Source organism: Hylobates moloch, unplaced genomic scaffold (genome assembly GCF_009828535.3).
Source record: "Hylobates moloch isolate HMO894 unplaced genomic scaffold, HMol_V3 SCAFFOLD_4, whole genome shotgun sequence".
Lineage (NCBI taxonomy): Eukaryota > Metazoa > Chordata > Mammalia > Primates > Hylobatidae > Hylobates > Hylobates moloch.
The window spans coordinates 61,325,400-61,574,028 of NW_026652279.1; the positions used below are offsets into that span (position 1 = coordinate 61,325,400).

Genomic DNA, 248,629 nt, shown 5'->3' on the forward strand with positions numbered 1-248,629 from the left:
TTATGCAGGAAAAAGACACATGAAAAAATGCTCATCATCACTGGCCATCAGAGAAATGCAAATCAAAACCACAGTGAGATACCATCTCACACCAGTTAGAATGGTCATCATTAAGAAATCAGGAAACAACAGGTGCTGGAGAGGATGTGGAGAAATAGGAACACTTTTACACTGTTGGTGGGACTGTAAACTAGTTCAACCATTGTGGAAGTCTGTGTGGCGATTCCTCAGGGATCTAGAACTAGAAATACCATTTGACCCAGCCATCCCATTACTGGGTATATACCCAAAGGACTATAAATCATGCTGCTATAAAGACACATGCACACGTATGTTTATTGCGGCACTATTCACAATAGCAAAGAGTTGGAACCAACCCAAATGTCCAACAACAATAGACTGGATTAAGAAAATGTGGCACATATACACCATGGAATACTATGCAGCCATAAAAAAATGATGAGTTCATGTCCTTTGTAGGGACATAGATGAAACTGGAAAACATCATTCTCAGTAAACTATCGCAAGGACAAAAAACCAAACACTTCATGTTCTCACTCATAGGTGGGAATTGAACAATGAGAATACATGGACACAGGAAGGGGAACATCACATACCAGGGCCTGTTGTGGTGTGGGGGGAAGGGGGAGGGATAGCATTAGGAGATATACCTAATGTCAAATGATGAGTTAATGCGTGCAGCACACCAACATGGCACATGTATACATATGTAACTAACCTGCATGTTGTGCACATCTACCCTAAAACTTAAAGTATAATAAAAAAAAAATCACAGTAACTTAGAAAGATTTTAATCCTCCTATTCAATTGTCAATAAAGAATTGACAAATTTTAAAAAAAGGCAAACAAACTTTCATTATCCTTTACTATTACATGAAAATCTTATTCAAGAGAGAAAGCCAAATTTTACCCTTGCATTAGTCTACTATTAATGTCAACCCCAATTTTCTAATGAAACCTTATAGACAATTCTATCAAATTTTTACCAGTTTGACCATGAGGTGAGATTCTTATAAACCTCTAATAATTCTTGACAAATTTTGCTAGAGAGCAGATTTGTGCCTTAAGAGAACTTTGTTGTGCTTGTATTTCAATGCACAATTTATGGAAAAAAAAAACAATGCCCTTTTAAATTTAGCCAATATGTTCATGCACAAAATTTCTTTTGCAAGATTAATTTTTTACAATCCTTCTACAACTTGTTTAAATCTTCAGCTTTATCTCATCTAATTCAAAACAATCCTTTAACCATGGTCAAAAACTTACGTTTCTATGCCTTCTTATAATCTTTTACTAAAAACACATTTTACTGTTCTTACACACCTTGTATGTAAATCCATTTTCAGTTGTCTCAATTACATGTTATAATGGTAACTCTTAGCAATTTTTAACTTTAATGTAAAATCTGATAAGTTGTTTTAATTATGCACTAGGCACCAATTCCACTCTGACTCCTTCCAGCATAATTAAGAGCATGGTTAATTTCATATGTCCCCATGCCTTACCAAGTTGTAAAGCAGGCTAGCTGAACAATTCTCAAAGGTGAAAGAAGCAGTTTACAGCCTTAAAACATTTAGCAAATCTAGCATCTGACCTACATGATTCAGCCCACGTATTTACATTGTTATGACATTTGTATTTTACCAATTACCTTTAAATTGCCTCTATCTCTCAAAGATTAAAGTCACATGAACTAAAAGGCATTACAGCTTTTATTTTTCCTTCAAAAAATATTTGATCTAAGCATTTATTTTTCTTTAAGCCAATTAATTAGAGCTCTTTTTTATATAAACATCACACATATAACAAGTATATGATTACACAGAAGAAGATCCAGTAGTTGTTACACTTTTTGTTTGCCAATCTCCTAATCTGATTATTGGCCTCAGCGTGGAGCCCTTCAAGAAACAGAGTAATCAAAATAATATGGTTTGACTCTGTGTCCCCACCCAAATCTCATCTTGTAGCTCACATAAGTCTCACATGTTGTGGGAGGGACCTAGTGGGAGATGATTGAATCATAGGGGTGGGTCTTTCCTACACTGTTCTCAGATAGTGAATTAGTCTTACAAGATCTGATGGTTTTAAAAACAGCAGTTTCCCTGTACAAGCTCTCCTCTTGCCACCACCATGTAAGAAATGCTACTTGCCTTCTGCCACGATTGTGAGGCCTCCCTAGCCATGTGGAAACCTCTTTTTCTTTATAATTTACCCAGTCTCAGGTATGTCTTTATCAGCAGTGTGAAAAATGACTAATACCAGTAAATTGGTACCAGTAGAGTGGGGCACTGCTGAAAAGATACCCAAAAATGCGGAAGCAACTTTGGAAATGGGTAACAGGCAGAGGTTGGAACAGTTTGGAGGGCTCAGAAGAAGACAGGAAAATGTGGGAAAGTTTGGAACTCCCTAGAGACTTGTTGAATGGCTTTGGCCAAAATGCTAATAGTGATATGGACAATGAAATCTAGGCTGAGGTGGTCTCAGATAGAGATGAGGAACTTGTTGGGAACTGGAGCAAAGGTGACTCTTGCTATATTTTAGCAAAGATACTAGGGGCATTTTGCCCCTGCACTAGAGATATGTGGAACTTCGAACTTGAGGGATATGATTTAGGGTATCTGGTGGAAGAAATTTGTAAGCAGCAAAGCATTCAAGATGTGACTTGGATACTGTTAATGGCATTCGGTTTTAAAAGGAAAACAGAGCATAGAAGTTCAGAAAATTTGCAGCCTAATGATGTGATAGAAAAGAAAAACCCATTTTCTCAGGAGAAATTCAAGCCAGCTACAGAAATTTGTGTAAGTAACAAGAAGCTAAATGTTAATCACCAAAACAATGGGGAAAATATCTCCAGGGCATGTTAGAGATGTTTGTGGCAACTCCTCCCATCACAGGCCCAGAGGTTGAGGCATAGGAGGAAAATATGGTTTCATGGGCCAGGCCCAGGGTCACCATGCTGTGTGCAGGATTGGACTTAGTGCCCTGCGTCCCAGCTGCTCCAATCACAGCTGAAAGGGGGTGACATAGAGCTGAGGCCACGGCTTCAGAGGATGGAAGCCTCAAGCCTTGGCAGCTTCCACATGGTGATGAGCCTGCGAGTGCATGGAAGTCAAGAATTAAGATTTGGGAACCTCTGCCTAAATTTCAAAAGATGCATGGAAATGCCTGGATGCCCAGGCAGAAGCTTGCTGCTGGGGTGGGACTCTCATGGAGAACCTCTACTAGGGCAGTGAGGATGGGAAACGTGGGGTAAGAGCCCCTACACAGAGTCCCTGTTGGGGAACCACCTAGTGGAGCTGTGAGAAGATGGCCACCAGTCCAGACCCCTGAATGGTAGATTCACTGAAAACTTGCACTGTGTGCCTGGAAAAGCTGCAGACACTCAACACCAGCCTGTGAAAGCAGTTGGGAGGGAAGCTGTATCCTGAAAATCCACAGGGGCAGAGCTGCCCAAAACCATGGAAACCCTCCTCTTGCATCAGCATGACCTGGATGTGAGACATGGAGTCAAAGGAGATCATTTTGGAGTTTTAAGATTTGACTGCCCCGCTGGATTTTGGACTTGCATGGGCCCTGTAGCCCTTTGTATTGGCCAACTTCTCCTATTTGGAATGGCTGTACTTATCCAATGCCTGTACCCATATTGTATCTAAAAAGTAACTAACTTGCTTCTGATTTTACGGCTCATTGTTGGAAGGGATTTGCCTTGTCTCAGCTGAGACTTTGGACTGTGGACTTTTGAGTTAATGCTGAAATGAGTTGAGTTTTTGGGGGACTGTTGGGAAGGCATGATTGGTTTTGAAATGTGAAAATACGAGATTTGGAAGGGCCCAGAATAACATAGTTTGGACCTGTGTCCCCACCCAAATCTCATCTTGTAGCTCCCATAATTCTCATGTGTTGTGTGAAGGACCCAGTGGGAGACGATTGAATCATGGGGATGGGTCTTTCCTGGACTGTTCTCCTGACAGTGAATTAGTCTCGTGAGATCTGATGGTTTTTAAAATGGGAGTTTCTCTGTACAAGCTCTCTTTCTTGCCACCACCATGTAAGAAATGCCTTTCACCTTCCACCATGATTGTGAGGCCCCCCCCCAGCCATGTGGAACTATAAGTCCTTAAACGTCTTTTTCTTTATAATTTTCCCAGTCTTGGGTATGTCTTTATCAACAGTGTGAAAACCAACTAATACACAGGGCTAGGAAAGCATGCAGTTTCTAGGGCCCAATAAACAAGCAGAGCTGGAAGACAAAAACAGATTTTGAGAGGGATGTATCCACTTTCAATTCCTGGGGTTCTATGAGGAAAACAGAGGTTTCTTCCCAAAATGGGGTCAGTGGCACTCTCTCTGTTTTTCCCAAGGAGTCCCATGTGCCGAGAAGTTATCTTAGGGTCACTCACGTGTGCATTAAGAGTGGCAAAACAAAATGGAGAAAAGTAATTCAGTCGATTGAGAAAAAACCTTTTCCAGAAAAACATAAAAGTCTCTTAAATATACCTATAGCTTTGATATCCACTTTTAATTAAGCTGAGCATTCTTTAAGAAAATCCTTTTAAATCCCTTGTTACCCAACCTTAGCCATGCGAACCCACCAACATTTCTGGCTTTTGAACTTTACCAAAAGTAACCTCGCAGGTGAAACCAACAAGCTTCAATTAATGTTATGACTTAACTATGAATGTATGAGGTATATATTCAAAAAGGTGGTAAGCAGTTTTTACAAAATCTAGAACCTCTAAAGGTAACTCAGAGAATGGAAGCTAGAAGTTGTTCATGGATGGGAAGAGAATCAGCAAATGGTAGAAGTCACACAGCTGTTTACTTGAAAGTACTCATTCCCCAAGCCAGGATTGAACCCAGGCCACCATTGTAAAATGGGAGAGACTAAAATTAAGTACTGCCACATGGTTACATTTCAAGCTCCCAAGGACATAAAACAATATGGTGGCCTGCAGCAAAGTTTGATACTGACCAGTTTGTTGGGCTAACTTGAACAGTGGGCTTGTAGGGTCCTAGGCCAACATTCTATCCTAAGGCACCCCTCTTTCTGACAGAACCATACAGAAAAACACACAAAGCACACCAGATTGGCTATAGCTTAAGACAAACCTCATAAATCATTTTTCATTAATCAAAACTTTACGGAGAATATAAGCAGTTATCCTCACCATTTTTTTTTTTATCGGTTTGCACAGGGAGAGTGAGGCCAAAAGACTTTGGACTAACAAGGCCAAAAGTCTGACTGGGTAAAAAAAAAACTTTTACCCTTTTGCCGGCATGTCAGTCTTCTGGGTTCCCTTCCCCTGAGCTCAATTCTAAGCCAAGCAGTTTAAGGTTTGGTAAATTAACTTTTCCTAGTTTAGAGGATGCATCCGAGGAGAGTGTCCTATAGTATGGGGATGCAATTACTCATCCACAAAGAGAGGGCAGAGGAGGAAAAAGGAAAAAGAAGGCTTTTTTTCCAAGGTGTCCCCCCCAGGACTCAGGATGCATTCAAGGGAGGTACAAACTAAAGATGAATGGTTACCCATTCATGAATGGTTCTTTAGACAAAAGAACTGCCTCAGTGGGTGCATGGACTAAAACAGAGAGAGTGCCACCGACCCCATTTTGGGAAGATGAATGGTTACTCAGCTGGGAAGAGTGGATAAGCCATCCCCAATTCCTTTTACTTCCCAGTGAATACCCAAGGTACATGAGGGAGAGAAAAAATAGGCATCTCTTTTCTTTCTTATGTCCTTGTATCCCTGAGTCCCAGCGACCTTGACAGGGTGCCACCCATGGGTGCCAATGTGGCTTTCACTCATAGTAACAGAAGGGCCAAGGGGGTGGGAATATTTGAACTCACCCACATATGCCCTGTCCTTGCCTGTTGTCATAACCTTTGAGTTCCCTAGACCTCATTTATGCCATGGATACAGGCATGACCTCTATCCATGAAACAGGAGGCTTGGTTTAATTGGCAGGAATTAGCCATGGTCACCTATGCTGTGCATTTTACCTTCCATTGTTGTCTGCCTCTGGACCCCTCATATTCAATTTTCTATCCTAAGTCTTCAACTCTAAGCTTGGAATTGAGTTTGGGACAAAAGAACTGCCTCAGTGGGTACATGGACTCATCAAGTCCCAGGTGTCCCTCACCAGACTGCAGCCAGCAGCCAGCGGGACTGCTCCTCTGCTGCCTCCTTACCATAAGCCAAATGCTAAGGTAAAGCTGAGGAGCTGGGTCCTCTTCAAACAAGGGAGCGAAAAAGGGTGTCCTGTGGCCTAACAAGATGCCTTCCAAAAGGAGAAAAAAAAAAACAACTCTTGCATAGAAAACTCCCTGTATCTACAGGGCTGTGTTAACTGCTGACAGGGTGGAGAAAAGGAAGAAAAAAAAGCTTAAGTTCAGGGCTGGGAAGATGCCTGGGGTAGAAACCTCTTATTTATTCTTATGCAAGTGGGTTTCTTCAACAGGAAAAGAAAGTTTTAATTGCTGTCTCCTCCTTCTTGGCTCAGCAAGGAGAGGAAAGACTCCTTGGGCACCTAGCAGGAGGGGACAGCAAGTGAGAAATGCTGGCCAGCCAGCCATGTGGGACCCTTGTGCCATGTGCCCCAGCCAGGAGGGGAGCAGGGCAGGGAGCTTGCCAATCTGTCTTGTGTGCATGCCCGTGGCCATTGGGGTGGGGGTGGAACACCCTCACTATTGTAAAAGAAAAGATAGATGCCATTACAGTCCTGAAAAAAGAAGGAAAATGCCATAGAAAAGACTGAGTTGGACAAAGGCCAACATTCCTGATCCCTAAGAGCAACAGGGGGTTGGGGGGCAGGTTGCAGTATCCCCTGCCTTCAGAAAAAGTCTGAGGATGAGAAAGCTCAGAAAAAAAAGTGGAAGAGATTGTTGGGTCCACATTTTACTCAACATTCTGACAAATGCTGGACAAGTCTCCAAAATGATGCAGAATTTTTTGCTCCTTAGTTCAGCCTGGTCTGGGTTCTTGTCTCACGACCAGGAAGAAGTAGATACGTGGACACTCGAAGAGTAAGCAAGGCAGGAAGTTTTATTGAGTGATGAAACAGCTTTTAGTGGGGAGGTTACACAGGGGTAGTTTCCCTGCCTGAAGGTAGGAGAGTTTCCAATATGGCTGAGCCCAGGGCTTTTTATGGGCTTTTTATGGGCTCAGAATAGGGAGTGCGTGCTGATTAGCTTGTGAGTACGCAAAAAAGTCAAAGACACCACTTAAAAATGGGCATGATAGTGTAGGAAACCAATTAGGAAAGGGTAGGTATATGTAAAATAGGTGAAGGCTGAGTATCAATCAAATGAAGGCACGCCAAACAGGGGGGCGGGTTCTCATTCCGGTTCAAGGATTTACCAGGGACTGTTTCTGGCTTGAAGGTTGAATTTCACCAGGGACCTGCCCCTATCTGCCTAGATATTTATCAACAAGGCTGCAATCAAGTTGTCAGTCATGTGAAGCTCGATTAAAGAAGGATCCATTTCCAAGTTCACATGGCTGTTAGCAGGATTCAGTTCTTTGCAGGTTTTTGGAATGAGGGCATTTCCTTGATGACTACTGGGAAGAGGTCACCCTCAATTCCTTCCCCCGGGCTTCTTCATATGGCAGCTTAAACCCCCTTATACATATATACTTTGCAAATATTTCTTCCCAATCTGTAGGTTGCCATTTTATTTTATTGTTTCCTTTGCCATGCAGAAGCTTTTTAGTTTGGTATAGTCCCATCTATTTATTTTTGCTTTTATGGCCTGAGATTTTGGTATGATATCCAAAAAATTATTGCCACTACCAGTGTCCAAAAATTTTTCCCTTTGTTCTCTTTTAGGAAATTTATAGTTTCAGGTTTACATTTAGGTATTTTATCCATTTTGCAAAACTCCTAATTTTGGTACATAGCATCTGTTACAGTCAGTCCTCCGTATCTGTGGGTTCCACATCCAGGGATTCAACCAACCATGAAAAAAATATTTGAGAAAATATAAATGGTTATGTCTGCCCTGAACATCCACAAACTTGTTTTTCTTTTTATTATCCCCTAAATAATACAGTATAACAACTAGTTACATAGCATTCACATTGTATTAGGTATTATAAACAACCTAGAAATGATTAAAAGTACAGTTATTCCTTGTTATATGTGGGGGATTTTTTCCAGGACCCCCAAGTACACCAAAAGCCATGCATACTACAGGTCTTGAGGTCAGCCCTTTGGAACCCACATATAAGAAGAGTGGTGCTCCATATACACTGGTTTGACATTCCTCAATAATGTATTTTCCATCTGTGTTTAGTTGAAAAAATCTGCTTATAAGTGGACCTGCACAGTTCAAGCCCACATTGTTCAAAACTCAACTGTAAAGAGAACAATATGCGTAGGTTATATGCCAATGCTACATCATTTTACATAAGAAACTTGAGCATCCATGGATTTTGGTATCCACAGGGGGTCCTGGAATCAATCCCCTATGGATATTGAAGGACAGCTGTATATCTTGATGCCTCAGCCAAAATCTCAATATAAGCATTCTGTTTTGTGTATATGTCTATTTTTCCAACTAAAATTGAAGTTCCTTGAAGGCAAGGACTGTGTCTCACTCATCTTGGTGTGCCCCACCTATTACACTGCAGTACCTGCAGCCTTTAGTAAATATCCATGAATTAGCAAAGCAGAGAGGAAACTGTCTTAAGATGTTTATAATGCTTAAGAAATGGCTTTGCTGGCTGGGCACGGTGGCTCACACCTGTAATCCCAGCACTTTGGGAGGACAAGGTGGGCTGATCACTTGAGGCCAGGAGTTCGAGACCAGCCTGACCAACATGGCAAAACCCCATCTCTACCAAAAATAGAAAAATTAGCCAGGCATGGTGGGGCACACCTGTAATCCCAGCTATTAGGGTGGCTGAGGCAGGAGAATCACTTGAACCCAGGAAGCAGAAGTTGCAGTGAGGAGATCGCACCACTGCACTTCAGCCTAGATGACAGAGTGAGACTTTGTCTCAAAAAAAAAAAATGCCTTCACTGTTGTTTCATTCATTATTTCTTTCACTCATTCAACAAACCTATTCATGCACCATGCTGTTTGCCAAGAGGGTATTCTCAGCTTAGAAGGAGAGTACCATAATTTTTTTCCCACTTCAAGAAACTCTTCTTTGTCTTCTAGCCACAGAGCTAACAATGACTAATGACGGAACTTTAGGAAAGCATCATGGTAATATATCTGAATTGGCATAGAAATATTGCCTCGTGATATATCCCTCCCTGAAATTGTCACACCATGTGATTCACTCAAAACCTTCCAATAGCTTCCCATGACACTTAGAATAACAACCAGCTAGGTAACAGATTATCCACCCTTTGCATTTTCCAGCTTCGTTTTCCATTGCACACCTATCATGCACTCCTTTCCAGGAATATCTTGCTATTTTTGAAAGAAGCCAAGCAAGCTCTTACCTTAGTGCCTTTACACTGTTGCACTGCTCCCTGAGACCCCTTTCCTTCATTTCATTCATACCTCAGCTCAAATACCACCTCATCAGACAGGCTTTTTTGGAAACTCACTCTTAAAAAGCATTCCCATTATCTCTATTTCCTAACTGTTTTTGATTCTTCATGACATTATGCTATATTTTTCTTTGATTTTTGTTTACCATCTGACGTGGTTTGGCTCTGAATCCCCACTCAAATCTCATCTCAAATTGTAATCCCCACGTGTTGAGGGAGGGAACTGGTGGGAGGTGATTGGATCACGGGGGCAGTTTCCCCCATGTTTTTCTCGTGATAGTGAAGATGTTTTCAAGAGATTTGATGCTTACACCTGTAATCCCAGCCCTTTAGGAGGCTGAGTGGGCAGATCATTTGAGCCCAGGAGCTCGAGGCTGCAGCGAGCTATGATCACACCACTGTACTCCAGGCTGGGCGACAGACTCTAAAAAAAAAAAGAAAAAGAAAGAAAAAAAAGAAAGAAAGAAAGAAAAGAAAAAAGTAACGATAGTGATTTTGTCATTGGCCAAACACTGAGGCTTGAGTCCAGCATTACCTGTCCAAATGCTGGTTGAAGTCTGCCCCCTAGAGTAGAGTAACCAGAATGTCTTGACACTAATAATGAGCTGTATGAAGGTCATAACAACACTTGGCTTTTCTGGGAGGCTGTCATACTGTTTTCTGCATTACTTGAAAGTGTGTCAGCTATTACTTTTATAAGCAAAAAAAGTTTCCATTTTAGGAGGGAAAATAGTAACTACAAATACAATTTTTCATTGTGAGAGAGTAATCTATGACAGTGTTTTGCCTACAATAGGCAGAATTAATTCAAGTTTTAGGGTCCTGCTTGTTTAGAGTCACACCCTCAAACTGTATATGGTCGTCCCTCAGTATGCACAGGAGGTTAGCCCAGGATCCTCACAGATACCAAAATCCGATGATGCTCAGGACTCTTATATAAAATGACATAGTATTTGCATATAACCTATTCACATCCTCCTGCATACTTTAAATAATCTCTAGATTACTTATACTGCCTAACACAATGTAAATGCTATGCAAAAAGTTGCTATACTGTATTGTTTTTATTTGGATGGTTTTTAATTGTTGTATGATTATTATTATTGGTTATATTTTTGAATATTTTTGATCTGTGATTGGTCAAATCTGTTGATGTAGAACCTGTGCATATGGAAGGCCAGCTATACATTGAGATGCTACTATGTGATAGGTGCCTATTGAATTTTGGGAATGGAAAGATGATTAAGATATGGTTTCTCTCACTAAGAGTTCACAGGATAGAGAGGAAGACAGACATGTAAGGAAATCATTCCATTACATAATGAAACCTACATGAGCTATACTATAGCACAAGAAAGAATATGAATAGACAGGGCACTTTTGTTTAGAGAAGACAGATGGAAACAAGGAAGAATGGAAGAAAGTTTAGGTATAACAAAATTTACTTAAAATGTTGTAACTAGTATTAGGCCAATTAACCCAAAATAGCACCTTGGATTAATTAAATTTAAATACATTTTAAGCTCAGTTAAACTTAAAAACTAAAATTTTAGTAATATAAAAAGAGGTTTGAAAGTTAGCCAAGGTATAGATCAGTGCTATCTAATAGAAATATAATACGAGACATATACGTCATTTTAAATTTTCTAGTAACTACATTTATATAAGGGAAAAAAGATAAAAATTAATTTTCATAATATATTTGATTTAACCAAATATATCTAAAATATTATTATTTCTATTGTAAGAAATGAAGCAAGATATAAACGGCCTGAAATCAGGTAGTAGCAATGAGAATGGAGGGAATTGGGTAGATCCAAGTGATATTTAGAGGCAAAATAGACACAAGTTGATGATTAATTAGATGGAGAATGGGAGAAAAGGAGGAGTACAAGTGGCTTCAAACCCAGGTAAGTTCTTCCACGAGCAACTGGTAAATGATGCTACAGTCACTGAGATAAGGAACACAGAAAGGGGCAGAAGGAGAGCAGACAGGGCAAGAAAGAACAGTTTACTTACAAAGATGAGTTTGAGATGTCTGTGAAACCTGTAACTAATATGTCCAAGAGATGCTTTTATATATGAGCTGCTCAGGAGAGAGTCTGCACCACAGGGATAGATTTGGGAGCCATCAGCACATAGGTGGCGGATAGGCTGGACGTGTTTGAGATTACCCAGGGAGGATAAGGTGACTGAGGCAAACGCTTAGGCAGAACTCTGAAGAAAATCCGTATTTAAGGTATATAGATCTCTCACCAAAGCACCAAAGACAACCAGCAGTGATCGGACAGGTACAAGGAAAACCAGTAGAATATAAGTCTCAACAGCCAGCCAGAGAGGGGGCTTCAAGAGGGAGGGAGTAATCAGCAATGTCTGATGCTTCTAGAAAGACAAGCAAAGTCAAGAGATGTTTTCACAGAATTTGACAGTAAGGAGCTCAAGGGTGACTTTGAAGAGAATGGTTTCTATAAAGGGTAAGGATAGAAGTCACATTGCAGCAGACTCAAAACTGAGGGGAAATGTAGATAACTCTTCAAGAAGTTTTCTATGAAAAGGAAGATAGCTAAGTTGGTTACTATTGGCTATCAAGAATGGTATCTCTTGGTATGTTATGAGGGAAAGTTTTTATGATAGAAATGAGGGCCGGGCGTGGTGGCTCATTCCTGTAATCCCAGCACTTTGGGAGACTGAGGTGGGCGGATCACGAGGTCAGGAGATTGAGACCATCCTGGCTAACATGGTGAAACCCCGTCTCTACTAAAAAAATATAAAGAAATTAGCTGGGCGTGGTGGTGGGAGCCTGTAGTCCCAGCTACTTGGGAGGCTGAGGCAGGAGAATGGGGTGAACCCGGAGGCAGAGCTTGCAGTGAGCCGAGATCGCGCCATTGCACTCCAGCCTGGGCGACAGAGTGAGACTCCGTCTCAAAAAAAAAAAAAAAAAAAGTGACTTGACTCCACTTACAGACCATTTAAAATTATGTAATAAACAATTTTATTGATTAAAGAGATGTTAATGATACATTCTTAACTGAAATGAGATTATGACTGAAAAAGTGTTTGATGTGCACTTATGTTCACGTGCACATATACACATAAATAGCATTCTGGAAGTACACACACCAAGGTATTAACCATATTTATCTCCAAGAAGGTAAACAAACACATTTAAAATTTTTGTTCTGTTAGGCGTGGGGGGCTCACACCTGTAATCCCACACTTTGGGGAGGCCAAAGCAGGAAGATCTCTTGAGCCCAGGAGTTTCAGAACAGCCTGGGCAACATAGGGAAACCCCCCCACCTTACAAATAATTTTTTTTTTAATTAGCTGTCTGTGGTGGTGTATGCCTGTGGTCCCAGCTACTGGGGCAGCTAGGGTGGGAGGATCACTTGAAGCCAGGAGGTTGAGGCTGCAATGAGCAGTGTTTGCACGGTGGAAGATGATTGGATCATGGGGAAAGTTTCCCCAGTGCCGTTCTCATGATAGTGAATGAATTCTCACAAGATCTGATGGTTTTATAAAGCAATTTTCCCTGCTCTTGCTAGTGCTCTCTTTCCTGCCGTCATGTGAAGAAGGTCCTTGCTTCCCCTTCGCCTTCTGCCATGATTGTAAGTTTCTTGAGGGCTCCCCAGCCATGTGCAACTGTGAGTCGATTAAACCTCTTTTAAACTTCTTTTCTTTATAAATTACCCAGTCTTGGGCAGTTCCTTTTTGTTGTTGTTGTTGAGATGGAATCTCACTCTGTCACCCAGGCTGGAGTGCGGTGGCACAATCTCAGCTCACTGAAACCTCTGCCTCCCAGGATCAAGCAATTCTCCTGCCTCAACCTCTTGAGTAGCTGGGATTATGAGTGCCTGCCACCACACCTGGCTAATTTTTTGTATTTTTATTAGAGATGGAGTTTCACTGTGTTGGCCAAGCTGGTCTTGAACTCCTGACCTCAGTGATCCATCTGCCTCAGGCTCCCAAAGTGCTGGGATTACAGTCATCAGCCACTGCATCTGGCTTTGGGCAGCTCTTTATAGCAGTGTGAGAATGGATGAATATAGGAAATCGGTACTGCAGAGAGTGAGGTACTGCAATAGAGGTACCAGAAAATGTGGAAGTGACTTTGAAACTGGGTAACAGGCAGAGGTTGGATCAGTTTGGAGGGCTCAGAAGACAGGAAAATGTGGGAAAGTTTGGAACTTCCTAGAGACTTGTCAAATGGTTTTGACCAAAATGCTGATAGCAGTGTAGACAATGAAGTCCAAGCTGAGATGGTCTCAGATGGAGATGCAGAACTTTTTGGAAACTGGAGCAAAGGTCACTCTTGCTATGCTTCAGCAGAGCAACTGGTGGCATTCTGCCCTTGCCCTAGAGATCTGTGGAACTTTGAAGTTGAGAGACATTATCTGAAATTGGAACTTATGTTTAAAAGGGAAGCAGAGCATAAAAGTTTGGAAAATGTGCAGCCTGACGATACGGTAAAAAAGAAAAATCCATTTTCTGGGGAGAAACTCAAACTGGCTAGAGAAATTTGCACAAGTAACAAGGAGCTGAATGTTAATTACCAAGACAATGGGGAAAATGTCTCCAGGGCATGTCAGAGACTTTCACAGCAACCCCTCCCATCACAGACCCAGGGGCCTAGGAGGGAAAAATGGTTTCCTGGGCCAAGTCCAGGGGTCCCCTGCTGTGTGCAGCCTTGGATTTGGTGCCCTGCATCCCAGCCGCTATAGCTGTGGCTAAAAGGGACCAAGGTCAGCTTAGGCTGTTGCTTCAGAAGGTGCAAGCCCCAAGTCTTGACAGCTTCTATGTGGTGTTTGTTCTGCAGGTGCACAGAAGACAAGAAATGAGGTTTGGGAACCTCTGCCTAGATTTCAGAAGATGTATGGAAACACCTGGATGTGCAGGCAGAGGTGTGCTGCAGGGGCAGAGCCCTCATGGAGAACCTCTGCTAGGGCAGTGCAGAAGGGAAATGTGGGGTGGAGCCCCCACAAAGAATCCCTACTGGGGCACTGCCTAGTGGAGCTGTGAGAAGAGGGCCACTGTCCTCCAGACCCCAGAGTGGTAGATACACTGACAGCTTGCACTGTGCACCTGGAAAAGCTGCAGACACTCAACACTAGCCATGAAAGCAGCTGGTGTATTGGGGGGCTGGGCAGACGGGCTACAGAGCCACAGGTATGGAGCTGCCCGAGGCCATGGGAGCCTACCCTTTGCATCAGTGTGCCCTGAATGTAAGACATGGAGTCAAAGGAGATTGTTTTGGGGCTTTTAGATTTAATGACTGCCCCACTGAATTTTGGACTTGTATGGGACCTGTAGCCCCTTTGTTTTGGCCGATTTCTCCCATTTGGAATGGGAGCATTTACCCAATGCCTGTACCCCCATTGTGTCTTGGAAATAACTAACTTGCTTTTGATTTTGCCAGCTCATAGGTAGAAGGGACTCGCCTTGTCTTGGATGAAACTTTGGACTTGGACATTTGGGTTTAATGCTGGGATGAATTAAGACTTTGACTGTTGGGAAAGCATAATTGTGTTTTGAAACGTGAGGACATGAGATCTGGGAGGGGCCAGGGATGGAATGATATGGTTTGCCTGTGTCCCCACTCAAATCTCATCTTGAATTGTAAACCTCATAATCCTTTGTCAAGGGAGGAACCAGGTGGGAGGATCATGGGGGTGGTTTTTGCCATGCTGTTCTTATGATAATAAATTCTCATGAGATCTGATGGTTTTATAAGGAAGTTTTTCCTGCTCTTGCTAGCTCTCTCTTTCCTAATACCATGTGAAGAAGATCTTTGCTTCCCCTTCACCTTCCACCATGATTGTAAGTTTTCTGAGGCCTTCCTAGCCATGCAGAACTGTGAGTCAATTAAACCTCTTTTCTTTATAAGTTACCCAGTCTTGGGCAGTTCTTCATAGCAGTGTGAGAACGAACTAACACTCCCCTTTTCCTTTTTATTTCTGCTAAGTCAAAGTCAATGCTTGCATAAGCAATCAATTACAGTATTAGTTATGAGTAGTACTTTTGGGGGATTTTCCTCTTCACAAAACAGGTAAGCTGCCCTTGGGCATTTGAAGGTCTAAGACAGATGAGGAATAAATAGAGAGAGCATTAGAGAACTCCAGTATCTTTGCTTTCAGGGGAAAACAATTAGTGATAGAGTATGGTTCCACAAAGTTAAAATCCAGTACATAAAGCTGACCTCAGAGAACCAGTCTTCACCCATGTAATCAAAACTGCAACCTACCCTCACTCCTGCTATTCTCACTCACATCCACTCATTCACATGCACATCACACACAGACTATCTCAGAACCTGCTACTAGAGGAAAATGAACATCCTGCCTCACATTAGGACCATAAGCTCCGGCATCAGAATGAACTGGGCTCTAGCCCTAACTCTGCCACCACACCAACAAGCTACAGAACTCTCTAAACTTTGTTTCCTCATCTAGAAAGTGAAGAAAAAAATAGGTCTGTGATGGTTAATGTTAGGTGCCAGCTTGACTGGATTAAGGGGCACCCAGACAGCTGGTAAAGCATTATTTCTGTCTGCACAGATGTGTCTGTTAAAGTGATTCTGGAAGAGATTGGCATTTGAATCAGTGGACTGAATAAGGAAGATCCACCCTCACCCAATGTGGGCAGGCACCATCCAATTGGCTGAAGACCTGGATAGATGAAAAAGGCAGAGGAAAGGATAATTTTCTGTCTGTCTGTCTGTCTCTCTCTCTCTCTCTCTCTCTCTCCCCTCTCCCTGAAAGCTAGGATGCCCTTTTTTCCTTCCTTGGATATTAGAACTGCAGGTTCTGTGTGGCCTTCGGAGTCAGGGACTTGCACCAGTGACTCTCCCCTACCCTACCTTCAACCTAGGACTGAAAGTTATATAATCAGCTTCCCTGTTTCCGAGGCTTTCAAACTTGGACTAAGCTACCCTACTGGCTTCCCTGGTTCTGAGGCCTTTGAACTTGAACTGAGCCACACTACCAGCTTCCTTGGTTCTCCAGCTTGGAGACAGTTTATGTTGGGATTTCTCTGCCTCCATAATCATGTTAGCCAGTTCCCCTAATAAATCCCCTCTCATATATCTCCATCCCTATTTATCTCTATCTCTATCAATCTATCTTTATCTCTATCCTATTGGTTCTTTCTCTCAGGAGAATCCTGACTAATACAAAGTCCCACCTCAGAGTGCTGAAGCTTATTTTAGGTAATGCATTAAAGCATCCAGCATAGTACTTGGCATGTTAATTACCAGTTCTCCTTAAATGATGGCCATTAGACACACTTACATAATTACTTCTGATAAGAAAGTAAACTCAAGAGTCATACCAATGACTTTTATTTAAGATGATTTATGAGTTGATGTGTAAGAAGGGTTGGTGAAGCTATGTGGGTGGCTCTTTAAATACCTTCCATTACATTTTCAAATTTTTCTTTATTCTATTAAAATACCTTTTATTCTCTTTATTCCCATAAAAAGGCAACCAAGCAGATTATACTCTCAACTAAGATGCCAGCAGTAATTGGGGTATGATGCAAGTCATCTTGGAGCAGCTACATACCCTGCCCACTGCAGTCACTCAGCATCTGCAGTTGCTTTTTATAGCTGTTTTTACCCCCAACCCCGCCCCCACCCACATCCTGAAATGGTGAATTAGGGCTCAAAGAAAAAAACCAAAACAGTAGCATCTGATATCATGAGGCGGAAGCAGAGTATTATTCAGGCCCTTTTTCAAACAGGGGAGCCATATGTGCTTCTCCATGTTCTTCTTTCCTAGAGCTCCTTTCTTCCTCTACTTTCTTTCGGGATTTTATCTCCATCCTCAGGCATTCTCTTTCATTTCTCTCCTTTCTGCTTTCAGGTCCCTGAAAGGGAAAGATCAGAAACAGGTAAAAATGCACAAGCAGGTGACAACACTCCACATTTCTCTTAATAATCAGACACGGAGAAAGCCCTGATGGTTTAGCAGACTTCCACCTCTTGGTTTCTAGAAATAAATTAGCATAAACCTAAGGATGTTGCTAAAGGTTTTGGTCACAAAGAAAAGAACAGAGGGGGTTGGACATCAGCAGATGGTCTGGGAAGGAAGTACAACCTGCACATGCCTGTGACTCTTTGCCTCTGAACATACTGAGGGGTGTGATTTCATGGCATAATGAAATTAATAGTCCCCTGGTGCTTTTTGAAACGGAAAGTGGCAAATGAGATCACACATGGAATGATTCTTAGCTTTCTGTGTTCACTCCCTTAAATTACATTAATAGTAGAGTTTGCACTAAATTTTAATGTGAGGACTAGGGGAAGAATGAAGTGTTAAGGAATGACACCCAACCAGATTTACAACCCCCAACATGTGTCCCCAGGATTCCACATTATTCACTGATTAATTGAACATAAACTGTTGCTGTAGGATCAGGAGATATAACACTAAATAGACCTACTTCCTAGATATTACACCTAGATGGAGGGATACAGACAGTCATCAATAAACCTAAAAGGAAATTAAAAAATAATCAATAGTGATAAGTGCAATGATAACTGTAAACACAGTGATAGGGACCTACTGGAGGGTGGGGGTGGTTGCTTCTTTAGTTTGTATGGCCAGAGGGTGCCTTTCAAAGGAATTATCAAAACAATGGCATTGATAAATGTGGCCACCGTATCTATTTATCCTTCTATTTTCAAAAATAAAGAAGCAAAATCATTACTCCTCTCCTATTTGAACTAGAAATGTTGGGAAACCCCTGAGTGTTTATCAGGTGAAGTTAAGCAGTGGTGAGTGGTGGTCACATGAGCAAGGTCATGCTTGCTCAGCTGTGTTAGCTGAGAGTTATTGAGGTATCTGTTTCACACAGTGGTGTCAGCCACTCTACAATGTTAATGCAGTCATGAAGGTCTCTTATCAAAATGGTATAAGAAAGAGAAAATAGAGTGATGATTAAAGACAATCTGAGAAATGCTTGTAAATAATGCCCTGAAATACATTTTATCACATCTCTTAGACGCTAAATGTGAAAATTATCAAAAGAAGCCAAGTGAATTTTTAAATATCAAAATGAAAGAATTTAACGTTTTTGGTCATGATCAGGACACAGAAACAGTTTCTGGTTCTTTTTTATGTCAAAATATGTAAAATTTAAATCTAGGTATTAGTATACATTTGGTCCCCAAACAAAAGACGATATAAATCATTTTTAAATTTGCTGAAAAAGAACACTTTCTAATGTAGTTAGCCTTAGGAAAGTGTGTAGATTATCAAATAGGGAAAAGTTGAAGTGTATCTGTATATGTTTGGAATTTCTAATTTTGCATTAAGATTTTATAATGTACTCACTAAAAACTGATATAAAATAAAATATTCAATTTACAATTAGTTATTATCTAACGTGCAAATATTAAAATAATTTTATAAATTCCTAACAGATTTCTAGTTATTACATATAACTGTGAAAAAGAGTTTTTGAGTTTAAAAAGTAGAAAATGTTTCCCTAAGTATGTTGGAACTCAAAAGGAAGAACGTGGAAAATGAATGCAACAAGCATATTTTGTATTTTAGAGATAATATGATGAATATCTTTTTAAGCAAAATGACTTTATACACTTTTAGGGCTTATAATAATAACATTAGCTAATGTCATGAAAGACAAGGAAAGACTGAGAACGTGCTCCAGGGTAAAATAGAGCAGAGGGACATGAACCTTGGTAGCAACACATGATTTCAAATTTCACTATAAAGAATATTATTGGGACAACTGGCAGAAAAATATAAATAAGTTTTATGGATTAGAGATAAAAGTATTATATCAGTATTAATTTATTATATGAGTTTAATTATTGTATTGTGTTTATGTCAGGGAATGTTCTCATGCCTGTGTTTGCAGATGGGAAGAGGAGAGATGGTGCAGGCAAATAGGGACATGTTAACATTTCGAGGTAATCTAGGTGAAGGGTGTAAGGGAATTCTTTGTCCTATTCTTGCAACATTTCTCTAAGCCTGAGACAATATGAAAACAAACAGTATTTTTTTAAAAAGACAAAACAGGAATTCTTTTTTTTTTTTTTTGAGAGTCTTGCTCCGTTGCCCAGGCTGGAGTACAATGGGTCCAATCATAGCTGACAGCAGTCTCAAACTCAAGCACAAGAGATCCTCCCACCTCAGCCTCCCAAGCAGTGAGGAATACAGGTGCAGGCCACCATGCCTGGTAATTTTTTTTTTTTTTTTTTTAATTTTCGTAGAGACAGGATTTCACTATGTTGCCCAGGCTGGCCTCAAATTCCTGGCCTCAAGCGATCCCCTGGCCTCAACCTTCCAAAGTGCTGGGATTACAGGAATTCTTGATAATAAGGTTTAGATATAGTAAAATGACAGCTGTTCACTATTCTCCCTTCCTTGTTCCTCTTATGATCAGGTGGAGAAAGCAGCCTACTGAAGGGAAACCATATGGATACAGGGTCACTCTGAGCAAAAGTGAGGTGTCATCTGAAAGGCAAAGATGCATAGTGACAGTCCCAACAGCCAATCTGCTAGGTAGAGAGCACTGTGCTCAGGTGGACAATGAAATTCGAAGCACCCAAGTATCTTCACCAGTGGACTCACAGAGTCTAGCTCCAGAACCAGGAGTCATTACACTTAGGTGCCATTATTTGTTTTATCTACTACATGGCAGCAACCCATTATTATTCCTGTTTTGCAAAATAAAACGAAAAACTAAAGACCTACAAAAAAGAAGCATTTTGCTCAAGGCCAGTCAGTGAGCATGCTGCAGAGTTGAAACTACCCCCACATTAATTGATCTTCAGTTTATTACTGTATGTATCAAGTTTAGCATCACCAGTGGAGTTTCTATTCTTCCCCCTATTTCATGTCTGTCTCTTCCTTTTGCTTTACTTTGACTCCCATGACGTCACCATGAGCACCTAGCCCACTCCTATTCCTGGATACTTACTAGACGGTGTTTGGTCGTTCTTGTGTTTTTTAAGTATAGGAGAACAAAATACCATCATAGACTATTTGCTAGAGGACTAAATATGAAAGGAAAGAAGCCATGGGGCATTTTTTTTTCCAAATTGTAAAAGGGGAATGAGTTACAATTATTTATAATAAGGTTGATGAAAGCAGGCTCAAGAAACTAGGAGGCTGGGTGTGGTGGCTCACACCTGGAATCCTAGCACTTTGGGACCCCAAGACAGGAGCATTGCTTGAGCCCAGAAGTTTGAAACCAGTCTGGGCAACATAACAAGACCCTGTCTCTAGAAAAAAAAAGTTTAAAATTTAGTCGGGCATGGTGGCACATGCCTGTAGTCCCAGCTACTCAAGAGGCTGAGGTGGGAGGAACATGTGAGACCAGGAGTTCGAGGCTGCAGTGAGCCATGATCAGGCCACTGCACTCCAGCCTGGGCACCAGAGTGAGACCCTATCTCAAAAAAAAAAAAGAAAAAAAAAAAGAAAGAAAGAAAAACTAGAAGACTTTGGTAACAAAAATGTTCTGGGAACTCTTCCTATACCAGATGTCTTCAATTATAAATAATTTTTAGAAATTCATTCTGGGTTATGTTAAACTGGATGTCATTTTTCAAAGATCTTATTACCAAGCTGTAAATGAAGAAGTTAGATTTGTTCCCCTCAATCTTAAAGAGGACAAAACCTTTGGGTTTCCCTTTTTAAAGTGGCTTAAATATTCAGCAGCTCTGTTACATACCAAAGAGGCAGAACGTTTGGTTCTAAAGCACAGTTGCTGTTCAAAGGACTCTGAAAATTTCTCAATTTTGGAGTGGGATCTTCCTTTTGATTCCAGTGGCTCCTTCAACGACCCATCCTCTGAGTATTTTCTGTAATCCCGCACGTGGCTATGGCATCGAAATTCTTGGTCCTCATGAGAATGCCTTCTAGGAAGACGGTCAGATGATCGGCATCGGAATTCCTGGTCCTCATGAGAATGCCTTCTAGGATGGCAGTCAGATGATGGAATTCTGGAAAGCACAGGAAGCTGAGAATACAGAATGAAAAAATTTACAATATAAAAGGACTGTGCAATGTTAGCATAGAGGCAGAATGTTTATAAACTACTAACTAAATGAATCTCATGTTGAATTGATATATTATCTTTGTGAAAGGAAAATAAAACTTGGGGTCCCCAAATCACTAAGCTAAAGGGAAAAGTCAAGCTGGGAATCACTTAGGGCCAACCTGCCTCCCATTCTTTCAAAGTCACCCCTCTGCTCACTCATTTATCTCATGCATTGAGACAAACACAGACCTGATTGCCTACTTTGGAGAGGCTAATCAGAAACTCAAAAGAATGTAACCATTTGTCTCTTATCTACCCATGACCTGGAAGCCCCCTGCCCACTTTGGGTTTTCCCACCTTTGCTCTGAGTTGTCCTGCCTTTTCAAATCGAACCAATGTTCATTTTGCATATGTTGATTGATGTCTCATGTCTCCCTAGAATGTATAAAACCAAACTGTGCTCTGACTACCTTTGGCACATGTCATCAGGACCTCCTGAGGCTGTGTCAGGGGCATGAATTCTCAGCCTTGGCAAAATAAACTTTCTAGATTAACTGAGACCTGCCTCAAATTTTGGGGGTTCACATTTTGGCAACCATGAAGGGATTCTGAGTGGAGATGCCCCTGACCTTTGACAAATCTCCCATTGGTGCTTGGTACCCGCATAAGCTAACTGTATGGCTCAAACCAATAGGACAATTTGCTGAGGTCTGAGACCACCCCCTCCAGAGAGTCCCTGATCTCCCAAAATTTGGTCAACATCTAAAGTTTATTTTGCTGTACAACTCCTCTCTATTTTTTTTTTTTTTTTGGAGTTTTACTTGCTTCCAACAAGGAAGGCAAGATTTCCTGTTGCCATGATGACGGAAGGCAGGTAACTCCTTTATGGAGTTTGAGCTCGCTTCCAACAGGGAAGATGAGGTGTTTTTTTTTCCCTGCTTCTTAGGATGGTAGAGAGCAGTCTAAAGCCTGAGACCCATCCCTAGGTAAGGAACTGAATTAGGGTTTGTCTTGGCTAAAGTTAAGATTGACATCCAGGCCAGGCATGGTGTCTCATGCCTATAATCCCAGCACTTTGAGAGGACAAGGCAGAGGGATCACCTGAGGTTAGGAGTTCGAGACCAGCCTGGCCAACATGGTGAAACCCTGTCTCTACTAAAAATACCAAAAAATTAGCCGGGAGTGGTGGTGCGTGCCTGTAGTCCCAGCTACCCAGGAGGCTGAGGCAGGAGAATCGCTTGAACCCAGGAGGTGGAGGTTGTGGTGAGCCGAGATCACACTATTGCACTCCAGCCTGGGCAAGAAGAACAAAACTTCGTCTCAAAAAAAAAAAAAAAAAAGATTAACATCCAGCTGGCATTAATTTCTCCTTGCCATTAGAGCACTCAGTGACCATGTAAGTTGTGCCACCGTTTGTTTTAACTGCTTTTTTATTGTTGTTTGTTTCTGTTTTTGTTATTGTTTCAGTCTTTTTCCCATTGGGTTTGATCAACTCTATCTGACTTGATCAAATCCAAAGGAAATTTCCAAAATTATGGGGAACAAGGCCTCTGAAATGGCTACGTTCCCACCAAAAAAAAAAAAAAAAAAAAGTGGTACGGTGTGGAGAAAAACGGCCAGCAAAAGGAAAAATAAAAAAAGGAAAGATTTTTTTGACTACTTAAGAGTCTTTATTTACATAACAAGGCCATCTTTTTGCTAGCCAGGCCAAACTGAAAGCAATGGCTGTCACCTCACATTGCAGTTTGATAGCTAAGGTCCTGCCTTCTTTTTTCCACCATGACAGCCTGGGTTTTGTTTCTTAAATAAAGCACTTTCTGGTTTGACACTTGGTACTTCTGAAATAACTACAATTTTTCCTAACTAAAATATGGTAATAAGATTTAAAAAGTTTTTTTTAAGGAGCTCAATGATTAAAGTAAGCTTAATTAAAAGCTAACATTCAAGATGTTTGTGTATATGTGTATGTGTGTGTGTTTGTATTTAAAAGGCCTTTATGTTTTTGGTTGGTTTTTTTGTTTTTGTTTATTTGTTTGTTTTGTCTCCTACGACCTTGTCCTTTTTTGAGCAAAAGTTTTTTTCTTCTCAGTTGACTGAACCCTGTTTTCTTCATTTCCTTCTGCTGTCTCTCCTTTCTCTTGCATCCTCTGCTGCATGAGAGACCTAAAATAGTATATAATAGCCCAGGGTTCTTTAATGAAAACGGAGAAGGTGCCAGACTTCCTTTGGGGGAGAAACCTGTTTTTCCTTATGGAACCACAGGAGTGTAAACAGACAAGTTTGTCTCAGCTTTTAAACTGCTTGCTTTTGTACTGTGTCACCTGATTTATTATTAAAATAGTTATTGCAACAGAGGATACCCTTGGGTTTTTAAAGAAGAATGTATTTAGACACTTAGAAATGTCTTCATTTAAAAAAAAAAAAAGTTTAAGTGCACTATGAAAACAACACTTGGGCTAGCCTCAGGATAATTCTCCGTTTTTGGAAACCCAGGATTCAACGTGGGCTCTGCCCAAAGCTCAGAGATCCAGTTAAAAGATAGGTAGTCCCTGAGTAAATAAAATTAGTCTCCTTATACAATCCTATAATAGATTTTTATAATTTTATGTTTTATTTGACATCCATCTTTAATCTCCCTCTAGCATACCAGACTTTTATTCTCCATACCTTATAATGTAAGTTTTGCTACTGGATTTTTCACCTGAGTTGTTTCCTTTAATATGCATATTTAAAACTATTTAGCTGATAACTACCTAGGGTTGCGAAACAGGTTATTAAGAACCTGAATGTCTAAGATAGGAAAAAAAATGAATTTTATGAATCTATAAGATGTACTTCCTTCAGCATCTGTAATACCTCTATGTATTTATGTGTTGTGTACACAGTGTTTCACTACTGAAAATATATAAAAGAGCTCTAACTAACTGGTTTAAAGAAAAATAAAAGCACTTGAATCAAATACTTTATCAGGAAAAAAGAAAAGACTAGTCAAATGCGTTTTCAACTTTATGTAACTTAAGTAAAACCTTTAATAAGTAAGATAACTTTAAAATTATTGGTAAAATAATATTATAAATGTTTTAAGAATTGCCAGCATACATATTTGTTTGCATTTATTTATCAAGTAATTTTATGCTTATCCCTGCCAAATACTATAAGGTGACAAAATTTGACATAGGGGTTACAGAACTATAAACCCAGCCAAAAACAGAATGATCTTTACTCATGTAATATTTAATAAATATGACATTGATATTGGTTTAATAAAAATAGCTACATTTTGAATTTAGTAAGATTACCATAACTTCTAATCTTGTGGCTTTAGGCAGTCTAGTCCACAGGCACTGAGGTTTGTTTTGGCAAAGGACTGTTATTGTCTTTGTTTCAAAGCTAAATTATAAGCTAAGTTCCTCCCAAAGTTAGTTCAGCCTATGCCCAGGAATAAACAAGGACAGCTTAAAAGGAAGTTAAAAGCAAGATGGAGTCAGTGAAGTCCAATCTTTTTCACTGTCTCAGTTATAATCTTACAATGGTGGTTCCATAACTTTAAATGATGACTATCACAGTTTTCATAAATAATCTAGGTAAATAATTAAAATAAAATAATTAGGTAAATGTAATTGGATAAATACTTGTAGACAAACTCATCATAATTTAGAATCTATAGTTAATCTAAAGAATAGAGATTTCATTATTTGGGTATTTTCCAGTTAAAAATATATTTGTAGGAAAACATTCTTTCTTAAAGAAAAGGTGTGTCATTTTAAAAAAGAACAATTTTTGTTTGTCTAATTCAAAGTTTATTTAAAGGTCATATATAAAATAAGGTAACAGGAACCAGGAAACAAGAGAGATGTAAAAAAAAAAGTTATCAAAATAAAGAGGAAATTTTCTTGTAAGAAAGCTTAAAGAGAAATAATTTCACAGGAGAAAGACTCTTGTATGGTAAATTTAGTCCTGGAGTAAAATGATTGGTTGTTTAATAAAGAGGGATAATCAGGACAAACCAGAAAATCTAAGCATGTCATGAAAGGTCTGTATAAGTCATAATAATGGGATTTTTTTAATTCTCTTTTTTTTAATTATACTTTAAGTTCTAGGGTACATGTGCACAACATGCAGGTTTGATACATAGGTATACATGTGTCAGGTTGGTTTGCTCCATCCATCAACTCATCATTTACATTAGGTATTTCTCCTAATGCTATCCCTCCCCCAGCCTCCCACCCTCCAACAGGCCCCAGTGTGTGATGTTCCCCCCACTGTGTCCAAGTGATCTCATTGTTCAGTTCCCACCTATGAGTGAGAACATGCAACGTTTGGTTTTCTGTCCTTGTGATAGTTTGCTGAGAATGATTGTTTCCAACTTCATCCATGTCCCTGCAAAGGACACAAACCCATCCTTTTTTATGGCTGCATAGTATTCCATGGTATATATGTGCCACATTTCTTAATCCAGTCTATCATTGATGGACATTTGGCTTGGTTCCAAGTCTTTGCTATTGTGAATAGGGCCACAATAATCCCTCGGGTATATACCCAGTAATGGGATCGCTGGGTCAAATGGTATTTCTAGTTCTAGATCCCTGAGGAATCGTCACCCTGTCTTCCACAATGGTTGAACTAATTTACACTCCCACCAATGGTGTAAAAGCATTCCTATTTCTCCACATCCTCTCCAGCACCTGTTGTTTCCGGACATTTTAATGATTGCCATTCTAACTGGTGTGAGATGGTATCTCATTGTGGTTTTGATTTGCATTTCTCTGATGACCAGTGATGATGAGCATTTTTTCATGTGTCTGTTGGTTGCATAAATGTCTTCTTTAGAGAAGTGTCTGTTCATATCCTTTGCCCACTTTTTGATGGGGTTGTTTGATTTTTTCCTTGTAAATTTGTTTAAGTTCTTTGTAGATTCTGGATATTAGCCCTTTGTCAGATGGGTAGATTGCAAAAATTTTCTCCTATTCTGTAGGTTGCCTGTTCACTCTGATGGTAGTTTCTTTTGCTGTGCAGAAGCTCTTTAGTTTAATTAGATCCCATTTGTCTATTTTGACTTTTGTTGCCATTGCTTTTGGTGTTTTAGTCATGAAGTCCTTGCCCATGACTATGTCCTGAATGGTATTGCCTAGGTTTTCTTCTAGGGTTTTTATGGTTTTAGGTCTAATATTTAAGTCTTTAATCCATCTTGAATTAATTTTTGTATAAGGTGTCAGGAAGGGACCCAGTTTCAGCTTTCTACATATGGCTAGCCAGTTTTCCCAGCACCATTTATTAAATAGGGAATCCTTTCTCCATTTCTTGTTTTTGTCAGATTCATCAAAGATCAGATGGTTGTAGATGTATGGCATTATTCCTGAGGCCTCTGTTCTGTTCCATTGGTCTATATATGTTTTGGTACCAATACCATGCTGTTTTGGTTACTGTGGCCTTGTAGTATAGTTTGAAGTCAGGTAGTGTGATGCCTCCAGCTTTGTTCTTTTTGCTTAGGATTGTCTTGGCAATGCCGGCTCTTTTTTGGTTCCATATGAACTTTAAAGTAGTTTTTTCCAATTCTGTGAAGAAAGTCATTGGTAACTTGATGGGGATGGCATTAAATCTATAAACTACTTTGAGCAGTATGGCCATTTTCACGATATTGATTCTTCCTATCCATGAGCATGGAATATTCTTCCATTTGTTTGTGTCCTCTTTTATTTCATTGAACAATGGTTTGTAGTTTTCCTTGAAGAGGTCCTTCACATCCCTTGTAAGTTGGATTCCTAGGTATTTTATTCTCTTTATAGCAATTGTGAATGGGAGTTCACTCATGATTTGTCTCTCTGTTTGTCTGTTAATGGCATATAGGAATGTTCATGATTTTTGCAATAGATTTTGTATCCTGAGACTTTGCTGAAGTTGCTTATCAGCTTAAGGAGATTTTGGGCTGAGACGATGGGGTTTTCTAAATATATTTTTTTAAAAACCAAAAACTTTGATACGATCCAGTTGTCATAATATTATTAGGTTTTGGTTTGCTAAAATAAACTGAGATTAAAAATATTTTTTAATTAAGTTGCTTACATCGTGTATCTCTCTGTATGCACTTTTAAATACTGTGACATTGAGTTACAGGCTTTGACTCCTGGATCTAAAAAGGAAACCAAGTCCTGATAAATGTTAAACACTGACAGCAATTAAAGCCCTATCTTCAGGCCCTGTAGAAAATGCCAGTCAAAATAAACTGCATTCCTGAGACCCAGGGCCAGAAATGAAAGCTATTCAACTCCTCAAGGCCTGGGGACTATCAAGGAAGAGGTGGGTGTGTGAGATTGTAAGGGCTAATTTTGAGAGATAAAATAAGTTCAGTTTCTCTATAATTTTTTTTGAGAGAGAGTCTCGCCCTGTCTACCAGGCTAGAGTGCAGTGGTGCAAGCTCAGCTCACTGCAACCTCCGCCACGGGGTTCAAGCAATTCTCCTGCCTCAGCCTCTCCAATAGCTGAGATGACAGGTGCCCACCACCATGCCTGGCTCATTTTTGTGTTTTAGTAGAGATGGGGTTTCACCATGTTGGTCAGGCTGGTCTCAAACTCCTGACCTCAAATGATCTTCCCACCTTGGCCTCCCAAAGTGCTGGGATTACAGGTATGAGCCACTGCACCTAGCCAGTTTCCCTACAAATTAATCATCAATGTCAAAGGCACACTGATGCAAGACCAGCATATGGGCCCCTATGTCAAATTAACAAGGTTTTCTTGAAGCATTAGCTGACTCCTTAATAAAGGTTATAAAGGTTTTAAAAGGCTTATGGAAGTTATATCTTACAGACGAGATTAAAATTTTATAGATTATTTATAAAATTTTGAAAAACAAATTTAATTAGCTTCATGCAGTTTTTATTAGGGCTTACTGTTTGGAAAATTAAGTCTCCTATCACAAAGAATGAAGATTTCACCTTTTTAAAAAAATCCTTTGAGTTATTACTTTGGTTAAATGAAATGACTTATTTCACAATGACCTGTGATCCTATTTTGTGATATCAAGTGTTTCAAACCTTGGATATTTGACAAATTTTCCAAATCAAATAATAAATTATGTCTTTTCCTGACCTAATTAGTCCTTTAAGATATGAGGTTCCCTAAAGTCCAAAAATGACATAATTGGCTTAGTTGGTATAACAATTATACAGGAAGCATTATCAAATATAAAATGGTGTTTGGTTTTCTTAGGGCTGTATTTCTATAAATATGTTATTGGTATGTGTTCCAAAAGTATGGGAAACTCCTATAATTCCGATATGACTTAATGGACATTATAAGTAATAATTATAATTGTTAGGTTAAATTATTGTGTGCCACATAAGTAACAAATTTCCTTGTCAATTGTGTCTTTAACTACGACAACTTTTTTCACATCCATGGACAATTATGGTCTTGTTTTGGTCCTCTTTAGAAGGTGGTTTTATAATCAGCTATAAAACTCTAACAGGTGCTCTTGAACGCAGGTTTCTGATAACTTTGGAGGCTGTGACATCCAAATCGAAGAAAAACTTCAGGACTCATGGAGAGCTGAAATGTTTATGACCATCACGCAGAGCAGGATTTAACTGTATCAACTAAACTAATAATATAAGTCTGAAGTAATCTTTTTAACTTTTTGCCTAAAACGCTGCTGAGCCTTCGTTTTGTTTTTCAGAGTCAAGAAAACTTTTAAGCTATTTTCAATAGGTTTTAACAATTGAGTAAAGTACACTCCTGTGAACAAAATTTAGAGCATATTTATTTTCTCTCTACCTGATTTCTCCAGAATTTGGAAACTGTGAGTATTCTTAACTTATGGCAATACAGTTATTTGCCTGAGTGCAATAAGAATCTGTTTTCATTTACAACAGGACACAATTGGAGAAACTTGTTATTTTACCAAGGCTTTGACTGGAATGGTGTGCTTTCCTTTAAGGAATCAAAGTTGACTTACAAAGTCAATAAAATCCCTGGGGAAAACTGGCCAGAAACTCGCCTACACAATTCCTGTATAGGGTTCCTGACGTGTGGTAAGTAAAGAATGTAACTTTCTTACAGGCCTAGGAGCCTCAGGTTTTATCTTAGAACCTCAAGAGGAGAGGATCACCTAACAGCTCAGCTTTAAAAAAAAGTCTTATCTGAGATTCCTTCTATGGAACAAAAAGTTCCATCAAAGCCAATGTAAAAGCCTATGTAAAAAATAATTATTCTTGTTGAATTGTATACAAATGATTAGGCCAAGTATAATAAAGCAAAGCAGTCCTACCATGATTTGTCTTTGGTAAAAATGGGAAACTGGAGAGAGAAAAATTGTTTCAAAAACTATAGCACACCTGTTGTTAGATTCTAGTCTTGCCTAATGTTTTTCAATTTTTATTATTTTCTACATTTTGGACTGAATTCTATATTTTCTTGGCTCCAAGTCTTCAAAACATTGTTTTCCATTTTTTCCTTCTTTTTTTCCCCATGTTTTTCTCATTTGGAGTCACCAAAATCCAGGCTGTGCTTTCAAAAAGCCCTGCAAACTGAAGCTAGACAACTTAAACTTCAGAAGAAAATAACAGCAACCTATTTATGTACATAAGCCACTAATAACTGCCTACTGATGTATGGACTTCAGAGTAATGTGGCCAATATTGATTTTCCAGAATTGTTCTTTCGTTTGTTGTTGTTTTTCTTCCTTCCTCCTCCTATTTTCTCTTCCTAGGACATGAGACTTCACAACTTGCTAAAAATGAGCCTGCCTAACAACTCAGGACCTACCTGTCTGGGAATAAACCATCCTATCCGTGAGAGATCAGATGAAACCTGAGACCAGAGACTCATTTTCTTCTAAAATACTTATTCTAAAAGATTTTATTTTTTAAAAAAGGAGGGAAATGTGAAAGAAAAATAATCTTGGGGCCCCCAAATCACTAAGCTAAAGGGAAAAATCAGGCTGGGAACAGCTTAGGGCCAACCTGCCTCCCATTCTTTCAAAATCACCCCTCTGCTCACTGAGATAAATGCATATCTGATTGCCTCCTTTGGAAAGGCTAATCAGAAACTCAACAGAATGCAACCATTTGTCTCTTATCTACCCATAACCTGGAAGCACCCTCCCCACTTTGAGTCTTCCTGCCTTGCTTTGAGTTGTCCTGCCTTTCCAGATCGAACCAATATTCATATTGCATATGTTGATTGATGTCTCATGTCTCCCTAGAATGTATAAAACCAAACTGTGCTCTGACCACCTTAGGCACTTGTCGTTGGGACCTCCTGAGGCTGTGTCACAGGTGTGCATCCTCAACCTTGGCAAAATAAACTTTCTAAATTAACTGAGACCTGTCTCAGATATTCAGGGTTCACATCTTCTTGATCAGTAAGACTTTTCTCCTGCAGTGAGGCAGCAGAATCAATTGGTTAAAACATTAAGTAGAACATCCTGAGACTAGCTTTCTTGCTTACTACTCCATTATTAGAACACTAAAACAAAAGACGCCAAGCCTTAAGTTGATATGTAAAAATAAACTCCAAAATGATTTTTAAAATTTTTTAATGGAGCCATAAATGTTTAGGAAATATAAAGGTAAATATTCATGTAATTCTTATATGGAGAAAGAATTTCTAAGCAAAAGAGCAATGGATGAAGTCACAAGGAAAAAATCAACTTTACTATATAAAAATATAAATCTAGGGCCAGGCATGGTGGCTCAAGCCTGTAATCCCAGCACTTTGGGAGGCCAAGGCGAGTGGATCACCTGACATCAGGAGTTTGAGACCAGCCTGGCCAGCATAGTGAAATCCTGTCTCTACTAAAAATACAAAAAAATTAGCTGGGTGTGGTGGCAGGCACCCGTAATCCCAGCTACTCGGGAGGCTGAGGCACGAGGATCACTTGAACCCGCGAGGCGGAGGTTGCAGTAAGCTGAGATTGCACCACTGCACTCCAGCCTGGGCAACAGAGCGAGACTCCGTCTCCAAAAAAGTAAAAATAAAATAAAATTTATATCTATATATTTAAAGCTAATGCATATCCAAAGCAACATAAACAAATTAAAACTACAGGTAAAAAATGAACTTTAAAAAATTTGCTACATATTGCTAATGTTCAATAAATATCCTAAAGATACATCAGTACATCTCACACAAATAAAAAGAGATCATATAATATAATGACATCAATCATTAACATCACAATTGGAAAATGGGCAAAGGACAGACAGTTTAGACAAGCCAAACTTTTTGAAATAATTATGACATTTGCTCTCTCAATTTCTCTGACTCACTCAACTCACTCCAGTCCAGCTTCCTCGCCCACAGCTAATTTTGATCAGGATATTGGTCTTCATGTTGCCAAATTCTATGCACTTTTTGGTCTTCATCTTAGTCATTCAGTGGCATTCAACTCTGTTATCCACAGGAGCCTTTTGAAAACACTGTTTCCTTGCTTGCTACCACCGCACTCTCCTGCTTTCCCTTTGATCTTGCTGCCACTGTAATTTAGACATTTGCTCACTTCTTCCTTCTATCAGCTCATAGCTGTTGGGGCTCCCCAAGGTTCTAGACTAGTCTTCCTTTTCTACCTTTCCTTTCTCACTGGTCTTTGATCTCTTTCTCGAGCTCACCTGCTCCTGTGTAGTGCAGGCACTGGCACAGGCTCCTCCCTGCCAGTGACCTCATCCACAACCCTACTCCCTCATCTTTCTAATGGCTAACCATTCTTCAGTCACAGCAAAAACTGCATTTCCTCAGAAAGCCTTTTCTACCTCTCTGATTGGTTCAGGTTCCTGCCAGATGCTCTCCTGGGTTCCAATGCTTCTCCTCTGGGATACTTATCTCAACTGTAATTAATAATTTGGGTAATTTTGTTCAGTGCCTCTCTTCTCCACTAGATTGTGTGCTGCATCATATCAAGGGCTATGTTTTACTCTCTGCTAGTATCCAGCACCTTGCCTTGTTCATAGCATGGGTTCATTAAACATATATTGAATATACAGTATAAAGAATAAAAGAAAAGGAAATACCAAATGGTTACGAATGTTAATATTTAATTAGCAGTCAAAGACTATGTAAAATAAAATAACAATATTTTTACCTTTCAGGTTAGCAAAAAAAATGTGTTTTAATAATACCAACACTGGCAAGAGTACAGGGAGACAGGAACTGTCATCCCTTACTGATGGGATTATAAATGTGTGCAGCCTTCTTAGAAAGCCTTGAGAAATATGTGTTAAGAAGCTTAAAATATTGGTATCCAAGAAGATGTAAAAAAGAAAAAATAATAAGCTTAAAATATTCCCCTCCTTAGATCCAGCCATTGTATGTTGTTATGGGCTGAACCATATCTCTCCAAAAGTCATAGGTTGAAACCCTAACCCCCAACAGCTCTGAATGTTACTGCACTTAGCTACAGGGCTTTAAAGGGGGGATTAAGTTAAATAAGGCCATTAGGGTGAGCCCTAATCCAATTTGACCAGTGTTTTACAAGAAGAGGAAATTTGAACATGTAGAGAGACAACAGAGTTGCTCACTCTCAGAAGAAAGACCATGGAAAATCACAGTGAGAAGGCAGTCATCTGCAATCAAACAAGCGAGGCCTCAGAAGAAGCCTTAATCTTGGACTTCCTAGCCTCCAGAACTGTAAGAAAATAAATTTCTCCTGTTTAAGCCACCCAGTGTGTGGTATTTTGTTATGGTAGGACTGGCAAACATATGCATATCTTTCTAGATGTGCATACCTAGAAACTTACTCTCAAATAATAATCAGAAATATGGTTAAAGATATGTAAAGCTGATAAGATACCTAAGGTAAATCTGTATATATTAGTCTATTTACTAAATAGGTCAGTTGTGGTAGTAGGTGCTGTGGATAGGATGGGGAGCAAAACAGGCTATTAGAGATTGCACCTGCATAGGAGATAGATGTTAAACAAATAGGGCATGTGCCTACATCCTTGGCTAAATGCTATAAAGGGGAAGTTCAAGGTGCAATAAGAAGGTAGAACGGGGTAAAACTATATATATTGGGGTGGGTGTTGGGGGGTAGAGGAGAAGGATCCAGAGAGAATTCTGTGAATGTGTGATGATTGAGCTACACGCTGAAGGATGAGCAAGGGTTAGAGGACAAGGACTGCTTTCTGCCTGGAGATGAGCACCACATGGGCAGATCCACTGCCATGGAAGAAGCTTGCTGGCATAGTGGTGCTAGGCACAGTGGACCAAGAGGAACCAAGACAGCTGGAATGAGGAGACATTGAGGGATTTCAAGCAGGGCAATATCCCAAGATTGGTAATGTTAAAACATATCAAACTCTTACCAAAGCTTTTCTCTGTGATGTGCTATTGTTTTCTTCCTTTTCCCTTTTTTTTTTTTTTTAGTATTTTTCATAGTTACATCTGGGGAACATGTATTATATTGTCAGGAAAAAAAATAATAAATTAAAGTTTTGTGACTGAGAGTGAAATGGATGTTTGTACAAATGTCCTTTTCCATTAAGGAGCCTAAAAAGAATGGCAAGAGTTTGATCACAACATAAAGTGTGTACTTAAAACTCCTTACAGCAAATAGGTTTTCCAGTTTGTCTCTTTGCTTTGGCATATGACTTTGTGGAAAATGGGCTTAAAAGAGAAATGTAATTGGGACAGGGAGAAGCTCCTCGTCTTAAAAAATGTTTACTTGCTATGTGAGCTCTATTTTTGGAATTTTATATGCCCTCTAAGGTAATTTTCCTCAATAAGACCTAAAGCAATGTCCCAAATGGCTTAAAATAGCCTCACCTATCTATCCCCTACTTTGTGAATCACGCTGTAGCACCTGGGTTGCTATCTTCTCACACTCTGAGCTCACCCTGGCTCCTGGGCTACAGAGTTGCAGCAGGCACTGACTGTGAGGGAAACGACTGCCCTGTACACGATTCTCCTAATTAGAGTGCTCCAAACAGCATGACTCTTTCCCCTGTGGTCCCAGAACAACAATCTCTGTCAAAGAAAATCCCATGCACTCTCTGTCCCCAAGTCATTGGTTCTCATTTAAAAAGAAATTGGTTTTTAGGACAGTGAAACTATTCTGTATGCCACTATAATGGTAGGTGCGTGCCACTATACATTTGTACAAACCCGTAAAATGTACAACAGCAAGAGTGAATCCTAATGTGTAAACTATGGACTCTGGGTGATAATGATGTGTCAGTGTGGGTTCATCAATTGTAACAAATGTACCACTCTAGTCAGGAAGGTTAATCATGGGAGAGGTATGCATACCTGGGAGTATGGGGGCTATGGAAAATCTCTGTACTTTCTGCTCAATATTGCTTTGAACATAAAACAGATCTAAAAAAAGAAAGTTTTTTTTTAAGTGCCAATAAACCTAAAAGGAAAGGTGGGGAGGGGGAAATTGGTTATGTAATATATTCATCTCAAGAGCTTAACTACTCGATGCTCTTTATTTTGGCTGTAATTGCAGTCACCCTCCAATTGTATCCCTCCCCCCCTGTAGTTAATGGTTAACAGCAAGATGAGACATAATGAGAAAGATCCAGGTGCTGGCATAATAAGACCCATATTGAGTCCTAGTGCACAGTATGTACCTGGCACTCTGGGGCCATGTCCTTGATAGCTAACTTCAGAATAAAGTCTACAAGGGAGTGATTCTTCCCCTTTTACATATGAGGAAAATGAATCTTTGTGAGGCTAAGTCTTGCCTAAGACTTATGTGACTAGTGACTTTATTAGAGAGATAAAGTGACATGCCTAAGCATGTGACATCTGGTTCCTGGATTAGCAGTACTAAATCCTTTATCTTTAACAACAGCAACAACTTTATTCTATTTCCATGTGAAACTGCCTGTAAATGTGACTTTTAACCATGTACCAATTTAAACAGAATTCTATTATAAAGTTAGTAATAATAATCTATAGGTCTTTAGGAATTCATCTGAAAGAATTTTATATGAGGAGTATTTTATAACGTAGTCTAATGCTATCATCAGAGCCAAGAAGACTACAAATGAGTGGACTAGCTATACTTGGAAACACTATCAGGGAAAGCATTCAAATGTTCAACTAGTAAAATGATAGTTCTTTGAGAAATAATAAAGATAAGCTTAGTAACCATGCACTGTACATCCTTTTGGGAAGCCAAACAATGTTTTAAACTAATCAGTAAAATAACTTTTTTTAATTGGGGAAATGAACAGACCCTGCTCAGTCACACTATTACACACTAAATCAATGCAAAACTGTCACCAACATCATATCATAAATTATATAGTGGCTAAACAGAGGAGAGCTATAAGAAGAAACTCCTGTGAGCTTATAACGCTTCACACCTCAGGCACTTGGAATCTTTTCCTAAAGCAAAATTCAAGGACTTGTCTTACTTATCCCAAAGCTGCAGTAGCCAAACTAAGCCCATACAAACCATATGCCACTGAGATCATAACCCCAAATGACATTAAATTAGGTCATGTATAATAATGTTTTCCCTACTGGCTCTCCACTCTCTGGTGATGAGGCTTGTTATGAAAATGTATTCATCAGTTTGGGCGGCCATAACAAAATACCATAGGCTGAGTAGCTTAAGCAACAGAAACTTGTTTCTCACAGTTCTGGAGGCTAGGAAGTCCCAGATCTAGGTTCTGGCTAATTCAGTTCCTGGTGAGGGCTCTCTTCCTGGCTTGCAGATGGCTGCCTTCTCACTGCAACCTCACATGACCGCTTTTTTTTTATGCACATGTGGGGATAGAGAGAGAAAGAACAAGCTCTCTAATGTCTCTTCTTATAAGGGTATTAATCCCATTAGGCCAGGACCCTACCCTCATGAACTCATCTAACCCTAGTTATCTCCCAAAGGCTCCATTTCCAAATACCATCACACTGGAGATTAGGGCTTCAATATATGAATGGAGGAAGGCGAAGCACAAACATTCAGTCCATAACAGAACATATGTTACCTGCCAATGTTCAATATAAAATTACCAATTATCTTCCCATTGTAATATAAAAGAGAAACATAAAAGTCAATGAAGTAAAGGGAAAATGAAAAACTCTGGAATTTTGTGCAGTAATTAACTGAAGGCATCTAGAAAAAAATTTCTAAGTGTCAACACTTCTGACAGAGGAGGAGGAGGAGGAGATGCAGAGGGAGGAGATGAGGGAGGGGAAAAGGAAAAGGGAGAGGGAAAGCATCTTATTAGGTATGTAAACTAAAAATAAAATCCTAAGCCCCCCATCAACTGAACAGACCCCCTCTTCGCCAAGGGGATTCCATAAAAACCTTAAAAACTTAGTTCTGAGCCGTGACGGGACGGGAGGCCAGATGAGCCTCGTTGTACTCCCTGTCTTTTATGGTTTAGACACAACAATTGACCAGCATTAATGTTAAAATAGAGATCACAACACTGACAGAACAAAGCCTTTGTGGCAATAAGATACCTAATTATAAACAGGACCTAAGGCCATGCTAGGCAAGGGTTAAGTTGTGTACCCCTACACTTAAAGAATAAACTATGTTCTGACCGCCACAAGGTTTTTCTTTTCCTCTAGCAGCTAAACAAGCACCCTGACATAAGCAGTATTAAAACAATTTGCAGCTCCATCAGATGCTGACTAGCTGATTCCCTTGTTCCACCAGCCATTACTACAGTTTTGATTGGACAAGAGATTGATTTCAATAACTTTCTCCTGACAAGAATACCAACCATGGACTGGTTCTAGCCAGTTTATGGGGGCTGCACACTCACTCACCTTCCTGTCCTAAGAAGATCTTTTCATGAATAGGGCCTAATTGTAATATATTTAAATGTTAAGTCTCCATCCCAAAGTGAACATGGGTCATACATGCTACATGCATGTTTGCTAAAAATTCCTGTGTCCACAGAACTGTGTCAGGACCACCTTCATGAATATTTGTAGCTCCTCCTATACCTGTTGCATATGGATGCTTAGCCACACCGTTCAGCATAAAGCTCCTACCCCCTACCCCTCCTCCTTTGAAGTGCCTGTCTCCAGTCTTTCTGGAGGCTATGCTTCCCAGGCTGTGGGATGGCCACCTTGCAGGCTATAAGCTTTACAAGAAATAAAGTCCCCTCTCCTTTTCTAAATGTATACACTGTATACATTTAGTGTAAAAAAAACTTATTTTTTTAATAAATAAGTTAATAGGTACCAGGCACTGTTCAAAGCACTGTATATACATTACTTATTGAATATTCACAGCACCTTTATGAGGTCTATACTATGATCAGCAATCCCATTTACATGTGGGGAATTGGAGGCAAAGAGAGCTCAAGCAGCTTGCTCAGAGTTATGCTGCTAGTAAATGAAGGACACAGAAGGCCAGCTCCAGAGCACTTGCTCCTGACCACTCCTCTCCGCTGCCTTTCTAGCAACTCCTCCACCTTAGCACCTAGAAGAAGAGAGAAAAGTCCACAGAACATTATGCTAAAAGTTCCCTATAGAGTTGTCACTGGTACCTGAAATTCTATCATTAGTTTCATTTCCTTGGATTAAGGAATTGCCTCCAATGAAAATTAAATTCAAATATAATCTGAAATACAAGAAGCCACTGCCAATCATGACACTTGATAGTATGTGTTCTCTCCCAGGTTTGTGAGAACTCCCCTAAGATGGCCATGCCCCACCTGCGCTGTAGTGAGATACTATAAGAATGAGAGTGCAGCCATCTGAAAGTAGATCAATGATAAAAAAAACTAAGATTACAAATATCTTTCATTGCTTTAAATTGAGAGCATGGAGGGAGAATATACAATGGAGAAAGGTAATTTTATTTAAAAAAAAAAAAAAAAAAAGACAGCTGGGTGCAGTGGCTCACACCTGTAATCACAGCACTTTGGGAGGCCGCGGCGGGCAGATCACCTGAGGTCAGGAATTCAAGACCAGCCAGGCTAACATGGTGAAATTCCATCTCTACTAAAAATACAAAAATTAGCCAGGCGTGGTGGTGCATGCCTGTAGTCTTGGCTACTCAGGAGGCTGAGGCAGGAGAATTGCTTGAACCCTGGAGGCAGAGGTTGTCGTGAGCCGAGATCTCACCACTGCACTCCAGCCTGGGCAATAGAATGAGACTTCAACTCAAAAAAAAAAAGAAAAAATAAAAATAAAAAAGAAGAAAAAAAAAAAGGAGGCATCATACTACCTGACTTCAAACTATACTACAAGGCTACAGTAATCAAAACAGCATGGTAACAGGTAACAGGTACCAAAACAGACACATAGACCAGTGGAACAGAATAAAGAACTCAGAAATAAGACCACACTTATATAACCACCTGATCTTTGGCAAATCTGACAGAAACAAGCAATGGGGAAAGGATTCCCTATTTAATAAATGGTGCTGGGAAAATTGGCCAGCCATATGCAGAAAACTGAAACTGGGCCCCTTCCTTACACCTTTTACAAAAATTAACTCAAGATGGATTAAAGACTTAAATGTAAATCCCAAAACCATAACAGCCCTAGAAGAAAACCTAGGCAGTACCATTCAGGACATAGGCGTGGGCAAATACTTCATGATGAAAACACCAAAAGCAATTGCAACAAAAGTCAAAATTGACAAATAGGATCTAATTAAACTAAAGAGCTTCTGCACAGCAAAAGAAACTATCATCAGAGTGAACAGACAACTTATGGAATGGGGGGAAATGTTTGCAAGCTACTCATCTAACAAAAGTCTAATATCCAGAATCTACAATGAACTTAAACAAATTTACAAGAAACAAACAAATAAACCCATCAAAAAGTGGGCAAAGGATATGAACAGACACTTCTCAAAAGAAGACATTTATGCGGCCAAACAAACATATGAAAAAAGCTCAACATCACTGATCATTAGAGAAATGCAAATCAAAACCACAATGAGATACCGTCTCACACCAGTCAGAATGGCAATTATTAAAAAGTCAAGAAACAATAGATGCTGACAAGGCTGTGGAGAAATAGGAACACTTTTACACTGTTGGGGGGAAAGTAAATTAGTTCAACCACTGTGGAAGACAGTGTGGTGATTCCTCAAGGATCTAGAATGAGAAATACCATTTGACCCAGCAATCCCATTACTGGGTATACACCCAAAGGAATATAAATCATTCTACTATAAAGACACATGCACATTTATGTTTATTGCAGCACTACTTATAGCAAAGACATAGGACCAACCCAAATGCCCATCACTGATAGAGTGGATAAAGAAAATGTGGTGCACATACACCATGGAATACTATGCGGCCATAAAAAAGAATGAGATCACATCCTTTACAGGGACATAGACGAAGCTGGAAGCCATCACCCTCAGCAAACTGACACAGGAACAGAAAACCAAACACCACATGTTCTCACTCACAAGTGGGAGTTAAACAATGAGAACACATGGACATAGGGAGGGGAACAACGCACACACTGGGGCCTATCAGAGGGTAGAGGGCAAGGAGAGGGAGAGCATTAGGACAAATACCTAATGCATGCAGCGCTTAAAACCTAGATGACAGCTTGATAGGTGCAGCAAACCACCAGGGCACATGTACACCTATGTAACAAACCTGCACGTTCTGCACATGTATTCCAGAACTTTAAAGAAAAAAAAAAAATCTTGGGTGTACATCGGTAGAGACTTATTCTGTATCCTTCAAAGTATATCATGTGGGCAAGTACATATGGTGACTTCCATGGAGCATAGAAGAAGCACTGCGAAGGTCCATCTGGGGTTACAAAAGCCCTGGGCCAATAAACTCGGTTTCTTCTCCCAAAGATCTTTCATTTAGCACAATCTTCCCTTCTACGAGCCCCAGACTACACAGAACAATGTTAAGAGAAGCATATTAAGCTGAAGGAGATGATGACTAGAAAGCTAAACAGACTAAAAGTATTAAAAATGCACTTCCACAGAATAAATAAATGACAGGGAAACTGTTTTACTTCAGTATTGTATTCATGTGATGTTGGAGAGAGAAGGCAAGTCAGTTTAATAACAAGAGAGACTTCATATTACGTTTTTTTCGCTAAGGACAACAGAACAATAACGTCGGATTTCTTTATTCACTTTAATTCAGCAAACACAGGTTCTAATGAGTCTGGGGAAAAAGTAGCATTCTATAAAAAGGCCTAAGCTTTACCCTTTGTTGTACCTCATTCTTTCTGCCAAATTTGTATTTTCTACTAGACTGACAGTTCCACAAGTGTGGAGACTGGGCATGTCTTCTTTCACCCTGTGATACTCAGACAATGTTTGGCTCACAGTAGGTGTTCAATAAATATGTTAAATTAATTAATGTTGATCACTGTGGTTTTGTGTGAATCATGAGAATCAGTCTCATCAGAAGATATATTGGAAACTACATTCAAGGAGAAGTGGGGAAAAAAAGAAACCGCATTCAAAGTAGGCAAGGGGGAAAGCTCTTCTCCTCCTATGCATATAATACTGAATGTAATATTGATGGTTATAGATTATTAAAAGGTTGAGAGAGGGAAGGGCCTTAGAGCAGTCGGGAGAGAAGAAAAAAAGTAAGGATAAGAGTAAGCTTTTCTCTTCAAGGTATTTTCATTAGCTTAAAGCAGACAAAAAATTGAACACAAAATTGTTCCTTAAAATAAGAATATATATATATTTACAAGGTCTCATTCTGTTACCCAGGTTGGAAAGCAGTGGCATGATCACCGTTCACTGCAGCCTCGACCTCTTGGGCTCAAGCGATCTTCCCACCTCAGCCTTCCAAGTAGCTGGGACTATGGAAGCACCACCACACCCTGCTATTTTTTGTTTGTTTGTTTTTTGAGAGACAGAGTCTCACTATGTTGCCCAGACTGGTCTCAAACTCCTTAGTTCAAGTGATCCTCCCACCTTGGCCCCCCAGAGTGCTGGGATTCCAGGTGTGAACCACAGCACCACGCCAAAAGTAAGAATATTTGATTACATTTTAGAGATAGAAAGAGTTAAGTATTCAAGTATAGATTCACTTATACATATACGGCATTATGTAGATAAAGAATGAAGAATTAGACTCACCAACTACTTTCCAGTACTCTGCCCATTGACCTCTGGTTCCTCTGATTTGTGCTCTATGCTTATTGTTTCTCCATTCTATCCAGTCATATTTTTAACTTTTTTAATCCAGCAATTTTTATTCTGCATGTTAGTCTAATAATTATGGAATTCATTGCTGACTCACAGAATCTAAACAGGTTAATTCAGGCAAATGCCCGAAGCAGGGATAAGCAGATAAAGATGTCATAAGGACACAGTTTACAAATGTTATACATAATAGATGCTGTGATTCCATAGATTAAGGCAAACAACATTGCAACCTAAAAGTGAATTCTGTAAATAGGGTAACTATCTCTGTTTTAAAAGCCCTATAGATGCTAAAGTTTATTCAAGGAACTAGTAAGCCATGTTTCTTTCTATGTTTTCATATTTCCTGTGGCTCCAAGAGGCCATTGTAATAAATAGTAAATTATGGTTTTGGTTTTTGTTTATCTCTGTTCTCACATCTGGAAACTGGAAACTAATCATACTCCTGGTTTACACAGCCTGGATACTTTGCTCATTGTGGAACATATATTAAAATGAGAGGCAATAAGCAGGTGTTTACTTTATAACAGAACATGGAAGGTTAGAGGTAGAAGCGTTCTTAGAGATCACTCAGTCCAACACCCCCATCTTTTTCACTTTAGCAACCGGAAGCTGAAAGAAGGGTTGAAGATTGCCCTTTGTCCCTGAGTACGCATTTGGCAAGGGATATATTTTGAAATATTTGTGTCTCAAAGAATTCTCATTCTTCAAACTTGCTGATCACCAGGAGTAATAAAGGCTGCCTTACACACTTTCATATGTCTTATAGACATTATGTGTCTGGGAAGCCTGAAGTTAAAAATAAAATAATATTACCCCAAACAAAACTTACTTGGTTCCGGGGTTGGCAACAGCAGGGGACTGAGAAACTATCCTCTGGTAGCTGACATTTAATGGGACTTATAAAAAGAAAAGCTGTATTATTGCTGTGTAACTGTGAAGCGCAGGACACACATGTCTACTGTGGAGCCTTCTAGCATCACAGTAGAGCAGACAGAATAGCCGCCTGTACATGTCACTGACTCCACAGCTGACCAGGCCCATCCATTCCCCTCTTGGGAGCTTTCCTGCTAGCATCTTCTTCCCCAGATATCAGGTGCTCTGCCTAGCCATAACAAAACAGTGCTGAGGGCAGGAGAATTTTAGCTCCCTCTCCCATCTAGAAACCAAATGGACTCCCTGAAAGAAAAACAAGTATGTCAAATCTCTCAAAGGTAGTGACTTGTTATGTGGGATCCCCAGTTCCTTAGAAAGTCTACCAAAGAGTGGAACAATTTTCAGTATTTCAAACGGAAATCACACATTGAGCCACAAGGCTACACAGACTAAGTATAGCACCAAGTTTCTTTCCTTTGGCTTAAATTCCGTCACTCAGTGGGATTATCTCAGGCTTATCAGGAGCTCTGGAGAGTGGTTAAAGATATCTCAGATAACTAAAAATGAAGAAATCATTACCCATTAGATGACAATAAGGTCCCTTGAAAGACAAGATGAAATAATAAGTGAGATTTCTGTGGGTATGAGAAAGACTCAGAAGTACTGGTTTTAAACCAAAGAAAACTTTATATCCAAAGATTCCTCAAAAAATTATCTAAGAGAAACCCCCTCCCCTATTCCAGCTCTCCCCTCCGGTTCCATGACAATCACTCACTGGGCAGGGCAGGGAGGTTTTCCTGTGACTGGTGGCTTGGGGTCGGTGGCGTTCCCGGAGTCCTCTCTGATCCTCCTCTCTCCAGCTGTGGCCCCAGAAGCTGCTCATCCATTTGGCAAAAGACACATCATCATCATCATCATCTTTGTGCTCCATGTAAAGGTGATGCCAAATACTGAAGGCCTGTCCCTAAATGCAACAGAGGGAAATATCACCCAACAGGGCTGACAATGAAACCCAGGATCTCTCCCAAAAGACAAAATGAAACTGGTCTTTTTAAAATGGTCTCCGATACTGGCATCCTTAAAGGAGAAAGATTTACTAAACAACCACTTCATCATCAGGCAGCCTTGGGCAACGTCTATTTATAAATTGTGCAGCCCACATTCCCCTCCCCTTGTCTTTTTAAATTGAGAGGCTTTCTAATCCTTCCATTGCTGGGGCTTGTGCCTCACAGCCTAAGGGTGGGAAGCAGAGTCCACTGCCTGGTTTTCCCTGTGCTTTGCTGCCAATGACATGTGATGGCATCTCCAGCTGTCAATGATGATGGAGCATGACCCTCACAATATGCCTGTCAGCTCCAGGCAAGCTCTGAAATGGGGCCACATACAAGGAACAGACTGACCACAGCTTGCAAGGTAGCCAGCTGTTGCCATGTCATATCTAGAGCTAGATACTCTCCTAATAAAATGATATTGATATAAAATCCAGCTCCTGGATCAAAAGGAGTTTTCAAAATTGAGGTATTACTTATACATGTACAAATGTAAATAATATACAAGTACATGTAAAATGTACAAATCATACGTGCACAGCTTGATGAATTTTTATATACATATACCCCTGTGTTACCACCACCATGCAGGTAAAGACATAGAACATTGCCAGCACCCCAACTGGCTCCATGTATCCCCCTTCCAATCCATATTCCCTTCAAAAGTTTACCATTAATGATCTGACACAATAATGGTGTCACCATAGATTAATTTGCTTATTTTTGAACTTACTTTCAATGGCATTATACAGTATGCATTATCCTGTGTTATTCAACATGATGCCAGTGAGATATATCCATGTTTTTGCAGTAACAATAGTTGATGCTGTGTGTAGTATTGCATTGCATCAACATGCCACAATTTTTTAAAAATTCAGTCTACTGGCCGGGCGCGGTGGCTCACGCTTGTAATCCCAGCACTTTGGGAGGCCGAGGCGGGCGGATCACGAGGTCAGGAGATCGAGACCACAGTGAAACCCCGTCTCTACTAAAAATACACAAAATTAGCCGGGCGTGGCGGTGGACGCCTGTAGTCCCAGCTACTCGGAGAGGCTGAGGCAGGAGAATGGCGTGAACCCGGGAGGCGGAGCTTGCAGTGAGCCGAGATTGTGCCACTGCACTCCAGCCTGGGCGACAGAGCAAGACTCTGTCTCAAAGAAAAAAAAACAAATATTTATAAAAAAAACATTCAGTCTACTAGTGATGGTCATTTTAGGCTGTCATTTAGGTTATTTCTATTGGGGCTTTTATAAAGTTTATATAAATTTTATAGTCCCTGTCTTTTAGTGGGCATTTTTTTCAAGGTAAAGAGAATATTACATTTATGGAACTCCTACTTTGCATCAAGTATGGAGCCAAGTATTCCATATACGCTAATTTTCTTTTTTTCTTTTTTTCTTTCTTTTTTTTGAGATGGAGTCTCGTCCTGTCGCCTAGGCTGGAGTGCAATGGCATAATCTCAGCTCACTGCAACCCCCGCCTCCCAGGTTCAAATGATTCTCCTGCCTCAGCCTCCCAAGTAGCTGGGATTAAGGGCGCCCACCACCAAGCCCAGCTAATTTTTGTACTTTAAGTAGACATGGGGTTTCACCATGTTGACCAGGCTTGTCTCAAACTCTTGACCTCGTGATCTGCCTGTCTCAGCCTCCCAAAGTGCTGGGATTACATGCGTGAGCCACCACGCCAGACTCCATATATGCTAATTTTCTTATAACAACCTGGGAGATTTGTATGACATTTTATTGATATGGAAGTTGAGATGCAAATAGATCACCCCTTGCCAAAGTGAAATTAATACTAAGCGGCAAAGCCAAGTTTGAAGCGGGGAATAGAAAAACAAAGTCCAGGCTCTTTCCACCATCCTGCCAGTATTTCAAGAGAACTTGGAGAAGTCTCGCATTTTCAATCAGGAATTCTTGGCCATTTGCCATATGAAAATCCTTCCTTGAGCTGCAAAAAGATAAGCTTGATAACTATGACCAATGTTTGCAGAGCATGGTATCACAACTTTTATGTTACTAAGTAAAGGAGCCAAAGCTTATCTTGTAACATTTTCATTTTTTGCAAATGGCCAAGACTTCCTGTGTTATCACAACTCATTGCTGGAGGAATTAAGCACATCCTGTGGGACTTCACTGGAACAGGACTTTTTGGAAGAGTGTGCCTAATTTCCTCCAGACTGCACCCCATATGCCTTTTCCATTTTCTTTCTCAGTTTTACTTTGTGTCCTTTCAACATAATAAATCTTATCCATGAGTACAACTATATGCTGAGTTCTAGCAAATCCCCAAACTGGGGATGACAGCTACTATCAGAAGTGGGATTTGCTAAGAAACAACCCAAACCACTGAACTATGGCTAAAGCAAGGTTTGGGAAAAGGAAGGATGAAGAAGACATGATGGTGAACCTTCAGTGCCCAGTGGCTACCTAGCCATCAGTAGGATGAATCAGCTGCTGGGATGATGTCTGTTGTGAGAGGTAAAGGTTACCTACAGAATTCAAAATGACAGATCCAACCCCAGGACAACTAGTTCATTAGATTCCTTGGCTGCTTTTGGCCATGGGTAGCTAAAATGAAGGGATTAAAAAGTGCAGCCTGGCTGATGCCTTTGGGTTTTGTTCTCTCCTCTAGATGAGAAGAGAAAGGGCCCAAACATTCCCAAAACACATTTTGCATGGGCCAAAAATGTTAAAAGTTTGCATTGCTTTCTCCTCCAAGTGGGAAGGAAGAGAAAGCAATGCAAACTTTTAACATTTTTGTTAAGTCAGTTCCAAGAGCTAGAACAAGGCTTTAGATAAACCAGCAAGAAAGGGGAGGGGGGAATAATACCACATCGCCTGGTACAGCAGCCCCTTGCATTCCAACTGGGAATCTCTTAGCAGGTATAATGTAAATCATATATGCTGAATTTACCACTTTACTACTAGGAGTTTGAGTAAACCTGCAATAAAAAAAAGAGAGAGAGATTTTTTAAAATGGCTTCTATTTTGTGGCTATTGCACCTGAATATATGATAAAAACTGATGTAAAATATTATATGCTTATACTTTCATAAATGTTTGAGGGATTACCCCAGTTAGGGAAAGCTACTCCATAAGAAGTATTAGGAGAATATGCACCTCTTGATTTTTGTTGCTAGTAGATGAATTACAATGTAAACTCTGAGCATTTAAGTACTGAAATCTCCATAACTGATTATTTTTGCTATAATTTTTGCCTGTTGGAGCCTATGGGAAAAGGTAGACAACATAGAAGCATAGCTCATCTCCACTGGAAAAAATACCTTTTGAATTTTAAAAAGCAGTTTTTAGTTTGCTAATAAGTTCTTATAAAATCAGGTGTCTGTCTGACCCTTAGAAGCTAATGATTTTCCAGCCTAATGTGCATATTTTGGAGTAGGTCAATTGGACTCTAAATATGACTGTCTAAAAAGGGCTTAGAAAACATTTCTTGTCAATTGGACTCGGAACACAGCTGTTTGGCCCTGTATCTTCTTGGCTTTGCTGCTGCTATAGAGGAAAAGTTGCTAGCTAGTTTGGAATCCTGAATTCATAGATCCTAACTGCCTGGAGTTTATGCTAAGCTTGATATTGTCTGTGAGGGGTTGTTCCAATCTCTGAAGACAGGCATAGGCTCAAGGAACAGAACTCAGCCTCTGGGACTATTGCAGGTTTGTTTACAACACTCCTCTGTGGGGGTCACCTGCAGATGCCTACGGGAAAGGGCTTGTCCTTTGAAAGGACCATTTGAAACCGAATTAGTTGCACCAGAAATGATGGATCCCAAGAACCCCGTCAAAAGCTGCAAGCTGGGGAAGAGCACATCACAGAGAGTGGGACCCCTCCATCCACTCCTGACAGATAGGGCTCTTGACCCCTTATGGGATAGCTCACTGCTATTAATTTGTGTTCAGCTTGCCAGAGTATTTTGAAATTTGCAATGATGGATTGATAGTCTGACTCTTCTTTGCTCATCTCTCTTCTTAGTTAGGCAGTTTGATTGCTAAATGCAGCTGTTCCTAGATAGAAATTGATATTTTCTAGGCTGCTTCTTGAATAAATAATCAGGACAAAAGGGATAGGGTAATGTAAACACAGTCTGAAAATTTTTGAAAATTCAGGATTTTGACCTAGCCCATTCTGGAACATGATGTTTTTTCTGGTTGTTACACGAGACAATGATTTTCTATGTAAATTCTTTTGTCCCTCTTACAAACCCAACCCTTCCTTATAAATGGTCTAGATAAGAATAAACAACGGCTGGGGAAAATGTAAAGTTATTATTTCTGAATGAATCACACTGTTGCGTAATAGCAAAGAAGAAAAAAACCCGGCACCTGGGGAGATGCAGGAGAAAGAGGGCATTAATGATCTGTTTTTCAGAACTGCTCCTGAACACCAGTGCTGCCTTTCCAGGATGCTGGCTTGAATTCAAACTGATTGCTGAGCCTATGATCACACCCAACAGCACTGAGTATGAGATAGCAGCAACTGGCCCCAGTTCCTCTAGTTTCCAAGAACACCTCCAGATATTGTCCACACTTACGAGAAAAACTGACAGAAACAAACTGCCTTCAGGCAGTCCTTCTAAAACAAAGAACTTAGCTGAATTATTTACACTGGACAGAGAAACCGTGGGCTGAAGTCCCCACGGTGGGAAGACACACTGGGGGCTCTGCTAACCTGTGCTACCTGACTAACGCATGTTTTCACTGGGGTAACTGAACTTGAATTCTTTGTTTCTAAGAATCTTCTCTGGGATTGTCCTTCCTGTGTATATATCTTGACTATCTTGGCCTGCCTCAGCCCAAGAAGGCATGCAGGTCAGCTTCAATTTACTACCAAGAGACGTGCTGTGCTTGAATTGATGCCTCGGGCTAGGTTAAAAAAGGTTAATACAAAAACTTAAGGAGAAAGCCACCTGGCTTCCTAAGATTAACCTTTATAGCTAATGGGATTTGTTTTAACTGGCTAAATCCAAGACCTCTGGATTTTAAGTAAAGTCAATACTCAGGTTAGTTTCATACTGTGTCATGGGACACTACTGATAATAATTTTGCTATAAAATGCCTTGACCAAGGAGATCAGCTACACAGAAAATGGTTAATATAGCAGGCCTGAAACTGCCCATCCTTAGAAGGACCTGCTTGCAAGGTTAGCCCTTAGCTGGCTTCTGGGAACTTGGCTGGTAAACAGTTCCTGCAGTGACATAATATTTTCCTTAAATTATAAGAGTGGTCTAAACTGTTTGCCTGACTAACGTGGTTTATGCTGAACAACTGACTTTCTTCTGCAAATCTGGAGTTTGTGTATGTGGTAGGCAGAGAGTGCCTACCTGACCAGCACCCAGTCACTATCTGGGGTACTGAGTTTCTATTGAGCCTCCATAATAAACAGTTGCCTTGCACAATGGCCACAATGCATTGTTGCGTTGCTGGAGGAATTAGGTGTGTACTTTGTAACTCCACTGGGAGACGACTCTTGGAAGCTTGAGCCAGATTTCCTCCAGACTTTCCCTATGCAACTTTTTACTTGTTTTGCTTTGTATCTTCGCACCATAATAAATCTTAGCCATGAGTACAACTATATGCTGAGCCTTATAAGTCCTTTTTAGCAAGTCATGAACCTAAGGTTGGTCCTGGGGAATCTCCTAATACTGGAAGGAAAGGGAACTCTTCAAATCTTTGACCAAAAATTCTCCCAAAACAACAAGATGTAAACATACCCCAGAAAGAAAAAAGGATTTGGACTACATTAAAGAAAATGAGACTTCTAACTCCATTTTTTCCCCTAGTTAAGCCTATTTCTTCTTTAAAAACATGAGGAAAAGATAGCTCCCTACTCTACTACGCTAAGGTTCTTAAAACAAACATGGGGCAGCAAAAAAGCACTAGCAGAAAGCGTCAAGTCTTTCAGCACTGGGAGAGATGCTCTTCTGGGCTTTCTTGGGAGCCCTGGCCTGAGGGGAGGCTCCAGCCCACTCCTGAAGCCCAGACACCTGCTTTCTCTAGCAAGGGCCCTGGGCACCTGCCTTGAGGAGATGCTGCTGGGGATGCATACCAAAGGGAGCTGCCCTTTTGACCCTGCACCTTTTTGAGCCTAGAGGACGTATGCAAAAGCTGCCAAGTGACTGCGACAGCTGCAGCTTCTGAGCTGAGAATTTGAGTAGGCATTTTCTTATCATGCTGAATGTGAAAAAAAATACCTTCTCTTACAGAATAGGAAGCTTGTGGTGTGTGTATTCTCATAAAGTGAACAGACATCATGGGTGCCCAGGTAATCAGTGAAAATGATCCTTGGGCTGTCAAGTGGTTTCTCAGTGCCCTCTCTCTTAGGAGACTATGCAATTATGAGAAAATGATTTTCCCTTTATTTTATTTATTTATTTTTATAGAGATGAGGTCTCACTATGTTGCCCAGGCTGGTCTCGAACTCCTGGACTCAAGCAATCCTCCAACCTCGGCCTCCCAAGTGTTGGGATTACAGGAGTGAGCCACCGCGCCCACCCAATTTTCCCTTTATTTATTTCATTGTCCCAGTGCCATGCTGCCATTGCAGTAGTAACTTATTTTTTAATTTCATTTTTCTTTTTCTTAACAGTTAAGGGAAAGCATCATTCCTCTTACTGATTTCAAGCTTGACTGAACCAGTCTCATTCTAGAAAGGAAATGCTATGTCCAGAAGAGCTAAACTGCTACATCTTTTTTTTTTTAACAGTCAAAATACATCAATGGTTTTGAGTCAGTTTTTACTTCCCAGAAAGCAGTGCTTAAATACTTGAAACTGTGTGCTATGTTCTATTCAATGACCTGATTGTCAGACTCTTGTTTAGTGGCAACGTGTCATAGTATAATCATCCATTTCCTTGTATGTTATCAAGTTATACTGTGAAGTTTGCCACTCTTTTGAGGTGGTCATCAAAGACACACCTTTTTTGACCAAGTGCCCTAAAGCATGTCTCTAAGGGTATATCACCATTATTTTTTATTCTAAAAAGCCATGAAGCATGTATTATGAGAATTGTTTTTAAACTATACCACTAGTGGTGTAAAAAACAACAAAAAAAGAGGAGACAAAGAAAGGTATGTTTTCAGAGATTTGCCTACAAAATATTGGTTATATAAATATCCAGTTACCTTGGCATTAAACATCATTAAATTCTTCAGGATTTTGGCTAATGGTGGGCTTCATAATAGTTGTTAGACATTGGAAGAGATTTTGAAGAGCCAATAAATCATCTCTTCCACAAGAGACCTTCAAACACAGCCCTGATTCTCATCTGCCAAAGATGAAATCTGTGCAGCTTTGTCTCCAGAAGTGTTATTAGTTGGTTGACCTCTCAAGGTCTCTTCAATCCCTAGGCACCAATTATTCTAAAACAGATGAGCTACTACTGTTAAAATTTACTACTATGTAAAAAACTTTTTGGGAGGCTGAGGCGGGCGGATCATGAGGTCAGGAGATCGAGACCAGCCTGGCTCACACAGTGAAACCCTGTCTCTACTAAAAATGCAAAAAATTAGCCAGGCATGGTGGTGGGCACCTGTAGTCCCAGCTACTCAGGAGGCTGAGGCAGGAGAATGGTGTGAACCTGGGAGGCGAAGCTTGCAGTGAGCGACAGAGCAAGACTCCATTGAAAAAAAAAAAAGACTTTATCAATCCAGTTCATCAGCGTGCTATACTTCAGAAAAGGCTTCCTTTCAGTTATTAACTGCAATGTCACAGAATCTAAAGGTAATGCCTCAGCACTTCTGTTGAATCTACAAGCCTCTCCATAAGAAGTGATCCAAACAAGAACTGGGGGAATTGAGAGTCCTGAGTGCCTCATATTTGAGAGGGACAAAATATTGCAATTTACAATAAAGGAGAGGATCATCATACACATAAAGAAAACTGACAAAATACAACATTTAGGAAAATAAATTGCAAAAATTAAAGTTTGAGTCAAAAAATAATGTGAAGTTTTCAGACTATTAAAACAAAAAAACTTAAATGAACCTCCATAACAATCTTTTCTGAGGATCAAATATCACATGTTATTAGCAGGAATAAGGTCTTTATGGAAAGGTATATGGCAAGATGCATTTAAAAGCTTTAAAAAAATTTTGCATCCTTTGACCCAGAAATTTCTCTATTTTTTACAAGTGGATAATAAGAGGTATATACAAGGATGTTTGTTCATATAACATTATTTAAAATAGCAAAAACTTGTAATATGTGGAAACATCTTAAAAGTACAACAACTGGAGATCAGGCTAATCCATTATGATATATTTATACAATAGAATTCTATGCAATCATCAAAAATCATAGGATTTAATGACAAAGGAAACTTCTCAAAATAAAATAGGTGACAAAATAAAATACAATACAGGGTGATAATTAATTTTATGTGTCAACTTCGCTGGTCCATGGTGCCCAGATATTTGGTCAAACATTAATTCTGGATGTTTCTGTGAGGCTGTTTTTGATGAGATTTACATTTAAATAGGTGGAATTTGAGTAAAGCAGATTTCCCTCCATACTGTGGGTGGGCCTTGTCCAATTAGTTGAAGGCCTGAATGGAATACAGATTAACTGCCCCAGCAAGAGAATCAAGGAAGAGACCCACATATATTTCTAGCTGAATTTTGGAAAGAGTACAAAAGCAATTCAATGGAGGAAGGATAGCCTTTTCAACAAATGGTGTTGGAGCAATTGAACATCCACAGTTTAAAAAAATGAGTCTTCAGCCCGGCGCAGTGTCTCATGCCTGTAATCTCAGCACTTTGGGAGGCCAAGGCAAAAGGATCACTTGAGCTCAGGAGATTGAGGCTCCAGTGAGCCATGATTATGCCACTGTACTCCAGCCTGGGCAACAGAGCAAGACTCTTATCTCAAAAAATAAAAAGAGAACATTACACAAAAATGAACTCAAAATGGATCACAGACTTAAATATAAATTGTAAACTGTAAGACTTTTAGAAAAAAAAAAGCATGGGAGGAAATCTTTGGGATCAAGAGCTAGTCAAGAGTTCTTAGACTTGACACCAAAAGCATAATCTATAAAAGGAAAAATTGATAATTATACATCACTGAATTAAAAACTTTTGCTCTATGAAAGATCCTGTTAAGAGGATGAAAAAAGTAAGATAAAGACTGGTGTATCCGACATAGGACTAGTAACTAGAATATATTTTTTAAAAAACTTTCAAATTTCAACATTAAAAGAACACACAATCCAATTAGAAAACAAAGGCCAGGCATGGTGGCTCACACTTGTAATCCCAGCACTTTGGGAGGCCAAGATATGAGGATCACTTGAGCCCAGGAGTTTGAGACAAGCCTAGGCAACATAGGGAGACCCTGTCTCTATAAATTAAAAAAAAAAAAAAAACTAGCCAGGCATGGTGGCATGCACTTGTAGTCCCAGCTACTCAGGAGGCTGAGGTGGGAGGATCGCTTGAGCTCGGGAGGTTGAGGCTACAGTGAACTGTGATCATGGCACTTTATTCCAGCATGAGTGACAGTAAAGACACCATCTCAAAAAGGAAGGAAGGAAGGAAGGAAGGAAGGAAGGGAGGGAGGGAGGGAGGCAGGCAGGCAGGCAGGCAGGCAGGCAGGCAGGCAGGCAAAGAAAAGAAAACAAGAAAACAAGCCAATGACATCAAAGACATCTCACTGAGAAGGATATACAAATGGTGTCTATGGCCATAACGCCCTGAATGTACCCAATCTCATTTGATCTCAGAAGATATACAAATGGCAAATAAGTACATGAAAAGATGTTCAACATCATCAGCCATTAGGTAAAGACAAACTAAAATCACAATGCAATATTACTACATACCTATCAGAATGTGTAAAATTTAAAAAGAGTATTAACACCAAATGTTGAAGAGGAAGCAGAGAAGCTGGATCATTCATACATTGCTGATGGGAATAAAAAATGGTACAGGCACTTTGAAAAATAGTTTGCCTGTTTCTTCTAAAACGAAAAATACATCTACCATATGACCCAGTGATTGTACTCTTAGGCAATTATCCTAGAGAAATTAAAACCTATGTTCATGCAGGAGCCTGCAGATGAATGTATAGGCTTGATACACACAACCTGCCATATTCAAGAGAACTATGCTGCATAAAAAAGTTCAATCTCAAAAGGAATTTTATAATAAATAAAAATATAATTCCATATAAATAGAAATAATTTTTATATAGCATTCTTTAAATAACACAATCATAGAGATGAAGAACAGATTTAGCGGTTCCCTGGGTTAGAGATTGAGGAAGTGGCTATCAGAGTTTAGTTTGAGGAAGCTTTCTGATGATAGACCAGTTCTGTACTTTCATTGTGACAGTTACAAAAAGCTATGGATGTGCTAAAATTGCACAGAACTACACACACACATACACACACACACAAATGAGTGTGTGCATAGCTAGTGAAATCTGAGTAAGTTATATGGATTATACCAATGTCAATTTCCTGGTTTTGACATTATACTATAGTTATACAAGATGTCAACATTAGAAGAGTAGGTGAAGGATGCATGGGACTTCCGCGTACATTTATTTGCAACTTCTTGTCATTATTTCATAATAAAAAGTAAAAAAGAAAAATGACTTATATCAAGAAAAAGAAACTTCTCTAAATGGGTAGTTACAGGATCAAAATGCTGTTGAGTTAGAGGTACTCTGGGAAGAAAGCAACGATGACAGCATAGGTTTTTAATCTGTTTGAATCCCCACATGAAAACTAATAGAGCAACTGTAGCAGAAAAAACCTATGGACAGCTCTACGACAAAACTAAGTGACAAGATGACCCCTCAAGATGTCCCCTAATCCCAAGTGCAGGTTGTGGGGTCAAACCAGCAACAGCTATAGACCTGGTATGGTTGTCCATGCAGGAAGAAGAGGAAAGAAGCAACAGGGCATCCTCTAGACCTGAGAACAGGAGAACCACAAAATAGCCAATAGTTTGGAAAGCACAGGGAACCAATTTGAGAACAGTAGCTGAAACTGGGAGGGATTTGTTCTCTCCAATACTGAGTGAGTACAAAAAGCCTGTGGTAAGGATTGAAAGGGCTGAACTGTCCAGCCACCATAAACTCTCAAATCTGACCTTCTAGGACAAAGCCTCACACTGAGGAGAAACTGTGAAGAGTGGAATCAAAACTGCAGTAGACAGGGACAACAGAAATAAAGAAAAGAGTGGGTCTAAAACAAAATGGGATGGGGAACATAGCCAGCACATCTTAGAAAGCAAGCTGCCATATTTGTAAACACTATACAAACACAACAGAAGAGGAAGCTCTGTGGAATTTCAAAAACTTTCCTGCACCCTATGTCATTCTAAGAGTTCAAGAATTTTACATAAAAATGAGGGACAGAAAATATCAAGGTAGAATCTCACACAGCATTTCTGTTTTAAAAATGAGAATACAGACCTACAGACAATGAAAACATGACCAAAAAAAAAAATTACCTACAAAACAGATCAATGTTGGTAGCCACTATTTCAAAATGAACTAAATGACAGTTACAAAGTGATGTGAAGCGGAGCATGGTGGCTCATGCCTATAATCCTAGCACTTTGGGAGGCTGAGGCAGTTGGATCACTTGGGGTCAGGAGTTCAAAACCAGCCTGGCCAACATCGTGAAATCCCGTCTCTACTAAAAATACAAAAAGAAAAAAAAAATTAGCCGGGTGTGGTGGTGGGTGCCTGTAATCCCAGCTACTCAGGAGACTGAGGCAGGAGATTTGCTTGAACCCAGGAGGCAGAGGTTGCATTGAGCCGAGATCGCACCACTGCACTCCAGCCAGGGCAACAGAGTGAGATTCCAACTAAAAAAAAAAAAAAAAAGTGGTATGAGAAATGAAATACCAAAACAGAATTAGAATAACGTACAAATGATATGATAAAACTCAGGAAAGAATTAGAAATAAAGAGAAAAAATCATGTCAGAAAAGGTTAAGCTAGAAGGAATGAGTAAAAAATGCAATCAATAATGTCTCCAAATAAATAGAAGATAAAAAAAGAAGATTTTTTTAATAAATGAAGAAAGAAATCAAAAGAATTCAAGACTAACTAACAATTATAAAGATATGCAAAGGACAGTGACATTATAGATAATGAACTCCCCAAAAAAGAAAAGCAAAGCAAGGGAACAGAGCAAATACTGTAATTCAAAAAAACGCTTTCTTGAAAAGAAAAAAAGATTTAAAACTACATATTGGAAAAGTATACTGGCAGGGTGAGGTAGCTCATGCCTGTAATCCCAGCACTTTGGGGGGCCAAGGTGGGTGGATCATTTGAGGTCAGGAGTTCAAGACCGGCCTGGCCAACATGGTGAAACCTCATCTCTACTAAAAATACAAAAAAATACCACGGCGTGGTGGCGTGGGCCTGTAATCCCAGCTACTCGGGAGGCTGAGGCAGGAGAAGTGCTTAGCCTGGGAGGTGGAGGTTTCAGTGAGCTGAGATCGCACCAGCACACCACAGTCTGGGTGTCAGAGTGAGATCCTGTCTCGAAAGAAAAAAAAGAAAAAAAAAGAAAGAAAGAAAGAAAAAGAAGATGTATACTGTATATTTGAAAATATCAACGTCATACAACCAACACCAGGACATATCATAATATGTTTGCTATATTTTAAAATAGAAAGAAAGATTCTTTGAGGGAACCTGGGCAGAGATGGGGAGAGGGAGGTAGTAGAGAGCATGAGTTATAAGGAAAAGATGATTAGATTATCATCAGACTTTTTGCCAGCAATGTTTTACAGCCAAGGAAAATATATGAACTTAAGACACCAAGGAAACATTGCTTTGGAAGTATGGCTGCTAAAAAGTATACTGTCAGCACAATTAGAATAAAAAATATGCACAGACACAAAAAGATAAACAAGGAAAGAAAGAAGGTATGAGCTAGGAATTTTATACCTAGCAAAATCAACTGTGGCAGACATGAATTTGAATGGGACAGGTCAAGATGAACTCAAGGGGAAAAACATACACCTGGGCCTGTTGCTGAGTTAGGGGAAAGGGGAGGGAGAGCATTAGGACAAATACCTAATGCATGCGGGGCTTAAAACCTAGATGATGGGTTGATAGGTGCAGCAAACCACCACGGCACATGTATACCTATGTAACAAACCTGCATATTCTGCACATGTATCCTGGAACTTAATGTAAAAAAAAATCAAAACAAAAAAATGTATTTATATATTTAACCAAAATAATTTTTTTAAAAAAAGGACAGACCAAAAACACCACACACACACACACACACACACACACACACACACAAAACATGTACTCAAGGTATTATTTATATCCTGACTCTGTCCATTGAAAAGGCCTAGAAGCAAGGGCCAACCCAAATGCAATGAACACCCAGATTGTGGCCTTGAAATGCCAATTCTCATTAAACAACAACAGCAGCAGCAGCAACAAAAGATTAAAAAATAAATAAAGACAAAGAAAACAAAACAAAACAGGGCTTCTTGAAGAAATAGCTGATTCCTGATCTGTTGCAGGAAATAAACAAAATGACCTTGGAACCTCTTGATATAATAGAGAACAAGGAAACTATGAATGACAACTAGGGCTTTTTTGTTTGTTTTTCAAAAAGACTCAAAGACACAGATGGAACAGTTTGAATTTCAATTTCCCCTTATAAAAATATTCCAACTAATAAATGAAAATAAGAGAATAGAAAGAATTAGAATATTGCCATTTTGTGATCACCATGGAATTAGTGAGCATTAAGCATAAGTGGCTGCTAATATTATAGAGAGATAATCAGACATTATCTGCCTTCTGCCTTGCAAAGGAATCAAACCTTGGTCTAGTCCAGACTCTAGGTTCATCTACCAATATAGATTACAAGAAACTTGGAAAACATATCAATTTTTGCTAATGGACAAGACTAAACTACAGCATCTGGGGTTGCACATTTGGGTGACAACACAACTTTTTTTTTAAAGCAAGTAAACTATTGTTGATAGTCAAGATAATGGTTACTTATAAGTGGTAGAAGAGGATTTGTGATTTGGATAGCAGTCATAGAAGAAGCTTCTAAGGTGGTGGCAAAGTTCCAATTCTTTGCTGGAATGGTGAAAGATAACATCAAGGATGTTATCTTTATAATAATCCATCCATTCTTCTACTGGTAAGCTTTTATGTAATTTCTATTTTTTGCTATTACAAGCAACGGTGCCCTAAACAGGTTTGTGTGCAGTGTGTTTTCTATCTAGAGGTGAAATATCTGGATTGGAGGTATCTGAATCTTCTATTTTATTAAACACTAACAGTTTAGAAAAGGAACCCACAAAAAATACTCATAATGGTTGCCTCTCTAAAGTAGTTCAACCAATTTACAATTCCATTTTTTGACATCCTTGCCTCACTGGTACTGCTGGATTTAAAAACTGTTGCCAATATTGTAGATGCAAAATGAAATTTCATTGTTGTTTTAATTTGTATTCCCCTATTTATTGGTGAGATTAAGAATGTTTTCATATGTATATTTTCCTTTTGCACTTCTTTTACAAGTAGCTTGTTTATATCCTTTGCTCATTTTTCTTCAGAGTTGTCTTTTTCTTATTGATCTATAGGAGTTCTACATGTATTCTGTATATTAACCTTCTATAAGTTTTAAACATCACAAATACCTTTTCCCAGTATGTCTTATCTTCCGACTCTTTTGTAGTATGTTTTCTGTAACTTAAAATCTTTTAATGTACCCAAACTGATCTTTTTTTCATAAGCTTATCCTTTACCCTATCACAAAGTCATCAAAATATTCTCTCATATTTTCTCCTAAAAGTTTAAAGTTTTAGTTTTCCAGGTTTTTAATCTATTTGCCATTTTGTGTATGGTATGTGGTAGAATCACCCTTTTTGTTATTTAGGTATCTTTATTAGTTTTCTTTGGCTGTATTTCAAATTATCACAAATTTAGCAGCTTAAAACCACACAAATTTATTATCCTACAGTCTCCAAGATTTACAAGTCTGAACACAGGTTAGCTGAGTCCTCTATTAACGGTCTCATTAGACTGAAATCAAGGTATTTGAGGCTCATGTGTCTTCCAAATCCACCCATCATTGGAAGAATTCAGTTTCTTTTAGTTGTAGGACATTTTCTCGCTGGCTGTTGGCCAGGGATCACTCTAAGCTCCTAGAGTTCCTTGCTATATGGCCCCTCCATAGGCAGTTTGCTTCTTCACAGTCAGCAGGAAAAATCTCTTTCACTTCCGATCTCTTTGACCTCTCTGAAGAGCTCTCTTGATTAGATCCGGTATACGTAGGATCATCTGCCCTTTGATTAACTTTTTTTTTTTTTAAGACTGAATCTAGCTCTATTGCCCAGGCTGGAGTGCAGTGGTGCGATCTCAGCTCACTGCAACCTCTGCCTCCCAGGTTCAAGCGATTCTCCTGCCTTGGTCTCCCAAGTAGCTGGGATTACAGGTGCCTGCCACCATGCCCGGCTAATTTTTGTATTTTTAGTAGAGACGAGGTTTCACGATGTTGTCCAGGCTGGTCTCAACCTCCTGACCTCAAGTGATCCACCAACCTTGGCCTCCCAAAGTGCTGGGATTACAGGCGTGAGCCACCACACCTGGCCGCTCTCATTAACCTTGATTAAACCATCTTGAACCCTCCAGACCAACCCATTCAGCAGCTGAATAACACGGAGTAATCTCTGTTGATATTACCAGAGGAGCCATGTCCAAATTCCTGAGCAACAAAATAATGATATGTAATCAAACAATGTTTCAAGACACTGAATTTTGGGGTAGTCTGTGAAGCAGCAACAGATAGTCAGAACATAGTTACAGAAACTATGTTTTTTTTTGCAGCTTTGAATGTTTTTCAAAATTTGACAAAATTGGATCTTTTTTTCATTGTTGAAGTTAAGGCTATCTTCCACTGGTCGGGAAAAAATGGCAGAAAGATGGAAAAGCACAGACTAGAGGCTCTCAGGTTCAGTGCTAGAGCAATGCTAAGATCAGCAGTGCATAACCATGGCTACTAGTTTGAATGCCTTTTATGAGTGAATACTCTACTGTAGGCCCATCACTTAGTAATGGACCAGCATTTTCATGCAAATCATAAAAAGAAGCACTTTTCTCCAGGCAGACCCAGCCTGACAGAAGGCTGTGCTGAGCAAAGTGCATGCTGGACCTCAATCCCCACTTGCCCCAGCATCCTTGTGTAGGGCACCATGAGCATAATCTGTATATTCTTTATAAATTAAAGTGCAGGGCAACAATTCTGCATTTACAAATGACACAAATTCTTGTGGGTGGCAATGAACTAAACTGATGAAGATGGAAAGATCTTATAAATCCATGTGAGTGGGAAGAAAGGTGGCAAATGAGTGCATAAAATATACATATGAGCTATCAGTCACAGCTAAGGAGAGGAAACTAGTGTTACTACAGATTGTTCCCTGAAGATAAATGCAGATGCTCCTTCTGACAGCAAAAAGGGCAACCACTTGATTGAATCATAAAGTGACATTCCCCCTGAGAAGTGAAGCAGTACCACCCACTCAACTGATGCTTTGATGGAAGTTGAATAATGCAGAAACCATCAGGATTGGGGGAAAAAAAATAACAGCATAAGGGCTCAAAAGAAACAGGCTTCTATATATCATAAATGAGATACAAAGTACAAACCAATCAGGTCTTCCACGAAGCAGCTTCAGTGGTGGAAGTGGTAGCAGTGACCACAGCATGATAGGGACTGGGATCTAGCCAGAGGCTATAAAGGTGGTTGTGATGGAAGTAGACTATTTCTGGTGGTGGCAGCTGCAGCAGCAGGAGCAATTGGTGTCCCAGCTGACACCAGTGGTATTGGACAGCAATGGTTGCACCAGACTGTTAATACTGACAATATCAGTTAGAAACTTATTCAACAAATACTTGATCAACCTTTTATTTGGCATTGACCATATTTCAGGTATCGTGTTGGGTGGATAAATAAGTTAACAGGCACCCATCATATGCCCAACCCTCTTACAGATACAGGAGTACAAAGATGACTAGAACATGCTCCCTGCCCTTCAGGGACTCAGAATTGAGCATAGGCAGCAGATATGAGAATGAATAATTATGGCAATACAGTAATTGTGAGGAAGAAGTAGAAACTATGGTATGGTCTAATACAAAAGAGAAAACATATTACTTTGCTCTGACATATAGAATTAGAGAAGGCATTGTAGATTTTGTACAGGATACAAAATAAATCAGACACCGTTTCTGATGTTGAGATACTTATAATCCAGTAGATGAGTTAGGACAAGTATAATACTGTAAAACAAGGCAGAAAAGTAATAAGTTTTGAGAAAGTCCCAGAAAAAGTATTTTGGGAGTTTAGGGGAAGCATGTAATAGACAATAAATTTTTTTTAAGTAAATGTAAATCCTACCTATTCCATCCATGCTATTGTTTGGATATGGTTTGTTTGTCCCCACCAAAACTCAGGTTGAAATTTGATCCCAAATGTGGCAGTTGGGAGGTGGGGCCTAATGGAAGGTGTTCGGGTCAACGGGGTGGATCCCTTATGCTTGGTGCTATTCTCACGGTAGCGAGTTCTTGCTCTCTAGAGACTGGATTAGCTCTCTGGGAACAGATTAGTTCCTAAGAAAGTGGGTTATTACAAAGCAAGGTTTCTCGTTTGGTCTGTCTTCACACATGCTCACATCCTCTTTGAACTTCTTTGCTGTGTTTTGATCTAGCACATGGTCTCTTCCAGAAGCCAAGCAGATGCCAGCGCCATACTTCTTAGCATGCAGAACCATGAGCTAAATAAATTTCTTCAGAAATTACCCAGCGTCAGGTATTCTGTTATAGCAACACAAAAATGGCTAACACAATCTTGAATGTCACTTTTTCCTTCTTTGATACCTTTAGCAGAATATTTATTTACTTAATACAATATTTATTGAGTGCCTATTATATGCTAACTCTCATGGACTGAATATTTTTGTCCCCCATGTTCCCCCAAAATCCATATGTTGAAGCCCTAACCCCCAGTGCGATGGTATTTGGAGATGGGACTTTGGGAAGGTAACTTGGGTTAGATGAGGTTATAAGGGTGGGGTCTTGGTTTGATGAAATTAGTGCCCTTATAAGAAGAAACATCAGAGAGTTTACTCTTTCTCTCTGCATGCATACAAAGAGGTCATGTGAGAAACAGAGGGAAGGTGGCCTACAGTGAGCCAGGAAGAGAACCCTCACAGGAAAACAAATAGACCTGAACTTTGATCTGGGACTTCCCAGCCTCCAGAAGCATGATAAACAAATTTCTGCTGTTCATGCCACTCAGTCTGTGGTATTTTGTTATAGCAACACTTGTAGTGTACTACAGATTTTGGTACTAAGAGTGGGGCATCTGGCCTCCAAAATTCATGCCCTTCTTACATACAAAATACATTCATCATTTATCCCACCCTAATGTACTAAAAGTCTTAACTCATTACAACATTACCTCTAAAGCTTAAGGTCCAATGTCTCATTAAATATCATCTAAATCAGGTATGGGAGGGAACTGAAGTGTGATTCATCCTGAGGCAAAATCCTCTGCAGGTGTGAACCTGTGAAACCAGACAAGTCATGGGCTTCTAAAATGTAATGATGGGACAAGGCATAGTACAGACATTCCCACTCCAAAAGGGAGAAACAGCAAAGAAGGAAGAGGTGACGGGTCTTGTAACAAGTCCAAAATCTAGCAAGGAAAATTCCATTGGATCTTAAAAGCTGGAGAATAACCCTCTTTGGTTCAACTCTCTGCCCCCCAGGCCCACTCGGGGGGTAGTATCATTCTCACAGCTCTACAGGGTAGCCTTGCCCCTTTAGCTTAAGGCCAGTCTACAAGCTCTCTGCTAGGGCAAACCTGACCCTGACCCTGATATAGTAGGCAAGGGTTCCTGACCCACCAAAACTGGAAGGGCATACCCACTCTTTGAAAAACAGAAGGATTCAGACCTACTCCCTGGGCCTGTAGTGGGACTGGCAGCCCTGAGGATTTATGAATTACTGTTGGAGTCAGTCTTCCCTTTTCTTGAAGGATAAAGTATTTTCAGAGCCAAATAGCTCTATGGTCCCATCCTGTAAAATCTAAGTCTGATAGCTTTCCTTCATCCTGTCTCATTTTTTCTGTTTCCTTAGTCTCAGCTGGCAGTGTTTCTGCTGGTAAAATCCCATGTCTATTCTTGGCTTCTGATGAGATGGCTGATTAAGTCCATTAGTTGTACCCAATCTCCATGTTCTGGCTCCTTTTTCCTAACCATTCCTTCTTCAATTCACCTCTCTCCTCTTGCATTTTACTATAAGCAGTAAGGAGGACCCAAGGTGTACCTTTGATACGTTACTTATATATCTCCTCTGCTACGTATCCAATTTCATCACTTGCAAGTTCTACCTTGCACAACACTAGGATGCAATGCAGCCATATTCTTTGCTACTTTATAATAAAGATCACCTTCCAGTTTCCAACTGTCTGTTCTTTATTTGTATCTGAGATCTCATCAAAATGGCCCTTAACATCCACATTTGAATGAATATTCTGTTCATGTATTTATGTATTCTCTAAGAAAATGAAAGCTTTGTTTCTAGCTCTCCTCTTTACTTTCTAAGCCCTCACCAAAATTGCTTTTAACATCCATATTTCTACCAACACTTCCCTCACAGCAATGTTGGCTTTTTCTAGCAGGCACCTCAAAAATCTTCCAGCCTGGGCCGGGCGCGGTGGCTCGTGCTTGTAATCCCAGCACTTTGGGAGGCCGAGGTGGGCGGATCACGAGGTCAGGAGATCGAGACCACGGTGAAACCCAGTCTCTACTAAAAATACAAAAAAAATTAGCCGGGCGTGGTGGCGGGCGCCTGTAGTCCCAGCTACTCGGAGAGGCTGAGGCAGGAGAATGGCATGAACCCAGGAGGCGGAGCTTGCAGTGAGCCGAGATCGCACCACTGCACTCCAGCCTGGGTGACAGAGCGAGACTCCGTCTTAAAAAAAAAAAAAAAATCTTCCAGCCTGTACCCATCACCCAGTTCCAAAGCTAATTCCATGTTTGGGTATTTTTCTGTTACATCAGCACCCCACTCCTAGTACCAAAATCTGTATTAGGGTTCTTCAGAGAAACAAGACTAATTATAGACAGATAAGATAGGTAGATAGATAGCCAGGCGCGGTGGCTCACACCTGTAATCTCAGCACTTTGGGAGGCCGAGGCGGGCGGATCACGAGGTCAGGAGATCGAGACCATCCTGGCTAACGCAGTGAAACCCCGTCTCTACTAAAAATACAAAAAATTAGCTGGGCAAGGTGGCGGGCGCCTGTAGTCCCAGCTACTCGGGAGGCTGAGGCAGGAGAATGGCGTGAACCCCAGGGGGCGGAGCCTGCAGTGAGCCGAGATTGCGCCACTGCACTCCAGCCTAGGCGACAGCGAGACTCTGTCTCAAATAAAAAAAAAAAAAAAAGATAGGTAGATAGATAGATAGATAGATAGATAGATAGATAGATAGATAAGTTATGTACATATATATTTATGCATATATTTAATTAAATATATACAAATATATATTCAGGCTGGGTGTGGTGGCTCATGCCCGTAATCCTAGCGCTTTGGGAGGCTGAGGTGGGTAGATCACCTGAGGTCAGGAGTTCAACACCAGCCTGGCCAACATGGTGAAACCCCGTCTCTACTAAAAATACAAAAATTAGCTGGGCATGGTGGCGGGTACCTGCAATCCCAGATACTCGGGAGGCTAAGGCAGAATCGCTTGAACCCAGGAGGCGGAAGTTGCAGTGTGCCAAGATCACGCCACTGCACTCTGGCATGGGCTACAAGAGCAAGACTCAAAAAATATATATATATGTGTGTGTGTGTGTGTGTGTGTGTGTGTATGTATGTGTGTGTATATGTGTGTGTGTGTGTGTGTGTGTGTGTATATATATAGCGGGGATTGCAGGCACCCACTACCACACCCAGCTAATTTTTGTATTTTTAGTAGAGACAAGGTTTCACTGTCTTGGCCAGGCTGGCCTCGAACTCCTGACCTCAGGATCAACCCGCCTCAGCCTCCCAAAGTGCTGGGATTACAGGCATGAGCCACTGCGCCCAGGCTATCTATTTATTTACAAAATTATGGAGGCTAAGACCTATAGTAACCAAGCTGGAGACCAAGGAGAGCTGATAGTGTCTTTTAAGACTGAAAGTTCCTAGACTCTACACCTAAGAAGAGCTGATATTTCAGTTCAAGTCCAAAGGCAAGAAAAGATGAATATCCCAGCTCAAGGAACTTAGGGAGGAGGAGTTCCCTCTTATTCATCGGTGGGTCAAGTTTTGCTCTATTTGGGCCCTCAACTGATTGAATGAGGGCCAACCACATTGAGGGCAATCTGCTTTACTCACTCCACCAATTCAAGTATCAATCTCATCCAAAACACTCTCACAGAGGAAAGTAGAGCAAGATGGTGGAATAGGACTCTCCAGCAATTTTCCCCCAGAGAAACATGAATTTGAACAACTATCCATGTATAAAATACCTTCATGAGAGCTAAGGAAACCAGGTGAGAGATTATAGCACCTGGTTATAGCATAATAATAAGAAAAGACACATTTAAGTGGGTAGGAAGAACACTTTTACATTACCCATCTCACCCTTTCCCCAAGACCAGGCAGCACAGCCTGGAAAAAGATATTGTCTGCTTGGGAGGAAGAGAGGAAAGTAAAGGTAAGACTTTGCCTTGGACCCCAATACCAGGCCTCTCACAGTAAAACTCAGCACTGGGTAGACCCCCCATGCCCCATGACTTCAGGCCAGTAACTGCAGACTGAGACTCTAGACCCATCCCAGCAGCAGATGGGAAACCATAGCCCCTGTGAGACAAACTTGAGTTCCAGCCCACATCACCATCAGCCAACTACAGTGGTCTTGGGCTCCAAATAACCCACAGCAACAGGCAGGCCTCAGTGGCTGCAAGCTTCAGATGTACTCCAGTGCTGCACTAGCCTCAGCAGCTGTGGGCTTTGGATGCACCCAAGTGCTGCACCAGCCTCAGCAGCCACAGGATTCCATCCTAGTGCTAAGTCAGCTTCAGTGACTATGGGATTTCAGCCTGGCACTGTGCTGGTCACAGTAGGGAGTACATAGCACTCCCTAGAGCTGGAAGGGCTGCAGTGGTCACAGGTTCGGAGACCACACCAAATTACCTGCCTAGAATCTCCGGACAGGCTTACTGTTAGAGGATGTTCCCAGACAAAGCCAGATGGTGAGGGCTGGAATAAGTAACTGCTTCTTGAATGCACACACACTGACAAATGACCACAAGGATCAAGAACAATCAGGGAATCATGACATCACTAAACAGACAAAATAAGATGCCAGTGACAGACCCTAAAGACACAGACATATATCAACTATCTGCCAAGGAATTCAAAACAGCTGTTTTAAAGAAGCTCGAAGAACTTCAGAAAATACAGAGAAACAATTCAACAAAATTAGGAAAATAATAAATGGTCAGATGAGAAATTTACCAGATAAATTGAAATAATAAAATCAGATCAATTTTGGAGCTGAAAAATACAGTGAATGTAAAAGTGTAATAGAGAGCATCAAGAGCAGGATTGATCAATCAGAAGAAAGAATCTGTAAACTTGAAGACAGGTTATATGAAAATATACAGAGGAGAAGAAAGAAAAAAGAGTGGAAAGGAATAAAGAAACTTTATAGGGTTTATGGGGCAGTATCAAAAGAGCAAATATGCAAGTTACCAGTATTCAAGAGGGAGTAGAGAAAGATAAGGGTGTAAAAGGCTTATTTAAAGCAGTAATAGCAGAAAACTTCCCAAACCTGGAGAAAGACATAAATAGCCAGGTACAGGAAGGTCAAAGATTTGCAATTAGATTCAATCCAAATAAGACTACCACAGACATATTATAATCAAACTCTAAAGATCTAAGACAAAGACAGGATCCTAAAAGCAGCAAGACAAAAAAAGCAAGTAACATACAAGGCAGTTCCAATATGCCTAGCAGCAGATTTCTCAACAGAAACCTTACAGGCCAGGGAAGAGTGGTATGATATAGTCAAAGTGCTAAAGGAAAAAAAAGACTGCCAATCAAGAATACTGTACTCAGCAAAACTGTCATTCAGAAATGAACATGAGATAAAGACTTACCCAGTCACACAAAATCTGAGGGAGTTCATCACCACCAGACCTGTCTTACAAGAAATGCTAAAGGGTGTTCTTCAAGCTGAAAGGACACTAATGATAAACACAAAAACACCTGAAAGTATAAAACTCACTGGTAAAAATATGTACATAGCCAAATTTAATTTATAATACTCTGATACTGTAATGGTAGCATTTAAATACTGTAATCGGGGTGTGTAAATCACATATCTTTAGTAGGGCTAAAAGATAAAAGTATTAAAAATAATAACTACAGCAACTTGTTGATGGATATGCAATATAAAAATACTTAAATTGTGAAATTGAAAGCACAAAATATTGAGGAAAGGAAGCGAAGTGTAGTTTGCATGTGTATGTGTAAATAATCAAAGTTAACTTGCTATCAGTCTAAAATAACCTGTAATATCTATGTTTTTTGAAGCAAAAACCTACAATAGATACACTAAAAATATAAATCAGCCAGGCGAAGTGGCTCATGCCTGTAATCCCAGCACTTCGGGAGGCCGAGGCAGGCAGATCATGAGGCCAGGAGTTCAAGACCAGCCTGGCCAACATGGCGAAACCCTGTCTCTACTAAAAATACAAAACTTAGCCAGGCGTGGTGGCGGGCACCTGTAATTCCAGCTACTTGGGAGGCTGAGGCAGGAGAATCGCTTGAACCCGGGAGTCAGAGGTTGCAGTGAGCCGAGATCATGCCATTGCACTCCAACCTGGGCAACAAGAGCAAGACTCCGTCCCAAAAAATAAAAATAAAAAAAAATAAAAATCAAGGAATCAAAAACACCACCACAGACACATTTATAATGTTTAAACAAGTATCTGGGTATCCCATGGCCCAGTCAAATTGACACATGAAATTACCCATCACACCACCTATACTCTGGGCTCTGGCTGTACAAAATGAACAGTTTCTGTCCTCGTGGGGCTTACATCCTATTGAGGGAATCATACAATTTATTTTTGCATTTTTCCCACAGACAAGTGTACACTTGAGAGTTGTTTTTTTTTTTTTTCTTGAGGCGGCATCTCACTCTGTCACCCAGGCTGGAGTGTAATAGGGTCACCTTGGCTCACTGCAACCTCCGCCTCTGGGGTTCAAGCGATTCTCCTGCCTCAGCCTCCTGAGTAGCTGGGATTACAGGCGTGTGCCACCATGCCCGGCTAATTTTTGTATTTTTAGTAGAGACAGGGTTTCACCGTGTTGGTCAGCCTCATCTTGAACTCTGGACCTCAGGTGATCTACCTGCCTCGGCCTCCCAAAGTGTTGGGATTACAGGCACAAGCCACTGCACCCGGCCCACATAGGTAATTTCTAATAGTGCTAGGTGCTAATATCGTAGACCAAGGAAAGAGAAGAGGTGTATGAAGGGAGCACAGGTTGGCAGAAACATTGAACTTTATAGTGAAAGTGAAGAGGATTTAAAAGTCTTTGAGCTCAAGAGTGAAATTACAGTTATGTTATAGGAAGAGTAAATTGATATCAAGGTGCAGGGCGACACATAGAAGAGAGGCACTAGAGGCAGAGAAGTTATCCAGCAAGCAAGCAAATATAGGATTTAGGGAAGACGAAGGAAATGAATAAAAGAGAAAAAAGAGGGGAATGTGATAGTATTAGGAGTTGAGGCCTTTGGGAAGTGATTAGATCATGAGGATGGAGCCCTTAAAAATGGGATGAGTGCCCCTATAAAAGAGACTCCAGAGAACTTTCTTGCCCCTTTCCACTATTTGAGGACACAAACCAAATTTGCAGTCGTCAACCCAGAAGAGGGCTCTCACACAACTTGACCATGCTGGCGCACTGATCTCAAACCCCCATCCTCAGGAACTGTGAGAAATAAATTTCTGTAGTTTATTAGCTAAGTAGTTTTATGATATTTTTGTTATAGCAGCCTGTACTAAGATGGGAAGAAACTATTTATTGAGTATCTGTTATGTGTTATACATACTCTTAGGAGTTTTCACTTATATGAACTAAGAAGTGTCAGAATGGGTGAAAAAACTATAAGAAAGATACTACAACAAAGTTGAATTTGTTGAAGACTTCACAGCTGAGTTTGTATTTATGTGTGTATACAAATACAACAGCATAATCATTTGAGCTTGGGTAGGTAAGGATGAAAAAGAGAGAGGTCTAAAAAGGTCTATGGTTTCAAATATGAGTAGCTGCTAAGGTAATAGTGGTATTATTAGAAAAAATGGATAACACAGGCTGGGCACAGTGGCTCATGCCTGTAACCCCAGCACTTTGAGAGGCCGAGGCGGGTGGATCACGAGGTCAGGAGATCGAGACCATCCTGGCTAACACGGTGAAACCCCGTCTCTACTAAAAATACAAAAAATTATCCAGGCGTGGTGGCGGGCACCAGTAGTCCCAGCTACTCGGGAGGCTGAGACAAGAGAATCGCTTGAACCCAGGAGGCAGAGGTTGCAGTAAGCCGAGATCACACCACTGCACTCCAGCCTGGGTGACAGAGCGAAACTCAGTCTTGGAAAAAAAAAAAAAAAAAAAAGGGATAACACAAAGAGAAAGAATGAGTGGGGAAAATGATGAGTTATATTTTTGACAAAAGTCAGGAATCCAAGCAAAACTGCTCAGTAAGTAGTAGGAAATATAGGGCTAGAGGTAAAAAGAGAAGCTATGCCAAAAGATATATAGACAGTGATTATCTGCATAGAAATGGTACCTGAAGCAATGAGATTTACTTTGGTTACTCATGGAGAGATTGAAGATAAAGAAGACATATTCTAATAAGTTCCTCACTTGAGGAATATCTAGAGCTGTGTTGTCCAATATGGTAGTCATTAGCCACATGATACTACTTAAATCAATTAAATAATGAAAACTGTAATCCTTGTCATACTACATTTCAAGTGCTCAATAGCCACATATGGCTAGTGGCTACCATATTGGACATCATAAATATAAAACATTTCCAGCATCATAGAAAGCTGTGATGGACAGCACTGATCTAGAGTTTGGTCTGAGTGTAAAAGAACCAGAAGAATCTATTCTCCTGAAGCCATGGAAAAGAACATTTCAAGGAGAGAATAATCAGTGGTATCAAGTAAAAGTGGGTGACAGCCAACCTCCCCCACCCACAAAAAACCACAATGAATTTTATGACTTCTAAAGTACTTTCAGACTAATTATAAAGTTGTAAACTAGATTACAACAGATTTTGGATGAAATGGGTGCCAAATAAGTAACATATGTAGACAATTCTTTTCAGTAATTTTTCAGTAAGGAAAAACAGAGAATGAAAACATCAGACAACTGAAAGAGAACAGAGCTGTTCTATATGTACGTGCTTAATATAAGCAGATTTGTGCACTGGCTGGAAGGTTTGGACACCAGTCAACCAGCTATTTACCAACTCTAGTAATCTGAAAGGCCTTTCATGTAGCAATGACAATTGAAGGGACAGAATTACATCATTTTAAAACAATAAGGAGCCTTAAAAATAATCTAATCCACCCCTCCTCACATTATAAAGAAAGCAGAGTTGCCCATGGTCACACACAAAACTCAGTGGTATTAAAATCTAGAATAAGAATTCAGGTCAGCTGGGCATGGTGGCTTATGCCTGTATTCCCAGCACTTTGGGAGGCTGAGGCAGGGAGATCACCTGAGGTCAGGAGTTCAAGACCAGCTTGGCCAATATAGAAAAAATTAGCCCGGCATGGTAGCAGCCGCTTGTAATCCCAGCTACTGAGACGCTGAGGGAGGAGAATTGCTTGAAGCCTGAAGGCGGAGGCTGCAGTGAGCCAAGACGGCGCCATTGCACTCCAGCAAGGGCAACAAGAGCGAAACTCCATCTCAAAAAAAAAAACAACTCAGGTCTTCCACAACCTAGTCCATTAGACTATCTCATTCAACTGCCTCCTAAGATACAGATCAAAGGTGAAGAAAGCTTCTTCAGTTGAGTTCCACTAATCTACCAAGAAAAAGATAATGTCTATGTTCACGTATACAGAACTTCAATTTTTTAGAAATGAAATGCAGTATTTTACTTCTTTTAAAATTTGGAAAAACTGAGAACTAATCATCAAATATCTATTACTTTGTAACAAACATCAAAAGAACTTTAGACATTATCTAATTAAATCTTTACTATAGCCTGAGAGGTAGATGTTTTCACCATTTCACAGATTAGAAAAACATGCATCAGATCAGTAAGGTCCCAAAGCCAGTAAGCGACACTCTATTTGGCGCTACAGTACCATCAATTAGGAAATGGAGGAGAAAATGAGAGAATAGAGGGGAGCATAGGCTAGAGAATGGAAATGAGATGTTTATCAAAGTATAAAAGTAACCAGAACAGATTCGTTTACTAATGCCAACCTTAAAAATAAAGCCAAACAAAATCAGTCCTTTAGATAAATATTAATCTAAAAAATGTTTCAAGAAAATAACACTGATTCCCTTTGAAGAGGGGAACTGTGCAGCTTAGGACAGGGATTGAAGGAAGACTTTTCACAGTAAACTCTGTAACTTTTGGAGTTTAACCATAACAGTGTATTGCTTACTCCAATAAATAAGAAAAAGGTTTAAAAAAAAAACTTCAAATATGTTTTAGTTCCTATCAAGTTTGTAATTGTTAGCATTCTACAATCCTCCAAGAGGCCACAGCAAAACCGAAATTTCAGAAAAAAAAAAAAAATCCGAACTTCTGTTCTGAAAGAGGCAAGGCAGAGCTTATACTAAGGGGCAGAAAATTTGCCTTTGGGGATTGGGGGATCAGGAGGGGAGAAATGCCTATTGCCTGCAACGATCAACTCAATTCCACTGCTATTTTTAGCCCATTTTTTTAGTCTGTTGCTAAGAAACCCTATTGCCTGAAGGCAATTTAGTAATAGGAACTTACATGAAGCAGGAGAAACCGGTGATCCTGAAATTCTTTCAAATTAGGCCATTCTATTTTAATCAGTCCATTCTGGTGCCACTTGATATCTCCTTTCAATCTTTATGTAGCTCTACTGTGATGTTGTTGCACTTAACAGCAAAACAATCATTTATGAAATTTTAATACAAGCCTTCTGCAAACCAGTATACCAGAAATGGAGAGCCATAGTTCTGGACTCTGATTTTTCTATTAATAGTTGTCTTCATGAAAATACCGTGTATTCCAAACAATACCTTGCAAGGTAATTTTATATTTTAAGAGATCTGGTGCAGACCATCGGAAAAAGAGTTGATAAAGCTATTATAGATAAAAAGCTGTGAACTGACATTACGATTTGGGAATGAGATGAGAAAAGGGCTGAGACCGCTACTGCAAAACAACCCAGGGGGTGTGCGGATCAGAGCGAGATGTGGGCTGGTGTGTCACGCAGAAATCAGTTCAAGATACAAATACGCCAAGAAAGGCTCGAAGCCGGCGGGAACCCTGACGCTTCGCATTTCTACCAACTCAGTTTAGGAAACCCCTAACAACGTAGATGTCATCGCTTCCGTAACTGGTGCCGACGATGTGCCACAGCGACCACACTCAAACCGTTTCGACAGGAGCCAACCTAGACATGCCATTTCCACCTAGTCTTCTGCCATCGCTATCTCCCCTTATAACCTCAAATTCGTCCAAACTAAAATCTGGCTATGTTAGCGATAAGAAGTTCAGTGACGCAGCAGCCTTCTTCAGCGGTGAGCTCTTTCCTCACACATCTTTAAAAGTCCTTCTAATCCGTTGGTTTCTCGGGCACGCGGGCAGAAAACCGAGCTAACGGCCACAGAAGTTCAAGAGGTGCCAACGTGGCTATAACGGGAAAACTGGATCCGAAATCGACCAGTAAACTGGGTAGCTCGGCCTACGCCCCGCCCACCACCCTTGCTAGCCAATAGCCTTCACAACTCTTCTGCCACTCCCGCCTATTCCAGTGTTGCAGCACTGCTTTTTCTTCCGCTCGGATCTCTTGAGCGCCCCTAGCCCGCTGTATACGCGCCCCTCCTCGGCTTCAGTAGGCAAGAGGGCCATCTGCCCTTCTTTCCTGAAGGTAGAGGGGACAACACCAGCTACGACGGGGACTCCAGAAGTCAATCTCCCGAACAGCAGCGGGGCGAAAAGAAAGAAAAAGGGTTTCCGAGGACTTCCACTCACACCCACACTTTCCCTTAACCCGGAAGTGATTTCCGCCCCTCTTCTCCCTCTACGGTTGGGACTGGAGGAGAAGGACGGCTAGGTCTGGCCCGGCATGCCCTGGGCTTCCGGTGACCTCTGGCCCTTTTCTGTCCGCTCTCTCTGCCTAGCGTGCTCGCTCGCTCATTGCTTTCCTTCCCTCCCTCGGCCTTCCTTCGCACGCTGTCTCGTGATTGTGGCGCTCGCGACAGACAGGGAGGCGGTGGCGGAGGACACTTGTCATGGCCGCCTCTAAACCTGTGGAGGCGGCGGTGGTCGCAGCAGCTGTACCGAGCTCCGGGAGTGGGGTGGGCGGCGGCGGGACTGTGGGCCCGGGCACGGGGGGGCTGCCGCGATGGCAGCTGGCTCTGGCGGTCGGGGCACCCCTGCTGCTGGGCGCGGGTGCCATATACCTGTGGAGTCGGCAGCAACGGCGCCGGGAGGCCAGAGGCCGGGGCGACGCCAGCGGCCTGAAGCGCAACAGCGAACGGAAGACCCCGGAGGGCAGGGCCAGTCCAGCCCCGGGCAGCGGACACCCTGAAGGTCCCGGTGCTCACTTGGACATGGTAAGAAGCAGCCCCAGGCCGTAGAGGAGGAAACTGGCGCGTGCAGCGATTTTCCTTGGCGGGTTGTGTCGGTGAGGGGGCTTCCCATCAGACGGAAGCTGCCAAGCGGCAGCACAACACTTGGGTTTAGGGAGACTCATTTCTGGCTGCCAGTGGAGGGCATAGAGTAGCTCGATGACAGGTTACTGGCATTCTTTGACAGTTTCCTTTTGGTTTCAGAAAAATCTTTTGCTTTTCTTCTCAGTGACACAGCATTTATCCCTAGTGTTGTAGATGGGAGTGGGGCATTTGCAAATGTGATGATTGTATTTAATAAGTGAAGGAAGCTAAATTCCATTAACAATTGGTACATCGTGATACGAACTGTTTCTGTGATTTCCACAGCCTAAAACCTAATCGGTAAGAGCTTTTTAATAATGAGCCACTCCCCCTTTTGGAGTGTGTTTTTGCTGGGGGTAAGTGGGCAACTACAGTGACGGTTAGTTGACAAAAGCAAAAAAAAAAAAAGATTAGATGGCTTTCTACATAGAAAAAGACTACACAGGTTCTGAAGAGTGAAATGGTGTTCAGTGGCATTCGTTTTACAGCCTCTGAACTGTAAGCAGAACTGTCAAGCTCCCAAGGCTCGTCCTCTCTCAGCAGCCCCGAAGCCCCCTTGACTGCAAGCACTCAGCGCCCGTAACGTCTCTGAAGGGGTGGCCTGCCCCTCCATACCTGTGGGTGCTTCTCGTTAGGTGGGACGAAAGACTTGAGAAAAGGAATAAGACACAGAGACAAAGTGTAGAGAAAGAAAAGCGGGGCCCAGGGGACCGGTGCTGTGCTTACAGAGGACCCACACCGGCCCCGGCCTCTGAGTTCCCTTAATATTTATTGATAATTATCTTTACCATCAAAAAGATAAAGGAGTGACTGGACAATAGGAACATCAATAAGTTTAAAAGAAAATGCTGTGCCTTGAGATGCATATGCGAACATCTCCATAAACCTTTTAGCAGTATTACTCCAGCAAGCCCCACCTTATTCCTAAAGGCGGTTTTCTCCTTACTCAGTAAACAAAGCACACAAAGGGTTTTACCCGGAGATGTTCCATCGCCCAGGGACGGGCAGGAGACGAATGTTTTTCTTTTTCTCTAGATTTAAGAGAATGGTGATGACCTTTAACCATAAGCAGCCTTTAGGCACTTGTTTAACAAAGCACATTCTGCACCGCCCAAAATCCTTTTAACCTTAAGTCACCACAGCACATGTCTCTTGCAAGGAGAAGGTTGGGGGTAGGGTCACAGATTAACAGCATCTCAAATACAGAACTAAATGGAGTCTCTTATGTCTACTTCCTTCTATATAGACACAGTAACAGGCTGATCTCTCTCTCTTTTCCCCACAGTCTCCTGCCATGCCCCAGCCCCGAGGTGCCCTTTTACACTCCGGACCCCTTGGCCTTTGTCAGAAAACGCTCTGCAGTGCACTGTCCCCTCTTGTTGCACTAGAGTGGCAGCCACAGCAATGCTCACCAGGCTTGGTTGCATACAGACCCCTGCCCGAGGTCCAGGCCTATACACACATACAAAAAAAAAGTGGGAGTGACTTCTTAAACTTCTTGATTGGAAGCATCTTAAATTGAGTTTTTCCATTTCACCTGGAAATGTACATGACCAAGCCTAATATGCATGATACAGTTTCTCTGATGTTAGGCCAAGCATTGGAGTATTTAGTGAACTGCTTTGTATGGTTTTGGTGAACTAACTGTTAAATCCTTTTGGTATCTGACAGCTGTGCAGAGAATTAGCCTGGCTGCATTTGACAATACTGGGATTGGGTGTGGTGGATTTTATCTGGGTCTGGAGTTGTTCAATGGTAGTACCAGAGTAAGTCGAGGTCAGAGAAACGTTTGGTCAAATATCTCCCAGTTTTGTACATACGTATATACAGTTGGTCAAGTAACTTCTAATTGTATGCAAGTGTATACACTTAAATACGTATGCAAGTCATTTCTGTCTTATACAATTCAGGTTGAATTTTTTTTTTTTTTTTTTGAGATGGACTCTCACTTTGTTGCCCAGGCCAGAGTGCAGTGGTGCGATCTCAGCTCACCACAACCTCTGCCTCCTGGGTTCAAGCAGTTCTGCCTCAGCCTCCGGAATAGCTGGGACTACAGGCACGCGCCACCATGCCCAGCTAATTTTTGTATTTTTAGTAGAGACGGGGTTTCACAGTGTTGGCCAGGCTGGTCTTGAACTCCTGACCTCAGGTGATCTGCCCTTCTCGGCCTCCCAAAGTGCTGGGATTACAGGCGTTAGCCACCGCGCCCGGGCGAAGATATTTTTACTAGGATGTCAAATTAGCTTTAAAGGAAGTTTTGGTGTAGAAATTAACAAACTAGTATCTACAGTGTGTGAGGCATTGTGCTAGGCCATGAGAGAGCCGTATGATCTTTCCTATGGGAGAGTGAAGCATTACCTATTTTCTAAAAGGTTTATGACTAGATAGTAGAAGAACCTATGGACTGTGAGAACTAGGATTTGTAAGCTTTATAGTGGACTCTCCAGCATTGTCACTTTGGGAAAGTCATTTTATCTCCTTGACCTTAGCGTCATCCCTGTAGAATAAGAGGATTAAAATAGTAGATCTCTTCTGTTTCTTTCAGTACTAAAAATTGATGATTCTGATTATGATCATTTATAATAGCTCACTGCTGCTATTAAAAGTAGTTATCAAGAGGATTATTTGAATTAATTATCACTTGTCTTACATCAATTTTGGATGTCTGAAATTCTCCAGTCATTTTCTATTTCGTTTGTTAATTTAGTTTTAATCATGGAAGATAGTAGGTAAAATGAAAGATCCAAAAAGTTCTGAGTTCTGTAAACATTAAAAATATAGTTTCTATACGTGAAACTAATTTTTTTTTTATTTTTTTATTTTTTTTGAGACAGAGTCTAATTCTGTCACCCAGGCTGGAGTGCAGTGGCACAATCTCGGCTCACTGCAACCTCCGCCTCCTGGGTTCAAGCGATTCTCCTGCCTCAGCCTCCCAAGTAACTGGGATTACAGGCACGTGCCACCACGCCCGGCTAATTTTTTTATTTTTAGTAGAGACAGGGTTTCACCATGTTCTCCAGGCTGGTCTCGAACTCCTGACCTCATGATTCACCTGCCTCAGACTCCCAAAGTGCTGGGATTACAGGCGTGAGCCACTGCCCCGACCACAAATAACTTTTTATTTACCTGACTGCTGTTAAAAATTAGAATTTAAGATTGGACTCTGTGTGTAACTTAAACTGCTTTAAAATGATTTATTTTTGGCCCCAAATAGGACAAAATGTTTGCGCTTACTATTGTCCATCTCGTGGAATTTGTAGGCCTACACCTGTAATCTCTGAATTACTAGATTGTTCTTTGGTAAAGCAACAATAGGAAGGTCTTTGTGATTTTTTTTTTAATGGAAATTTATATCTTAACTGTTGGTGACCAGTAAATATTGAAAGACTACTTTTGTCTTCTTTTAATAGTCTGGTCCTTAGAGTTATTATTAGACTATCTAAATGTAATCAATCAGTAATTATAATTTCTTATCTGTGGTTGGATAAACTGCTGTACGTTTGAATAGCACCTCTAAATTGGGATCCTCGGTGGATTTCGCAACCAGAAGCATTTGCTTTCACTGATGGAAAACTGGCAGAATCCTGCTGCCCTAACTGTCCTTTCTCCACCTAAGCAATAGCTACAGTTTTTAAGGGAATGAATAAATAGACAAATATTGTCTGTTTAGGGTTTGATATCAGAAAATAGAATGGAAAATCTGTATTTTTGTCTTTTGGCTTATGTTTACCTTAATGTAAAATGATCTGATAGAATTACTGGACTTCTGTCTATTGGGTTGGAGATTTTCCTTTACAATTAGTGTGTACAATTACCTTTTTTCTGGGATAGCAAAAACTTGTAAAGGAAGTGCAAAGGATATTCATAGTTGTTTTAATTAATGGGAATATTGGGGTATCACTGAAGAAAAGCATTTAGTCACAATTGATAGTGTCTAAGACTGAGGTGCTTAAAGTATTAGATCATATTCCGTTTTGAACTATTATAAAATCTACCATGATGTGCCATTTTGCTTCAGTAATTTTTTTAAACTTGAAGAATTAAAAAAAAAATTTAAATTGCAAGACTTTTTAGAAGATCATATTATCCATAGTGCTTCTCAATCTGTGGGCTTGAGTCATCACGAGGGACCACCACACATATATTCCAAGCATGGTATCCTGGCTGTACCAATGTCCCAGATACTTCTTTTTCAAACATCCTGTGATTTTTTAGAAAAATGCACTTATTTAAAAGCATTATTGACTTCATAGTAACTTTTTGTCCAATTGTTATTTAATCTGATGATAAAAAATGCAGTCATTCTTGTGTTCATATTTAACATTACACAGAGTTTAACCCACATGAAATGGGTAGGAACCAATAATCTAAGCCAGCCTACTACAGTAGGAAAGGGAAGATGTACCTACACATTTTAGCAAAGGGTCGAGGACTACATAAACTGTTGTTATTGGTCATCTTGTTTGAAATGAAGTCATTCTCGCCCCCAAATGATCTGTTTTGAGTCATTTTTAAAAAATCAATCAGGGACACCAGTGACATTCCCTCTAAGCTTAGTTAACACTTTTCAATCTTAATCCTTGGCAGTATTTCACATTGTGCTCTAAATGTCATAACTTTTCCTGTTGCTTCTGAGGTACTACATTTTCCTGATTAAAAAAACAAAACAAACAAAACCTGATACCAGCTTCATGGATTCGTAGTCTCCTTATCACAATACAGAGGTCATTTCACCTTTTCTGAAACTTTCTCTACCTAAGTACACCACTATGTGATTTTATAACACCCTGGACTTTTCCCTTTTATAGCACTTACCACCTGGTATACTAGAATTGCTCATTCCTGTTTCCTGCTATGCTCTTGAATCTGTGAAGGCTGAGACTGGCTCTATCTTGTTCATCATTGTATTGCCAGAACCTAATACAGGTGCATAGCAGGTGTTGAATGAATGAAGTTTCATTTTTTGACTAATAATTAAGGGTTCCTTTGACATCCCTAAGTTTATATTTTATATATGTGTGTGTGTGTATATATATAAATTTCACAAGTGGTATATTCAAATTTTCCAGCTCTTCATTTTTGTTCTACCAGTTAATGCTGGATTCCGTGGAAATCTTTTTTCCTTTCTCTTTATTTTTTTTGAGTTGGAGTCTCGCTCCAACTTGCACCCAGGCTGGAGTGCAGTGGTGCAATCTCTGCTCACTGCAACATCCACCTCCTGAGTACCTCGCCACCACGCCTGGTGAATTTTTGTATTTTTAGTAGAGATGGGTTTCACCATGTTGGCTAGGCTGGTCTTGAACTCCTAACCTCAAGCAATCCACCTGCCTCTGCCTCCCAAAGTGCTGGGATTACAGGTGTGAGCCACTGTGCCCGGCCCCATGTAAGTCTTTTTTGTTTGTTTGTTTTGGGTTTTTTTGTTTGTTTTTTGAGATGGAGTCTCACTCTGTTGCCCAGGCTGGAGTGCAGTGGCGCGATCTCGGCTTACTGCAACCTCTGCCTCCCGGGTGCAACCGATTCTCCTGCTTCAGCCTCCCGAGTAGCTGGGATTACAGGCGAGTGCCATCACACCCAGCTAATTTTTTGTATTTTTAGTAGAGACAGAGTTTCACCATGTTAGCCAGGATGGTCTCGATCTCCTGACCTCATGATCCGCCTGCCTCGGCCTCCCAAAGTGCTGGGATTACAGGCGTGAGCCACCGCACCCGGCCGTAAGTCTTGAACCTCATTTGGGCATACTTTTTGTAAATCAGTATGCATGACCTACAATCATAATCCTGCAGAAACAGTCATTATAAAAGTATATTCTTCCTAGGTAAAGAGTTGTTATGATTTAGTAGGTGGGGTTGGTTGTAGTTTTTAAAATTTCAAGACATGAAATGGGAAAGGACTTTTTTATTATCTTAGGTTTTATTCCTTATTAGGTTTGAATCCTTGTTATCTTAGGTATTAGTATCCTAGGTTTGATTCATATGAAAGTAACAATTGGTTGGCCAGGTACAGTGGCTGACACCTGTAATCCCAGCACTTTGGGAAGCTGAGGCAGGTGGATCACCTGAGGGCAGCAGTTCAAGACTGGCCTGGCCAACATGGTGAAACCCCATCTCTACAAAAATACAAAAATTAGCCAGGCATGATGGTGGGTTTCTGTAATCCCAGCTACTCAGGAGACTGAGGGGAGAGGATCGCTTGAACCCGAGAGGTGGAAGTTGCAATGAGCTGAGATCCTGCCATTGCACTCCAGCCTGGGTGACAGAGCAAAACTCTGTCTCAAAAAAAGAAAGAAAGAAAGAAACAATTGGTCAATAAGTATTGAAACATTGTTTCTCATACAGTAAGTGTTCCAGAGTTATTTAGGTTGCAGTGAGTGGACATCCTGCCCCTTGGGCGACAGAGCAAAACTCTATCTCAAAAAAAAAAAAAAGAAAAGAAAGTAACAATTGGTCAATAAGTATTGAAACATTGTTTCTCATACAGTAAGTGTTCCAGAGTTATTTGCTACTTCTATAAAGCTGTGATTCAAGTATAATATATGCTTTTTGAGTTTGAGAAATTTAAAACAATAAAACCGTTTTAAGAGAAACATCAAACCACCTCAGGTATATTTTAACTGGGTATAAGTGTGTCATCACGGTGACAAATTAATACCCATTTTATTTTCTCACACGCAGATTAACGTACCTAATTCTAGCTCATTTTCTTTTACAGTGGCTATACGTGATCATCAGGTTAATATTTTATAAATGCTGAGAATTTACAATAGTTTTCTTACTACCAGATGTATATCATTGACAGCTTTTTGCAATGTAGTCGTGTAATCATGTTGCAGGACTTGTTTTTAGAGGCTGGTGCATTTCTGATCTCCTGACGTTTATATGTGGGCTAATCCTTTTAGGGTTATTTCTCCTTCCTGGAGTACTTTCCTGTCTTTTGTTAGTCATTTTTATTTCAGAGCGGATTCTCATGAGTAGCCTTCACTGACTATCCTAAGCAAAACCTGATTTTCTTACTTTGTATTCCACTAGATTTACCTGGATTGTACCTTAGTATTGTAGCTTTCATTTCAAAATATAACCTGTTTTCTAGAGTAGATTTCGTGTCATTAAGAGCTGAGGGATATGTTCCTAGGTTCTGCCTCATTTGACAAGTCTCAGTACACTGAAGAGAGAAAAGGTATATTTATTATTTTTTATTTCAATATCTTTTGAGGTACAAGTGGTTTTTGGTCACATGGATGAATTGTATAGTGGTAAAGTCTGAGATTTTAGTGCACTCATCACCCAAGTGTACATTGTACCCAATATGTAGTTTTTTATCACTTACATGCTCTGCCACTCTCCTCCTCTGAGTCTCCATAGTCCATTTTGTCACTCTGTATGCTTTTGTGTATGTGCAGTTTAGCTCCCACTTATAAGTGAGAACATAATGGTATTTGGTTTCCCATTTCTGAGTTACTTCACTTAGAATATTGGCCTCCAGCTCCATCTAAGTTGCTGCAAGACATTTTTCATGTTTGTTTTTTAATGGCCGAGTAGTATTCCATGGGTATATATACTACACTTCTATCAGTGGGCACTTAGGTTGGTTCCCTATCTTTTTTTTTTTTTTGAGACAGAATTTCACTCTTGTTGCCCAGGCTGGAGTGCAATGGCGCGATCTTGGCTTACTGCAACCTCTGCTGCCTGGGTTCCAGCGATTCTCCAGCCTCCCGACTAGCTGGGATTACAGGCATGCACCACCATGCCCAGCTAATTTTGTATTTTTAGTAGAGATGGGGTTTCTCCATGTTGGCCAGGCTGGTCTTGAACTCCTGACCTCAGGTGACCCACCCACCTCTGCCTCCCAAAGTGCTGGGATTACAGGCATGAGCCACTGCGCCTGGCCAGTTCCATATCTTTGCAATGGTGAATTGTGCTACAATAAACATACACATGCAGGTGTCTTTTTGATATAATGATTTCTTTTCCTTTGGGTAGATACCCAGTGGTAGAATTGCTAAATCAAATAGTAGATCTATTCTAGTTCTTTTTAGATCTATTCTAGTTCTTTAAATCTCCAGGCCGGGCACAGTGACTTATGCCTGTAATCCCAACACTTTGGGAGGCCGAGGTGGGTGGATCACCTGAGATCAGGAGTTCAAGACAAGCCTGGCCAACATAGTGAAACCCTGTGTCTCTACTAAAAATACAAAAATTAGCTAGGCCTGGTGGTGTGTGCTTGTAATCCCAGCTACTCGGGAGGCTGAGGCAGAAGAATCGCTTGAACCCGGAAGACAGGTTGCAGTGAGCTGAGGTCACACCACTGCACTCCAGCCTGGGTGACAGAGCAAGACTGTCTCAAAAAAGAAAAGAAAGAAATCTTCCATACTGTTTGAAAAGATATGTTTCCCAATGTTTTCTTAGGTGTATTACCTGAAGTATTTACTTTAGATCATGTGTCTCACTTGAATAATTTTGGATTTATGTGTATGTGTATATGCAGTTGCTACTCTTTGGACTAATAATTTTCTGCTTGTTGGCTCAAAAATTTACCAACCACCTAATATATAGTCATGCATCACTTAACAATAGAGATGCGTTCCAATAAGTGCATCATTAGTTGATTTCATCAAGTATACTGACATAAACCTAGATAGTACAGTCTACTACGCACCTATGCTATATGGCATAACCTATTGATCCTAGGCTACAAACCTGTACTGCATTTTATTGTGCTGAATACTGTCGGCAACTGTAACACAATGGTAAATATTTGGGTACCTAAACATAGAAAAGATACAGTAAAAATACAGTGTAAAAGATAAAAAATGGTACACCTGTTTAGAGCACTTAACATGGAGCTTGTCGGACTGGAAGCTGCTCTTGGTCAGTGGGTGAGTGAATGTAAAGGCCTAGGACATTACTGAATGCTACTGTAGTATACTGTTTAAACACTGTGCCCTTAGGCTATGCTAAATTTATAACATACTTTTCTTCAATAATTAACCTTAGCTTACTGTAACTTTTTAACTTTATGAACTTTTAAATTTTTTTAACTTTTTAAAATAACATTTAGCTTAACGTACAGCTACTTGGAAGGCTAAGGTGGGAGGATTGCTTAAGCTCAGGAATTCGATACCAGCCTGGACAAATAGGGAGACTTTGTCTCTTAAAAAAATAAATAACACTTAGCTTAAAACACAAGCACATCGTACAGCTTCACAAAAATATTTTCTTTCTTTATATCCCTACTCTATAAGCTTTTTCTTATTAAAAAAATTTTTTAAAAAAACTTTTAAACTTTTTTGTTAAAAACTAAGACACAGATACATTAGCCTAGGCCTACACAAGGTCAGAATCATCAGTATCCCTGTCCTCCTCCTCCCACTGGAAGATCTTCAAGGGCATTAACATGCATGGAGCTGTCATCTCTTATGATAAGAAGCCTTCTTCTGGAGTAACTCTTGCCTTCAAGACCTGCCTTGAGGCTATTTTATAGTTAACTTAAAAAAAAGTAGGAGTATACTAACATAACAAAAAGTATAATATATGTATAGTAAACACATAAACCAGTAACATAGTTTATTGTCATTCTCAAGTATATGTACTATACATTATTGTATTTGCTATACTTTTTTTTTTTTTTTTTTGAGACAGATTCTCGCTCTGTTGCCCAGGATGGAGTGCAGTGGCATGATCTCGGCTCACTGCAAGCTCTGCCTCACGGGTTCACACCATTCTCCTGCCTCAGCCTCCTGAGTAGCTGGGACTACAGGCACCCGCCACCACACCTGGCCAATTTTTTTTGTATTTTTAGCAGAGACGAGGTTTCACTGTGTTAGCCAGGATGGTCTCGATCTCCTGACCTCATGATCCACCCGCCTCAGCCTCCCAAAGTGCTGGAATTACAAGCGTGAGCCGCCCGCGCCCAGCCTGTTTTTGTTTTTGTTTCTTTTGGGATGCAGTCTCCCTCTGTTGCCCAGGCTGGAGTGCAGTGGTGCAATCTTGGCTCACTACAACCTCTGCCTCCCAGGTTCGAGTGATTCTCCTGACTCAACCTTCTGAGTAGCTGGGATTGCAGATGCTCGCCACCACACCTGGCTAATTGTTTTGTATTTTTAGTAGAGTGGGGTTTCACCATGTTGGTCAGGCTGGTTTCAAACTCCTGATCTCAAATGATCTACTGCCTTGGCCTCCCAAAGTGCTGGGAATACAGGCATGAGCCACTGCACCCGGCCCCAGTATATGCTGTACTTTTATACATCTAACAGCGTGTAGGTTTGTTTACACCGGCAGCACCACAGATACATGAGTAGTGCATTACAATGGCTGTGACATCACTAGGCAATAGGAATTTTTCAGCTCCATTATAATCTTATGGGACCGTCATTGTATATTCAGTCTGTCATTGACTAAAACATTGTTATGTGGCATATAACTGTACATTTTCATAATGGGATTTTAGTGTTTCTATCAGTAATAGTTCTTTTGGGAGATTGACAGTTGTTTGTTTCCTACACTGGTCTCCAGTATGGTCCTTCAGGATAAAGACTACACTGTTGGTTATTGTATAGTAGAATCACATCAACTAAAATAAATTCAATTATACTTGCTTGGCAAAAAGAAAAAGATGTAATTATACTGATGATACTGTTTGTCTTTAACTTTAATGACCTTTTGTCTTGGAGCCAGTGGTGCATGAGACAATGATACTTGAGTCTGTTTCCTTTGTTTCTTTTTTTTTCAGATGGAGTCACACTGTCTCCCAGGCTGGAGTGCAGTGGTGTGATCTCGGCTCACTGCAGCCTCCACCTCCTGAGTTCAAGTGATTCTCCTGCCTTAGTCTCCTGAGTAGCTGGGACTACAGGTGCCTGCCACCATCCTGGCTAATTTTTCTATTTTTGTAGAGATGGGGTTTCACCATGTTGGCCAGGCTGGTCTCAAACTCCTGACCTGAGGTAATCCACCCACCTCAGCCTCCCAAAGTGCTGGGATTACAGGCATAAGCCACCGCACCCAGCTAATTGAGTTTATTAGATACATGAAGATTCATGATTATTGTGCCTTTTTTGCAGATTGAACCTTTTATCAGTAAAACTATATGGACATCATCTGATGCTTTTGAATGGTATTTTGTCTATATTGCCTTAATTTTTATTTTTTAGTATTCACCTTCCACAACTTTTTACATTCCTTTTTAAAAAAAAAAATTGTTTGGCCTTAGTATGTCATTTGATTTTACATCATGCCTTATAGGCAGCAGGTAGTTAGTTTTGGTTTTAAACAATTTGAAAGTCTTTCAATGCAGGGATCTAAACTACTCACATTTATTGTTACTATTTACATGTTTAGCGATTACTGCCATATTTACTCTGCTTTTTTGTTTCTTATTTTTCCTTCCTTTCTGCTTTTTGTTGTATTGGTCATTTCTCTATTTGGGGGTTTATTTTTAGTGGTAAGGAAACTGTACATTTCTATTTCTGTTCTCGTGTTCAACCTCAAATGCTAGTTTAGCTAGGTATAAGACTTCAGTTACAAAATAATCTTGTTTTAGAACTTCGAAATTGTTACTTAATTGGTTTTTAGTACCAAATGTTGGTGACAGTCTGGCACTGGATTGTTTTTCTTTTTAAATACTTTCAGGATTTTTGTTGTGAAATTTCACCATGATGTGTCTAAAAATGCATGTCATTTTTCTTCAACTCCAAGAATTTCTCCAATTCCTTAGATTTTTTTTTTCTATGCCTTTCCTTTTAGAACTCCAGATAGGCAAATGATGGAACTTCTGGATTTATACTTCATGTTATTTAATTTCTCCAAACTTCCCACCTCCCTGTCCTCTGTTTCCATGGCATTCTGTCAGGTTTCCCCCATTCTCTACTTGTTAATTTGTTCCTCAGCTCGCTCCTTTAATATATAGCAAATTTGCCAATTTGCTGAATTAATTATAATAATCTTTTTTCGTTTTCAAGATTTCTAATTGGTGCTCTTTAAAAGCAACCTTTTTTAACAATGGGAAGATAGCCTCTCATTTTTTTGAAACTACATTTTTTTGTTTGCTTTCTCAGATACTACTTTTATATTTGAGTTGGGGGCCTCTTTTTTTATGGGTTGGTTTTCCCTTTTGTTAGTAATTCTTGATCGTGTGGTCTCTTAAAAAACAGAGGCAAGGTATGGTATGCCCTGTCACTGTCACTTGTCTCTTTTAAGAGAGTCTGGTCTCAATGTCTCAATATGTTGTCCAGGCTAATCTCAAACTCCTGGGCTCAAGCAGTTCTGCCTCAGCATCCCAAGTATCTGAAATGATAGGTGTGTGCCATGGTACCTGGCCACTTGTCTCTCATGTAGAAGATCCTCACTCCTGAATGACACAGCCCTACTCTAATGTGATTTCTACTTCCTCCAGTGGAGTGGGAGGATTGTTGAGGTTGTCTCAAATGCAAGTTTTCTAGCAATCACCCTGACGATTGCCCCCCAGAGCCCACAACTACATAAGGGATTCCTAGTTTTGCTTTATTGTGGGTGTTTTGTGGGTGTTTCTCTGTCAGTCTTGTAGCAGTCTCTGTTAGTCCTGACACATATTCATAGTCCTGAAACATATGTATGCTTGAAATTAATGTCTCAAAGCTTTTGGAGGATAATTAAGTCTACTGACAAATGGAAGATTTTAAGTTCATCTATTAATTTATATGTGCTTGTCTTGGTTCCTTTCATCCTCCCACATCAGTTTTAAAATATACATTCTGGTTGACACTAGCTAGCTTAAAGTAGCTATGTAATATTCTGAGCTTAGATACTTAGAGCTTCCTAGAAATCCTTTGCACACTTTAAATCCTTTAAAAACTTTAAAATGCTACAGCCTTTTTGAAAAAGTCTGAGTGTTTTTGAAATTAAAAACATATAAGCCTCCAGCCTGGGCAACGTGGCAAAACCCCATCTCTACTAAAAATAAAAAAATTAGCTGGATGTGGTGGTGCACGCCGGTAGCCCTAGCTACTCGGGAGGCTGAGGCAGGAGAATCACTTGAACCTAGGAGGTGGAGGTTGCAGCAAGCCTAGCCCTAGCTACTCGGGAGGCTGAGGCAGGAGAATCACTTGAACCTAGGAGGTGGAGGTTGCAGCAAGCCAAGATTGTGCCACTGCACTCCAGCCTGGGCGACAGAGAGACCCTGTCTCAAGAAAAAAAAAAAAGTATATATGTATATATGTGTGTGTGTGTGTGTGTGTGTGTGTGTGTGTGTGTCTGTGTCTTTTAGCTGGGCATGGTGGTGTGCACCTGTAATCCCATCTGCCTAGAACATGGAGGTAGGGGGATTGCTTGAGCTTGAGACTAGCCTGGGCAGTATAGCAAGACACTTCTCATGCTTTTTGGAGAGGGGCGTGGGGGGGTGGCGGAGACAGAGTCTCAATCTCTCATCAAGGCTGGAGTGCAGTGGTATGATCTCGGCTCACTGTAGCCTCCACCTCCTGGGTTCAAGCAATTCTCATGCCTCAGCCACCCGAGTAGTTGGGACTGCAGGCTTGTGCCACCATACCCAGCTATTTTTTGTATTTTTAGTAGAGACAGGGTTCCGACACGTTGCCCAGGCTGGTCTCAAACTCCTGGCCTCAAGTGATCCGCCCGCCTCAGCCTCCCAAAGTGTTGGGATTATAGGCATGAGCTACCATGCCTGGCCAAGATATGCTTTTTGACTCAACAATCCTACTAGTTAGAATCTATTCCATGAAGAGATTTGTATGAAGCAACTTACATTGTAAACAGCCATTCTGTCTTCCTGTTTTTATCAATTTATTGTTTAATTACTGTGGTCTGAGTCTGTGAATGTTGATTAGTGTTTAATAATTGTTTCCTCCCATTTCAGAACTCTCTTGATAGAGCCCAAGCAGCCAAGAATAAAGGCAATAAATATTTTAAAGCAGGAAAATATGAACAAGCTATTCAGTGCTATACTGAGGCCATTAGCTTATGCCCTACAGAGAAGAATGTCGACCTTTCTACATTTTATCAAAACAGAGCTGCAGCCTTTGAACAGTTGGTATGTACTCTAGGTTGTTTCTTCTGTTCCTTTTCTTTCTCTTTATTTGCTTAAAGTTTCAGTTAAAGCTACTCAAATAAACCTAATACATTTTTTGAAGTTGTTTCAAAATTATGGGATGTTGTTTTTATTTCCATTAATTGCAAAACTTTTTAAAGAACAAATTCTATAGTTTTGCTGACTACAGATATACTCCAAAGTTAAGTATATTTCACATTTTATAAAATTAGATAGTATAGAAAGTTTCTGGTGACTCTATTGTCCTCAACAGTTTGAGGCTATTTCTTTAACTTTTTGATATTTATATGAGCTTTTGTAATGTATTGCAGATATTAACTCTTTGTATTAGGAATACTTTGTTATTCTAGGACTTTTAATACTCAGCCTATTAAGTTTAAAGTGATTTCTATTGAATAGTACTTTCTTTAGTGTGACTTTTTTTAAATACTTTCAATTACAGCAAAAATGGAAAGAAGTGGCACAAGATTGTACAAAGGCTGTTGAACTTAATCCCAAATATGTGAAAGCTCTCTTTAGACGTGCAAAAGCCCATGAGAAGCTAGACAATAAGAAGGAGTGTTTAGAAGGTGAGGGTAATTCTGTGTTTACATAAGAAAATTACTTACCATTTTGTAGTCATTGGTAAATGTATATGAAACTGCCTTGTGAGTGCAAGAATCAGTTGTTTTTAAAAGTTGGATTCCTTTGCAATTAAGATTGTGTCTTCTAGTTTAAAGTAAGGTTGCTGATACTTAAGTATTGTCTCTGTTCTCAACTATGGAATTAAATGACTATTAAGATTAGGAGTTTATGTACTACACATTTTAAACTTAGCAGCTAATGAGCATTAGTATAATTCTCTGAATAAGGAAATCAGAAAAGAGGTTTTAGCAAGTGATAGTGTTTCTAAGGTTCTACATATTTCATTTAATATGTATAAATATAGCTTTGAGAGCTGTGTTTATAATATGTATAAACATAGCTTTGAGATGATTCATTAAAGAAAACATTGTTTTTTGCCCTTGGTATTTTCAAACATTATTTTATACCCAATTGGAAATTATTGTGTTATACCTAATTTACACCTAATTGGAAATGACGTAATTGGTACAAAGCATCAAAGTGAATTTGTCATTCTCATTAAATGCCATAAATATTCTGTGGTCTCTGATTGACCATTTCTCTGCTTCCAAAGCTGCAATTAACAGTATACCTCTGGCCTTTGAAGTACATTCTTCTAGGTGACATGAAGCAAAACCAAAGCATAATTTTCTACAATCTAAAAGTTCTTTCCACTTCATATTTGTCTGCTTTAAAAGCATCAGTAAAAGGAAAAGGCCCCTTTCTGAAAAGAAAAGTGTAGATTACCAAATGAGGGCATTTTAGAGAACATTTTAGCAAAATTTGAGGTTTTGTGGTGGCACATACTTTGGTAGTGTGTGGGAAGAGTGTTGTTTTAGAAAAGGGAATCCTGAGTTTTGAACCAGACCTTGAAGTTACTAACATAATAACTGGCAGAGAGGAGGTTGATCGAAGTGTCACATAGAATAAACAGGATGGGAAAAAAGACATTGACATTGGCACTAGCCGTGGTTATCAGGGGAATATATCAGCAGATTGACTTGTTTGGTGGAGCAAGGATGTGGAATTGCAAGAAATTTAATTCAGAAAGAGACGAGACGTCCATTGTTTGAGTGCTTTGAATGAAAGGCTGAGAGGTTAAGGAACCACTTACTTTTTAATTTCAAACCCCTGCATGCATCTTGAGCTGTGACATAACCAGATGACAATGGTATTGAGGCAGATTTATTTGAGAGCTCTGTGGCAAGATGGCTTTGGAGACAGGGAATAACTCTGAGGCCTATAAACAAAACCAGACATGAGAGAGCCACACTATGTTGATACACCTTAGAGTTGCTAGCCAGAAGAGAATGTTAGAGTGGTGAGAAACATCAGAAATCATGCAGCATGGCCCCTTTCATTTCACAGTTAAAGAAAGCAAACCCCAGAGAAGTAGAGTGACTTTCTGAGCTTTCAGTTTGGTCATAGAGAATATAAAATTAGTTATTAAGAATCAGTTAATTGGAAATGAAACAGTCCCATTTGGCCATGAATTTAGTTTGGCTTTCTGTAGTTACATTGTACTCATTTGATGCTGCTGAACATCTTTGTAATAACTTTATATTTACCCTTGTGTTTTTCATCATTTCTAGATGTCACTGCTGTGTGTATATTAGAAGGGTTCCAAAATCAACAAAGCATGCTGTTAGCCGATAAAGTTCTTAAACTCCTTGGAAAAGAGAAAGCCAAAGAAAAATACAAGGTAAATTGATCTGATTTGGGGAATAGAGGGAGTACTGTGTACATTGTGAAGGGTATTTTCTAATTTATGCTGCTTACGTTTAGGCATAGTGGTAATGGCAACAACTGCAATTAGAACTGGGTTATATTTTTTCTTCCTATTACCTTGGGCTTTTATGGCTTGTCCTTCTTCAGTAAGAATATATGCTCTGTCCATTACTCTACCTGGAGAATATTGGAATTCATCTGTGTTAGGGATTGCCACACTATGGCCCATAGGCCAAATCCAGTCTGCTACCTGTTTTTATAAATAATGTGCAATCACATGTTGTTTTCAGCTGCCTTTGAGATACAACAGCAGAGTTGAATGGTTTTGACAGACTGTATAGACTCCAAAGCCTAAAATATTTACTATCTGGCCTTTTACAGAAAAATATTTTTCTATATTATTAAAGTTTTTAAAGGTGTATTGAGTAAGTTGGCACTAGTTTTAGGCTATTATTAACAGATAGTTTAATTCAACAGTCATTTATTAAACAAAGCTATATGTTTGGCATTTTGGAGGGATGGGTTCAAAGACATGGCCCTTGCCCTTAGAGAATTAAAATTTAGTGAGAGAGACTGACTGTTACTATGTATAAAAGGCATGCGGTAGTTAAGTGCCCAAGGTGAGATGTAAGTAAAGAGAGTACCATAGGCATCACTAAACATCACTGGAGATTCACTGTTAAATCCCAGTAATAGCGAGGTAATTGTTCCTTCTTCCTTTAATAATAACTTGCTTTTTTCTTGAATTGATTCTAGTAATCTGTATTTTTAATTTTATATCTCTGGATATTAGCTGAGTGAAACAGTTAAAACAAGTTTCTTCACTGCAGGACTTTAATAATCTACTAAGGTGTGTTGTGAATCTCTAAGAGGGGTATAGCTGTAGTGGTTCGCAGTCTCTCTTTTTTTTTTTTTCTTTCTTTGTCACCCAGGCTGGACTGCAGTTGCTATCTTGGCTCACTGCAACCTCTGCCTCCCAGGTTCAAGCAATTCTCGTGCCTCGTCTCCCGAGTAGCTGGGACTACAGGCATGCACCACTATGCCTGGCTAATTTTTTTGTACTTTAGTAGAGGCAGGGTTTCACCATGTTACCCAGGCTGGTCTCGAACTCCTGAGCTCAAACCATCCAACTTTCTCAGCCTCCCAAAGTGCTAGAATCACAGGCGTGAGCCACTGCGCCTGGCCCCAGTCTCTTTAAACTATGGATTTTTTTTTCTCTCAAGCATCTCATGGGACTACTGTTTCTCAAAATCACTTTGTAAAACACCATAAATTGAACCTCGAAGGAACCTAGTTTCCTTGTACATAGTGTGGAGTAATTAGACTGGTTGGATTGCAAGATGGTAAGAAAATATAAAATAATGTATATTTACATAGGTTACAGATCAGTTTCCACATTTTCTAATCTGTTTGTTTGTCACTTTGTAAATCACAAACTACCTTCCATATTGTTATTTTGATTTTTTTATAACAACCGTATAAGATAAATAAGGCAAATATTTCTGTTGCCATTTTAGAGATGAGAACACTGATACTAGAAGTTTAATGACATGCATAATATCACATAGCTAATAAGTGGCAGAACTAGAATTTGTATCCTGGTCCTTTGATACTTAAATCCCTTTCTTGTAACAGTTTATTTTCACTTTAAATTTATAACCCTGTATGGAAGGCAGGGAGGTGATAGCTTCATTTCAAAGCTGAAATAGGAAACCAAAAAACATTAATGATTTATCTAGCTTCAGGTAAGTGCTATTTAAATTTCTGTTTAAGCTTTTCCCCTAAAATGGTAAATGATTGCCACTATGTATTTATTCTCAGAGTGTCTTTAGTAAAGTACTAAAGTTAGGCATATTTATCACTTGACAGGTGACCATTTGACTTAAAATATTTATTTTATTATCCTAAATTAAAACAAATTGAATCTCTCCCCAAAGAGTGCCCATAGATCAATATGGGTTTCCTCTTAGGTTTCCTTTTTATTTATTTATTTATTTTATTTATTTATTTTTGGAGACAGAGTCTTGCTCTGTGGCCCAGGCTGGAGTGCAGTGGCGCAATCTCGGCTCACTGCAAGCTCCACCTCCCGGGTTCAAGCAATTCTCCTGCCTCAGCCTCTCCGAGTAGCTGGGACTACAGGCGCCCGCCGCCATGCCCGGCTAATTTTTTTGTATTTTTAGTAGAGACGGGGTTTCACCGTGGTCTCGATCTCCCTCCTGACCTCGTGATCCGCCCGCCTCGGCCTCCCAAAGTGCTGGGATTACAAGCGTGAGCCACTGCGCCCGGCCTAGGTTTCCTTTTTAGTTCTCTTCTATCCCACTTTCATCTATCCTAGATTAGATAATTTACTTATAAAGCCAATTCCTTTTTTTCTTCTTTCAAATATGAAGACATTACCAAAATAACAGTAATGATATTTGTTATACATAAAAAATTAAAAATCCCATGTTTCCATTAAACTCTTTGGGCTGAATTTTGTAGATAAAGCATTCAAAATACATTATGAGAGCCTTTTGGGTGTGTTATTCCCACTTTATTTAAAACTTTATAATGGTAATTGTGTTTCGGGGGGAACAAAATACTCCCATAATTGTGAATTGAGTGGCTGTGCCTCAAATAAATAATCAAAACAGGAAATGTGATTTCAGTATGGTTTTCAGTGGCACTTAGTTGTAATAAAGGTCTTCAGATGAAAGCCCAAGGTAAATGGACTTAATGTTTTCAGCACCTGTGTAAGATGTGGTCTTACATCTTTGTAGAGGGAAAAGGCTCTCATTTAAAACCTGCTTTAAACAGCTGGGACTGGCAGCTTCACCTTTTCCACTGTCTTTTGTTCTGTGGCTTGGAGCTTAATTTTAGTTACTTGAAAATGAGAATCCAATTTTTATGACAGTTATTCTTAGTGTTCTACAATGTACCTGCTTCTTTGGTTAGTATTTCCCATTCTCATGTCTTTAAACATGACTAAATTTCAGAATCGTGAACCTCTGATGCCATCTCCACAGTTTATCAAATCTTACTTCAGTTCTTTCACGGATGATATCATTTCCCAGCCCATGCTTAAAGGAGAGAAATCTGATGAAGATAAAGACAAGGAAGGGGAGGCTTTAGAAGTGAAAGAAAAGTAAGTATGTCAAGCATAGTGTCTACTTAGTGGTGTTTTGGCTGCTTTGAACTTTCCTTAGGGCCCATATGGGTTCTGAGCCATCTCACAACAGCAGCTATCTATCTACAGATAGAGATAGACAGAAATATAATTAAAAATTACATAATATTATTGTTATAAAAACACTTTTCTTTCTAGCATATATCTGTTACTTCTCTGGTGACTCAAGGTTTTACTGCCAGGAGTCTACCCTGCTTTTACTCAAGGTCCTATATGATCTTCTCAAAAGGACTCCCATTGAATCCAGTAGCTGACTGTGTTTGAATAGAGGCAATAACTTGAAAATTATTGTATAGCTCAACATGCAGATGGTCTAGTGCAGGGAAGTTTTTAATTTATAAACAGATACTTTTAGGGGTACCCAAAGAGGTAATTTTTTCAAGATTTTTTCTGGTTGTCTAGGAAGATGCCCATTTGGAGGGCTTCTTGTTGGAGCCTGTAGAGAGCTGAAACCAAAGTACAGGATACTATGTTTCTAGCTGGAGACCTAGTGATATAATGTCATATAAACCATCTAGCCTGCTTTATTCCATTCATATTTATCAATACTTGTATTTTTCTGTCAAGGGTAGCCCTCCTCTCTGAGAGAAGGTACAATATTATTATCAACATGATTTTTTTAACGAGTTAAGAAGAAAAGGAAATACTGTTCTAGTAGCTGTGCATAACTGGGTTTTGCATCTTCAGCATATTGGAGGGTTTGAAGAAACAAATTGCTTTTGATTTTTATCTTCCAATTTTTCTACCATTGCTGGTGACCTTTTAAGAGAAGATACTGTGCATAATTATACTGCAGTGTACAAATTTTAGTTCATTGATACACAATCTTTGAGAAGATTGTAGTTGGGAAGTAAATGTTTAAGATGTATTAGCTCTTGTGACAGTTATGCAAATACTTTTTCTTCTGGTTAAGAAATAGTCCTTGTCCCAGAAGAACTATAATGAATTTAATACCATTTTTCTAAAAGCTTTATTGAGAGATGGTAGGACGTAGCTACCTATCATCAGCACACTAGCTGGAATTGGACCCAAGTTTTAAATTCCATTTTACTCTGAGCCTTAGCTTTATCATCCTTTAAATGGAGCTAATAATATTTACCTTACAAGGTTATTGTGAGGTGTAGAAATCATGCTTATAAATAACTAGCACTTATGTTCTTCAGTAAGTGGGATTACTTCTAATGTGATTTAATCATTGTTTGTGTTTTCGTTCTTTTGTCTTTTTTTTTTTTTTTGATACTGAGGTATCTTTCACCTAGGCTGGAGTGCAGTGGTGGTGCAGTCTTGGCTCACTGCAACCTCTGCCTCCTGGGATCGAGCAGTTCTCCTGCCTCAGCTTCCCTAGTAGCTGGGATTACAGGCGCATGCCACAACGCCAGCTAATTTTTGTATTTTGAGTAGAGACGGAGTTTCACCATGTTGGCCAGGCTGGTCTCGAACTCCCGACCTCAGGTGATCTGCCCACCTCGGCATTCCAAAGTGTTGGAATTACAGGTGTGAGCCACTGCACCTGGCCTGTTTGTGTTTTCTTAGCCTGGTGACCTGAGAAACAAAACTAGAATGTAGGCAACATTGGAATGTCATTACAGGAGAGGTTAGCATAGAGCTTATAAGATTTTTGACTGACATAACTTTTTTAATTTTTTTTTTTTTAAAAGACAGGGTCAGGTCAGGCATGGTGGCTCATGCCTGTAATCCCAACACTTTGAGAGGCTGAGGTGGGCAGATTGCTTGAGCCCAGGAGTTTGAGACTAGCCTGGGCAACATGGAGAAACCCTGTCTCTACAGAAGAATAACAAAAATTAACTTGGCATGGTGGTGTCCACCTGTAGTCTCAGCAACTGGGGAGGCTGAGGTGGGAAGATTGCTTGAGTCCCAGAGGCAGAGGTTGAAGTGAGCCAAGATCATGTCACTGCACTCCAGCCTGGGGAACAGAGCAAGACTCTGTCTCAAAAAACAAAAAGGAGAGAGATGGGGGGTCACTCAGGCTGGAATAGAGTGTTGCGATCATAGCTCACTACAGCCTCCAACTCCGGGAATCAAGCTATCCTCTCGCCTCAACGTCTTGAGTAGCTGGGACTCTAGGTGCACACCACCATGCCTGGCTAATTTTTTTGTTTTTAATTATGGAGATGGGGTCTTGCCATGTTTCCCCGGCTGCTCTTGAACTCCTGGGCTCAGGTGATCCTCCCACATTAGCATTCCAGACTACTGGGATTACAGACATGAGCCACCGTGTCTGGCCTGATGTAACTTTTAAGTCATTTGCCAGTTTTCTCTATACAGATACAACAACTGAAATAAGAAAATGTACTTTAATTTACAATGCCTTATGTTTGGAAGATACCTCATGACACCTAGTACAAATTTCAGTTAAAAAAAATTACTTCTACAAGCATCTCCATAAAAGTCATCATCTTAGAAGAAGTATAAGAGATACTGTGCTCACTGCTTTTTAAAACATAGAGAAGGGTGTTTTTTAAAGTATTAATTGATGGAAGAGTCTTCCTCTAAATTTGCTTCTTTAATAAGTTCAGTTATTTATTTATTTATTTATTTATTTATTTATTTATTTATTGAGACGGAGTCTCCCTCTGTCGCCCAGGCTGGAGTGCAGTGGCGCGATCTCGGCTCACTGCAAGCTCCGCCTCCTGGGTTCACGCCATTCTCCTGCCTCAGCCTCCTGAGTAGCTGGGGCTACAGGCGCCTGCCACCACGCCCCGCTAATTTTTTTGTATTTTTATTAGAGACGGGGTTTCACCCTGTTTGCCAGGATGGTCTTGATCTCCTGACCTCGTGATCTGCCCGCCTCGGCCTCCCAAAGTGCTGGGATTACAGGCGTGAGCCACCACGTCCGGCCAATAAGTTCAGTTATTAATTCTAGGTCTGCTCACACCCCTTGCCTTAGCTTCTGTGACTCTAAACTCACTTATTTCCTATTTCCCTGTTCCTTCTTTTAGCCATTAAACAACTGTTGAGTACCATTGATGTGCCTCAGATATGAAGGTGAATAAGACAGGATCCTTACCCATATTGCAGATCAGTCTCTCTTTCATTAGCTCATCTTTTCAGTATCTAAATGTCTCAGCTGAGGTATTACCCAGGACTCTGCTGCTTCCTTTTTAAAACTCCTCGTCCAAGGTTTCAAGAAAATCCCCGTCTACATCAAAAATCCTAATCTGTTTAACTGCACCACCCGTCCCACCCCAACTCCATGCCACACTGGCTGATTATCTTGTTAAGGGGAAATAGACAATTGCTTAATTAACTCCGGTGTGCCAAATGTGGCATGTTTTAACATTTAATTATTTTCTTTTCTTTCTGTTTTTTGGTTTTTTTGTTTGTTTGTTTTTGTTGTTGTTTTTGTTGTTGTTTTTTTGTTTTTTTTTTTTGAGATGGAGTCTCACTCTGTCTCCCAGGCTTGGAATGCAGTGGCACCATCTCAGCTCACTGCAACCTCCACCTCCCAGGTTCAAGTGATTCTCCTGCCTCAGCCTCCTGAGTAGCTGGGATACAGGCATGTGCCACCACCCCTGACTAATTTTTGGATTTTTAGTAGAGACGGGTTTCACCATGTTGGCCAGGCTGGTCTCGAATGCCTGACCTCATGATCCGCCCACCTCGGCCTCCCAAAGTGCTTGGATTACAGGTGTGAGCCACCACACCCAGTCACATTTAATTTTTTCTTAGTAAATCATTTCCTATGTTTGTTTTTATTTTCAGTTCTGGATACTTAAAGGCCAAACAGTATATGGAAGAAGAAAACTACGATAAAATCATAAGTGAATGCTCAAAAGAAATAGATACTGAAGGCAAATACATGGCAGAAGCATTACTACTACGAGCTACCTTCTACCTGCTTATTGGCAATGCCAATGCGGCCAAACCAGATTTAGATAAAGTCATCAGTTTGAAAGAAGCTAATGTGAAGGTACATTAAAAAATGTGTGTGAAGAAATTATTAAATAGAAGGTGATGCCTTTCATTATGTTTTGCCAGATTTTTTAAAGCATTTCAACTGCCATTTCAAGGGCTGTTTTTGTTTTTGAAGAAACTACTCTTAATAATGTAGTTGGTGCAGTGAATCTGAAAACATAAATATCAATGATATTTATCTTTATTTAGGAAAGGAAATTTTTTTTTCCTATAGCATCTGGTAGTTTCATCTTCTCCCTGTAGCCACTGCCTACTATATTAGACTGTATTTGGGCAGTGGTAAAGGTGATATAGCAATTCTGTAGATAATGCTGTAAGTAACATGTAATATATAGCACCAGGTTATAAAACACTTAATAAAAACACATTAATATATTCAGAAAGGTTCTAAAAATAGAATGTATAAATATGCCAAAAGTCTTGCAGTTGTACAGTTGGAACAGCCTTTCATTTTCTAAGTATTCTTAATGTGCTATGTATTACACATTTCATAATTAAGATTCACGGGCATCTGTTGAATTGTTACATTCTATTCAGTGTAACAAAACAGAATTTAACCACCAATTAACTATATTACTTATTAGTTTGTTAACATCTCTGTGACCTGTTTCCTCACTGCATTAAATGAACTCTATAGCCTGTCTCCTCTCCTATATTTGGGGGGATATAAAAGTTGTTTTTAAGACCTAAATATTGTTAAAAGTTTCTTTCAAAATGAGATTTTCAAATTGAAGGTACCCTCATAATATTATCTTTAATATTATTTTCTGCTGATTTTCCTGATGATTACAACTGTTATATGTTTTTGTTATAATTGTGGAGGATGTTATTATTTGTTCTATATGTATGTATTATTGCTTTGAAAAAAATTTTAAAGAAACGTACTGTTTTCATGATCACATGATTTTTAATGGCAAGTAGTAATGATGCCTACCATACGCCATGCACAAAAATTAACTCAAAATGGATTAGAGCCCTAAATGTAAGAGCTAAAACTATAAAACTCTTAGGATAAAATAGAGGACTAAATGTTTGTTACCTTAGATAAGCAGTAGTTTCTTAGATATGGCACCAAAAGCACAAGCAACAACAAAAAAAAGATAGATTGGATGTGATTAGACTTCTGTGCTTGGCTGGGGGTGGTGGCTCATGCCTGAAAATTAGCTGGGCATGATGGCATGTGCATGTAGTCATAGCTACTCAGGAGGCTGAGGTGGGAGGATCACCTGTACCTGGGAGGTCGAGTCTGCGGTGAGCCGTGATTGAGCCACTGTACTCCAGCCTGGGTGACAGAGATCCTGTCTCAAACAAAACAAAACTTCTGTGTGAAAAGACACCATCAAGAAAGAGAAAACACATCACACAACATGGGAAAAATATTCATAAATCATATATCTGATTAGGAGCTTGTATCCAGAATAAAGAACTCTTAGAGCTCAACAACAAAAAGACAGCCTAAGTTAAAAATGGGCAAAGGATCTGAATACACATTTCTCCAAAGAATATACAAATGACCAATAATAAATGACAAGATGGTTGGCATCATTAGCCATTAGGGAAATGCAAATCAAAACCACCGTGAGATGCCACTTCACACCTACTAGGATGGCTATAATCAAAAAGACAATAAGTCTCTAATAAAAAACATGGACAGTAATAAGTGTTTTTGAAGATGTGGAAAATTGGAACCCTCATACATTGCTGGTGGAAATATATTAATACAATGGTAAAGCCCTCTTGGAAATTAGTTTGACAGTTCCTCAGAAAGTTACCATATGATCTAGTAATTCCACTCCTAGGTATATACCCAAGAGAATTTAGTACATTCATTAACACAAAAACTTGTACATGAGAGCTGGGTGTGGAGGCTCACACCTGTAATCCCAGCACTTTGGGAACCCAGGAGTTCTAGACTACCCTGGGCAACATAGCAAAATCTCATCTCTATTTTAAAAAAGCTTTTTTAAAAACCTTGTATATGAATGTTCATGGCAGCATTATTTATGGTAGCCAAAAAGTGGAAGCAGCTCAAATGTCCATCAGTTGATGAATGAATAAATAAAATGTGATATCTGTACAATGGAATATTTTTCAGGCATAACAAAAGAATGAAAAACTAATACATGCTACAATATGGATGAACCTTGAAAACATTATGCTAAATCAAAGAAGCCAGACACAAAAGACTATATATATAAAATGTATGATTCCACTTACATGAAACATCCAGAATATACAAATCCGTAGAAATAGAAAATAGGTTGATGGTTTCTAGGGGCTGAAGAGTAGGAGGTGAGGCGGGATGGAGGGTGACTGCTTATTTGTATGGAGTTTCTTTTAAGGGTGATGAAAATGTTCTGGAATTAGATAGTGGTAGTCAACACACAACTTAGTGAATATACTAAAAACAGCTGACATACATACTTTAAAAGGGTGACCTTTGTGATATGTGGATTATAGAAAAAAGCTGCTAATTTACAGAAACTAGATTGGAGGAAAAAAAAAGTAATGATGAACCTTTCCTCACTTGGGGTATATAGCTTCGAGCAAATGCTCTCATCAAAAGAGGCAGCATGTACATGCAACAGCAGCAGCCTTTGCTGTCCACTCAGGATTTTAACATGGCTGCTGACATTGATCCTCAGAATGCAGATGTTTATCACCACCGAGGACAGGTAAGTCTGTTTTCTTGCCTAGAGGTCTGACTTGTGGATTGAGCTTTGATACCATTTTTGAGAATTTCTTATGTAATTTTCTTGAGTTTTCTTATATAATTTCTGATAGCTATGAACAAAGTATCACAGTGGTTTACAGTTTGAATTGGCCTTTGTTTAGTCTGTCTTGAATATTTGTCTTTAATTTTGGTATTTACTTATGAAAAAAGAGTAAAGGAAGGCAAAACTGTTGGTTTACCAGTTCAAGTTTGTTTTTCTGGTGTTTCTGGTTCATAGGTTTCAATGAGTAAAACATTAATAACATTTAGTAAGCAATGTGAGTTAATTCTAGAATCAACAGGATGATTTTTGTGAGCTTCTTGCTATAAGGAAATGGTCTGGACTGTCCAAATAGTAAAAATAAATATATTTATCTTTTGAAGTTTTATAACAGGCATATTAGTTTTTTAGTAGAAATATATAGTGAAGAAACAGTTTCCAATTACTGCCTCAGGTGGGGAAAACATGGCTTTATAACAAGCTTAACATGGCTTCTTGGAACGCATTATGGTAGAAAGTGTGGGCTATGCATTAATAATAACAGAAGAGCCAAAGTTCTTTCTAATGGAGAATTTTACCTAATAGGGTCATGTGTCCTGCCAGGGAAGTGCATTATTAGGTGATTTTGTGCAGACATCATAGAGTGTACTTCTACAGACCTAGATGGTGTAGCCTACTACACACCTAAGCTGTATGTTGTAGCCTGTTGCTCCTAAGCTACAAACCTGTATAGCATGTTACTATACCAAATATTATAGGCAGGTATAACACAATGGTAAGTATCTGTGTGTCTAAAACATATCTAAGCATAGAAAAGGTACAGTAAAAATGCAGTATTATAATCTTTTGGGACCACTGTTGTATATGTGGTCTGTTGATTGAAATGTAATTATGCATGACTGTATTTCTTTCAGAAAGGTGTTAAGTGTTGAGATAACCTCTTAAAATTCTTGACATTTTGATCTTTACTGGTAGTGTCTGAAGATTAATTTGAAAGGTAATTATCTGATGTCTAGCCTGCTTTGATATTAGAATGTACAAGATGTTTAGTTTTCTAGAAGAAGAGGTTTCTTGCTTAATAGTGATCAGAATTGCAGTGCAGAAATGGTTGGCTTGTAATACTTTCTAAAAGTTGGATACCATTTTTATGTTTTGGCATCTTGCCTTTTAAATTTCAAGATTTTTAAATTTGCTGTTTCTAGAAAGTAATTATATATTGAATAATTACTACATGCTCAGCATTATGCTGAGATGTAATAATAGAGATGAGACACAGAACATACTTAACTGGTGCACCTAGTTGAATTACATTTATTTACGTATTTTTTTCTTAGCTGAAAATACTCCTTGATCAAGTTGAAGAAGCAGTGGCAGATTTTGATGAATGTATTAGGTTAAGACCTGAGTCTGCTCTGGCACAAGCACAGAAATGTTTTGCACTGGTAGGTACTACTTTCTTTTGTATTTTCCTAAACATCACTTTTATTTTCCAGTGTCAACAAAAATGAGTATCTCATTGTCTACAAAGTCTTCTCTTTCTTTCTTTCCCAAAGGATAACTACTGAGGAAAAAAGGTGCTGATTGATACCTAGCTCTTGTATTTCTCTGGACATTTGTTTGAGTTCATCTTCACAGATGTTTGTCCCTGATTTTATACTTCCCTAAACAGAACTGGTCTCCCTGCTTCACCGTAAATCAATACAAAGAGCAAAAACATTTTGAGGAAATACTCTGTAAACATGACACCATGTAACTTGCTCTCTCACCCCTGCTTCATAGAACTATTTCTTAATATTCAGAAACATAAAGCTCAAAAGGTTGTGTTTTTTTTTTTTTTTAAGTAAAAATTTTTATAGTAAAATAAGATACTTCCAGTTAGCTGTATGGCTAGAGTCCTAAAAGAATTTTCAGTTTAAAGGAAGAAATTGTGTCACAAATATATATTATAAATGAAAAAAATGACAAAAATTTTACTAGATTTAAAATTCATTTATTGCCAAGTTCACGTCTTACAAATTAGTATGCCCTCTTCTACAGTATTGAACATCTTGAAATTGTATAGTGGCCATGGAGTCCTAGTTGTACATAACCTTTGCCTCTCTGCTGCTGAGATACCTACTTGGAACCCTTTTGGATGCTGCAGATTATGTTAGCACATCACCTGTTTTTTTGGAAATATTTATGTAATTTTGTGTGTTTATGTTAACATTCCGTGAGTTTTTGAGTTCTTGATTTGACAGGCCTGTTTTGATTTTTTATAGTACCGCCAGGCATATACGGGAAACAACTCTTCACAAATCCAAGCAGCTATGAAAGGTTTTGAAGAGGTCATAAAGAAATTTCCAAGGTGTGCCGAAGGCTATGCACTATACGCCCAGGTAAATGTTTTTTCAGGTTTTTAAAAAATAACTGTATGCATATGCTAAATCTCAGTATGGAAATCAGAAAGCAGTGCTATCATGGTTGCAGCTTCTTTGGAAGCAGGTGGCTTTGTTCCTGAATTGATTCTCATGGCCCCTGGTTGGTCCTGAATCACCTCAGAAGAGGCTCCTTTGTTACACAATTTGGAAATCATGGCCCTAAACTCAATATGGGGAAGCTTGAGGTGAGAATTTCTCTCCTGTCTTCATTTGGATTGGTTTTGCAAAAAGTAATCACCTTAGGAAAATTTACCGTATGCAATTGGTGGAGAAAATATCCACGGAAAGGCTTTTCTTTCTATTTGGTCACTGCCTTTTTATATGGCTAGGTTGTTATAACAGTTTATTTTAATTTATCTTTGCTTTATCTAAAATTCTTGAAACTCTCTTGGTTTAGGATTGAAGTTATGGAAAGCAGGATTTAAAACTGAATTTTTTTATTGTAGTCTGAAATTCTTGAAAACTTCTTAGTTTTAAATCATCCATTTAAATGAAAATGATTAGCTTCTTGTAGTGACGGTCATACATTTTCCCCTCAAATAAATGATCTCTGAATGACTCAGTTTTCTTTCTTAAAGCTGAAAATTGGTTTTGGTGTCTACATAAACTAGCCATCTCAATACTGTGTATCAGGGGTACAGCTGCTTCATGGCCTCTTAGGAATGGGGCTGCACAGCAGGTGAGCATTGGGCAAGCATTACCACCTGAGCTCCATCTCCTGTCACTGTCAAATCTGCAGCAGCATTAGATTCTCATGCCTGATGATCTGAGGTGGAACAGTTTCATCCCAAAACCATCCCTCCTCCTCCCACCCCCATCCATGCAAAAATTGTCTCCCACAAAACCGGTCCGTAGTGCCAAAAGTGCTGGGAAAGTGTTGGGGACTGCTGCTCTATATAATTTATTTTTCTTTTTTTTTCTTTTTAATTACAAAAGACATGTTGGGTTTTTCCCCACAGCACAGAAATAGGAAACGATAACAAATTGCCATCCCCTGGCTGGGTGTGGTGGCTCCTGCCTGCAATCCCAGCACTTTGGGAGGCTGAGGCAGGCAGATCATTTGAGCCAGGAGTTTGAGACTAGCCTGGCCAGCATGGAGAAACGCCATCTCTACTAAAAATACAAAAATAGCTGGGTGTGGTTTGGCGCACATCTGTTATCCCAGCAACTCAGGAGGCTGAGGTAGGAGAATCGCTTGAATCCGGGAGGCCAAGGTTGCAGTGAGCTGAGATTGCACTACTGCATTCCAGCCTGGGCAACAGAGTGAGACTCCATTTCCAAAAAAAAAAAAAAAAAAATACCATCCCTGGTTGACCCCTCTCCTTAAACCATTCTTAAGGATGCTTATTTTGTTTTTAATTTCCTTCATGGTATCTCTAGGCAGGTTATAAGAACAATTTCACAAGGATTTTAAGGGTTTATTGAGGGTGGAACTATGAGAAAGTTGATTTGTGTTGGATCTGTTATTTAGAGGTAGGTCTTATATATAACTACATTAAAGTGTACATTTTAATCCTATGAATGGGTACACTTGAGTTTATGCCTTATAATTAGTAACAAACCAGGAAATGACAGCAACATCCTCATCATTGTCATGGAATTCAGAAGGGCTTTTTTGGTGCAGATTTCTCTAAGCATCTAGAAGAGCAAAGGCCACCGAATAGCAAACACTACTGGGGAACAACTCTTCTGCAGAACTTTCCCAATAGCATATTTCCCTATTACCGTTCTGCCTTCAAGATAGGTTTGGTTTGTATGAGCTGTCTTCTCATCAGTATTAGCATTATTACAGTCAGTTTGCACTCAAATTTCTTTTCTTTGGTCTGTTTTCTAATTTTTGCTTCACTATATAGTATATGTAACTTTATATATGCATATAGTACGTGTGTGTGTATGTGTATGTGTGTGTATATATACTTAGTGTAACTTTTTTGGCCCTCAAACTTTGGCGTAGATGCTGGCCAACTCGCAAAATTACAGCTTGAGCATAGTCTGATATCCACAGAACTGTGCCTTCCATTTCAGCCGTGGGATTTGTCTTAAAATAGTTGATTATAGCCGCTGCTTTTGTTTTCAAAATAAGTATTTATTACGTTATTGTTAACTATGACAAACAATTGGGGAAAATCCTAAATGTTAACAGAAGATTGAATTATGTTTGCAGAATTGTGGTACACTCACTTAATGGTATATTATGTAGCCATTAAAAGTTACAAATACATTAAAGTTACAAAGCAAGATACAGCACTGCCTATTATTAAAGGGGAAATTGTATACAAAGTGAACTCAACCATGTGAAAGAAAACAAATAGGGACGTAAATAGAGATAGATAAATATATCAGGAAGGCATCCATGCTCACAATGGTGGAAGCTATAAAAATATTTCTACTTTCTATATCTTTCTGATTTTTATTATAAAGAAAATGTGCTGACTATATTTCTTTGATATTTTTAAGAGTGATTTTTAAAATATTTCATTTAAGTTGGCTTATTTTAGATATGAAAAGACTAAGAGCCATACAGCTAAATATAATGACTCACATAGTTCTTAAAAGTCATCTTATAGGCCGGGCGCGGTGGCTCACGCTTGTAATCCCAGCACTTTGGGAGGCCGAGGCGGGCGGATCATGAGGTCAGGAGATCAAGACCACGGTGAAACCCCGTCTCTACTAAAAATACAAAAAATTAGCCGGGCGTGGTGGCGGGCGCCTGTAGTCCTGCACTCCAGCCTGGGCGACAGAGCAAGACTCCGTCTCAAAAAAAAAAAAAAAAGAATGGGATTATCTGTATTGAACAGTTTACCAGAAATTATCTGCTATGGCATATAACTAACCACTTGCTGAAGAAAGAGGACAGTTAAGATTTCATATTTATAGCAGTGCCACCTAAAAACTCCGATAATTAAGATGTAAAATGTAAATCAGTCTGTATCCCCAAAACACGATAATTTTGTAATAATGAATAAATGAAGTAAATTTTTATAATGAATAATAAGTATACTTCTAACTGCTTAGGTTGACAGTTACCTTAATATAACTGAAGTATCTCCTCACATAGGCATTAACAGATCAACAACAGTTTGGTAAAGCTGATGAAATGTATGATAAGTGTATTGATTTGGAACCAGATAATGCCACAACATATGTTCATAAAGGGTATGTATTTTTGTGATTGTTCCAATGAGATAATAAATTTCTTGCATAGTAATAAAATGTATTTATTTTGGCCACTGAGGAAGGGGACTATGGTAGAGAAGTTAATTGACAAACTTCTTAATGCTCCTGGATGTCTTTTCATTCTTATAGAAATTAGTTAAGGATGCCAGGCGCAGTGGCTCACACCTGTAATCCTAGTACTTTGGGAGGCCAAGGCAGGCAAATCATCTGAAGTTGGGAGTTCGAAACCCTCCTGACCAACATGGTGAAACCCGGTGTCTACTAAAACTACAAAAAATTAGCCAGGTGTGGTGGCACATGCCCGATTCCCAGCTACTCAGGAGGCTAAGGAGTGAGAATCGCTTGAAACCGGGAGGCAGAGGTTGCAGTGAGCCAAGATTGCACCACTGCTCTCCAGCCTGGGCGGCAGAGTGAGGCTCTGTCTCAAAAAAAACAAAAAGAAATTAATGTACTATTCTTGCTCTATGGTAAAGGTTTTAATTTCAAACTGAACATCCTGTCAGCTGTTGCTTATATCAAAATAGGAAGCATACACAAGTGTTTGTGTCCTTGCATACTTGAATTATCCTAAGAAACTTCACTTAAATTTATATAAAGTGAAAAATAAGGGATGCAAGATTGGTAATAGAGCCTAGACCATTGAACACTTTTTGTAATAAGGAACTTAAACTAGCAAACCAATATAAGTTGAGGGAAAAAAAACACAATTTGATGCTGATTATATATTGCTTTAGGTTTTGTTTTTCCTTATAAGTTAACTTGTAAGTTCATTGAAGGCAGAAATTGAGTCATATTAATGTATGTGTATTCCTACTGATACTGGGCCATGGTCACATCTGGCTATTTTTTTGCATTTGCAGTTTACTTCAACTTCAGTGGAAGCAAGATCTGGATAGAGGTTTGGAACTTATCAGCAAGGCTATTGAAATTGACAATAAATGTGATTTTGCCTATGAAACCATGGGAACTATTGAAGTACAAAGGTAACTTCTGGAGTCTGTTAGGAAATGTATGGTAGCTCCATAGATATTTAGCTTTTTGTTCTTATTATGTACATGTTAAAGTCTGTTATGTTCTTTCCTCTTTTCACCTGTGTTATTCATGTTGGAAAAAAAATGTGCTTAGGCAGTGACATAAGGATTGGTAGCTAAGTTGCCAGAAAATCTGGACCCTCCCCCAAAGAAGCATCCAGCCGAATGACTGGGCAAGTTGCAACGTCAACTCAGAGCACCCTGAGTTGGATAAGAACATTTTTTGCATCTCTGTCCTTAACCTCTTATTTTGTGTAAATGTTTATCCAGAGTTGCTCTTAAGATCTACCATTAAAAGGTGACAGCTGTTTTATATATGGGGTTTATTGTATACCATCTTAATATTGGTATTGCCATTCATTTGAGTTTCCTACTCCAGGCCAAGTACTAAACTTTAGATGTTTTCTAAGTACTATTTCAATTACTCTTCATCCCCATCTTTATAAAGGTGGAGATTATATGATCCCTAATTTAACTGATGCCCAGAGTGCTTAGGTTTACAAGGTTGCACAGTAAGCCAATAGAGAAGACAGGGTTTGAGCTCATGTATCACTGATACCACAGTCACTGATCTTGGCATTATCACTTGTCAGGAAGCAGCATGAGTTTTCTTAATTCCCTATCATTCAGCCCCTCCTGTAGTCCTCTTCCTGTTCTACAGTAGGCAGAATATATATAGGCTGGTAAAAAAAAATTGTGTTTCTTTTGAACCATTCTGTACCCACAGTGGCATGTAAATATTAAGGTTTTTTTTTCTTCTTTTTGTGAGACAGAGTCTCTAGCCCAGGCTGGAGTACAGTGGCACAATCTTGACTCTGCAACCTCTGCCTCCCGGGTTCAAGCGATTCTTGTACCTTAGCCACCCAAGTAGCTGGAACTACAGGCACACACCACCATGCTCAGCTAACTTTTTGTATTTTTAGCAGAGATGGGCTTTTGCCATGTTGGCCAGGATGGTCTCAAACTCTTGGCCTCAAGTGATTTGCCCATCTCAGCCTCCTGAAGTGCTGGGATTACAGGTGTGAGCCACTGCACCTGGCCTAAATTATTTCTTAATTGCTAATTTGTTCATGTGAATAAAATATTCTTGTACTAGAATAGGATAGGGTGGTAGTTCTTAATCTTTTTTGAGCAAAGCTGTGGATCCTTCTTAGAATAATGCACACAAAAACACTTCGCTTTTAATTTAAGGCTTTCATAGATCCTGGGTTAATTAAAGACCTCTGATTTAAGGTTTGATGGAATTTTGTTCACATGTTAATTGAACTTTTAAAAAATCCATTCTGAACCTTACAATTAAATAAGTGAATTTGAATAAATGAAATTGCAGATTATCCTAGGATTTTGCAGATCTGCTAGCTGTTGGCCTAATGCCAGAACATGAACTCTTGAAAAAAGTTTTTTTAAAAATAAGTCTATCACGTTGCCATATATTGTAATAGGAGATTAAATATAGTCACCCTAGTGGTACCTTTTACTGGCATATAATGAGTCTAACTGGCACATATGCCAGTAAAATGTACCTTACTAACATGTATGCCAGTTAGACTCTCTGTATATGCAGGTATATATATAGAGAGAGTAGGGACTTAATATTCTTTGTAGGATTGCATATATATGTAGCTAATACTAGTTACTTAAAACAGTTGGTTCTTAGATAGCTGTGGATTTGACCAGAATCAGGCAGAGGCAATAAATCTTGAGTATTTATTGAGTAGGTGTGAGTGTGCAGCACAATCAAGGAACTCACATAGACTGCCTGAAGAGTAGAGGTGCATGGGGTTGGGGACATGCTGGTAAGAGATGAAACAGAAAGAGGTGGGCCCACATCAGTCTTAAGGTGAGGCCCTTGCATGTCATTAGTGTCCCGATATTATGTCACTGCTTTCTAAAGGAGTCTCATGTTAACAGTAGAAACATGCAGAATTTAGGAACCAGATGGAATTGTGATTTTAAATAAGCCAATTAATTTCCCTAGTCTCACTGTTCTTATCAGTAAACACAGAATACAAGGGATATAATGTAAGCACATAGTATTTGTAATAGTAGTTGACATTCATTGAGTGCTTTCAATGTGGTAGGTACTCTTGTTTATTTTAAAAGAAGCATTTTACTAGAATCATAGTAGAAGCTTAGTGGTCAGACTTCATGTAGCATCACTTACAACCTTCATTGAATATTGTGAAGTGCTTGTTGAATCTGAGACTTAAAAATTTTGTTCTTTTAGAGGAAACATGGAGAAAGCCATTGACATGTTCAACAAAGCTATTAACCTGGCCAAATCGGAAATGGAGATGGCCCATCTGTATTCACTTTGTGATGCCGCCCATGCCCAGACAGAAGTTGCAAAGAAATACGGATTAAAACCACCAACATTATAAAACAGGGGGAAAGCAGACTGATCCTCTTTTTAAAAGTTTACCCCCTCTTCAGCTGAACCCTAAAGACACTGTCGTGAACTGTGTTGAATGGTGGAAATTAGTATTTCTGTTTGTGGTGTTATTTGTTACATCTGTTTCATGTCTAGGTGTTGTGGGTGTGGCTGTTGAAGGAAGTTGGCAGTCTTGCAGCTTTTATTCCCTGTGCAACAAAAGATTAGAACATGTTAAAGGGATTTTTAAATAAAGTTGCAAAGAGTACAAATGATAATTGGCCATGCAAATAAAAACTGATTTGTTGATTTTTTTTTTTAATGGGTCTTGGGGGTTGATTATGTTCTGGATGATTTCGTCTTTATATATATGTGTGAATAATGTAAGTATTTTACAGCATGTTGATTTTTAAATTAACGTAGCAAATGCTGTAAAATAGATTTATATTCAATTAACGGCTTTCAATTGATTTTTTGAAAGAAACAGGTTAAATGGGGGATTAAAGTAAAATTGAGAGACCCTTTAAACCATTGTCAGCATGCACAATGCCTCTGATTCTGCAGAGTTTTAGAAACTTGGTGGCACTTATTAATCCTCTTGGCCCCTTTCCACTCTAATGGATAGTGTACATTCTTCTTAAAGTCCACAACAGCAGATTTTCTTACAGTAAATTATGTAGATGCAAAATATTCTAATTGATATATGTGCTGGAAGACTGAGTATTGATGGGGGAGTGGACCAGACAAAGAGGTAAGATGAAACAGAAGTGTGTTTATAATTGTCTGTGACTATTTTCTATAATAATTAGTACTATTTAATGGTGAGCTTTTAAAAGTGTAGGATAGAGGGTACAGTGGCACTGTATATACTATTTATAGTCTCACCTACTTGGGAGGCTGAGGCAAGAGGCATGAGACCAGGAGCTCGAGGTTGTAATGTGCCATGATGATTGCACCTGCAAATAGCCACTGCACTCCAGCCTGGGCAATATAGCAAACCCCATCTCTTTAAAAAATTTTAGAACTTTTTAAAAATCAAAGTGCAGATTGCTTGTATGTAAAACCCAAATAAAGGTAGAGTAAGTGTGGTATATGGGAGTATTTAAATAGCTTAAAATTTCTAGTGAAGGACATGTGGCTAAAGGGTCAAAAAGGATGTAAGACTTGGAGCCAGAGCATAGTATTTCCTGAAATAACAAGTTTAGTGCTTTAACTATGGCTACATGTGCTTAAGGAATTTTGAGCCACTTATTTTTGAAGATGCTGAGGACATGTAGAGTGCTTTTTTTGTAGTGAGCTAACCTTGATCTCTAAGGACTAACTACCCAGGTCCAGGTCTTCACTAGGGATACCGACAGTGTTTTAGCTTTACTCCACCTCCTTACTTAGAAATCACTTTACAATTTATTTCCATTTTCCACTTTTATAGACCATCCTTTTGCTTATATGCTAGATTTTTCTGGTGAGGGAAGGGTTGTGTTCTTCAGGTGTCTTTTGTTTTGAAATACTCAGGATGGGGAGAGGTTTATTTAAGAACGAATTATAATTATGGTTTACACTGTTGGGAGTAAAGGAGCATTTTTACACCCCTTAAGGGTGCTTAATTCTGTTGAAACCAAAAAGATTTGTCTACAAATGCTATCTTTTTTAGAAACTATTAGAAATGACTCCCTTTCAAAGTCAATCTTTAGAAAATATTGAGGAGGCCACTAATTAGTTGGTGCAGTTAATATAATTCAAGATGATTTGGATGATGGGAAGTTTGAGACTGCTGCATTTTGTTTTTAAATTATGCACCTTCTGAGAACCCCCAAATACAGAAATGTTCTACATCTCTGAATGACCTCTGACTTTAAAAAAGTTTTTATTTGCATGGCTGTATTTACATTAACACTGACATTTTCTTCTACTCTTCTCCCTTCTTTCACCTTGGGGTTGGGCAGAGAAACACAAAGGAAACTGAAGCATGTGCCATTCTATACTGTCATTCCAAATTCTCATGGACTATTGCCTGTTGTGAAAATATTTGAAACTGCACTGAAAGCTGCATCTGTCTGTATCTTTCTTTTGTAAATGACCTCACATGTAAATTCACCAAATAAATATTACATTCAAGCTCTTCTATCTATCTATTCTTTAAATAGAAAGATAGGTAGTTTAGGCTGGGCATGGTGGCTCACGCCTGTAATCCCAGCACTTCAGCAGGCCGAGGCAGGCAGATCACGAGGGCAGGAGATGGAGACCATCCTGGCTAACAGTGAAATCTGTCTCTACTAAAAATACAAAAAATTAGCTGGGTGTGGTGGTGGGCGCCTATGTTCCCGGCTACTTGGGAGGCTGGCAGAAGAATCACTTGAACCCGGGAGGCAGAGGTTGCAGCGAACCGGCTGAGATCACGCCATTGCACTCCAGCCTGGGCAACAGAGCAAGACTCCGTCTCAAAAAAAAAAAAAAAAAAGTTTATTCATTTATTATGCTATTGGGTAAATTCACAGTGAATCTCTTGTGAACTCAAAATAACTTTGAAAATAGGAACATACTGGAAATGTTAGTATATGAAGCAAAATAAGTTTGTTGGTATGAATGGTGGAGTTTGTTGAGAGCATCCACCCCTCCTACTGTGAAACAACGCTCCACGGAGAGCTGGTAGAGCCAACTTATTTCATTCCTTGCCTCTACCTTACCCATACATGCACAGCAGCCTGGAAGGTTGCCAATCAGACATGGACCCTGTGGATAAGTTTATTTTGAATCTGGTTTCACCAGTGAGATTGATCATAGTTCTCAACCACATGGAATCTCTCAGAAAGCATACCTGAAATAATCATCCTTGAAAATTGTGGTGTAAGTAGAGAATACATCCCAAAACAATAAAAAGCAACTTTGGCTGTAAAACAGTTCAGACAGAACTTTCTGCCCTCTGGGAACTCAAATTGTAGTTTAAATAGTAGTTTGTACCTGTAGAAGTCAACTAATTGTTATCATAAGACTGTAACAGGAGGACAATATAACCAAACCAGGAAACTTCTGAGTATAGAATAACAATTACCCAAGACTCTCCTGTATGGAATTTGTATTTATAAGGAAATAACTTAGGAGTTGTTGTGGGAATACGGGTTATAATTAGTCCTATTCCCATCCTCTGCTAAATTAATTTGTGAACAAAGTGACAATTTTAATTTACTTGCAAGCTTTACCACACTGATAGGATGAGTAATGATTCCCCAAAAGATAGCCACATCCTTATCCCTGCAACCTGTGAATGTTACTTTAGTTGGCAAAAAATGGGCTTTGCAGATGTAGTGAAGGGTCTTGAGAAGGGGAGATTATCCTAGATGATCTGGTGACCTTAAAATGCAGTCATAAATGTCTATGTAAGAGGAAAGTTTCAGACAGAAGAGATGGCAATGTTGCCACAGAGGCAGAGGAGACTGGAGTGATGTGGCCACAAGCCAAAGAATGTTGGCAACTACCAGAAACTGGAAAAGGCAAGAAACGGATCCTGCCCTAGAGCAGAGCACCAATACCTTCGTTTTGGCCCCAGGAATTTGGACTCCAAAAGTAAAAGAGAATAACTTTTTTTCAGCCACTAAATTTGTGATAGTTTATTACATCAGCCATAGAAACAAATATTCCTTTGGCTATTGTGTACAAACAGATAAATGGTTTAAAGGAATGCCTTTGAGTATGCTAAAGTAGAATGACTTCATATACACACAAATTTTGGCCAAAGGTCGTTTAGGCAGTGAATGTACACCCATGCCACAGACTGGAGTTTTCATCAAGAGGTGGGGGTATTTGTGATTTAAAATGTGAATGATTGCACTATAACTATCAGACCAAAAAGCTGCCCTTCAGGTATAAAGTAAAAATTGAGATCCCTCTGCCAGTACCCTACAAGAGACATCAAAAAGAAGGCACTGTTTTCAAACAACTCTTAGCATGAAAATAACTAGTCTGGTTTACTTCAAGGTGATGATAGTGCACAAATCATATTAGGAGTTGACAGCTTATAGTACTCTTAGATCCTTCTCAAAGGTCTTCATGCTGGAGGGCCTGCTGATCACTGGGATAGAAGTAGCTGTGGTACCTGGCCAAGGGGAGGAAGCTGAACATGGTGTATGCTAGGGGTCAAGATGATTGCTGCCTTTCAGAGCTCAGGACACATGGCTCAAATTTCTCCATTTCTTTTGTTGGTGCTTAAAGATAACATGACTGTGCAAGTGTTGTCCTGGAAGGCTATGAAACAGCTTAGAGCAAATACAGGAAGACCATGACTAACATTGGCTCTTGGGCATCGTTTTAGAGGGTGAAAGGTTTAAAGCAAGAATGCAGCATGGTAGGATTCTCTGCAGAGATGATCCATGGCCTAAATTATGAACTGCTATATTAAATAACTTACCTGATTTTATTTCTTAATATTGCTCTGTGTCAAGAGCTGTAAAAGGTCTAAGATGTTACCCTTCTTGAAAACTAGTTTTCTGAACGCTGGCAGAAGACATGAGACTCCTGGGTCAGACAACAGACTTATTTAGAACATAGCAAGCAACATGAGTTTGAGCCCCAGATCCCATGGGAGTGACACAGGGCGAGCTAGGTGGATACTGCACGTGCAGTGGGTTTGCATCACAGCCCAAATATAATGGGGTCACAAGCAAACTGGCCTGACTTTTGCATTAGAGGGAAACACTATTTTGACTGTAACGGATAGTAAACAAACCTGTCCTATGGTCCAGAGGAAGATAGTCTCTATCTTCCAAAGCTGTCATTATACGAACATTCTCGATTGGATAGTTTGGAACAAAACACCAATGCCTCTACTCACAAAATGTATGGAGAGCTGACTCCCCATCTCTGTGTGTTCTTTTATGCATCTCAAGCTTAGTTTTTCAGCAGTGTAGAGCATTACAGTGTCTGCCTTGGACAATAACATGGTGCAGGGAGAAATATTACTGGCCTGAGCATCAGGTGACCTTAGCTCTAAATCAATACTGCATTTTTTTTTTTTTGGTTGAGATACAGTTCAACTCTGTTGCCCAGGCTGGAGTACAGTGGTGTGATCTTGGCTCAGTGTAACCTCCTCCTGCCTTACCCTCCCAAGTAGCTGGGATCACAGGCATGCGCCACCACACCCGGGTAATTTTTGTATTTTTAGTAGAGATGGGGTTTTGCCATGTTGGCCAGGCTGGTCTTCAACTCCTGACCTTAAGTGATCTGCCCGTCTCGGCCTCCCAAAGTGCTGGCATTACAGGCATGAGCCACCATGCCCGGCCTCTAAATCAACACTGCTTTCACTGCTTTCTAACGGAGCTAAGATCTTAAGTAAATGAATATTCAGCTATACAGTATATGAAGTTACATCACATCCCAGGCTCTTCCCAGATCAGACTCCCTTAAGGTAAGGAAATCATTCCAGAATTATTTGGCCAGAAAACTTGGTGAGAGAACAAGTGCAACCTGTAGGAATAAATTCATTTCAACTCAACATTTACTAAGCACTCGTGATGGTGAGGGTTAGCCATAAAAAGATGAATATAGAGGAGCTCAAAAACTGAGTTTTGGTGGGCTGGATAGTAAATGAACCTGTCATATGCTTCAGAGGAAGGTAGTCTCTAAAATAGAAGTACAATGTAGTGCCATGGAAACAAGAGTAATAAATTGTGCTAAGCATTAAGGAATAAATAGGATTTAGGTAAGGAGCTTTCCAGAATGTGGGGAAACAACCACAACAAATCTAAATAAAGGCACAGCATGAGTGTGAGCTGAAAATGAGGCATTCAAGGTAGAGTCCAGCAAAGTGAAGTGGTTGTTTTTAAACGAGTGGGAAAAAGCCAACAGGAGAGCTACGTGAATGAGAATTATCAGCATATATTGAAGACCATGCATGTAGCTGAGATTCCTCAGGACAAAATGTAAAATGTAAAGGAGCTAAAAATAAAACTATTAATATAAGGACCTTTAACATCTAAGGGACAATGTTAAGTGGTCAGAGAGGCAGTATGAACAAGGTCACATGAATGGTGTTGAGTTTGAGAGAGGCCACATGGACAGGTCTACGAATCGGTCTTTAGTAATCTGCCAGAAGAGTGTCACTGGAAAGATGAAAGCAGAATCTGGCTGCCAGGGTCTGAAAAGCAACTGAAAGAAACTTTAAGAAATTGAGTTAAAAAAAAATCAGGGAGAGTAGTTTACAGGATGGCATGCTCTTTGTTCTGAGGGAGAAACTTTGAGAATGAATCTACAGACAAAAGACTTAAAGCCTAGTTAGCACAATGGGATATACTTGGAGGATTCAATATACTTCAGGAAGAGCTAGGATGACAACATTTGGAATTACTGGACCCTGCCCACCATGTTCTGTTCTTGCAGATTCTTGTTCATTTGATTATGAATCAGCTGTGAAGTAAATCATTGAACAAGAAGCAGTGTCTTTGTATGTATGTGTTTTAGTTATTTGTACATCAGGGGCTTAAGTTTTTAATTGGTGATTTTAACAAGACCATTTTATCCTAAAGTGCTTTCTATTCCAACAGCTGGCTTTTTCTTAGTCTCCGAACTTCATTCACAAGTAGAAATGAATGAAGATAATAATTTGATAGGAAATGTGAAACTGTCACACACAGATGGTTATGAGGCATAAGGAACAGCCCCTGTTTAGCCTGCAGCACATGCATCATTTCCCTTTCTATCCCTCCTGGCTTCATTGTACCCACGCACCACCAAAACTTACACAGCAATGCCTAAAAAGTAGCACAAAAGACTTAAAACCAGTGCCAACAGAGCAGAACATTTATCTTGAAACCTAAACTCTTGTCTCAACTTTTTTCCACTTGGTGTACTTTGCACAGACCTAACTTTTGGTATCAGGAAGGAGTCCTTCCCTAAATACCCAGTCGATGTCACAATCTACTCCCTCCTTGGTCATTTAAAACCCCATAATGTTACTTATTTATTCATTTGCAATCAGTGCAACACTTACTATCTGTTAGCTCTCAGCTTCAAACAGCTAGGTCAAAGTCAAGTAGAACTTTCACCACAAACTGCACATCCTGACCTATTTGAACAGAGTTCGTCATCCCTGTGAGGAATTCACTTAAATGTGAATTCATTAAATGTGTTGCCTTACCTAAACTGCAAGAGATAGAGGTTCACAACTTGTGACAGCAGACTTCAAAGTATTATGCAAAAACAAAAAACAAAAATAAAACATCATTGTCTAATTCATTAGAAAGTCAGGGAGTACAGGGGTATGGCAGTTAAAACTTAGCCATGGCCTCGATTGCAATGTTCTTTCACTCCAAGTGGGAATCTAGTGTTCATTTTATTCAGATATCACTTTGCAAAAAGGTAAAATCCAGGGCCAGGTTACCACACATTTTCTAAGAATAAAATGCTACATACTAATTATAGGAGATGCCTACTTCAGTTGTTTTTCATATTTTTCAAGAGTACCAGAAGGCAAGATCACCTGATATACCACTGAAAGGACAATTCATTTAATGAAATACATAAAAACAAAAACAAACAAAAGGCTGGGTGCCATGGCTCACGTCTGTAATCTCAACACTTTGGGAGGCCTAGGCTGGTGGATCACTTGAGGCCAGGAGTTCAAGATCAGACTGGCCAACATGGTGAAACCCCATTTCTACTAAAAATACAAAAATTAGACCGGGCGTGGTGGCTCACGCCTGTAATCCTAGCATTTTGGGAGGCTAAGGCAGGTGGATCACTTGAGGTCCAGAGTTCAAGACCAGCCTGGCCAACATGGTGAAACCCTGTCTCTACTAAAAACACAAAAATTAGCCAGGCATGGTGGCACATGCCTGTAGTCTCAGCTACTGAGGAGGCTGAGGCCTGAAAATTGTTTGAACCCAGGAGGTAGAGGTTGCAGTGAACCAACATCATGCCACTGCACTCCAGCTTGGGCGACAGCATGACTCTGTCTCAAAAAAAAAAAAAAAAAAAAAAGAAATGTAAAAAGTTTTAGCATCCACCTGCCTTACCTGTTACAGGAATGCAACATCTCTGTAAAGCGTCTTTGCTTCTGTAGCATCAAGACAACTAGGATGGCTTGTCCACTGGTTTCCAAACTTCTGAGCAGCTCTTTAGAGGAAATGAAGTTTTTTGGGGAATAAGAAAATCCAAGAGAGGGTTCCTAGGTTCCACACATCCACATCAACCAGATCATTCTTTCATTTTTTATACAGATGTAGGCTTTACAATAAGACTTTCTATTTAAAAAAGAAAATAATCTCATGAGACTAAAATATATAAAAGTAAGAAAATACATTTTTAAAAAAGAAAATGATTTCGCACTATTACAACGTTTAACTATTTCAGTGTGCCTGCTAGGATAGCAGTGGTACTGTAGTCTAGGGTTACCTGAAAGCACCTGACATCCTTTAAAAGGATCTGTGAGGTTGCTTTTTTGCAACAGCCAAAATCTGGAAATAGCCCAAATCTCCAACAGCAGGTAAATGAACAAACAAATTGTATACTACTCAGCAATAAAAAATGAATTATGAATTACTAATGCACACACCAGATGACTCTCCAAGTAATTTTGAGGTCTGATTGCTTCTGTCTAAAAATGAAAGAAGTAATTTCGAGTAAAAGAAGACATACAGACAGAGTATGTAATTTTGAGTGAAAGACGTAATTTTGAGTTCCAAGTGATTTTGAGTGAAAGAAGACATACAGAAAAAGCACTAATGGCATGATTTCATTTTTATATAATTTTAGAAAATGCAAGCTAATCTATCGTAATAAAATTTATCAGTGATTGACAGAGGACTAGCCAGAGGGATTATAATAGAGCACATGGAAACTTTTGGGGGTGGTAAATATGTTATCTTGAGTGGTTTATAGCTGTATATGTCAAAGTTTACCAAATTGCACACTTATTTTTTTAAAGTAAAATTATGCATCAATTGTAAACTAAAAACTTAATTTTAAAAAGTCACTTGTCTTTCTCTTGTTCTCAGTACACAGTGTTGTTTTCCAGAAGTTAAATGACACCATGTCTTCACCTTTATAGCTAATGGAATGTGTGCTCATGTATCTTGTGTTTTAAATTTTTCTCCATTTTACTTTCCAATATGGTAAATGGTAAATAGCTATATGATAGATCTATCTTAAACCAGTGGTGTGCTACAGCAGGATTGCACCAGCTCCCAAGAGCGGATTGTGCACATCTATTCCCAACTCTATGTTTAGAGGTGTCATGCAGATAGCTTGAACTCAGCCATGGTTAAGTATTTACACGATGAAAAGCAGCAAAATCGGGGATTTTTCTCAAATAGCTGGTTGTTAAACAATTACTGGCCCAAGTAAGCAAAAACCCATTGAAGTCTTTGAGATACATACATATAGTGAGATAGGGTCTCTGGCTGAACTCAAACTTGTGGACTCAAGGGATCCTCCTGCCTCAGCCTCCAATGTAGCTAGGACTACAGGTGCATGCTACTGCGCCTGGCTCAGTCCCTAATTTTTAACCGCAAAAGGATTCTGAAACCAAGCTGTCTAAGAACTACTAGGTTCAGTGATTCCTTATCTGTGGAGCTAGAAAGTGTTACTGGGGAAAAAGAAAAAAGAAAAATAATGGGACTTTCAGACACTGAACGCTATCAAAAAAATCTTTTGCAGAGATTCATACTAAATTGTCTTCACTAAATGCCACCACTGCCATTCTCCCATGGTATTCTTTGTTGGCCCAGTCCTTCCTCTAAGACCAGAAGGGCCTGGGGTTGATGAGTGGCTCCTTTTTAAATTTGAAGAGTGCAAAGGCTGGTAGGAGGGGTGGGGCTGCCGACTTCCCTGGCAAACACCAAAGATGTATCACCTTGCATTCTATAGCTACCCATGAACCAAAAATGGAACTTCAAGGTACTGCTTGGAAAAGAATAGCAGCAGATCACGTTTTCTAGATGACGGAGATTCCAACTCCAGCAATGGGATAAGAGGTTCATGACACAAATATATTTATATTAGGTGAATCAGTCACCAGGATACCAAGATCTGATACTTTCACAAACTGCTTGGAGGCAACTTAAGTACGGAAGAAGCTTCAGAACCAGCCCAGCTTTCTGCTCTCCGGCTCCAGGCTACATCCTTCTTAACTATTTAATGTGGTGTGGAAAATGTCAGCATAATGAGGCTTTCTCATCTCAATAGAGAACCTAGGAAGGAAAAGGCTAAATTTAAAAAAAAATCTTCATCAAAGAATTTAATAGGGAGTTGATTATGTTGTAGAATCATATCTTCCTGTTCTGTGACACATTAGAAATATAAACTTTAAGGCTTTTTCATCTCCACAGCATAGAGGTCTGATCGCTTCTGTCTAAAAACAGGGATTTGCTGGCGTATTTCAGCCAGCTTCTTCAGGTCTGCAAAAAACAGGAGAGTGCACTATTAATAATTTGCAGCTCCTCACTAACCAAGGGGACTTCTTCCCCAGACTGTATAAACCACCAGAGTCTTAGTAAGTAACTTAGTAACATAGGTCTTATCTAGGTGCACAGATGGCCTGGCATCATTTCAAACCAAACCAAGAAAATTCAAGCTGATATACTCCCCAGGGATTGGCCAGAGAACCAGACCCTAGAATATCCCCAGAGATCAATGAGGAGGGGCATAAAGGAACCCCTCCAAATGACAGGGACTTCCCAGCCATGGAGTCTGGCCTCAGAACAATAGGGACATCAGAGACCTAAACCATGCCCAGGAAAATCTTACCTATGTCTGAATACACGATTGCTTCTTCTGTGCCAGCTTTGGCTAGGACCTCCCCCCTGAAAAAGATGCAGAAGAGAATGAGTGGATTCACTGATGTTTGGTGATATTCAAGGTCTCTGTTTTTTCCTCCCAAGCTCACAGGCCAAAGGGTTGAGATTGAAAACAAGAAGGTAGTCGTACAGATTTATGTTCTATCATTTAAACAGCTCTGTGGCCTTATGGGAAGGTATTTTAAATCTCTATTTCCTAATCTATAAAGTGGAAATAAGAGCTCTGTGAGGGCTTAGTGATAAAATTATGGATCATGTTTCATAAATTGCAAACCACTAGGAGACGGTGGTTATCTGATGATTATAAAGATCTGGCAATAGAGCTACCTACCATCAACAGGAAGCTCCATCTCATGCCCTCACGAGTGCATTTCAGTGGACTGCTTTATGAGGGCAGTCTAGACCCGCTCTTCATACCTGCCTGGGCTGCTACCCTACCTGAGAGTGGTGAAGCTGGGCCTAGGCAGGGTCCCAGATCTGCTGGGGTCTCTGCCCTGGTGGCTGTGATGCCTGAACCCCTGTGTTAATGGGCTTCAGTTTCAGATTTGAGGGAAAGAGTTCACCCTCTGGCGACTGGGTAGAAGTGGCACGGGGGGATGGAGGGTAACCTCACACTGGCAGGAGCCCTGCACTAGGGAACAGCCACACTCCTTCATAAATCCAGGGTAAGGCTGACCTGTAAAACTATCTCCAGGAAGGGTGCGGTGGCTCATGCCTGTAACCCCAGCACTTTGGGAGGCCAAGGTGGTTGGATCGCTTGAGGTCAGGAGATCGAGACCAGCCTGGCTAACAAAGCGAAACCCCATCAGTACTAAAAATGCAAAAATTATCTGGGCACCTGTAATCTCAGCCACTTGATTAAAATTTAAGTTGGCTTAATTTAACCGAGTGCACCTGTAATCTCAGCTACTCGGAGGCTGAGGCAGGAGAATGGCTCGAACCCGGGAGGCAGAGGTTGCAGCAGTGAGCTGAGATCGCACCACTGCACTCCAGCCCGGGCAACAGAGTGAAACTCCATCTCAAAAAAAAAAACTATCTCCAGTGTCTAGTCTCTTGGCCCAGAGCAAGGGTTCAAACCCTTATCTAGAGAAATGAAGCTTCTCCAAAATAATCTGACATAACAACTGATTCTGTTTACCAGATAGCCACAAACAGACTTTTGGCACAAATGGGCTACAAGCACCACCATTTATGACATGTAACTGAATTCTTTTCTGATTCTTCCCCATTTGCCCTGGCATTCAAAGATTTCTGGACAGTGCAACTTGATGCAAGTTCAAGAAAATTTTCAAGTCAACTTAGTCCTTTAATGTCTCCAAGCCTAATGTGCAGGAGGCCAACTGGAATCTCACACTAGTCATGTCTTCCAAGGCCTCCCCACCACACACATGGAGCTCTGAGCCCTACCTATAAAGGCAGAAGAGAGAACCCTCAGGAACCCCACAGTAACATTTAACTCTTCTCAGTCTTGTTACTGGTATACTCATCCTGAAATGTAGACATACATACCAGTGTGTGTGCGTGCTTTCGTACAGAGAACTAGTGTGGAATACATCCAAGTTCTGAAGGCGAATGTCCTGGATTCAAACACTAGGTCTAGCTGCTACATCTGGAATTCCAGCCGCTTCCTCTGTAATTCTACCATCTATAAACTGGGCTTAATAAGAACAATTTCCTGAGAGTTCAAGTTGAGACCACGTTGTGAAAGTAGGATGTAAACTGTACAAATGTAGACTGTAAGGAATGCATATGAGCGTATGACTGTACTTGTGTCTGGGCAGGCTTATGTGCTGGCTGCACTGAGTAATAAAATGCTTCACCCTTTTGTCGGGGACAGGGTCATAGTTTCACTTATTGAACCCATCCTGACTGCTCCTCTGATCATTATGCTGGGAGCAAAGTCCTCACCTTGTAACTCATCCCTACCCTGGGACTAGTCAGCCAACTTAAATTTTAACCAAAAATTTCAGAGTCTCTTACTACAACCTGCCTGTCACTGCTGCCTTGTTTCCCCATGTGATCCAAGTATGACTGACAGTGAAGGTCACCGGAAACTCAGAAGAGGGCTAAGGCCAAGCGCTTGATCATGAGGGCAGGGTGATTTGTTTCTCACATGGTTTTCAAATGGAAGCTCCTCTCACAGAGACAGGCAGAAAGCTGGCAGGATATGTGGGGAAATGGGAGTGAGAAGTGAGCGCCTCGCTGCTCAGGAACCAGAAAACCCATTTGCCAGCGAGCCACCACTCAAGCTCCAACTGAGCCTGTTCTCACTTAGCCTCACTCACCAAGGGTTCACCACGGTGCTGTGTCCCCAGGCAACATAAGAGGCTTTGTCATCCCGGGCAGGAGAGGCTGTGGCCACATACACCTGATTATCAACAGCCCTGTAGTCAACAGACAGGAAAGAGGTAAATCATACATTATAAATCTGACATTTTTCTAACCCAAGTAGATAGATCCTTCTTTTTAAAAATAGGATAGTTCAGGCTAACTCAGATGTAGAAGGAAGCCAGAACCATGGAACCTTCTCTTAAAAAGTTACCTTACTGCATAAGCCAGTGGTTGTCAGCAAGGAGCAATGTTGCCCACCAAATTTGACAATGTCTGGAGATCTTCCTGACTGTCATGACTAAGTAGATGCTACTGACATCAAGCAGGTAGAGGCCAGCGATGCTGCTAAACATCCTACCATGCACAGGACAGCCCCCACACAAAGAATTACACACCTAAATTTCAACAGTGCCGCTGCTGAGAAACCCTGCCATAAGCTAACATGAGAAGAGCTTCTCTGGTTAAAGCAAGTCAAGGTGGCCGGAGAGAATGGAGTGGCCTTTTGAGAGTAATACACCTTGCAGGCCACATGGCGCTTCCATGCCCATGGTGGCGGTCCCACCATCTCAAATAGAACAAAAATTGCAGCTCGCAGTCCAGGTACACCAAACCACCTCACATCAGAGCCCTCTAGACTTAATAGACCCATGCTGGGTCATCTCAGTATCCCAGAAACTTTTCTTACTTTTGACAAAACTGTACCTTTATTAATATTCATGGCATCTTATACCCCTACCCCCATCTTCCACCATGCAACCAGCTAAAACCTCTTTCCCTTCCATTAAAAATTACCACCATCTCTAGAAGTAAGAATAGCAGCTACCTCTAGGCAGAGGGAGGAGTATTGACTAGAAAGGGGCAGAAAAGGGAGCATCCTTGGGGGCTGGAAGTGTTCTGTATGTTCATCTTGGTGGCAGGTGAATACACAAAAATTCACCAACCTATGTGCTTAAAATTAGTACACTTTTTTGTATTACTTCAACTTTTAAAAATTCTAAAGAAAACCATCATCACAGACCAGCATTTCATGGGCTGTAGAGCACTTTACAGACAGACAGACACACTCACACACTCAAAGTCACATTCATTTTCCCTTCCATCTTATGTCCACCTATGCTATTTGCCCTTTACCACCTCTCAGCCTTAGAAGACTAAGGTAAGGCACCTGTGACCTGCCAAAGATGCTTGTGCAAAGCCCTGGAGTTATAGGTTAGAAGAAGAAGAGCTTCTAATGAGTTTCTTGGCACAGTACCCTCAGGACTAGTAGGATGGTGTGAAGGAGGGGGTAGGATAAGCATTCTGATCTGAATGGCATAGAATCAGCTGGATACGCCAGGCGTGGTGGCTCACGCTTGTAATCCCAGCACTTTGGGAGGCCGAGGCGGGCGGATCACGAGGTCAGGAGATCGAGACCACGGTGAAACCCCGTCTCTACTAAAAATACAAAAAAAAAATTTGCCGGGCATGGTGGCGGGCGCCTGTAGTCCCAGCTACTCAGAGAGGCTGAGGCAGGAGAATGGCGTCAAGCCGGGAGGCGGAGCTTGCAGTGAGCCGAGATTGCGCCACTGCACTCCAGCCTGGGCGACAGAGCAAGACTCCGTCTCAAAAAAAAAAAAAAGAATCAGCTGGATACAGACCACAAATCTCTCCCTAGGTCAAGCTAAACTAATCTCTGCCTTTTCCTTGGCTTCTGGGGCTCTGAAGACATAAGCTCTGTGGTTCTCAATTTCTCTGTAAAAGTTGCTGGAACTGACTTGAGAGGGACCAATCCACATCTAATCACAGAAAAATGAAATCCCTACCCATCTAACACACTGAATATTGAAAATGCCAAAACCACAGTTCCGGCGGGGCTTGGGGCTCACACCTGTAATCCCAGCACTTTAAGAGGCTGAGGCAGGAAGATCACTTGAGGCCAGGAGATTGAGACCAGCTTGGTCAACAGAGTGAGGCTCTATCTCTACAAAAAATAAAAAATTAGCCAGGCATGGTGGTGCATGTTTGTACTCCCAGCTACTCAGGAGGCTGAGGCAGGACGATCTCTTGAGCCCAGGATTTCAAGGCTGTAATGAGCTATGATTACACCACTGCACTCCAGCCTGGGCAATGGTAAGACCCCGTCTCTTAAAAAAAAAAAAAAAAAAAAAGTACAGTTTCCAAAATCCATGAGGTTGGTATTGTGGCTTCTGAGGAGAAAGTGCTCCGCAGTAGCAGTCCTCCTTATAGCTTCATCCTTTCCAACTGCGTTTGGATACAAGGGCATCCTGAGTCAGGGACAGAATCCACATCAGGAAGGCTGGCACCTCCACCCAACCGGAAATCTTTCTACGAAGAGGACACACCGAGAGGCTTGAATACATGGTTCCTTTCTTACCGGCTTCGCTGAAGCAACTCCCAGTGGGCTGGTCCAGTGGTCAGATTAAAAGCTCCTGGATATACCAACAGCTGGCAGCCTTGGGGAGAGAAAATCCAAAGAACAGTGGATGCAGTGAGCACCCAACACCACCAGTCCTCCCCACTGTTCCTTATCTAGCAGGGACTGAACTCAAACTTTCCCAAACATAAAAAGATGTCAGCCAAGTCAGACAGTGCCAGCAGCAATTAAGATATGGCTCTGAATTCCTTTAATACAAACACATAAGTCACACACATATGGACACACAAGAAAAGTGGTGTTGATGACCAAAATCACATGTGACTTTGAGACAGAAATAATACAGGACGGTTGCAAGAGAAAAGACAATTCCAGGCAGCAGTTTCATATGACTAGCAAAAAGAAACTGTTGAAATAGCTGCCTAAGCTAGGGGCTAAGACCCTGAGAAACCAGGGCTAAGACCCAGTGGACTCAATATGGTGCTGGGTTTGACCTAGGTTTCACCTAGGACCTCATTATCCTCATTATAAGCTTATTAACATACTAAATCACACACCCACCAGTGCCATGATAGTTTCTGGAACACCCGTATTTGGTGAAAAAATGAGTGGCACCACAATTCCAAGAAATCTCCACCTTTTTCTAGGAAGCGTCAGGAATATTTCACCCCTTGCTAAAGAAACCCATAAAGGTGGTGGGTGCAGTGGCTCATGCCTGTAATCCCAGCGCTTTGGGAGGCTGAGGCAGGTAGATCACCTAAGGTCAGGAGTTCGAGATCAGCCTGGCCAATATGATGAAACCCCACCTCTATTAAAAATACAAAAAATTAGCCAGGCGTGGTGGCAAGCACCTGTAATCCCAGCTACTGGGGAGGCTGAGGCCGGAGAATTGCTTGAATCTGTGAAGCGGCAGTTGCAGTGAGCCGAGATGGCACCACTGCACTCCAGCCTGGGCAACAGATTGAGACTCCATCTCAAAAAAAAAAAAAGGAAACCCACAAAGGTAGATGGCCCAAACCTCCTTGCGCATGACGCTCTTGAGTACACACACACACTCCCTTTTTTGAGTGTGTACTTCTCACTTTGCAATAAATCTCCATACTTGCACTATTTTCTGACTCATCCTTGAATTCCTTCTTGCAATAGTGTCAACAGCATGGACACTGGCTGGGGTCAAGGTCAGACTGGTGTTTGGGGGCCTTCCCTAGCCCACTGGTATGAGCTTCACTTAAAAAAAGTACAGAAAGTCTGAGCAACATAGAGAGACCCCATCTCTACAAAAAATTTAAAAATTAGCCAGGTGTGGTGGCACATGCCTAGAGTCCCAGCTACCTGGGAGGCTGAGGTGGGAGGATCACTTGAGCCCAGGAGACCAAGGCTTCAGTGAGCCATGATCACGCCTGCACTCTAGCCTGGGTGACAGTGAGACCCTGCCTCAAAACAAACAAACAAAAATAAGGTAGAGAACTGTCATTCAAATTTCTCTCAGCTCTGGCTGGGTGCAGCGGCTCACGCCTGTAATCCCAGCACTTGGGGGGCCGAGGCGGGTGGATCACCTGAGGTCAGGAGTTCTAGACCAGTCTGGCCAACACAGTGAAACCTCATAACTACTAAAAATACAAAAATTAGCTGGGCCTGATGGTGGGCACCTGTAATCCCAGCTACTCAGGAGGCTAAGACAGGAGAATCATTTGAACCTGGGAGGTGGAGGTTGCAGTGAGTCGAGATCGCACCATTGCACTCCAGCCTGGGTGACAAGAGCTAAACTCTGTCTCAAAAAAATAAACAAACAAACAAAAACAAATTTCTCTCAGCTCCATATGTCAGCTCCACATGGCCAATGACCACATTTTGTATTTTGTAATTCTTTTCAACAGAAATTAGGGGCAGAGGAGTTGCCCGAATGCTTATTGATATATGGCTCAACACAGACTACTGACCCCAGAGCCCATGCACCTCCACCTTCTGAGCAGGCAGTCAAACCATTTCCACGCACTTCACCTGGTTAAGTGACAGTCTATTTGCAAGTAGCTTCAAGCAGTCTAGTAAGGATGCTGGTATTTGTTGAGTACCACACGAGGGGCTTTATAGGTTCTCTCTTCTTAATCCTCATATCATTCCTGTGACTCAACTGAGAACCACACTGCTCTAGAGGTGAAATCATTTTAGCAAAGTACTGTGCCAATTAAAGGGAAGAGCCGGAACTAGAACCCACATCTTTTGAACTCGCTCTTCCCAGATACTGGCACACTTCTCCTGGTCTGGACCAAAATATCACAGACCGCATTTCTACTGTACCCAATGTCTAGGGGTACTGAGTGGTGAAATCCACTTCATTTCTACTGGGCTTCAAGTGACTCTCCAAACACAGTAACAAGAAGGACTCAAGGGTAGACCAGACCTTTAGGAGCACAGGTCCTATCTTAGCTACATGATGTGTTTAATTACAACCCCTGAAAAACCCTGTCATCCATACGCAGCAAAAGTCTGGGAAGCCTCATGGGGGTGAAAGGGCTGAAGATGGAGAAGTTAAAGAGCCCTCTCCCAGCTTTTCTTGACTAAGGATCCCACATAGACCAGCCTAGAACCAAGCCTCCAAGCACCCACATAACACAGCTGTTGCACTGCCTCACCTCTCTGTGCGTAGATTTGTGCAAGCTCTGCAAACCGCATGTCGTAGCAGATGCCCAGACCCACTCTGCAGTAAGCTGTTTCCAAACAGAAAATGCACAAATGAAAAGTTAACTCCCTACAGCATGGTGTGGCAGGTGAAATCCTCCATGACTTAATGATCACAAAACACTGACAGGGATAAATTAACACAGGATCTGAGGATAGAGATAATTTACTAGCTCATTCCTACTTGGACTTCCTCTCATAAAGACATATTTACATCAGCAGAGTAAAGATGAGAAATTCATTCTAATTGAATGCTTATTATCTAGATGGGAGGTACTCAACCATAGCCTAATAGGTATACTCTGAAAGCCATAACAGGAAGCTACAATCAAATCAAAGGGCAAAATCGTGTCAAATCCTTAGTTCTCAAATAAGCCCGAACTTTCCAGATCTGTGATGATTCTCTGCCTTTCTCACTTATGGTCTTTCAGTTAGGTTATGTGAAGAAATTGGAGAGAGACAAAAAAGAGATAAATACCTGATTGTCTTCTACTGAGATTGCTAAAGAGGCAAACTTATCTGGTACATACGAGTATCAAATGTGGAGAAACTATCACCCGGACTCAATGTTTTAGATTCTTGAAATGTAATTTTTCCAGGAACATCAATGTCAAACAGATGGATCTGCATCACAAATAATGGATTTGGTTACCTCTTTTCCAGCAGGGTCCATGGCAGTAATGACAATATCTTTCCCTGGGCGGATATGGAAGGTGCTCTAAGATCAACTATACAAACAGCAACCCCAAACTGCTCATAATCCACCCCACAAGCTGGCTGACACCTCATCAAAATGAATTCTACCACAGGGAACTGGAAAAATGATGCTGTACCTTTTGCAACCCCTATTTTCTATGCGGTATGCAAATCAACCTCTAGGTTTCTCATGGGAGGTAACTAATATGTTGCTTTTTAAAAATATAAATGCTAAATAAAGACTTCTCAGAATCAGGCCAGACATGGTGGCTCATGCCTGTAATCCCAGCACTTTGGGAGGCCGAGGTGGGCGGATCACCTGAGGTCAGGGGTTCGAGACCAGCCTGGCCAACGTAGAGAAACCTTGTCTCTACTAAAAACAGAAAAAGAATTAGCCGGGGGTGGTTTTGCGTGCCTGTAGTCCCAGCTACTCAGGAGGCTGAGGCAGGAGAATTGCTGAAACCTGGGAGGTGGGCCGGGCGCGGTGGCTCACGCTTGTAATCCCAGCACTTTGGGAGGTCGAGGCGGGCGGATCACGAGGTCAGGAGATCGAGACCACGTTGAAACCCCGTCTCTACTAAAAATACAAAAAATTAGCCGGGCGTGGTGGCGGGCGCCTGTAGTCCCAGCTACTCGGAGAGGCTGAGGCAGGAGAATGGCGTGAACCCAGGAGGCGGAGCTTGCAGTGAGCCGAGATTGTGCCACTGCACTCCAGCCTGGGCCACAGAGCGAGAGTCCGTCTCAAAAAAAAAAAAAAAAAAAAAAAAAAAACCTGGGAGGTGGGGGTTGCAGTGAGCCAAGATTGCACAATTGCACTCCAGCCAGGGTGACAGAGCAAGACTCTGTCTCAAAAAAAAAAAAAAGACTTATCAGAATCAAACTGACAAATTGACAGGAGAGGTGGAAAGTAGGTGGGCATTTAAAAATCACCTGAGGTCAGGAGTTCAAGACCAGCCTGGCCAACATGGTGAAACCCCGTCTCTACTAAAAATACAAAAATTTGCCAGACATGGTGGTGCGTGCCTATAATCCCAGCCAGTTGGGAAGCTGAAAGAAGAGAACGGCTTCAACCAGGGAGGTGGAGGTTGCAGTGAGCCGAGATCACACCACTGCAGTCCAGCCTAAGCGACAGAGCAAGACTCCGTCTCAAAAAAAAAAAAAAAAAAAAAAAAAAACAGAAAATGAAAGAGCATCTAAAAACACCAATGAGGAATAAATCTCACAAATGTTATACAAAATTATGTCAAAAAACTATAAAAAGAAATTGAGAGAAAGTAAAGAAAGCATAATAAATGTCAGGATATATACCACATTCATGGACTGGAAAACTTCATACTAAAAAGATATACTTCAAAGAGTTGGGTTAGTAGCCCAATGCTGGCTGTTCTTCCAGCAGGTGCACAGTAGCTCCTATCAGACCAGCTCTCTTGTGGTTAACTATGAACTCTGGACAAAATAAAAGGCACAACTACTTAAAGCACTGAAGAATGACCAAAACAAAGCAGGCAAAACCGGAAGAGAAGAACACAAACATGTGGAAGCAGGGAACAGCCCTGGGTGAACTTCCCGGTGCTATTTACAGCTGTTACCCTGAAGCAAGGTCCCAGTTGCTGTGAAAAGTGGTGGTGAAAATTACCCATAATCACACTGGCTTGAAGAACCAGAGCTGGAAACCAAGGGGGGGAAATCCTGAAATGGAGAAAGCAAAGAAGGAGAGCCCTAAATTCTGCATATAAAATCTTTCTAAATCTCTGGCTGGTCACTGAGTTACACAGAAGTGGGGCAGAACAACCAGATAGAACAGAGCAGCTAAAGTTGCTGCCCACGTTACAAAGAAGATAAGAGTTTGGTGTTTGGGTGTGGCCAAGTTAACCATCAGTTAAAACAAAATATTCAACACTTTTTGGAAGACTATAATAGAATCTTGAATCTCTACAACATATAATCCACTGTACAATCTTAAATTAGTAGATACTCAAAGAAACAGAAGTGTGATCCAAACTGCAAAGAAAAGGCAATCAAATGAACACAGATCCTGCCATGACCCAGATGTTATAATGTTTTTGTTGTTGTTTGTTTGGACATGAGTTTATTTACATCAAAGGCATAATAGTCTCATTCTGTGGCACACAGATGTGATAATTATCAGACTTTAAAGCAGCTACAGAAACTAAGCTCAAGACTGTAAAGAAAAATATGCTTTTAATGAACAAATAGAAAATATCATAGAGTAATAAAAACTATAAAAAAGAAGCAAAGGGGTATTTCCGAACTGAAAATTTTAATATCTGAATTTTTTTAAATTTCACTGGGTTGGCTTACGGGAAATTGAAGAAGACAGAAGAAAGAGTGAATAAGTCTGAAAGATCAACAGAAATTATCTAATCTGTAGAAGAGAAGGAAAAAGTATTGGAAAAACAAAAACAGAAAAACAGAGCCTGCTGACCTTGGAAAAATATTTAAAAATATAATGTACATATACTGGAGCTCCATAAGAAAAAGGAACAGAAAAATATTTAACAAAATAGTGTCAAAAAACATCCCAAACACAGTGAAAAATTTAAATTTACAGTTTCAAGAAGTACCAAGGAAGACAAAGACAAAGGAAACCACATCTAGGTATATCAGAGTCAAAGTACTAAGAACTAAAGATTATGAAAACAGCTTGAAAGGAGGAAGAGAAAAACAACAAATTATATCCAAGAGAACAATACAAATTACTACTCACTTCTCATCAGAGAAGAAAAAAAAGGCTAGATAACAACTACCGGAAAAAAAAGAAAACTATCAATCCAAAATTCTATTCCAGCAAAAATATCTTTCAAGAATGAAAACAATGTAAATATATATTCATAAAGAAAAACTAACAGAATTCCTAGCTAACAGATCCTCAGTACCAAAATTCTAAATGAGATCCTTTGGTCTGAAGGATATACCAGTAGAAGAAGGATCTTCAGGAAGGAAAGAAAAACACCAGAAATGATGAATATTTGGGTAAGCATAAAGATTTTTTTCTTCTTAATTTCTTTAAAATACATATGACTATTTAAATCAAGTATTCCTGTTTTGTGGGATTTATAAAATATATACATGGAATACAAACGACAACTATAGCATAAAGAATGAGGGCAGGGGCAGTGGGGTAGAAAAATGGACCTATACCATTATAAGATTCTTAAATTTCACATGAAGTGATATAATATGAACTCTTAAATAGCCTGTGAAAAGTTAAGGATGCATATTATAATTCCCAGGGCAACAACTGGGAAAAAAAAAAAAAAAGCTAAGATGTATAACTAAAAGGCCAATAGATAAATTAAAACAGAACTCTAAAAAATATTCAATTAATCCAAAATAATACGGAAAAGATGAACAAAGGAAAAAAAAGTAAAATGTCTGTATCCCTAAATTCAATCATATCAATAAGTGCATTAAATATAAATGGACTAACCACTTCAATTAAAAGACACAGATTGTCAGAATAAACAAAAAAATTAAGATACAATTATATGCTGTTGACAAGAGATCCACTTAAAATATAAAAACACATATAGCTTGAGAACAAAGAACTGGAAAAACCATGTACCAGCAAACATTAGGCATAAGAAGCCTGGAGTGGCTATAGTGATAGCAAAGATAAAGGAGAATTCAAGACAAAAGGTATTACAAGAAAAAAAAAGAGAGATATTTCATAATGATAAAATGGTCAACTCATCAAGAAGACTTAAATGTTTTTTTTTTTTTTTTTTTTGAGACGGAGTCTTGCTCTCTCTTGCCCAGGTTGGAGTGCAGTGGCACAATCTTGGCTCACTGCAGCGTCCACCTCCTGGGTTCAAGCGATTCTCCTGTCTCAGCTTCCTGAGTAGCTGGGACTATAGGCATGCGCCACCACGCCCAGCCAATTTTGTATTTTTAGTAGAGACGGAGTTTCACCATGTTGGTCAGGCTGGTCTTGAACTCCTGACCTCAGGTGATCCACTCGCTTTGACCTCCCAACGTGCTAGGATTACAGGCATGGGCCACTACACCTGGCCATGTATACGCATTTAATACTAAACAGATGGCAACTCTTCCCAAAGTGTTTTCTATATATTCAATGAAACACTAATAAAAATTACTATAGGTTGGCTGGGCACGGTGGCTCACGCCTGTAATCCCAGCACTTTAGGAGGCTAAGGCGGGTGGACCATGAGGTCAGGAGATCAAGACCATCCTGGCTAACACGGTGAAACCAAGTCTTTACTAAAAATACAAAAAATTAGCTGGGTGTGGTGGCGGGCACCTGTAGTCCCAGCTACTTGGGAGGCTGAGGCAGGAGAATGGTGTGAACCCAGGAGGCAGAGCTTGCAGTGAGCCAAGATTGCGCCACTATACTCCAGCCTGGGCGACAGAGCGAGATTCCGTCAAAAAAAAAAAAAAAAATTACTATAGGTTGTTCCTTTGCAGAAATTGACAGGCTAAGTCTAAAACTTATATAAAGATGCAAATGGCCAAGAATAACAACCTGTGCCAATCAGTCAAAACCCTAATACATGTGTGATACAATGAGAGGGACTAAGGGACTTCATAGCAAATTCTTTTTTTTTTTCCACACATTGTTGCTGGCTTAAAGATAACAAATTCTTATGCCACACTTCCTACTTACCTTTCTGTACTTTGCTAGTAAAGTTCCATCAGGCCCAAACACAGCACAGGTGTTATATAATTTCCCAGCATCCTCTTCAGGGATAGAGCCTTTCATTGAGAGAAGAAACATACCATAAGAAAAAGAATAGAGCAATTCTTTTGCGAGAAAGGGATAAAAGCCTGATAACTTGGGTCCAAAAATAAAAAACCCATCTTTTACGGTTTGTTTATTCATTTTGTTTTTAGAATAAGGCAACATCTCATTCTATAATACAGAATAAGTATTCCCTTCTATGGGTTATTTAATCATGGTTTTCTTTTTCCTTCTTGAATACGATCTTTCAGAGATAAACTCCAGAGTGTAGATAGGATATGATTAGGTTAGATGCCAAAGACAGGTTTAAAAAATAACCAAACTGTTCCTGAAATTCAGCCATGATCTTGAGCAACACTTAATCTGTAACATTAGGGCAAAATGAAAAATTTCCCATAGCTTAACTTGAATTCACCAGGTCCTGCAACAAAACTGTATCCCAAAAGACAAGAATGTAAAGTCAGAAGCCTCTCCGTCACTGAATGCAGTTTCATCTCCAGGCTGCTTGCTTTGCCTTCATTTCTAATTCTTAATATATCATCATACAGAAAAAATTTTATTTGCTATATTTATAGAAATTTTTCTGTGTTTATTTTTTATTTAAGCAAATAAAACCTTTAAACATTTATTCCAAAACCACAAAAATAAAGCTACCTTTATGTATGTGGCCTCTATGGAAAAAAATTTTTTTTCTCAATCTTCTATTAGTATAGTAAAAAATAGTCCTGGCATGATGGTTCACGCCTGTAATCCTAGCACTTTGGAAGGTCAAGGTGGGCAGACTGCTTGAGCCTAGGAGTTCAAAACCAGCCTGGGCAACATGGTGAAACCCCGTCTTTATAAAAAAATACAAAAATAGGCCGGGCGTGGTGGCTCACACTTGTAATCCAAGCACTTTGGGAGGCCGAGGCGGGTGGATCACGAGATAGAGACCACGGTGAAACCCCGTCTCTACTAAAAATACAAAAAAAATTAGCCGGGCATGGTGGCCGGCGCCTGTAGTCCCAGCTACTCCGAGAGGCTGAGGCAGGAGAATGGCGTGAACCCAGGAGGCGGAGCTTGCAGTGAGCCAAGATCGTGCCACTGCACTCCAGCCTGGGTGACAGAGCAAGACCCCGTCTCCAAAAAAAAAAAAAAAAAATACAAAAATCAGCCAGGCATGGTGGTGCACACCTGCAGTCCTAGCTACTCAGGAGGCTAAGAGGTGGGAGAATCACTTGAGCCTGGTAGGGTGAGGCTACAGTGGGCCATGATCACACCACTGCACTCTAGCATGGGTGACAAAGCAAGACCTCACCTCAAAAAAAATAAATAAATAAGAAAAAGAAGCTCTCCGCTTCAGCCTCCCAAGCTGAAGCTTCCCAAGTAGGGAATACGGGCGCAAGCCACCACATCTGGCTCACTCAGATGTTTTTAATGTTTCGGTCATTATACCTTGTGGGTAGGAAGTTACCTCCAATGAGATATATGCTGCATTCCTTTGCTACTTCAGAAAGCTTCTGTGTGGATTCACCAGGAATTTTCTCTGCATATTCAGGAAAATATTTCGTTCCATATGGAGAATTAAAGCATTCCTAGAAAAATATTGGCAGAGAAAAAAAAAGATCAAAACACTCACCCATTTTAAAGTTCTGCTGTAAGAGGCCATAGCTGCTGCTTCTAGCTCTGCTTTCAGTCGAAGGGTTAAAACACAGCTAATAAGAGGCCAGGCGCGGTGGCTCACGCCTGTAATCCCAGCACTTTGGGAGGCCGAGGCAGGTAGATCATGAGGTTAGGAGATCGAGACCATCCTGGCTAACACGGTGAAACCCCATCTCTACTAAAAATACAAAAAAAAAATTAGCCGGGCGTCGTGGCGGGCGCTTGTAGTCCCAGCTACTCGGGAGGCTGAGGCAGGAGAATGGCGTGAACCCGGGAGGCGGAGCTTGCAGTGAGCCGAGATCGTGCCACTGCACTCCAGCCTGGGCAACAGAGCGAGACTCTGTCTCAAAAAAAAAAAAAAAAAACCAGCTAATAAGAAAAACACTGACATCTCAAGGGTAAAGAGCCTGTAGCCACAGGTAAGACTACAAAGCTAGCCTAGTGGGTTAGGGGAGACAAGTCACATGAGTTCTCCCAGAGCTCATTTAAAACAAAAAATGTTGGAGGCTTAGTGCTAAAACCAACATGTTCTGGTTCTATAAAGACTTAGTTATATAAGGAACGAAGTATCCAAGCACTGAGTATTTTAGTTTTCCCTATGTCCCTCAATATACTAGGATTTTGGCTTCCTCATCTGAACAAGGAGGAAAATCCAAAAGCTAAAGACCTGTGACCGTGTTGGCACATCCTATCTCACAAAGACCCTTGCTAAGGTCATCCTCCAGTCAAACACGGAACAATCTATGGGCTCCAAGGGACACTGCTGGACCCCAGGATACAAGAGGACAACCAGAGCTAGCAAACACTGTTCTGCTGGGTCTACAGTGGCCAGAACAGAACGGCTGCCCCCATACTGACCGGCAAAGAAATTATTTTGGCTCCTTGCGTTGCTGCCTCCCGGATGAAGCTACAAGCACGAGTGACGTTATCTGATTTGATGGAAGAAATCTGAAGCTGGATGAGGGCCAAGCGGAAAGCTGAGGACAAAGACAAAAGAAAACAGCTGTCAGAAGATCGAACTGCTGGATTCAGACAGAGCCATGGTTCTCAAATGGAAGGCAATTATGTCCCCTGGGGGACATCTGACAATGTCTGAAGATACCTTTGATGCCACAACTGATGAGGTGTGAGTGGCATCTAATGAATAGAGACCAAGAATACTGCCGAACTTCCTACAATGCATAGGACAACCTCCTCCAAAACACAACAAAGAATTATCCTGTCCAAAATGTCAATAGTCTAAAGTCTGTCTAGAGATAGAGCAATATCCACGGGCAAAGTCCCATGCCAGGCACAAGAATCTAGCGTGAACCAGCTTCTTACTATGCAGTGTAGGGAATTAAATGGCTTAAAGTAAAAAGACTGGGTTTGAATATGGCCCTGTCCCTTACTATTTGTTCTTGGGCCTCTCGTCTACCTCCAATCCATATACCGAGTATGTCCCAGCACAGAAAGTGCGATTCCTTGGAAGGTGCTCACATGCTTCCCACGAGCAGCCCAGCTCATAGGAAGGGAAGATGTCTGTCTCAGTTTCCCCACTACTGGCTGGGTCACAGAACATCAATCCTGCTGCTGGCAGACGGAAAACCTGGCAGCCAGTGAGCTGCACACATGCCTACTCACAGGACAGGGGTCCCAGGCACCTGTAAAAGTCTGCACTTACCCCGTAAATATTCCTGTGTCCAAGAGAACATGACATTAAACAGCAAATAACACCATGAGAGGTTGAGAGAGATACTGCAGAAGGAAAAGCTAACAGCACTTTTCTCTTGCTATCTGAACAAGGGGACTGGGCCCCACAAATTATGTAGCCAGCCCTGACAAGGTCTGTGCTCAGCCCTGGAGCAAGGAGGCTGGGGGCTCTTCCAAGCTTATTTCTTCCTGGAGGTAGTAGCTATACATCATATTTGCTTTTCTTCTGTTCTTTAAAGTTCCCTTTTAGCTTTTATGATAATCACTTTCCATTAGCTAATATTTTTAATTTTGAGGCAGGGTCTTGTTCTGTCGCCTAGGCTGGAGTGCAGTGGCACAAACATGGTTCAATGCAGCCTCGACCTCCTGGGTTCAGGCAATCCTCTTGTCTCAGCCTCTCATGTAGCTGGGACCACAGGTATGCACCACCATGCCTGGCTAATTTTTTAATTATTTGTAGAGACACGGTCTCACTTTGTTGCCCAGGCTGGTCTCAAACTCCTGGGCTCAAGCGATCCTCCTGCCTCAGCCTCTCAAACTGCTGGGATTACAAGCATAAGCCACCACACCTGGCCAGATAATAATTTTTTTTTTTTTTTTTTGAGACGGAGTCTTGCCCTGTCGCCCAGGCTGGAGTGCAGTGGTGCGATCTCGGCTCACTGCAAGCTCTGCCTCCTGGGTTCACGCCATTCTCCTACCTCAGCCTCCCGAGCAGCTGGGACTACAGGCGCCCGCCACCATGCCTGGCTAATTTTTTTTTTATTTTTAGTAGAGATGGGGTTTCACCATGTTCACCAGGATGGTCTCGATCTCCTGACCTCGCACAGATAATAATTTTTTATATAAAATTTTCTGCCGGGTGTGATGGCTCAAGCCTGTAATCCCAGCACTTTGGGAGGCCAAGGCAGGTGGATCACCTGAGGTCAGGAGTTTCAGATCAGCCTGGCCAATATGGTGAAACTCCGTCTCTACTAAAAATACAAAAATTAGCCGGGTGTGGTGGTGGGCGCCTGTAATCCCAGCTACTCAGGAGGCTGAGGCAGGAGAATCACTTGAACCTGGGAGTTGGAGGTTACAGTGAGCTGAGATTGCACCACTGCACTCCAGCCTGGAGGACAGAGTGAGACTCAGTCTCCAAAATAAATAAATATATAAATACATAATTTTCCTTGTTCGAGTTACTAGTGTTGTTTCCATGTCCTGCCTGGACCCTGATGGATACATAGTTCCTGCTCATGGTCTGGTGGGACGCCGCAGTAAAGGATCCAAAGCACATTATAATCTATGAAGCTCTGCAAAACTTCAGGAATTATTAGTAATGGCCTGCCCGAACTCCCCATCCCACCTCTGCTCGAGTCTGAAAATCCTACCATTAAAGAGCTATCTCTTTTGGGTGCTTCCTGTAACAATGCAAATGTCTCCAGAAAAGGAAACAATGATAAACCCTGGCCTCTGATGAAGGCCTGTTTGGCTCAGGGTTAACTAAAAGGAAAACTCAGGTGTCCCATTCCTCGATCTATCCTAAATATAGTGAGAAGTACTAAATTTAACCCTGAAGGCAGCCTGCTAAATAGCTACAGAATCTGAAGGGAAACTAACACAGGAAATAAAAGCTGGGATTATTCTGGGGCAAATAGATATTTTGAGCTGTTATCAGAACAGCAGATAAATCCACTAAATGTCTCCCCTCCAGTTCCCGGGGTTAAGCCATTCTCCCTGCTCAGCTTCCCAAGTAGCTTGGGACTACAGGGGCGTGCCACCACGCCGGGCTAATTTTGTATTTTTTAGTACAAACAAAGTGTCGCCATGTTGCCCAGGCTGGTCTCCAACTCTTGACACCTTAGCTCAAGCGATCCTCGTGCCTCAGCCTCCCAAACTGTTGGGATTACCATGGCTATGCTGATGGCTTCCTCTCCTACACATCTCACCCACAAGGGCGGGGTCCTCAACTAAGCTTAGGACTGCCTGTCATTCTGCAAATGACCCACTCTGCAGACATGCTGCAGGAGGGAAACCCCGCCACTGGGCAGTTCCTCATGCTGAGGACGAGACGCCAGTCACTCCATCTCATCTGTAAAGTGAAGACACAATGACTTTTAAGGCTGCCCTAATATTCATCATAATCTAACAACGAAGACCTTACTAAGGGGGAGGGGGGAAAGAATAAAATACTGCGAGCGAAGGAAACAACAAAGGAATAACATTTAAAGCAATGTGCCAGGTCCTTCACACATAAACTTCTGTGAGGTATCATTAACATCATTTTACAAATAAAGAAACAGGGGACTTGCAGGGGGAAAGCTGCACAAAGTCACTGAACAAGTGACACAGCAAGACTCCAAGTCAAAATCTGGAGCTGGAAAGTGAGTGGGGAGAGGAAGAACCGCCTGGGCACCTTTGTGCAGGGCGGGGCTGGAGGAGGTCATGCAACTTGAAAACACCCAAGGGAGTGGGATCCTACCACCGCGGCCCACACCGTCGCGAAATACACGTCCATCAGCCTCTGCCAAGCAGGACGCGGCGGGTGCCGGCGCGGCCCGGGTGGCCTAGTGCTTTCTGGGCCTCGCCCGCCACCCCGGAAGCCTGGAATCCCGGGAGTGCGCCCGGCCGCCCGGCCACGCGATCCCGGACCCACGCGGACGCCCGCGTCAGGGAAGGCCGCGCACGGCGGGGACGCGGGGCGGAGGGGCTGAGCTGGCCGAGCCACCGCCGGCGACGCTCCAAAGCCTCCCCACCGCGGCCCGAACTCGAGCTGCAGCGCGCGGACGCGCCACTTACAGGTCATGGCTCTCCCGACAAGCACCACCTGCGGCGCGGACTGAGCGCTGGAGACCGAGCGGACCGCGGCGACGCTACGGTGGGCGGGGCCCGCGTCAGAGGCCCCACCCCCCCCACCGGTCCCGGCCCGGAGGAGAGGGGTCTGAGTTCATTCCAGTGTGCCTGGAACACCAAGACGGACCAACGAGAAATGGTTAATTACAACACAGTCCGGAAAAAGCATGCCTCGAAAGGCAAAGGGCAAAAGGGAACGGCGTAAGTCGAGGTGGTGTGCTGGTGAAATGTCTAACAACCAGACTTTTCAGGGAGGAAAGCCCTGATTTGTAGCTTTTGCTGATTCTCCGCAAAAGGACTGAACTTCTAGCTGGTTGAATCACCTCTGTGGCCAGGTTAACACCGTATGCTGATGGGCTTGAGCTATTTGAACAAGTCGCTGTGAAGGGAACGGAATGACCCTGGTTGGTTTAGGCACGCGAGACGTCTGTAAAATCTGACTACAAAGCTGCTAGGCCAACGGGAAAGATGCTGAGGGTTCAACGCCATGCCCTCAACAAGTCAGTCCTCGAATACATTGTCATCTCTTTGCTAATATTCTTTTTTGTTTTGTTTGTTTTAGACAGGATCTCACTCTGTCACCCAGTCAGGAGTACAGTGCAGCAGTCTGAGCTCATTGTAGCCTCAACCTCCGGGCTCAAGTGATCCTCCGTCCTCAGCCTCCCAAGTAGCTAGGACTACAGGCACACACCACCACGCCTAGCTATTTCTTTTTCTTTTTTCTTTTTTTTAAGTTTTTTACTTTTAATAGAGGTGGGGCCTTGCTATTTTGCCCTGGCTGGTCTCAAACTCCTGAGCTCGAGACCCTACTGCCTTAGCCTCCCAAAGTGCTGGGATTATAGGCGTGAGCTGCTGCGCCCAGCCTCTAGACTATGATTTTTGCATTTTTATTTATTAGATTGCTTTTTAATTTTTGTGTTTTGTGTTTTTGTGCCTTGTCAGGCTTGTGGAACAAAAATCCAAAACTTACCACCTTTTGGAATGCCCCAGAATAGTTTATACTGAAACAGATCTTGGTTTGTAAAAGAACACTATATAAAAAAAACATTTTGGGGGCAACTAGGGAGATTTAAATATGAACGAGATATTTGATGCTTTTATGAATTATTTTGTGTGCTATAGTGTTGTGATTGTGACAATTCTTTACTCTTAGAAAATGAGGAAGTATTAGGGATGAACTGTCAGAATGTTTGACTTGAAAATCGTCAGCAGAAAGAAACTACATAAGATAAAGCAAATATGGCAAAATGTTAGTTATTAAATCTAGGAGGAGGACACAGCTGTTCATGGTACTAGATTAAAACTTTGTAGAAGTTTAAAATTTTAAGCTTTCATAACAAAAAATTGGGGGGAAATATGTAGCAGTTATGGTCTTTCTGCAGCTTAAGAGACTATCTGGACTTGGCTTTGTAGCAGGAAGATCTTTAAAAACCTTTTAATTTCTGCTATGCTTATTAACCTATGAGGTTTCAGGGTCAACCTTTGGTCGCCTACGACCTGTTAAAAAAAATTCATCTAGATTTCCAAATTTATTGGAATAACATTGTAACTAATAGTGGTCCTAAACCTGGCTGGAAATGTTATTTGAAGTGCTTGTTCAAAATGCAAATTATTTCATTCTTTTAGAAATGGATTCTTAACAATGTTACCCAGGCTGGTCTCAAACTCCTAGGCTCAAGTGATCCTCCCACTTTGGCTTCCAAAAGTGCTGGCCTTATAGGCATGAGCCATGGCATCCAGGTGGAGATGCCCAGTAGGCAAATGGACCAAAGCCTCAAGCTCAGAAGTTGTCTGGGCTGGAAATTGACTTAGGAGTCATCAGCAGTTTTAACTAAGAGGAAGCTCTGAATTTGGATGAGAACGCACAAGCGGAGTGTGAAAGGCACACGCAAAAGAAGAAGGGCCTGTGGAACCTGGGAAGGAGCCATTAGAGGAGAAGGACCAGGCCAGGCGCCACCGCCTGGTGGAGGAACAGCTGTGTCCTCCTCCTAGATTTAATAATTAACATAATCCCAGCGCTTTGGGAGGTGGAAGCAGGTGGATCAAGAGGTCAGGAGTTCGAGACCAGCCTGACCAGCATGGTGAAACCCCATCTCTACTAAAAATGCAAAAATTAGCTGGGCGTGGTGGCACACACCTGTAATCCCAGCTACTCAGGAGGCTGAGACAGCAGAATCACTTGAACCTGGGAGGCGAAGGTTGCGGTGAGCCGAGATTGTGCCACTGCACTCCAGCCTGGGTGACAGAGCGAGACTCCATTAAAAAAAAAAAAGAGAGAGAAGCAGGACCAGGAGAAGGCCATCAAGACCAAAAGCCTATGGGTACTGTGTCCCTCTGTCACATGCAGGGAAACTGCTGAGTTGGGCACTAGGGGTGTTCCTAGAGAAGGAAAAGCTAAATGAAAGTGCGCTTTTTAAACCTTTCTTTAGAACTTTCTGGGCACAATGGAAAAGCTAGTCACTGGGTTCTGGTTCTGGCTCTGACACTGATTGGATGTTAATAGCTAGGGCAAATCACCTCACTCTCAGGACCTTTTCCTCACCTGTATGTAAAAGGATTTAGAGACAAAGGAAGAAGAATCTGGCTGAAGGGTGAAGTTTGTGCAGCCCTCCCCACCACCACTCCCCTCACTGTCCCTTCTCTGCAGCAGCTCTGCCTTCGTTTCCACGTTCCTGTTCATCTGACGTATGAAAATAGGCCAAAAAACAAAACTACCAGGCCAAACGGATCTTGAAAGCCCAGCTAAAAATCTGGTGTGCCTTTTCAGTCTCTATTCTCATTTCTACCCATGTCTCACAGGCTTAATGACCATTTCCAGGCTGTTACTAGTCAGATTTTTATTTTTACTCCAGAGGACCTATTTCAACATCTCCGGCTGCCGCCATCTCTGTTTACATGTCTTAACATCAGTTCAAACTCAACTATGTGAAACTAAATGTATCACCTCCAAAAGAGCTTCTCCACCCAGCACTTACAGGCACCACAATTTATGCCCAGTTTTCTAATTCTCCCTGCTTTCCAACCCTCCAAGAAAATCTAAGTCACTTCAGTGACTTTCGAGTCTTTCATTCCCCACCTCTGGTAAGGGACAGGACTCTTCTTACTCTCATGAAATGTCCCTGATTCCTCCTTTCAGTTCCCACCACCACCATCCACAGGTAGGCCTTCCTCACCTTGGAGAGACTGCTACAGGCACTTCCTAACTGGTCTCTCCTTTCCATCAGCATTCCTCCAGCTGCCGCTTCATAGTATGAGGTGAGTCTAGGGGAACGTGAGCTCAGTTTTCGGGGGACAGGTGGATATGTGTTCCAGGAAAACTCTCCATGTTTTTCCTCTGCTCTTACATTACCACAATAATCATCAACACAGAAGAATTCTGTGACCAAATGTGAGGGGGTTCCCCACTACCACCAAGCAGCGGACACCAGCTGGGTATCCGCCTATTCAATTCCAACACTGTCTACCTGAGGAAGACACACCAGCACCAGTCATATGTCTTGGACTCCGGAACTTCTGACCAACCGCTTTCAAGTTGGGGTTGCCATGTTGCCATCTTTGGGTTTGAATAACTTGCTGGAGCAGCTCACAGGACTCATGGAAACATGTTTCCTGGTTTATTATAAAGGCTGTTGCAAAGGTTGCAGAGGAAGAGATGTGTAGGGCAAAGCATGGGAGGAGGGGCACAAAGCTTCCATGCCCTCCAGAACCTCCACATGGTCAGCTATCCAGAAGCTCTCCGAACGCAGTTCTCTTGGGCTTTTATGGGAACTTTATGTTATCAGCATTCCTTCCTCCAAGGGATAGGGCAGGAGCTCTCAGGAGAGTTTTAAGACCCACAATCAGCAAGATTAGAGTCCTGCCTTGGGGCAGGTCAAAAGAGAGCAAGAGAGGCCAGAGAGATTCTGTTTCCTGAGGCCTGCCTCTGAGGCCTAACACACCTGGCATTATAACAAAAGGCTTAACAAGGCTATGGGAGTCAGGGGCTGTGCTTGAAAACGTGTGTATGTGTGTGTGTGTATACCTCGTAACACCACAATACGCAAATGACTAACAGCAGTCAGAAATTAGGGGCTGAAAATCAGAACTGCAGTCATTTGCAAAGAATAGGAGAAGAAATCTATGAGTAGATGCAATCGGAGAAGGAAAGAGTATGATACTACAGAAAGCAAAGGATCAAACTTGGGAATTATCATATTGGGTTAGAACTGTGTACAGGGAGGAGTCAAAGAGTGTGTATGCGTCTGAATACACACATAAATGCATAGATACCTAGAATTTTTAAATTTCTGATGCAGTTCTCTACAAATCAGGAGACCTGAGTTCAAAACTTTGCTGACACACCATGTAACTTTGGACAAGTTACTAGATGTTGGGAGACCAATTTAATATACCCACGTGGGTTAGACAGATACCTATGGAGTAAAGCTGGCAACCTGAAGAGAAAAGCAAGCACTGAGAAGGCCACTAGCTCTGGCCTACCGTTTCCAGGACAGCAAACAGCAAAGAGGTGGCACAGTACAGCAGATATGGTGATGAACTCTTTTGTATGGATGTAAGTTTTCATTTCCCTAGGGTAAATACCTAGGAGAGGGATTGCTGGCTTGTATGGTAAACGTATGTTTATTTATAAGAAATTGACAAACTGTTGTCTAGAGTGTCTGTACCATTTTGTACACCCACCAGCAACGTATGAATGTTCTAGTTGTTCCATATCCTCACCGGCACTTGGTATTGTCATTTTTTGTTTTTAATTTTAGCCAATCTAACTGGTGTGTAGTAGCATCTCATTGTGGTTTTGATTTACATTTCCCCAACAGCTAATGATGATCTTTTCACATGACTATTTGCCACCCATCTTTCTCTGAAGAAATGCTTCTTTTCCCCATTGTTTTGTTTTCTTATTGTTGTAGTGAAAATCTTTATATATTCTGAACACAAATCCTTTGTTGGTATGTTTTGCAAGTACAGTATTTTTCCCCAGTATGTAGCTTGTCTTTCCCTTCTATTAAGTGTCTTTTGCAGAACAACATTTTTTTTTTTTTTGAGACGGAGTCTCGCTCTGTCGCCCAGGCTGGAGTGCAGTGGCGCAATCTCGGCTCACTGCAAGCTCCGCCTCCCGGGTTCACGCCATTCTCCTGCCTCAGCCTCTCCGAGCAGCTGGGACTACAGGCGCCTGCCACCGCGCCCGGCTAATTTTTTTTTTATTTTTAGTAGAGACGGGGTTTCACCGTGGTCTCGATCTCCTGACCTCGTGATCCGCCCGCCTCGGCCTCCCAAAGTGCTGGGATTACAAGCGTGAGCCACCACGCCTGGCCTTGAACAACATTTTAAAATTTATTTTTAAGATTTTTTTTTTTTTTTTAGATGGAGTCTCACTCTGTCGCCCAGGCTGGAGTGCAGTGGCGATCTTGGCTCACTGCAACCTCTGCTTCCTGGAGTCAAGCGATTCTCTTACCTCAGCCTCTTGAGTAGCTGGGATTACAGGCACACACCATCAAGCCCGACTAATTTTTGTATTTTCAGTAGAGAGGGGGTTTCACCATGCAGGCCAGGCTGGTCTCAAACTTCTACCTCATGATCTGCCTGCCTTGGCCTCCCAAAGTGCTGGGATTATAACCGTGATTCATTCTTATGGATTGTGCTTTTCATATGTCTAAGAACTATGACCTAACCCAAGATCATGAAAATTTTCTCCTGTTTTCTGTTAGTTTTATAGGTTTACATTGCAAATTTAGCTGTATGATCCATTGAGTTAATTTTTGTATAAGGTTTGAGGTATATAGGTTGAAGTTAATTTCTTTGTATATGGGTATCTAGTTGTTTCAACACCGTATGTTGAAAAGACTATCCTTTCTCAGTTGAATTGCCTTTGAAACTTTGCTCAAAACAACTGCCCATTATTTGTGGGGGTCTATTTTTTTTCATTTTACTTATTTATTTTAATTGTTTTATTTCCATAGGTTATTGGGGAACAGGTGGTGTTTGGTAACATGAGTAAGTTCTTTAGTGGTGATTTGTGAAATTTTGGTACACCCATCACCCGAGTAGTATATACTGCACCTAATTTGTAGTATTTTATCCCTCACCCTCTTCTCACTCTTTCCCCCTGAGTCCCCACAGTCCATTGTCTCATTCTTATGCCTTTGCATCCTCATAGCTTAGCTCCTACTTATGAGAACATATGATGTTTGGTTTTCCATTCCTGAGTTACTTCACTTAGAATAATAGTCTCCAATATTATCCAGGTCACTGTGAATGCCATTCATTCATTCCTTTTTATGGCTGAATAGTATTCCATCATATATATATATATGATTATATATGTATGATTATATATATGATTATATATATATGATTATATATATGATTATATATATATGATTATATATGTATGATTATATATATATGATTATATATGTATGATTATATATATATGATTATATATGTATGATTATATATATATGATTATATGTGTATGATTATATATATGATTATATATATGATTATATATGTATGATTATATATATGATTATATGATTATATATGTATGATTATATATATGATTATATATATGTATGATTATATATATATTTGTATGATTATATATATATATCACAGTTTCTTTATCCACTCATTGATTGATGGGCATTTGGGTTGGTTCCACATTTTTGCAATTGCAAATTGTGCTGCTATAAACATGCGTGTGCAAGTTACCTTTTCTTATAATGACTTTTTTTTTTTAAGATGGAATCTTGCTCTGTCACCCAGACTGGAATGCAATGGTGCAATCTCGGCTCACTGCAACCTCCACCTGCTGGGGTCAAGCAATTCTCCTGCCTCAGCCTCCCGAGTAGCTGGGATTACAGGCGCCCACCACCATGCCCAACTAATTTTTGCATTTTTAGTAGAGACGGGGTTTCACCATGTTGGCCGGGCTGGTCTCGAACTCCTGACCTCAGGTGATCCACCTGCCTCAGCCTCCCAAAGTGCTGGGATTACAAGTGTGAGTCACTGTGACCAGCCAATGACTTCTTTTCCTCTGGGTAGATACCCAGCAGTGGGATTGCTGAATCAAATGGTAGTTCTACTTTTAGTTAAGGAATCTCCACACTGTTTTCCACAGTGGTTGTACTAGTTTACATTCTCACCAGCAGCATAGACGCGTTCCCTGTTTACAGCATCCATGCCAATATCTTTTTTTAAATTTTTTGATTATGGCCATTCTTGTAGGAGTAAGATGGTATCACATTGTGGTTTTGATTTGCGTTTCCCTAATCATTAGTGATGTTGAGCATTTTTTCATGTTTGTTGGCCATATGTATATCTTCTTCTGAGAATTGTTTATTCATGTCCTTAGCACACTTTTTTTTTGTGGTAGAACAAAATTTTATTGTTTATATGCCGTGAATTTTTATTATTATACTTTAAGTTTTAGGGTACATGTGCACAACGTGCAGGTTTGTTACATACGTATACATGTGCCATGTTGGTGTGCTGCACCCATTAACTCGTCATTTACATTAGGTATATCTCCCAATGCTATCCCTCCCCCCTCCCCCCACCCCATGACAGGCCCCTGTGTGTGATGTTCCCCACCCTGTGTCCAAGTGTTTTAATTGTTCAATTCCCACCTGTGAGTGAGAACATTCGGTGTTTGGTTTTCTGTCCTTGCGACAGTTTGCTCAGAATGATGGTTTCCAGCTTCATCCATGTCCCTACAAAGGACATGAACCCATCCTTTTTTATGGCTGCATAGTATTCCATGGGCACACTTTTTGATGGGATTTTTTCTTGCTAATTTGAGTTTGTTGTAGCTTCTGGATATTAGTCCTTTGTCAGATATATAGATTGTGAAGATTTTCTCCCACTCTGTGGGTTGTCTGTTTACTCTGCTGATTGTTCCTTTTGCCGTGAAAAAAGCTCTTAAGTTTAATTAAGTCCCAAATATTTGTCTTTGTTTTTATTGCATTTGCTTTTGGGTTCTTGCTCATGAAATCCTTGCCTAAGCCAGTGTCTAGAAGTGTTTTTCCGATGTTATCTTCTAGAATTTTTATAGTTCTAGGTCTTAGATTTAAGTCCTTGATCCTTAAAAGTCCTTGATAAAAAAATATTTTTATTAAGCACTATGTAACACACTGCATGCCACATAATACACTGCATAACATTCTAGCAGGGGTAAGTGACCATAGCTGAATTCTTTTCTCATCAATCAGGAAAATGAAAATGCTTCCTTAATCAATGTTCTCCAAAGTCTCTGACACATTAATAACAATTAACTCCAAAAATGCCTCTCTTTCCATCAAACTCCACTGATATGAAAAATGGGCAACCTGTTTTTCCTTGCCCTGTCAGTGAACTTGCGGGTGTACCCAGTGGCCACTCTAGGGATCTCTATAATTAACAAGACACAGTAACAAGTGTTGGCAAGCAAGGGGAGAAATCAGAACACTCATACATTGCCAGTGGGGATGTAAAGTGGAAAATAGTTTGGAAGTTCCTCAAAAAGTTAAACGTTAAAACATGGAATTAACATACAACTCAGTAATTCCACTCACTCCTAGGTAAATATCCAACAGAACTGAAAACGTATGTTAACACAAAAACTTGTACACAAATGTTCACAGGGCATTATTCATAATAGCCAAAAAGTGGAAGCAACCCAAATATCCACCATCTGATGAATAAATGAGTTATATCTATACAATAAAATATTCAGCCACAAAAATGAAATTCTGATACATGCTACAATGCAAATGAAGCTTTAAAATATTATGTTTTGAGGTTGGGCATGGTGGCTCATGCCTGTAATCCCAGCACTTTGGGAGGCTGAGGCAGGCAGATCACTTGAGGTCACAAGTTCGAGACCAGCGTGGCCAACATGGCAAAACCCTGTCTCTGCTAAAAATACAAAAATTAGCCGGGTGTGGTGGCGCACACCTGTAGTACCAGCTACTCGTGAGGCTGAGGCAGGAGCATTGCTTGAACAGGGAAAGTGGAGGTTGCAGTGAGCCAAGGTCTTACCATTCCACTCCAGCCTGGGTGCCACAGTGAGACTCCATTCACCCCCCCCCCCCAAAAATTATATGTATATATGTTTTGAAGAGTTAGATGTGATTTAAAAATTAGAAAAACAAAATATGTATATTAAGTGAAAACAGCTGGCAAAAACCACATATTGTATGATTCCTTTTATAATGAAATGTCCAGAATCCAGAGACAGAAAGTAGAATGGTGCTTGGTAAGGGCTGGAGGGAAGAGGGAAAGGAGAGTGACTACTAACAGGTATGGATTTGTGCTGTTTTTCTGAAGTGATGAAATGTTCTAGAACTAGAACTGCACAACTCTGTGGATATTCCAATAACTACTGAAAGGGGGGACTTTAAGGCATGTCAATTATACTTCAATAAATATGTTAAGTTCAAGATGTTAATGATCAAACTGAGATATTACATTCATTACTCATTCAACCTATAGAGTTGGGGTTCCCCCACATCAAACTATGAATTTTAACTGGGACTGCCAATTTACGGCTGGTTAGTCTAATGTAAGAGTATCATGCTAAGAAGTCCTGTGTGAAACATACCAGTGACAAAAATTGTTGAGTATGTCAATATAAATTTATCATACGGACCAAGTTTTATTAATGGTGGGCAAATGGCATCAATCCTATATAGGAGAAATAATTGTATACCTTCACAGACAAACATAATTTCCAGGGAGTGTGGAGATAAGAGGAATACTTTCTCTTTTCACTCAATTTCTTTGAGCCTTGGTTTCCTTATCTTGAAAATACAAAAAATAACAACCTCCTAAAGTTGCAACCTTTGCAATCACGAGAGCCCATGAGAGGTGGCCACCCCAGAGTGATTCCCAGAGTGATTTCAGCGGGCCAGTGAAGGGAGGAGGATCTACACAAGTGCCTAGAACATTCATTGAAATGTATTTTCATGTAATAGTCATACATAATCCCGTAACTGTGTAGTTCATAGTAGTAGGTAACTTACTACATGCCTTCAATTCTCTAATTTTGCGACCTTAAGAGATTTGCAAATAGGGAAAAGAGAGAGAGAGACAGTGTCTTTAAGAACAAAGTTTTGAGCAAACTATTAATTTATTTACAATTGTAATTTATAAACAGTAACACAAACATCTTTACATTAATATTAAGAAAAATGTCCCATGGCTGAAATGGGTGAAAAATGAGACTTCAGTACATTTCTAAAGGGGTGCCAAGAAAAGGGAAAAAATGCAATTACAACAGTTTTAGGGGAGAGTTATTATCAAGTAATGCACCCAGGTGCGATTTCATGCAGATGTCTTCAACCACTCAAACTGTTTTTATTAGATATTAGAATAAAATTTCCCGAATTATGTTGCCTTTTATTCACTTGATTTCCATATGTAAATCAAAATGACTGGCTGTTAACAGGGTACATCTAAATATTTCTCCCATCAACCCCTTAGAGATAATCCATTACATTTTAGGACATGTCAGATTGTGGGTATTGCAACTTCCCAAATGGATTTTTACAAAATATCATTCCATGGCCCTAAATGTGTTCCTGGACTTCTCTTACCAAATGTGTCTAACATGGACTATTATAAATTAAATGAAGAACGCTGCAAAATACAGCACAGCAATTTTCCGTACATTAAGACAATGTGTCCAAAAATAATTTCAAACCACTAGAACTTCAATGAGAGGACAAAACCAAAAGAAGAGAAAGAAATTCAGAAAATGATGACAAAAACAATTGTACTTTATAAGCTCTCTGGTTATTTGGCATTTATATAAGTGGATATTACTGTGGTCACAGACCATAATCCTCAATGAAGATACATCAGTGTGGCTTAAACACTTGTTTTAAAATATAAATCAAATAATCCACTTGTAATAAAAACCAATGACATTTTTATAGACATAATTCTGTCCCCAAAATGTTAATTTTAATCTTAACAGCCTACCTACTTATTTTAATGCTTTTAACTGCTCTTTAGAAATCATTAGGATGAAGTTTCTTATCTTTGAAGCATTTAGTGTCCAAATAATTAGCTAATGGAGCAAAGGTGATTTAGAAACTGATGTTTCAACATTTTACTAGCTGTACTGTATTTTGAGTTGGCAGGAATCTTCAACCATTCCATTAAAAACATTTCACTCTTTTTAAGAAGAACAGAAGCAGTGAGTGAATTATTAATCTATGTTTTTAGTTTCTGATATTGCTCAGTGGGTAAAACAATGTAGCAATTAAGGAAGTCTCTTCAACTAACTCTATCTCTAATTTTCAGTGAAGACACTGCAGATATGTATGTGTACGGTTGTTTTTGAACCCGAAAGTGATGCATGTTCCCTTAAAACAGCTCTTCAAAACAGAACTGCATTCTGTACCCTTACTTAGTCCATAAGGGCACAGGGTCAGTTACTTCAAAGTAATTTAATAACTGACCTTTATAATACATCATTTTATAAAACCAAAATGCAAAAGAAAAATTTTTTAAAAGTTTACTGTCCACAGATTGATTATAATAATTTACACTTTCTTAGACCTGCTATTTAAGCAGCCCCATGAGCAAATGAAAGGTCTCCAGTAGTATGCAGTCAGGAAGTATATGTCCATGTTTCTCTTGGTTGTCTTCATTTTTTTAATATAATTTTCTTTTATATTAACTTTCCAAAGCATCCAAAACTTTCATGATCTGCTGTTTAATGGCTTTAGTAGCATCCCCTGCATTTGGAATCAAATACCTAAGGGGGAAAAATAAAAAAAAATATATATATATATGTATATATATATAAAAATACAGTGCTTTCCCTTCAAGACTCAGCTGATAAATCACCTCCAATGGGAAGCTTTCCCTAACCCACAAAGCCAGCAGAGATGCCTACTATGTACTCCCATAGCTTATCTGAACATAATCCAAAGCTTATTTCAAAAGAAAGAAAATCTAAATGCAAAGGCAATTAGCTTTACACTTTTCATATAGTGTAAAGCTAAAATTCTTTGAACCATTATTAAATATAGGTAATAGCTAGATAAAACACAAGATAAAAAATATAGTATTCCACTCCGCAGTACAGATGTACCTTCAATTAGCTACAAAAATCACATACGAATTGTTGGTATCCAATTCCAAAGACAATGACAATTCCAACACTTAATAGTTTGACTTTAAGCAAGGAATTTAAGTTCACTAAAACAGATTCCTATATAAAAAATAGCTATAGTTATCCAAACTTTACAGAGGGTTATGTACATAATAAAATGGTGTTATGAGGTCTGAAATATTTAACAAGACATATGATAACTATTACAAAATATCAACACCATAGATAAATGTCAATTTTCTTTTCTTGGAGAATAAAAATAGTGTTTTTTTTTTAAAAAAGCATTTTTGGTAAAACCTAACAATTCCACTGTATAAATCATCTATATGTGTTACATATGCAAGGCAGAATAGAGAACCGTAAGTATCAATGAAGAAAGGGAGAGGGAGAATCTAGTTACTTTATCTTCCACTATTAAGACTATCTTCCAAAACTCTGAATTAAAAAAAAAAGATGTTGATCTATATATAATAAACTTCAATTTATTTAGCAAAATTTATGGGAAAGCCTTTAAAACATAATTCCCAACTTCTACTATACATGAGAGAGTCATAATTCAAATCTCCTTTAGTTAGGATTAATTTATAAGTAGATATTAAAATGTGTATAACTCTGACCCATCGAATCTACTTGCAGGAATTCATCCTGAGAAGACTAATTGGACAACTATGTAAACATTCATTTTTTAAAGGCCCACTAGAAGATTAATAGTGAAACACATGAAAACAATGTAAATGCCAATCAACATGAGGCTTGTTAAATCAATCTCCTGAGAAATCCTTATAACAATATCTACCATTAAAAAGCTAAGAATTTATATTTATTGGGCTGGGCGCGGTGGCTCACGCCTGTAGTCTCAGCACTTTGGGAGGCCAAGGTGGGTGGATCACGAGGTCAGGAGATGGAGACCATCCTGGCTAACATGGTGAAACCCCGTCTCTACTAAAAATACAAAAATTAGCTGGGCATGGTGGCGGGCGCCTACAGTCCCAGCTACTCGGGAGGCTGAGGCAGGAAGAATGGTGTGAACCTGGGAGGCGGAGCTTGCAGTGAACCGTGATCGCAAAACCGCACTCCAGCCTGAGTGACAGAGAGAGACTCTGTCTCAAAGAAAAAAAAAAAATAATTTGTATTTATTAAAATGTAAGTATATTCACACTATCCTATTTTCTTAAAAAATCAGAACACAAAAACAAGCCTGTATCACATTTATCTAGTTTTTAATAGAGAAATAACATATGCATTAAAAAAATCTGAGAAGATACTCATCAATGTGTTAACAGAGAATTAGAATGACATATTCTTTATATTTTTGTTAACTGAAAATATCACTATGTAAATATTCTTACATAAAGCAATAAGTGAATTTTTTTTTTTTTACAAATCAGGTATTATTTTCCTTTAACAAAGTACATAAAACAGTATAGATTCATGATGTTTGCTACCTAATTGTCAGTACAAGATGAAAGAAGCTGAATAATTTCCCCTTCCAACTGAAGTTAATTATTTAAAAGTGCTCTGATATTACCTTAAGCTTACTATTTATCCAAGCACTCCTGTAAATAAGAAGTGTAATCCTAAATCCCGGCGGGGGGAACTACTTGAACTGATGCAAGGTGGAATAAAACACAAATTAGGAGTCAGGAAGGCTATATTTGGTTCTGTCACAAACTAAGTGTCAGGATCTGGGAAGTCATTCCACCCCTCTGGGCTTCATATTTTTATCTATAGATTAAAAAATGGTTTAGTATCAATATCAGTGTGGTCACAGCGCTTGGGCCAGTCTGTGAACTGTTAGTGACCCACAGTGAGATAAAGGGGGGCTTGTACCAGGCTGTAAATTACCTATATCACCCAGCACACTGCTTAGTTCACTGACAGTTTGTCAAAACAATAATTTTTCTATGAAGGAAAATAAAAATATTGACATATTCTAAAACAAGTTTCTTATTTCATTGCAAGCCAGGAATTAGTGCAGCACTGGTACAGATTAACAATAAGGATCCTTGGGTCAGAAACTTTATGAAATTAGCTATGGCACTTACTCAAATCATGTGCTAATGGCTAAACCACATATGACTAAGAACTGGGGAGAAAGAGATAATAAGAAACACTAAAAAGTGGTTCAGCTATCCTATTCCACCATCCATTCCCCAAAATAGAGAAACAAACTCTTTATAGTGAATTACAGTAATTCAGATAATATCATCCTAAGGAAAATCTTACCTTTCGATTGCCAAGATTTCTATTCCTGAAGCACTGCTATTTCCATACTTGAAGGTAATGAGTTCAGGATGTTTTTTTTTGGATGTAATTTTAACTACAGAATTCAGCGCTTGTCGAGACTGTATATAAGCCAATCCTTTCCGTGAAACAATCTCCCTTAAACAGTACATATGTGTTGCGGTAACCAACAGATGACTTGAGACAAAAAGAGCATTAAAAGAAAAAAATTTTTAAGTAAATTTAATTCAAAACAGGTGTTGTTTCAACCACCCCAATTATTAGAAATGTTCAACTCTAAATAGAATTATTTGAGTTAAATGATATAAACAGAGGTTAATCTATAAACAAGTAAGCTACACATTAACACCTTTTAATTGTATGCAAAATTAATATTTTATTAACAGATAATCCTGCAATGATTTAAAATAAAATAAATATAATAAAAAGTTCCATACAACATAGAAATCACTACAATAATACATTTTTTATTGAAATGGAGTATATTACGTTTCAGATTTTTAACACTATTACCTATATTCATAAACTATTCTCATTCAATGCACCATATCCTATATCTAATATCCAAGATCACTAGGCAATTGTTGGGTTTCCCTACGTATTTTGTAACATTCTGTAACTGGATCCTGAAGGCAAAATGAGCATAGTATTACTAACACTCACCCAACCCCTGTATCTCAGCTTCTTTTCAATATAATAATACTCTCACATTTTTTATGTACAGTAATACAATATGACAGTTATCAGACAAGTGCAGAATGTGGAACATTCTGTGGGATGATTGACCTGGACTCAAAGGATTCATTCATCATGAAGAGAAAAGGGAAGCGAGGGGGTGGGGGCATGAGTTCTGCTGTACACAGGGTGAGACTAAAGACACATAACAGACAATGCAATGTGTGAACCATGAACTGGATCATGGATCAGAAAGAAAAAACACACTACAAAAGATACTTTGGGGACACTGAAAATTTGGGGTATGATCTGCATGTTAAATGATGTTAATTTACAAAAATTTTTAGGTGGGGTAATGGCATTGAAGTTGTGCAGCAGAATGCTCATATACCTGGGAGGTTTATGCTGAAGCATTTAGGGATGAAGTGTCAGATTTGTAGGCTTCTTTTGAAAGGTGTGACAAAAATGTACATATATATACACATATGAAATGGGGTGGTATTAAAAGGTGGTAACAGTTGATAAATCTAAGAATCATGGCTGGGCACGGTGGCTCACACCTGTAATCTCAGCACTTTGGGAGGCCGAGGTGGGTGGATCACCTGAGGTCCGGAGTTCGAGACCAGCCTGACCAACACGGAGAAACCCCGACTCTACTAAAAATACAAAATTAGCTGGTTGTAGTGGTGCATGCCTGTAATCCCAGCTACTCTGGAGGCTGAGGCAGGAGAATCGCTTGAACCTGGGAGGCAGAGGTTGCTGTGAGCCGAGATCATGCCATTGCACTCCAGCCTGGGCAACAAGAGCAAAACTCCGTCTCAAAAAAAAAAAAAAAAAAGAATCATAAGGGTGTTCAATGTACTATTCCTTCAACATTTTTGTACAAAATTTTTCAAAATAAAAATTACATAATACTGTAAATTCAAGACCTGTAATACAAGTAGACAGAAGGAAATTATATCTTATTGTACTACGATAAAGGTTCTTCTGTAGTTCAGTTTTGTATTATTAACTTCCCCAAATTCAATTTTACTTCTGATGAAGACATTTTTAAAAGTACCTGGGAAACATGTGTCCACTTTCTTTTACTTCTTTACAAGGAAAATGATGTTTGACATCTGGCTTGTTTATCCAAGTCTGAATGTTTACAACCTCTTTTCTATCATCATCTGACATTGAAGAACTGTCAATTTCATCTATAAAAAATATAAAGTGTTAAATATGGATATTACCAACTTTCAAAATTATACACTCCCTAACAGTCTAAAAAAATTTCAGTAGTATTTTGAAGATATGGACTGAAAAACAAACAGACTGGGCACAGTGACTCACGCCTGTAATCACAGCACTTTGGGAGGCTGAGGCAGGTGGATCACCTGAGGGAAGGAGTTGGAGACCAGCCTGGGCAACACGGTGAAACCCCATCTCTACTAAAAAATACAAAAAATTAGCTGGGCGTGGTGGTGCGCACCTGTAGTCTCAAACACTTGGGAGGCTGAGGCATGAGAATCGCTTAAACCCAGGAGGTGGAGGTTGCAGTGAGCCGAGATTGCACCACTGCACTCCAGCTTGGGCAATAGAGTGAGACTCTGTCTCAAAAAAAGAAAAAAAAGAAAAAAAAAAAATAACACAATTCTAATCCTGCTACTCTATTTCCTTATGCCACTGATAATATAGAAATATTATTATCAAACATCACTTTCATATGGTAACCAAGTCAGGTGTAAATATTAAGAACACACTTTTAAAGATTAAACTATTTGGGGAATTTCAATTGTTTTGATATGCTTAACTTAACTATGATCTGACTAGTCTGTAAAGAGATGGCTGAATTGTTAAACAACAGGCACCTATCTTGAGAGTAAAGACGGCAGATTTCTTTTTATCTTGCTGCTTTTTGATTTTAAGGAAAATAATAAAATCAATCCTGGGGTAAATAAGTAAAAATTAGGGTTATTTTCCCTAAGAGAAATACAAAATAATTATATTTTCTAATTTAAGAAAGGGAAAATACAGTCTCTAGGGTAAATAATTATAGGTTCTGTCCTTTGCTTTCTAACAAATACTGCAAAATATAGAGACATAATGAAAAAGGAAATCGCACGTTATCTACACTAGCTTAAACAAAAGTGAACCTCTCATGTATCTCTTCCTACTCACATTCTCCTCCCTTCCCCACCAAGAAATACTATCTGAATTTGGTGTTATCAGTTCCATACATGTCTTTGCTTTAACATATATGCATATCCCTAAATAATATACAGTAGTATTCTACACTTAAAACAAAATGTATATAAAAAGTAAACTACCCAACTGCATTCTTCCACAACTGCTACCCTACTCCCAACATCCGAAATTCATACATACTGATACACATAGTTCCAGTTTTCTCACGTTCATTATGATCCAATTTTCCATATTGTAAATATGTGTGTGTAGATATATGATAAATGTAAATATGCCACAATTTATTCATCCATTTGCCTCTCCCCTTTGTTAATGGAAGAAGTTGAGATATTCAGAGAGAGAGAGTTAACAGAAAGAGATGGCAACAGAGAGGGGAAAAAAAGAAGAAAAGGAAACAATCAGAAATATCACATTTACCTCTCTGCAAGTTTTCTGGAAAGTGATTTCATGTATCTATTAAAATGTCAAATGTGATTCCCTATAACCTAGCAATCTTACTTAGCAGTAAGATTTAAAATTTAAAATTCTTAGCAGAATTTACCCTCTGAATATACTTTCATCAAAAGCTAATCTACATATATTCTTTATATAAAGATCCATTGTCATTTGAAACAAACAAAAAACCTGGAAAACCACCAGTGTCAACTGGAAGACTGACTAAATAAAGTATGGTATGTTTATACGACAGAAGGAGAATGAGGAGATACATGAGCTGAAATGGAAAATATGCAACATGTATAACTAACTGGAAAAAGCAAGGTGAGATTTGGGAGTCTTTTTTTCTCATTCTGTACATTTATATATTTTTTCCCTAACTCAATACACATATTAACCAATATTAGTTATGATTGCTTACCTAACTCAATACACATATTAGCCAATATTAGTTATGATTGCTTAATTCGGATAAGCTGGGCAGTAGAATTATAAACCAAAGACTAAATTTTTTTAATCTTTTTTTTGAGACAGAGTCTTGCTGTGTCACCTAGACTGCAATGCAGTAGCATGATCTTGGCTCACTGCAACCTCCGCCTCCTGGGTTCAAGCGATTCTCTTGCCTCAGCCTCCCAATTAGCTGGGATTATGGGCATGCCCACCTAATTTTTGTACTTTTAGTAGAGACACAGTTTCATCATGTTGGCCAGCTTGGTCTTGAACTAGTGACCTCAAGTGATCTGCCCGCCTCGGCCTCCCAAAATGCCGGAATTACAGCGTGAGCCACCGCGCCCGGCCTAAATTATTTTTTTTTAAAACAACCACAGGGAAGACAAACTTCCCTGACACAATATCACCATCTTGTGGCCCTTTAGGATATTGCCTCCAGTTTCAAAAGACTTCAGATGTCTCAATTTTGTCATTTTCAGTGCTTTAGTCCCACAACTCTCAATCTCCTAGGTGGTCGATCAAAGGAATTTCAATCCCATCACTTGGATTTAAATACTATTTCGACACTGACAGCCTCCAAATTATCATCAGTTTAGACTTCTCTCCTTAGCTGAAGACACCTATAATCAACTGCCTCTACTCAACATTTCTACTTGGATTTCTTTATTTTATTTTATTTTATTTTATTATTATTATACTTTAAGTTTTAGGGTACATGCGCACAACGTGCAGGTTTGTTACATATGTATACATGTGCCATGTTGGTGCTTGGATTTCTAATAGGTACAACAATTCAAGATGTCTAAAACCAAACTCTTAATAGAAAGCCACAGATTCTCCAATTATTTCTACAGAATCTCATTTTTTAAAAAAAGCAGTTGATTGGCTATTCCCAGAATGACTGCTGTGATCACTCCTAATGACTGAGCAAAGCCGTCTGTAGCTAAGTGTATTACTACACCTGTGTCGTATTCTTCTTCATCCGCAATGCTGAAAACAGGCTTTACACCACGGTAAGGCTTGCCCACTCTGTCACTGCTGCTCACATGCCTATATTCAAAGAATTTTAGGGGAGAAATAATCACTTAAGAAGTTATCAAAGATTTTTACCAAGCATCATTTGAATATTCACACAAAATGTAAATATTCCTTACCCGTCCCCCGCAAAACCCCGTGTACTACCCATAGTTTTAGGAGAGCTATGTTAAAGAAATTAAAAGAAGATAAAGAAATTATGTTAGCAAAAGTGGCATAAGGCCTTGGTAGGCTGAATGCTCTTAAATATGTAAAAATTAAATTTTAAACAATTTCAATATCCATATTAAAACCAATGCTTAGATCTGTTTGGCCTTGCGGAAGTTATTTAGACTTTTGTGCTTCTGATTCCTCCTCTGTAAAATAGTGCTAACAATATCTACCTGTCAGGGTTATCGTGAGAACTAAATCGGTTAATTTTATTGTAAAACTATTAGGACAATGCCTGGTGCTACCTTCATGTCTGTTAGGTAAAATAAGTTACTGACACCAAATATTCAAATTCCAATGATTGGTTAAGGCTTCTTATATAAGCCCAAGTGTCTTAAGGGTTATCTTCCCATTTTTTTTTTATTACCGTTACTTTTGTTTCAATAGAAATGAAGATTCTACTTTTGTTGGTAAATATAAGCCATAAAAATGAATCTGTCTCGGCTGGGCGCGGTGGCTCACTCCTGTAATCCCAGCACTTTGGGAGGCCGAGGTGGGTGGATCACCTGAGGTCGGAAGTTCAAGACCAGCCTGACCAACATGGAGAAACTCCGTCTCTACTAAAAATACAAAATTGGCTAGGCGTGGTGGTGCATGCCTGTGACTCCAGCTACTCAGGAGGCTGAGGCAGGAGAACCGCTTGAATCTGGGAGGCAGAGGTTACGGTGAGCCAAGATAGCGCCCTTCCCTGGACAACAAGAGTAGAACTCCATTTCAAAAAAAAAAAAAGAATCGGCCTCTTTTTCAAAAGGCAGAAGCATAAATAACATGTAAACTCAAACTTGATTAGGTCTATAGGAAGTGTGACCTCTCTTTTTAATATAAAAATTAATACCCTATTAATTTTCAGGTAATCCCAAATAAACTAAGAGGTAAAATTAAAATGTGTCAACAACATACTACATGTTTCTGAGGGGAAAAGCATTGTTTTACTTGTAGGATAAGGTTCAGCTAAAATTACCTACTACAAAGGAAGACTCTAGCTTTTTTGGGTATGTGCATGTAACATATGAAAACAATCTATTTTCAAGAGATATTCCAATGTGAGAAAAAATCAAGTTACATGCCTTTAGTTATTATTATTATTAGCAGCAGTATTTTAGAGCCAGGGTCTCACTCTGTCACCCAGGCCAGAGTACAGTGGCACAATCTTAGCTCACTGCAGCCTCAAATTCTTGGGCTGGAGCAATCCTTCTGCCTCAGCCTCCCATGTAGCTGGGACCACAGGAGTGCGGGACCATGGGGGTGTGCCACCACACCTAATTTTTTTTATTTTTTCAGGGACAGGATCTTGCTATGCTGCAGACTGGTCTTGAACTCTTGGACCCGTGATCCTCCCACCTCAGCCTCCCAGTGCGGAGATTACAGGTGTGAACCACCACACTTGGCCTTTACTTAGGTTTAGAATTCAAATTTCCCAGAAGATAGAGATCAAATCTATACTGTAAATAATTTTAAATATACACCATCAATAAAAAATTTTTTTGTGCCAGGTACGGTGGCTCACGCTTGTAAAATCCCAGCACTTTGGGAGGCCGAAAGATCCGAGGTGGGCAGATCACGAGGTCAGGAGATCGAGACCATCCTGGCTAACATGGTGAAACCCCGTCTCTACTAAAATTAAAAAATCAGCTGGGTGTGGTGGCACGCACCCGTAGTCCCAGCTACTCGGGAGGGTGAGACAGGAGAATCGCTTGAACCCAGGAGGCAGAGGTTAAAGTGAGCCGAGATTGCGCCACTGCACTCCAGCTTGGGCAAGAGAGCAAGGCTCGGTCTCAAAAAAAAAAAAAAAAATTTTTTGTAGCCTAATTTTGTTCATTTACTTCTTCCAAAATAACATTCCTCAATAAAATATAATGAGAGTTTAGTGTATAACAAATATTCTTTGGAAATTACAAGTTAGGTTAATCAATACATAGGCTTAAAGTTTGATTAAATTAAAAGTGACACAGTCATTTGGTTGTATGTTAAAATATATCTAATACAAAATTGTCCTATACATTACCAAACTATGCTCATGAGAGAGAGATAGAAAATGATATAATTTGGATGCCTTTGAAACTCAGATTCAGCTTTCTTACAAAAGGCAAAGACAGAGGTAAGAGCTTTATCTAAAAATGCTTTGATGACATCTAGATTGTAAAATTTTATATAGATTAGATTATAAGTTTTCTCCTAATATTAAGCACAATTAAACTGCCATAACATAAAAAGTAACAAAGATAAATGTTTACAGCAAATAAGCATTTGCTGTAACCAGATAACCAAATAACCAGAAAGTATGAGTAAAGAGACAATCCTAAAAAACAAATTATTAATTGTTAATCAAGATTTATAATACAATGCAAAGTTTTTATAAACATGAATGCTAAGGATTATTGAGACATTTCTTGAAAGACTGGCTAAAAATGAATAAAATTCAACAGCTGTACTATTTTTTAAAGCATAATATCTATACTTTTTTGCCATGGTAATAATAGAAACATCTATAGTATGGTTTGAGTAGGCTTTAATTTACTGAGCTTAGAAAGAAACTTAATTCATTCTAATTTCTCATCAGATTCTCTTTTCGAAACAAATATATCTACCTGTGGATCAGAGATGATTTAAGTTACAAAAATTAATAATTTGAGAACTTGGGAGTTAAAAAAGTTAGACTAATTCAATGGTCCTATAACAGAAGAAAACGGAAAGGATGATTCACAAATAGATTATAATTTTAAAAGAAGCAATTTCCTTTAAAGTAGTGCTAGGTAAAATTATTAGCAGAAGTCCTGTAACTGGCATTGTGTAGGAATAGTCACAATAAATCAAAACTCTTAGAAGATAAGTTATTAGAGAGTGAAGTATTATTATCATTATTATTTTTTTTTTTGAGATGGAGTCTCACTCTGTCGCCCAGGCTGGAGTGCAGTGGCGTGATCTCGGCTCACTGCAGGTTCCGCCTCCTGGGTTCACGACATTCTCCTGCCTCAGCCTCCCGAGTAGCTGGGACTACAGGCGCCCGCCACCACGCCCAGCTAATTTTTTTTTTTTTTTAGTAGAGACGGGGTTTCACTGTGTTAGCCAGGATGGTTTCAATCTCCTGACCTCGTGATCCGCCCACCTCCGACTCCCAAAGTGCTGGGATTACAGGCGTGAGCCACTGCGCCCGGCTGAAAGTATAGTCCTAGAGAGTAAAGTATTATTCTTAAAAATGCTACTTCGAGTCACCGAGAACACTGAAGTGACTCGAGAAAAATTCCATTCCATTATTCCAAAGCTTAACTTACATTGAAAATATAACTAGAATTTCTTTTTTTTTTTTCTGGCCCACTTAGGATTTATAGAATTTCTTTTTAAATGTTTGTAGGTGTTGCTGTAATTAATATTCTAAATTAAATTGCTGAAAAATTCTGTGAGTATAAGAACTATAAAGTCACACAGAGTTAAGTTAGTAAAATTCTTTTGTTACCCTAATTGAAGATCCAGTAGAATTTTTTTTTTTTTTCTGCTTGAGACGGAGTCTCTCTCTGTCGCCCGGGCTGGAGTGCAGTGGTGCAATCTCGGCTCACTGCAAGCTCCGCCTCCCGAGTTCATGCCATTCTCCTGCCTCAGCCTCTCCGAGTAGCTGGGACTACAGGCGTCCGCCACCACGCCCAGCTAATTTTTTGTGTGTGTGTTTTTAGTAGAGACGGGGTTTCACCGTGGTTTCGATCTCCTGACCTCGTGATCCGCCCGCCTCAGCCTCCCAAAGTGCTGGGATTACAAGCGTGAGCCACCGTGCCCAGCGATCCAGTAGATTTTTAAACCTTAAACTTATTGTCTTTAATGAGAAGCACCTCATTTTATTTGGGTTACAGAAGTGACAGATTATACATTAAAGTAATCCACCACCTAGAAAAAAACGTAATTTTTTTTTCTAACAAAAACCAAAGGCAGAATCCTAGAACTGTAGTTCCTTGGAAGAGATTTATATATGCTAAATCAACCTAAATACATACATCTTATTAAGAAAAATCTAAAAATATAAAATTACATAATGTACATGAATTAACAAAAATTTTGAACCATGAACGGTGCCTATTTTTAGGTGCTATAATTTTCTCTGCTGCTAGGCAGGAGACAGAAGCAAATGAGCACCAAAGCAAATAATCTGCCAACTCGCGACCACATACTTTCTTTGTTTCACCTTCCCCTGTCTCAGAATAAAAACTGCAGGTTTTGAACAAACTTAATTTTCATCTGTGGAATGGGTGATACATACAAGCATGCAGGAAAAGAAATTAAAATGATCAAGCAAAAACCAAAAAGAAAAGTATATCAATCAACATGACACACTCCTAAAAGCAGAATGAGGAAAGTTTAGCATTTGAAATAGCCGCATGAAATTTGAGCCAAGACAGCATAAGGCTTATAGATGGCATGAAGCATATTAAAGGAAAAGGATGGTTCAAGAAAAATGCTCTACTCATTGGCTTACCGCTCTGTACATGATCTGTCTGGCCAAGGAAGATTGAAAGACATTCTATAGCAAATCAAGGCAGAGGACAGAACAAAATGATTATAAAAAAAAATGCAACAGCTTTAAAACAAAAAATATGGTACAGTTTAGTTTTTCTCACCCAGCGTGTACATTATAAAGAAGATGTTTCCATCATCCCAAGTACAAAGAAAAACAAAGAAAAGCCAATTTCAAGTAATCAAGGCAGCAGTCTTTTTGACTTAGTTATCACCAGTCCATTTTAAAACAAACAAATTTTAAAATAAAATTGTAAATGTTCATGCTACAAAATGTAGCAATAATAGTCCTCCAACTCAGAAGCACCAACGAAAGGTAAAAGGGTTAGCTTCTGAGAACAGACATAACTTTATTGCATAAACAAGTCTTTCGGGCTTGATACAACACCTTAGTAATTATCAGTTGACCATTTTAGATAAGGCACAATTTTTTGGATCAATGAAAATAATCTATTACCTTCTCGGCTATTTACTAAATGCAAAAAAATGTACTTTTGTATGCATATATACTATACTTAATAAAGGGACAGACAACAAATCCCTGACATTCAGTTCTTAAAGCAAAATATGTCAATTTTCCCAGGATACTGCAAGACATGAAAGCAAAACCAAATACTATAACACATTTCCAATATAAGGCTTCCTTAAAACAAATTCTGTGTTGCAATTATAAGGTTAGCTTTGAACTCTACAAACAAGAAAGATCAAACAGACTTATACGTGTAGAAAAAAATGTAGCCTCAGTTACAATAAGAAACAATATATACAACAGATATTTTAAAACTTGTTTATCAATTGTTAACCATGTCCCCCATTTGTAATTTACAAGGAGATGGGGTTTTGTAAACGAAATTCTATGAAGGTCTGATCTTAAACATCAGAAGGTGGGTTTCTGCTATATTTAGCATGACCAGATTTTCTAGGTTTTAAATTCTCGGAGCAGAGGAAGAAGTTCCTACTATGAGATCACTGAATTCGGCAGATGATCTCCATCCATTTGACATTTGGGAAGCAGCTACTATATGAAATGTGATACATACTGCGACACAAATTTTTTTTAGTGAATGGCATGATGTGACAGATACATTATTTGCATCTTTGAGTAGTAAGAGAGAATAATTATGGATATAAAGTACATTCCTGCAATTCTAATGAAAACTATGAAATCATCTAATAGAAAATGTACTTTATGATCCTTTTCTGGAACACATTCAGTTCAACTAACATTTACTTACTGTAAGACATTGTTTCTTTAGTTTTAATTACTCATCATAAACTCATACTGTATAAACAACTCACCGATCCACAGGAGTTGATGTATTCTCTATAAAACTGATAACTTTTTCCCTGACATTAACGGATTTTGTCTTCAAAGCCACAGTCATTTTATTTACTAGTGATTTCATTCCTCTATCACTTGAGCCATTAGGAGATTCGCCCTAAAAAAAGAACATAGATGGATTAACTGCCTCTAAATGACTAGAAGACATACTACTGCTAATGGTTATCTACATGTTTTTTTTTTTTTTTGAGATGGAGTCTCGCTCTGTCACCCAGGCTGGAGTGCAGTGGTGCAATCTCGGCTCACTGCAAGCTCTGCCTCCCGGGTTCACGCCATTCTCCTGCCTCAGCCTCTCCGAGTAGCTGGGACTACAGGCGCCCGCCACCACGCCCGGCTAATTTTTTTTGTATTTTTAGTAGAGACGGGGTTTCACTGTGGTCTCGATCTCCTGACCTCGTGATCCGCCCGCCTCGGCCTCCCAAAGTGCTGGGATTACAAGCGTGAGCCACCGCGCCCGGCCGGGTTATCTACATGTTATAGACTGAATTGCAATCCCACCAAAATCATATGTTGAAGTCCTAACTCCCAGTATATCTCAGAATGTGACTGTATTTGGAGACAGGGCCTCTGCAGGCATAATTAAGGTTAAATGAGGTCTTTAGGTGGTCTCTAATCCAGTCTGACTGGTGTCCTTATAAGAAAGAAAGACATGAGCATATCAAAACAGAGAAGAAGCCATGTAAGGACACAGAGGGCAAGGCAGCCATCTGCAAGCCAAGGAGAGAGGCCTCAGGATAAACTAAACCTGCCAATACTTTGATCTTGGACTTTCAGCCTCCAAAACAGTAAGAAAATAAATTTACATGGGTTAAGCCACCAGTTTGTAATATGATATTTTGTTGAGGCAGCTGCAAACTAATTCATTAGGTGAAATCATCTTAAGAATAGAAGGTAGGGCGCGGTGGCTCAGGCCTGTAATCCCAGCACTTTGGGAGGCCGAGGCAGGTGGATCACGATGTCAGGAGTTGAAGACCAGCCTGGCCAACATGGTGAAACCCCATCTCTACTAAAAATACAAAAGTTAGCCGGGCGTGGTGATGGGTGCTTGTAATCCCAGCTACTCGGGAGGCTGTGGCAGAGAACTGCTCAAACCCGTGAGGTGGAGGTTGCAGTGTGCCAAGATTGTGCCACTGCACTCCAGTCTGCGCAACAGAGCGAGACTCCGTCTCAAAAAAAAAAAAAAGGTAGGATAAAAAATTAGGATATACTTGCACATATATGTGTGCAGTCTGACATTATCTTGTTATATAAGAAACAGTCAAAACTACTGACCTTTCTTATCTCAGACTAGTCTACAAAAATAAGCAAAAGTATGATCAAACTACTAAACTACTATTTGCACATATGTGAGTATGGAGTCTGAAATTACCTTATTTATTCAATAAGAAATAGTTAAAACTATTAACCTTTCTTATTTCAGACTAGTCTTCAAAAATAAGCAAAAGTATAATCAAACTACTATCCATGTAGCTAAATTTTTAAATATCCCTTGTAAATGTTTGCTTTTTAAAGACATTGCCACTTAGGCCTTTATTTTCTGAAGAAAAGTTATCCTGATGTACCAAATGTAAGAGATGTGAGTATAATTCTTTTTTGTTTGTTTTTTGTTGTTGTTTTGAGACAGAGTCTTGCTCTGTTGCCCAGGCTGGAGTGCAGAGGTGCGATCTCGGCTCACTGCAACCTCCGCCTCCTGGGTTCAAGCAATTCTCCCTGCCTCAGCCTCCTAAATAGCTGGGATTATAGGCACCTGCCACCACACCTGGCTAATTTTTGAACTCCTGACCTCAGGTGATTCACCTGCCTCGGGCTCCCATAGTGCTGGGATTACAAGCATGAGCCACCGTGCATGGCTGTGAGTATAATTTTAAATTGTTTCATGGGATTGCTCACATATACCTTCCTAGAAGGCAATTTAGTGATGGGTGTCAAACATTTAAAAGTGATCCTATTTTCTGCCAATTAATTCCTCTTCAGAATTAATGAGAAGGAAGTGCCCAGAAATTTGGGTACTATTTGATGGAAAATTATACAGCCATTACAAACTCATACTATTTTTAAATAGCATTTTAAAATGCTAGAAAATACTCATATGTTTAGTGAAAAAGCAGAAAATAAAATTCTAGGTACGCTATGATCACTACTTTTAAAATAAACACATTCACTAAAAAGGATTTGATGAAAATACTTTAAAATATGAATGGCAAAATTATCTCTGGTACAGCTACAGGTGATTTTGTTTTCTTTATACTTTTCTTATTTACATATGATGCTAAAATGAACATCTGTTACTTTCATTTTTAGAAGAAATGTCATTAACAAAAAAACTGTTTCTATTTCCATATCTAAATTCAAAGCCAAATTAAACTGTAAAAATTCTTTGGTACTTTGAAAAGAATGCTCTTTAAGATAATTTCTAAAATAGCCTCAATCAGTGTTTTTCAAATCTGAATATAAAAGCTTCAATAGAAAAACTATCCAGTGATGTCAATGGGAATATAAATTAGAATGTTTTTGGAGAGCCATTTGATAATAATGCAGAAGTCTAAGGACTTTGGTAACATTTTAATCAAGTTATTCCACTTCCAGGACAAAATAATCATGGCATATGCAAATTTATCACTACAAAAATTAAATTGTGTTTGTAACAGAAAAAAACTGGAAACAATGTAAATATTGAACAATAGAGAACTGAATAAATTATAATACACCCATAAAATGAAATACTATTTAGTTATTTAAAGTGAAAATAGCAAACGTTTACTAAGTAAATGGTGATTTCACACAAAGGCATCAAGTTAAAAATAACAGTATCAAGTTAAAAATAAGATTCTCAGACAAACCTTATCTGCTGATGTGAAAATAATCTGATTTTGATTTGCATGGCTGAAGACAAACCTCAACTAATACAGGCAGTGAGTTACAATTTCATAATAACTACTATTAAATATCTGGTGACAGGTACTATACTTTCCATTTACTTGCACCGTTAATCCTTAAGTTATCCTTAGAAAGAAGGTTATGTTGTTAACATTTGTATTGCACGGGTGGAGAAAACACAGCTCAAAGATCTTGCTGGAGATCATGAAGAAAGTAAGTTGCAGATGAATTCTGAACCTAGGTATGTCAGACCTGTAAGCCCAAGCTACTAACTGTGACCTTGTACTGCAGTTTTCCTTCTGTTTTAAAGAATAACCACTAGGTATGTAAGGATCACTATTTACGAAAATAATTTAATGACATCTAATTCAACTGACATCAAATACTGAAGTACTGGAAAAGCACAGAAGATCTATTACCCAAATATTTCCAAAGAACAGAAAAACAGATTTATCCACTGTAGCAAAACCGGGTTAGTAATACACATCTCAATAACTAAAAATCAAATAAAATAGGATTGGCAACTTGTTCTTGTCTTCCTCTGCCTGGCCAATTCTCAAATGTGGATAGACTCAAGTCCAAATCATTTAAGTCTGTGATGGGGATGGGTACAGACATAGTGTGCACGAGATGATTATGACCCCTAGCATTCTGGAAAAACTAACTGGGAGATGCCTGGAATCAGCTTGCTTAAGAGTCCCAGCTATTTATAGGACCCAGATTTGTCCCCATTGATATTTAAGCTGGAGCATAAAACTGTCACTACATAATACCAAACTACAGCTGGACATGGAGAAATTTTAATTCAGCAGCTGAACTTCAAGAGCTCCCACCTAGTTTAGCTGTGAAGGCTTGCTGTATCATTTCATTAATCTCACAATAAAGGCTTGCTGTATCATCTCAATCTCACAATAATACGACTCTTCATTGCATGTGTTTGAAATGTTTTGACTCCATTTCTGTTATGGTGGGGGTTTAGTAGTTAATCACCTTTTCTGGGAACTTATCCAAATCCGGTTACATATTCTCTACATACACTTACATCAACAGAATTGATACTGCTCCTTGAGCCTGAGGTACTAGCAATCCAATGGCCATATCCATTTTCTGGTCCATCCACATTAATGTCTGCCAGGTGCTGCTGCAGTGCTTAAGATAAATTAAAAAAAAAACCAACAAAAAAAAACCGGAAAATATCAACCCTCTTTGGAAAAATTCATTACCAACGAAATATAATAAACATGTCACAGCTGAGAAAAAAGGACCGAAGGAAATAATCGCAGGTATTTCTTTCTGCACGCCTGTAAAGGAGTAAAGGCCGCCAAGCTAGAGCAAACCTTCCTCTTCCTTCTAAAACCCTCTGTACACAGATAACTTTTCTTAACTGACGCCAATGTGATGATAACTGTATAGGCTTTATGTTTTCTTCTTTGGAAGGAAATCTTTCAAGTATTAACAGATAATTTCTGCAACATTTTTATGACATAAAGGATTAATAGAAAACCGATTGTGACTTTTGTTATACCATAAGGAGATACCAATCAATCTCTCCCATAATAAAGAAGCATTGTTAGGCATTAACAGTTACAGAAAGAGAGATTATTCTTGGTAAAGAAATAATTCATGGTTTTAAAAAAGTTTCTAAAATCTGGGCTATACTATAAAAGAATGCTTTTCAGACACTTTTGAGAATTACAAGCTTAATAATCAAGTTTTATATCGTTACCAGGATTCCTAATAAATAACACTGAGCCTAGGGCCAATACATGTTTAACACTACTTATTAAAATAACCCCTTTTGTACATCACTCTGGGTATGAACCTCAAAAGTCGTTAGTTATCAGGTCATGACATATAGAAGATAATCATAATCCTTGTTAATATCAACAAAGACCAGGAGGAAATACATCCTAATGTTCCAAAAATCCTAAGTTACAGCATAACTCCCATGATTAAAGCCTAAGATTCCATTATTCTCAACATATACTGATTTGATTTTTGGAGCTTCAGTTGCACAATTGGTTAGCATGTGATTCTTATATATTGATTTGATTTGATCATTAATTTTCCCCAGCATTTACAGCTCAGTATTTTTGTAGTATCTCTTTTTCTAATGTAAGACAGGCTCTTTTAAAATCTTATTACTCTGCCTGCAAAGTAAAATTCTCAATACTTGCCTGCAGAGATCCTGCCAATTATTTTACTCTCCTAGATTATTAAATATTAGTCTGCAGTTCTGAAAATATCAGTTTATTTTGTTCCACTTAGCTAACATTTTTTAAACAGAGAATACCTTCAAGTAGTTCAAAAATAAAATAAAAAAACACCTAAAGAGTCCAAAGGGTATACTATAAAAAGTATTCCTTGAAGTCTTCCTTCCCTGTCCCATCATGTAATCCTTCTTCTCCACAGAGGCAATCATATGGGCAGTTTTTCATTCATCTTTACAAAAATATTTTTTGAAAACAAATCTATTAAAATAGTCTTCATCAAATAGTCACTCATTTCAATTGCCTATTACATTTGTCTGTTATCTGTAAGTCCTCCTGGCCTTGCCTTTTCTGAAAATATTTAATGAATGAAGAAGAGTCTACCCATTAACTATGTGACCACTCCAGATCAACTCTACTGATAATCAATACAATTTCTTCTGAAACATAGAGGAAAAAAACTAATAAATTAAAATCTTACCCATAAATCCTCCACTGGCAATACTCACATATTCTTTGTTTTTCTGTAATGGAAAAGAAAATTTAAATTCTTCCAAAACTGCGACTTAATTAAAACTTCAGCTAGTTCTAAAACACTGATAAATACAATACCAAGTTACATATTAAATTACTGGGCTTTCTCATTTCCTTGACATTTTGGACTTTGGCAGAGAGAGGTATATCCATTTACCTTATGTATTGTAAGGTCTGGTGCTTGGGTGGGAAGAAGGGAACAACTTCAAGGCTATTAACAAGTCTTGATTTTACTTGTATTATCATTTCAATAGTGCAATGGTCAAACCAAAATTAGTTAAACAGTATTTTAGGATGTAATCAGAGTGATTTTAAAAGCTTTCAAAATATTTTGGGTCCTTTATTAAAAGATAATATAAAAAAACATTACGGCTAATTATGAAGAAATAAGGGAATGTTACCATTTTTCAAACTACTAAAAACATAATGGATCTAAGTAATATAAATAACAAAAAAAAGAGAAACACAAAAAAGACATCTAAATAGTATTTATCATCTAAAAGAGGCAGGCATCACTCCCTCAGGACCTCCTTCCCCTAAACAAAGAAGTCTGAACACATCTCTAAACTACTGGCTTACAGAAAATACCAGGGACAGAACATGATAAATGACACCATGTGAATGTAATCAGCAAAATCCAGAATGTGGGGAACTCTATAACACAAATTAACTGCTTTTCCCAACAAATATATGCAAGGAAAAAATTTAAAAAAGGAACCTATAAACTAAAAGAAACTTAAAAGACATCAACCAAATGTCAACATCTTGTTTTAGATCTTAGGAAAATCAGGGAAACTTGAATACTAGTTAAATTTTTTTTTAATAAAGTATGATAGGGCCGGGCACGGTGGCTCATGCTTGTAATCCAGCACTTTGGGAGGCCGAGGCGGGTGGATCACGAGGTCAGGAGATCAAGACCACGGTGAAACCCCGCCTCTACTAAAAATACAAAAAAAAATTAGCCGGGCGTGGTGGCGGACGCCTATAGTCCCAGCCACTCAGAGAGGCTGAGGCAGGAGAATGGCGTGAACCTGGGAGGCGGAGCTTGCAGTCCAGCCTGGGCGACAGAGAGAGACTCCGACTCAAGAAAAAAAAAAAAAAAAAGTATGATAATGATGTGGTTATGCCTTTATAATGAGTTTATGGCATTCAGTTCTCCCTACTTTTCAATTTCCTTGAAACTTTCCATAATAAAAATTGGGGAAAATATTCATAAAACCACATAAAGAACTTGAATAATTTAAAAAAGTTCACAATATTCCAAACTCTTGCCCTATGACAGCCCCCACAATATACAGTATAGTTTATGCTGAAGCGTTTTTATTTTATTTTGTTTTTGAGGATAGGGTCTCGCTCTGTCACCCAAGCTGGAGTACAGTGGCATGACTATGGCTCACTGCAGCCTCAATCTCCCAGCTCATGCGATTCTCCTGCCTCAGCCTCCCAAGTAGCTTGGACTACAGGTGAGCACATCCACATGCAGTTAATATTTTTATTTTTTGTAGAGACAGGGTCTCATTATGTTGCCCAGGGTGGTCTTGAACTCCTGGGCTCAAGTGATCCTCCCATCTCAGTCTACCAAAGTACTGGGATTATAGGTGGGAGCCACCGTGCCTGGCCTGAAGCATTTTTAGAATAGACCAGTTAAATTTATGAGTGAAATGAATTTGGTTCCTTATTTTTGTTATTCCGTCGTATGCTTCTAAACTCTTTCCTTTAATAAAATTTAAAATTATCCTACAATCCCTCTCCCAAATATCCTGTTCCCTCTCTGATTTTGCTTTTCAAGGATTTCGTCTTTAAACTAATTTTTTCAAACCAGATTCCCAGTAAAATACAACATAAATAGAAATGAATCAAAGTGAGTGGCTTGTGTATTACCATGCCTACCATCTTGCTGATTCCATAGTTCAGGACCATACAAAGTAAGGACTTTAACACATAAACTGCCAAAGAATACCTAAGCAACTATTATAATAAAAAACAAGCCATCACTGAGTGACATTTTAAAAAAAGCGGAGAAACAGGTTGCATAAAATCACTAATTCAAATTAGTTGTGTTGAAGACAATATTTAAACACAAAAAGGAAAGACGGCTAGGTGTTGTGAATGAATATGCATATGTATTTATTCAGTTTCAGATGAAGATATTAAAATGAATTATATAGTTACTGTAAAAAGTACTAGGACATAAATACACATAAAGATCAATGTAACATAACAGGCCAGGTGCAGTGGCTCACGCCTGTAATCCCAGCACTCTAGGAGGCCGAGGAGGGCGGATCACTTGAGGTCAGGAGATCACTATGTCAGCCTGGCCAACATAGTGAAACCCCATCTCTACTACAAATACAAAAACTAGTCAAGTGTGGTGGCGCGTGCCTGTAGCCCAGCTACTCGAGAGGCTAAGGCAGGAGAATTGTTTGAATCCAGGATGCGGAGGTTGCAGTGAGTCAAGATCGCGCCACTGCACTCCAGCCTGGGCGACAGAGCAAGACTCCATCTCAAAAAAAAATAATAACAAATAGAAAAAAAAAAATAAAAGATCAAAGTAACATAATAATCCAGAAATAGATCTTGATGCATACAGGAACTCAGTATATTAATAAGGTGGTATTTCAAATTGTACAATTTGTAAGCTATCTGGAGAAATTTTTTTTTAATTCCTATCTTACTTCTTACACAAAATAAATTCCAGATGGTTTGAGTTAAATATAAAAAAAATCATATAAGCATATGAGAAAAATCTGGAGACCTTAACAAATCACAAAACCAAGAAAAGTACAGATAAATCTCACAAGCAAAAAGTTATCTATGTAAATTTTTTAAAGGTGATAACATTAACCAAACAAAACTGAAATAATTTATGTCAGCATACCTGTAAAAAGTGTGCCAGGACCATGTTCATATACATGTCTTCTTCTTCCCTGCCACTGCCCATAAAACAGAGGTGCTCCCCACCAGCTATGGAGCCAGATTCAATGGACTGCTTCTGTGCTTCCAGCAAGGATTTTACTGACTGTGCAAACTCAGATGGATTCTGGAGCATCTAGACAATTTTTTTAAAGTTAAAAACTTGACAAGCCTGTGTTTCACATATATTTGTAAATTTGAAATTTTTTTAGGAAAAACCCCAATATTTAAAGAGCCACAATGAAAATGAAGGGAAAAAAGGCTCTTATAAATAAAATCCCTGGGATAAGATAAATATTTATAAATGTATCTATAATACAATAGAACAAAAGTTGAACATTCACACAAAGATTGATGCAAAGAAAATAATTCTCTACTAGAGAAAAACTGTTTGTTGTTCTTGTTTTTTCTTATATAACAAGTAGCAACAGTGTCTTTAGATATCAAGACAGAAAGAGTATAAAACTATAGATCAAAACAAGCTCTATTTTTTTAGTTTTCCCTTAGATGGTAAAACATATGTTTCTTAGAGGACTGTCAGAAATAACGTTAAGAAGGCATTTGTTTATCAGCACTATTCCAGGTAATGGAGATACAAGGATGAAATATTCATTTCTTACCCTCAAGGAAACAAGTATGACAATAACTACAAAGATGTTTAAAAACTGTTTTAATGGAGATACACAAAAAGTATGGTGAAAAATAGAAAAATGGAGAGACCATATAGAAAAGCAATTTGTAAAAAACAAAAGCCAAGGCGGGCGGATCACGAGGTCAGCAGATCGAGACCACGGTGAAACCCCGTCTCTACTAAAAATACAAAAAAATTAGCCGGGCGTGGTGGCGGGCGCCTGTAGTCCCAGCTACTCGGAGAGGCTGAGGCAGGAGAATGGCGTGAACCCGGGAGGCGGAGCTTGCAGTGAGCCGAGATTGCGCCACTGCACTCCAACCTGGGCGACAGAGCGAGACTCCGTCTCAAAAAAAAAAAAAAGCAAATATAAACAGCACACTCACAAAAAATAATGTTCAACCTCATCGGTAATTACAACTATTTTTCACTTATCATTCTGGTAAGATAAGAAAAGATTGATAATGTCCAGTAATGCCAATGGCATTCTCATTTAGAGTTCTGAAAGGTAAGAAGGTTCTACCATTTTTTTCTTTTTGAGATGGAATCTCCCTCTGTCACCCAGGCTGGAGTGCAGTGGTGCGATCTCGGCTCACCGCAACCTCCGCCTCCCAGGTTCAGGCAATTCTCCTACCTCAGCCTCCCGAGTAGCTGGGTTCCTCCTTTTTAAAGGGCAATATGGTAGTCTCTAGCAAAATGTATATATCCACACACCTCAACAAAACAATTTTACTTTTAAGAATCTATTTTACAGAAATATTTGCGTAAGTTCACAAAACGTATAAAAAGATGTTAACTGCAGCATTATTACAAGAAAACAAAAAATAACCCACATATACATCAATCAGGCAATAAATTACAGTATACCTACATGTGCCATGGACCACTATGCATCATTAGAAAGAATGTACTTAAATCAAAAGATCTCTTAGAAACTGTTACGTGAAAAGTCAAGTGGCAAAACAAAAAATATGTAAATAGATATTAAAAGTCTGGAAGATTAAGTAAGTTGATAATATTCTTTAAAATTTTTAAAAAATTCAAGCTGGGCATGGTGGCTCACGCCTGTAATCCCTGCACTTTGGGAGGCCGAGGTGGGCAGATCACTTGAAGCTGGGAGTTTGAGACCAGCCTGGCCAACATGAACCCCCTCCTCTACTAAAAGTAAAAAAAATTAGCCAGACGTGGTGGTGCACACCTGCAGTCCCAGCTACTGTGGAGGCTGAGGCTGGAGAATTGCCAGAACCTGGGAGGCTGAGGTTGCAGTGAGCCAAGATCATACTACTGCACTCCAGCCTGAGTGGCAGAGTAGAAACTCTGTCTCAAAAAAAAAAAAAAAAAAAAAAAATTAATTCAAGTATTTATGAATCACTTGAGTAAATTTTAAAATTAGCAATGAGAGAGGAATCAAGGAAGAGAAAGGCACAGAGTTCACCTACAGAATATGGATGAGCTAAGATGGCCTTTCTCACAATATCTGTTAGTTCTCCCTCAGTATTACCCAGGCCCTTTCACACACCCTTTCAGTCTCAGCATCAAATTTTTCAGACAAGTTGGGAAGGGGAAAGGTAGACTTAACATTTAGCTAAGAGGTTTCTTATCCCATTCCTGTGTTCCTCATCCCTGAGGCTTTAGTGATCCCAGAATGGCTTAAATGATGTTAGCCTCAATTCTACCAACGGCTCTATACATCTCTGACAATTATTTACTTTACCATTCTTCAAATTAAATGACCTAGGATAGTAGTTTGAATAACTAAGTACTTATATGCCAGATACTACCCTTATTAAATATTAGTTTATTATATGCATAAATACTCATGATTAAAAATGGCTCATACTATAAAGCCTACAGAATTCTTACTCAATTACAGTAAGAGCTGATATCCAAAGAGTACTTAGTAGGTGCAGTGCACTATGCTAAGTGCTCTACTAGGTAGCTCAAACTAAGTTCAGAATTTACTGACATAACAATGGTATGCAATAGTAAGCCACAGTGAGCATTGTTTTCAACTACCCTTTATGATGCCAAAAGGGTATCTGGGCCAGCCATGGTGGCTCACGCCTATAATCCCAACACTTTGGGAGGCTGAGGCAGGGGGATCACCTGAGGTCAGGAGTTCGAGACCAGCCTGGCCAACATGGTGAAAGCCCGTCTCTACTAAAAATACAAAAAACTAGCTGGGCCTGGTGGCGGGCACCTGTAATCCCAGCTACTAGGGAGGGTGAGGGAGGAGAATAGCTTGAACCCAGGAGGCAGAAGTTGCAGTGAGCTGAGATCGCACCACTGCACTCCTGCCTGGGCAACAAGAGCGAAACAAACAAATAAACAACAATAAAAACACAAAAGGGTATTTGGGTGAAAAGGAAACCTGACAGCAACACTTCTCTCATAAGGGCAGAGACTCCCTCCTTAAGCAGAAAGAAAAAATTCCCCAATCTGGGACCTATATATTTATTTACGAACTGAAGGAAAAAAAGTTACTTTAAGAATAATTAATCAGCATTTATACTAACCAGATCTGAATCTAAGTGGAAAGCAGTTGATAAATGCCCAGCATTATATTGTTCTGCAGGACGGCAATCCACCACAAAGAACCGGACTCCTTCCTAAAAGGGAAACAACATTTGACATACAGGAATTTCCCATGAGGTTCACATTGCACAACATAATATTCACAGTTAACCAAAGGAAGGGAACAAGTTTATTGAAAAATGGATCTCTCATGGAATTGGGAGGACCTAGTTAGTATAGAAAATAACCCGAAGGTCTTAAATACTTTTATTTCTTTTAAACAGTTAAAATATTTTTCTTTTTTAGATGTTGTTCTTTACTGGAAAGTCTTAAAATACATAGAAGGAGAGTGTCTGTTTGAGCTATAAAACTAATTATAAAACGCTATATAGTTATAAACACAACTCTAGATATGCTATTCTTTTTTGCAAATAAATCTGCAAATTTATCAACAGCTCAATTCACATAAGAACTAAACATCTATTTCGTGTGAGGGGATGAAGGGAGAATGTTCTGAAATACCAGTTTCAACTAAAGAAGTTCACGTGGATCTCTTTAAACTGGATAACATGTTTTCATTTGTTTTTTAATATTAGTTTGAATAAGAAAAAAGTGAGATGCTTGTATTTTGAAAATTCTCAATAACCAGCGCAGATACAGTAAGAAATCCAACTAAGAAAGATCTACCATAAAAGGCTATTTTCCCATGTCCATTCCTTTCCTGCCCTCAGCCTTGGAAATACACTACACCTTCCAAATACACACCATGGTTAACTGCTGCACTACTAGTAATAAAGACCATATATTAAAAACATCATTGGTCAAACTGACTTATCAGATTTTCATGAAGAAAATTTCATTTTCACAATTCTCCTTTGCTATAAGTTGTATGGAACTAAACCATGTAATTCAATTAGCTGTAAACTACCAGAAACTGTTAAATGCTAAATTCACCCTTCTAAGTATTTTATACAATGCCACATTCAGTCGCTCTACTGAAATATGAAAAAAGATACGGCGATTTACAAAAACTGGTGTCAAGACTGTCAACAATAATTATAGACAATTAAAACACCACACAAGCTGACAAGTTTTAAAATGACCCTCTGAACATAACATTTAACATAATCATTCAAAAAGCCAAAAGAGCCACCATGTTGCAGTAAATTGATTTTGTGGGAATCAATGAACAGGGAGGAAGCTGGTTCCTTGTATTTAAAATGAACAGTCCCCTAACAAACTGGGTTTCCTTTACTTACCCCTTGTAGCTGATTCGCTTGAAGGATCTCTGACACGGAGATGGCCAGACAAAGAGCCTGACTCAGATCTGCATCATCATCCTTAATTCCCAATAAAGTACTACCAAAGAGATGGTGATTATCCTGTTTGAAGGGAAATTTTTAAACATTATGAAAAAAAATCAAAATTTCTTCCTAAAAATATTCTTATTAAACTGTGATAAACGGTAAAATTACAATACTTGTGAGTTGTGATTTTTAAAACTTAATACTACATAATCTCATTTTATAGGCTAAGAACTACAAAAATGTCACATAAAGTCCCTGTCAGTGTTCACACAAAATGAAAGACTAAGAAAAATAAACACATTCTAAATAGCTATTTTCTATACTACCACATGTAGTTAATATTGAATTTTAAAAATGGTTACTTACAATTTTTCATATCTTAATAAAAACAAATAGGTGGCAGAAATCTATTGCATAAATGAGTTAAAATACTGATCCACAGCCTGCTCTAATTCACAATGTCTGAAGAATAAAAGGTGCAGCTCTTGAATGAGAAAAAAAATAAGACTTCTTTTTCATTCAGTATTTTAAACTACTATCCTACCATCTGACTTATCCAGCATTGTTAAGAACTGAAGAGTTCTATATAAGAAAATTATTAAAATGGTTGAAATTGGTCCCTAGAAATAAAGTCTTTTTAAATTAGTTATTTTTGAGGGAAAATGATCTTAAAAGGTTTCCTTTGCCTGCTTTCTAAAACACAGTATACCAAACATAATTTAACTTTATCTTGACATTTCAGTGACACGATGAGTACCAACTAGAAATTATTACGGCAGAATGCTTTAAAAAAAAAAAAAAAAGATAATAATGCTCTCATGGGCACCTGAAGTCACATAGACACCTGTCTGCTTTATAAACTTGTGCCTCTTCCACTATTAGCTTTTGCTTCTTAGAGTTTCATTTTTCAGGAGTTCACATCACTCATACTTCTAATCTGGTGTCCTTTAATTAGGCCATCCGTCTGGTCTAAGGATCTAAGTCTTTATGGGGCCTAAATGACCTTTCTTTATAAGACAGCTCAGCATTACTAAGACTGTACAAGCCTGAACTCCAGAGAAAAGTGGCAAAACTCTACCTCCTCCACTGGATTACTACTGTAATATAATTTTTTTTTTTTTTTTTTTTTTTTGAGACGGAGTCTTCGCTCTGTTGCCCAGGCTAGAGTGCAGTGGCACAATCTCAGCTCACTGCAAACTCCACCTCCTGGGTTCATGCCATTCTCCTTCCTCAGCCTCCCGAGTAGGTGGGACTACAGGCGCCCACCACCACGCCTGGCTAATTTTTTGTATTTTTTTAGTAAAGAGAGGGTTTCACCATGTTAGCCAGGATGGTCTCAATCTCCTGACCTCGTGATCCACCCACCTTGGCCTCCCAAAGTGCTGGGATTACAGGGGTGAGCCACCGCGCCCAGCCCTGTAATATAATTTTTAAAGTCAAGAAAGCACTAATTTAGAAAATATCTCACAGTCAATTTTCTTATGATCAGGAATAACCATAATCAGAAGAGAGGTAAGATGCTTTCTACTATCTTTTTAACTTGTCTGTTCTTCCACTAGGGAGGGTATTTACAGAGATGAAAAAAAAAAAATCACACAAAACTACAACACATAAAGAAACAGAAAAAACTGACGACCTATTTTAACTAAAGTGAATACAAAGTAATAAAACAATGTACAAAATATGAAATACAAAATAGTTGGTCATTTCTGGTCTTATACCTTCCTAAAAGAAGCCGGTGTTTTGCTGCAATAATACTGAGCCAGAGAGAAAAGGTCTTCTATATCTTCTATATTCAGACTGGATGGAGTATTTTCCAAGAACTCTGAAATATTATAGACATAATATTTAGTAGTTTGTGAAAAATGCAAACATTAACATTGTTTATGTATCAGAGCTGAAATATCTTCATCATAAATACTATGCAAATGGAGTCTCAACAGTGGTGCTTTTACAATGACTTGTGGAAAAGTGGATTTCTCCAAATGAGCTGAAACTGTTAATGTAAATCTCTTGTTAGTGAAGGATGGTGTCAGGCAATCAAATCAAATTCATTAACCTTAATTAGAATTCTATGATTTATTTATTTAACAAACATTTATGAAGAAGTGCCAGGGCCCCTGAACATACAAAATATCTAAGAAATAGTTACTGACTTAAAGAACTTTGTCTTGTGTGAAAAAATAAAAATAAATCATTATAATATAGTAAGATAAACATTATTATACAGATAGCACAAAGTGCCAGGCAATATAGAGAGGAAGTAACTATCTCTATGTGGGGGATATGGTGGGGAGAATCCAAAAGGAGAACCCAGGTTTCACAATTGAAATATCATATAAACCGAGTATTGAAAGGTAAATTAAGGATGGGTAGGGAGGAACAGAGGAGGGCAATCTATTCGAACAGTGAAACTAAAGAAATAGTACATGGAAAAGAATGAAAGAGTGAACAAATATGAAAGAATGAATGAAGATGGCAAAATAAAGGAAAATAGTCTTTAAGGTCTATACCTAGAGAGTGTTTATATAATCTGAGAGTTGAATGGAGTCTCAGAGCTCTTCTAGACTAATCTCCTAAATTTATGAATGAGGAAACTGAGTAACTTACACAGACAAAGAGACCCAAAATGTTTTCACTACATGAAATGATACTTACGGATAACTTCTTCTTTGCTGTCTGACTCTTGTGTTAAAATAAATTCTCTGTAAAAGGGAATCAAATCAATTTGAGTTAAATATTAACAGAGCACCCTGAGAAAACAGGAACAAAAATCTAACCAACCAGATACTTACTTTGCATTAACAAGGATAATTAACATTAAGAAATAAATAAAAAATGGATCTGCTTGTTGTAGATATCCATCCCATATTGCCTGAGTGACTTCAATGGAACAGTAACATGCAAAAAGACTTCCAAGCTGTAATCAGGAAATGAAATGAGAGACATAAACCACTGGAGGTGACTTGTTCTCTTAAAAGTATTAAAGCAAATGAATAAGAAACATTACATCAAATTATCTGCACCTGATATTTAATGCGTACCTTAATCTTAGTGTATGAAATCCAAAGGCAAAACATGTGAATTCAAGGGACAGTGGAGCCACTTATTAACTGTGTGACTTAGGACATGTCAACCTCTTTAAAACTTCCATTTTTACTTCTGTAAAAAAGAGGAATACTGCTACCCATCTTCTACTACTATTGTGAAAAGAATACCTAAAGTAACTAGCACATATCTTTGCCATAGCATAACTAGCATAATTATGGTCTGAGCTCCATAAGAGTAACTAAAATAATTACAATATAGTAACAGCACAGTATTTAAATTACAAGGTAATTGTGAGGATCAAACATGGTAATTTAAGAGCAGCTAATGAAACTTTAATCATAACATAAATATGAATTGCTCCCTTATACATCACTTGAAAGAGATTAGGCCAGGCACAGTGGCTCACGCCTGCAAACCCAGCACTTTAGGAGGCCAAGGTGGGTGGATCATCTGAGGTCAGGAGTTTGCGACCAACCTGGCCAACATAGTGAAACCCTGTCTCTACTAAAAATACAAAAATTAGCCAGGCATCATGGTGCGTGTCTGTAGTCCGAGCTACTTGGGAGGCTGAGGCAGAAGAATCACTCGAACCTGGGAGGCAGAGGTTGCAGTGAGAAGAGATCTCACCACTGCACTCCAGCCTGGGTGACAGAGTGAGACTCTGAAAAAAAAAAAAAAAAAAAAAAAAAATTTAAACAATATTCATATCCTTCAGTAGATTTCAGGAGCTAAGAGTTGTTAATTTATAAGCAACTCTACAGCCCAACTGTGTTTTAAGTTGCATGAAGTAATATTTTTAGATCATTCAACTTTCATTAGATACATAAATAATTCCATCTAAAGGTTTCAATTTAAAACATTTTTAACGGCTAAAGAGAATTAACAGGAACACATATTTAGTGCACTCTTTGTGCAATACCAAGCTAATACTAAACTATTATCACATATCATTAAAAAATCTCTTACTTAAATTCTCACAACAGGTGTGCAATACTAAGCTAATACTAAACTATTATCACATATCATCAAAAAAATCTCTTACTTAAATTCTCACAACAGGCCTGGAAAGTAAACACATTCCTCCCCATTTTACAGGTGAGAAAGTAGATTTCAATTACTTTGAAATCTTGGATTACTTTACTTTCTCAAGCTCACAGAGCTAGTGAGTGGTGGTGGGAACAGAAAAAAGCCTGAGATTCCACAGCCCATGTACAGCTTTTAAAATACATAATGCTACTAATGTTTTTTGTGGTTGCTTTAAAAATTACGATTACAAACACAGATTAGAAAAGGTACATACAAACAGAATAGCAATATACAGTCATCTTTAAGCTCACTTAGCTCAGCTAAAGTTACCACTGCATTGCTCACAGTGGTTTAGGAATTACTTTTTAATTGTTTCTGACTTAAAGAACTTTGTCTTGTGTGAAAAAATAAAAACAAATCATTATCATTTTTAAGTATCATTATCATCTCATGATACTTAAAAAACTCTATTTCATCAACATGATACTAGTGGCAAGAGTAAACTATCTGAGGCCAGGCGCGGTGGCTCACGCCTGTAATCCCAGCACTTTGGGAGACCGAGGTGGGTGGATCACGAGGTCAGGAGATCGAGACCATCCTGGCTAACATGGTGAAACCCTGTCTTTAATAAAAATACAAAAATTAGCTGGGCATGGTGGCGGGCGCCTATAGTCCCAGCTACTCGGGAGGCTGAGGCAGGAAGAATGGTGTGAACCCAGGAGGCGGAGCTTGCAGTGAGCCGAGACTGTGCCACTGCACTCCAGCCTGGGCGAAAGAGCGAGACTCCATCTCACAAAAATAAATAAATAAATAAACAAATAAATAAACAAACAAACAATCTGGCATATCAGCTGAAGAGAAACCACTCAGTTTAAACCTCCAGCTACCAGCACGAATTCAGAGCTCTGGCATCAGAAATGGCATTTCCTAGGCAGAGAGACCTCTATTAATTATTCAAATGCTTAAGAAAAATAGTTTACTACTTTAACATAAATAGGTAGATTCAGTGGCAACATATAAATCTCAGAGAAGCTACAGTTTGACAAGACTAGGCTTGGCTCACACCTGTAATCCCAGCACTTTGGGAGGCCTGGGTGGGAGGATTGCTTGAGCCCAGGAGATCGAGATCAGCTCAGGCAATATGGTGAGACCTTGTCTCTACAAAAAAATTAAGACATTAGCCAAGTGTGGTGGTGCATGCCTGTAGTCCCAGCTACTCAGGAGGCTGAGGTGGGAGAATCACTTGAGCCCGGGAGGTGGAGCTTGCAGTGAGCCAAGACTGTGCCACTGCACTGCAGCCTGAGAGACCAGAGCAAGACCTCGTCTCAAAAACAAAAAACTGACAAGACTGTGGCCAAGAGGGAATTAAAGAACAGGCTACTAAGGTTTGAGATTTAATGAGCCCAGAATTGAAACCAGTTAGAATTCTCCAATTACCCATTTCCTGATTGTTAACTCATCCTATCATCCTCTGAAGTAGGTACAGTACTATTATTTCCATTTTGCAGATGAGGAATTGAAGCTCAGAGGCTGTCTTAGATCACACAGTTAATAACGGGAAGAAATGGGATTCTTCCTGAAGAAAAGTTAAGTAATACATAATAAAAGAATATGAATATATAGTCTCCTAGCACCCAATCATTGTTTTAGAAAGATCTCAAGTTAACCAGAAGAGCAGCAGTTAACCAGAAATGTGGTCTGGGGACCTCCTAGAAGTCCCCAGGATTCTTTACAAAGGATCTGTAAGGTCGAAACTATTGTTACAAAAATATGTAGAATTTACCTGCCTTTTTCATATGTATTCCCTTGAAAATGAACAACAGAATTTTCCAACGGCTACATGATATGTGATATTATCACAGATTGAAATAAGGGCCAGGTGTGGTGGCTCAGGCCTGTAATCCCAGCACTTTGGGAGGCTGAAGTGAGCGGATCACCTGAGGTTAGGAGTTCGAGACCAGCCTGGCCATCATGGTGAAACCCCGTCTTTACTAAAATTACAAAAATTAGCCGGGCAAGGTGGCCGGCACCTGTAATCCAAGCTACTTGGGAGGCTGAGGCAGAAGACTCGCTTGAACCTGGGAGGCGGAGGTTGCAGTGAGGCAAGATTGCGCCACGGCACTCCAGCCTAGGAGATAAGAGTGAAACTCCATCTCAAAAAAAAAAAAAAAAAAAAAAGCAGACATGATAATCCATCTTTGATACAGCCAAACATTAATGAGATTTGCAAAAATATAAAACAATCCCATTACTCTAATTTTCTTTTGGAAAATAGTTGTTTATTTTAAAATAGGCTATTTATATCAACATGTAATAAATTTATAATTACTTTTAAATAAAAAACATTTAAAATTCCTTAAATTTTTTTTTTTTTTTTGAGACAGTCTCACTCTGTTGCCCAGGCTGGAGTGCAACGGTGCGATCTCAGCTCACTGCAACCTCTGCCTCCCAGGTTCAAGTGATTCTCCTGCTTCAGCCTCCCGAGTAGCTGGGGTTACAGGTACATGCCACCACACCCAACTAATTTTTGTATTTTTAGTAGAGACGGGTTTCGCTATGTTGGCCAGGCTGGTATCAAACTTCTGACATCAAGTGATCTGCCTTCCTTAGCCTCCCAAAGTGCTGGGATTATAGGCGTGAGCCACTGCGCCTAGTCTAGTTTTAACAACTTCTCAATATAATCCATATGGATCATCAACAAATTTTAAGAGTGTAAAGGGTCCCGACACCAAAAGGTTTGAGGACCACTGACCTAAAGTAAGACTTCCCATTGAAAATACAAATACAGAATGATAGAGCACTGAGTTATACTTTATATTCTTTTATATTAACCATTTGATAACCTTAAGTCATTTTCCTTGTGACTGTATACCAATTCTTATACACACCACCAACAATTTAAACAAAGTTCTCAATTGAACTGATATATGTATCATATGTTACATGTATATATTCACGTTTATTACATATATGTAAATATTAGTTGTAATATTTATTTGTAATTAGTTGTAAATAGTTACATTTACACATACATGTAAAACAATAAAAAGTAAACTTCATATCAAATAATCTGAACTAACACAAGTGAAGAGCAAAAAAAGTTATTTTGAAATGCCAGTAATTTTACCCCTTTGGTTTAAACAGTAATGATCTATAATTAGGGCTTTTCTTTCTCTTCCTTGAAAAAAAAAACCCACCTAACTATAGCTTTATATAAATCTATTTTTCATTAAATGTTCCTACTTTCACTTTATTACCCAGTTGAGTGCATAGGAGTCTGGAGTAATTTTCTTTGTATCAAGGTAAGAACAAAGCTCAGGCTCATGGTATTGGATGAGCAACCTGAAGAGATGAAATGGTCTCCCTTTCTGGGAACAATCCCTAGAAGACAAGAGAAGCAAATTTTTTTTGCATTAATAGATCAAAAATAATCACATCAGTAACCAATCTTCCTGCTATATCCTCCACAGTATTCACTGGAAGCCTATCTGACAGTAGCAGGCAGAGGTTTCTTGCTAATACCTTTTTCAATGTCCCTGACTTGACAAAAGTTGTAGAAACAGTAGGTCTAAAGCCACTCTAGGGACATTCTCACAGGTGAACCCAGGCAGCACTCCAGTGAGAGAACTACAGGGATCACTGAAAACAAATTTAGGTTATTTTGATAAGGCTGGGATCCCAAAAGGAGGTCTGGAGAGTCCTTCCTTCTCTGCCAAAAAAGAGGAACTTCTAGAAACTAGGCTTCAGGTTAGCTCCACAGTTTATATACTCAATTAGGAATGTCCTTTAGCAAAGTACAAGTCTGAAATGGGCAGGTGAACATTTCAGAAATAATGGCCTTAAAAACTGTTGAAGTGGCCCAAGTACCAACTCCTCAGAGCAAATTCCAGAAGGTGCCAAAATACTCATCTTGTTCAATAACTGTCCTACTTCAAAGGGTTATTGTGAGAGCAAAATAGAAAAATTGAATCTGAATGTTGTTTTACAGTAAAAGGCACCAAACATATACATTAACATTTTTATCTAAAGCCTTTTTAAAAACAAATATTATCTTTTCCTGTCAGAGACTTCAAAAGTAGAAAGAAGGTATTCTACTTATTACCTGGGTGGTGAAATAATCTGTACACCAAACCCCCGTAACACACAATTTACCTATATAACAAACCTGCACACGTACCCCTAAACCTAGAATAAAAGTTAGAAATAATTACAAAGCACCTACAGATGCATTTTGGGCCATGGATTTCCTACAGTTTCTAGTCATCATCTCAGGAAGCATCTCAGCCTGCTCAGCTCTAAGAAGACTCCTCTGCCACGGGTCACAGTAGCCACTCACAGCCTTGATCTGAAAAGTACTGTCCCTCTACCCAGGCACCCAAGCATCTGAGCCCAGAGATGAGAAACCCTTGGAGCAGGTACAGATGTGGTCCATGAACTAGACTCACTCCTCAGGAAGTATAGTTACTTCCTCCTTCCATGCTCAGTCCCTGATCTCAAATTCAGAAGCCTTATCTTCTAATTCCCACATAAGCAGCACTCTTAGAAAATCTTTCGAGCCCAGAGGATTTGTTAGATACTATTATGTTCACATTAGTTCATTTTCTTGTGTCCATGTTTGTGATAACTCAAACAGAATACTTCATGGAAAAAAACTCTTAAAAGATACCAGATTTTTGGTGGCAGATCTTACTGGATATAGGGAGATAATTACATGTTTTTTGGGTTTTTTTTTTTGTTTGTTTCTTTTTAAGACAGGGTCTAGCTCTGTCACTCAGGTTGGAGTGCAGTGGTGTGATCTCAGCTCACTGCAACCTCTTTGCGTCCTGGGCTCAAACTACCCTCCCAAGCAGCTGGGACTACAGGTACATGCCACCATGCCCAGGCAATTTTTGTATTTTTGGTAGAGACAGGGTTTCTTCATGTTGCCCGGGCTGGTCTCGAACTCCTGGGCTCAAGCGATCCTCCCCCCTTGGCCTCGCAAATCGCTGGGATTACAGGCATGAGCCACCATGCTGGGCCAGAGGTAGTTACTTTTTAACCCGTACAGTTAAAAACAAAAAGCAATACTGCAAACACAGTTACTTCCAGACAGTTTGGTTAAAGTATGGTGTTACTGTTAACAAGATGCTAACTCAATCTTCAGTTAGACCAGTAGGCTTCACTAATTCCTCAATTCTATAAATTTACTCCATTCAGCTTTTGTGCTGAGATACATTCTACTATTACAAGGGAAGGAGGAAAGAATGTATCTAATGAATCAGCAAAAACTTATAAACAGGTCAAAGCACAGGCCATCATAATAAAAGTCAACTATTTATTGAGGAAATACCCTGTGCCAGACAATGTAATAAGCATTTTACAAAGTTATTTCATTTTATCTTACATTTTATCAAACAATCCTATAAAATCTATACCCAATTTACAGATGAGAAAACTGAGGCTCAACTGAAGTCAGGTAGCTCACTGAAGGTAAAATAGCTAGGAAGTGATGGAGCTAAGACTTGTATACAGAAACGGGACATTAAGTCATTATGCCATACTGCCCCCTTCCATATCTAATTCAATATTTCAACAAGTGGTATTTTTGTAGGGGTACCATCTCTAAAAAAGCAAGCTGTAAAGAAAATGAAGTAAAAGGCCTCATGTTAAAAAGTCAATGAAATGAATGACACAGTTTTTTAAAATTTTTAAATTTTTTTTTTTTTTTAGACAGGGTCTCACTGTTGCCCAGGCTGGAGTGTGTGTACTGGCAGGATCATGGCTCACTTCAGCCTCGACCTCCCTGGGCTCAGGTGATCCTCCCCCCCTTAGCCTCCTGAGTAGCTGGGACTCCAGATGCATGCCCTCATGCCTGGCTAATTAAAAAAATTTTTTTTGTAGGATCAGGGTCTCACTATGTTGCCTCGACTGGTCTCAAACTCCTGGGGTCAAGTGATCTACTTGCCCTGGCCTCCCAAAGTGGCTGGGATTACAGGTGTGAGTCACTGCACCTGGCCTCACAGTTTTAACATGACAGCATTAATAAGGAATGTTTTAAGCAGGGCAGAGTGGCATGTACGTGTAGTCCCAGCTATTCAGGAGGCTGAGGCGGGAGGATCACTTGAGACCAGGTTTTCAAGACCAGCCTAGACAACATAGTAAGATCTTGTTATCAAAAAAGAAAAAAAAAATGTTTTACAATGTAATTTAAAGGGAATAATAAAAAATCATAGGGAATAATAAAAAATCATTTCTAAAATCTAAGATGTGAGGTCAATGTCAGGATTTGTATGACTCTCAGTCTATCACTTTTTGATACTGCAGGTGGTAGGAAGTTTTACAGAGAAGGCCCCAGGTTGGCAATTCAGGTGCCCAGACACAGAACTAGATTCATACTGGCAAGATTACCTCCTCCTTAGTCTTAATACTTTACTGTATAAATGCAAGGCAAAAGAATGCTAAGGCAGAACACACAGTGAGTAGGGGCATATACTATAGAAACAATTGCCTAGTTCATGATCTCATCTTCTGAAAAAGTGGGGCATGTCTGGGAATCGGCCATTGCAACAGCATCTATTCATTTAACAACTGTATACTGCAAAGTTGCTCTCAAGTACAAGGCACTGTGCTTGACGGGATTCTGCCATGTTATATGTGAAACTGTAAAAAGAAGATATGCTAGTGGTAAAACCCAGTCTCTACTAAAAATACAAAAATTAGCCTGGTGATAGTGGCATGTACCTGTAAACCCAGCTACTTGGGAGGCTGAAGCAGGAGAATCGCCTGAGCTTAAGAGATGGAGGTTGCAGTGAGCCGAGATCGTGCCACTCCACTCCAGTCTGGGCAACAGAGTGAGACCCTATCTCAAAAAAGAAGAAAAAAAGGCTGGGCACGGTGGCTTGCGCCTGTAATCTCAGCACTTTGGGAGGCCAAAGGGGGCGGATCACTTGAGGTCAGAAGTTTGAGACCAGTTTGGCCAATGGTAAAATCCCATCTCTACTAAAAACACAAAAATTAGCCGGGTGTGGTGGCACACGCCTGTGATTCCAGCTACTCGGGGGCTGAAGCAGGAGAATCGCTTGAACCTGGGAGGCGGAGGTTGCAGTGAGCCAAGATCACGCCACTGCATGCCAGCCTGGCAACAGAGCGAGACTCTGTCTAAATGAATAAATAATAAAAAGAAGATGATACGTTAGGTTGGGAGTGGTGGCTCACGCCTGTAATCCCAACACTTTGGGAGGTCGAGTTGGGTGGATCCCTTGAGGTCAGAAGTTCAAGACCAGCCTGGCCAATGGTGAAACCCCATCTCTACTAAAAACACAAAAATTAGCTGGGTATGGTGGCACATGCCTGTGATTCCAGCTACTCAGGAGGCTGAGGTATGAGAATCGCTTGAATCCAGGAGGCAGAGATTGCAGTGGGCTGAGACTGTGCCACTGCACTCCAGCTTGGATGACAAAGTGAGACTCTGTCTCAGAAAAAAAGAAGGTATGTTAAAATGGAGTTCTAGCAGCATTCTGTGGGGCTCAGGGTTCTTTCCAGGGCTATTAATGCTGACCCTGGCTGAAGGACTGTTCCATATGGAAGTCATGGAAACAATAACTAGAGAAACCTGACAACACAGTATGTTATAAAGCATAATGCAAAAGCCTTTCCCCTCTGTTCCTAACTACCATCACCACCATTCTCCAGAGGCAAAGCTGGGACATCTTGTCTCTTGCTATTGCTAGCTCTGTTAGAGCAAGAGGTGGCCATGAGAAGTGCTGCAATATGGGCAGTTGAGAGACCTAGTACAACAAAATGACTCCTAAAATATGAATTCAAGTCTTGGCTCTGCCATGACCTTAGCCTTGTTTTCTGGTATCTTTAAGTCTGTTTTCCTTACATAAAGCAGTATGGCTTCAAGGTAGCACAGAGGTTCTCCATCCTGGTGCCCATCAGAATCACCTGGAGAGATTTAGAAATATCTATACCTATGCTCTTTGCAGTCCACTTATATTTGAAACTCTAAAGGCTTATTGTGGAAAAAATAGGAGTGCAAAAGATTTATTGGGAAAAAAAAAAAAACCCTAGGGATCAGTATGTTCTAAAAGTACTTTGGGTAAAGAGTCATTTCTCCAAAGAAGAAATACAAATTGCCAATAAACACATAAAAAGATGCTCAACATCATTAGCCATTAGGGAAATGCAAGTCAACAACCATAATGAGGTATCACTTCACACTCACTAGGATGGGCTATAATCAAAAAGACAAATGTTGACGAGGATGTGAAGAAACTGGGATCTCCACTGACTGTTGGTGAGGACATATGATGCAGCTGCTATGGAAAAATCCAGCAATTCCAGAAAAGGTTAAACATAATTACCATATGGTCCAGTAATTCCCCTTGTAGGCACATATCCCAGAAGTGAAAATACATGTCTACACAAAAACTTGTATATGAACGTTCACAGCTTCATACTCATAATAGTAAAAATGTGAAAACGATCCAAATATCCGTCAACTGATGAATAGGTAAATAAAATGTGGTATATGCATATAATAAAAAATTATTTGTCAAAAAAGAAATGAAATATGATATATGATACAATATGAACCTAGAAAACATAATGCTAAACATTAAAGGCAGTCACAAAAACATATAAGGTATGATTCCTTATATACAGAATCATACCAATCATTCCCCCCATTTTGGGGGAAAATGGAGAGTTGACTACTAACAGGAAGGGGATTTCTTTTTGGGGTGATAAAATGTTCTAAAATTGGTTGCGGTTATGGCTGTACAACTCTGTGACTATAATTAAAACCAGTGAATTGTACATATTAAAATGGTGAATTTTATGGAATACAAATTATATCTCAATAAAGTCATTATTTAAAAAAAAAAAAGTGCCTCAGTTGATTCTAACAAGCAACCAGGGTAGAGAACCATACAAAACACTTATACCTCATACAGTGTGGTATCACATAGAAAGTAAAAAATAAGAGTCAATTAACTATCAAGGTCCAGATCAGTGGTTCTCCACGTTGGCTACACGCTGAAAATTAATTATTAAGCTCTAAACAAACTGATGCCTAGGTCCCATCACCAAGAGATTTTGATTGAATTACTCATGTATGCAAATACTCATTAGGATTTTTAAGAGCTCCCCCAATAGTTCTAATGTGCATTCAAGGTTGTACAGCCAAGCCACTAGTCTAGACTATGTCTAAAGTTTCTTTTGGTACTAAAATTCTAACTATCTGATCTATTGCACTGGGAACTACAACAATTCTTTCTGGCCTCATGAGTGCTGCCCACCACCATGACCCCCACTACAGCCCCTATCACAACCACCTGCACATCTGTCTGGTCTCAATTTAAATGCCGCTTACCATGGGAAAGCCATCCCTGACCTCCAGGGTAAGTTAGGTTGCCCCCATTATACATCCCCATAGCACTCTATATTTCACCTTTCTAACATTCAGCACGCTTCAATTTACTTGTTCAATGCCTATATTTCTAGGACTTCCTTCCAAGCTCAATAAGGTAGCACCCCAGAAATTTTACTTTTCACTTGGACACTGTAATATCTTTATTTTAGAGGCAAATAAATTAAAATAGGGATACCACCAAATAAACTGGAAGAATTATATAAACTCCAGAAATTTTTAATTTTTAAATTCTTTTTTAAAAATAAATTTCTGTGCATTATACAACATGTTACATAAAACACACACATACTAAAATGGTTACTACTGTGGAACAAAATAATCCACCTATCATCTCACATTCCCACTTTCCCCTCTGTGGCAAAAGCAGCTATAATCTACTTATTTAGCAAAACTCTTCAATATAATAGACTATTATTAACTAGAGTCCCCACATTGTATATTAGGTCTTTCAACTTGTTCATCACACCTATTTGCTATTTTGTATCCTTTTGACCTAGATCTCCCCACCTCCCTCCCCAACTCCAACCCCAGTATAACCACTGTTTCAGAAGTATACATTTTTAACTAAAGAATCTTTTAAAAAATGTTTATAACCACAAAAATAAAATAACAATTATGGATCAAACAACCTTCAAAATTATTTGAACCTTTTACTTTACCGCCAATGTAAATCTAGCAACTTTAGCTCAAAGCAAACCAGACCTGTATTCACTTTTAAAAACTACAATAACTAAATCATATTTTACCTGGGAATGTACTTATTCATTATGGCATAAAAGCAGTTGTATAAATCGCTGCGTGGCAGTTGAAGATGCACCAATGGTTTCAGTAGATGTATCCAGCTAAGGGATGTGCTATATTTAATGTTACGTGATTTACAATAAAAGGTAATTACAGATTCAATATCCAAAAGTAATTCTGCTGCCTTCTCCTCTGGCACTGAAAGCTGGTCTAGAAAATAAATGTTAAAAATAAAGTTATCAAGGGCCTTTTAGAGGCTGTTATTGGACATAACACTTGTTTACAAATATATGATACTACATTAGTGCATTTAGAGAAAGACAAAGTGAAACTACATGAAAGTACATTTTCTCTTATACTTATTTTAACAATCATTGGTTCACAGATCCAAAACCCAAGGAAAACACACAGTCAAAACTCTTTATAACAGCCTTTTTGTTTGTTTGTTTGTTTTGAGACAGAGTTTAGCTCGTCACCCAGGCTGGAGTGCAATGGCACGATATCGGCTCACTGCAACCTCCACCTCCCGATTTCAAGCGATTCTTCTGCCTTAGCCTCCCGAGTAGCCGGGATTACAGGCAAGCACCACCACACTCAACTAATTTTTGTACTTTTAGTAGAGACAGGGTTTCACCATGTTGGCCAGGCTGGTCTCGAACTCCTGACCTCAGGTGATCTGCCTGCCTCGGCCTCCCAAAGTGCTGGGATTACAGGCATGAGCCACTGTGCCTGGCCTTCTAACAGTCTTTTAACTTTAAGACAGTTGTTTAAAGAAAATTAAGAATAACAGTTTCACTTAAGCATGTTTTCTTACCTAGTCCATTGAGAGAGAAGGGAAAGAAACAGAAGACTTCTATACATTCAGTATTTACTAAACATTAGCACTTAGTAATACCTGACCTATATATATGTCAAGCATAAGAATGGCCAATCTGAATTAAAGGGATAGGTAAAGATAGGCATAGCCCATATTCCTGGGAAGCAAAAGTGTTTTCTAAACAGATTATCACCTACTCCATGACGGGCAGCTGTTGCTATAACTTTGGCAAGAGGGAAAGGAATTCATTCTCCACTACCGAATTCTTTCTTTTGTCCACATCAGCAATAATGTTTCTGCTGTGCTTACCACACATAGGCCTATCAAGCCAATAATTTAACTAAGATATGATGGAAAGAGAAACAAAAATACAATGAACTAGAGATGAATTTAAAAGAAGTATAAACTAAATTGATCCACATTGTGAATTGAAATAGATGTTGTGGGGTGACTGGAAACCTATTCAATCACAATTTATAGTAGTTTCTCTACAGCAGTCCACAAACTATGATTTGTAGATAAATTTTTGGAACAAAGCTCCCCTTTGAGGGCTGCATACAATCATACAGATCTTTAATTATACAAAAATCAAATTTAAGACTACAACAAACCCACAAATGTACATGAAAAATCTAACATATAATGCAAAAGAAACAGTAAAAACTAGGTTATCTTTTTTGTTTCTTTGAGATAGAGTCTCACTCTGTGCCCAGGCTGGAGTGCAGCGGTGCAATCTCAGCTCACTGCAACCTTTGCCTCCTGTGTTCAAGCGATTCTCCTGCCTCAGCCTCCCAAATAGCTGGGACTACAGGCGCCCACCACCACACCTGGCTAATTTTTGTATTTTTTAGTAGAGACAGGATTTTGCCATGTTGGCCAGGCTGGTCTTGAACTCTTGACCTCAAGTGATCTGTCTGCCTCAGCCTCCCAAAGTGCTGGGATTCAGGCGTGAGTCACTGCACCCAGTCAAAACTAGGCTCCCTTAAAATTAATAGACAATATTTCATAAGAATTTCCAAAGAAAAGTTCTAAAGCTATTTACAAGCCTTTTTCAAATTCTGAAATTATAAGTAGATTATTCTGAAGAGTGATTCCTCAAACCAAAAATTATTTCCAAAATTTAACTCTGCTTGAAAGTGATTATTAAGCTTACCAATAAACTGCAGGCAATCTTTGTGAATAGTGTTCTGTTCTGGCAAGTCTAAAATACCATCCCATGATGCCAAACTATCACCTTTTCCTGCAACATTCAGAGCAATCTGGAAGAAAGATTTAAAAAGTGACTAGCTTCATATGTTATTCCTCATTCTTGGAAAATATGCTGTAATAATTAAAGGCCTGAATTTAAAAATAATAACAAAGGTTACAATTAAGGTATCCGTACTCCACCAAAAGTTGAGTATTTAGTCATGTCACAACCAGCAGAATTATTTTAAATCCTCCTACATTAGATATTTCTTCATGTTGATTTAGTGAATACAATAAACTACCCAAAATATTTATATATTTAGATATGTAAATTTACACAATCAATTTTTGTGTTTTTTAATGTAAAAACAACAGAATGTACTGGCAAAGAAAAAGTACATTTGTGACATGTACATTTTAAAATCATACAGAAGTATGCTTAATAAATTGAGAAAATGTTTTTGCTGTTTTGTCAGGTTTTTTCTTTTAAATGTAAAATAAACTTTATTGATTTAAAGAATCTTAAGTGACATCCAAATGCAACAGGTAGGCTTACTAGAATTCAAATTTAAACAAATCACCCATAAAAACACATGTATGAGACAACTGGAGAAATTATTTTATGATATTAAAGAATTATCAGTCTTTTTTTTTTTTTTTTTTTTTGAGACTGAGTCTCGCTCTGTTGCTCACGCTGGAGCATAGTGGCACGATCTTGGCTCAATGCAACCTCTCCGCCTCCTGGGTTCAAGTGATTCTCCTGCCTCAGCCTCCTAAGTAGCTGATACTACAGGCACCTACCATCACGCCCAGCTAATTTTTGTATTTTTAGTAGAGATGGGGATTCACCATGTTGGCCAGGCTGGTCTCAAACTCCTAACCTCAGGTGATCCACCTGCCTCAGCCTCCCAAAGTGCTGGGATTACAGGTGTGAGCCATTGCACCCAGCCAGGAATTACCATTCTTTTAAATGTTTCAGACTTTTAGTATGCTAGCAAGGATTTGCTTTAAAACAATCCAGTGAGTCAGGTGGGGAGGAAAGGATGAGGATACTAACCGAACAACATTGGCTAAATGTTGATACCAGTTAAAGCTGGGTTATGGGCACATGGGAGTTCATTATACAAGTTCTACATTTTTGCATGTGCTTAAACTTCTATAATAAAATGTTCAGAATGCTGTGTACAGTTTTAATTCCATTTCTGTTACATATGTGTGTAGGGCAAAAAGGTAAAAAGGTAAGCACCAAGACCTTATCTGTTTTACCTATAGGTGGTAGGTAACAGATTTTTATTTTATCCTTTGTGGTTGTTATGCTGTATATATTTCCACAAATATATGTATTTCTTTTGTAATCATAACAATACCTTAATTCAAAATTTTAAAAAATAATAATACACACGCACTGGAGAATAGTTGAATAGAGGAAAACAGAAAATCTCCTATAACCCAACAGCCAGAGGCATACTTCCTTTTTTTTTTTTTAACATTGCTATGATCATTCTGTATCTGCAAATATACATTCTATTTTACTCACTGATTGTATCTTGTTTCAAGAAACAATTTTCATAAACACCACTTCTGTTTGTTTGTTTTTGAGATGGAGTCTCACTTTGTCACTCAGGCTGGAGTGCAGTGGCGCTATCTCGGCTCACTGTAGCCTCGCCTCCTGGGTTCAAGCGATTCTCTTGCCTCAGCCTCTTCGTAGAGATGGGGTTTCACCATATTGGCCAGGCGGGTCTTGAACTCCTGACCTCAGGTGATCCGCCTGCCTCAAGCTCCCAAAGTGTTGGGATTACAGGCATGAGCCATTGTGCCTGGCCCCATAAACACCATTTCTAATGGCTACAAAAGCATATATTACATTCCAAAATCTAAGCCATTATTGTTAAATATACCAAACACTACAGAAACACACATTTTAATAAGCTGCTGTTTGATAAATCTAGATGTGGCATGCTCATAAGATAATAAAGTTTTCTGCAACTAAGACAGCTGAAGCAACAAACTTTTAAAAATATTATTCTTCAGTGATTACATTTTATTCATTTTAGTTTCTAGTTACCTTCCAAACTTTGGCCCTCAGATCAGCAGGCAGTGGTCTTCCTTGAATTATATTTCTCAAAGTTTCAAGATCACAACCTCCTGCTTCCAGAGCTTCTTCAAGATCTTTTTCCCTAAAAAACAAGTCCTATTTATTAAAATAAACTTTACCTCATACTTTTTCTTATTCAAGATTCATTTATAAGCACGGCCTATTAAAGGCCTGTCTAAGAAACAAAAGTTCTCAGCAACCAAAATGTAATGCCAAGGCATACACAGCATGTTTTCTTGGTGGGAAATCTCAGGCTTCATACAGTCAACTTACTCTCATTTTACCCTTATTATGGTTGTCTTTTCCTAGATTAGAGAAATTTAAAGAGGAGATGGGGCAAGCTGGCTGACAGCACTGTGAAGTCATTGTAATAACAGTATTCCCGGTGGTGGTAATGACTTTACATAGCAACTATGTGTGGGGCACTATTTCAACATTTTATGTGTTCTTTTTAATCCTCATAACAATCCCTATGAGGTAGGTTACATCACTGACCCCACGTACAGATGCAAAAATGGAGGCAAAGAAGGGTTATAGACATTTAGGGGACAACTGAAGAAATAACTTTATTGGTATTAAAAAGTTACTATTCTTTTAGGTGTTTACCAGTATTATGGTATAGGGTCACATGTCATATTATGGTCACATGTCATATCAGCAGTAGAGCCAGGATTCAAATTTTAACAGTCTGGTTCCTGAATTCGTGTTCTTAACATTATGCTCAATTCAGCCAAGAATTCAAAACACTGCAGCCTGAGACTATTTAGTAAATTACTATATCAATATCATGGCTAGAGCAGTGCCTAGCCTACAGTAAGTATTAAATAAATGTTAGAGGGAAAAAAGGATCTGTTGGTATATTAAAGCAAAAGAATAATATCACATCATCAAGTAAATTACCAAGCAGTTTTGTTCAGTCTACGATGTTTAAGGAGAAAAGTATGAATTTCATTTCATTTGTATAAGGTAAAAATAATTAAAAGGATACTTTTACAAAAGTATACATTGTTTTCTAGCCAGAAAATAACCAGTTAAATTATCAATTCCGGCTGGGCGCAGTGGCTCACGCCTGTAATCCCAGCACTTTGGGAGGCCAAGGTGGGTGGATCACAAGGTCAGGAGTTCAATACCAGCCTGGCCAAGATGGTGAAACCCTGTCTCTACTAAAAACACAAAAAATTAGCTGGGTGTGGTGGCAGGTGCCTGTAATCACAGCTACTTGGCAGGCTGAGGCAGACAATTGCTTGAACCTGGGAGGCGGAGGTTGCAGTGGGCCGAGATTGTGCTACTGCACTCCAGCCTGGGTGACAGAGCGAGACTCCATCTCAAAAAAAAAAAAAATCAATTCCTTCAGAATTTTCAAAAACTGAGGTTTCAGTCATTGTTCATAATTTCAGCATACATTAAAAATCTGTACAAAATTTTAAGAGCTTCATAACCTGGACAATTTGTAACATTCTTTGAAGCAGCCTAAAAGGCAGGTCATCTCACTAGGATCAGGAAATCAGGATTTTTGTCCCAGTTTTGTGGTTCTGAAGAAAATAAATTACTCCCACTCTTCATTTTTTTCACTAAGACAATGAAAACCTCTCCACTGATAGGCATCTAAGAATATTAATTTAAATGTATATATTTCATAAAGTGTTGCTCTCCTAAGAGGAATTAAATGAAAATGTAATCACTTAGGATCATACTCAACAGAAAAGTAGTCATCGAATTTGAAAGGTTCCCTGACAAAGCTACTACAAATTCATATGAACAGAAGATAACTAGTAACCACACAAGAAACACTTAGTTCTTTTGCTATATGGTCACCAAAGTGTTGGAAGGGAGAGGTAGAGAAAAAGATTTCAAGTCTACCATTGAGAGACAGTTCAGGTCTATAGCTGATAAAAACTGGGGTTTATCTATTCTCTTCTGGCCAAAATGTACAAGGCAGACTGTTAGTAACCATGAAACAAAGAAAATTTAATGGCATCTTTGAATAAATACCATATATTTAAATGGTCAAATGTATCAAATAATGAGGGACTAAACACACTGCTTACTGGGATGAAACTATTTTACTAGATGAAGAATTAGAATTGTTCACTTTTTAGTGCAAAATTCTTTTCTTTTTGAAGTAACTTTGCCAAATCCCTTACTATTCCAGAGAACAAGCTTGTATTTTGTTGCAAAATGCCCAATCCTCAAAGTACTTTTTAAATCACAATAATGTACAAGCACATCTCTGTTGATACAGCTGCTGTTGGAGTCTTTGATGCTGTCCCCAGGGAACCACAAATGTGCTCTCCAGCAGTACAACCATGAGCAAGGGCTCCTTTGAAGACCAGAAAATGCTACACCTTAAGTAGTAAAAGATACTTCTTACAAACCTAAATAATTAAAAGTAACATTATTTTCTGAACAAGGCATCCAAAAGTACAGTTACTAGACCTTCGACAATATAAATGTGCTTATAAAAGTAGTAAAGAGCTGAAAATTGTTAAGGTAAATAATTCATAGAAGGATCAATCAGAGATAAGAATTCTGTAGCATTTAGCTCTCAAATAGAATTCCTCTTCCCCTAAACCAAGTCTCTACTTTTAAACAAGTAATACAATTCTAACATACAAAAGCAAAATCCATGTCTGGTGTGGTATATGAGTGGGTGGGCTGTGTTTCGTTCAGTCTTCTTTGATTACCAGCAGCTTCTCACTGACCTTACCAATTAAAGACTGGTACAGTTACACTGGACGTCCAGACAAGGTTTTAAAACAGAAAAGTACAGGCTTTGTCCATTTATTCTAGAAAGTATAAAAAATAAGCAAAATTATCTCCTTTGCTCAGAAAGTTCAGGACAGACCAAATCCAATGGTTCTGAAGTTGGAAGGAAGGAGAAACTCACCTCCTCCTGACTCTGTGACTTTGAAACTATTAACACGTGTTGGTATAATACTACAGGTTCCTGTCATGATCTATCAATAGCATTATTTTCAAAACCTAAATAAAACATAACAGAATTTGCCCTCACCTGATGTTGTGTGGTAAAATCACCTAATCTAAGCATTGTAGCCCAAGTTGCTTCAGAATTACAGCGAGGCAAACAATGTCACTGGATTTATATGGAATTAGTTTAATATTTATACTCAAGCTAGCAAATGAATTGGATTTTTCTTCTTTAGCCAAATGGTGAATAACATATGGAAGCATTTGCACAATGTATGGGAGAAGGAAGCATGAATTTTCAAGCACTACCAAATTTAATATGCATTTCCAAATGCTTCTATGATTAACAAATTCATTATTAGAAATTTTGTAATTTTCTGAATAAACCATATTGAATCATACTAAAATTACGATTTTTAAAAGCAATTGGATTACATATATTGTGTTCCTAAAATTAAAAATATTATAGGAAATCTCCCACTAGGAAAAAATGACTATATACTAACATTTTTCTAAATTCGGTTTTCCTCCCAACCATGTTCTAAAAATTTATTTTCCCCATCATTTCAAAATTTATGAAAACTGTTTAAATGTACACACATGGCCGGGTGCGGTGGCTCACGCCTGTAATCCCAGCACTTTGGGAGGCCGAGGCGGGCGGATCACGAGGTCAGGAGATCGAGACCATCCTGGCTAACAGTGAAACCCCGCCTCTACTAAAAATACAAAAAATTAGCCGGGCAAGGTGGCAGGCGCCTGTAGTCCCAGCTACTCGGGAGGCTGAAGCAGGAGAATGGCGTGAACCCCGGGGGGTGGAGCCTGCAGTGAGCCGAGATCGCGCCATTGCACTACAGCCTGGGCGACAGCGAGACTCTGTAAAAAAAAAAAAAAAAACAAAAAAAAAAACCAAAAAAAAAAAAACAAATGTACACACACTCTCGCCAAACAGGGCATGAAAACAAGAAACGAGACTTAGTTCATCTCCTTTTTTTTTTTTTTTTTAAACAAGTATCTTTCTGCACTTGAAGAAACCCCATACCCATTAGCAGTCACTCACCATTCCTCCCCACCAGCACCTCCTACCCTGACCCGTCTTTGCCAACCACTGATTTACTTTCTGTCTCTACATATTTACCAATTCTGGATATTTCATATAACTGGAATCATATAATGTGTGGCCTTTATGCCTGGCTTCATTTAGCATAACATTTCAACATCTATCCATAATGTAGCATGTATCAGTACATGCCTTTCATTGCCAAATAATAGTCCATTGTACATGAATATACCATATTTTACTTATCGATCCACCATATAATGGGCTTTTGAGTTGTTTCAACTTTTTGGTTATTATAATTATCTTCATTTTGAACATAAGTATCAGTAGTTCAACTGGTTAAGTGTATGATACATATATATTATTTGTTTATTAATTATTTATTCTTCAAGAGGTCTGAAAGAATTTAAAGACCAAGTCTATTGAAACCTCACTCAAAAACCAAACCCAAACCAGGCCAGGGGCAGTAGCTTATACCTGTAATCCCAGCACTTCTGGTTGGATGGCTTGAGCCCAGGAGTTTGAGACCAGCCTGGGCAACATGGAAAAAATCCATTTCCACAAAAAGTACAAAAATTAGCAAGTTGTAGTGGTATGTGGCTGTAGTCCCAGCTACTCAAGAGGCTGAGGCAGGAGCATCAATTGAGCTCAGGAGGCAGAGGCTGCAGTAAGGCCAAGATCATACCACTGCACTCCAGCCTGGGCTACAGAACGAGACCCTGTCTCAAAAAACAGGCTACAGAACAAGACCTTGTCTCAAAAAGCAAACAAACAAAAAAAAAAACACAAAATAAAACCAAACCAAAGAACCCGTCACACTCATGAGGATGACTACTACTTTCAAAAAACATAGGTTGACAAAGATGTGAACCCTTGTGTACAGTTAGTGGAAATGCAAAATGATGCAGCCACTATGGAAAACAGTATGACAGTTCCACAAAGAATTAAAAATAAATGTCTCATACAATTCAGCAATTCCATATCCTGAAATGTCTGAAAGAACTGAATGAAGGCAGAGTCTGAAAGTGACTTTTGTATACACATGTTCACAGCAGCATTATTCACAGTAGCCCAAAGGTGAACGCAACCCGAGTGTCCATTTACTGAGGGATGAATGAATAAACAAAAAGGGAGGGGTGTACTATATGTATAGATATATGTAATTAATAAATATTATATATTTATCATGTTATATGTTTATTAATTTATATATGTAATTAATAAGTTAATTACATATTATAGAATATATATTTTATACATATAATATATAATGGACTATTATTCAGCCTAAAAAGGGAGGAAATTCTGACACATGCTACGACATAGATGAACCTTGACAACATTACGGTAAGTGAAATAAATCCATCCCAAAAAGACAAATACTATAAAATGCCACTTATATGAGGTACCTAGAGTAGTTAAATTTATAGAGACAGAAAGTAAAATAGCGGTTACCAGGGCAGAGGGAGGGGAGAATGAGGAGCTCTTTAATAGATACAAAGTTTCAGTTCTGCAAGATGAAAAGCATTCTAGAGATTATATGCACAACAATGTAAATGTACTCAATACTAATGTACACTGAAAAATGGTCAAGATGGTAAACTTTTTACATTATGTATATTTTACCACAATTAAAAAAAATTAACTCTATTTAATGTATTATAAAAATTCATAAATTTGAGCTTTAGTGTCAGATCCGGGTTTCAATTTTGGCCCTTCAACAGCCATGTGACCTTACAAAAGGAAAAAGCACCACAATGCTTATCTTACAGGGTCAGTTAATGCTTAAATAAGTTTCTGAACACAAAACATTCAGTGCAATGCTTGGCTACATAATTCTTTAATAAACAGAATCCATGAATACTATTTATTTTGTTATTATTACTGAACAATAGCTTACTTTCTTAAAATGACTTTGTAATCATAATCATTTTAAAGAATTTTGCCAATGCATTAAAAAAATTAAAAACCAACCACAATTCCATTACCATGAGATAATCACTTTTTGTGAATTACTTCTCAGTTTGTCATGTGTGTATTTATAGACATATATAGACATACATTTACATATAGACATATATATTTATAATAAACTCAATTATACTGAAAATATAATTTTGAATAGTATTCCCTGGGTTTTATTATGGGGTTTTCATAGTTTTTAGGTTTCCATCTTGAGTTGATTTTTGTATACAGTGTAAAGAAGGGATCCAGTTTCAATTTTCTGCATATTGGCTATCCAGTTATCCCAGCAACATTTATTAGATAGGGAATCCTTTCCCCATTGCTTATGTCAGGTTTATTGAAGATCAGATAGTCGTAGGTGTGTCGTCTTATTTCTGGGTTCTCTGTTCTGTTCCATTGGTCTATGTGTCTGGTCTTGTACCAGTATCATGCTGTTTTGGTTACTGTAGCCCTGTAGTGTAGTTTGAAGTCAGGTAGCGTGATGCCTCCAGTTTTGTTCTTTTGGCTTAGGATTGCCTAGGCTATTCAGGCTCTTTTTCAGTTCCATACGAATTTTAAAATAGTTTTCTCTAGTTTTGTCAAGAATGTCAATGGCAGTGTAACGAGAATAGCACTGAATCTACAAATTGCTTTGGGCAGTATGGCCATTTTAACAATATTGATTCTTCCTATCCACGAGGATGGAATATTTTTCCATTTGTTTGTGTCATCTCTGGAGACCATTATCCCTAGCAAACTAAAGCGAGAACAGAAAACGAAATACTGCATGTTCTCAAACATATTACTTCTTTGCTTAGCATATTAAGTAACTGCTACTTAAGAAAGGATACTTTACAGAATCATTAAGTAGGAAACAATGTGGCACATGTACTACTTTAATCTGTTCCATTTTAGTTCTCCAATACTGAATACTGGAAGTATAAACAGGCGAAACAAGTTCAACTTATAGCTGACAACAAACTGTATTTTAAAGGTTTACAGTATGATAAACTTGGAAGTAACTTAAAAGATATAAAAACATGTGGCTCAATTTTTGAGTGGAGAAAATAATTAATTTGAGGGAGTAAGTATCCTCCCCACACTCCCCGTGGATGGAGACAAAGGTAAGGATGGAAGGGTGGCATGGATTCGTTAGAAAAGTCTTCATGTGGCTTCACTTTATGTCCTCAGTCTTGACTCCATGGCCCAAAACTTAGAGCACATTCTTGACAACACCTTTGACTTCTTCACTCCTTGCTCTTTCTGTCACATTCAGAAAGCTGCAAATTCCCAACATTAGGTTAATCTAACCAGTCTGCCTTCTTTGTTCCCATACTCTACTCAACGTGGGCTTCTTGGGAAAATAAGACAACTCTATGATGCTATCATATAACAATAGTGCCTGAAAATCTCCTATTCTCCACTTACTTCAGACTCCTTACCCAGCCACTTTACCTCAGGTGACTTTACTTCTGATTCCAGAGAGAATAAATAGGCCAGCAGGCTTCTCTTCCCTTTGATCTCAGTCCCCTCCACAAACAAACATAAGCAACTTATTATTCCAGTCATTTTCTTCTTTCCTGTATCCACAGGAGACTTACGTATCTCTTCTCTACCCTAAGACTGGTAACTTCACCTGGCTCTTATCTCCACCCACTCCCCACAATCTTTCAGAAGTCATGTGCCATCTGTTATCCCCTCTCTCCTACCTTCCACTTCCTTCTCTACTGGCTCTTTCTTCCGAGAAAACATGCTCAAAAATTGCCATTAGAAACAGCAATGTCCATCACAAAAACGTCTCCACGTTCTCCCTTTCCATCCAGCTACCAAACTTTTGGTTGTTCCTTTCACAAAGAATTCTTGACAATATATGTAACAACTTTTCCCTCATCTGAAATCTGTCTCTTCCCTCTCTTGCCAAGCCACTTCCATTTCTCATCCCTCTTTGATCCTCACCACTCCATAGGGACCACTCTCTGTATCATCTCCAGCCCCTTTCTTAACCAAATCTAAAACACTAAGATATTAATAGAATGTTTTCTGGGTTGGAAAAAAAATGTTTTAAATTCATGAAGCCTCTCAGTCTATCAACTAAGCTAAGTCAGCTTCACTAATCTTCAAAATTCTTAAAATTGAATCCTTTTCTGTAATTATAAAAAATAATGAAGACTAGCAGTTTTTAAAGGACCAAGTAAGGCCTATAATATATGTAATCACTCTACACTTAAATGCAGAGTATAGAGAAATTACAAAGAAAATTCAATTACCACATTAAAAAAGTTAATATTGTGTCTTAAAGTGGCCAAGGTCTAAGATTTATTATTATTTTCTTAAAATAAAAATACAAAAGCTACACTACTGGGAAATCAATAAAAGCCCAAAGCCTGACATGTAAACATCTTAAATATGTTATTTCTATTGCATACGATATTATTTAAACCTGTGAGTCTGCTAATAGTATTAAACAGAGCCAAGAGAAAACAAATGAACTCACAAACCTTCAATGAAAGTACTTCTAGCATTCAAAAATATAACCTGTGATTATCTCCTTTCCTTTAAAATTTTCACATTTACTTACTTGAAGGGTCCTATATATAAATATAACCTACTCCCCATCAAAAAGTCATCTCTCTCCTTCCCTTTACAGTTCAACTTCTTTGAAAACAGTAGTCTCTACTCACCTAAACTTACTCTCTCATTCACTCAAAACCTCCATCACTCTACTAAAGGTGCTCTCAGAAGTCATTAGTCATCTTTCTCAGCTCTCGTCCCCTTTACATACACTGCAAAGTTTGACTGTCTTCTTAAAACACTCTCATTTAGATTTTCCTCTGCTTTCCTAACCCATATACTGAATTATTTCCTTCCCTGACATAAGTATTCTTTTACTCAAACCTTCAACACATATGTATTGAGCACCTACTACAGGCCACCCACTGTGTGAGGCACAGGGGATGCAGTACAGAAAAAAAGTCAATGCTCTTATGTAGCTTATATGCCAGATGGCTATTCCAAGGTTCTAGTCCAAGTCCTATCATCTAAATCCTGTTGAACAGAGGTGGGAGTGGCTCTGAGGTGCAATTTATTCATATTTGTTTAGAATGTAAACCACTGTGAGCTCAGATTAAACCATGACAGCCCAGCTTGTCCATATACATATCCTAATCAGGTACAAGCCTCTGACCAATTACTTAAAACTCGAAAGTGAACAGCTAATTAGTCATAAGCACTAGCAAATTGTGGAACAGTGAGTAAGCAGTGGCAAGCTGCATATATTGAATTGTGGTTTCATGGCTTAATTTGTGCCACCACATTTCTGGGGGTTTCTTAATGCCGAGATAATGAGACATCAGCACCAAAGCTTTGTCTGAACTTATTTTGCTACTATTGTTAGGACGCTGGTTACAAAGTACTACCATAACGAAACTCCTTAATTAGTTCTTGAATATTCTGTATGACATTTGGTAGAAATGAAAAGAGAGAACTTTGCTACAGATTCACTTGTACAGTAGATATGCATGGAGCTCAAGGACCACAGTATGTCTTGTGCAACATATTTTTAAATACCAACCTCAAACCATCAAAACTTTCCAAGTATTTCAATAGTATGACAGCACATTCAGAAAAGACCTTGACAATTTAAAGTCTTGTGAGAGAACAATTTGATACAATTTGATAACTGTGAAGTTATCTAGATTTGTGTCAGAATCAGGCATGCTTATTACAAGCATTTTAACAAGTTACAAATTTATATGCCAAGGGGAAAAACACCCATTCACCAGCTTTAAACAATTTGTAAAATTTTGCATTAGGACCAGATCCACAAAAACAGCTTTGGGAGATTCCCTTATGAATAATGTAATCTCTAGAATTTGTGTTTTAATCAGGATCTTGAGCCAAGTAAAGAAGGTGCTAAATCTAGTCCTCTTGGCTTGACAAGGCAAACTTAATAGCTACAGTATTTCATCACTGTATGCAATAGGCAAAAGAGCTAGAGATCACAGAAATGTTATTCTATAAGCTACTAAAATTAACTACAAATGGAACAGGTGTTTTAAATCTTAGATTTATTTTTGATCAAAAATCCATGTAGATCAAATTACATCAATGGTACCAATGGTGACCATTTCTCTGCTAAGAAAAAAACTCAGTTGTTGCCTAAGTAAAAAATAAAAAGATACACAAAAAACATTTCTCATAACTATATGTGTAATGTTGCAATGCATTTGCTATACAATTTTGACTAAAAATTGGAGAGTAATTTCTCTAATGAGCAGTCAACTTCAGCGAGCACTCTAAATCCTTTCTTCTTTCATGCTTTCTTAAAATAAAAATCCTCAACACTGTTCCCTTCTATACATATGAGGTGACTTCAGTATTTTTAAGGCACAAAGAAATGCATCCTTGTTTTTTCACCCCACTAACGTAGCTTATTTGGAAACTAAAAATAGAGGGTATCTTTTGCCTAAGACAGAGAATGGCATGAAAACAGCAAAAAGAGAGAGATATCACCTGTGTCTATTACAAATTTCCACTTTATCCAAAGTGTAACGACAAAAGAAACATTACCAACATTCCTTGTCTGGAAACTATCATTTCAGAAACATAGTTGTTATAAAGAAACAACTATAGCAAATGAAGTGACAACACTTTGAAACATTTGGACAATTCTCAAGGGTACTATGCCAATGGGGATCATAGTTTGGCAAATAAATACATATTGGGTTTTTTTTTTTTTTTTAAGGTGGATTCCAACCATCAAGGAACATTTTTTTTGATAAGAGGATTTCATTGAATTTCATGCTGATGGTTAATCTAAATGGAATTCACAAAATAAAGGATTTCTGGTATTCAAATTGTACACATATATGAGACGAATAAATCTTTTGCATCACGAAGTGATGCACAGAGGCTTCAAAACAAAGGTTGGAAACTGTTTAAAGGAAAAATAACCCATGGACATCATTATTATTATTATTAGAGACACAGTCTCGCTCTGTCACCAGGCTTGGTGTGCACAGCTCACTGCAGCCTCGATTCACCCCGTTAAAGCAATCCTTCTGCCTCAACCTCCCCAGTAGCTGGGACTACAGGTTTGTGCCACCAAGACTGGCTAATTTTTTTTATTTTTAGTAAAGACGAGGCCTCACTATGTTGCCCAGGATGGTCTCGAACTCCTGAGCTCAAGCAATCCTCCCACCTTGGCCTCCCCAAGTGATGGGATTACAGGCATGAGCCATCATGCCCAATGCATAACTTTGCTTTCTCATAGAGCTGTTTTAAGATCCAAATGAGATGTTATTAATATATATAAGCATTATATATAAAGAGTAATGCTCTATGCAAATGTATAGTATTTTCTTATATAGGTGGAGCATCCCAAATCCAAGAATCCCAACTCCGAAATGCTCCAAAATCTGAAACTCTTGAGCACCAACATGATACTCACAAGAATGCTCATTGGAGCATTATGGATTTCAGATTTTTGATTAGGGATGCTCAACTGGTTAAGTATAATGCAAGTATTCCAAAGAGATATTCAACCTGTATATCTCCTTGCTGAAATTATTAAATACCACCATAACAACTAGTTTAATGTATCAACTACTTTAAAATAAAAAAGAAGCAAACACTACAAGATTCCCACCCAACTATCAAATGCTATGTCAGCTAAAGGATAAGAAAAAACTCCTTTAAGCATCAAGAAAAAAGATGAAGACTTGCAACAAATGACTTAGTCATTATTTTCTTAACTCAGGTTAAAAAGTTAGGCAGACCCTTGAAACAAATAGACATTAAATTTCAGAAAATAGGTTTAAGTGGCTCTTAAGTTCTTTATTTCTACAAGAAAGAATTTGATTTTATGAGCTTAATGGAAGGTACTTACCTGCTTTCCATCTATAATTCTCAATATTTAACTCATTTCAAGCCCTGCCCCTTTTCAAACTGTTTAATCCTATTCTTTTCTGTTAGAGCCTGTAATTTCCAAAACACCCGCATTTAGATATCTTCAGAAGCTATTTTCACACAGTATTCCTAGAGATAAAATGATGAAAAAATCAAAGTATCCAAGGAAGGTACCACAATGCACATTCCTGATTTTAAAACTGTTTCAAATTTTTTTCTAAAACCTTACACAGCAGCCTGAATATAACCACTATTCAGGGAATGTTTGCTGAACTGCGAATGTTTGCTAAACTCTATTTTGCTTTTTGACACATGAGAGAAGGCACTGTCTTTATACCAAAAAGAATCCACATTTCAGCACTGTGCAGCAGAAATGCTTTGTCAAGCATATTTTCTCAATTCTGTCCAGAAGACTCCTACTGAAAAGTTGGCTGCATATTGCAGTATATTTAACTGGGTGCTCTGAATTGCTCACTATACTTACAGAGGGAATGCACTTGTCGCCTCTCTGCAGTGAGTACACAGAGATAAAAATGAATTAATTGAAATACATTTATTTAGCATGCAAAAACCAATTACTAACTCAAATTATGGATATTAAAACATCCACAGGAAACAAAATCCTAGAAGTGAATTATTACTTAAGAATTACCTTTAGGCTGGGTGCAGTGGCTCATGCCTGTAGTCCCAACACTGTGGGAGGGTGAGGAGGGTGGATCACCTGAGGTCAGGGATTTGAGACCGGCCTGGCCAACACGGTGAAACCCCATCTCTACTAAAAATACAAAAATTAACTGGGTATGGCACACGCCTATAATCTTAGCTCCTTGAGAGACTGAGGCAGGAGAATCCCTTGGACCCGGGAGGCGGAGGATGCAGTGAACTGAGATCGCACACTGCACTCCAGCCTAGGTGACAGAATGATACTCCGTCTCAAAAAAAAAAAAAATTACCGCTAAAAACTATAAAATCTAAATTATAATTAAAGATTTTAATGTAAATAGTATAAAATAAGTCTTTTTCATTTATCTTTGCTTGCCCTCTAATTATAGTTTACAAAATCAAATAACTGTCACATCATAACCCCAATTCAACAAATGAAGTTCATTTCTCATTTCTTCTAAAAGTAGTATCCAGCCTTCCCAGTTCCACAAGTAGATAATGTTCTTCTTAAACAAAGAGTTCCTTTTTCTTTTACATTTAACATATTTCTTTATTGATTATATCATATCTAAAATTTCAATCACTTAGTTCTTAAAAGACATTTAAATCTTTTCTCATTTTAATGCTTATTAAATGGGGAACACTGATAGTACTATTTACGGAGTGCAGAAAACTTTGAAAAATAACTTATTATTCTCAAACAATTCCTACTCACATCTCAGATTAACAATAGAAGATTCTTTGTGGAATTAATATTTTTATAATTTTAAGAAAAGTTTAGCAATAACTTAAGAAGGGTTTAGCAATAAAAAACACTAATTAAAAGTTGAATATTAAGTAACATTTTTTAATTAAGCAAACTCCCAATTTCAACAGTTATATAATTAAAGTCAATACCAAAATAATTTTTAAATTATGACTATAGATCTTTAGACATTATTTCGGGAAGAAAGTCTTGGAAAATGAGAACATATGGTCAAATCCAGTGCTAATTTCTTCAATAACAAGAAGGGTAATTACCAATCTTTTCACTGAAACAATTTAACATGTTTGATTTTACAAATCCAGATTCTCATAACTTATATTAATTTTTTTTAATTAAATTCAAATCACTTAAAACTAACTATAAGCATTTTTACAAGATTTCACCACACCCTTTGAGTTTACATGGCTGAATCCCAGAGAGCTTGAAAGCTGAGGCATTTTCTGATTACTTTGGCTTTCCATAAAGAATAAGCATTATACCAACAGATAATTCCACAGCTCACAAAAACACTGGAGTCAGGAAATTTATATTAAATGACAGCTTAGTATGCTATTGCACATAATTACATGAAAGTCTTCATTCATGCGTACATTCAATAAACATTTACTGAGCCACCTGCCTTTTATCAGCCACTGCCTTTGAGAAGTTCATTATTTAAAGAACAATGATAAGTCATGTCATTACACATATTTTAGTATAACATGTAAGGTGATACAATGTGACATATACAAATTCCTCTGACCTACTCATTCTGATATATATATATAACCTAGAACCCTGCTAACTAAAGTGTGGTCCATAAACCACCAGAATTGGCAACCCCCAGCAGCTAGTCAGAAACAGAGACTCTCAAGTTCCACCTCAAAATATACTGAATCACAATCACAGTTACCTGGAGAGCATTTTAACAAGCTCCCCAGATAATTCCAATGTACGTTTAAATTTTGAGAAGCACTGAACTAGAACATAACTGAAAATCAGCAAAAACAATGTTATAGAGTCCACATACTTTTAAGATCTTCAAGGTCCATCCTGAGCCTTTTTAAGAATGTATACACAATTTCAACAAGTTCAATGGCTTAGTTTCACAGACTAGGAACAAATTGAGAGATACCACTGACAACAAAAAAAGAAAATAGGAAAAACTTATAAAAAGCAATCTCAAAAAGAGATAGCTGTGTCACTTAACATAGCAACAATTTGTCTAGATAGGCCCTAAAAGTCTCACCATATTACAATAACACAAAAGTAATCGATGTTCTCAAACATGCCTCCTGTATCTAGACCATAAATTCCCTGAGGACAGAGACCTAGTTTTATCTTAAATTACACTTACATTTGTAAACTGAATGACTCAAGTCATTAAGATGAGTTTGAGCTAGGCAGTAAGATATATGATACATTTTAGAAAAAATTCCATCTGACAGAGTTAAAAGAAAGAGAGAGAGAGAGAGAAAGAGAGGGAGGGAGGGGGAGGGAGAGAAAAACAGAGTAGAACACCCGGATGGATGGGGCACACCTGTAGTCCCCAGCTACTCAGGAGTATGAGGCCAGCCTGGGCGACACGGCGAGACCTCGTTTCTTAAACAAAACAAAACAAAAAGAGTAAAGCATCCCCATTCTATAACCCATTCACCAAGCACTCTAAGAACACAGCCTTTACTGAACCTCTGGCTCCCAATCCCAAAGTCTTCCTAACTCTATTCAAATCCTCTTCTGGGGGGCTGATGAGAGTGCCAGGATAAAAAGGAGAAAGATTAGAAGAGGATGGAGGGAAAACAGAAATCACTGACCATGTTAGGGTTCCTCCATTCATGAAAATAAAACCAGCAAAAATACAAAGACACACCAAAGATACATCAATCCTACAAGAGAACAAATGCTATCTCTAGTAAACATTCACTCCATGTCCTCTGCCCATGCGAACCAGAGACATCCTCACAATCCCTCTAACCTAAGAACTCCCCAGAGGCACCTTAACTGTGGAAACATTTCCTCTCATGGTACTCAATGAGCTGGTTACCGCCAGTTTATGATACAATTCACCGTTCCCAAACAGCAAAGTTCAGGCTATAACCAGCTAGGTCACTTTCTGAAAAGTGTTGTAATGTCTGTCACTGATTCTTAAAAGGTGCATTTAATTAGTTAAAAACTTTTTTTACTATTTTTCCAGATCTATTTTCCTTTTTTCTCCTGCCATTCTTGCAGGACACCAGAAGCAAAAAGACGTATTTTTCTGCAACTTCTCTCCAACCAGGTAGTTCTCATTCTTACTCTCAAAACAAATTAGTTGTCTTGTCTACGCCCTTGTTTATGCTGTTACTCCATTCAGAGGCCTTTCCCATCTCTTAATCTGATTCTGCACTAATATGTTAGCTCCAAGCCATGTGTGGATATTTAATATCTGAAATGTGGCTAGACCAAATTGAAATATAAGGTAGATGTAAAATGCACATTGGATTTTGAAGACTTGGCACAAAAAAAGATGTACAATTATCTAATTTTTAAACAATGATTACATGTTGAAATATGTTAAATAAAATAGATTATTAAAACTGATTTCACCTGTTTCTTTCTTTCTTTTTTTTTTTTTTGAGACCGAGCCTCACACTGTCGCCAGGCTGGAGAGTAGTGGCTCGATCTCGGCTCACTGCAACCTCTGCCTCCCGGGTTCAAGCGATTCTCCTGCCTCAGCCTCCCAAGTAGCTGGGATTACAGGCACGCGCCACCACGCCTGGCTAATTTTTGTATTTTTAGTAGAGATGGGGGTTTCACCATGTTGGTCAGGCTGGTCTTGAACTCCTGACTTCAAGTGATCCCCCCCACCTCAGCCTCCCAAAGTGCTGGGATTACAGGCGTGAGCCACCGCACCCAGGCTTCTTTTTAGTTTTTAATGCTGCTACTACAGAATTTTAAATTACAATATGTGGCTTCTATTAGACAGCCCTGGGGTTTAAATCCTACTCATTCTTCAAAGCCTAATTGAGACACTGCTGCTTTCATTAAGCTTTCCCCCAGTGACTCCAACTGCTCCAGCCCCCACCGCCAACCTCTCGTAACACTTTGAATCACACTCACAAAGAATGAGATTTTACTTTGTTACACCTCCCCAACTCCAACATAAGCAAGTTAAAGAAAAAAAAACTATATCTAGATCACCATGAAGTTTTCCTCTGACATCTTGGAGAGCCCAGCGCTACGGTAACTGTCAGGCCTCTGAGCCCAAGCCAAGCCATCGCATGCCCTGTGACTTGCACGTATACACCCAGATGGCCTGAAGTAACTGAAGATCCACAAAAGAAGTAAAAATAGCCTTAACTGATGACATTCCACCATTGTGATTTGTTTCTGCCCCACCCTAACTGATCAATGTACTTTGTAATCTCACCCACCCTTAAGAAGGTACTTTGTAATCTCCCCCACCCTTAAGAAGGTTCTTTGTAATTCTCCCCACCCTTGAGAATGTACTTTGTGAGATCCACCCCTGCCCGCAAAACATTGCTCTTAACTTCACCGCCTATCCCAAAACCCGTAAGAACTAATGATAATCCACCACCCTTTGCTGACTCTTTTCAGACTCAGCCCACCTGCACCCAGGTGAAATAAACAGCCATGTTGCTCACACAAAGCCTGTTTGGTGGTCTCTTCACACGGAAGCGCATGAAAGTAATGTTTGATGTCTGCTAATGGAGAGCTGAATTTCTTAATTACTAATTATCTATCCCTTTTAACGATTTCCATTTTTTTCTCTGAGATTAAAGTCGATGTCTATGAATGTCCTGTATTATTTTTAAAGTGCCCATGAGCTGTACACATACAATATAACGAACAAGCAAATCCAAAACTAATACATGTGGTCAATACACTTAGATCAACTGTAAAACTTAGACAAGCCTCTAAAGGTCCCTTTTTAAAAAATGATGTTGTACAACCTAACAGTGTATTGTGAGAGCAACTATTTCAAAAGTAGAAGCCTTTCCCAAAGATTAACACTGGGTAAGCAGTTTACCAAAGAATTATTGGCGGTCTTCCCCTACAATCCCGAGTATAAATCAGGTAAGCATGCAAAAGCTTGGGTGCAGTAAGAGCAAAGTCCCACACTGCATCCAAAGCTCAGAAATCGAGCTGTGAGAAATGTGGTAGTAGGGGAAAAGACGACTTGCGTGGAGACGAATGATGAAAACTGTTGGAATGCAAAACGAGATAACAGCCAGAATAAAAAAAGTATACCAACTACTTGGGAGGGATTCTCCTCGGGTCAACCTCTGAACCCTCAGGCGAAGGTTGCAGTGGTCATTTCAAAACGTCTTTTCTTCACATTGTATTTTAGTGTCTCAGATCTGCATCCAACAAACTTCCTTCTTCAGCCTACTCCAACTCCCACAGCCAGGGACTCTGGCCAAACCCAGCCCTGAAGCCACCCACTCCAGCACACTTTGGAGACTGACGGACGACACAGGAGGACCGTTCTGAGGCCCAGCATCTGGATGACACCCCTCTCCTTGGGAGTTCCGCCCCAGTCCCTTGGGCAGAACCAGGCAGGCAGGGGGCACCCAGCAGGCAGAGGGGGCGGGGCAAGGCACCGGACTTCGCCTAGGACCGGCCTCTCCGTTCCATGCCGACGCCAGACGGCTCCTCGGGGACCGGCAGCATGGTGAGAAGGAAGAATAAAGGGGCACTGGAAATTAGCCCCGGCTTTCACTCACCAGCCGTCGCCGCTCGACGTTGGCAGGGGCAGCACCTTTTCTCCTTCCGCCATTGCTGTTGACGTCCACGTCACTTTGCCGAAAAGTGGATCCGGCGCTGAGAACAACTCCGAGACTCAATGTCGTAAAAGGTCTTCGGAAGTCCAGCACTGAACTTCCCCAGAGGGGAAGAAAGAGGGAGGTGGCAAGGGACTGGAGGAACGCAACGTCACGGCGTCCCGAAGCCGAAAGGCAGCGTCTTGGGAGAGGAGACTTGGTGGAGGCAGCTGCCCCTCCAAAGACTACATGTCCCAAGATGCCACGGTGCCGCGGGCGGGGCGGGGCGGGGTGGGCGGAGCTCGGTGGGAGCCGGCCCAGTTGGAGGCCTTGTGTGACAACAGCGTCTCTTTTTAGCGTCCACTTAGCGTCTTCATTACAGCTTGGCGTCGAAATTAACAGTTAGAATTTAGAGTCCTAACTATTGGAGAAAGCAAAGGAAATGGGGATTGACATAGGGAAGGCGGACGTAGGAGAAGAGCCACAGTTTAGTAATTTCCTGCTGTAGCAATTTAATTTGAAGAAAGAGTGGGACGTAAGGAAAGGGGCAGACCACCCCTATTTGTGAGGCCCCGTCAAAAGTATAAATGAAGGCCCACATACTTTTTGACTGAATATTTAAAAGTTGTAAATCAAGCTAAATACTAAAAGAGATACGTTCTAGCCTCCTAACTTAAATGTATCTTCGTAACAGTCTGGAAGATCAAGTCCGAATTTAGAATTCTAGGACTGGAATTCCAGGCAAGGAGAGCTGCCAAAATCCTTCTCTACGCGTTCCACTTCCCCTTCACACCGCATGGGCGGTCACTTGGCCACCACCGGGGCCTTGGGATGAGCACACGCTCAGGAGAATGGACCTAAAGAAACGCTTCTGCAAGCCCTGAAAACAACAGTGATGAAGTAGAACTGCATGTAACAATATGGATACATCTGAAAAATACGCTGTTAAATGAGCAAAACAGATTGCAGACGGATAGGTAAAGTATGGTATCATTTATAGTTGGTGTTTAAAAGACAATATATTTAAAATAGATCCATATGAGTTTAAATGCAGGAGAATGATATATAGAAAACTCGGAATGGCAGTTACATTCAGGGAAAGGGAGGAGTTTCCATGAATTTTTAAATATTTTATTTATTAAGGGCCCCAAGGTGGCCACATAGGTGGCCAGTGTTCTTTAGAGAGGCTATACTTAGGTATCTAAAATGTTTCATAATTTCAAAAACTATTTTTTTAAATAGATACAAAACAGTACAGCTATCTCATTTACAACCAAAAACATGTTCACTCTCTTCCCTAAAGGGAAATAATACAGATCTGCATGGTACTGCACCCACTTCCGAGGCTGGGATCTCTGTAATGTTCAGTTATCTGTTAGGGAACATTTCTTTTAACATAGAATGAGACTTTAGATGCCCTGTATCAAAAAGAATAAAAGACGTGAATCTAGGTCACATTACCATTCTAATATTCAGGACCTCCCCTGGGTCCCTTCAATTGTTGCCAGTAGATTTTCAGAAACTTTTCAGAAAATGGTTTTAAAACCTATTCAGTCATTGACATGAGAAGCAGTTGCTCACTGGTTAAGAAGATTCTAGTCCTCAATTATGATTCATTTTGAGTATAATTAAATCAGCAACTGCTTTATAGTCTCTGGTAAAATATTTTCCCATTAAAAATATGTCACTTGACATTTTTAAACAGTTCTTTATTCTGTCAAAATAAAGTGGAAAGTTCTGACTTCTATGTTCTTTAATGGAGCCAGAGCCAGCTTCATGGGCATGTAGTCTATGCAATAGCATGACACCACATGCTTAGAAGAACTCTGTGCTTGATTTCATGCTCTGGTGTTGCCATCTTGAAATTCTTAATAATTTGGGAACAAGGAGCCACTGGTTTTAATTTTGCACTAGGCCTCACAAATTAGGGAGCCAGTTCTAGATAGGGTCAATATCTTAGTGATGTATAACCCATTGGGGACAAGATTTCAACCGAAATTGTTTAGCGATAGTGTCTTCTGGGGGATTTTTTTTTTTTTTTTGAGACAGAATCCCATTCTGTCACCCAGGCTGGAGTACAGTGGCATGATCTCAGCTCACTGCAACCTCTGCTTCCTAAGTTCAAGTGATTCTCCCGTCTCAGCCTCCCAAGTAGCCAGGACTACAGGCGTGTGCCACCACGCCCGGCTAATTTTTGTATTTTTAGTAGAGACGGGGTTTTGCCATGTTGGCCAAACCGTTTTTCTTTATTATTATTTTATTTTTATTTTTCTGAGACAGAGCCTCACTCCCTCAAGTAGAATTTGTTAAATTCTAATAATGGACCTCTGCTTAAAACAAAACAAAAACGCTTTTCAAGAACTAGAGAAGATTTCATTATGAAATCTTGGGGTGTGTCCCCTGCTTGCATTTGTGCATCTAATTGTAGTTCCCACATCCAAATGGGAAGGTGTATTATTTCATATTATCCTTGGATAAAATCAAAGTGTATTTCTTATAACAAGAAAATTAAAATGTCTTGGTTTTAAATGAAATTGTAGAGAACATAAAAGATTTTTCATCTATTATTTGGTGTTCTGAGCCATATAGTTATGTAATTTATACTGTATTACGTGTACTTAATTTGTACCATGCCTATGACACATAGTAGAATCTCCATAAATATTTGTAAAATGAACTAGGGAATTTTTTGTAGTACTTTTGTAATGGATTAAGCTATTCACCTATATAGAAATGGCTGGTTGGGTTTAGGGACAGGTAAGGATTATGAACTCATCTGCATGGTCATAGTTGTTATGTGAGTAGAATTTAATTCAGTTTTCATTGTAATATTATTTTAGCATTTGTTAAAAAGAGATGGAGAAATGATCATAGCTCTTGATCATTTATTCCATATTCGTGCAGCCTTTTCTTGACTTTTGTGCATTCTTAGGTAAAGACAAAGACCTAATAAGATATTTTAATCTACTACTGCACAACAAATTACCCCAAAACTCAATGTCTTAAAGCAATAAACACTTAACCCGCAATTTCTGTGCATCAGGAATCTAGAAGCAGCTTAGCTAGATGTTCCAGCTTAGGGTCTCTTGAGGTCGGAGGCAAGATGTTGGCCAGGGTTGCAGTCATGCAGTCATTTAAAGGCTTCAGTGGGGCTGGAGGATCCAGTTCCGTGGTGGCTCACTCGCATGCCTGATGAGTTGGTGTTGACTGTTAGCAGGAGGTCTCAGATCCTCCCCAAATGAGCCTCTCCATGGGCTGCTTGAATATCCTCTTGACATAGTGGCTGGCTTCCCGCAGAGTAAGAGTTCAACAGAGACCAAGATTGAAGCTACAACATTTTTTTTATTACCTACCCTCGGAAGTCGTAATTTCTGCAATATCTTATTGGTTAGCTTTATTCAGTGTGGGAAGGAACCACAATAAAGGCTTGAATACCCAAAGACAAGAATCACTGGGGGCCATCTCAGAGGCTGGCTGCCACATGAAGTAATATTAAATCCTACACATTCTTCGTTGTTTAGTGAAACTTGCCCCTGAGATTCCTGCTCATATCATCTCAGCCCTTCTTACATTCTGTCGCCTCTGACCTAGTTTAGGACCGTCAACAGGCACCGTCACCTGGGCACTACAGCATCTTATATTCTTTAACTCTGAGAATGGCAACTATTTTTAAGTTCCTCTGTAGCCTCCAGTGCACCAAATGCAGGGCTGAACGTATAGATAGTGCCTAAGAGTTCTTGTTAAATAACAAAATATTGATTTTTGTTTCTGCAGCTATTTTGTGAGAGTGTCAGAATTCTAAACTTTCCCAAGAATTTCCCTTTTTATTTTACAAGGACAAATGGTTTCACAGTTATGAAAATTACTTCAGTTGTTTGTCATTTTAAAATCCCATCAGGACCTGCATTCCCAGGCTCTTTAAACTACTGAAGCTTAACATTTAATTGAATGATGAACAAAACCAAGTTAATTCCCATTCACAGATGACAAGTGAACAGTTGGCAGCAATTTCAACATCTGCTTTTAATTCATTTTAAAATGTTGAGCAAACTGATAAAAAAAAAAAAGGCTGGAAACTCTGTTTCTCCATTATCCTTCTAGTAGTTGTCTTCTCTAATTGAAGTTGACTCTAAATAGGTTTTGTAGATGGATCCAAAATAAACATTTGGATAGGGATTGACCCATTCTTAGGTTTGAAATGTTTGTGCTTTAATGTGGGAGTCTGTTTAACCCTTTGCTCATTACAATTTTGTTCCCAAATGTTCCAGGCAAAAGGCTTTTTATTGGGGTTGAGTAATTCCTGGTTGGAAATAGGGATAGTAAACAATATGTTAGCTGGAACTAGCCTTAGTTTTTAAAACTGAACTTCCTGCTTTTTCGTGAACTAACAGCTCTAAGGACACACACACACACATACAGGCACAATCTGAAAATAGTATCCTTCAGACAATGGCAGTGCTATTCTTGATGTATAATTTATCTCCATTTGCCTTATACACTTGTATTCACCATTCCTTTTGGGTATATATATATGTGTTGCCAAATAAAATCATTAGCAAGGAATCATCTAAGGTAATTCGATGGAATTATATGATATATGCTTTTGACAATGTGTGTTAAAAATATAGGTATATGTTACAATTTTTCTGAATATGTTATTTACAAGCTGATTTCTCTAATACCCAAGCTAAATTGTACAGCTTGTCATTGTCCTTTTCACATCTCAAATTTACATAAGGAAAATACAAAAGTAAACAAAAAGAATTCTTAGGATATCATGAACATAAAAATGACTACAGATACAAAAGCATCCAAAAGTTTAGATAAATAATTTATTCTCTATAATTTTGCTCACACTTTTTTTCTGGACAATCATAAATTCTCTGTTGTTAATTCTCGCCTATAATCTGGTAACTCGTGTATCTCCATTTCCAACCCATTATTACTATAACGATAATGTTGCCATAAAAAGCATTATTATTTTAAAAATTATTACTATTTTCAAAGCATTTGTTATTTTAAAAATTATTAATATTTTCAAAGCATTCTGTGATAATCTGTCAGCAGAGAGAAAGCCCATTTGTCTTCAGCCTATCTGTCTACCTTCAGTTTAGATGGATATTCAAAAGAAAGCCTTTTTTTTTTTTTTTTGCACTCTGCATATATAAATCCAGCCATCCACTGGGAGCTTGCACTTGGATGACAGACATTCCAAACTCAACGTTTGAAAACTCAACTCATTTTGTCTACCTACCTGCCAATCTCTACCCGCCATTTCTTTTTGTTAATTTTTCTTTATTATTTATTTTTATCTTGTTAAATTTCAAAGACTATGTGCACATCTACCTGCCATTTCTATAGAGTTGAATTTTTTCATTAAATCTCCAGTCAGCTAGCCAGAAACTTGGGACTTAGTCTAACTTCTTTGTCTTTCTTCCCATCGGTCAGCATGGCCTATGATTTTTTTCCCTTCCTAAATATTTTTCAAGTTGGCTTCTTGTTCCCTTCTGCAGATTTTCTCTTGTTTTTTTTTTTTCCTGTTATGTTTTACATGAAGGATTCCTTAATTTGTCTCTACTTTTTCTACACTCTTCCCCATGCAGTCAGTACTTCCTCTACCCCAGGGGTTCAAACTGGCAACCCTCAGGCTGAATTTACTTAGCAGTTTTTATTTTGTTGTTGTTTTTAATAACGTCAGTGTCTTTATACGCTTTTCATTATGTTTCCCCCAAGACTTCCCATTACTTCAAACCAGACCCCATTTGTTACTTGCTAGGTCCTCCAAGGTATTTGAATTTGTGCCTCTTGCTGCACGTTTTCTAAAATGAAAATCTACCTAAATTGCTTCAATGACTCACCACTCCCTGAAAGAATACCCAAATTTCTTATAGCTGATACAGTATTCTCATAATCTGTCTCATTAAGTACTTTCCCATCTTTCTTTCTGGTTTTTGTTTTTTTGAGAGGGAGTCTTGCTCTGTCACCCAGGCTGGAGTGCAGTGGTGCGATCTCAGCTGACTGCAGCCGCTGCCTCCTGGGTTCAAGCCATTCTCCTGCCTCAGCCTCCCCAGTAGCTGAGATTACAGGCACGCACCACCACACCCAGCTAATTTTTGTATTGTTTTTCAGTAGAAACGGGGTTTCACCGTGTCGGCCAGGCTGGTCTTGAACTCCTGATCTCGTGATCTACCCACCTCAGCCTCCCAAAGTGCTGGGATTACAGGTATGAGCCACCACACCCAGCCCCTATCTTTCTTTATAAAATATACTTCAGCCATTCTGTATTCAAGGCTTCAAATATACCCTGCTGCTCCATGACTTTATGTCTTTTTAAAAACTATTTCCTCTGCTTTGTTACGTTCTGCTAAGTCCCTCAGCTGGTTGCTACTAGCCACAAGCCTTGAGCATCATTTTCTCTGTAACCCTCTCTCCCAAACAGAATTACTCATTTCTGCATTGTGCTGCTGCTGCCCCTTAAATATACCTCAATTATTGCCATTTGATTTACTTGAATTTGGATTTCATATTCATTCATTGATAATTTATAGGATTGTTGGGAGGATTAAATGAGTTAGTGGAAGTGCTTAGAACAATGTCTGGCACATAGTAAATGCTCTATAAGGGTTTGTACTTATATATATGTGTGTGTGTATATATATATGTATATAATCCATTCAATCATTTATTCCTACAGCAAATTGCAGTTGTGTATCAGGTATGATGCCAGGCATTGGAAATGGAAAGGTATAACCTGGTCCCAAAGATCTCATATCTAGTGGAGAAAACAAAAATGTAAAAACATAATGAAAATAAAGTTGGAAACAGGGTTGTAGCCCAGAAAATGGATTGGGTCTAAGGACAAGAATCATGGTAAATTTTGATTTTGATTATTTATGTAAGATGAGAGATTACCAGTTGGAGACAGAGAATGGCAATAGGCATTCTCATATGCCATTTATGGGCAGTCAGTTGATACAACACTTCTGGATGGAATTTTTGAAATACTTACAATTAAAATATGCATACCTTTTGTAACATGCTTTTCCAAGAACTTATAGAAATATTTGTACAATTGAGTAAGAATATATACAAGGATGCTTATTGATGTTTTGTTTGGCTTGTAAATGCAAAAAAATGGAGTTAGCCTAATTGTCCACTATTGAATGGTTCATCTGTATGATGAAATACCATGCTGATGCTAAAATAGAATGAGGTAAAACTGTGGATGCTAACACAGAAATATGTTTAAGATATATTAATTTATAAAACCAAGTTACAGAACACTGTCTAGTATTATCACATTTTTTTCCAAAAAATTGAGATGATATTTGAACACGCAAATATAAATTAAATAATACATGTGGAATTGTTAACTGTGGTCAAGTTTAGTGGGTAGGATTTAGGGGGGACTTTCACTTATATGTCTATAAATTGTTAGAATTTTTTTTTCCAATGAGCATGTATTACATTTGTAATATGAATAAAAGTTTGGTGAGGCTGGGTGTGATGGTTCACGCCTATAATCCTAGCACTTTGGGAGGTTGAGGCAGGCATAACACCTGAGGTCAGGAGTTTGAGACCAGCCTGGCCAACATATAGTGAAACTCCATTTCTACTAAAAAAAAAATACAAAAATTAGCAGGGCGTGGTGGCACATGCCTGTAGTCCCAGCTACTTGGGAAGCTGAGGTAGGAGAATTGCTTGAACCTGGGAGGCAGAGGTTGCAGTGAGCTGAGATCACACCACCGCACTCCAGCCTGGGTGACAGAGCAAGACTCTGTCTCTAAAAAAAAAAAAAAAGTTTGGGCTAGGCACAGTGGCTCACACCTGTAATCCCAGCACTTTGGGAGGCCGAGGTGGGCGGATCTCTTGAGTCCAGGAGTTTGAGACCAGTGTGGGTGACATAGAAAAACCCCGTCTCTACAAAAAGCTACAAAAATTAGCCAGACATGGTAGCATGCACCTGTTGTCCCAGCTACTTGGGAGGCTGAGGCAGAAGGATCGCTTGAGCCTGGGAGGCAGAGGTTGCCAGTGAGCCAAGATCGTGCATCTGCATTCCAGCCTAGGCAACAGAGTGAAACCTTGTCAAAAAAAAAAAAAAAAAAAAAAAGGAGGAAAAAAAAGTGTTTGGAATTTTAGAAAAATCACTTAGAAATTTTCTTAAGGAGGTTAGTCAGTCAGTGATACTAAAGGTGAGATAGTAATAACAGGTCAAAGCAATGGGCTTAATTGTGAGAGGGAGTGGTACATGGTATGTATGTATATGAAAGCAAATGGACAAGGCCCTCCTGGACATTCCAGTCCCTTTCCACACCATGTTCTTCTTTCCGTTATACTGGTCTCCTCTGTGTTCTTTGAATAAGCCATACTCTTTCCCAACATGTGGCCTTTGCTGTCTCTTCTGTCTTGAAAGATCACCCAGCCCTGCACACCCTTGGGCCCCAAAATATGTACACATAGCATCTAGTCACCTCCTACTCTTACTTCAGTGCTCAGCTCAGTTGTCTCTTCTTCAGAGAATGACAGCGAAGCCTTTTGGAATATAGCCAGTCCCTTTATCATATGTGTCTGTAGATACATGACATGTGAGTTGAATGGAGGAATCAAGAAGTTGAAAATGGGAAAGGAGAAGGAAAGCAGAGAGTAATGTAGACTTGAATCGTGTTCAGGTTTTAAAACATTTCTTCTTGATCTACGTGGACATGTCTACCTGCTTCTCCTACTTTTAAGTTTACTTGTGGTTCTTTGTAAATGTTCTTATGTGAGGCTATAAAGAATCCTAAAATCATGAATAGATTGTGAACTCCTTCATTCTCATCACACCACCTCACATTGGACAAGTTTCAGCAATCATTTATTGAGCACTTGAGTACAGATGAAGTTCTGTTCCAGGATTCAGAGGGAATGGTCTTATCTACCTCCCACCTTTCCTACATTTATCTCCTCTTTCTCTTTCTCAGCACAAGCTCAGCCCAGCACTATGTTTTTCAATCCTCTCAGCATCAGAATAATCCAAGGAGCTTAAAAACGTACACACATAAAACGATGTGGGAACGTCACCCCCAGGAATTCTGATTCTGCTCTTCTAGGTCAGACATAAGCACAGGTGAGTTTTAAAAGTTTCTTAGGCATTGCTGATGTGCAGGCAGCATTGAGGGCCACTGGCCTAGACTAATCATGAAATAGAAACTCGAACTGGAGAACTGCAGAACATCTGACTTCTGGAAATCAAAACTTGACTGGTTCCAATGATACTTTTATTACAACTGATCTCTAAGATGATGTCAGACCTGCAGAAGGTGCTAAAAAGGCTTTAACTGATGCATTGCCCCTGAATTAAGGTTGATGACTTTGGATCTTGGTTGTAGGAAATAATGTGATTACGTGTACACCTGTTTCAGGGGCAGTCACTCATGGTGGAGGAAAGCAGACTAAATGTCTATGGGCACTTTTACCAACTTTTAGGTTCTGTTCTCTGACACTCATGTGTCTCAAAGACTTGAAACAAATACTATTTTATGAGTTTAATGCCTGGGTAACCTGAGGCCCTGAAAGGTTTAAGTTTTATTTTCTGGCACTGTCCAGTAGGCAGGACTCCTGACTCCCAGACTCCAGAGATTATCTCCAGTTGAGGGAACCATGAAGCAAGACACCTGATTCCTAGCTTTAGCTCAGCCACTAGCCAGGTAGATATGTTGCCCTGTTTAAGTTATCTCTGATATCGGGGCCTCAGTTTCCTCAGATGAGGTAAATTGAGCTAGATGGTCTATCTGGGCCCCCTTCAGCTTTAGCAAGTGTCACTAGGTGGCACTCATGTAACTCCAGTGGGGATCCATTGGAGCAAGTTGGCTGCCAAGCTCCTTCTGTCCCTTAAAGGACCCTGGGACCTGTCAGGGGCAGCTTAGAAAATAATGCAATTTTAGGAAGACTGTTTAGGAGTCTTTTTACCAAGAATAGCTTTTGAATCTGCAGACACCTGTTGTATTTTACCAGCTGCTTTCAAGTATTATGTACTTCTGGTTTTATATTCCTATCCTTTTACCATCTCAAATTTTAAAATATTGTATAGAAAACTATTTCTGTGGTGGCTTAGCTACATTTGTAACATTGTCCAGACATACTCCTTTGTGTGACATAACACATGAGGTATTCTTTTAGCAAGTACTAAACTCTGCCAGCGATATGTCACTGCATCAGTAACTTTTAAGAGGAGAAAGATTCACTATCCCAATACTGGACTTTAAGCAAATGGGATTCTGCCCTGGGATGTCTCCCCACTGGATGGAGTCAGTCAGATATGGTTCTTGTTTAAAGACTTGCTCCCCAAACCTTGGTTTGTCCTGGTGTCTGACATTGCTAGAGAGGTTTATTCTCACTCACATTCATTTCAGAAATTCAGTTCTGCTCAATGTGGCTTCCAAATTCAACTCACAGGTAGGGGAATTGGGAGCCTCCATGATCCAATACTCAAGGATGGCCCTGTCTTCCATTGTCAAAAGTCATCCAATTCACCTGTCAGGTGCTTTTCCTTCAAACAAGGGCCATAGGAGTTGCTCCTAAGGATTTATTAACAAAAATAAACATGGAAGAACTAAATTTGGGGCCTAATCCTGTAAGATCCAAGAAGAGATTTAAGAAGTTTCATATTGCCAATGCATTTTGGGAGTAAGAGGTGGACTTTTAATAAAGACTGCCTTCATTACCAGTCAATATAGGAGCCTTTGAGTTGCATACATTTCCTGCGTTGAATTATAATTACGACTTTCAGACCTAGGGGCATGGTGTGGTGTTAAGATTAGGATAAGGGAATGAATATACATACATATACGTATACACAGGTAAAAGAATAGAAAGATCCAAAGCCAAAATACTAACAGCAGGGACATTTTAAGTGATGTTCATTGTCTTCTTTATTCTTTCCATATTTTTCAGGTTTTATTTAAGGACTATGAATTTGGCTGGGCGCAGTGGCTCATGCTTGTAATCCTAGCACTTTGGGAGGCTGAGGCGGGTGGATCACCTGAGGTCAGGAGTTCGAGACCAGCCTGGCCAACATGGTGAAACCCCGTCTCTACTAAAAATACGAAAATGAGCCGGGTGTAGTGGCATGTGCCTGTAATCCCAGCTACTCGGGAGGCTGAGGCAGGAGAATCGCTTGAACCTAGGAGGCGGAGGTTGCAGTGAGCCAAGATTGTGCCATTGCACTCCAGCCTGAGTGACAAGAGCAAAACTCTGTCTTAAAAAAAAAAAAAAAAAGACTAGGAATTTGTTTTGTGAATTATTATTTCAAAAGAAAAGAGAAGAAGGAAAGAAAAGGAAAATAAGTAATTAGCAGGTTTCAACAAAAAAACAGTTATTTGTAAATTACCTTGTTTATGGTAAAATAGCCATTTTGATTTCGAAAAGAAATTGTAGTTTTTTGCTTGGATCTGGAAAGTACTTAACTCTGGTCTGATCCACCAGTGGCAAAGGAACACCTGAAAGATTCTTATTAACTTTATTAAAATTGTCCTAAACATACACAAAAGGATACACAAACATACACAAACCATATACTCTCTTAAAATGAGAGCGGGATACAAATAATTTTTTTTTTTTTTTTTGAGACGGAGTCTTGTTCTGTCGCCCAGGCTGGAGTGATCTCAGCTCACTGCAACCTCTGCCTCCTGGGTTCAAGCGATTCTTCTGCTTCAACCACCCGAGCAGCTGGAGGTTACAAGCACCCACCATTATGCTCGGCTAATTTTTTGTGTTTCTGTAGAGATGGGGTGTTACCATGTTGACCAAGCTGGTCTTGAAATCCTGACCTCAGGTGATCCGCCCGCCTCGGCCTCCTAAAGTACTGGGATTACAGGCATGAGCCACCATGCCCGGGCAATACAAACAATTTTTATCATTTATAATCCTTCTCTTGATTGCTTTTCTTTACTACAGTGTTTTTACTTTTCAATCTCATGTCAGTTCTATAAAGCTTGGCAGATACCCAACCGTGGCTTCCTTTAGCACTTGTTGCTGTCACTCATTATTCCTTTTAACATCCCCCAGGTAAATAACTCTCTGGGCTCAGAAAATATTTGGAGGAAGGTTCTAATCCAGCTTTGGTACAAACTAGGTGTGTAAGCACAGTGAGATTACTGAAGTGTTCTGGATTTCTGATTTTCTATTTGTAAAGTGAAGCATGAGTGCTCTTACTATCTGTATCGCCTGGAGTATTATAAGGATAAAATGAGATAATTGATATGGTTTGGCTCTGTGTCCTCACACAAATCTCATATGCAATTTTAATCCCCACGTGTCAGGGGAGGGACCTGGTGGGAAGTGACAGGATCATGGGGGTGGATTTCCCCCATGCTGTTCTCATGATAGTGAGTGAGTTCTCACGAGATCTGATGGTTTAAAAGTGTAGCACTTCCCCCTTTGCTCTCTTTCTCTCTCCTGCTGCCATGTAAGATGTGCCTTGCTTCCCTTTCACCTTCTGCCATGATTGTAAGTTTCCTGAGGCTTCCCCAGCCATGTGGAACTGTGAGTCCAACCTCTCTCCTTTATAAATTACTCAGTCTCAGTGTGAAAATGGACTTAATACAGAAAACTGGTACCAGCAGAATGGGGGCACTGCTATAAAGATACCTAAAAATGTGGAAGTGACTTTGAAACTGGGTAATGGGCAGAGGTTGGAACAGTTTAGAGGGCTCAGAAGATAGGAAGATGACGGAAAGTTTGGAACTTCCTAGAGACTTGTTGAATGGTTTTGACCAAAATGCTAATGGTGATATCGACAATGAAGTCCAAGCTGAGGTGGTCACCCATGGAGATGAGGAACTTATTGGGAACTGGAGCAAAAGTCACTCATGCTATGCTTTAGCAAAGAGACTGGCAGCATTTTGCCCCTTCCCTAGAGTTCTGTGGAACTTTGAACTTGAGAGAGATGATTTAGGATATCTGAAGGAAGAAACTTCAAAGCAGCAAAGCATTCAAGAGGTGACCTGGCTTTTTTTTTTTTTTTTTTTTTTTGAGACAGAGTCTCGCCCTGTTGTCCAGGCTGGAGTGCAATGGTGCGATCTCAGCAACCTCTGCCTCCCCGGTTCAAGTGATTCTCCTGCATCAGCCTTCTGAGTAGCCGGGATTGCAGACACGCACTACCACGCCAGGCTAATTTTTTGTATCTTTAGTAGAGACAGGGTTTCACCATGTTGGTTAGGCTGGTCTTGAACTCCTGACCTCATGATCTTCCGCCTGGGCCTTCCAGAGTACTGGGATTACAGGCGTGAGCCAGCATGCCCGGCCCAACCTGTCTTTTTATAAAAAGGTACACTCATATGCATTCACAAAAAAGATGACCTGAAATTGGAACTGTATCCTGCAGAGCCATGGAGGCAGAGCTGCCCAAGGCCTGGGGAGCCCACTTCTTGCATTAGCATGTCCTGGATGTGAGACTTGGAGTCAGAGGAGATTATTTTAGAGCTTTAAGATTTAATGATTTCCTTGTTGGGTTTTGGACTTGCATGGGGCCTCTATGCCCTTTGTTTTGGCCAATTTCTCCCATTTGGAATGGGAGAATTTACCCAATGCCTGTACCCCAATTGTATCTTGGAAGTAACTAACTTGTTTTTCTATTTTACAGGCTCATAGGCAGAAGGGAACTTGCCTTGTCTTAGATGAGACTGTGGTCTTGGATTTTTGAGTTAATGCTGGAGTGAGTTAAGACTTTGGGGGAATGTTGGGAAGGCATGATTGTGTTTTGAAATGCGAGAAGGACATGAGATTTGGGAGGGGCTTGGGTGGAATGGCATGATTTGGTTTTGCCCCCACCCAAATCTCATGTGGAATTTGTTTGTTTGTTTGTTTTTTGAGATGGAGTCTCACTTTGTCTCCCAGGCTGGAGTGCAGTGGCACGATCTTGGCTCACTGCAAGCTCTGCCTCCCGGGTTCACACCATTCTCCTGCCTCAGCCTCCTCAGTAGCTGGGACTACAGGCGCCTGCCACCACGCCCAGCTAATTTTTTTTTTTTTTTTTTTTTTTGAGAAGGAGTCTCGCTCTTTCACCCAGGCTGGAGTGCAGTGGCGCGATCTTGGCTCACTGCAGGCTCCGTCCCCCGGGGTTCACGCCATTCTGCCTCAGCCTCCCGCGTAGCTGGGACTACAGGCGCCCGCCACATCGCCCAGCTAATTTTTTTGTATTTTTTAGTAGAGACAGGGTTTTACCGTGTTAGCCAGGATGGTCTCGATCTCCTGACCTCGTGATCCGCCTGCCTCGGCCTCCCAAAGTGCTGGGATTACAGGCGTGAGCCACCGTGCCCGGCCACGCCCAGCTAATTTTTTGTATTTTTAGTAGAGACGGGGTTTCACCGTGTTAGCCAGGATGGTCTCCATCTGCTGACCTCATGATCCACCCACCTCAGCCTCCCAAAGTGCTCATGTGGAATTTTAATCCCCACGTGTCAGGGGAGGGACCTGGTGAGAGGTGATTGAACCATCGGGGCAGATTTCCCCTATGCTGTTCTCGTGATGGTGAGTGAGTTCTCACAAGATCTGATGGTTTACAAGTGTAGCACTTCCCCCTTTGCTCTCTCTCTGTCCTGCCGCCTTGTGAAGAAGGTCCCTTGCTTCCCCTTCACCTTCCACCATAATTGTAAGTTTCCTGAGGCCTCTCCAGCCATGCCTCCGATACAGCCTGTGGAACTGTGAGTCAATTAAACCTTTCTCCTTCATAAATTGCCCAGTTTCAAGTAGTTCTTTATAGCAATGTGAAAACAGACTAATACAATGATGTATGTGACAGAACTAAAATTCTACAGGTGGTTCTTTGGGAAGCAGATGGTGAGATGGATTTAGGAGTATCAGAGGTGTTTGGGGGAATTTACACCTGTAAAAGAAAAGACAAATAGGCAGGACTGAGAAGGGGAGTTGTCAGAGTACAATGCTTTCTCTGCTAGTCCAGTAGGGAGCATCTCTGCAGAGATGGACAGTTTTAGGAGTCCACATTGGATGGGAATGACTAGCTCCTTGTACCCACTGCCTTGTTCAGTTATTGACTGAGGACCACTGAACTAAGAGTACAACCTCAGCTCCGATGCAGAGCAGGTTTTTAAGGAGCTAACAGCTGGAATCTGTCAGTTAACTACACTTCTTAAAGCTGGGTAGCGAAATCTTTTCTTGAAAAGGGGAGCCTGAGTGGCACATCTCATGTTTTCCACAGCCAGCCACTAATATGACTCTGCTTAGGGCCACTTAAGACATTTATAAGTTATATCTCAAGATCATGAGTTCCCTTTTTCTGATTACAAACTTCTGTCCTTTGTTATTGTTCATATTCCCTCTGAGCACTGAACATGCTCCTCCCTCCATCTGTGACCTCATCCATCTGTCCCTCTTTCTCTTGATAGCTTGTCACGTTCTTCTGATTTCTCTTGCCTTTCTGTCAAGGTTCAGTAGTTTGGACTCAAGGGTCTAGCAATTTAATCTTTCCCTCGCTTACTCCTCTCAATCTTTTGAAAGTTTATCATGGCTGTCAGAATAATTTCTAAGTCTGAGTTACCCCATAGCCTGCCTTCTTTCCTCTGAAATTTGCATGAGTGAGCTCTACTGGAGAAATTTATGTAAATCTTCTGAAGGGTAAACTACACTTCCATAACAGCCAGTTTCATCAAGTCTTTTACTGTTGCAATCTTTTTTATCCAGTTCTTATTGTCTTATTGTTCAATCCCCAGCACAGTGGCATTAACTTATTTAGCACTGAAAAAAATTGTAATTGAATTTTTTAAAAAAGAAATGTGTTGCATGTATATTGCAGGCTAGATATAGTGTCAAGTTCTTTATATATGTCATCTCACTAATCCTTTTTTTTTTTTTTTTTTTTGAGACGGAGTCTCACTCTGTAGCCCAATTTGGAGTGCAGTGGCATGATCTTGGCTCACTGCAACCTCTGCCTCCCAGGCTCAAGCTATTCTTGTGCCTCAGCCTCCTGAGTAGCTGGGACTACAGGTGCACACCACCACCCCTAGCTAATTTTTTGTATTTTAGTAGAGACGGGGTTGCACCATGTTGCCCAGCGTGGTCTCGAACTCCTGAGCTCCAGCAGTCTACCCACCTCGGTCTCCCAAAGTGCTGGGATTACAGGCATGAGCCACTGCACCTGGCCTTATCTTACTTAATCCTTAATCTTCACGGCACTCTCATTTTGTGGGTTTTAATAGTCCTATTTTATAGATTTATCTGTTGCTTGACTATGTCTACCACTAAATATAACTTCCTTAGGGGAAAATATTATGTCTGATTAATTTCTATAGCTCTCCACTTCTCAGACAATGCCTGACACATAGATGATGTGTCAGATGATGAGATAAAAATTAAATGAGGGATTAAATAAGTGACAGAACAGTGAAGGGGCCATATCAAAACTGAGGCCCGGGTCTCTTCAATTTTAAAGCTTGTACACTTTGTGCCATGCATTGTGGCTCTGTCTGAATTAAGTGTTGTCAACTACCCAAGGGCTTATAACAATTTAGTGATCAAAGCTGAGTGAGAAGAAAATGATCTTCTATGCCACACTTCAATAAAAATAGGGACAGAAGCTATAGTTGTCAATTGCTTTATTTACTTCTAAAGAATGTATCTAATATCACAGGAAAGACAATTAGATAGTTCAGTAATTTTCTGTTTTCAAACATTGGGTTTTCATTGTTTAATTATTCTCTTACCTTGGTTTGAGGTCACTGGCAACTTAATGAATAGTACTGTGGGCCAGGTGCAGTGGCTTACACCTGTAATCCCAACACTTCGGGAGGTCAAGGGAGGTGGTAGATTGCTTGAGCCCAGGAGTTCACGAGCAGCCTGGGCAACATGGTGAAACCTTGTCTCTACAAAAAATTAGCCAGCCATGGTGGTGCATGCCTGTAGTCCCAGTTACATGGAAGGCTGAGGTGGGACTATTGCTTTAGCCCACAAGGTCTAGGCTGCAGTAAGCTGTGATTTTTTGACCACTGCAGTCTAGCCTGAGTGACAGAGCAGGATGCGGTCTTGAAAAAAGGAAAAAAATAATAAAGTAAGTAAATAACTGTGTTTGGGTATCACTCAGGAGCCCTGTGAATTCTATATGGCTTCTATTTCTTACCACAGCAACAAAATTAGCTAATATTTGCATATGCTAAAACTGGTGATAAAATGATAAAGCATGAGTTAAATAAAATGCCATTTAACAGAAAATTATAATTAAGTACTTAATTGATCTTCCTTTCTGCTAGAATTTGGCTTTTAGTCAACTGAAACCTTTTGTTAATAGTGTAACCATGTGGCAAACATCAGAAAGAAGACAGCTCACAGATCCCAGCAGTAGATGTATGTTTAAAACATATGTTGAAAATTGAAAAACAATAGATTTGAGATTCCAGAATTTCCATTCCCACTATTACTTATGATGGAACTCAATAACCATGAATGCATTTTAGAAATAAATGAGGCCTTCATTCATGAAGCATTTTATGAACCTTTCCATGTAAATGCCAACTATTTTTAAATCTTGTGATTGATTACATGATGAAATGTATTCATAAGCAAGCTGGACCACTCCATAATAGTTCTAATGGTTTCTCTATTTATGTACCTTTCAAAAATAGCCACAATATAGTGAAGGAGAACTAAACAAACATGTCTTTTTTAAATATATGGGTAGTAACCACATGGAAGCATACATTAAAAGTTTCTGCTCAAGCAATGAAACCAAAACAGTCTGTAAAACAAGGGAATTGAACTAAACGATCTCTAAAGTTGTTCATTCATGGGGGGAAGAAACTATGGCTGTAACTCTAAGAACGTTTAGCCAGTGTTAAAACCTAAGTACAATTCACATGCCCTGTTATTCATGCCTTACGTGATAAATTCTTTTTTTTTTTTTTGAGACGGAGTCTCGCGCTGTCGCCCAGACTGGAGTGCAGTGGCGCAGTCTCGGCTCACTGCAAGCTCCACCTCCCGGGTTCACGCCATTCTCCTGCCTCAGCCTCTCCGAGTAGCTGGGACTACAGGCGCCCGCCACCACGCCCGGCTAATTTTTTGTATTTTTAGTAGAGACGGGGTTTCACCGTGGTCTCGATCTCCTGACCTCGTGATTCGCCCGCCTCGGCCTCCCAAAGTGCTGGGATTACAAGCGTGAGCCACCGCGCCCAGCCAACGTGATAAATTCTTGTTTATGGAACTCAAATCTGGAGGGAAGTTAGCAAGTCTACGTAAATTTATTCCTTTGTTTTTATTAACTCATCATTCCATCTCCATATTTAATAAAGTGTTCATAATATACCAAGAGATCCTGGTTAAAGGAAGAGGCATTTTCAGAAAATTTTTTTCTTTATTTCTTTTTGTAAAGGTAGTGACAGAATTTCCAAACCTAGCTGTGTGTTCCATGGTTATAATTTTGTACCATATTTATATGAAAAAAAAGAACTGACTCTTGCAGTACCTCTCATGATTGTAATAATATCTTACATTCATATCATGCTTTACAGTTTAACAAATTATCTTTTTCAGTGTTTTAACTTCCTATCATGTTCACCACATTGGCTCTTCAAAACCTTCTCATCACTCTTTAAGTAACTAGTCTCCTTGTTCCCTCATTCATCACCTTTGATCCCCTCAGTGGCCCAGAGCTGAGTGCTTGGCAGGCATTGTCATTCAGAGATGAGCAAGCTGAAGCTCAGAAAAATGAAGAAGTTCACTGGTGGGTGGTGATGACTCAGATTGCAATTTAGATTGTGTCTGTATAGTTAATTTGCAAAAAAGTTTCTGAATGAAAAGAAATCATTTGGACAACCAAAAAATGCTGACATCATTTTAGGAAAGTTGATAATTGATAGACCCACATCAAGACTATTGGCCTGGCCAGGTGGGTGGCTCACACCTGTAATCCTAGCAATTTGGGAGGCCAAGGCAGGAGGATTGCTTGAGACAACATAGTGAGACCCCATCTTTACAAAAAATTTAAAAAGGTTAGCCAGGCAGGGTGGCACACGCCTATACTCCTAGCTACTCGGTATGCTAAACTGGGAGGATAACTTGAGCCCAGGAGTTTGAGATCGCACTGATCTATGAACATGCCACTGCACTTCAGCCTGGGCAACAGTCTGAGAGCCTTTCTCTAAAAGAATTTATTTTGAAGACCGTTGCCCCACCCACAAGCATCCATATTGACTTTTAAACAGAACTTAACATCTCTGGACATGTAGTCTTCTTGCTAGAGACAGATCACTCACATGGATTTGGATTTAGACCCTGCTGACTCCGTGTGTGGCAGGTGTGGGTAAATATAGTGCCTGGCACATAGTAGGTGCTGAACAAATATCTGTTGAATTAATAAATGGACTTCAGAATTTTCATAAGGTCTCATTTTTTAAAAGCTATTTCTTTGGCACAATCCTCTTGAAAAACAATAAGTGCAACATGTAGCAAGAACCACAAGAATGTGTAATACTCCTTGATCCAGAAATTCTACTCCAAAGAATTTTTCATAGGGAAATACAGTTGTTCCCCGGTATCCACGGGAGATTGGTTCCAGGACCTCCAGTGGATACCCAAATCTGCAGATGCTCACGTCCCTTATATAAAATGGTGTCATATTTGCATGTAACCTACACACATTCTCTTATATACTTCAGATAATCTCTAGATGACTTATATGCCTAATACAATGTAAATGCTATTTAGTTTCTATACTATATTGTTTTATTTGCATTATTTTTTGTTGTATTGTTGTCGTTTTGAGACAGAGTCTCACTCTGTTGCCCAGGCTGGAGTGCAGTGACACAATCTTAACTCACTGCAACCTCTGCCTCCTGGGTTCAAGCGATTCTTGAGTCTCAGCCTCTCAAGGAGCTGGGATTACAGGCATGCACCACCACATCCGGCTAATTTTTGTAATTTTAGTGGACACAGGGTTTCACAATGTTGGCAAGGCTGGTCTCAAACTCCTGGCCTTAAGTGATCCACCCTCCTTGGCCTCCCAAAGTGCTGGGATTACAGGTGTGAGCCACACGCCCAGCTGTATTGCTGTTATTTTTTCAAATATTTTTGATCCATGGTTGGTTGAATCTGTTGATGTGGAACCCACAGATACAGAGGGCAAACTGTAATCCCATAAGAGTAAGAGGAATAGCCTTAAAGATGTTCCCAGTGTTATCAGTCACAGCCAAAATACTGAAACAATCTCAAAGTCCAGGATTTAGAATCTGTGAAAGGTACCTGTTGCTCAGCTGTTTCTTCCCTATCACTTCCTTTGCCCTTCCTAAATGTATGGGTAGGCACATGACCTAGGGTGATCCATCAGTTTGTCCCATCTCCATAGCCCATAGTGATTGGTTTAAAGATGAGTCAATCAAAGTCCTTTCCTATGACTTTTCCTTTGGAGTTAGTTAGGAAGACTTCTTCTTTCCTCTAGGGTCTAGAACTGGAAAAATATAACCCTAACATTCTCAGCTACATGCAGAAAGCCTAGCTGCAGTTAGACCAAGTAAGGCCTACATACAAGCAGAGACAAGAGATGAAGAGTGACAGAGACTCACCTGACACATTCCTGAAAACGTCATTGAGCCTTGGATTCAGTCACATCTAACATCTCTTCCACCTATGCCCACTCCAGTTTATGAGTCAATAAGCCTCTGTTTTTCTTAAGCCAGTTTGAGTTCTGTCACTTACAATTAAGAGTCCTGATTACTATATCCACAGAAAGGAATGGTATGTAGCCTTTGAAATAGCAATTATATGAAAACATGGAAAATGTTTATAACAAAATGTTAAATGGAAGTAAAACAAGACAAAATTATAGGTGTGTATGTATAAGTATACAAGGAAAAAGGTGGATGCGTTAATAGTGAGTACTCTTTTTTTTTTTTTCCTTTTTGAGATGGAGCCTCACTCTGTCGCCTAAGCTGGAGTGCAGAGGTGCGATATCGGCTCACTGCAACCTCCACCTCCCAGGTTCAAGCCATTCTCCTGCCTCAGCCTCCCGAGTAGCTGGGATTACAGGCATGTACCACCAGGACTGGCTACTTTTTGTATTTTTAGTAGAGACGAGGTTTCACCATGTTGGCCAAGCTAGTTTCGAACTCCTGACCTCAAATAATCCACCCACCTTGGCCTCACAAAGTACTGGGATTACAGGCATGAGCCACTGCACCCGGCCAACAGTGATTACTCTTGAATGGATGTGAAAGGTATAGCACTTTTCCTTTTACTTTATATACTTCTATTAAAAATATTTCAGCATGTATAATATTGCTATTTTCATTTAAAAATAAATAAAATGTCACCCAAAAAGTACCTATTTTAGGATTACCATGATATAAACATACTAATTCACGTGGAATATAATATGAAAATAGTTACTATATTACAGTGAGATTACAGTTTGTATTAGGGTTCTCTAGAGGGACAGAACTAATAGAACTAATATACATATGAGAGTTTATTAAGTAGTATTAACTCACATGATCGCAAGGTCCCACAATAGGCCATCTGCAAGCTGAGGAGCAAGGAAGCCAGTCTGAGTCCCAAAGCTGAAGAATTTGGAGTCCAATGTTCAAGGGCAGGAAGTATCCAGCAGGGGAGAAAGATGTAGGCTGTGAAGCTAAGCTAGTCTAGCCTTTTCATGGTTTTTCTCCCCCTTTATATTTGCTGGCAGCTGATTAGATGGTGCTCACCCAGATTAAGGGTAGGTCTGCCTTCCCCAGCCCACTGCCTCAAATGTTAATTTCTGTTGGCAGCACCCTCACAGACACACCCAGGATCGATACTTTGTGTCCTTCAATCCAATCAAGTTGCCACTCAGTATTAACCATCACAAGTCCACCCCTTGTCAACTTGAACCTATACACATCTCCTGAGATCGTACATAATCTTCAAATACAGACAATAATAAGGTCATAATTACACCTGACATAATACAACTATCCTTTGTACAACTGGAAATGCACCAATCCCTAACCCAAATACTATTACATAAAGTTAGCAATACTTAAATGCTGACATGAAGTCTATAAATCTTATGTCATATGATAAAGGAAAAGGAAATTAAATGAAGATACTTTCTCCGTACAAGTGTATACATGCGCAAACAGGTTTTTAACAAAAGAAGGAGGAAATACTCATGACAGTTACAGTCCTCGTTTCTGCAGCTGATCATGTGGTTGTAGCTGGTATTGATGACTACTTTCTTCTACTACTCACTCTGTATTCCCTTTGCCTTCAGCAAGCACCTCAACAGGCCTTAGTTTTTTTTTCCTGATAGAGTGATCCAAACCTTCATTCCTAAAGGGTCTGGGTCATTTGTAGTCCTGCCTGAATTGGGCTGTTGTACTTTCCCATTGACCTTAATCACAGGGCATGGTAATACTAAGAGACACCCTAATGGTCTCCTGTATTCCATGCATACTCTTCCTTACCTCTGTTGTGGAGTAGTAGACTGATTTCATCTAGATAGTCCAGGTAAATCACCCCAGCTAACACTGTAACTCCCTTCTTAGCCTGTTGACTTAATGGTAGGAGGAGCCCAAAGTTAATGGAATCGTTGTTGTGTTTCCTGGTGGCAGTGTTCCTCCCTCTGGAACTAAGACCACTAGGCCAGCAGAATGAAATGTTGCAGGAACAGGAAGCAAAAGTTTTGCTAGTGGATCACTAGGGGTGATGGTGAGTAGTGCCACTTCCACTTCCACCCCTTGATTCCTGGACCCGTGAAGCCTGGCTATGGGAGAAACAGTACCATATATTGGATGCTGATTCAGAGCATACATGGCCTTCTGGAGAACTTTGCCCCAGCCCTGCAAGTATTGTCACCTAGTTGGCATTGTAATTGTGACTGCAAAAAGCCATTCCACTGTTCTATCAATCCAGCTGCTTCTGGATGGTGGGGAACGTGGTAATAGCAGTGAATTTCATGAGCATTAGCCCACTACTGCACTTCTTTAGCCATAAAGCGATTGCCTTGGTCAGAGACAATGCTGTGTGGAATACCATGATGGTGCATAAGGCATTCCCTGAGTCCATGGGTGGTAGTCTTGGCAGAAGCATTGCGTGCAGGATAGGCAAACCTAAATCCAGAGTAAGTGTCTATTCCAGTGAGGACAAACCTCTGCCATTTCCATGATGTAAGAAGTCCAATAAAATCAACCTGCCACCAGGTAGCTGGTTGATCACCCTGAGGATTGGTGCCATATCGAGGGCTCAGTGTTGGTCTCTGCTGCTGGCAAACTGGGTACTCAGCAGTGGCTGTAGCCAGGTCAGCCTTGGTGAGTGGAAGTCCATGTTGCTGAGCCCATGCATAACCTCCATCCCTGCCACCATGACCACTTTGTTTATGGGCCCATTGGGCGAAGACTGGGGTGGCTGGGGATGGAGGCCGAGTGGTGTCCGCAGAACAGGTCATCCTATCCACTTGATTATTAAAATCCTCCTCTGCTGAGATCATCCGTTGTTGAGCACTCACATGGGATACAAATATCTTCACAGTTTTTGACCACTCAGAGAGGTCCATCCACATCTCTTCCCCAAATTTCTTTGTCACCAATTTTCCAATCATGCTTCTTCCAAGTCCCTGACCATCCAGCCAAACCATTGGCTACAGCCCATGAGTCAGTATATAATCGCACATCTGGCCATTTCTCCTTCCATGCAAAGTGTACAACCAGGTGTACTGCTAGAACTTCTGCCCACTGGGAAGATTTCCCATCACTGCTGTCCTTCAGGGATTTCCTAGAAAGGGGCTATAGTGCTGCAGCTGTCCACTTTCGAGTGGTGCCTGCATATTGTGCAGAACCATCTGCGAACCAGGCCCTAGTTTTCTCTTCTGTCAACTGATCTTAGGGAACTCCCCATGAGGCCACCGGTGCAGGCAGGGTGGCAGAAGTGGAGACCATGGGCATTGGAGCCACTTCCTCATGTAACTTACTTGTGAATATGGGACCTGCTCAAGCCCAATCACGTATATACCACTTCCATTTGATGATAGAATGCTGCTGTGTATGACCCACTTTATGGCTAGATGGGTCAGAAAGCACCCAGTTCATGATAGCCATTCAGGTCGCATGGTGACTTGACGACCCATAGTCAAACGTTCAGTTTCCACCAAAGCCCAGTAACAGGTCCAGAGCTGTCTCTCTAAAGGAGAGTAGTTATCTGCAGAAGAGAGCAGGGCCTTGCTCCAAAATCCTAGAGGCCTCTGCTGTGATTCACCTATGGGGGCCTGCCGGGGGCTCCAAACAGCATCCCTATCTGCCACTGACACTTCAAGCAACATTGGATCTGCTGGGTCATATGGCCCAAGTGGCAGAGCAGCTTACACAGCAGCCTGGACCTGTTGCAGAGCCTTCTCCTGTTCTGGACCCCACTCAAAACTGGCAGCCTTTCAGGTCACTCGATAAATGTGACACACCCAAATGAGGAATGGGTTGCCTCCGAAATCCAAATAGGCCCACTAGGCATTGTGCCTCTTTCATGGTTGTAGGAGGGGCCAAATGCAACAACTCATCCTTCACCTTAGAAGGAATATCTCAACAGGCCCCACACCATTGGACTCCTAGAAATTTTACTGAGGTAGAAGGTCCCTAAATTTTAGTCAGATTTATTTCCCATCCTTTGGCATGCACATTTCTCACCAATAAGTCCAGCATGTTTGCTACTTCTTGCTCTCCGGGTCTAATCAGCATAATGTCATCAATGTAATGGACCAGTGCGATAGCTTGTGGAAGTGAAAAGTGATCAAGGTCTCTCTGAATTAGATTATGACACAAAGCCAGAGAGTTGATATACCCCTGAGGTAGGACAGTAAAGGTATATTGCTGGCCTTCCCAGCTGAAGGCAAATTGCTTCTGGTGGGTGTTATGGACAGGAATGGAGAAAAAGGCATTTGCCAAGTCAATGGCTGCATACCAGGTACCAGGAGATGTGTTAATTTGCCCAAGCAATGAAACTACATCTGGTACAGCAGCTGCATTTGGAATCACCACTTGGTTAAGCTTATGATAATCCACTGTTATTCTCCAGGATCCATCTGTCTTCTGCACAAGCCAAATAGGAGAGTTGAACGGGGATGCTGTGGGAATCACTACCCTTATATCTTTCAAGTCCTTGATGGTGGCACTAATCTCCACAATCCCTCCAGGGATATGACATAGTTTTTAATTTACTATTTTTCTAGGTAGAGGCAGCTCTCATGGCTTCCATTTGGCCTTTCTCGCCATAATACCTCTCACTCTACCAGTCAGGGAGCCATTGTGGGCGTCCTGCTAGCTGCTAAGTATGTCTATCCCAATTATGCATTCTGGCACTGGGGAAATGACCACAGGATAAGTCCAGGGACCCACTAGACCCACCATAAGTTGAACCTGAGCTAAAACTCCATCAGTGACCTGACCTCTATAGGCATCTACTTTAACTGGAGAGCCACAATGATGTTTTGGGTCCCCTGGAATCAACGTCACCTCAGCCAATGTCCAGTAGTCCCCGAAGTGTCTGATCATTTCCCTTTCCCCAATACATAGTTACCCGAGAAAAAGCCCAGAGGTCTCCTTGGGGAAGGATGGAAGAAAGATTAACAGCATAAATTGTCAGTAGTGTAGTGGGGTCCTTCCTCAAGGGGACCCGGCCTCCCATTTATTCGAGAGGTTCAGGGTTTGTAAACTGGCTCAAGTCTGGAAATTGATTAACGGGCCATGATTCGCTGTTTTCATAATTCAAATTAGTCTTTTGTCCATTCGACCTAGAAGTTTCCTGCTTATATAAATTAAGTAGGAGTGCAGTAGGCTTCCTATCAATTTCACTTCTAGGAACACTGTAATTAATTAGCCAATGCAGAGCTCCACATGAGTCAGACTATTCTGATTGCTGCTTTGCCTCTGCTGTTCATTACAGTAGCTATGCCCACCTTGCCTTTGACTGTTGAGTGCCACCAGTTGGCCCCTGCCATCTTGGCATCCAATTATTCCAACTGTATTTAAATTTTGTGGTTGAGTGACTGTGGTTCCTACTGTTAGATCTGACATACAGAGAAGAGCAGTTACAGGGCTCTTCAAAAATGCAGGTGCTGCCCTCACAAATCTGTTTTGCAAAGCACTGGTGAAGGGTATATCTTCTGCAACCTCCCAGCTGGGATGAGTAGGTCTAAAATAACTAATCCACTCCACCATCCCAATCTCCCTAAGCCTTTGGATTCCTTCATGTATATTAAACCAAGGGAGATCAGGCATTTCCAGCTTGCTCACAGTGGGCCACCTTTTCATCCATATTTCAGCTCACCAAGCAAATATATATATATATTTTTTTGAGACAGAGTTTTGCTCTTGTTGCCCAGGCCAGAGTGCAATAGTGCAATCTCAGCTCACCACAGTCCTCTGCCTCCCGGGTTCAAGTGATTCTCCTGCCTCAACCTCCCGAGTAGCTGGGATTACGGCATGCGCCACCACACCAGGCTAATTTTGTTTTTTTTCTTTTTTTTTTTTTTGGTAGAGATGGGGTTTCTCCATGTTGGTCAGACTGGTCTTGAACTCCTGACCTCAGGTGATCTGCCCGCCTCGGCCTCCCTAAGTGCTGGGATTACAGGCTTGAGCCACTGTGCCCGGCCGCAAATAAACTATTAGAACCTTTTTTTAACTCCCCAAGCTGCAACATTCAATGCAGATATATATAATAGGATATAAAAGGGAGTTTATTAAGTAGTAGTAACTCTCATGATCACAGAGTCCCACCATAGGCCATCTGCAAGCTGAGGAGGAAGGAAGCCAGTCCAAATCCCAAATCTGAAGAACTTGGAGTCCAGTGTTCAAAGGCAGGAAGCATCCAGCAGGGGAGAAAGATGTAGGCTGTGAGGCTAAGCCAGTCTAGCCTTTTCATGGTTTTCTAACTCCTTTATATTTGTTGGCAGCGGATTAGATGGTGCTGACCCAGATTAAGGGTAGGTCTGCCTTCCCCAGCCCACTGACTCAAATGTTAATTTCTGTTGGTAACACCCTCACAGACACACCCAGGATCAATACCTTGCATCCTTCAATCCAGTCAAGTTGACACTCAGTATTAACCATCCCACAGTTTGTTTAAATGTTTTAGAACTTTTTTTTTTTTTTTTGAGACAGAGTCTTACTCTGCCACCTGGGCTGGATTGCAGTGGTGTGATCATAGCTTACCATAGGCTAGAACTCCTAGGCCCAAGGGATCCTCCTGCCTTAGCCTGCCTAGTAGGTGGGACTACTGATGTGTGCCACCATGCCTGGCTAATTTTTTATTTTTTTAAATTTTATTTTTTCAGCTCTTTCTCTACAGGGGATAAGACTGAATCAGGGCAATCTTAGAAGATTTGAGGCTCAGAATCTGCTTCTGAAGCTGGGAGTTAGAATCCCTGAATTCCTTTCATCACGAAAGTCTCACTATGTTGACCAGGCTGGTCTGGGACTCCTGATCTCAAGCAATCCTTCTTCCTTGGCTTCCCAAGTGCTGGGATTACAGGCATGAGTTACTGCATCGGCCCCAAAACATCTTGAGATGATTTTACTTATTATTGGCCTTTCAGTAACAAAAGAGATATTTTAAAGAATAGAATGTTCAGGGCATGGTAGCTCACACCTGTAATCCCAGCACTTTGAGGGGTCAAGGCAGGAGGATCTCTTGAAGCCGGGAGTTCAAGACCAGCCTGGCATCAAAGCAAGACCCTGTCTCTACAATAAATTAATAAATAAATTAATTACTTAAAATAAATAAATTAAAAGTAAAAATGAGCCAGGCATTATAGCACATAACTAAAGTCCAAGCTACTTGGGAGGCTGAAGTGGGAGGCTCATCTGAGCCCAGGAGGTGATGTGTATGAGATGTTAGTGTAATTAGTAATTTATTATTCTAAAGCACTGCTTGCTGCAAAGGGGGAGAAATGTACAATTAATACAAAGCAAATATTTCTTAATCTCAAGTGGATAAAGATCTGTTTTAGAGCTGGGCAACAATGTGAAAAATAAGTACTCTGAAAAAGTCATTTGTCTTTACCTCATTGTTTTCTTGTATAAAATGGAGATATCATAATAGCTTTCTTGACAACCTCCTAGGGTTTGTGTAGCAACTGAGACTAAAACAAGATATCTTTGGCCTATACTTTAGAGAAAAGTATATACATCAGAAGTGACCAGCTTGATGAATTTTCAAAAATTGAACATGCCCGTGTACTGAATGCACAGGACAAGAAAGAGAATGTTACCATACCCCAGAAATCTCCCTCATGCCCCTTCAAATCACTAATCCCCTGCCAAAAGCGAATTCTCTATCCCAGTCTCTGATACTATAGATTTTGTTGGTGTTTGAACTTTATATAATGGATGCACACAGTAAGTACTCTTTTATGCCTCACTTCTTTGGCTCAACATTATGTTTGTGAGATTAATCCATATTGTTTTGTGGAGTTATAGATTGTTCCTTTTCCTTGCTGTATAGTATTCAATTTTATGACAATATAATAATTGATTTTTCAGCTTCTCTGTTGATAGGCATTTGAATAGTTTCCCCTTCTGGCTTTATGAATCGGAAAATAAATATATGCCTTTTTATTGGATATATACCTATAAGTGGGATTGCATAATCATGGCTTGTACATATATTTGGCTTTAGTAGATATCACCAAACAATTATTCAAAATAGTTGGTCCAGTTAATACTCTCACAAGTAATGTATGAGATATCTGGTTGCTATGTACTTTGCCAACACTTGTTATTTTCTCTGTTGAGATTTAATATACATAAAATAATTTGGTAAACCATAAATCTTCAAATGCATAGTATTTTCCAATTTTATTTTGCTAATGTATTTGTCTTTTTCAAAGTAACTTAAGATGACTAGAAGGTAACACTGTGAATCTCACTTCACTGCTTGCAGCTTTTCTTCAGATTGCTGTTACCCTCTGGGGTGGCCTTAATTAAACTATGCCTTTGTTAGTCTAAGTAAAAGTAAGCCTAATAAACAGGTCAAATTAAAATTTTCTAATGTTACTTAAGTGTTTTGCAGAAATATTAATTATGCCCTTTAGTTCTGTAGACAACAGAAACAAAATTCTAATTCATAGAACCTGGAGAAGCTATAACACAGGCCAGGAAAATTTAGCAAGCAGCACGTATACTCACTTGAAATGCAAATCTCATTTCCTATGCAGGTAGTTACCTAAACACTTAGAACAGAATTCATCTGATTTCTTTTTATGTCCACTGCCTAACTTCTCTATACCTGACTTTATGGAATCTTTTAAATAGTTCTACCCTAGATGGTTTGTTTGCTTGTTTGTTTGTTTTGGTGGGAAGGGGTGCGAATAAGATAAATGTTGGATAGAAGAGAGGAAGGGAAAACTCTATACTAAAAATGGCTATGGTTATTAGTGGCCCAAGCACAGTTCTGGATCTGTTCTGCTATCAGGCAAAAATGATGAAATGCTGGGAACTCTAATCACCAGTTGTCATCTTCCTCCTCACTCTCTGCAGCTGCTGACCCTAATCTTCCTTACTGCCTCAGTCTCCCCTTCAACTTGCTTTAAGTTGATGGGATTTTGCTCTGTTGCCCTCATTTATAGAACCCCACTTCCATCAGAGAGTGTGACTCTGAGGTCCTGTTTTAATTAATTAATTAACAAAACATATTCACAAAATACCTTTTATGTGCCCAAGAAAGAGGACTCAGAGGTAAGAGCCAGTCTGCCTTTAAATAGTTCACAGGCTAGTGAAAGAGACAGTACATATCTGGCTATAAGTACTAAAATAGCAATAATAAAGCATTATATAAACATAAAAGGACTTTGTTATACAAGTGGATATAGCACAATGAGGAGAAAAATATTTCATTCTCCCTCCCTCTGCAGTTTTTTTATTTTGTTACCTCAGTCTCAGGTTACAATTATAGTTATTTAAGTGGAAAGAAACCAAAATCTGCAAAAGATATGAATATAGTATCTATGATGGAAAATGCTTGTCTTTTATATTCTTGTTTCTTTGCTTTGGGTATTTGTTTTAGTTTTTAGAAAAAAAATTTTTTTGGCCTGTTTTCACAGTTCTTTCTGAAAATCACTGATGATTCCTATACTAAAAGCTCATGAGCTATCTTCTACTTGGGTTCACTTCCTTTCTATTTGTTTGTTTGAGACAGGGTCTCACTCTGTCACCCAGACTGCAATGCAGTGGTGTGATCGGCCATAGCTCACTGCAGCGTTGGACTCCTGGGCTCAAGCAATCCTCCCACCTCAGCCTCCCAAAGTACTGGGATTACAAGGGTGAGCCATCACACCTGGCCTTGGTCATTTCTGATACATTATTTCCATCAGGCCCAACTTTTGCCTTTTCAGAGTGTCTCCTTCAGTTTTTCCCCCTTGTTTCCTTTTTATCTTCCCTCTCTTTTTTTTTTGGCATTCCTTACTTTTTTGGATTTGTTTATTTTGTTTTGCTTCTGCAGAGCAGCCTTCCTAAGAATCAGTTCAAATATTTCTTGTCACTTTTTCTCTGTCTTCAATCTAGATGACTTCTAACACCTTGTGCTTATTTTCTGAAAGACTTTCTTTCATATGCCTTTATTTTCCAACTTAGTCAATGTTGTCTGATCCTCTGTATGGCTTAATTGCCGTTTCAAATGAACCTAGCTGTCACATGGTGTGGAGAGTGACTAGCTCACCTCTAGTTCTTGTCCTTCTCCACTCAGGCTCAGAAGCTTCTCCAAGCCAGTTGTTCATCAGCCTGTGAACTACTTAAAGGCAGACTGGCTCTTACTTACCTCTGAGTTCTCTTTCTTGGGCACATAAAAGGTATTTTGTGAATATGTTTTGTTAATTAATTAATTAAAACAGGACCTCAGAGTCACACTCTCTGATGGAAGTGGGGTTCTATAAATGAGGGCAACAGAGCAAAATCCCATCAACTTAAAGCAAGTTGAAGGGGAGACTGAGGCAGTAAGGAAGATTAGGGTCAGCAGCTGCAGAGAGTGAGGAGGAAGATGACAACTGGTGATTAGAGTTCCCAGCATTTCATCATTTTTGCCTGATAGCAGAACAGATCCAGAACTGTGCTTGGTCCACTAATAACCATAGCCATTTTTAGTATAGAGTTTTCTCTTCCTCTCTTCTATCCAACATTTATCTTATTTATCCGTCTTCAGCCCTCCTATTCATGGGCTTATTACATATATTTGAGAAGAATTTAATGGACATTTTCTCTTTATTCCTCCATATGTGCAAAAATAAAAGACTAACAGTTGAGCAGGTTGGTAGAGTGCATACTAATGGGTCTCAAACCTTAACGTGCGTAAGAATCACTGGGGTATTCTAAAGGCAGATTTCCAGGCCTTGTTCTTAGAGACTTTGATTCGGTAGCTCCGGCCCAGGGCCTAGGAATCTGCATTTAACAAGCAACTCAGTTGCTTCTGATAGACATAGTTCTAGGGCCTAATTTTGAGAAACTTCACTGTGCTGTAAACCCTTTAATGTATTCCCATTTAATAGCCATACAGGTAATGTACAGCTTTGAAAGGCAAATCTGTCCCTGGCCCATTTCTTCATGCAGACAGGCATTACCAGCAGCTTTTTTTTCTTTTTAAATTTAATATACTTTGTTTTTTAGAGAAATTTTAGATTTGTAGAAAAATTGAATGGAAAATCCAGAGGGTTCCTAGACTGCTTAAAGAGTCCCCTATGCTGTACCTATTCATGTTTCTTCCCTCCCCCAAAGCCCTGGCAATCACTGATCTTTTTACTGTCTCCATAGTTTTGTCTTTTCCAGAATTTCACATAGTTGGAGTTATACAGGATGCAGCCTATTCAGATTGGCTTCTTTCACTTAGCAATATGCATTTAAGTTTATTTTGTGTCTTTTCATGGCTTGATAGGGTGTTTCTTTTTATTACTGAATTGGAAAAAATTGAATGAATAATATTCCTTTGTATGAATTTGCCACAGTTTATCAGTTCACCTATTGAAGGACATGTTGGTGTTTCCAAGTGTTGGCAATTATAACTAAAGCAGCTATACACATTCAGGTGTAGGTTTTTGTGTGGATGTAAGTTTTCAACTCATTTAGGCAACCAAGGAGCACAATTGCTGGGTAGTATGGTAAGATTAGCTTTGTAGGAAACTGCCAAACTGTCTTCCAAAGGGGTTGTAACATTTTGCATTCTGACTAACAATGAATGAGAGTTCCTGTTGCTCTGCATGCTCTCCAGCATCTGGTCACATAGTGTTTTTGTTTAGCCATTCTAAGAGTTATGTAGTCACATCTCATTGTTATTTTAATTTAAAATTCCCTAATGACATATGATGTTGAGCATCCTTTTTTTTTTTTGAGATGGCGTTTCACCATGTTTCCCAGGATGGTCTCGAACTCCTGAGCTAAAATAATCCTCTCGCTTCAGCCACATGAGCCACCATGCCTGGACAGCAGTTTTAAATTTTAATGAAGTCCAACTATCAATTTTTTTCATGGATCATGATCTGATGTTGTGTCTAAAAACTTATCACCACTAAACCCAAGATCACTTAGATTTTTTCCTCAGTTATCTTATATGAGTTTAATAGTTTTCCATTTTATATTTAGGTCTACGATCCATTTTGAGTTAATTTTTGTGAAGCTGTTCTTTTCAAAGGGAAATACTGAGTGACTCTAGCATTGCTGGCACCCTCTTCTCCAACTTTTCCCTCCTACTTTTTTCAATAGAAAATTTAAAACACATACAAAAATGGGGGGAAATAGTATAATGAACCCCCAGGTAACAATAGTCCACCTTCAAAAAGTCTTAACATTTTACCAATTTTATTTCATCAATTACCCTACCAGCATTTCTTTATTTATTTGTTTTTGGTGGAATTTTTATTTATTTATTTTTTTGAGACAGAGTCTTGCTCTGTTGCCCAGGCTGGAGTGCAGTGGCACAATCTCGGCTCACTGCAACCTCTGCTTCCTGGGTTTAAGCGATTCTCCTGCCTCAGCCTCTCAATCAGCTGGGATTACAGGCGCCTGCCACCACGTCTGGCTAATTTTTGTACTTTTAGCAGAGACGGGGTTTCACTGTGTTGGTCAGGCTGGTCTCAAACTCCTGACCTCAAGTAATCCACCCTCCTCAGCCTCCCAAGGTGCTGGGATTACAGGCATGAGCCATGGCGCCCGGCCTGCTGGAATTTTGTAAAGCAAATTCTAAACATCATCACTTCACCCATAAATATTTCAGTACAAGCACACCTTGGAAATAGTACAAATTTGGTTCCAGACCACTGCAATAAAGCAAATATTACAATAAAATGAGTCACACACCTTTTTTTGGTTTCCCATTGCATATAAAAGTTATTTCTGTGCTATACTGTAATCTATTAAGTATGCAATAGCACAATGTCTAAAAAATGCATATACCTTAACTAAAAAATACTTGATTGCAAAAAAATGCTAACAATCATCTCAACCTTCAGCAAGTCATACTCTTTTTTTTGGTGTATGACTTGCTGGTGGAGGGTCTTGCCTCCATGTTGGTGGCTGAAGACTGATCAGGGTGGTGGTTGCTGAAGGTTGGGGTTGCTGTCATTTTTTTTGTTTTGAGACAGAGTCCCACTGTGTTGCCTATTCTCGAGTGCAGGGGTGTGATCTCTGCTCACTGCAACCTCTGCCTCCCAGGTTCAAGCGATTCTTCGGCCTCAGCCTCCCAAGTATCTGGGACTACAGGCGCATGCCACCACGCCCAACTAGGTTTTGTATTTTTACTAGAGACGGGGTTTCACCATATTGGCCAGGCTGGTCTTGAACTCCTGACCTTGTGATCTGCCCGCCTTGACCTCCCAAAGTGCTGGGATTACAGGCGTGACCCACCGTGCCCATCAGCTGTCATAATTTTTGAAAAGAAGATGACAAAGAAGTTTGCTGCATCAATGAACTCTTCCTTTCATGAAAGATTTCCCTGAAACATGTGATGCTGTATGATACCATTTTACTCACAGTATAACCTCTTTCAAAACTGGACTCAATACTCTCAAATCCTGCTACTATTTTATCAACTAAGTGTAGGTAATATTCTAGATCCTCTGTTGTCATTTCAACAATGTTAACAGCACCTTCACCAGGAGTAGATTCCATCTCAAGAAACACTGTCTTTGCTCATCCATAGGAAGCAATTCATCATCCATTCAAGTTTTATCATGAGACTGCAGCAATTCAGTTCCATCTTCAGATTCCACTTCTAATTATAGTTCTCTTGCTATTTCTACCACACCTTCAGTTACTTCCTCCACTGAAGTCATCTGTGAAAGCTGGAATCAACTTCTTCCAAATTCCTGTTAAGGTTGATATTTTAATCTTCTCCCATGAATCATACATGTTCTTAATGGCATCTAGAATGGTGAATTCTTTCCAGAAGGCTTTTGATTTACTTTGCCCATATCCATCAGAGGAATCGCTATCTATGGTAGCTATAGCTTTACAAAATGTATTTCTTTTTTTTTTTTTTTTTTTTGAGACAGGGTCTAACTCCCATCATTCAGGCTGGAATGCAGTGGCACCGTCATTGCTCACTGTAGCCTTGACCTCTGGGGTTCAGGTGATCCTCCCACCTCAGCTTCCGAATAGCTGGGACTACAGGTGCATGCAACCACACCAAGCTAGTTTTTGTATTTTTAGTAGAGACAGGGTTTCACCACGTTGCCCAGGCTGGTCTTGAACTCCTGAGCTCAAACAATCTGCTCATATCAACATCCCAAAGTGCTGGGATTACAGGCATGAGCTACTGTGCCTGGTCACAAAATATATTTCCTAAATAATAAGACTTGAAAGTCAAAATTACTCCTTGATCCATGGACTGCAGGATGGAGTTTGTGTTAGCAGGCGTGAAAACAACATTCATCTCTGTACATGTCCATCAGAGCTCTTGTGTGATCAGCAGCATTGGTCAATGAGCAATAACATTTTGAAAGTGATTTTTTTTTCCTGAGTAGGTCTCAACAGTGGGCTTTAAAGATTGAGTAAACCATGCTGTAAACAGAGGTGCTGTCATGTAGGCCTTTTGTTTCATCTATACAGCACAAGCAGAATAGATTTGGGATAATTCTTAAAGGCACTAAGATTTTCAGAATAATAAGTGAATATTGGCTTCAACTTAATAAGCAGGTGGATCACCTGAGGTCAGGAGTTCAAGACCAGCCTGGCCAATATGGCAAAACCCCATCTCTACTAAAAATACAAAAATTAGTTGGGTATGGTGGCAAGCACCTATAATCCCAGCTACTCAGGAGGCTGAGGGAGGAGAATCGCTTGAACCTAGGCGGCAGAAGTTGCAGTGAGCCAAGATCATGCCACTGCACTCCAGCCTGGGCAAACGAGTGAGACTCCATCTCAAAAAAAAGTCATCAGCTGCATTAGCCCTTAACAAGAGAGCCAGCTAGTCCTTTGACACTTTGAAACTAGGTATTGATTTCTCCTCTCTACCTATGAAAGTCCTAGACAGTGTCTTCTTTCAATAGAAGGCTGTTTTATCTATGCTGAAAATTTGTTGTTTAGTGTAGCCACTTTCATCCATTATCTTAGCTCGATCTTCTGGATAACTTGCTGCAGCTTCTACATCAGCACTTCCTGCTTCACCTTGCACTTTTATGTTCTGGAGATGGCCCCTTCCTCTTTCTGTCTTCCTTCCTTCCTTCCTTCCTTTCTTCTTTCCTTTCTTCCTTCCTTTCCTTCCTTTCCTTTCCTCCCTCCCTCCCCCCCCC

The 248,629-nt window shown here is 39.6% G+C and overlaps 4 protein-coding genes and 1 pseudogene across 10 annotated transcripts; 1 reads left to right on the top strand and 4 right to left on the bottom strand.

The window, feature by feature from the left end:
- Nucleotides 1-16,842: 16,842 nt before the first annotated feature.
- On the bottom strand, nt 16,843-72,093 carry LNP1 (leukemia NUP98 fusion partner 1). 4 transcript variants are annotated; one of them, XM_058437583.1, is made up of 6 exons: nt 71,574-72,093; nt 61,999-62,104; nt 46,351-46,462; nt 43,245-43,433; nt 21,220-21,507; nt 16,843-17,385 (listed from the first exon to the last, which is right to left on the bottom strand). In XM_058437583.1, exons 3-6 carry the CDS (start codon nt 46,417-46,419, stop codon nt 17,236-17,238), a joined length of 696 nt encoding a protein of 231 aa, XP_058293566.1. In that variant the 5' UTR covers nt 46,420-46,462; nt 61,999-62,104; nt 71,574-72,093; the 3' UTR covers nt 16,843-17,235. The 4 variants fall into 4 exon arrangements, with proteins under 4 accessions (XP_058293566.1, XP_032006201.1, XP_058293567.1 ...); XM_032150310.2 differs by lacking the exon at nt 61,999-62,104; XM_058437584.1 differs by lacking the exon at nt 46,351-46,462.
- Nucleotides 72,094-72,209: 116 nt separating this feature from the next.
- TOMM70 (translocase of outer mitochondrial membrane 70) lies at nt 72,210-110,778 on the top strand. 2 transcript variants are annotated; one of them, XM_058437581.1, is made up of 12 exons: nt 72,210-72,349; nt 87,326-87,499; nt 87,960-88,086; nt 89,713-89,822; nt 92,824-92,972; nt 96,738-96,945; nt 99,491-99,625; nt 100,999-101,106; nt 101,926-102,042; nt 105,143-105,240; nt 106,122-106,244; nt 108,520-110,778. In XM_058437581.1, the coding sequence occupies exons 1-12, from the start codon at nt 72,305-72,307 to the stop codon at nt 108,671-108,673; spliced, it is 1,548 nt and encodes a 515-aa protein (XP_058293564.1). In that variant the 5' UTR covers nt 72,210-72,304; the 3' UTR covers nt 108,674-110,778. The 2 variants fall into 2 exon arrangements, with proteins under 2 accessions (XP_058293564.1, XP_032006200.1); XM_032150309.2 differs by lacking the exon at nt 72,210-72,349 and adding an exon at nt 72,632-73,387.
- A 1,200-nt stretch (nt 110,779-111,978) lies between these two features.
- Nucleotides 111,979-138,435, bottom strand: NIT2 (nitrilase family member 2). 2 transcript variants are annotated; one of them, XM_032150312.2, is made up of 10 exons: nt 138,359-138,435; nt 134,747-134,865; nt 133,701-133,821; nt 132,173-132,261; nt 127,362-127,455; nt 126,786-126,860; nt 124,153-124,231; nt 121,733-121,831; nt 119,398-119,453; nt 111,979-119,048 (listed from the first exon to the last, which is right to left on the bottom strand). In XM_032150312.2, the coding sequence occupies exons 1-10, from the start codon at nt 138,363-138,365 to the stop codon at nt 118,957-118,959; spliced, it is 831 nt and encodes a 276-aa protein (XP_032006203.1). In that variant the 5' UTR covers nt 138,366-138,435; the 3' UTR covers nt 111,979-118,956. The 2 variants fall into 2 exon arrangements, with proteins under 2 accessions (XP_032006203.1, XP_058293565.1); XM_058437582.1 differs by lacking the exon at nt 138,359-138,435 and adding an exon at nt 137,976-138,015 and having other exon boundaries at nt 115,884-119,048.
- Nucleotides 138,436-148,489: 10,054 nt separating this feature from the next.
- On the bottom strand, nt 148,490-213,171 carry TBC1D23 (TBC1 domain family member 23). 2 transcript variants are annotated; one of them, XM_032150316.2, is made up of 19 exons: nt 212,884-213,171; nt 194,883-194,994; nt 192,783-192,888; nt 190,818-191,022; nt 183,914-184,037; nt 179,375-179,499; nt 179,238-179,284; nt 178,301-178,404; nt 176,532-176,654; nt 175,275-175,367; nt 172,096-172,266; nt 169,165-169,207; nt 167,516-167,622; nt 163,554-163,693; nt 162,217-162,261; nt 157,471-157,559; nt 154,498-154,633; nt 152,745-152,939; nt 148,490-150,158 (listed from the first exon to the last, which is right to left on the bottom strand). In XM_032150316.2, the coding sequence occupies exons 1-19, from the start codon at nt 212,934-212,936 to the stop codon at nt 150,077-150,079; spliced, it is 2,100 nt and encodes a 699-aa protein (XP_032006207.1). In that variant the 5' UTR covers nt 212,937-213,171; the 3' UTR covers nt 148,490-150,076. The 2 variants fall into 2 exon arrangements, with proteins under 2 accessions (XP_032006207.1, XP_032006208.1); XM_032150317.2 differs by lacking the exon at nt 162,217-162,261 and having other exon boundaries at nt 212,884-213,167.
- Nucleotides 213,172-235,052: 21,881 nt separating this feature from the next.
- Nucleotides 235,053-238,545, bottom strand: LOC131383362 (uncharacterized; annotated as a pseudogene).
- Between the last annotated feature and the right edge of the window lie 10,084 nt (nt 238,546-248,629).

What these genes read in the sequence shown, in the direction of transcription:
- TBC1D23 (XM_032150316.2), bottom strand. Translation starts at nt 212,936, where the DNA reads ATGGCGGAAGGAGAAAAGGTGCTGCCCCTGCCAACGTCGAGCGGCGAC. An exon ending in ATTATCCTTGTTAATGCAAA is followed by an intron (nt 179,285 to 179,374) that starts GTAAGTATCTGG and finishes TCCCTTTTACAG; the next exon opens with AGAATTTATTTTAACACAAG. An exon ending in ACATCAACTCCTGTGGATCG is followed by an intron (nt 162,262 to 163,553) that starts GTGAGTTGTTTA and finishes GATTTGCTATAG; the next exon opens with AATGTCTTTCAATCTTCCTT.
- TOMM70 (XM_032150309.2), top strand. Translation starts at nt 73,064, where the DNA reads ATGGCCGCCTCTAAACCTGTGGAGGCGGCGGTGGTCGCAGCAGCTGTA. An exon ending in AAGCCAAAGAAAAATACAAG is followed by an intron (nt 89,823 to 92,823) that starts GTAAATTGATCT and finishes ACTAAATTTCAG; the next exon opens with AATCGTGAACCTCTGATGCC. An exon ending in CACAGAAATGTTTTGCACTG is followed by an intron (nt 101,107 to 101,925) that starts GTAGGTACTACT and finishes GATTTTTTATAG; the next exon opens with TACCGCCAGGCATATACGGG.
- NIT2 (XM_058437582.1), bottom strand. Translation starts at nt 138,006, where the DNA reads ATGACCTCCTCCAGCCCCGCCCTGCACAAAG. An exon ending in CCAAAATAATTTCTTTGCCG is followed by an intron (nt 133,822 to 134,746) that starts GTCAGTATGGGG and finishes ATATTTTTCTAG; the next exon opens with GAATGCTTTAATTCTCCATA. An exon ending in CAGCATATATCTCATTGGAG is followed by an intron (nt 132,262 to 133,700) that starts GTAACTTCCTAC and finishes TCTCAATGAAAG; the next exon opens with GCTCTATCCCTGAAGAGGAT.
- LNP1 (XM_032150310.2), bottom strand. An exon ending in CTGCTGTACCAGGCGATGTG is followed by an intron (nt 43,434 to 46,350) that starts GTATTATTCCCC and finishes TGTTGCATTTAG; the next exon opens with GGACAGGCCTTCAGTATTTG. An exon ending in CCAAACGTTCTGCCTCTTTG is followed by an intron (nt 17,386 to 21,219) that starts GTATGTAACAGA and finishes TTTCCCTTTCAG; the next exon opens with GGACCTGAAAGCAGAAAGGA.